At 32.8% G+C, this 213,185-nt stretch overlaps 8 protein-coding genes and 1 long non-coding RNA gene across 9 annotated transcripts; 5 read left to right on the top strand and 4 right to left on the bottom strand.

The window, feature by feature from the left end:
- Window positions 1-339: 339 nt before the first annotated feature.
- On the bottom strand, window positions 340-1,535 carry LOC126733747 (general transcription factor IIF subunit 2). Its single transcript, XM_050437137.1, has 4 exons — window positions 1,291-1,535; window positions 1,086-1,237; window positions 823-1,034; window positions 340-765 (listed from the first exon to the last, which is right to left on the bottom strand). Exons 1-4 carry the CDS (start codon window positions 1,434-1,436, stop codon window positions 469-471), a joined length of 807 nt encoding a protein of 268 aa, XP_050293094.1. The 5' UTR covers window positions 1,437-1,535; the 3' UTR covers window positions 340-468.
- Window positions 1,536-2,098: 563 nt separating this feature from the next.
- LOC126733746 (ceramide transfer protein) lies at window positions 2,099-27,961 on the top strand. The gene is made up of 9 exons (XM_050437136.1): window positions 2,099-2,543; window positions 2,601-2,717; window positions 2,772-3,009; window positions 7,389-7,624; window positions 23,531-23,704; window positions 24,668-24,899; window positions 24,969-25,171; window positions 27,510-27,642; window positions 27,711-27,961. The coding sequence occupies exons 1-9, from the start codon at window positions 2,337-2,339 to the stop codon at window positions 27,836-27,838; spliced, it is 1,668 nt and encodes a 555-aa protein (XP_050293093.1). The 5' UTR covers window positions 2,099-2,336; the 3' UTR covers window positions 27,839-27,961.
- Window positions 27,962-33,187: 5,226 nt separating this feature from the next.
- LOC126733959 (vacuolar protein-sorting-associated protein 25) lies at window positions 33,188-35,293 on the bottom strand. The gene is made up of 2 exons (XM_050437457.1): window positions 34,952-35,293; window positions 33,188-33,508 (listed from the first exon to the last, which is right to left on the bottom strand). Exons 1-2 carry the CDS (start codon window positions 35,225-35,227, stop codon window positions 33,254-33,256), a joined length of 531 nt encoding a protein of 176 aa, XP_050293414.1. The 5' UTR covers window positions 35,228-35,293; the 3' UTR covers window positions 33,188-33,253.
- Window positions 35,294-35,552: 259 nt separating this feature from the next.
- LOC126734536 (CDC42 small effector protein homolog) lies at window positions 35,553-39,601 on the top strand. Its single transcript, XM_050438215.1, has 4 exons — window positions 35,553-35,708; window positions 36,295-36,380; window positions 38,518-38,653; window positions 39,023-39,601. The coding sequence occupies exons 2-4, from the start codon at window positions 36,295-36,297 to the stop codon at window positions 39,041-39,043; spliced, it is 243 nt and encodes an 80-aa protein (XP_050294172.1). The 5' UTR covers window positions 35,553-35,708; the 3' UTR covers window positions 39,044-39,601.
- Window positions 39,602-39,986: 385 nt separating this feature from the next.
- Window positions 39,987-132,313, bottom strand: LOC126733921 (eyes absent homolog 2). The gene is made up of 13 exons (XM_050437388.1): window positions 131,995-132,313; window positions 125,321-125,367; window positions 76,433-76,620; window positions 72,842-73,052; window positions 63,591-63,733; window positions 63,385-63,524; window positions 63,163-63,328; window positions 62,615-62,710; window positions 53,760-53,917; window positions 53,610-53,699; window positions 53,317-53,546; window positions 43,697-43,941; window positions 39,987-43,339 (listed from the first exon to the last, which is right to left on the bottom strand). The coding sequence occupies exons 1-13, from the start codon at window positions 132,073-132,075 to the stop codon at window positions 43,158-43,160; spliced, it is 1,977 nt and encodes a 658-aa protein (XP_050293345.1). The 5' UTR covers window positions 132,076-132,313; the 3' UTR covers window positions 39,987-43,157.
- Window positions 132,314-162,904: 30,591 nt separating this feature from the next.
- On the top strand, window positions 162,905-165,231 carry LOC126734591 (uncharacterized). The gene is made up of 2 exons (XR_007660095.1): window positions 162,905-163,005; window positions 165,037-165,231. It is a non-coding gene; the product is annotated as an uncharacterized LOC126734591 (long non-coding RNA).
- Window positions 165,232-176,623: 11,392 nt separating this feature from the next.
- LOC126734148 (chromatin complexes subunit BAP18) lies at window positions 176,624-177,477 on the top strand. Its single transcript, XM_050437679.1, has 4 exons — window positions 176,624-176,713; window positions 176,774-176,865; window positions 176,962-177,060; window positions 177,136-177,477. Exons 1-4 carry the CDS (start codon window positions 176,696-176,698, stop codon window positions 177,401-177,403), a joined length of 477 nt encoding a protein of 158 aa, XP_050293636.1. The 5' UTR covers window positions 176,624-176,695; the 3' UTR covers window positions 177,404-177,477.
- Window positions 177,478-178,135: 658 nt separating this feature from the next.
- LOC126734146 (protein FAM110B) lies at window positions 178,136-192,665 on the bottom strand. Its single transcript, XM_050437677.1, has 7 exons — window positions 192,096-192,665; window positions 191,617-191,813; window positions 191,179-191,388; window positions 190,663-190,878; window positions 185,878-186,122; window positions 185,715-185,795; window positions 178,136-185,656 (listed from the first exon to the last, which is right to left on the bottom strand). The coding sequence occupies exons 1-7, from the start codon at window positions 192,343-192,345 to the stop codon at window positions 185,572-185,574; spliced, it is 1,284 nt and encodes a 427-aa protein (XP_050293634.1). The 5' UTR covers window positions 192,346-192,665; the 3' UTR covers window positions 178,136-185,571.
- A 642-nt stretch (window positions 192,666-193,307) lies between these two features.
- Window positions 193,308-195,310, top strand: LOC126734150 (probable NADH dehydrogenase [ubiquinone] iron-sulfur protein 6, mitochondrial). Its single transcript, XM_050437680.1, has 3 exons — window positions 193,308-193,522; window positions 194,922-195,098; window positions 195,154-195,310. The coding sequence occupies exons 1-3, from the start codon at window positions 193,388-193,390 to the stop codon at window positions 195,217-195,219; spliced, it is 378 nt and encodes a 125-aa protein (XP_050293637.1). The 5' UTR covers window positions 193,308-193,387; the 3' UTR covers window positions 195,220-195,310.
- Window positions 195,311-213,185: the final 17,875 nt, after the last annotated feature.

Here is a 213,185-nt window from a genome sequence, read left to right as displayed (position 1 = left end):
AATACGTTCATAACAATTTGTACAATTATTGCTCGTTTAAATTCATTAGACACCTATTTCAGCATTTTTCAATAAATATACAGGGTGTTGTGAAAAATGGAATTATGTGTGACTCTGTTGAGGCATTTTAGGTGCACAAGATTATAACTGTGTGCATACCTTAGCATATTGTGAAAATATAATAATGGAATGTTTTAACAATAACACGACAGTTTTTAGCAATTCTTCATTGTTATTAGGACAATTCAAAAATTAATTTCACCATAATACAGCTGAAGAAAAACCATACACATAGTGAAAATGAACATGTACTTTTATCTAGTGTAAAAAAAAATCCTCTTGTAAAGTAAAACACTTTATTATTCAATGGGTTAAACAAGTCCTTTCTCTTACTAAATCTATTAAAAAAAAAAACTAATTGTTAATTAAATCCATCATCAATCCTTTCAACACATGTTTCATCCAACCTCAATCATCATCGGAGTCCCCCTCTTTTTTGTCAGCAGTCTCCCCATCTGGTTTTTGATAATGTCTGTACTCAGGCTTCAGTTCCCACATGTTCTTGTGCGGGTTTTTCAAGTTATAGTTACAAACTTCCTTTAAAATTTCTTTTAAGTATGTTATCGGTTGCTTGGTGATTTTGACGAGGTCCTTGATGTTGTAATACTGATGCTTTTCAAAGGCAGAAAATAGCATTTCCAAGACGGCGTCTTTGTCGTCCCTCGCCTTTTTCCCTTCGGCCTTTTTACGCTCCAGATATTCGATCTACAACATGATATAAAAATAAATTAAATGAAATATTTAAAAAAAAGACATTTTTACATTATTTTTGTGATCTGAAACTGGTTTGTAGCTCTGCACGACCCTCTCTAATTGTTTCACTTTTCTCACGGGCATAGAAGCTTTTCTGATGGACTCTAGTTTGAGTTTCATATAGCAATTATCTGCATATGGCCTGCATTCTAGTTTTTGCACTATTTTACCCTCCATGTACAGCTTCTCAGTTTCAGGTACTACTGAGTCAGTTTTTTCAGCTAAAACAAGTTATTTTTGCACCAATTTTTGTCGTTTATAGCTAAACTTACGTATAACGTGTGAAAAGACCCCTAAAGTCTGCTGTGTAACGGTAGAAACGTCCAGTCTGTGGTCCTTCGGTATGCTTTCTTCGCCTGCCTCATTTAAGTTTAAGATAGCATTGGATAAAGTTAAAGATACCTGAGGTTTTTGTCCCTGTTGCCTATAAAATTTACCAAATTACGTTTTTCTTGAAATATTAAATTGAAACTTTACTTTGTTATTTTTAATTTGCCCACCTCCATGTCATTTGGGGCTTTTTCCCATCGGTTGGCCACATATTTTGGCACTTTTACCAACCAGACGCCGCGATTCGCATTACTCAGGTCCAGATCACGGTCTATGTGAGTGTCTTTGGACATTTTCACTTTAAGAAATAAGGAAATGAAATTACAAGAGTTAAAAAATAAACATTTATAATTGTAAAAATTATTTGAGGTTAGGTTTGTTTTGACAGTATTAATTACGTTGTCTTGACAGTTGACATTTGATTAAAGACGTTGGACCATTGAGGGGATAGGAGAAGTAGTTTTAATTTGTTTTGGGGTTTTGGTTATTATTATAATTATGATCCTTATTCTATTTTTTTTATAAGGAAAGCAGAAAAACAGGAATAATTTTCCCAATTTCCAATGAAATTTTCATGAAAGTTGTATTTATAGAAAGGGTTCTTAATTTAGAACAATAAGTGTATCTGTAATTTTGAAAAACTGAAAAGTTTTAGAGTAAAAAATTAAATATTAAGAAAATGTGTAAAATTAATAAGACTTAAGTAGAAAAACAGGAATAATTCCTCCAATTTCCAACCGATTTTTATGAATGATGGATTTATCAAAAGGGTTTTAAGTGCAGAACAATAAGTGTATCCTTTTTTATAAGACCAAATTCAAATAAATAGGAAACTTGAGAAAGCCTGTGATTTTAAATTTATTTCTCTACTCTAAAGCCTTTCATAGTCCAATATTTTGTAAGAAACGTCAAACGTGTTGACAGCTGTCAACGTTTTGTTTTGACTTAAGGCGCATGTCCGTTACAACGATAACAAACAATTTTTTTTTTAATTTTTTTTTTATTACAAAATGATTCAACAAAACACCCTTTTTTACGACTTACAATAAAACTGAGTAATTTAAGTTTTAAAGTGCATACGTAAATCACTTGACCCGTAACTAAAAAAAAATCCTAGGTAAAATAAAACAAACAAAAAATCCCCGGGTGGACATATAAAACTTATTGACCATAAGAAAAAAACCGATAATAATATGGCGGACGAGCACAGTAGCGACGAATCGGATTTGGAAAATCAGGCGGAATTCGGGGCGGTTTTGAGCAAATGGACGAATTACATCCACGGGTGGCAGGACCGTTTTATCGTGCTGAAAAATGGCACTTTGTCTTATTATAAAAGTGAACACGAACGGGGTTACGGTTGCAGGGGAGCCCTGTCACTTGCCAAAGCCGTTATCAAGGTGAGGGATCTTTAAATTCGTTAATAAAAATATAGGTCAGAGGGGTGATATTTTTAGCCTCACGAGTTCGACGAGTGCAGGTTCGATGTGGCGGTGAACGATTGCGTTTGGTACCTTAGGGCCGATAATGTTGACATCAAACAAAGATGGATAGAGGCCCTGGAGTCTTGTAAGGTATGTTGAAACTTTTCAATCACACCCTCTCTATTTATTAAGTGTTATTTTAAGGTGGAATCTGGTTATGGTACTGGATCGGAAACAAGCCTAAAAAGGCATGACTCTTCCGCCAGTTTACAATCGCACAATTATAGCACAGCTTCGGGCAGCAGTTTTAAAAGGGGGTCGAGAACGTTGCGGGAAAAACTGGCCGAAATTGAAACTTATAAGGACATTTTAACACAACAAATTGACACTTTACAGAAATATTTTGACTCTTGTGTACAGACAGAATCTCCTAATAATAAAGGTAAGGTCAGAATTACATTTTACATTTTTGTCTTTATTAGGCATTTCTGAGAATTTTTATTTTTTATGAGCAATATAATCTTAGTTGTTATGGTATGATAATTTTGGGAGAATGTTTCCAATTAGGAGGAGCCCTTTATTACCTTCTGGGATTTACTACTTATTATAATTTTTGAATTAATTTGATTAAACTGATCACTACTCGATTTTTTTTAAATATAAATTCTGAAACATGCATATGAAGATAACCCTGTCATTGTTGTTTTGACCGAACATTGGCTCAAACAGGGTGAACCTTTTTTTATAGAAAGTTATGCTCTCGCATCCATCTATTCCCGTATACTCAGTATAATCATGGTGGAACTTTGATATTAATAGAGAATAAGTTTTTAGAAAGATATAATTTTGTTGATAGTTGAGATAGTAGAATTTTGTTGTTTGTTGATAGTTAATAGTAGCTCAAAGTTGGTTAACTTTGAGTATCTCCTGGAAGAAAAAACTTTTGAATCTTGAATTGTTTATTCTAAAGAATTAAACTTGTACATTTTAGGCCTTCCTCGAGTAATTTTAGTAGTTTTATTGATAAATTATATAACATTTTAAGCCAAATATCGGTAAATGCATCACTAATATTGACAGGTGACAATAATGTAAATTTTTTAGACTGCAATAACTCTAACAATCATTTGTCAATACATAGAGTGCTGAAATCTTTTAATTTAAGTTTGCATGTTGATCAACCTACTCGCATCACTGCTAATTCAGCATCACTTTTAGATTATGTTGTTGCATGTAGAATTGTAAATGCCGGGTTGTCTGATCATGAGGCCATATTATGTTCCTTTCTTCTAAGTGAAAAAAAGTGTACCTCAAGAAAAAAAAAGTGTGGAAGGTTGTTCACTAGAAAAAATTTCTGTAAGTTTAAAGAATGTTGTAATTCAATAGACTGGAATGGTATCATACTTAACAACGGTGATCCTTTTGAGAGTTTCCATTCAACTTTAATGGATGTTTTTGGGTCAACTTTCCCCATGGTGACAATTAGGGAAAAAAGGAGAAGACCCTTGTATAGCAGGGGTCTATTAGTTTCTGGTAAAAATCTTCGGTGTTTGCACTTCATAAGAAAGTTTGGCCTGGACAACTCCAAATTCATATCCTACTTTAATAGATATCGCAAAATTTACCGCAATACAGTGAAATTGGCAAAAAACTTATACTACTCAAGTAAAATAAACCAATCAAGAAATAAGTCTAGAGAGTCTTGGAAAATTGTTAATGACTTACGAGGCGAACGTGGGAACCCTTCTGTTTCTAATAGCACGGTGTCGGCCGAAACACTCAATCATATTTTCCAGGGCGTTGCTTTGGGTCTATCAATATTATTGCCTCAGTGTGTTAGAGATCCGCGCTCATACTTACACAACATTAAGGTGCCTGAAACATTTTTCTTTAAACCAACAGATTCTAGTGAAATAATGGAAGCTCTATCCTCAATGAAAAATAAGAACTCCTCTGGATGGGATGGGCTGTCACTAAAGGTCCTAACATCAGCGCTACCGCTACCAACTTTTGATTCTTTGGCTGAGGTGTTAAATGTGTGTCACTTTTAAGTGGGTCCTTTCCACATTTACTCAAGGATGCCTTGATTATACCATTATTTAAGGGTGGAAACTATGATGACCCATCAAATTTCAGACCCATAGCCCTGCTTCCCACGCTTGGCAAACCTTGTAGAAAGATTGGTAAAAACTAGGATGATGGAATGTTCTTAACCATTAGCAATTTGAATTCCGGACGAAACTGGGTACATCTGATGCTATTTTCAATTTTTTGGAGAGTCTGTACATGGGGTTGAACGCTGGGAAGAGTGCGGCGGCGGTGTTCTGTGACTTATCTAAGGCGTTTGACTGTGTAAGTCACAGAATACTGCTGCAGAAGCTAGAAACCTATGGATTCAGAGGAGTTGCTCTCGACTGGTTTCGTTCTTACCTATCTGGAAGAACACAAAGGGTATTCTTTGCACTGAAAAAAGGATACTTTGCTATTAATGCGCACGGCATTATCTCAAAGCCGGCGCGGACTTGATATATGCCAAATGAATGGCCGATTTGCGGCAAGGATGCACTTTCCTTGATATAATTCAGAAACTTCTTTTACTCTAAATACATATGAACTTGATATAAAATATAAATCATTTTTTTTTAAGATCATCTGGTTTGTTGACGAAAATAAATGGTTTTTGTATAATTCTCTAAATACTTGTCTTAAAACCTAAATATTTTATGCGATTGAAGTCGTTTCTTCTTATAAGAACTTAAATATATTATTGAAAAAAAATAATTAGAATCTTGCAGTAAGTCCCCGATACTTTTAGCAAAAGTATGAGAGCATTTCTTACAAACTCCAAGAGACTTGTTCCAAAGTTCAAGAATCTTATCTCAAAAGCCCCATTCTTTTCGCCCAGTAACTGTGAGTTTGATATAAGGCTTCTAATATTTTGAGTCAAAAGCACTAGAATCTTGTTTTAATACTATGGCATTTTGGCAATAGTTGCCAAAATAAGAAATAGGTATACAGGGTGTCTGGAAAGTATCGAGACACGTCTATATCTTTTTTTAGGTTAATTTGTTTTTAAGTTATGGTCATTTTCGTAGTAGCTTTTGGCATTGCATCTATTGGTGTCATGCGTTTGACCTTATCAATGACATTTAAGATTATTTCAAGGTCATATTCGATTTTTTAACTGTACATATTTTTTATTATTTTTTTAATTTAGCATAAAATTACAAGAATTTTAATGTTTCACATGCCATACTTTTATTTAAGTGTTTTTAAGATACAGGGAATTGAAAATTGCACTTTTAATGACTTTAAGAGGCTCCAGAGCCAATTCTATTAAAGATAGAGAAAAACGAATTTCGCTTTCCTATCTTAACTTTCCAATATCTATCTTTTAATATACATGTCAAATATGACACCCGTCAAAAATATCTGTCAAAGATTTTGACAGGTGTCATGCATCTCAAAAGATGGGTGTTAAAAAGTTAAGATAGCAAAGTGAACTTCGTTTTTTCTCTATCATTAATACTATTGGCTTTAGAGCCTCTTCAAGTCATTAAAAGTGCAATTGCCTGTATCTTAAAAACAGTTCAATAAAACTATGGCATATGGTACATCCAAATTCTTGTAATTTTATGCTAAATTCAAAAAAATAATAAAAAATATGGCGTTCCACTTAAAAAATCGAATATGGCCTTGAAATAACCTTAAATGTCATCAATAAGGTAAAACGCATGACACCATTAGATGCAACGCCAAAAGCTACTACGAAAATTACCTTAACCAAAAAAAAATTAACCTAAAAAAAGTTATAGACGCGTTTCGATATTGGAACTGTCACTTTGCAAAATGAAACAATAAGTCCTTCTGAAACATGCAAATTTTTGGGCCTGACGATCGATAAGCAATTAAAGTTTGAAAATCATATCTCCTCTTTAATAGGGAAGTTATCATCTAACTGTTATGCTATTAGAGTAATAACACATTCTCTGGGACTTGATGTGGCCAAAATTGCTTACCATGCTTTTATTGAGTCTCATTTGAGATACGGTATTGTGTTTTGGGGTGTGTGCTCTCAGTATTTGTTCAGCTCTCTATTTATTTTGCAAAAAAGAGCCATACGCTACATATGTGCAGCTCCCTTTGGTAGCCCCTGTAGGCCATTATTTTTAAAACACTCTGTCCTGATATTGCCTGAGATTGTTTGTCTTATCCACAAAAAATATCGCCATCAGCTTGGCCGCCCCTCCTTGGGTTACAATCTCCGAACAACCTTCTCTTTACCTCTGCCTATCCCAAAAAGTGAGCAGATGAAGTCCTCTTTTGTGTACGGGGGCAGAAGGCTTTTTAACCACTTACCCCTTTATATAAGGCTAATAAATTGTGAAAAACGTTTTAGGAAAAATATAAAGAAACTTTTGCTTGCTAAAGCATTTTATTCTCTAGACGAGTTTTTAAATACAATTTTTTGATAGTGAAGAGTTTTGCGCAGCGTAATGTGAATTCTTACTACCCTTTCTTTGGGTGTGTTCTATATTCTATGTATGTAAGAATTGTTAAAATTTTTATATTTTTGTAAAAGATTATGTTGTCAACTATCTTTAAGGTTTTATATAATGCTTTGTAAACAACAGATGATGTTACATAACAATAAAGCTATTTTTGACTTTTGACTTTGAAAAATCAAGTAAGTAAGATCAAAAGTACATACAGGTACACAAGCTATCTACATATAAGTATATTCCAAAAAAATTTTTTTTTACTTACACACGTTGTAAATTGACAAATACTTTTTTTGTAAACATTTTTTTGAATTTATAGATAATAAGTTGCCGATAGTGGATTTTAAAGGGGAAGCGATCACATTTAAAACCACAACGGCCGCGGTTATAGATACTTTGGCACATTGTGCCGATTTGGTCTCTCAAAGGGAGGAATCTTGGAGGAAGAGGTTGGAAAGGGAAAAGGAGAGGAGGAGGCACACGGAAATTTTGACTCAGAAATATTTCGAACAGTTACAAAAGTCCAGGAATATGCATCCGGGGCCCGATATGGAGGTGAGTGTTTGTGAGTTTCTGAACAAAGTGAGGATTGTCAAATGTTTTGTCATTTTTGGTCTTTAACTCAAAATTTGCTCAACAAAAAAATTCTACAAAAAGGGGATTTTAATTTTTGAAAAATCATACAGTCATAATGGTGTCGAAGAGTAGCAAAGTGAGGTGGATGTTGGCGTTGAAATCGAAATTTTTTGAGGTGAGCTGTAAATTTGATTAAGTCGTTTGATAATCTGTGACTTTTTTGGAAAATACTGTTCAATGTTCCAAATCAGTTTAAAATTACACAACAAGATACATAAAAACATTTTAAAGGCCAATAGCATTGAACGAACAAATGCAACTCATTAATAAAACAATTGAATAGCCACTTATGTAAGCTGCCTTAACCGGTGAAGGGTACCTACTAACATACTAATTTGTTCTTCATTTATTTCTTATTAAATAATACAAAATTATTAGAGCACAAAAGTGTTGGGTTATAATCATTATTTATTATATAAACCCCATTAAAAACAGGTGACAGAATATTGGTATTTCAAGAATGTTCTATAAAAAGGCCCCAAAAAAGACATTATTAGGAGTTTTTAAATAGAAAGAATGATTGTCTTTCTTAGCATGTGCGATTTCGACTGTTTTAACAGAAAACTCGTATCTTCCGAACAGATAGAAAAAAATTGACTTAGATGTCATGAGCTCAAGTTTTGTAAAAAAAAATTTTAATTTATCAAAATTTTACTATGTCAAACTGTTTGGCCGCTAGGAGGCGTTTCTTGAATTTGGTCGATTTCGGTAATTAGCCATAACTTTTTTGCTATTAAAGATAATTGACTTCTGAAAACACTTTCTCAAAGTACTTTTTAATGATAAATATTTTTATGTTATATATTTCTATATAGGGTGTTTCACAGTGTTGTAGAATGCTCGAAAATTTATTTTTCGAGAACGTTCCTCAAGCATGAACGAGAATTTTCAGTACATACGAGCATAAATGAAAAAAATGCAAAGGAAACATATTAGGAAAATATCTGAAATTTAAAATGTTTGTGTTTATTTATGTTCTATTTGTTAAGTTAAACTTTTAAACAACCTATTTAGGAACTCTCCTCCGAACTATCCTCTCCCTTTTCGCGCTCGCTTGATTTTAAATCATTCAGAATTTCCGTTAAATCAAATTCAGACTCGTCAGACTCAGAAGAATCATCTTCAATGGTATTAATTCCACCACAAGATTTGGTAGTGAGTTTTATTTTTTTTTTATTTCGGTTCCATTAAATTGGTAGAGATGTTTGGCTGGCCGGTATTTGAGCTTATACTTTGACTCTTTAACGCTATGGGAACGTTCACATTTTTGGGGAACGTTCGGAGTCATGTTCATTCGTGCTCTTGAGAATAAACGTCACGAAAAAAGTCGTGAACGGTCGCGAACGTTCTTCGAGAATAAACGGGAACGTTCCATTGCTCACAACACTAGTGTTTCATAAAGTTGATATTCAAAAAAAAAATTTTTTTCTTATGGAACACATTATTTTTTTATAAATTCTTAAAGCCCTTGAAATCCTCTTTTCGAAAATATATAACGCCATATATCTCATTTTAGCTGTTTCCGATATTACATTGTCATTTTTCCATTTTCCAAGTCTTTTAATTTTTATAGAAGTAGGCTATGGAAAAATTTACTTCACTTAGATTATAAATTTAATATTTTTCGACATATTATAAAAAAATAAAGCAATTAACAATAATTTCTAGCCATATTTACAGAGTTTAATAATAATTATAAACTAATATTACTAGAACCATTTTTTTCACTTTCTCGAATACATAATAAACACCTTTTTCTAACTGATTTACAAGCGTTTATAAGCTCAAGAGGTCTAATAGCACGAAAAGTTTGCCTAGTCGCTACTTGCAACTCTTCCCGTGTTTCGATAGTTCTTCCTTTAAAAACCAAATCCTTCAATCTCCCCCATAAAAAAAAATATATAACGGCGTTAGGTCGCAAGACCAAGCAGGCCACAATATAGGTCCCCTAAGTACCAATCCAATGATCCCGAAATTCCTGATTTAACACGTTCACTGCCAATGACTCAACATATGAGTCACGGCGGTACCCCTCCTATGGCCAGTGGCTCAACTGTTGAGTCATGTGCATGGCTTTAGTATATGAGTTTAGTATTGTTTCGGCTTCCGCAGGGGATACGTCTCGTTTCACCGGTCGCAAGTGTACTTATAAACACGTGTTTTTTCGAAATCGGTTTTTGTTGGTGATAAGTAGTTTTCCTGACATGGATGAAGAAAATCCAGGTCCTTCTCGGCCTAAACGGAGGCATACAGATTTCAAAATGATGAGACCCCTGACATTATCTGAACAAGAAGAACTTTTGTATTTATCAGAAAGTGAGGAGGACCCGTTCGTCGACAGTGGCAGTGAATACGAGCCTACTGATCATGAGAGTTCAAGCGACGAAGACGAATTGCCCGATGTTGCCGCTTTAGAGGATGCAAGCCTTACCGACATTGAGAATAATGAGACGATTAGTGTTCAAAACAGTAACAGTGATATTCCGACCTGGACTGATGTGCCTAATCAAAATGACTTTTTATTTTCGGATGTGCCTGGACTTAGAGTAAATTTAACCTCGGACAACCCCATCGATTTTTTTCAATTGTTTATCACAGACGATTTTCTGGAACATATTGCTACCGAAACTAACAACTATGCCGAACAACTCTTTTTAAGTAAAGAAACAAAAGAGAAATCAAGAATCACTGAATGGAAGCTGTTGACAGTGCCAACACTGAAAACTTTTTTGGGTCTGTGGCTTCACATGGGCAATATTCAGCTAAACCGTTTGCAGGACTACTGGAAGACCGATGAATTGTATAATCTGTCTTGTTTCAGAAATAACATGAGTCGAAATCGATTTCTAGTCATTCTAAGATGTTTACATTTTTCTAAAAATCCCGAAAGAGGTGACCCAGATTATGGTGACCGTTTGTGCAGGATAAGATGGCTTCAAAATTTCTTCAATGACAGAATTGACAAGATCTATTACCCAAACAAGGAGCTATCACTAGATGAGTCCATGGTGCTATGGAGAGGAAGACTGGTTTTTCGCCAGTATATTAAAAATAAAAAGCACAAGTTTGGGGTGAAACTGTATATTTTGTCAGAACCTGATGGGCTTGTGTTAAAAGCTAGGATATATACTGGAGAAGAAAAAGATATGAAGGGAGAATTAGGGCATGCAGCAAACGTTGTTTTAAGTTTGACAAAGAATTATCTTGATAAGGGCCATTCCTTATACATGGATAATTACTATAACTCGATTGCACTATGTAAAGAGCTAATTTTAAAAAAAACCTATGCTACTGGAACCTTAAGGCTGAACAGGAAAGGAAATCCTCCCGAAGTGAGTTCTAAAAAACTTAAAAAAGGTGAATCTATTACAAAGTACTCTAAAGGCATTGCAGTGGGTAAATGGCGTGACAAAAGGGAGGTTTTATTTATATCTACAGAGTTTAGTGGGGAACTGATCAAGCAACCAAATAGACGAAACGAGGAAAAAGAAAAGCCAAATGCTATCACTAATTATAATAAAAACATGTCAGGAATCGACAGGCAAGATCAGATGCTTGCTTATTATGCCAGCGAAAGAAAAACCATCAGATGGTATAAGAAGCTTGCTATTCATCTGATATCAATGATGCTGCTTAATAGTTATCACCTTTATAACAAATATTCTACTCAGCAAAAGTTAAGCTACTATGATTATAGGCATAATATTATAAAGAATTTGTTGTCTGAAGCCAAAGAAAAACCACCTGAGCCTCCTAAAGTCAAACAAAACCAGCCTAGTCATTTGCCTGAAAAATGTGAAATGGATAATAAAGGTCGTCAAATGAGAAAGAGATGCAGGGTTTGTTATACACAGAAAATGCGCAAGAACACGCCATTTTTCTGCCCGGTTTGTCCAGATAAGCCAGGTCTTTGCCTCGGAAATTGCTTTCGAATCTACCACGATGAAAAATAGGTCTTTTTTTCATTTGTTCTTTAAAAAATGTTAATTTTGTTATTATTTTTTGTGATTTACTCCTAAGAAAAATTAATTATTTATGTTTTTTTTCGCTACGTTATGTGTTTGCAAAGTTTTAGTGATAAGAATTACACGTGCAATACATAATATAAAATATACCTGTTAAAAGTTCTTTGTATTTTATTTTGATTCTGACTTTAAAATTTGACTCAAATGTTGAGTCACCGGCATATTCTAGGAGAAATATACCTCAGGGGCCGGTGACTCAGCTATTGAGTCAAAGTAGATTTAGGCCCAAAAAGCAAAAAAAAACACAATATTAATCATACAAAGTATTAAAAATCCTATTTTCGAACGGCTTCTGAACAAGGGCACAAAATACTTATAGGCAGTCAACGTGTTAAAAAATCAGTCGTAATTCGTGCGTTGTGCGAAGGACAACCGTCTTGCTGATAATACGTGTTTCGATCTCTCGCTAATGGTAAATTTTCCAAAAATGGTGCAACATATATAAAAAAAAAATGTGTTGCGGTTTTTATGGATCTAGCAAACGCCTTTGACACTGTACCCCATTCTAAGTTACTTCATGTTTTTGAAAGATATGGAATTAGGGGTGTAGTGTTGGAGCTCTTTAGCAACTATCTACAAGAAAGAAAGCAAATGGTAAAAATTAGAGATTCCCTGAGTGCCCCAAGGCATAGTGCTGGGACTAAACAAGTATAAATTGTTCCTAAATATCTTAAAAACTGTTTATGTCGCCTTTTCTCTATAACAGATGCAAATCGGCTAAATTTTAAGGAAATAGTTATTGATGAACAACAAAACTTTATTATAAAAGAAGTAGAAAACACTAAACATCTAGGTATAATAATAGACAAAAAATTAAAATGGACACCACACATTCAAAACTTAACATCTAAACTCAAAAGCTTAATTCATAAATTTTTCCTTATTGGATAAAAAAACTTTAATAATGTTGTACCAATCATTTGTGGAATCTCTGATATGCTATGGTATAGTGACCTGGGGTGGACTCTACAATAATGCTCTTGAATCCTTAAAAACTGTTCAAAATTATATTATCAAAATAATCTATAAAAAAGACAGATTGTACCCCACCTCGCTCTTGTATGATACCAAAATACTTAATATTAGATCCTTATATCTATACTCTAGTTGTGTATTCTGGTATAAACCTAAAGATAAAAACTACATAAGTCACCAACATGAAACCAGACAACTAACTGAAAGACATCTTAATGTACCATTTCACAGATTCGAGGGAAGCAGAACTTTGTAAAAGATTTATCTATGAAAATTATGATGCCTTACTTGACCTTCTATAAATAACTATTAACGTTTTCCTCTTCTTCTGAAATTTTTAATATTTGTGTCTTATAGCTGTATTACCTGTATTTTAAATGCACTACCCTCAGGTTATGTATAATTAGTGGTATGGGGCCCCTAGTAAATATAATTATGTTTTATAGTAATATAATTAATTTTAAGTTATACACATACAGGTGCTTGCACCTAGGTGTACTTTATTGTATTGGTACTATAGATTATTTTGTTTACATCTATCCTGTATTAAGCATGTATTTCTTATGTTGAATAAATTTTCAAATATGTTTGTAAAATATTTACATAATCTTGGCAGTCAAAATTTCATTAAAAAAATGAGGACCCAAATATTGAAGCCCAGCCGTCCCTGCCTGTTCGCGCGTACTACAACATGTGGGTTTTCTGTAGTCCAGTAATAAGAATTATACCTACTATATATTCTTGAAGTGTCTATTCGGCTTTCATCTGTCCAAATAATGTTATTATGGAAGTTCTCGTCCAATCTGCACTTATTGACATACCAATCACAAAATGCAATTCTTCTCTGAAAGTCGCCATCATGAAGATGATGAAATTTCCTAACCCTGTAGGGTTTAAATTTGTGCTTTTTAAGCGTTTTTAAAACTCTGGTTTTCTCAACACCTATTTCCTCAGCTGCTACTGCTCGATGAGATTTGTTAGGATGATCTAAAATAGGTCATTATATTAATAAGTTCCTGAATTTCAGCTTCAACATCAACAGCATAAGTTTTGGGCCTTGGCTTCACAAGATTTCATTTTAACACTGGAAATATTCTTTTATCTGGTTGACGGCGTTCAGGAAAGGTATTTAAATATAATTCACTGGCTGCCTCGGAATTTTCATTAGACAGAAAATAGCACTTTAACATGTCAACTTTTTCGTAATTTTCATACATTTTTGTTTAAATTCTCTAAATATTTGAGCACTATATAGCTCTAAATACAGCAAATTCAAATATGTTACTGACAGGAGAAATAAACAATTTTCTATCTGACTGTCACATATGACATGTGCAGTTTTTTACCAAAGCCTATTTCTATAAAAATTAAAAGACTTGGAAAATGGAAAAATGACAATGTAATATCGGAAACAGCTAAAATGAGATATATGGTGTCATTGATGTGAGATGGCGCTGATAGAGTAGCGTACCCGCAAAGCACTGGCCGTGAATTTTTTACTAAATTTGTCAGTTTGTAGTAATAAATATAAGGGTTCTACATGTTCTGTGAATGACTAATGTTGAGCAGCAGTGAGTGCTATTACAGTTTGCTCCAATAGTGCCATAATAACATAGAAAAAGCAATTTAAACTAAAAGTAATAAACGTCCTAAACTGACATCTGTCAGGATGGTGTTCAAGAAGGCGGAACTGGATCAACTAAGGTGTTTAATTACAGAAATATTAAACGAGAAGCTTAGCGACGATTTTCGAAAGACTATCTCTCGAACGGTCGTTGAAACTGTTCGAGATATGTTTAACGACAAATTTAAAGAAATTAAGGAAAATATTTCTACCCTTAATGACGAAGTCTCCAAAATAAAAAAAGAAAACAATCGCCTGCGCAAGGCACTCGATGACCAGGAACAGTTTTCTCGCAATAAAAACATCCGAATATTTGGACTTCAGTACACAGAAGGCGAAAATATTAACACGCAAGTTTCTAATTTCTTTACCAAAAAAATGAATATAAACATTGCTCCGTCCGACATAAAAAATTCCTACCGAGTTTTTGCCAAAAATCGATCGCGAGAGGATCAGCCGCCGGCAGTACTAGTCTCATTCCGCGATATTAACAAACGGCTGCAAATCTTAAAACAGCGAAAATGTTTAAAAAACTCGGGAGTTGTAGTGAAAGAAGATTTAACTAAGGCAAGACTGACACTTCTAAGTGCGGCAGTTTCTAAGTTTGGGGACAAAAGTGCATGGTGTCATTTTGGAGTTGTGTATGTGAAGGCTGGTGGTGAAGTACATAGGGCTGATGACGAAGGAGACCTAATAACAATAAGGGAACAATGCAAGTAGGTGACTTTTATGTTTTATTCATATATTATATCTTTTTTTTATTTTTATGTTTTTTTTTTCTATTGGGTTCATTCGCAGAAGTAGTTAATACCTGAGTTTTGTAAATTTTTATTGATAATGGTAGCATTACGTATTATGCTTAGCTGATAGCAGTTAAGTAAGTTGATATAAATTAACCATAAACAGGGTTTTATTAAGTAAATAAGTTTTATTATTCTACCTTCGTTTGTTATTTCAAAAAAATTCACCTATTGATTTATCTGTCATTTATTGCTCTATTACTAAACCCTTAGGATTTTTTTCTCATTTTGTAATGTTAGCAAATAACAAAATTTTTCTTCTTTTTTTTTCTGTTACTACAAACTTATTTTTGTATTTAACTAAATAAACATAAATTTAATGTTTTATATAAAAGCCTTAATTAAAATAACTACAATTGTGAAAAATATAAATTTGGCTAGAAATTATTTGGATATTGTTTAGTTTAATGTGATTGGTCAGTGTTTGGTTTTGATGCACTTAAGTAGGATTATCGTTTACTACACTACAGTGGTTTTAGATTATTTTTTTCTCCTAGGAGGCTTTCCTTTGTTTTAATATTATATATCCCATCCGATCCTTTTCTTACCACTCCCTTATAACTTATATTATAATTTGTTGAATTTATGTTGTGTGCTCATGTTAATGTCAGATCACTTCTTAATAACTTTGATATTCTTAAGAATCATGTGGCGGGCCAGGACTACGGTGTTATTGGCATAACGGAGAGCTGGTTGTTTCAGGGCATTGACGATCAGGCTACTTTCATTGAAAACTACAACTTTGAAAGGCAAGATCGATATACTAGAGGTGGTGGGGTTGGTCTATATATCCACAACACATTAAATTACTCAATTATATATCGCGAGTGTGCTGATGCAATCGAGCATTTATGGGTTAAAGTAAAGATTGAGAATGAAATAATTATAGTTGGAGTTATTTATAGGCCGCCAAGGGGAAATTATAGTGAATTTTTGTCAATGTTTGAGGACACTTTAATAAATCTTAACACATTATGTGATAAAATTTTATGTTTTGGGGACTTTAACGTAGACATGCTTAAGTTGGAGTCGAGTAGGGTTGATGACTTAAATGGGATTCTTGATACTTTTGATTTAAAACAGTATATTTCTGAACCAACGAGAGTCTCTAATGGTTCGTTAACTCTCCTCGATCTAATATGCTATAATTCGGATAATTTAGTTGACTCTGGTATTATAAATATACATATATCGGATCATTTTTTAACATACTGTAATCTACAACTAAATAAATTAAATAAGGAAAACAATATGTTTTCTTACAGACCTTTGACACGAATTAACTTTGATAATTTTCAGATTGATCTAGAAGGTGCACCCTGGCATCAAATTTATGATACTGAAGATATTGATGAAAAGGTGTTTATACTTACTAATCATATGCTTAATATACTAGATATTCACGCACCTCTTACTGTTAAAACTTGTAAAAATAGACCTTACTGTCCATGGATTACTGATAATATAAAAATAATGAAGCAACACAGAAATCGGGCTTTAATGCGCTTTCGAAAAACAAAAAATTTGGAACATTGGAACTATTATAAGCAGATAAGAAATTTTACCACCACCGCCGTACGTAATGAAAAAAAGGCTTATTTAAATAACAAATTTCAAAACTGCACTACTCGAGACAAATGGAAGGAGCTTTATAAACTGAATATAATAAATTACAAATCTAGACAAATTCCCGAACATCTAAAAAAAGTCGATGAACTTAACGACTGGTTCAGTCATTTAACTTCTAATATTACTCCTCCGACAAAAGAAACCTTCAATTTCTATAAATCTAATCAGAAGTTTCCACCATTATTTTCTTTTACACCAGTGGATGAAAATTTAGTATCAAATTTAATTATTAAACTTAAATCTAAGGCGTTTGGGCCTGATAATTTAAACACAACATTAATAATTCTTTTTTGTCCATTTATAATACCATTTATTACCCATATTATAAATAGTTGTTTGTTAAACTCGTACTTTCCAAAATCTTGGAAATCTGCTTTTATTTTGCCACTTCCTAAAAAAAATAATCCCTTAAATTATGGCGAACTTAGATCAATTTCAATTTTACCAGCCCTTTCAAAAATCTTGGAAAAAGTAATGGAAAAACAAATTACCGCCTATGTTACTGATAAGAATATTATATTACAAAAACAGTCGGGATTTCGAAAGGGATTTAGCTGTGTTACCGCTCTTACTGACGTCACTGATGAGGTTGTCGCCAGTTTGGACAGGGGTGATGCAATGATTTTAATACAGCTTGATTACTCTAAAGCATTTGATATGCTAAATCATGAACTTTTGATTAATATTTTACATTACTTCGGTTTTAATACTGCAGCTACTAAATTAATTTTATCTTTTTTAAGTGATAGAATACAACGAGTTTTAATTGGAGAAGATAAGTCTAGGGTGGCAATAGTAAGGTCTGGCGTCCCACAGGGTAGCATTCTGGGTCCTTTGTTGTATAGCATTTTTACGTCGGCTTTTATGGATAAATTGCAATTCTGTAAATACCATCTCTACGCCGACGACACACAATTATATTTGTCATTTAATGCTAGTAATATTGAAAGAGCTAATTTTTGTTTGAATGCTGACCTTGCTCTAGTAAATAGAGTCTCGACAGATCATTCTCTTAAATTGAATCCAGCCAAGAGCGTGGCAATGTTATTTTGTGGTGATAATAGCAGAAGGGCGGTTTTGGATCATATCCAGCTAATTCTTAATGGAGAACTTATCCCTTTTCATGTCTCAACTAAAACTCTAGGCCTAATCATAGATGTCAAGCTAAAGTTCACAGATCACATTACAAGTTGTCTTAAGAAAGGATTTTCAATGCTAAAAAAACTTTACAAGCATAGATCTTATTTGTCAAAAGAAACAAAAAAAATTTTATGCGACTCATTAATTCTATCCCATTTTAATTATGCAGATACAGTATATGGACCATTTTTAGACTGCGCTAACTCTGCAAGAATTCAAAAATTACAGAACTCGTGCATAAGGTTTATTTGTGGAATTAGACGTAGGGAAAGGGTATCACATAAATTAGTCGATCTTAAATGGCTTAATATGTTAAATCGCCGAGAGTTGCACTCCATATGTTTTTTTTATAAAATAATAAAATTTAAAGCACCACCATATCTCTATAATAAGCTCAGATACCGCACTGACGTTCACAATATAAATATTCGCAGACATGACCTTTTGTCTATACCTTTACATAAGAAAGAAATCTTTAAAAAGTCATTTTCTTACAATATTGTGTCCAAAATTAATAAATACAAAATTTGGGATTTTTCTAAATCTACATCGGCTTTTAAAAAATCAATAAAAATGGTTCTTTCATCTAAACAAAATAATATTTAATGCATTAAAATAATTTATGTTATTTCTTTTTAATACTGACATCTCTGGTAAATCAGTCGCCCTGGTTTTGCTCTTTTGTGTCGGGATTCCGTGTTTGGATCTGGCGCGCGTTTGGAAATATAAATTTTTATATGTATATTTTTCTCTACTATAAGAGTCTACAACAGAAATATAGTTAATATACCTGTACCCCTCGTTCCTCCTTTCCTGCCTCCTATTAGTAAATAATAAGTAAGCTAGGATAATTTAGATTTCTTTTCTTTTCGGTTAGTTATGGATGTAGGGTATGCATGCTACTCGTACAGTTTATAATGCGGTTCGCGATATTTTTTTTTAAATTATAAGTGTAATATTCAAGGTCTTAACAGCTCCTTCTTCTGAGGGTAGCTGAAACATGACCTTTATTTCCTCTTTACATTTACATGTTGAATTAATATACACTGATGGATTTCTTTTTCTTTGTATTTATATTGTAAACTTATTTATATCTATGAGTGAGCATATGTAATATCTTATGAGGAAATATAAACTGTCTATTATTATTATTATTATTATATATTTTTGAAAAGAGGATTTCAAGGGCTTTAAGAATTTATAAAAAAATAATATGTGTTCCATAAGAAAATAAACATTTTTGGAATATCAACATTATGAAACACCCTGTATAAAAATATATATCATTAAAAAGTACTTTGAGAAAGTGTTTTCAAAAGTCAATTATCTTTAATAGCAAAAAAGTTATGGCTAATTACCGAAATCGACCAAATTCAAGAGACGCCCCTAGCGGCCAAACAGTTTCACATAGTAAAATTTTGATAACTTTAAATTTTTTTTACTAAATTTGAGCTCATGACATCCAAGTCAATTTTTTTCTATTTGTTCGAAAAATACGAGTTTTCTGTTATAACAGTGGAAATCGCACCACCCTGTACATATAGAAGAAGCTGTGAATCCTCTCAGTAGTTTCTCTTCATAGAACTAAATCAAGATACCTAGTTATGAAAATGTCATAAGGGTTTAATAAGTGATTGCGACTTTTTAGTTATAGTATTACCGTTATGTTTTATAATAAACTTAATTAAAATAAAAAGAACCCATAGAGAATTTAACACATTCTATCTAGATTTACAACCAATGGCTAAAAAAAGCTTATTGATACTACAAAATAGTTTGTTAGTTATACGTAAAAGTTAAAAAAAAATATATTATTACAGGAAATCTTTGAAATGGCCCTGAAAAAGTTTTGGAATTTAATTTCCATTGGTTTTTGGGTTATGGAAATTTCGTAAATATTTTGAAAAAAAAATTAATATCTCCAAAATTTTGTTTTTTCTTAAAAGTGTGTAAATTTTTTAAAAAACGCTAAAACACGTATCTAGTCAAATTATTCCAGGAATTTGTGTAAAAATTTTCAGAATTTTGTTGCCACTGGTTTTTGGTTTATGGGCATTTTATGAATAGAAAAATAAAAACTGACCTCATTCCTTTTTTTTTATCTGAAAGTCTGTACATTTTTTGAAAAATGCTAAAATATAAGGGGCCTACTTAAAAATTGACTTTTCCAAAAATAATTTTTTTTCTCCAAATTCTGTATATTTATTTATTTATTTATTGTTTATTGTTCAACAGTACAAAACCATTTACAGAACAAAGCTAGCGCACCAAGTAACAGATCGCACAAAGCAGAGATGCTGTTAAAATTTGTGGTCATAACAAAAATTGGTGACTTCTTACCAATGTTAGTTCTCGAATGAGGACAATAAAATGTTTTGTTAAGCCGTGAGTTACATCTTGGTACTCTAACATTGATAAAAGATCAATGTTAGAGGGCGAATCAATAAGATATACAAAGTTATTAGAAACAAGCATCCTTCTAAAATTAAGAGAATCGATATTAAACTGAGACAGTAAAAGAGCATTATCAAATCCTCTTTGAGGATAGACACCAGTTTCCTTCAAATGCAAAAATTTGAGGAATTTTCTTTGAACATTCTCTAGAGCCATAACATGAATCTGATATATTGGATACCACACTAAGCAGCAAAATTCAAGTCTTGATCGAACTAGTGAGTAAAACAGTGTTTAGTGAATTGTTTACAGTTTCTCATTATGAAACCTAAAACTCTATTTGCGGATGAAAGGACTGACTGAGTGTGGGGAATAAATGTTAGTTGGGTATCAAATGTAACCCCCAAATCATGTATATTTTCACAATGCTCTAATTCTTCAGAACTGATACTGTATACGTAATTTAATGGTTTACGTTTCCGAGTGAATGTCACCACTTTACATTAGATATATTTACTTTAAGTTTATTCTTTATACACCAGGTGTGTAAAATATTAAGTTGATGTTGGAGAAATACACAGTCGTCAATACTATTGATTCTGCTATATATTTTTATATCGTCGGCAAACAGTAAATTTTCACAAGTTAAGGCGCGGGAAAGGTCATTGATGAAAAGTAAGAACAGTAAAGGCTCCAAATTCGTGTGATGGACTAAATCCAAAAGAGCATAGTTTTTTAAGTACAGTAAAATGATCAATGCAGTCAAAAGCCTTTGAGAAGTCTGTGTAAACTACATCAATCTGGCCGACGTCATCAATAGCATTACTTAAAAATTGAGTAAATTGAAGCAGATTAGACATTGTATAACGTTGGGGCATAAATCCATGTTGCTGAGTGGCGATGAGTCTATGAACTGCTGGAAACCTACGGTTTCCTTTCCAAAACTACTGAGAACTGCAATTCAACTCACATTCTTTAGTTTTTAAATTTGTTAATTCAATTTTAAGTTCATCATTAAGTTTGTGTAGATTACTATTAGTATTACATTGTCATTTTTCCATTTTCCAAGTCTTTTAATTTTTATAGAAGTAGGGTTTGGTAAAAAACAGCACATGTCATATGTGACAGCCAGATAGAAAATTGTTTATTTCTCCTGTCAAAAACATATTTGAATTTGCTATATTTAGAGCTATATAGTGCTCAAATATTTAGAGAATTTAATCAAAAATGTATGAAAATTACGAAAAGGTTGACAAGTTAAAGTGCTATTTTCTGTCTAATGAAAATTCCGAGACAGCCAGTGAATTATATTTAAATACATTTCCATCTACGTTCTACCATCGGTCGTCAATCACCATATATTTGGAATTTATTGGGTGGATATTTATCAAAGTTTAAATGAAATAAAAACCATACAATTTATATAGGTTAAGTGAACGTATTACATTAAAATAATAATATGTGCTTTCCGTAGTACATATCACCTGTAAGGAATTTATTTACAAATTCGGTTGATCGTTGGTCGGATCGGATTTTTTTATAGTTTAGTCGCGTCTTATCCGTGGTATGGTACTGTCGCGTCGGTCACCTCGCGATTTAAATTAGAAGTGTTTTGGTTTAAATTTAAGGTGCATTTATATAACAATAATGAAATTTCGACATTTTAAGAGGGTATGTACCATTAGGTTTTTTTTTTGCGTAATTTTGGTACATAATATAATACTATTATTGATGATGACAGAAGTTGATATGTGTATACTTGTGTAAATTGGACTTTAGTGCGAGCATACATTTTACTTCTTTGACAGAAAATTTTGAAATTATTTTATTATTTAAATAGCAATTTATTGTGTAATGTAAACGGCACTCTAGATTAAACTTTAGGAATTTAAATAATTTTCAGGTTGTGTGTTATTGTCAAAGTGGGGTCAAAAGGGGGCATTTTTTATCAACATAAATAAAAATTTTAATATCTCGAAACAGAAAAAGAAACAATTGAATATCAGATTCATTATTAAATTATTAATACATCTCCTGTATACTAAATCTATTCACTGTGACTCATTCCATTCTGCTCGGAATATCGTAACGGTTCTTTAAATTTTTTTTTTTTTAATTGTCGTTCGCCGTTGTGTTTATAGTTTATACGGACTAAACTCGATGGAATGTTCGCTGGTTTATCTGTGTTTTTAGTGCTCCAAATATTTGCCGCTTTTGTTGCATATTTATTTCCCTCAAAAGTTAAACAAATTTGTATAAGATAAATCTGACGCGATCGGTGTTTATATGTGCGGCCTTCGTACGTGCGAAACTTTTAGTTTAGCGCGACTCTCTTTACTTAATTGACTTTTGTGTACCTTTATGTAGTAAAAATGTTTCGGAGATCGAAGGTACATCGACGAAAACACCGAAAACATGTGAGTTTATGTGGAGGTATTCTTCTAAGTATCGGGTTTTTTTTGTTTTATCAAGATATTTCCGCTAATTTTTAAGACCCTCCTAATAAGCTATTTTGCACCTAAAACAACATTATTCTGCTTTTTATTTATCCAATTCAGTAGTTTTCGGAATTTTGGACTTTTAAATAAGTAATCAAACAAATTGGATTTTATTAATATTTTTTAATTTTTTGCTACGTACAACAAAGGGACATAAAATACACATTATTTAATGATAAAAAGTTTCATATTATCGCACTGTGACCCCAAATCGCCGCCTGATTCTTTATCACAAGTTCATTAATGATGTATTGAAATAGTACATTTATAAGACATTTTACAAGATATAGTACATTTTATAAGATATTAAATAGAATTTATTATTGCCTAATACTTTGAGAAATGTACGATTTAATAATATCAATAATAGATGTCAGAATCTTGCTATATTCCGTTTGCCTTTTCATGCTTCCAATTAAGGTTTCTTTTCTTTAATCTCCAGAATGATGAGAGCATTTAATGAACATAACTTTGATCCCTTCATAAATAACTTTTTCACTCATTTTAAATTAAAACTTCAGCAACTGAAATTGTCTATACGATTACGTTTCAGTATTTTTTTATTTTTTTTGCTATAGTTCTGTTCATGTCCATATTATTGATTATTTATTTGACTCTTTCATACTTATTATCATTTCTGTACTTAATAAAATACTCCACTTTAATGAAGATTGAAATATTATATTTAAACATTTTTTTTGTTTATTAATTTATTAAATGTCGAAACAAATGAATTACAGGAGGGGCCGCACAGCGTCTTGGCAGATGATGAATTCTACGACGCCGTGGAGTCCGGCCTGGACAAAATGGAGGAGGAGCAGGAATTACGGGAAAAATTGAAAAGTGGCCAAATGATTCCCGTTACGCCGTCACCGACTTCCTCTTCCGCGGTACAGCACCGACTATGGCCAGAGGTAAGTCGTACAATTTTTTTTTTATTGAAGTCGAATCAATTATTAATTTTTACTTTTGTCTGCTAACAGACCTAAAATATTAAAAAATTAAATGAATAATACGCCTGTGTAAAACAGTTAGCTTAAACTATGTCAATAATAAAAAAAATTACATTCAGAACAGATGTTAATACACTTAATTTTCCGATTCAATGGGATCATATACCTAGACATCAATCCGCAAATTCGAGATCTTTTACATATGACCTGGCTAAAGTCTTTAATAGTCTTACCTCTGCCCTACAAGTCTGTTCTATTTTAGCTTTCGCTAACCATATTAAAAACTATGTCTCTTCCTTGCCCCAATCTCCTTGATTTAATAGATAATTCTACCAATAATCATATGTTATTTTATAATAAATTATAGACAATTTTTTTTTGCTTTATTGAAACAATGTATGTCTACTTCTTTTTAAGAATAAGTGTGTAAATCAGCTGAACAAATTTTATATGAATATATTTACACTTAATAATAATAATAATACGTTTATTTGCCAAAACTTTACAATTTTTCACAAATAAGTATATTATTACAAGTTTATTTCTACAATTTAGATTTTTCGGCAGGTTAATCTCCCATATTTTAAGGGGCTCGATATTTACAACATTGTTTTTATATTTTAATGAGTTTTTTATTAAAAACAACAACTCCCATATGGTTAAATTACCCTCGTTGTAAATAGTGTTATATAATAGTTGTTAATAGTGTTATACCCGTTTTTATAAAAGAATCGAATATTGTCCATTTGATGAGTTTCAGTCAAATCTATTTGAATAAAGATTATTATTATATTATTTAAAAAAAAAATGGTGAAAATGACTTTAATTATCCTTAAAAGTTAAATATGCCATTAACCTTTTGTGCATATTATGCCAGTATGTTTTTTATAGAAATAACTGAACTAATCCTGTTTTATTGTTAAGATCGAGCGAGTGGTAAAACAGCAGGTGACGATGGCGAAAATGGGCATCGGCGAGTGCGGCACCGGTTGGCAATTGTTCGCCGAAGACGGCGAAATGAAAATGTACCGTAGGGAGGAGGAGGTAAACGGGATGGTGGTGGATCCCCTGAAAGCCGTCCACGTGGTCAAAGGAATCACCGGACACGAAGTCTGCCACTATTTCTTCAGTCCCAAATATCGTTACGACTGGGAGAGTATGTGCTAAAATTCTCTTTTATTTTATTTTTTTCACTTATTAAAACTAAGGAAGAATTTATTTTTAGCGACTCTGGAGCACATGAACGTGGTGGAAACGATATCGGACGACACCTTAATATTTTTACAGATGCACAAGCGCATTTGGCCGTTTAATCAGCGCGACGTGCTGTTTTGGTCGCACATGCGGAAACTCCCCAACGATCAGGACAGGGACGGACCCGACATGTGGACGGTCGTCAATAATTCGACTGAACTTCCGGAGTATCCGGTGAGTTTCTGAATTTCGTGCTTGAGCAATCTAAGACCCAATGATTTTCCGACAACAGTTTATTGAATAAAAGTAAAAAGGTATCTACATATATAGATTTTGTTCTATATAGAACCTTTTAAAACAAAAAAGGCTTTTTTTTCAAATTCAAAATTCTTTATTTGCACTATATTTTAGGAATAAAATAACATTGAGATACACCCTTACAGATACACATACCTTGCCTGCCCAATTATAAATTATATATATATATTTATAGCAATTTTTCGACGCGACAATGTTGCAAATTGCAACGCAACGTTGCATTGTTACGTTGTCTTAACCGTAGAAATAACCCCGTTTATACAAATTTAAAAGGGATTTTTTTGGTAGTCTCAACGCTACGCAGCGACTATCCATTAACTTTTTAAACGTTTTTGTAACGGGTAAAATAGCCATTTTGAAGGTTTACTGTGAAAAGATGCCAAAAAAAAAGGATTTAAAAAAAAAGAAGTAATTTTTTTTATTGGGTACATAGAAAACATAAGTAAATACAAACCTTTTCACTGCCATCTTCCGCCACTTCCATTAATAATAATAATAATAATAATAATAATAATAATGTTTATTTTCAAATGCAATATAACAAAAGAAATACAAGTAAATTTAATAAACATCGGCAATAAATACATAATGCCCCCAGCCCTCAGGAGCTAGTACGCTGTGCGAGGACTTGCTCGTATTTTTTTTCGCCTTAATATAAACCTAAATTGCAACAACAACAAAACTAAACTAAGTTACAAAACAAACAATCTAAACTATGAATCTATTGCAATTGCAAACGACGATCATAAAATAAAATTTGCTAGAACAAAAAAAGCTTAATCAATCTCGTCAGTATTGTCAGAGTCAGAACTGAAATCAGAGATATTGTCTTCGTCATCGTCGTCTTCGTCAGTTGTAATCACAAGTGGCAGAATGTCATAGGCATCACACACTGCTGTATTGCCTCCCAAGCCTTTTCAATTACCTTTTCTGTATGAAAAACATATTTTTGCCAATGATCTACAGAAATTTCGTTTATTACCCTTTCCCATGTAGTCAGAACTTCTGAAGATGACCCCTTAAAATTGGAAATATATTGATCATATTTTCGTTTACATTCCTACCATACCATTTCAATTGCATTAAACTGGCTAAACGTTGCAATTAAATTTTGTGTCCTAAAGGTTTAACATATTCATCAAGGAAGTACTTTTTTTCACTAGGGCAGTTTCTGCGTGCAATACTCCATATTTTGTCTTTCATGGCTTTTTCTGGAAAGCCAATATTCTTTTTCTTCAACCATTCGGTCAGTCTCTGCTTTGTCCAAGATTTTCTCGGGATTTCTTCTAATAAACCAGAATGGTAACTTGCATTGTTCATGAGTATAAATGACTTTGGGGGAAGATTTGGAACCAGCTGAGTTTTAAACCAGTTTTTGAAGTTTTTCCTGTTCATATTGTCATGATAATCTCCCGTCTTTAATCCACTCTTGAATATTAAATTTGCACCCTTGATGAAGCCATCTTTGGTTCCGGCGTGGACCACGATATAACGATAAAAGATAATTCAATTCTCTTCTTTTAGAAATCATTCTTCCAGAACATAAATTTAATATAATTAATAAGTAATGTTCCAGGCACATACGAGTGGTGTATGGAGTTAAATTCCCTCATATTTTCTTAGAGAGAAATTATATGAAACTATGAAACAGATGAATTTATGAAGTTAGAGGGCCTTTATAAGGGCAAAAGTTTTTATTCAAAAAAAAATCTAAAGAGATAACCAGATAATTTTTACCTTCACTGTTTTTCCTTGAATCCGTGTGCTTGGTGTCATCTTGCCAGCTACTACGAAATGATCCCTTGCTAAAAATCCACATCTCGCCAATGAAAACTGGAGTATAACCTTCCGAACCTACATTTCTATTTTTGATATACTCCCTTAAAAAATTGATTCTTTTATGAACAATATCTGGCAAGTCCATCAAATATTTTCTGTTATTTGATTTTTTCCACTTGAATCCTATACTATTGATCCATCCTCTTAAGGAGTCAATGGAAAACTCAAAATATTCAATTTCTTCCCTGAACTTTTCTCTTATTGTTGCCAATATTACATATTCTTTTCTGGCGTACATAGAATAAATTGAGTAAAAGAATTTTGAATAAGACGATTATTATTATTATTATTATAAGATAAGCTTCATAAACATACCAAGAAAAGTCTAAAAACCGTTGGGTCGTAAATTGCTCAATCACCATGATTTTTTTGCGAAAAAACAACAACTTTTTTACCTTAAATAACCATATTTCAGGAAAACGTAGGTAAAATAGTTAGGATATTTTTAAATGTTTGCTTGTTATGTCAAACGCGGGTCCATCCGCCGAAAGATGGCGCGCCAATCACTAGAGATAACGTGTCTTGTAAAATCACATATTGTTCAGTCGGTAAGTTATTTACGCGTTTAAGTTAGTTAGAAAATGTTAGTGTAATTAATTAATGTTTTTTTTTTTAGTGAATCCTGGAGGTTGGGCTCCCGCCTCAGTTTTAAGGGCCTTATACAAGCGAGAATATCCGAAATTCTTAAAACGGTTTACGGGGTACGTCATCAATCAGACCAAAGACAAGCCGCTTATGTTTTAAGTTTCCCTCCTCTTTCTCTCTCTGTTTCTCTATTGTCGTCCCCTGCTGTTTTATCTCTTTAATATTATTATTTATAGATATACAATTTACTATTAAAAAAAAGTGTTATTTTACGTTATAAAACTGTTTTTTATTACATATTTTACCCAATGGCGAGTTAAGTTATTAAAGTTTAAAAAAAAATTTTTTAATTAAAAAGAAAAAAGTTATTTGATGGTCACAGGTGTCGAAGCTGAGCGATATTAGCCTCATCAAACCATTTTTTACTAGTTGGTGCAATCCCAAGAGTTGCTCCTATTTAATTTTTTTTATTTCTTGTTTCTTTTCTTTAAAAAAGTACATTCTTTTTTTTAATTGGAAAAACAAAAATTGCAAGAATTAAATAAAAAAACTGATTAGTGGTCACGGGATTTGAACTATGTGCTTTGAGGTGCCAAGAGATCATTTTTTCATTCCATTCATTTATACTTATTTCTTTCTATATGTATCACTTACTGATTACTGATTTATTTGGTACTACATATACAATAGAATAAGACAAGTCAGGAGAAAGAAACTGATAATCCTAATTAACTTATTTAAAAAAGTAAAACTATTATCAAAAAAAACCTAATTACACACATCTAAAACTTAAAAACTATAATAACCACAAAAGTACCAACAAACAATACAGAGTACAGACACTGACTAGGCAGGAGTGACTTTTCGTTGATATCATAGACAACAGAACTTATAATAAGACGTTTTAGTCTATTTTTAAATATATTGAAGTTATCTATTTGTTTTAACGAAGCAGGGAGTTGATTAAATAAGCTAATTCCATCATAAAAGGGAGTCTTTTTAAAATAAACAAAGTTAAATTTTGGCAAATAAAGAGCATCCTTACATCTAACATTATATTTATTAAAATCACTTACGTTTTATATTTGCATATCCTGATCAGCAAGTCCCTACTGCTAAAACAATTTATAATATCTGGCATAAGTTTGAGCAGTCGGGATGTGTAAATCGGTGTGCAAAATGTTCTAGTGGCGATCAGGAACCTCGTCAAACGCCTGACGCTAGGATTGAAAAGGAGGCCAAGGTGTGTGCTTTTGTGGAAGTAAGTGAACCTTGTTCTAGCTCCCAAATTTCTGAAGAACTTGATATTCCAAGTCGTAAAGTGCGTGATATTTTGAAAAGAAATAAGTACAAAGCCTATAAAATTAAAAACACTCAAGAAATTTTTCCAGAAGATCAAATAAAACGCTTGGAGTCATCTCTTTCTCTTCTAGGTCGACATAATTCTTCAGTCGTGAGATATTGGTCTCTGGAAAATCTACATTTGAGTGTACCATTACGAACTCAACCCGCAAAAGCTAAATGTTTGGGATGGTATTTTAGCCAATCACATTGTAGGGCCTTATTTTTATTGATGGTACCATAAACTCTGAGAGATATTTACTTTTATTGCAACAAAATATTATACCCGCTGTACGAAACTTGGATGTTAATTTTGAGGAAATTTGGTTTCAACAAGACAGATGTCCCGATCACAACGCTAGACAAGTGCAGGACTATTTAACAAACACTTTTCCTGAACGGCTTATTTCCACAAGAGGTTCCATACCATGGCCATCTGGCCAAGGCATGGAAGGCATCTGGAGATCGCGGACTCCAGATGCCTTGCGGCTACTTCTTATGGGGCTATTTGACGGAAATTCATTAGCAACACCGACATGAAAGAGCTGTTAATTTGGACGAATTGCGACTTAGAATTATTAATATTTCTAGGTCCATTACACCTGAAATGTTAGCTAATGTACGTAGAGAATTTTACGACAGGTTGGGATACTGTGAAGCCCAACAAGGAGGTGTATTTGAACACTCCTTCAAAATATTAAATAATCCATTTAATTAGAATTATTATTTTGTTTAAGAGTTATTTCTCATTTTATTTTAGAATATTGTATTTAGTTTTTACCAAAGGTTTTTAAGATTTGGGCATATTAAAGTTGTTTTTTTGACTTGCGATTATGAATACGTTAAAAACAACATAAATTTTTATCTTTCGTGTGCGCGTAAAATTCCAATACAGTAGAACCCCGATTATCCATGCGCGCGTTATCCGTGCGCGGATTATCCGTGACTGACGGCTCGAGATTGAAAGCGCCGGCGCCGCCTGAATGCTGAAACCGTGCAAACGCTCGTCTCGGGGAATCCCCAAGTTTCTTTCGGGGAATCCTTCGTTTATGTGGTTCAAGTGGTTCTTGCAGAAAAGATCAGTGGGGGTTCCGATATCTGGACCTATGTGTACTAGGCAAGCTGAAAAGTTTCACAAGCAGTTGAAAATTAAAGGCAACTTCTCGGCATCTTCTGGTTGGCTTTACAGATTTAAAAAACGTCATGGAATACGAGAATTAGCTGTTCAAGGGGAGAAATTAAGTGCTAATGATGTAGCTATGGTAGAATTTTGCTATGATTTGGAAAATCTCATAATAGAGCATGACCTAAAACCTGAGCAGGTGTACAACGGAGATGAAACTGGACTCTATTGGAAAGCAATGCCGAGAAGCCTCAGAAACTAGTGCACCAGGTTAGCGTTACATACATATTTTTTTACGTATAAAATATTTCTCAAAGTTGTATTTTTTTTAGGTTTCAAAGTAAGCAAAGGCCGTTTAACAGTTTTATGCTGTGCTAATGCCTCAGGAACCCATAAGCTTAGGTTAGCCGTCATTGGAAAATCCAAAAATCCTAGAGCTTTTAAAAATATAAAAAGATTGCCTGTGGATTATTATAATCAAAAGGCAGCTTGGATGGATCGAGTAATTTTTAAAAAGTGGTTTTTCGAAAAATTTATACCTCAAGTTAAAGCTTATCTCAAAGAAAATAATCTTCCACCAAAGGCTGTACTGTTACTGAAAAATGCGCCATCGCATCCTGATGTAGAGCAACTAAAGTCAACAGATGGGAACATATTTGTAGCATATTTTCCTCCGAATGTAACATCTATTGCCCAGCCAATGGACCACGGTGTTATAGAGACCATGAAGAGACTTTACAGAAAAGACCTCATGCTGCAACTGTTGGGAGAAGATGACATTGTGGGATTTTGGAATTTTTTTATATATGTACATGTGTATGTATATACATATAATATGTAATATAATTTGTATAACCTACATAATATTTTTTATAATGTATGTATACGTTTATAAATAGCAAATACATTATGTCTAAATAGGTAATAAAACATTTTTTTTTTGTTGCATTATGTTTTATCACGTTGTTTCTTTTCGTCTGGCACATGTATTTGTTTAAATAAATTATGTATTAAAAAAATAAAAATGAGTCTTTGGATTATCCGGCGAAGGCTCGGTCCCGGCTGGCCCGGATAATCGAGGTTCTACTGTACTTGATTCGAGGCTAACCTACCCATCTCCAAGTGCTTGCTAAATATCACTGCGAGCAAGCCGAAGCCGAAATTAAATTCACATTGCGAGCGGTACGGAGAATCGACGTCGCTATCGGCAAAGTTTACCGAATAAAATATATTTATGTATTTTATTCAGTAAACTTTGCTATCGGTGGGAGGTTACCGATGCAGTCGTTCCCTGTATATCGCCTATATCGAGTAATAGTAATTACATGTAAAGCCTATAACAGGAGAAAAAAAAATAAACAAAAAAACATATTAAAATAATTTCACAACAATAACACTAAACCTAAAAGAAAAAAAAAAGATAAGAAGAAAAAAGTAAAACATGAGTCCTAAACTATGTCCCGATGCTCAAGCAACCTCCTAATTTTCTTAACCCTGATATTAAATATATCTACATCTTCGAAGCCATTTAAAACATCCTTACAAATCCTTAACTTATTATTGATTGGAGATGTAGTATTAAAATTATTTATATAAAAAAGCTCTTTATTAGTTATTCTTAATCTAGTCTTTGGTATCTTAAAAGAAATGTATTCAATTAGATCACAGCTCAAGTACCTATTTAACATTATTTACAATGAAATATATAAAAATGACTGCCTGATTCTGCCTTCTGGTACAGAACATCTGGAAGTCAAACGTTTTTAACATTGCCCTGTATGACACCATATATGGGAATTCTTTGTTCTTTCTGACATACAGAAATCTTTTCTGTACCTTCTCAATCATGTCTGAATGTGATGATGCTTCAGGTGACCAGATAGAGGCATACTCCATATGTGGCCTAACAAGGGCATTATAAAGTCTAATGATAGTACTGACTTTAAAATTTCTACTGTTTCTTGTTACAAAACCTAAAGAACGGTAAGCCTTATTAACTATTTCACTATATTGACAATTATTATTTCATATTGGTCTGAAAAGTTACTCCCAAATCTCTAATAAAGTTTTTTTTAAGAATTTTGGTACTATCAATATAGTAGTCTTCAAGAAAATAGTTATCTTTACGAGTGAAAGTGACCACAGCACATTTTTGACCATTAAGGGACATCTTATTAATCTTGAACCAATCAACCACAGAACATAGGTCATTTTCTAATTTTACAGCATCTTCCTTGACAGCAATAGTTTTAAATCATCAGACTTACAGATGAGGAGACACAATCAGGCAGGTCATTAATAAAAAGAACAAAAAGCAAGGGACCAAGCTTGCTACCCTGGGGAACACCTGAGGTAGACATATATGGATCTGATAGACAATTACCAATCTTAACCACGTTATTTCTCCCAGGTAAATAAGATTTCATGAAATTACAAGCTTTTTTAGAATAACCAAAGGCAACCAGTTTATTTAAAAGCACACAGTGATCTACCTTGTCAAATGCCTTCTCACAATCGATGTATAGCACATCTAACTGCTCCTTAGACTCAATTGCCTTAAAAATTTGTTCTGAGAGGATACACAGATTTGTCACTGTGGATTTATCATTAACAAAACCATGCTGACACTTTTTAATTTTATGTTTAACATTTTCATATAAATTATCATAGAGAATATTTTCAAAAATTTAAGTTGAATAGGCCTATAATTTGATATATCATTTTTCTTGTCTTTTTTATGAATTGGTGAGATCATTGATAACTTTAAAATATCTGGAAAGGATTCCTGTTCAATTGACATGTTGAAAAGATACACTAGGGGTTTTGTTAAAAGCTCAGCACAACCTTTATAGATAAAAAAAGGAATTTCATCTGGGCCGGTAGATTTTCTAGGTTTAAGTTTCTTAATAGCATTTATTACATCACTTTCATAAATTTTTTTGAAAAGAAAAGTTGCCCAATTCTTTATTATTTATGTGATGATCGGAACAGCCAGCTGACAACACCATTTAAAAAGGCATAAAGGGTAAAATAAAACACCCAAAAAAAATCAAATATACTCTATAATTAAACTTAAAAAGCATATAAACATAATATTAATAGACATTCGCTTAAAAAAACTTAACTCCTGGATCCCCATCCGACCAAATCAGTTCACACTTTCTTGTTTCTTCTAGTACTTGCAGTACCTTGATAAGTACCTCTTGTTGCATCTCAAAAAACTCTTCGTTGCGTACCTCATCACCCTGTGATAGTTCATACAAAGTCAATACTGAATTCTGTAGACCAGATGATTGTATGTAGTCGTAGATTATTGAGCCCCACTCGTCCAGGGTGTGCCAGTAAATTTGCCAACGGTGTTTCGACTAAAATTTAATTATTTATCAGCAGTTTTAAAATCTGTAGTAAAGAGAAACATAAATGCAGTGAATTTGTTGGGTTACACATGTAAAAAAAATATGTTTGTTACAACAGAGGCTAACCTTAGAATAAATACAGATCTTCAGGCGCTTTGTGAAGTGTCCGATGGTCACATGCTGAGGTTGAACCCCTTGAAATCGGTGGCTTTATTATTTTGTAATGATAAACTACGTGAAAATATCTTGAGTCAGTTGGATCTAAGTATTGGAAATGCTAATATTTCTTTTAAAAATTCCACTAAAAAACCTGGGTTTAATTTGTGACACTAAACTTAAATTTACCGAACACATAACAGCTTGTATTAAAAAATCCTACTGCGCCCTTAAATCTCTTTTTCCTCATAGGCATTACTTAGAAAAGAAAACCAAAATTGAACTATGTGACACACTTGTACTATCACACTTTAACTTCGCGGATAGTGCTTATGGTCCTTTTCTGGATACAACACAGGCTCGGAGAGTGCAAAAGGTTCAAAAGTCATGCATACGTTTTATATGTGGCATAAGACGTGGACAACACGTATCACATAAGCTTAAAGAACTTAGCTGGTTGTCAATGTTCAATAGGAGTGTACTGCACTCGGCTTGTCTGTTTTATAACATCATTAAATTTCAGTGTCCTATCTATCTCAGTAGGAAAATTGTTTACAGAACTGATGTTCATAATATAAATATGCGTAGAAAGCACATCCTTACGATCCTCAAGCACAATTAGCAACTTTTTAAAAGAGGATTCTCTTATAACATAGCGTCAACCGTAAATAAATTTCAAGTTACTCATTTTAACACATCTTTATCCTGTTTCAAAAGAAGGATCAGACAGCGGCTTCTCAGTGAATGAGTTTTTATGGGCGTTTATATGCATTTCAGAGAAAATAAGATATTATATACATAGAATTTTCTTTTATTAGGCTTAGGTTAGGTAACTAAATGTAAGTACGGCTTAGAATTTTTCTACGGCTTTAACAGCCTCTCCTTTTGGAGAGAAGCTGACTATCAAGGCCATTTGTTTCATTTATATATTTGTTTTGTATTTGCAAAATTGTTATAATTAATAGGAACAGTAAAATGATTTATTATTATTATTATGTATAAAATGTATTAGATTTTAGTGATATTTAGGGTACATGATATTGTAGGTTCTTATCATATTTATTTAATACTGGATCAAGTCCAGCACAAAATTATGCAAATAATTAAATACAAAAATTAAAGATTCATTGATATTTAAATTAAGTTTATAAATGAAATGCTATATACCTCATTGCTTGGTAATAATGTTCGAGAAGAGCCTAATTTTTCTCTTTGTTACACATCTAGGTCTCTTTGAAAATAGTGAATGAATATTTCAAATTAAAAATCTATGCTTGGTAGTTAGATGGTGATTACCTTATCAATAAAACTTGCATGTCCAGTTTTTTGCAGCTCAAGTAAAAGAGACAATATCACATCTTGCTCCAATTTCCTATTTATACTGGAATTATTAAACAACACTAAATTGCCCGCCTCTCTTACATCTATGGAGTATAATTTACACTTCTTACAATAATCCAATATGAGGGTTTTCCATGCCTGCACTTGTTTGGCTCGGGTTTCCGCGTGCGGCTGCAAAGTGAAAAAGGGCGGAAAATTGTATTGCCAAGGCCAGTCCAGTTGTTCGCCCATTTTATTTATTTTTTTTTTTTTTGAGAAAATTGCAATAAATTATAAATAAATATAACCTTCAAAAGTCACAGTGACAGCTCATAAGTACATAACTCGTGACGTCATTGTGAGCGTTGCGGGTTGCCTAGCATTGAAACCGCAAACCATTATAAATTAATATTATTCACGATTTTAATTAACCTTCAATTTAATAATATTTCTCTTATTATTAAATCAATAATAGGGCAATTATTATTACTAAATATTATTGGTTCTACTCTTTTAATCATAATTGACCAAAAAAAAAGTTGACAACTTGATAAGACAGATGACAGTTGACATTGACAGTTCACAGCATTGAGGTTGGGTTGTGTTGTGGTTTTTGTCCTGTGTGGCTATTTTTATTTAAACATTTTTTTACTTTTCTTTTGTGTATTTAATTCCCGATGCGAAAAGTTTGAATTCCAGCGTCCGTGCCCCTCGAAGACTTCGTACGAGCAAGGTAATTAACATTCCAGCGCGTTAATCTTATCGCTAGTGCAAACTTTTCGTGCCGATCTTAATGGACTGATAGGTACAATTCCTTATCAGGGCATTGTCAACAAAAAAGGCATAATTACCTATTTTATGGCCGTTAATAATTCAAGATTGTGGTGCGGAATACTTAATTAGGGTTTAGCCTTTGGCCGGGGAAGGAAAACGACAAGTATTTCCTGTTTTATTTCCTATTGTGGAGTGACACACAGTCACCGTCTACTGTGTGCCACTTAAAAACCCGTCTAGTTTTTACGTAAAAAACCATAAAAAAGTAAAAGTGCTTGTCAAATAATTAGAAAAAAAATAAAAGAACAAGTGCTCCTGTATGTGCAAAACAAGTCACAAAGTGTATTTTTAGATTGGAGAAAGAACTTGTGCTCTTTGGTTGTCTATTTATTTTATTCCAGTTTAAAATAGAAGAACTCTATTTTTGTAATACAAGGCGTTTAAGTTTTTGGATAGCAAAAGGTGAAGGTGTTTTTGAAGTTAATTCTATCGTTTGCAATCAGGGTATCACTTTTATTTGCTAAAATGAAAAACTTTATTTACAGATGTCAGCAACAGTAAACGACTTGTGGGTGTCCTGGTTCAGTTGCTGTGTGGCCCGGCCGCAGAAGAGGAGGCACAGGATTGACAGGTAAAGTTCAAATTCAAATAGTTTATTGTCCAACAGGAAAATTCCCAATTACAAGACAATCGAAATAATTAAAATTAAAACAGTACAAGTTATAAGCACCTTAAATAAGTAGTACAAAAAAAATAATATAAGATCCAATATAGAGTGATAACAAAATTTAAAATTTAGAACAATAGCATAATTGTAAGAATATAAGACATACTAACCAAATGATACAATCACAGAAAAATAATCAAGCATCATTCAAATTAAGAGAGGAACACGTCCTTTTTTTAAAAACATATTCAGTGCTGCTAAAGATGTCGACATCAATAGCATTCATCTGATTATACCATGTACAAGCACGGCACAGTGGAGCTTTGCTGGACAGATTAGTTAAGTTAAGAGAGGGATAAAATATATGGTGCCTCCTTGTATTGGCAGGAGGAACAAATAGAGGTAGCCTCTCTAAGAGCTCAGAACAATCAATTTTATTATTGCAAAGTTTATATAAAAATATCTGACTAGAGAGAATAGTATTTTGCTTTAGTGACAAATAGTTGAATCTATTCAGCATGTACTCCTGTTCCACACCTCTTACTGGATATACTCCATCCAATTTAACAGAAAGTAACTTTAAGAATCTGCGCTGTACATACTTCAGCCTGTTAACATGAACATCATAGATGGGGAATCACAACATAGAGCCATACATTAATTTAGACTTTACTAATGAATTGTACAATACAGTCAAGCTGGATATATTCTTAAATTGAGAAGTGGACCTTACTATAAACCCGAGGCATTTTAAGGCTGAACCAGTGACCTGTGCTACATGCTGGTTGAATGTGAGCCTCTTATCTACTTCAATGCCCAAATCCTTCACTGAATAACAGTCTAGCAACTGAGAACCACTCAATATATATGGGTATAAAATCTCTTCATGAAGAATGGAAATTGTCATTTTTTTACATTTGTCACAGTTTAGGGGTAGTTTATTTCTTTCACACCATTCAAAGACCCTATTCATGTCTTCTTGCAGCTTCAGGCAGTCCAGCATAGTACGAATGATACGAAACAACTTCAGATCATCAGCGAATAAAAGACAGAAACTCTCCATACAATCAACTAAATCATTAATAAATAGATCGAACAGCATTGGGGCGAGGTTACTGCCTTGGGGCGCACCACTCGAAGCCACGTAATACTCAGACCCAAAACCATTAAATTCAACATACTGAAGCTTGCCAGTCAGATATGAGATGAAGAACTCCACCAGACAAGGATGAAATCCAGCCGTACCAGCAAACCGTGATCCAGCCGATCAAAAGCCTTCGAGAAGTCTGTGTACAGCACATCCAACTGGCTTTTCTGATTTATAGCTAGATATGCTGTTTCCAAGAAACAAGCCATATTAGTGACAGTAGATCTTTTTTGAAAGAAACCATGCTGCTTTTCTGTAATTATGTGCTTAATTTGAGGAGACAATTTATCGTGCACACATATCTCAAAGGCCTTCGAAAAATTAGAATTGACACCGGTCTGTAGTTCTCTATTTTGCCATGGTCGCCACTTTTAAACACTGGACATATTTTAGCCTTTTTCCACTTTTCCGGAAATGTATTGGTCTTGAGTGATAAGTTGAAGATTTGTAAGAGTGGTACAGCCGGGGCCGATGCACAGTCACGCAAAAGAAATGAAGGTATTTGGTCAAGACCCGCAGTTTCTTTGTTTCTTAATTTCTGTAAAGCTTTTCTTACATCTGCCTGAACAAAAGATTGGACCAAAATGTTGTCTGAACGTGTATATGTATCAGATTCTTTGGGCTGAGCAATAAAGGACTCAACATAAACACTCCTGAAAAAATCAGAAAAAGCATTTACAATACTTTTAGGACCCACAACAGTAGTATCTTTATAGCTCATAGAACCTGGAATGCGAGAGTTGTTTCGTTTAAGGTGAATGAACCTCCAGAATTGCTTTGGATCACTCCGAATAGCTGGGTTCAAATCATTGATTTATTCATGTCAAATTTACTAAAGTAATGTACATACATACTTCACAATAATGAAAAACACATTAGCTTTGTTTCCCCAATATCTTTTTCATTGAATGCAGTCTAATGTCAACTTTTGTTATTTATTTCTTGTATTTTTAGATCGATGATAGGAAATCCCACAAATTTCGTCCATACAGGCCACATTGGTAGTCGAGATGTGGAGCTACCCAATGATCAACAGATTGCCCTCCAAAACCGAATGAGGAGTAAAGGCGGTTATGATACAGCCTATAAGGTAAGAATAATTTTAAGTACTTTTGTATTTTTACTGACCCATTGAAAGGTAAACAAACATTATAAATATATTAGAAATCAATAATATTTTAGCATTTATTGCTAATAGTATAATTGGATCATTTTGGTTACTCACATGCGATCATATACTTCACAGAACTCTTTATAGAGGACCAAAGGCAATATATTTGATCATAAATCTTATGTAGTAGAGAAGTAGATCATTAAAAAATCTGTGCAGGCTTTGAAACAATTGCATTAACATAACTCATTTGTTCTAATAATAGATAAAGATGATTAATTGATGACCTTCGATTATTTTGGATATGATGTGAATTTTAAGTAGGTTTTTTTTTTTTTTTGTTTATAGGAAGCTCAATGGTGCCAATAAGACCTCTACAGTGGTCCTCCATCTTTAATTTAAATTAGGTGCTAAAGCTACAATGTAATTGAATTTTTTTTATCTCTACTTATTTATATAAAACAAAGAAGACTTCCGTTGTTCTGTGTATACTATCTTACGTTTCGCTTGTATATATTATTTACTGTTTAAGGCATTTTTCCTATTATTTCATAGTTTTTTTTTGTAAATATTTCTTTTAGTTTAAGTTCATTTTATAAGTACAAGATTTCCGTCTTTTTCGGCAGCCATTTTGTTTTGACTTGACAGCTAGTGAAGTTGTTTTTTTTTTGTTAAGATGCTTTCATTTGTTTATGACAGTATTAAGTAAGATAATCCATTCAATTTTATCAAGAAATTAGACTGACTTGTAGTTAACTCTCGGGTTATTTGGATGCCTTATTATAATATAGAATATTTTGGCACAATAGAAAATTTTGACTGGCACAACTCAACCTCAGGTAAATCGGTGTCATTAATGGCAATAATTGAAGCAATGTATGATAGTTATTATTGTACTTATTGGAAAATATATACGTACTAAAGTTATTTTTTGATTTTTATTTTTGTCCACGTTTTGGTCACTGGGAAGTATTAAAATAAGAAATAAAGCACATATTCGGAATGTTCAGAGTCTTTTCTATAATATTTCCAAAACATTTAGAGCTATTTTTAGCATTTTATCCGTGAAGTTATAAACCAAGTCTGGAGGCGGTTACGACAAATTGTAACCGTAAGTGATCGAAAATGGCGACTATATTTGTTAAAATCGACCATTTTTAAACGATATTTTAGGGCGTTTTATCCTTTGGTGTCTACATGTTTATATAGTAGAAAGTTTCAAAAAAACATTAAAATCAATTCCCACATGATTCCAAACAATTCTGATATTTAAAATTCGATTATTACAATTGGGGCGCGAAAATAAAAGATATTTCTTTATTATGTACAATATATATTTATCGTTTAATATACATCTTATAATACTTAATAAAAAACAATCTGTTTCAACTATTATAATACAATAAAAAAATCCTTATAAATTAACCGTTTTGGTACGTTGCCGCTTAGAAAGAGAAACGTTGTTTTATTGCCATACAAAAGAAGCTACTTAAAAAATATTGTTTTGTGTACGTGTGCAGGAAATTCTCGTTAAACATGTGTGTGTCCTCCCTAATAAAGCTTAAAATTTATTTGGCACAAAAGACTTCTTTTTTTTTAAAGAAATTATTTGGAAAATTTCGTTGTTTACGCATTGGATGTATATAAAGAAGTAAATAATTGCAATTTAATACAGGCTGGGTCAGTTTATACAGTCAAGTCAATTTCTCACACCCTATTTATTTTGAGGTTTTTTTATCAAATACACAGAGTAAGTGAAATTAACGCTCATTCAGTGGTGAAATCAGAAAAACAACTAAATGTTTTTTTTTTTAATTTTTTAATGAAGACAGTTAAGGAATTCTGGCGTAACATCATTTTTAGTACAATTTAAAAAATTTATTGTTTACGAATTTGTACTGAAATCGCCTTGTGTCCGACTCTTTTTCTCAATCAAATTTTTATTTTTATATTAAAACAGTTTAGTACAAATTTCAATTGTACAAAGACAGTTTTTTCATATAATTCAAAAATTAGTCTGCAGCAAATAGTGAAAAAGTTTTTGTAAAAAATTGCACTAAAATGAAGTTGAAGTACCTGGTCGAATAGCACGTAATTAAACCTATTGCGATAATTTGGATATTTAAATGTATACTATTCAATACATTTTTAGTGATGCGTTGCCTTTAGTACAATTTTGACAGCAAATTCTTGGCTACCAGAGGTGAAAATATTTAAGTAGATCTTTGAATGACGACGCTTCGAAGCACCCAATGGCAGTAACAAAACGAGGCCAAACTTTGATAAGGGATATGCAGGATCGCTGTAACATACCATTGGTAAATAACATCAAAGAAGAAAAGAAAACTGATGTGCGAAAGCTGCTTTGTGCAAGACAAGACTGGGAATTTAAAGTCCCGCTTTCTTCGCTCTTGTTTTTTGATCATGCCTTAAACACCACGACGGCACTATAAGCTGAAATTCCAGATCCTGCAGATGATGTAGGTGAAGAAAATCCCATGTGCGACTGCCTCGAAGAAGACCCTAACCAGGAACAAATTTGATTTTTTTTTCAAGTGGACTTTGTATGTTATTAACATTAGTATTATTTTGTAAGTTTGCATTTTTCGAAGAAATTAAACAGAAACAAAAAAAACATATTCCTGGTACTTAGTTGACGTTTTATCCTTAAAGTCGAATAATTTCACTACCAACATCAATTTTTTGAAAAAAGAATAAATTGGAACAAACAGCATCATGTCCAATTTTGAACGAAACAAAACGAATTTCTACGAATAACATTGTTACGAATCAACACGCATGAAATCCAAACATTGTTTTCGATTTTTCCAGATTTTCTAATAAATATTGATTTAACTGAGATAACTTAATGGATTTTTATGTTAATTTCTATCCAAACAACTCCATGTTGTAAAAATATATAGCAGGGTTTAAAAGAAAATAGTTTTTCGTCAATACCCAAAAAAGTATTTTTATTGTACTTCAGTGATTCCTGCGGGGGCCAAAATAAGAATAAAAATGTATTAACATTTTGGATGTACTTTGTTTAAAATTATGACATACAATCTGTGGACCATAAATTCTTAGAGCCGGGGCACACTTATATGGAGTGCGATAAAGACTTTGCATTAATTGAGATGAATACTACTGAATGGAATGAAGCCATTAAAGAGAGTTGCAAGAGATTCTCTGTAACACAAATGACATCGGCTGACTTTTTCTGCTTTTCAGAGCTTGAAGGTATAACTACCATTGTTCGCAATGACAAAGAAAAAAGGAAGATTGCCTGGAGACAAATTAGATGGATAAGACTTGAAAAAGATCAACCATTTACAATGAAATTTAAAGACACTTTTAAGTGCAATAATTGAATTTTATAAAGCCGATTGGACCCGAAGAAGCAAAGGAAGACCATCGGCACAAAAACTTTGCCCCTTGTATAATGAGGCACCAAAAATAAAATTTCTTAAATGGCAAAATCTTCGAGAGCTGTTGCAGTTTGTACCTCCGGTATACCACCATTTTTACAAGAATTTGGCACATGAAGATTCAAAAAGTCAAAAACGGAACAGGCAATAAACGGCACCTGAAAAGAAAACCAAAGCAGGTGCTGGCAGTACAGAAGAGCGACGTGACAGCGACGAAGATATAATAGATGAAAGTGACAGGATTATTTTAGAATTTAATGAAGATTAGATAAGACAAACTGTATTCATTATACCTTTTTTCAGAATGTTTAAATAAAGTATCTTTTATGTCACTTATACTTCTTTTACCCCAAATCATCATGTATGGCAAAATGGTACAAGTGAGAAAAACTAAGTTTTTTAGAAAAATACAATATTTTTAAAACCCGGATTTCCAGAAAACATTAGAATTTTTTAAATAGATATACGTAACCATTCTTGGATTTACTTTTACTAGGATTTTACTATTAGCCATTAACGTTGACCTTAGATTACTCAAAATCTTGTCAATGTTACTTATACCACTTTTCCACTGACCACCTCAATTAATTCCACACAAATTATTTCCAACAAAATCCCCTTTTTTATTCATGGGAATTGGCAAGTTTTCCATTCATCAAAAAAGGCTCATTTTACACACTTGATACATAAATAACGATTTTAAAATGACCCTAAGGTGGGACGTTGATTTTTTTTGTGATTTCCTTCCATCACATACATTAATTAGCAGATAAAATTACAAAAGTTGAAATTAATTTCAGACACTCTGTATATTGATAAACCGTTAGAAATCAAAATCATCTGTAAGGAAATCTCGATATAGTACTACGAACATTCTGAGAAAATGTTGACTTGCAATTAAGGTGTTCATTCTTTCCGCAGATTATCGATAATTTAATCTTTAAGCTGGTCTCTTAGTTTTTATAGGGTGTTGTTAAAATTTGACCAATAAAAGTCGCTTCAACAATAAGGTCTAATATCTAAGAAAGAAAAAAGGAAAAAATACCACAGATAAATCATAAAAAGTCCATATCTAACGCGTTGTATAACGCGGCGATCTCGCTATGGCCGATGATCCGCCAAAATGGGAAATTTAACGTTTTCGCAGCCGCTTCCTCGTCTTGACCGTCGCCGATCACCACGTACGTGCACTTCCGACCGAATCGGGTCACTATACGCTCGAAACAACTCTCTTTGCCTGAAAAATTAGGAAAAATATAAAACAAAGAGGGAATTTTTTAAATTAAAATATAATTGAATACCCCCATACATATAAACTCGATATTTTTAACTGTCAAGTCGTGGTTCTAGTTATCGAAGTTTAACTGTATGTATTTTCATTTGAAATTGACGACTCGTAAGATTGTTTTCATTGGACATTATTAAATAAAAACTGATGTAAAGTCAAAACTATTAGAGATGTTGATTTTTTTATAAAACATTATTCAAAGCCATCAGCTATGGTTGTGTATAATTTTTAATTTTAAGGTTACTAAACTTTTGTCATAATTCATGCTTTAAATAAACTTTGATTACAAAAAATCCCTAAACTTACCGATTTTTGTGGCCGAATAAATATTATCGATAGGAAACACGTTGCCCAGTCCAAATAGTAAAACCTTGGCCAGGGCCGGAATCAGTTGCGTCGTGGTCACCAACACATTAACGCAATTACTCCGGGAATTAATTAACGTAAGACATTTATTAGCTAAAGTTAACCAATTATCTGTCACCGCTTCGATCTCTTGTCTTAACTGGAGCCACTGCTCCCGTTTGTTTGAGCCTAATAAACCACCCACACTAAAACAAACAAACAAAAAAAAATAGTGAAGAAATAGTCCATACTTGCAGTGGAGTAGTAGGTTAAGGGAAAATGAAAATCATACAGTCTAAAATAAAGTCCAGTAAAATAAGTAGAGGGACACTGCAGCATTTTCATTTTACCTTAAAAAAAAACATTAATTATAATAAACAATAGTAGATCCTTAGTACATTGAATTCCTAGAATAAACCATAGACGAGGTGTTTGAGTTCACCATCTATTAAACAATGATGTCAAGTGTCAAATCGATTTTCCACTTTTTCATACATAGCGGAGTAAAAAAGACAATAAAAGTAGCTCCCTTCTTAAAAAAAATAAAGTCGGCTTAGAACCAGATAAAACCTTTACCAAATCATTAATTAGGTTATTGTACATACGAAATGGGCATTTACGACTTTTTTTAGTGGTACCGAGTTTTATAAAATGGAGAATATTGCAAAAAGGCAGGAATTAAAAAAAAAGTGCTTTTTAACCTTAACCTTTTAATATCTCTGGAACTTTTTAACATATTCAAAAGATCTTTTTTTTTGTTTTAATGAGAATACATAAGCGCTGAAAACTGCGATAAAATAAATCCAAAAAACGTTTCTTTTTATTAATATAACATTTAAAAATCATTAAAATTATATTTTCTGTAATGAATTTTTGAGCAAGCGAGAAACTTTTTTATTTGAAAACATTTTTCCATACAATCTGCGAATAAAAGGTAGACAAAACTGTTACGAAGTTTTTAAAAGTAACTGCAATCGGATATATTAGCTAGATTGCGAGAAATCCACCTGCAAAGTTGTGCCAGATTAGCGAGTCAAACAACAGTCGCCGACGTTCGCGGGAGACGCGTGACTAATCATATCAGAGACAATCAAATTTTTTTTTCTCTGGTTGTCTCTTTAAAACTTTTTTCTCTTTAAAACTTCTTTATTTCTTTTTTGTCTCAAATCTTTAATCATAATATAACCACTAAAAAGCTGTGTCGTAACGCTCTTGATTTTTGTGCGTTAAAACACGTTTTTATTGCGTTGGTGTGTGTTTATGTTTTATGAGAGTTTTGTTGATCTGTTTGTTTCTGTTTCATATGAACAATAGCAACAATGAAGTGCCTTTTATGTGAACAATTATTGAACAATGATGATTGTATTGTAAAAAAACCAATACAAAAAGGTCTACGTATGATAATAAACTTTGCTCAGAAAAGAAATGACCCTATTAGCCGTAATATTTTGGAGAAAAAGGAGCAAATGTTAAACGGCACTTTGACAGTTGTGTACCATGTATCTTGCAGAAAATAATTTACAAGTAAACAATTATGTAAACAATTTGACCAAACCGACGACACACAGCCACTCGCAGGGGTAGTACGTTTGATATACGAAGAATGTGTTTAAAATGTGGCAAATCAGGCACTAAAAATAAAGAAAAATTAACATCCGTACAAACAGGTTAGTATAAAATTTTAATTATACCTACGAAAAGTTTTTTATATTAAAAAGTTGAGAAAAATATACATAAAAGTAATTTTTTAAATTAACTCTTAGTTGGTGCAAAAGGTTAAAATTGGATAAATTTATAAATATTTTCCGCCGTATGCAACATCTTTTAACTAATAGCAGTGACAAGTTTGGTTTTTATTACATTGATTAAATGAATTTAAATTAACTTTTAACTGAAAGTGGTGGGCGATGTAATACGACCACTAAAGTTTTCTGTAACTCTGTGGTATATCAATTAATTATCACATGGGATGTGACAAGTTTGACCATTTTCAAATTCAAATTCAAATTCAAAAGACTTTTATTACCACTTAAACATTGTACATAGAAAATTACATTTTTTTATTACAAGAATTTACACAATGCTAAGAGTAATACGGACTGAACTGCGATTATAAAAACAACCGATAACACATACACGGGCTAGCGCGCATGTGCTGCTCAGACCGTTAAAACATACTAACCTAATTACAACTAAAAGAAGAATAAAGACTTTCCCAATTATAATTATTAAGAAAATAAGTCATTAAACCCTAAAAACATATAAAAGATAAAAACAAAAAAAAAATATAGTGTAATAATTTACTATATCAATTACATTAATATAGGTACCATCTGTGCAATAGACAGAGAGAAGGAAGGGCGGCAAAAAACACGAGCCGAGGCTGGAAAACCAGGGCAACACGACGCAAAAATGAATAGATATTCCAAAATGAACCATTTAAAATTTTATTTTTATGCCTGCAAGATCAACAAGACCAGTGTTGATTTAAAAAGTAAAAATTCAAAAATAATATGGTTGCAATTAAATAAAAATAATTAAATTATATTTTTAATAAGAATTTGATGGCGTGAATTTGTTAAAATGCCTATGTTAATTGAGAATCAAGAAGAATTTCTTTAACATATGCAATAAATTTCTTTGGTGAACTATTTTTAATGTATTCCGGTAACCTGTTCCACATATGAATGCCTACATACTGGAATGATTTTTTGAAACCTGATGTTCGATGAAATGGAATTCTAATTAAATTTGGATTTCTTACATTGTGTATATAATCATGGTGAAAAAATAAGTCTCTTAAATATGGCGGCTGACCTGATTTAATTATTTTGTAAATTAAATTATACATCTGACACTTCCTTCTATTTCTCATATTTAATATAAAATGTGAATTTAGATAAGGAGTAATGTGGTCTCTATACGATATATTAAAGGAAAAACGCATACAACTATTTTGCAGTTTTTGCACCGTCCTTGACAGAGATACGGTTAGTGAGTCGCCATACACAATGTCCGCATAATCCACCAAAGACAGTACAAGCGAATTGCAAAGCAAATATTTGGTGTTTGATGGTAACTGATTTTTGTATTGATATAAGTTTTTTAAACGACCGTAAGCAATTTTAATTTTGTTCTTAATGTGGGAGGCAAAGCTGAGATTTGAATCGAATATAACCCCTAGATTACGTTTTTCCGCAACGGTTGGTATAACTGTTCCATTAATATTAATTTTTAGAGTTAGCTAGTGCAGTTTTTAAAATACTTCATACATTTATTAAAATCCTCCTTTTAGATGAGTTTTAGTAAATTACACGTGTAACTTTTTATTCTAGGAACAGGAAAAGGTACGCACGAAAAAAATATTAATGCAGCACAAAAACGGGAAGATATTTCTATGATTTTCAAATATCATAAACGATGCTATAGTCACTATATATCAAAAAAGAATATTCAGGCATTTAGAAACAAACAATTAAAATTAGAAAATAAAACTCTGTTATCACCAAAAAAATAATCCCCAACGAAACAAGATAATTCCGCGGAAACGTCAGATTCAACGAGTGAATCTGAATTAAATTATTTAGATCATGAGCCATATTTTCAAGAAAATGAAGTTCATATCTTACACAGAGCGGCTAGAATATTAAAGAATCAAATGCGCGAATTTCAATCCAAGCGGAAAGAATTTCCCATTCCTGAGGACATAAATGAGTATATGGACACATTACAATTTATTTCTTATTTTATGTGCATATATCAACTAAAAATTTGGTATAACAGTCACATACCATATATGAATTTTGAAGACCCAAGAAAATATGGTTGGACAAATGAGAGAAAGTCTAATATATGGACTCCAATATTTGCGACACAGGATCCCGTCCCAAAGGAACTACGGAAAATTTTAGTTCTTCGATGTTTCGATGGAAACTGCAACACTAGAAAGTGTATATGTGTATCCCAGGGCTTGGAGTGTTATAACGAATGTAACTGTATCTTAAGTTATTATTATTCACCAACTTCATTTATAAATTATTCGTAGATAGTTAATAAATGGCGGCAGTTGGAAGTACGTTCGGTCGGCAACGGTATAGAGTGCGGCAATTTCCGCCTACGCGTTACTTTAAAAATTCATATTTCAAAAACTATTTCGGATAGAAACCTGTGGCTTTTTTTAAAAACTTTCTTATGCTTTTTTCTACATTTCATTCGTAGCATGTATGACAAAATTCATCATAATAAAAAAGTTTATAGCTTGCTGAAAAATTCAATACCAACAATATAAATTTTACAATTTTCATGTTTTTTATTAACAAGAATATAAGTTTTCTGCAATTATTTTACTGCAGTTGTTAGCGCTTATATATGCCCTTTAAGCAAAAAAAAAGAAAATTTAGCTATATGAATTAGTTTCGGAGATATTGGCAGTTTAATGTATAATGGTAACATTTTTGAATTAAACCATTTTTTTTTTAAATTCTGATTTTAAAAAACTCGGTACCATTAAAAAAAGTCGTAATTACCCATTTCGTATGTGCAATAACGAAACTAATGATTTGGTAAAGGTTTCATCTGGTTCTAAGCCGGAAAAAAAATTGAAATATTTTAACCCGTTATTTACTCCGTTAACAGTATCTGCTTTTTTTTTAATATACTGAATATTTTTTTAATTTATCGTATTTTGTAACAGCTTATGTCGTTTGCCAGCAACCTATTGATAGTCCGCGCTCGCTGTTATTTAATCAATATAATGCCCGTATTTCCTAGAATTCCCAAGTAATTTTAATAATTTTTCGTCTAGATATTAACAATCAATAACTAAATCGATTTATGGTGATTACAAACCTCTACAAACAACGTTTTTTTTTGTAAAAATGAATTAAAAAGTGGAAGGATTTGATATGGGTGCAAACCTCTACATACGATTTATTGAATTATTAAATAAGAAAAAATATAAACGGCTATAACTCCCAAAGGAAAAATTGTATCCATATCAACAAAATATCCTGTCTCTTTCCCCGCTGTGTGACGCTCAATCCAAAACAGCCAATGTTTATTCTAGTGTATTCGATGTTCTAAAAGAAGATCCGATTAAAGTCTAGTTCAGAGATCTATTAGAATCTTTGATGTGTCGCAGATGCCGCACTAACTAGTCCGTGCGCCTATGTCATATTTATGGTTGCATGATATATATGTTTAAATGGCAAAATTTTATATTGTCTATCTATGAAATCATTTTAAATATACGTAAAACCCCATGTTTTATACTATTTTTTATTTTTCTTTCGAAAATGTCAATTTTTAGAAAGAAAATAATATCAAAAAATTGACCGCGGACTAAAATCCAAGCATCTTACAAAATATTTTAAACACTTCCAGCACTCACAGACTTGTCACCTCTTTTTAGCCAGTCTATTAAACAAAGATAAAACACCTGCGTTCTGACAATTTCTACTTTAGGCTGTGCAAGTGATTGTGTATCTCTCTCTATCCCACTGAATTTAAGAATTACGGGGCCGTACCCAAATAAATTTTTGGACCATTTTTGTATTATTTTCGTCGTGTTTTTAAAGAGATCTTTACGGATCGGTCTATCGCCTTTAAAATAGTTGTTGGATGGGTCTATCAGCTTTAATAGTTGGGAGGGGGGCCACCTGAGGTTATTATTTGATGTGTTTTGCGGGTTATGCTTTTTACACGTTTATAAAGAATTTAGAATTTGGCCTCTATTCCTGTAAATTTTTTGCAGTTTTTACTGTGAGGAACAGTGTTTTTTTATTTGTGTTTGTGGATTTGTTTTGGTATTATACCTAAAGACCTTAAAATGTTTCGACCCTGGAAAAATAGGCAGGAAAATTTGGCAAATGAAGAGGAAAGTGTTTGTGCGGGCTTATGGAGACCGTGGGTGTACAAGAAAGACAATAACATTTGTGAAAAAAAAACAATAAGAGTGATCTGGGCAGTGATTTAGACTTACATAGTTCTGAGAGTTCATTTTCTAGTATTGAGGAAGCAAAAAGAAGCAAGGGAAGTAGAAGCTACAGAAGAAATCAAGCAGTTTTAAAAGAACAAATTTATCTAAATATCTATAACAATCTAAGGAATGATACTCAGTTCACAAATGTTTGTAGTGCTTTGCAAGAAATAGCGTTTTTAACAGGGGTTCCCTATAGTACAATATGCCTGTAAAAAAAGGATTAAAGACAGAATAAAAAGGAAAGATGCGGGACAATCAAAGGGACTTGACATGGATATTGCCAAATTGCTAAGGAAAGGTGTGTATTCTAAATACAAAAACAATGAGGTTCTGACCATAGAGACACCTTATCGGCAAGGGACAAACATTTCTCAGTCTCAACCTTGCGGAGATACCTGATAAAACTTGGATTTAAGCTTAAGATAGTTAACAAAAGAGCTGCTGTAATGGAATTGTCAGGTGGTGTATAGAATATTTGAGGAAAATTAAAATAATTTGGGAGGAAGAAAGATCCATATATTATTTAGCCGAAACATGATATGATACATTTATGATTGATGTATGATTTCCATTCTCTGGGAAAAAAGTCCCTTTTTTGCCATAGTAGGAAAACCATATTTTTATTAATAAAACAAATCTAAAATTTTGTTTTTTACAGCTTACTACCCCTGTTGTCCTTCAGCAACACAATGAAGACTGCTTCTTCCTCCATTCTCTGGAAAAAAGTCCCTTTTTTGCCATAGTAAGAAAATCCTATTTTTATTAATTAAACAAGTTTAAAGTTTTGTTTTTTTCAGCTCACTGCCCCTGTTTGTCCTTCAGCGACACAATAAAGTATATATAATGTAATGCTTTAGAATCCATATGCTGATGTGCGAGATGAAGTTGGAATCGATGGCGGCAACAGAGAAACTGTTTCCTTCCTTAATGGAAGAAACTGCTAAAGAACAATGGTAAAAAAACAGAATTTACAAAATTTGTATTAACTTTTTGGGCCAGATTCAAAAGAGTGGTTAAATTTATAAAAGTATTTAGTATCCTCACTAGTTTTAGGATCCAGTATACTTAAAATGTAGTGTTTTGTATAAGATTTTTAGTTTTTAGTATAAGCATTTATTTTTGTTAATTTTTATCTAATCTCTCCTAATATGCATAATAACTAAATACGAGGCAAACAAATTAATAAATACGTTCAGGATGTAAAGTGTGTTTTTTTTTTATAAGTAAAACTTGTGTCTTTTAAAGGCATAAAGTATAGATAGCCAGATGATTTTTAATGTAAAAGTTTATTTAAAAAAATATACTTCCAATTTTCTGATTACATAATTACTTTTTATCAAAAGAAGTTGGTACTAAATATAGAGATGGGGGTTTTCATGAGTATATTATTATAATAATATATCATAATATGTATTAATTAAAAAAAACTATAATAGAGGACATTGAATATGGCAGCCACAATCCCCATTAATAATCACCACCATGTAAAAATAAATCTCAATTCCCAAAAAAAGGAAATATATAAAATTTGAAGACAAACCAAAACATTTTACACTTTTGTGTCAAAAAGTAACTATTTATTGCCTTAATCCACAGAATAAATGGGCCTAAGTAATTTGTCACCTACTCTCTCATTAAACTGAAAAATTCTTTATTGTCAATATAAACATAGAAGTTGTAGACAAAGCCAATAGACTACATTAAAGGAATAAAAACGAGAAACTAATTTAAAATAAAATAAAATTATATAGTAAAACTTAAATGCTAATCATTAAAAATTCATCATAGTTTAGGTGCTACATAGTTTAGTACGCTTTACTAGCAAGAAATATTTTCTTCCTTGTACGTAGGCTTTTTTCAGTCTTAAGTGGTCTTATTTCTAGTGGAAGTTTATTAAACAGCTTTCTACCTCCATATATGATAGAGCTACGGACAAGACCAAGTACTGATCCTTGCGGAACACCCACATTTATATTAAGTTCCTTAGACATACCACCATTAAATTTGACAGCCTGGACACGATTTGATAAGTAGGAACGAAACCACTCAAGGGCAGTTCCCCTGAAACCATAGAGCTCCAGTTTCATCAGCAGCACTCTGTGACTCATGCAGTCAAATGCCTTGGACAAGTCACAGAATACCGCTGCTGCAACTTCACCAACATTCAGTCGGTTGTACAGGTGTTCTAGAAAGCTAAAGATAGCATCATTTGTGCTCACAGACTCACGAAAGCCAAACTGCTGAAGACTCAATAGGCCAAATCTATTTGAAAATGAAACCATCCTCACCTTAACGAGCCGTTCCACTATCTTGGTTAAAGTAGGCAATAACGCTATAGGTCTAAAGTTAAAAGGACAGTCGCGATCGCCACCCTTGTAAAGAGGAACAATCATTGCTCTTTTTAAGCACTTTGGGAAAACTTCAGACATAAATGAAAAGTTAATTGACTCGGCCAAGACTTGCAAAGCAACAAGAGGTAAAACAGAAAATATTTTAAGAGAAAGCCCATCCCAACCTGATGAACTCTTATTCTTAATATTAACCATTAACTGTTTAAGCTCTTCTACACTTGTGGCGGCAAAAAAGAAAGATTCGGCTACTACCACATTGCTGAGATAGCTCCTGGGATCTATTTTTTGTAAGAGATTGGCTGCAAGGTTACTAGCAATATCACAGTAGAAGGAATTGAGGACATTGGAATCTAAGGTACTTGGAATAACCAAGACATTATTTTTACCCCTAAGCTCATTTAAAATCTTCCGAGACTCTTTTGCTCTGTTGGAGGAATTATTTATCCTCCTTTGAAAGTAGGTCCACTTAGCCATTCTGATTGAGTTTCTGTAAATCTTGCGGTATCTGTTATAATAATTTAAAAATGTTGCATTGTTCATAGTGTATTTCCTAATGTAAAAAAGGAAGCGCATATTTTTCCCAGATACTCGTAAACCCTTAGTATATCAAGGTTTTCTATTTCGTTTCTTAATATTGACAACAGGAAAAGCAGTGTTAAAATTGTTTAATACTATTTGATGAAAGCTATGCAGTGGGTTAACAGTAGTCAATACACTATTCCAACTTGACATATTGCAAAGCAAAGAGACTTGACTTGTTACAAGGCGCTAAAAACTAAACTTATGAAATTACAATTTTTGGTTAAACTCATTTAACGTACTTAAATCTTATATTTAAATTAAATATTATCTTGCTATCAACTATCCTGAATTTCTAACTTAATAAAACTAAACCCAAAAATCCCGAATAATAAAGTTTTAAATACAAATAAATTTTAAGGCCGGGCCTGTGCAACTTTTCACGCTTGAGTGGCTGTGACTAAGGTCATGCGTTTAACAAAATAGTACGTGGGCACATGCAGTCACATTTTACGAATCAAATGTATAAATTCTTAAAAAAATGCTTAAAACATTTATTTATTTAATGAAATGATTAAATATCGCTTAGAATAATACTTTATGACTCTTTCCACATAAAATTTTGCGGTTTAAAGATGCATGTCATGTGACAATACAAGCAACACCGGCACACGGACTATTTGCGGTACATCAAAGATTCTAATAGATCTCTGAACTGAACTATAACTCACCTGTTTCTGTAATTGTTATAAGTCTCTTTGATCTTCCTATACCGGAAAGCGAGTTTTCTCATCCAGTCTACGCCGCCCCTGACGCCGCCCGCCAAACACAAATTGGCGGCGCCGCCTCCCGCCGCCGCCGCCGAGGCGGCATGAAAACCGTCCGTACTAAAATTATAACTGGACAAATCTTGTCCGTTATCGTCCGAGGACACGTCGTCTATATGAACCTGATCACATTCCTGTTTTAAAAAAAAACGATGCAATTTTTTTTGTGGACTTAATAACTCGTACACTGTTTTTACCTCGATATCGTTGAAAAAAAAGTGAGTGTCCGCCAAATTGAAGACCATCTCTTCCATTTTAAAACCTAACTGCACGACATTTTGAGCATCCTAAAACCCATTATTGTATTAAAGCATTTATTGTACCAAATTGTTATACCTCTAACTTACTTTATGATATTTGGTAGCATAACTGCCGGTTAGTAAAGTGTGAAAAATAATAATCGTCTCGTCCAGGTCCCATATGAACACCCTGTCTGTCGTGGATTCCGGAGTGGTTGGGGAAACGTTATTTGTTCGCCTTCCTCTACCCCTGGCCCTAGGTTCTCCTAGTAAACATCATGTAACGTTTAATTTCTTTGGTTGTTTATACATTAAACACTCGTATATACGAACAACTCGGTTTTGTGAATAAAATATTTTTTGTATTAGGTACCCTATAGTGTGAACAGAAGTCGATAATGTGAACAATTAAACAATACGTTTTTAAACGATTTTTGAGCCAATATACCAATAATATTTTGACTGTCTCGATGGTTTTTGACTTGTCGTAGCATGTTTGCATGGTTCATGACGTTTATATGACTTTTATTCTTCAGTTTTCAGTTGACTTTAAACGCCTGAGTAAGAAATTACTCAGTTTATGAGTCCTTGATTTTAATTTTTTTATTAGTGATGGTTTTGTTAATTTTCTCTTAGTTTTTTCGATTTTATTTAAAACTATGATGTACTAATAAATAAGTAAATTATGACAAGTTTTTTTTTGGGGTCGGTGGAGAACTTCTTTATGAACACTGGTTACGCGGCGCCGCTCCCAGTAGTGTGGGACTCAGTGTCGAGTCTGTTTCGTCCTGTACCCACTAAAACTCCACCGCTGGGTGGTGCCTTGTGGCTCCCTACACTGCGGTCTGCTAAAAAGCAGTCCTATTGTGTCCCATATGGTTAGTCCCACAGGTTCAATTCTGTAGCTTCAAGGAAGTCCAGGATTGTGCCCAGTGGTAGATTTCTTATACCCTCTGGTGAGGGTTTCTCTTTCCCCAGGAATGTTGCCCTGGTTTGATTAAATGCTTCACAGAAGCACAGTATCTGAAGAGTTGTTTCGTCCTCCTCATTGCATCCCCTACATAGCGAGGTAACTGATTTCCGTAGCGTATGCAGGTATTTCCTGCTGGGCGCATGGCCTGTAAATAGCCCCGCGACTCTTCGCAGTTGTTGTCTGGAGAGGCCCAGTATGTTCTCACCCTTCTTGAAGGGTGGGCTGCCTATAAGTTGTTTGGATTGTTCCATCTTTGGTAGCTGTTCCCAGTAGGATTTGTTCTGGTTTGTTAGTCAGTTGCCGATTTCCCTCTTCCAGGTCTTATCGTTGACACAACATGTTGGTTCAGGGCCTACCAACAGGGCTGTTGCTTGCTCCCTGAGTTGCAAGTTGAATAGCCCTTCTTGCAGCCCATATTCTCTGCTAGGATTATCTCTGGCCTATTTTGCGCTTCGGCGAGGTTCCTGAGATCCTCCCAGCAGCTTTGCACAGTCCTTGACTTAGTCTTGAACTGTTGTAGTGCAAGTGTTGCAGCCTGGTCTCCTGTGAAAATTGCGAAGGTTTTGCCTCTTGGCAGCCCTTCTCTCATCAGTTGGACACAGGTTTGTATTCCTATTATGCTTGCCTGTAAATTTGTTGTTTCCAGGCCCAGGTTTAGCATGAGTTGCCTGCCCTGTTGTTCGTCCTCCACCATGCCCACAGCTACCCCGATCTTGGATCGTTTGGTTGCCGTGTGCCATACTGAGTAACCTCTTTGCCTGAGCCCGTCCGCTTCTGCGTCCAGTGGTCCCCTTTTCTCTTTGACAAGTGATACGTACATTATTATATGGGTCAGATGAATGAATTTAAAAAAGGACGTTTTTTTAGTTCAAATTGTTTTATAAATTGTAGTCCATTCACAAATCAAAAAGATTTGTAGCAATTAGGATTAATACTTAATGGCGATTTAGGTTGATGAAGTAGTTTTATTTGGCTTCTTTTTCACCGGTCTTTTTGATCTTGCCACATAGCTCCTTCGTCTCGTATATTTTGGTTTTTTGCTGGATTTTTCATTTTTATTGGTTAAACTTTTTGCCGTGATGGTAGTTAACGTATTTTCGAGATATTCAACACTTTTTGCCTGTCCCAGTAATCGTAACGCATAATCATCGAAATTACCATCACTTAGATTTTTCGTTTTCATGATGTTGGGGTCGGTTTCTGCAGAATATTCAGTTGTCATTTCTTCAAAACTTTTTTATTCGTTAAACCTTTTTTTACTTTTTCTTTGTTCACATCATAGGAAATTGATGTTAAAAAGCTTTGACTAGTAACTGGCATGATGTTTTCAACTGTACTTTTCTTAAAAGTATGATTAACTCTAGGTTTTCTGGTATTAAATATTTGTCTGGCTCTTATTTTTTCAGCTACTGAATTTTTAGAAAATTGAGTAGGAACAGTTGTTGAAGGTTCTGTTGTAACAGCAGTAGTAGTACTAGTAGCTTCATAATAATCAGAATACACCACTTTGGATAGGGTTGCAGCGGTTCTAGTATTTATTAGAACTACAGTAGTTCTAGGCAATTGTGCATGTGTACTCCTTGTCGGTCCGAATATATCATCTTTATTATAAACTTTTAAAGTTTTTCTATACAAGGGATAGTTATAATTGTTTCCAACCCCGTCTTCAACTAAAAAGTTGCTTGGCTTAGTACTACTGACCTTCAATGACTGAGTTGTCTGGAGCCTTTTTGGAAAATATGCTGGTGGCACCAAAAAGTTCAAACTGTGAACTAATAGGCGTTGTCTTAATTGTCACTTTACCGTCGGCACTTATATTAGTTATAATTCGTCTTGGAGTAGTCTCAGCTTTTGTCGGTTGAGTTGTGAGGTGATAACCGGTACAGCAGTATCTTTACTCATAGCTGCCTTAGTGTCTAAACTATCGTCTGAAGCCACATAGACTGTTTGTGTTGTCTTAGGCGAAGATTGCAAACTTATTGTGAACCCATAGGTGATTTCAGAAGTAGGAATTTCTGATGCTTGACTGTTAAAATCAGAAGTTAAGGTGGAAGGTTCATAGGTGCTTTTGTGCACTTCAGAAGTGGGTGTTTCGGATGTTTGAGTGTTGACTGAAGCAATGAATGTGGACAGGATATAGGTATTTTTGTTTACTTCAGAAGTGGGTTATTCTGCGGTTGGACTGTTAATTGAAGAAGTAACTGTGTAGTATTTCTGAGGCTACTTCCGATGTAGGTATTTCTGAGGCTTGACTACTAAATGAAGAAGTGAATGTGGGTGATATAGAAGTTAGTTTTTTATTTGTTAGTAGGTATTTCTGATGTTTGTGTGTTAAATTGAGGTGTTATTGTGAAAGGGACTTTTGTTTCTATAGGAGTAGGAGTAGGAAATACCATGATAGCGTCTGTTTGCGTAGATGGATAACTGTTAAGATTGTCTTCTGAACTCTCTTCGAGTACTGTTATCGGCCGAGTAAAATATTTAGGAGGTGGTTTTGGCGTATGTATTTTATTTGGCGTGGTAACAACGTTTCTTTGCACGATTCTCAAAATGGACAAAACTGTCAAAAACAAGGCCCTTACTCTACAACAAAAAGCAAATATTATTCAAGAACCTCGAAAAGGTGTGTCAGTTACTATACTGGCTAGAAAATACGGAGTAGATTCTTGAAAGGGTAACCAATAGGGTGGGTCGAAAAAAAAAATTTTTTTTGTTTATTTCCTAAGAGCAAAATTATGTTGTATTATCATTTCAAGAGCAACCATTTAAAATATTATTGAAATATTTAAACTCTAAGAGCCCGCGCAAGGCCGCCGCATTATCGTCAAATTTGTAAAATAAGGTAATACCTTGCAAGACACTGCAAGTCTTCCTATATTCTAATTTAAGACGTTTGCTTTACAGTTAATTTATTTTATTCTTTTACAGACCTTTCATGACCTTGAATCTATTTTTAATACGCAATGCATGCTGTTTAGTCACTCCAGCCAATCGCGCCGCGGTCACTATAATGCTACATTTAGTGTGAATTAATCTCTGAACGCGTACGGTCGTGGTTATCTGTTTTGTTTATCAGAGCTTTACTTCGCGCTAATTTCTTACCAAATAGTATGGAAAGTAAAAGAATAAAGTACAAGTGTCCCATATTTGGAACTATTGGTGAACTAAAAGAAAATGTGTTACCAACTTTCCAAGATGTAATGAAGTTTTACGAATGGACGAGAATACAACTTAAAATTCAACAAGGAAGTAACAAAGAACCGTCTTTTTCTCAAATCGCAGACATAGTGGCTCAAAAAATTGAAGATATTTGGCAAAAATCATCTATTCCTATGGTCTCACACACACGAACTATTCAGATTTTAAAAACGTACCGCGGAAAGTGCAAAAATCACATTAAATCTCTAAAAAGGTTGACAGAAGAAAAGAAAGCCTTGTTTTGCGCCAAAGTGAAGTTTTGTTTGATATTTGTTCCTGTAAATGTAAGGATCTTCTTCATCTCTGTAAATGCTCGCGTGAGTCGAAGGTACCCAAAGAAGAACACGCATTTTTGCTTGACCAGAGGTGCAAAAGAAAAATGCTTATCGGTGGAGTAGATCTTGTGCGCACTTTAGAACTGAAAAAAAAATTGGAGAGAAAACGTAAGAGTTTAAAGCCTTTTAATAAACTCATTCCTAGTTGTGATCAACCACAAAAAGAAGTGTCTTCCTCTGCTTTTACGGATTTTGAGGAACGTTATGTATCGCCCGTAAAACACAACGTAGAAGATTTGCCATTCACTTCACAAACCTCCAAAAAGGAATCTGTGAAACGTAAACGTTTTCCGACGCTATCGAAAACCGCTGACCGTTATGGTGTTTCTGATAGAGCGGCGGCTGCAATTGCTTCGGCGGTATTACATGACATATCTTCTGATGTAGAGGTAATAGATAAATCTAAATCAAGAAGGGAAAGACAAAAATTACGGGATACGCAACCAATTTGCAGCTTCCCGCGTTGTACTTTGATGGGCGCAAGGACAAAACTTTAAAAGTCATGGCAAAAGCAGGCAAAAAATACAGAAAGGTGGAAGTTGAAGAACACATTTCTGTCCTGAAAGATCCCGGTTCTTTGTATGTAGGTTATACTACACCATTACATGGTACTGCCAGAAGTATTGAAAGGTCTATTAGTGCACTTCTACAATCAAAACGTATTTGTTCTGACGAATTGGTGGCTATTGGTTGCGATGGGACAGCAACTAATACTGGAAAGAACGCAGGTGTAATCAGACTGTTTGAGAAGAAGCTTCAGCGACCACTACAATGGATAATTTGCATGCTACACTTAAATGAGTTGCCTCTGAGGCATTTGTTCAACAAGCTAGATGGTAAAACAACTGGTCCACATTCGTATAATGGTCCTATTGGAAAACAGTTGGAAAAATGTGAAATAAAACCCGTTATTGAGTACGAAATAATACCAAGTCAGCTACCAGTAATTAAAACAGAAGATTTAAGCATGGACCAAAAGTATTTGTACGCGATAACCACAGCCGTAATCACTGGAAACTGTGCCCCACCGACTTAGCCCATAAATCGCCAGGGAAAATTTCCCATGCTCGCTGGTTGACTACAGTCAATAGAATATTGAGACTTTATGTTGCTACAATACATCCGACTGAAAATTTATGTCACCTAGCGCAATTTATCGTCAAAGTATATGCCCCTGTATGGTTTCAGATAAAAACACATCCTTCTTGTAAAGATGGGTCCCACAATTTATGGAAATTGATACAAAATTCTCGATATCTATCAAAAGAGCTAAGAGACATAATAGATCCAGTCATTCAACGAAATGCATATTTTTTCCATCCAGAGAATTTACTCTTAGCCATGTTAACAGATGAGCAAAAGAATATTAGGGAATTAGCTGCCAGAAGAATATTAAAGGGTCGAGATTCATTGGCACTAAGAAGGCAACTACGTATATTTGAAGTACCGGCAGTAAATTTTAATGCTTCGTCTTATATTGATGTAATAGACTGGCAAGAAAATAACAACTGTGATCCTCCAATCCTCCGAAGCTTCTCAAATGATGACTTAAAAAAAATTGTTGCATCAAATGGTGACGAAGATTTAATTTTCATTAGACTACCATGTCACACACAAGCGGTAGAGCGGACGGTCAAATTACTGACAGAAGCATCAATGTCTCTGTGTGACAAGAAGTCAAGGGAAGGCCTGATTCATGCTAAACTCTCATCTAGGAAAACAATGCCCAAATTTGAAAGTAAGCAAGATTTTCATGCATAATGGCATGTTATTAACAAGACTTTAGTTGTAATTTTGTGTGTTTTTTTATATTTAGCATTAACGATATGTTTCTACCATTAAATTCCTAATGTTTATAAAACTTAATATAATTAAAATTCTGGATTCACTATCGTCATGCCCTGAAACTATTTTGTCTTTTTTATCAAAATTTCAAAATTCATGCGCGGGCTAAAGATAAAAGTTAAATTAACTTTTTTTTTTCTTTTGTAACTTGTTTTTGTGCAATCCAACATAATACAGCTATTAGAAATTAATAAAACGATTTTTATTTTTTCCCTATATAAAGTGACCCACCCTAGTAACCAACTCATTAGGACCAAACAAAAAGTGTACGTTAAAATCTCGTGAGTACCCAGAAATAGAAAAACAGTTGTACAAATGGTTCCTTACTCAAAGAGAAAAAATCTTTCAATAAGCAGCGATATATTAAAACAAAAAGCAATCAGAGTTTTTGGTAATGTATATCCTGCGACAATGAAGTTTAGTGCCAGTGATGGATGGTTGCAACGTTTTAAAGTCTGTCATGGAATACGATTTCTAAAAATATCCGGTGAGGTTGGGCCGTTTAAAGAACAATTAAAAAAAGTTATTGATGAGCTTGGAATAACGAAAAATCAACTTTTTAATGCCGATGAAACGGGGTTGAATTGGAAAGTTCCCCCAGATAAAACATATGTTTCGATTGCTGAAAAAACCAGGAATGAAAATTGCAAAACAACGGGTGACCTTCTTAGGATGTGCAAATGCTACAGCTTGTTTCAAATTAAAACCGCTGGTGCTTGGAAAATCAAAAAAATCCCCGCTGTTTTAAGCACTTTAGAAATCCGGTCATTTCCAAAAACCCATGGATGACTGCAGAGATATTTAGGGATTGGTTTTTTTACCACTTTGTTCCAGAAGTAAGTGATTTTAATCATAACCATTAAATCCATTTTCCATTTTTGAATGATTTTAGGTGAAGCAGTACCTAAAAGAACATCTTCCACTGAAAGCTATTCTACTCTTAGATAACGCTCCTTCCCATCCTCCAGCAGACACATTAAAAACATATTTGCTATGTTTATGCCTCCTAATGTGACCCCGCTAATCTAGCGGATGGATCAAAATGCTCTGAGACTCACAATACTATATTACAGGAAGAGTGTAAGTACTAACTTCAATTGGGGCAACTGATGAACATGTAATCGATTCATTAAAAAAATTTACACTAAAAGACGCCATGTTGCATTTGCATAGTGCTTGGCAAAAAATTACACTGAGAACCTTATCTAAATGTTGGTATATATGACTGACTGTCAAAAAATACAGAATATACAGTTGAAGATTCCATACCATTAAGCGAACTTAAAAAAATTTGGAAAGACGAAGAGGCTGATCAAGTTGTTTCAAAGACTCTAAGGGAGGTTCACGAGGTATTTTTTTTACAATAGGCTACTGTATTCTTTGCTATAAATACAATTTTGTTATAGGCTGAATATACGACAAACGATATCACTGAATGGAATAAGGATAATGCTGGCATTAACCTTAATGATAATGTTGTTTCGGAAGAAGAAGACGACTGTCAGGTCATTGAAGATCTAAAGCCTAAAATAAGATATTCTGAAGCCATTGAAGCATTAAAGCTATGCATGCAATGGGCACAAGAAAACTTTGTTAATATTGACGACATTTTATGCCTTAAAAAACTTTACGAAAAAGCTGTAATTATAAATAAATTTTGTAGGTATTATAAATAATACATATTAAGTAAATAATCAAAGGCTTGAAACTTATAATTCAGTCTCTTTACAAAAAAAAAACATAATAATCATCCTCATCCTATAATGTGAACAATCGGTAGTATGAACTAGGGTTGCTTTTTTTGTGTTCATGTTACCGAGCTTATACTGTATAATGTAATAATTTAATATTGTATGAATTGTATGGATAATGACATCTAGTGTAAAGTGGATTAATGACATTGTAAAGAAAATAAGAACTCCTAGATGGTGTTAGCGTTCTTCGCTTTGAATTTTAAGGAATTTATTGGAATCAGATTGTTTCTCTCACTAACGTGATATTTTTATCTGTCTCTCTTTGTTATTGGTCATGTAGGCCATGCTCAATGGGTTGTTTTTGCCTTTGTTTTTCCTGTAATTTGAATACATTGCCTTTTGGTATTAGATTAATTTTCTGTAGTTCCTGTAGTGTGCTTAAGACAACTGAACATTATTATCTGACACCACTGTTCACACTACATTTGCTAAAAGACCCATTAACTTCAAATACTGAAGGATCACATTTATCTCGATGACAATTTTTTGGTGCGAAAACCTCTCATATCCAAATTCTCATATTTTCCATATGTGTACCTCTATGGTATAACCAATTTCACATCATCAAACTCCACCTTGCACTTAAAACAATTGCTATTCTGAGGTCTGGAGGTTGCATATTGAATACAGTCACTCAGTCATACAGTCTCATCAAATATTTATTGTTACTCACACAATAAATAGTAACCATGGCGGTTTATAAATGAACACTGAATTTTGTCTTGTTTATAACTTAAAATGGCCATTTGGAATAGGTTAACAACACTAATAATTCACCATTATAGCAAATAACTACAGCAATGTGCTAAACATATTAAAAATGTATGAAAACTTTAAGGTTATGCAAAGGTTACTTACCTAAACTGTTTGCCGAGTCCCTTGACCTTCTTGCCCCATCAGCTTTTAAAGGTGAAGTTGATCCGTCTGTTAGCGTGATACCATTCGAAGGACTCTCTACAAATAAAACCCCCTTGGTTTATAAGAGAAACAGGTAAAAAAGGTACAAATAATATAGAAAACTCATGCACCAAAATACCCACAGATATTTACGTTTCTACCTTCGAAATCCGAGTCGGAATCGCTGCTTGTGTCACTGTAGGGGCATAGCACCGTTTTCATTTCACTCAGAACAGTTATTATTAATATATATTATAAGCATTTATTTGGGTAAAATTTTTTTAAAACTACATCATATGTTTTGGTTCGATGACATTTGAGGTTATGATTTTGTTGTTATGACGTAAGTGACAGGAGACATTAGCGGCTAAATTTACAAAACAATCCCCCTGTTGCCAGTTGAGGTTCTAATAATTGACATTAAGTTAATTTAATAATGCTCTATTGGCAACACTGTTGATAAAGATTTAAAAAAAATATGGCGGTTTTCAGAAGTTTTTTCTATTTACCTGAAAGGGCTCCAGTAGCCAATTGATATGTGGAGGCGCTAATACTCCCGCTCGAACTAGGAGAACTGACGTACGGACTGTAGGATTGGGAGGCGTAGTAGCTGCTGGCGTATTGTGAGGTCTGTGAATCCCCGTACGTTGAACCATACGGAGTATACTCTACGCCCTAAATTAATGCCAAAAATATTCTCTCTATTCCTACTCTTTGTTATTAAATCTCACCTGTGAAAACCCTTGGGCAAAACCGGTTGCACCGCCCCCAGTTCCGCCGCTATAACTCGTATAAGGGGCGTATTGGGTTCCTTGAGCGGTAGCCGCCCCGAATGCGCTCGCTGGTGAACCGTAAGGGGCTGCAATATAACCTTAAAGGGTGAATTAAAGGTTTTTTTTTAGTGTCTATTTTTTTGTTAAATTTTATTTTGTGTTACCGGAAGCTTTACAGGAGGCATTGAGTCCCCTGCCGGCTCCTAGGGTCGAATAGGGGTAGGTAGGGGTGCTGTAAAAGGGACTCGTCGTCGGTGACGTCATGTAGGGAGATGTTACCGCGGGAGAGCCATATGCTTGGTGCATACTGAAATGTGGAGAAACAGTGTTATTAATTTTGTCGTTAGAGGTTGACAATCTGACAAATGTTTACTAGATAATTATTTTGGCATTTAAAACGCTCTCATCCCCTAAGAATCCAATAAAAAAACGAGCGGTATCTTAATTTAAAGTCCCTCCAGATGTTAACGAAACGTAAATAAAAACGGTATTTCTGTTTACGTTTCCGTAAATACGAGATAATTAACCGGGAAATGTTTAAAAAGTCATTTCGTGAAATGTTTCGGATTTTTAATTAGGGGAGATATAAAAGCGTCGCTCGTTTAATTTAAGAATTAAAATTACGAGCCGGTTTAATTGAGATCGCGGAGGCTTTTTTTGTTTTTCGACACCTGATGACGTGGGAATTTTAAAAATAAATATAGCGTCTTTTTCCCGCTAATATATAAAAGTAACAAACAATTGTCAGGTGAAAATGTCAATAACTTTGGAAATATTTAGTAGCACACCAAGGGTCAACATACCATCGTTCAAATGCAGAAATATTGTCAATATTATACCTATAATTAATAATTTTACTTATGACATAAGTCAGCAAAAGTAAGATTTACAGGACTAGGTTTTGTTGATGAAAGAAGCAAATTCATTTAACATTTAGGTTTTTTATTTTGAAATAAAAAAATTCTAAGTATATAGAATGCCTTAACCCATTTGACCCTGAAACTATATTTTTCCGAATTTTTATATTTTTTTCTTAAAAACGATCAATAGAAGGTCCCATAACTCGAGAAAAAATCATGATTTTTTTTTCAATTTCCAGTTTTGGAAAAAACGGCGGTCCTTTTAAAAGGAAGTTAGGATAAAGGGCTTCTATTAGAAAAATAAGTAAAGACTTAAAAATATGTTTATAAATCTTACAAAATGCTTAGCAAAATACTTAAAACTTAAAAACTAATTTGTATGATAGTCTATAAAACAGTTTTTCGGGTGAAGACCAACTTCACATTTTTTGCACACAAAATTTGCTTTTTTGTGGCACACAGCACATTTCCGCTGACTCTCGTGAACTAAATGATCTAGTCTATCGTAACGTGAGAATTGGAATGCAGTTTTTGGCTATTTCGAAGGTCCCCTCTTAGTTGTTTTCCTGCACGTTTCAAGCAGCTGTGTCCCTTCTAAACTAAAGTTGGTCAAGGGTACCACCATTATTCCTATGGAGATGACACGAGTTTTGTGAGGCCATGTCTACACAGTGGGAAAATACCACTTTTTACCTCGTACTGAAACTCTATATTGGCTTATGTTATGGTCACTACGGTCTACATCTCTCATATTTTCGTTGTATGCCTTGATCAATTGAGGCTGATCTATATAAACATGCCTTTTTTTCAGCCTGTGAAAATCGTTTGACCTTATTTACTGGCAAAACTAAACATGCATTGGTGGCTAAAGTAACAACGCTGTTGTCATTCCATTTGCATAATGTGATTTCATTATCGGCAACACCCCATTCAAATGTACCTCGTGTCTTTTTCTTCAGAACTGCCGCATTGCTAAATGGAGATTGTGGGATTCGGTTTTCACGTATAGTACCAGTTGCCTTGATGTACTCGCTCTTTTAGAAATGACAAAGATGTGAAAAATTGTCAGAAAATATGTGAAAGGGCTGGTAAGGCATTTTCTGTAAAACATCTGCATATTGGAGAACAACTGACGCTCCCAAACCCAGGTGTTTATATTCGTTCGGAATTGTTGTCGATGCACCTTGGTAGGGATCAAAATAAACAATGTATCCAAGGCGTAGGGTCCAATCCAATCCAAGCATATGCTAGACTCCACAAGGCAATATCCAAAGGGCCACAACAAACCCTAGGCTCTTGTCTAAAACCCGATGGAGAATATACGACAACCGAGGAAGAAACGCTTGGCTTAATGCTGAACACGCACTTTCCACTGGGAACACTGGAACACACAAGGAAACACTGGGAACTAGCAAAAAAGGTAGTAACCTACGAGAAGGTTAAATGGGCGATAAATTCCGTCAAACAATTTAAATCTCCCGGAATGGATGGCATAATGCCAGTCATGTTACAGCGAGGTAGCGAACTGCTCCTGCCTGCACTATAGCTTTGTTTTGGTTCCTGTTAGAATCGTCCTAGAATTGTTTTGCACATGCGCAGATTGTTTTATGCGTTTTGGTTAAATTAGAATTGAATCCGAATTGAAAGTTTGGTGTTTTGGTTTTTTTTTGGACCGGTTCGGAATTGTCCTAGAATCGTCCAAAAATCCCTGCTCGAGAGTAGGGATCAATTCAGAATCAGGCAGTTCGCACATGCGCAAAAAATATATCCTTACAATTTTACTCGACTTCACCAAATTTGAGAAGAAGAAGAGGAAGAAGAAGAAGTAAATAAGTTATTTTTTATGTTTTGTTAATGTTTTTCTTGTAGATAGATTTCACTTAACCTAAGAATTATCTACTGATTTTTTTTTAATCTATTGACATTTTTATTCCAGTCCTAATGTTTAAAAAAATATAAAGGTCCAAAACCAAAGCAATAAGCAATATTCAAAATTTCCAAACAAGTTGTGTTTAGTAAATAAACAATCAGAATCAGCTGTTTACTGTCAGCGCGTCAAGCGTTCGGGTTCCATACCATGCAGAATTGAAAACGGGAGCGATTCCGGATTTTACTTTACGGCGCAACGAGTTCTGCGCAGTTCTAGAATCATCCCAAAATCGGAACCAAAACAAAGCTTATGTAAAATAATGCGGGCAAGTCTAGCCATGGCGCATATACCAGAGAGTTGGAGGGAAGCAAAGGTAGTATTTCTACCAAAGACGGGACGCGACTCCTATGCGAAACCTAAATCCCTCCGACCAATCTGCCTTACATTATTCCTCCTAAAAACAGAGGAAAAGCTCATAGAAAGGCATATTAGGGACAATGTATTACGGGTCAACCCTCTACATCGACACCAGTATGCCTACCAAACAGGTAAATCTGGGGGTCGAACAATCTCTGAACAACAAAGAGATCGCCCTAGGAGCTTTCTTAGACATTGAGGGAGCATTCGACTATACATTATATGACTCAATCAACCGTGCGATAGCAGCACGAGGAATACATCCCAAGATTGGCGGCTGGATAACCCAAATGCTAAATCATAGGAAAGTAGCAGCAAATCTCAACAGCACAACGGTTAAGGCCAAAGTGAGCAGGGGAACACCGCAAGGGAGCGTACTGTCACCGCTGCTGTGGAACCTTGTATTGGAGGCGGCTTATCCTCGCTATAGGATATGCTGACGATATAGTCATCCTTACACGAGGGGGTAGTCAGGCTCATGTATTCGAAAAAATGCAAAGAGCCCTGACTACTGTCGAGCACTGGTGCGAGGAAGAACAACTAAGGGTAAATCCCACAAAAACTACTCTGGTTTCCTTTACCAAAAGAAGGAAACTAGAGCCCATTATAAACATAAAATTTTATGGAGAAAATCTGCGACTTGAAGACGAGATCAAATATCTAGGTATAACTCTGGATAAAAAATTCAGCTTCAAGAAGCATGTAATCCAGGCTACAAATAAAGCCACTCTTATAAGAGAATGTTCGGTAGATCATGGGGACTGTCACCAAAAATGGTACATTGCATGTACACGACAATGGTTAGACCCATCATTACATACGCAGCACCTATATGGTGGCATGCGGCAGAAAAGAGGACTGTAATACAGATACTCAACAAAACACAACGAATAGCATGTCTGGGCATAACAGGAGCGATGTCAACAACGCCGACTGCTGCCCTAGAGAACCTGATAGGACTAAGCCCGCTACACTTAGTGGTACGGGCTGAAGTTATGTCGGGGGCGAAAAGACTGCTGTCAAATGGCGCAACAATCCTATCGAAAGATCGGCAGAATGCCTTATTTGACAAGATACAGGACCTTGGGCGCCTGCCCCTAAGAACAGACAGAACCAAGGTCACATACCTAGAACAACCTTTTGTCATCAAAGAGAAAAGGGGACCACTGGACGCAGAAGCGGACAGGCTCAGGCAAAGAGGTTACTCAGTATGGCACACGGCAACCAAACGATCCAAGATCGGGGTAGCTGTGGGCAAGGTGGAGGACGAACAACAGGGCAGACAACTCGTGCTAAACCTGGACCTGGAAACAACAAATTTACAGGCAAACATAATAGGAATACAAACCTGTGTCCAACTGATGAGAGAAGGGCTGCCAAGAGGCAAAACCTTCACAATTTTCACAGGAGACCAGGCTGCAACACTTGCACTACAACAGTTCGAGACTGAGTCAAGGACTGTGCAAAGCTGCTGGGAGGATCTCAGGAACCTCGCCGAAGCGCAAAATAGGCCAGAGATAATCCTAGCAGAAAATATGGGCTGCACGAAGGGCTATCCAACTTGCAACTCAGGGAGCCAGCAACAGCCTGGTAGGCGCTGAACCAACATGTTGTGTCAACGATAAGACCTGGAAGAGGAAAATCGGCAACTGGCTAACAAACCAGAACAAATCCTACTGGGAACAGCTGCCAAAGATGGAACAATCCAAACAACTTATAGGCAGCCCACCCTTTAAGAAGGGTGAGAACATACTGGGCCTCTTCAGACAACAACTGCGAAGGGTCGCGGGGCTATTTACAGGCCATGCGCCCAGCAGAAAACACCTGCATACGCTAGGGAAATCAGTTACCTGGCTATGTAGGGGATGCAATGAGGAGGACGAAACAACTCTTCACATACTGTACTCTTCTGTGAAGCATTTAATCAAACCAGGGCAACATTCTTGGGGAAAGAGAAACCCTCACCAGAGGGTATAAGAAATCTACCACTGGGCACAATCCTGGACTTCCTTGAAGCTACAGAATTGAACCTGTGGGCACTAAACATATGGAACACAATAGGACTGCTTCTTAACAGACCGTAGTGTAGGGAGCCACAAGGCACCACCCAGCGGTGGAGTTTTAGTGGGTACAGGATGAAACAGACTTGACACTGAGTCCCACACTACTGGGAGCGGCGCCGCGTAACTAGTGTTCATAAAGAATTTCTCCACCGACCCCAAAAAAAAAAAAAAAAGGCGTAGAGTACCTACCCAAAATTTATACCCCCACTTTATAGGCTTGCCTTGAATAAATTGCTTACCGCTTATTTCTCCCAAAATACGGTATCATGGCCTCATCAAGGCTGTGATTCTCTTCAACTGGGGCATAATCAAAAAATTTATTATTTAGGCTCTTGAAAAGAGGACGCAGTTTAAAGTACTTGTCTTTTTTATCAAGGGAAGTATTATCACTGCAATGAAGATTACTCATTATGAATTGAAATCTATATCTGAAAATTGCTGCTAATATAAGTTTATACTGGGTATTGTTGCAATTTTGCCAATACATATGTTGCCTTGGAAGAGTTGTATATCCACTGACAAGTAACACCCCTATGAAGCAGTACATCTCGTCTACAGTAACGTTACCGGGGCGGTTGTTTTGCTGTGCATAAATATTGGTAAAATTGACAATTTCTCTTAACAAGTTCTCATCAAAGAACAGCTTGAAAATATTTCCAGTGGAAGGATTGCTTTGTGCAGTTTGAACTGATTGTCATTGCATAAACGTAGACTCTAAATCTTTATTGAGAGTATAGTCAAACGTCTTTATGTGTTTAGGTCGCCTTTCAAGAAAAGTGGACAGTGGTAGATCGTCATCACTGTCCCAGTCGTCTTCACCTTCTACGTTAAATTCAATTTCTGCCGGGGCCCTTAGTTGCACTCCGGGTAAATTATTTGGTACTACATCGTCTTCAGCCCCAGAATCTTCATCGGTATCGCAGTTTTCGTTGGCATTTTCGGGTGGAAAAATTGTAATGCCTGTCGTAGAGTCATTCTCCAATTCCTCTAAGATTTCTGCCATGGTTAGTGGCTTTTTCCAATACCTGTAGTAGTATATAATCCTACCGTCCTTTTAAAAGGACTCGTTTAATTGAACGCTCCTGGATTGATCAAGAAGTGTGAAACTTAACCACAAATATATAAAAAGGTCAGTATCTTATGTTATTTGTTAAAAACAATCAAAACAAGAACGAAAAAATAAACGAGTTTTAACATATCTTACCTTGAATCACTCATTGCAAAATCACTAGAAACACAGCGTGTTTTATTCGTCACTATATCGATCCAAAAATTAACAAAATCCTAACGATCGCGATTGACCTTGTTTAAGATGTTAACTAAATATAATGTGACACTGACGACATCTTCATCAACCGCTGAATCAGAAAAATATAGGTTTCTTTTTGAAATTCTTTTAAAAAGACGGTAGGCGTAAATGGGTTAAGTAGAATTATGGCGGCAACATTAATTTTTTTAAGTAAAACACCCTGTATATATATTATGACGTTTTCCTATAGTTTAATAATTCCCTAGTTTTACAATAAGTGACAAAAAAATTAAAATATTAAAAAAAAATTAGGAATAGGAATTTTTTGGTTGCGTTGTACTTGTTAATAATATTTATCGTTAATATTATCTGTCATATTTTTTCTGTTTAATAATTATTTTAGAATTTTATTTTTTTTATAGTAAACCACCTCGAATGAATGAAAAAATGAGCAAGTCGTAAAATAATACCTTTGGTACAGCACTAAAGGTGACTTGGACTTTGATACCTTCTTTTGGGAACCACATGGTTAAAATACCACAAGCCGCCACTCTGATGAAGGTGGTTGTCGAGATCAGTGGGATCTCTCATAAGTTTGGAAAAACATTTTTCTCATTTGAAACGTACCATGAAAATTAAAATTAAGTCCAGATATTTCCTGACTTACAGTACCCTCCTCACCTATCATAGTCCTACACTCGAATGACCTATTAGATCATAATTAAAGAAAGTCCCAAAGTGTTGGAACTGCTTCCTTGGATTTAAAATATTTCTGCACGCAATAAATATGGCTATACAGTCTACTCGCGGTAACGTGAACTTAACGATTTTCTGAACAACTCATTAATGTGAACACCAATATTTTTCTATGTTAATTCTATACTGTGAACAAACCCATATTTCGATAATGTGAATTTTAAGAAATCTTTAGTAATCCTGTGTAGACTTGTCTAGGCTTGTTAGTGGATATTAGGTTTACGCATTTGAAACGTTGTTTGGTCATTTAGTTGATGTTTATTAGATAAGAGAGAGTGTCGTCGCATCTTGCGCAGTGGCCTTTTAAAATGGTTAAAATTAATAAGAAGTGTTTAACTCTTTATGAGAAATCAAAAATTTTGGAAGAGCACCAAAATGGTATGAGTGTTACTGCACTAGCAAAGAAATATCAAATAGCATAATCAACTATTTGTGCAACTAAAAATAAAGAAGAAAAAATTCTAAAAGTTGTTGGAGAGAGTTTAAGACCTAATAAAATAAAAAATGCACTTACTTACTTTGGTTTACCAAACAGCGTGAACAAAATTTGCCAGTTACAGGTGATATGATTAAAGATAAGGCTCTAGATTTACATAGAAAATTAAAACTGAACGATAAATTTAATGTAAGCGATGGATGACTTCAAAAATTTAAATGGCGATATGGTATAAGGCTGCTTAAAATTACAGGTGAGAAGTACAGCCTCACCTTGTAAATCCCTTTACTGAAGGCCTAAGAAAAAAGATGAAGCAGCTTAATCTTAGTGAAGATCAAATTTATAATGCAGATGTGACGGCTTTATATTGGAAGTTATTTCCAGATAAAATCTATGTTGCAATTTTTGAAAAAACGGCGCCTGATCTAAAAATAGCTAAACAAAGAATAACTCTTTTGGAGTGCACAAATGCTACACGATCACACAAACTCCTTTAGTACTAGAAAAAGCAAAAGCACCCAGATGTTTTAAAGGATATGATAATCCAGTCATCTATAAAAGCACTAAAAATGCCTGAATGACCCAGGAAATATTTAAAAATTGATTTTTTAAGTATTTTGTTCCAGAGGTAAGTGAAAGTTTTGTTTGCTTTTTAATTTTTTTAAGACTAAATTGGGTTTTTAGGTTAAATCATTTTTTCAAAGCAAAAACTGTCATTTAAAAGCCGTTCTCCTGTTGGGGGCCAAGAACAAGGGCCAAGACAACGCCCCTTCGCATCCACCGTCAGAAGAATTAAAAACTTCTGATGGACACATTTTTGTTGTCTACATGCCCCCAAATGTTACACCATTAATTCAACCATTAGACCAAAATGTTTTGCGAATAACCAAACTATTTTACAGAAAAGGCCTATTAAGTTCAATTGTATCAAAGGGTCAAGGAGTAGCTGAGGCCCTAAAAGTTATAACTTTAAGAGATGCTATTATGCAATTGCATATGGCCTGGCAAAAAATAGAGTCTTCTGTAATTTCAAAATGTTGGAATAATATTTTGGAAAAAAATTTGGAGGAGGATGACCTACCTTTAGCTCGACTAAAAGAGATGTGGGAAAATGATGTTTATGTTAGAGCAGCTGCAGTTAATGAAACCATTAGTACATTGCTTCAAACAATTGAACAAGTATTATTTAGTGCTAGTTACTCCTTTTAACTTTCGATTTTTGGAAATTAAAAGAAGAAAGTCTGTAATAGTTTTAGAATTTCATTGAGATATGAGTATTTTTAGATTGATTATAATCCCAAAGACATTGAGGAATGGAATACACACGCAGTGGAGGAAAATCTCGATAGCAATAATTCAGAAGATAGTGACTGCGAGATATTAACTTTTGAAGAGAGAAAAGTTACGCATTTGGAGGCTCTTGCAGCCTTGGAAATTGTCACACAATGGGCCAATCAAAACTATGTCGACATAAAGGACATTATTACACTAAAAGGTTTAGAAGAAAAGGCTGTAGCCTTAAATCTTAAATTTGTAGTTCCCTTTTATTTTAATTTTAGCTATTTTTAATGTAATCTCCATAATGTGAACATTTCAGTAATGCGAACTAAGTCGGCATTTTTTGAGTTCACATTAACGCGAGCCTACTGTATATAAAAGCTACTCTATGATGTAAGGAACGTATTCTCCGGCATTCATACGACGATACAGTTTTTGAGAAAGAATTTCTATGTTGTTATATGGCACATAATTATTCAAACTAACCTATTATAATACTGATGTGCCTGGGCGGCATAAGCGGCCTGATGGGCGGCCGGGTAATCTTTATCGTAGGTGGCGGTGCCGATGTCGGCGGGCGACGCCCCGTAAAACGGCGCCGACGCCGCCACCGCCTCCTGGTGGGCGGCGGAGAGGGCGGCCGCCGCGACGTCCACGGCATCTCCCAGTCCGGGTGATTTTATTTCCGACTTTACGCCTGTAACGAGAACACAAAATAATATATGTATATCGGTAAAGTCCAGTCAGAAATTTAATATAGAATCTTTGATGTGTCGCGGATGCCGCACTAAATAGTCCGTGCGTCTATGTCGTATTTATTGTCGCATGATATAATTTTACTATGAAATCATGTTAAATATACGTAAAACCCCATGTTTTACATTATTTTTTATTTTTCTTTCGAAAATGTCCATTTTTAGAAGGAAAATAATATCAAAAAATTGACCGCGGACTAAGATCCAAGCACTCACAGACTCTTCACCTCTTTTTAGCCAGTCTATTAAACAAAGATAAAACACCTGCGTTCTGGCGATTTCTACTCTACATACATTTCTTCTCATCTCTTATGACTTGAAGATGCATGTTCTTTCACCCACACGTATAACATCCTCATCTGCAACTACTATTGATTATTTGTGTACAAATTTAAATGATGTGTCATGTAGAGTACTCTCATCTGGTATTTCTGACCATGAAGCCATTCTCGCTAGGATTCCATGCAACACTGTATTTCCTTCATCTCATTATATAGGAAGAATTTTCAGCAGAGCAAATTTTAATGCTTTTTCTTCTACTGCAGCTTTGGTTAATTGGAATGCAGTTGAAATGGCTCCTGACCCCTTTACTTTGTTATTTCATGTGCTATGTGACAAGATCAATCAGTGTTTTCCTAAAAAGAGGCTTAAAATGAAAAATAGAAAACCATGGGTCACAGCAGGCCTCAGAACTTCAGCTAAAAACCTCCGTTTTTTGGCTAAGCTGTGCAAGTTTACAACTAATGCAAACATTATTCTTTATCATCAGAAATATCGTAGTCTATATAGAAAGACGATAAAAGCAGCTAAGGTTAAATATTATAGTGACCGCTTGAATATATCCTCAAATGGGCAGAGAGAATGTTGGTCAATTATAAATGACTTCAGGCATTCTCACAAGAAAGTTTCAGAACCAGAAGTAAGACCAAATAGTTTAAATGATTATTACTGTAATATTCCTCATTTATTGCTCAAGGATGTGAATACTAATATTGATCCTTTGCATTATATTCAACAAGTGTCAGTTCAAAATTCTTTTTTCTTTTATCCTGTTAGCCTTACTGATGTTAGAGATGCAATTAAAAGCTTAAAAAACCATAAATCAGCTGGAGCTGATGGAATATCATCAAAATTACTACTCCTTTTGCCTGACTCAGCATTGAATGCCTTAGCTTCTGCCATAAACAATTCCTTTCATAATGGCATCTTTCCAGCATGTTTGAAGGAGGCAGTGGTTATCCCTCTTTATAAGGGTGGAGATGTGAGTGAGCCTTGTAATTTTCGTCCAATTTCTATATTATCTACCCTCTCCAAGATAGTTGAAAAACTTGCAAAAATCAGAATTTTATCTTTTTTGCAACATAATTGCATTTTATCTGCAAATCAGTTTGGATTTCAAACGGGAAAAGGGACTCATGACGCTGTTTTCGGCTTTTTGGAGAGTGTCTATGTGTCCTTAAATTCTGGAGAGTCCGCGGCGGCAGTGTTTTGCGATTTATCCAAGGCATTTGATTGTGTAGATCATGGAATACTGCTGTCTAAGCTCAATAATTGTGGTTTTAGAGGTGTGGCATTGCAATGGCTGGAATCCTATCTGTCTAATCGTACCCAAAGAGTTACAGTATCTGGATGTTTATCCGATTCCAGATCCCTTAAAACTGGAGTACCTCAGGGTTCAGTGTTAGGACCACTATTATTTTTGCTCTATGTAAATGATTTGGGTTCATTAAAACTGCAGGGCAAAGTGGTTCAGTTTGCTGATGATACCACCATTTTATGGAATCATAGAGATTCTGATAATGTTAGAGCCCAGGTTTTTAAGGATCTTAAGATTTTATCGGAGTGGTGTGCTGCAAACAGGCTTGTATTTAATGTGGGCAAAACCTTTATTATGGGATTTAAGTGTGACGTTCAGGGCCTTATGTTTAGTGAAAACTCCCCCTTGCAAAACAAAGAAAGCTGTAAGTTCCTTGGTATTACCATTGATGGTCGCCTTCGCTTCGAAGATCATATCCTAAATTTTGCATCAAAATTATCCTCTGGATGCTTTGCAGTAAGAATGGCGGGGCATGAGCTGGGAGGGGTAGTTGCACGTTCAGTGTACTTTTCTCTTATTGAGTCCCACCTTCGTTATGGCATGCCTTTTTGGGGTTTAAGCAACAAGGGATTATTAAACATAATTTTTGTGATTCAAAAAAAGGCAGTTAGATACCCATGTTCCGCTGGGTTAAGAGATTCTTGTAAACCTCTCTTTATATCTCAAAAAATCCTAACTCTTTTTTCTCTTTTTATCTTAGAAACAGCTACTCTTATTCATAAATGTCCTAAACCTCCCTCTAACACTGGTCATATGACTCGCCAGGTTAACGATTTTCCCTTACCAATCCCTACATCCTCCCTCACGAAGAACTCACTTATATACCTCAGCAAAAAAATTTACAACCATGTTCCTCTATGTATCAGACAAATTTTAGAAGTTAAGAGATTCAAAAAGGAATTAAAATCACTTTTATTATCCAGGGCATATTATAGTAGCACTTTACTGAGAATAGAAGTATTTTTCTTCAGTTTAGAGAATTTGACCCCGGCACCAAATGCAGCGGAAGTAAGCATTCGAACGTTGTGATTGGATTGGCTAGTTCGGTGACAAAGCGGGAGAAAATAACGCGATATTATTTAATTTGAGAGATATTGATCAACGATGAGAGAGAACACAGGGTTCGCATTCTCCACTATTTTTTAGCCGAACATCGGCGTACTAGTATTTTTAAACGGTTTTATTAAATTGGCCCATAATTCGTACCACCTATTCTCTCATTACTTATTATAAACAACCCACTGATGACGCTAAAAACAAACTTATTAAATTAAAGATTATCTTGCTATTATATTATCAACAACTATCTGGAATTTCTAACTGAATAAAACTAAACCCAAAAATCCCGAATAATAAAATTTTAAATACAAATAAATTTTAAGGCCGGACCTGTGTGCAACTTTTCACGCTTGAGCAAACGCAACAAAAATAGTACGTGGGCGTATGTAATAAAATTTTACGAATCAAATGTAGAAATTCTTTAAAAAACATTTATTTACTTAATGGAATGATTAAATATCGCTTAGAATATTACTTTATGACTCTTTCCACATAAAATTTTGCGATTTAAACATGCGTGCCATGTAATACAATACAAGCAACACCGGCACACGGACTATTCGCGGCACATCAAAGATTCTAATAGATCTCTAAACTGGACTAAGTATTATAGAAATATAACATTGGTTTAAATTGAAAGGGTTTTAATGGTAGTCTATTAGGTACCTTGGGTATCAAGTAGTGGCCACCCCGCTGCCGCCGCCGCGGCGAAATTGGCTAAACAGGCGGGGGCGGTGCCGCCCAGGGCGTCCGAGGGCGTCGACGCCCCGTTCAAATGGGCGACGGAGGGCGGTGATCCGCAGGAACTCGACGTGTGGCCGCTCTGCGGTGACATCGGACCATTTTCTGTCAATCTGAATAAAAATATACTTTTAGGAAATTACCTAATAAATAAATCAAATCAAAATCGACTAAGTTACAACTTTGCCTAATTATGACGGCTAAAAGAACGCGGTTTAGTAAAAGTTATGCATATATTCGGATTGTCCAGAGTCTCTTGAATGTTTCCATGCCAATTTCTGGAAGTTTTGAGCGATTAAACCAGTTTGACGTCATAATAAGAAAGACACCATTAAAATTGGGATGACTATAAACGTCAAAGTGGAACATTTTTAATCGATGTTTTAGGGCATAAAAAATCGTTTTACTTAATGATATTTATATGTTAAGATAATGGAATACCTTAAAAAGTGATTAAAATCAATTTCGGCCCGATTATAATAGGTTTTAGTATTTAATTTTCGATTATAGAAATGGATTATTTTGGTGATAATTATTCCCATATTCGTTATACTTGTTTGAAAAAAACCTAGTGTACGGATTGATTTTTAGAGATTTTTCACCATTGGTAATCATTACGAACTATAACCGTCCATAATCCTTTTGACCGTAGGTGGTGCCAGTAAAATGTTATGAAAAGTATAGTAAGAACAAAATGGAAAAATAGGTATTTTCGAATGAATTCCTGTATAAATTTTTTTTTCCAAAAATATTTTTTTTTTCAAAATCTTGTACAAATTTTAAAAAACGCTGAAATAGGTGTCCAACCAAATTGTTCATAGAATATGTGTACAAATTCTCAAAATTGTATTTAGTCTATTTTTTGAGTTATGGGCATTTTCTCAAAATTAATGAAAAAAAAATATTTTTTTCCAAAAATAATTTTTTTTTCAAAATCTTGTACAAATTTTGAAAAACGCTGAAATAGGTGTCCAATCAAATTGTTTATAGAATATGTGTACAAATTTTGAAAATTGTATCTGGTCAATTTTTTGAGTTATGGGCATTTTCTCAAATAAAATTTAAAAAAAAATGTTTTTTTTCCAAAAATATTTTTTTTTCAAAATCTTGTACAAATTTTGAAAAACGCTGAAATAGGTGTCCAATCAAATTGTTCATAGAATATGTGTACAAATTTTGAAAATTGTATCTGGTTAATTTTTTGAGTTATGAGTATTTTCTCAAATTCAATAAAAAAAAATGTTTTTTTTTTCCAAAAATAATTTTTTTTTCAAAATCTTGTACAAATTTTGAAAAACGCTGAAATAGGTGTCCAATCAAATTGTTCATAGAATATGTGTACAAATTTTCAAAATTGTATCTGGTCAATTTTTTGAGTTATGGGCATTTTCTCAAATAAAATTTAAAAAAAAATGTTTTTTTTTTTCCAAAAATATTTTTTTTTCAAAATCTTGTACAAATTTTGAAAAACGCTGAAATAGGTGTCCAATCAAATTGTTCATAGAATATGTGTACAAATTTTCAAAATTGTATCTGGTCAATTTTTTGAGTTATGGGCATTTTCTCAAAAAAATTTAAAAAAAAATGTTTTTTTTTCCAAAAATATTTTTTTTTCAAAATCTTGTACAAATTTTGAAAAACGCTGAAATAGGTGTCCAATCAAATTGTTCATAGAATATGTGTACAAATTTTGAAAATTGTATCTGGTTAATTTTTTGAGTTATGAGTATTTTCTCAAATTCAATAAAAAAAAATGTTTTTTTTTCCAAAAATAATTTTTTTTTCAAAATCTTGTACAAATTTTGAAAAACGCTGAAATAGGTGTCCAACCAAATTGTTCATAGAATATGTGTACAAATTCTCAAAATTGTATTTAGTCTATTTTTTGAGTTATGGGCATTTTCTCAAAATTAATGAAAAAAAAATGTTTTTTTTTCCAAAAATAATTTTTTTTTCAAAATCTTGTACAAATTTTGAAAAACGCTGAAATAGGTGTCCAATCAAATTGTTCATAGAATATGTGTACAAATTTTCAAAATTGTATCTGGTCAATTTTTTGAGTTATGGGCATTTTCTCAAATAAAATTTTAAAAAAAATGTTTTTTTTTTCCAAAAATATTTTTTTTTCAAAATCTTGTACAAATTTTGAAAAACGCTGAAATAGGTGTCCAATCAAATTGTTCATAGAATATGTGTACAAATTTTCAAAATTGTATCTGGTCAATTTTTTGAGTTATGGGCATTTTCTCAAATAAAATTTTAAAAAAAATGTTTTTTTTTTCCAAAAATATTTTTTTTTCAAAATCTTGTACAAATTTTGAAAAACGCTGAAATAGGTGTCCAATCAAATTGTTCATAGAATATGTGTACAAATTTTCAAAATTGTATCTGGTCAATTTTTTGAGTTATGGGCATTTTCTCAAAAAAATTTAAAAAAAAATGTTTTTTTTCCAAAAATATTTTTTTTTCAAAATCTTGTACAAATTTTGAAAAACGCTGAAATAGGTGTCCAATCAAATTGTTCATAGAATATGTGTACAAATTTTGAAAATTGTATCTGGTTAATTTTTTGAGTTATGAGTATTTTCTCAAATTCAATAAAAAAAAATGTTTTTTTTTCCAAAAATAATTTTTTTTTCAAAATCTTGTACAAATTTTGAAAAACGCTGAAATAGGTGTCCAACCAAATTGTTCATAGAATATGTGTACAAATTCTCAAAATTGTATTTAGTCTATTTTTTGAGTTATGGGCATTTTCTCAAAATTAATGAAAAAAAAATGTTTTTTTTCCAAAAATAATTTTTTTTTCAAAATCTTGTACAAATTTTGAAAAACGCTGAAATAGGTGTCCAATCAAATTGTTCATAGAATATGTGTACAAATTTTCAAAATTGTATCTGGTCAATTTTTTGAGTTATGGGCATTTTCTCAAATAAAATTTTAAAAAAAATGTTTTTTTTTTCCAAAAATATTTTTTTTTCAAAATCTTGTACAAATTTTGAAAAACGCTGAAATAGGTGTCCAATCAAATTGTTCATAGAATATGTGTACAAATTTTCAAAATTGTATCTGGTCAATTTTTTGAGTTATGGGCATTTTCTCAAAAAAATTAAAAAAAAAATGTTTTTTTTCCAAAAATTTTTTTTTTTCAAAATCTTGTACAAATTTTGAAAAACGCTGAAATAGGTGTCCAACCAAATTGTTCATAGAATATGTGTACAAATTTTCAAAATTGTATTTGGTAAATTTTTTGAGTTATGGGCATTTTCTTAAATTTAATGAAATAAAAATGTTTTTTTTCCAAAAATAATTTTTTTTTTAAAATCTTGTACAAATTTTGAAAAACGCTGAAATAGGTGTCCAACCAAATTGTTCATAGAATATGTGTACAAATTTTCAAAATTGTATCTGGTTAATTTTTTGAGTTATGAGTATTTTCTCAAATTCAATCAAAAAAAATTTTTTTTTTCCAAAAATAATTTTTTTTTCAAAATCTTGTACAAATTTTGAAAAACGCTGAAATAGGTGTCCAACCAAATTGTTCATAGAATATGTGTACAAATTTTCAAAATTGTATTTAGTCAATTTTTCGAGTTATGGGCATTTTCTCAAATTTAATGAAAAAAAATGTTTTTTTCCAAAAATATTTTTTTTTTCAAAATCTTGCAGAAATGTTGAAAAACGCTGAAATAGGTGTCCAACCAAATTGTTCATAAAATATGTGTACAAATTTTCAAAATTGTATCTGGTTAATTTTTTGAGTTATGAGTATTTTCTCAAATTCAATAAAAAAAAAATTTTTTTTTCCAAAAATTATTTTTTTTTCATAATCTTGTACAAATTTTGAAAAACGCTGAAATAGGTGTCTAACCAAATTGTTCATAGAATATGTGTAAAAATTTTCAAAATTGTATTTAGTCTATTTTTTGAGTTATAGGCATTTTCTCAAAATTAATGAAAAAAAAATGTTTTTTTTCCAAAAATAATTTTTTTTTCAAAATCTTGTACAAATTTTGAAAAACTCTGAAATAGGTGTCCAACCAAATTGTTCATAGAATATGTGTACAAATTTTTAAAATTGTATCTGGTCAATTTTTTGTGTGATACGTCGTTTTATTCGGAGAAAATGCAGTTTTATTTAATCCAAATATATTTTATTTAATTTAGCACCATAAATGTACAAAAATGTATAGAGATTAAACCGAAAAAACTTGACCTATTAAATTTCATCAATTTTAAAGAACCATTGCGACCTGTATTTAACCCCGTGTACAAATATCGAACGAAAATAAAATTTGACTTTGAATAAGGTGCAGCCCCTATATTTCTACATTATAAAAAGGTAAATGTCGTTTCTCTATTTTAAATATAACCAAAAAGTATTTTTGTGCGACAGGTCTCGATTTTCAGCTTCGCTCTAACAACAATTTTCGAATTTATAGCTTTAAAACGCAAATATCTAGAAACTAGACTGACTTACGAAAAAACATCAAGAAACTTTTTTAAAGCAAATTCAATGCCACAATTAACAATAACCAAATGGGAAAACTATAATGACGGTTTAAAAAGGAAAAAAACCAAACCGATATTATCTGAACAAAAATCAAATTTACGACCTGTGAATGATGATTTCGTCAATTTACGCGCGATACGCCCCTGATAATGTTTCAACGTGCGCTTTAATTAAGTAAAAATCCCCCGAGGCATTAAATCTGTCAGGCGAGCAGTCTCATAAACGTCGTTACTGCCATATGGTCCAATAGGACTCCACGGTTATGTGAGAAAATTATAAAATATGATTGTATTAGTTTAAGGACGATTTGCGTTTGTTTCTTTGACAACAAAAAAAAAATTGAAGAATTTCGGGGTCCACGACGCAGCGTGGGGGCCGTAAAAATTAATTTCCGATTTGTATCTTTGGCGTTTTTTGTCTAAAGTGAAGTGGCCATCAGACACGATTTTTATTGCCCCTCGTAATCGCTTTTATGTTGGATCGTTAATTTTGACTTGTCGCCTTTTTTTATGAGGCTCTCTCCGTTCCTTTTGTTTTAATTTAATTATTTTCGTTTCGACTTTTGTTTATTTGATCTTGAGTGAATACTTTTACTGTAGATTACGTCATCCGTTTAGTTTTTTTTTTACATTTTGGTTATAAACCTTTTCAATAAATGCAAGGGAATATTGTGAATTTTTTCCTGAGGATATTAACTTAAACCGTTGATTGAAGAGGCGAGGCGATTCCCTTTTCAATCAACGCCTAAACTTATTTAATACAAACGATAGGGAAAAAGCAATCGTAAATAGATATATATCATCACTACATTTTTTTGGGTTACAACAATTTATTGGCATTCAAACTAAGGTGACAAATGAGAACAAAACTAGCATTGACCATTTTTTTGCAAAATTTAAGAGTGACCTATCGGCTAAATAATTTTTCCTGAATAAACACATGACAGTTCACTTTCCGATCATGCTACAAATTGACTCGCAAGTGAGGCAAATTCAGAACACACAAAAAAAATACGTATATCAAATAATAGATTATAAGAAATTTCTTAATTTAATCAAAAACGAATTTTGGGTGGACACCATGGAAACAGATGTAGACTTAGCAACTCACAAATTCATAGCAAAGTTTATAGACATTCTAAACTCGTGTAAAATTGAAAGAACTAACAAACATAAGGTAAGAAAGATAAAAGAATACGGAGCTAATAATTGCTATTCGTAAGACGGACAAACTACAAAAGAAATTGGCTAAAAACTTTAGTGCACAACTAAAAAATGAGTATAAACAGTTTAGAAATTACGTGAACGATCTAATAAAAAAAACTAAATTTGAATATTATAAGAACCAAATTTCGCAAAATATTTAAAAATCTATCATTGACGGGAAGATTGAAGCAAGCATATAGTGAACGCCAATGTCAAGAAATTTACATCAAATAAAGATATGGCCAATTATTGCAATCAATCAATGAATCAATGCTTTATTGTCAAGAAATTGTTACAATTTGTAGACAAAGCTGTAAAACAAAAAAGACACAAAAATACAAACAAAACACAATTAAAGAAAAGAAAAACAAAACAAAACAAAATAAAAAAAAATAAATAAATAAATAGAATAGAATATCTACAATATATACAGATTAATACAATTTAAAAATTGTAAGTAGTGAAAAATATTATTATAAAATATACAATTTAATGTAAAAATTTTTTTAAAAAGTAGAAATTTATAAAAAATCCTAAAATAGCTACACAAAGCAGTATACCTAAACATGTACAGATAGTAAAAATACATAATTTGCTAGTGCGAAATTTCAAATCAATGATTACAAAAAAAAATCGTTAACTGTATAAAAAGCTCTCTCCAGTAAGAATGCTTTTAATGCTTTACGAAATGCAAAAAAAGATGTGATGGATTTAATTTCCAATGGCAGATGATTGTGCATTTTTTTTGCATTATATAATATGGAACTTTTGACCAACTCCGAATGTGGGGTAGGCAGGTATAGATCATGTTCCCTGCTTCTAAGTGGATAACTATGGGAAGGCCTATCAGATGCTGAACCGTGTTTGCGTATTAGACAAACCGACTCAAATATGAATAAAGATGGAAGAATTAATATTTGAATTTTTTTGAAGAAATGCTGGCAATGACTTCTGTATTTAAGTCTCAGTGTATAACGTAAAGCTCTCTTTTGTAGTCTAAAAATAAGTTCAAATTGAGTTGCACTACATGTACCCCAGAATGGAAGGGCGTATCGAAGGTGCGATTCAACAAGGGCAAAATAAACTGTTCTAGAAGTAGACAGGCTAAGCTCCTTAGAAATTGATCTTAACGCAAAACAAGCGGAACTTAATTTTCTTGTGTGTCCCATTTTAACGAGTTGTCAACAATTAACCCTAAAAACTTTACAGAATCAACTTCGTCAATTGTTGCATAACCAAGTACAAAAGATCGCAAGGTATTTTTATAGGACAACATTTTAGTTTTGGAAATGTTGAGACAAAGGATATTAGAGTCGCACCATGATTTGATATTAGTTAAATCACTTGATACGGTTCTATGAAGTGTAGAAATATCCGGATTACTTCAGGTAAAACCAGTATCATCAGCAAATAGACAGACTTTACCGTTAATATTTAAATTAGCAATATCATTGATGAAAATAAGAAACAAAATAGGGCCAAGTACGGAACCTTGAGGCACTCCACTTTGTATTGGCTTGCAAGAAGACATAGTCGAATCAATTCTTACAGCTTGACTTCTGTTACTGAGATGCGACTTAAACCATTCAAAAGGCGCTCCTCTGAACCCGTAATATTGCAACTTTTTTAATAAGATTTCATGATTAACACAATCAAAGGCTTTAGAAAAATCACAAAAAATTGTTGCTTTAGGGTGTTGGTTGGAAGCTAGAGTATACATTATTAAAAAGGGAAAACATAGCATCAATTGTGAAGTAAGTATTTTATATTTTAGCAAAAATGATTGAAGTCTTTTTTTTTTAACAATCTTTCAATAATTTTTGAAAGTGGGGGAAGAAGAGCGATAGGGCGATAGTTGAAGACTGATTTATTTCCTCCTTTATGTAGTGGAATTATTATCGCCAACTTAAGGCAGTTAGGAAAAACATCTTTTTGAGAAGACTGATTAATTAGAGTAATAAGATGACGAATGTACATTCGGGCAGATTTGAAAACATTTTGAGAGTAAGTCCATCAATTCCAGAAGAACCTTTGTTTTTGATTTCCCTAATTGAATTGCAAAGCTCTGGTAACACTACGGGCGTACAGAAGAAGCTGTGGAAATTCTCATTTGCAATGGGAAGATATGAAAGTGGATCATGGGAAGGAGTTATGGTACTCATTAAATTATTTGCCACATTTACAAAATAATCGTTAAGGTTCTCAGATGAAGTGGAGATAGTATTTGACAAATAAGGCTTATTTCTCAAAGCATTAACAATCGACCATGTTTCCTTAGCCACATTTTTAGATTTAGCCAGTCTCCTATTATAGTAAATATTCTTGGCGGATTTTAAAGTTCTCTGATAAATCTTTTTGTAAAGTCTTACGTACTCATGAAAAAAAGCGCTGTCTGAAAATTTCTTAAGATGAGATAATAAGCGCATGTTCTTAGCAGATGTACGCAAGTCTTGGATACACCAGGGGTTATGTTGCTTCTTTTTAAGAGGTCTCAAAGGAAAGGATTGGTGAGAAAACTAGATAGCGTTTTTACAAATCTAGAGAATTCTGAATCAACGTCGTCAGAGAGAATATTCCAGTCAGTTGATTGACAAAGGTGCCTAAAATGTAAAAAAAAATTATTCGAGAAAATACGGCCTAATTTGCGTGGAACATTTTTACTTTTAGATTTAGTTATGGAAAACCTTGTTAACACTGCTTCATGGTCTGAGAAACCTGAGCTTAAGACAGTACAATCGACGAAATCTAGCTCAAAGGAAGATACGACATAATCTATTGTACTAGAGCTGGTTTTAGTTATTCTGGTAGGTGATTTAATGTGCATGATTAAGCCAAAAGAGTCGAAAATGGACTGGAGAGATTCTTGAGCAGTACACACACTGGAAAAATCAATGTTTAGGTCGCCACATAAAATGAGTTTGCTTTTTAACGGCAGAGACTCAAGCAAGCTTAGTAATTTTTGGAAAAAAACATTTACGTCAGCATCAGGTGTTCTGTAAATACAAACAACGTAAAGATCAAAATTATTATTGTAGACAATGGAAAATTCAAATATTTTTTCAGAAACTAAATTATCGAACTTGGTTACCATTGAAAAGTCATTGCTAGTAGATAATATCACAGTACCTCCATGAGTTAGATTTGTTCTATCAAATCTGGCAAGTAGTGTAATTATCCCCCATCACAGGCTCATCAACATGCAACCAATGTTCAGTTATGGCAACGGTTTCTGGAAAATGAAGCTCTTCTAGTAAAAGAAATAAATCATTAGTTTTATGTCTTAAGGACTGAATATTTAGAGAGAAAATACTAAGTATGCCATTGTCCAGTATTTCAGAGGGTGCTTGATCCTCTGTTCGCGTCAAGTCATTTAAAAATTTTTATTCCTAGCGGGAGATCCACCAGAATAACAATTGCTATGACTCTCTCTGATTTTTTGAAGGCGTATCAGCTTTTCTGATGAGAAGAAGGACCTGAAGGCTGACAGATGTACTTCAACTTCAGTTGGACCAATACCATAGTCATTATGGTACCGAAAGTAGAGCCTCCGCAAAGAGTCCACGTCATCAGGAAGTCCTTCTGATGCAAGTGTCAATCAGATGCTGGTGTTGGTATGTTGGTATTGCAGGGTCGTCGAGAGAAAAACAGGGCCCGGGTCTAAAGATTTTACCCTTGTACAAACATCCCAAACAACACATCGTATTTTATTATCATTAAATATGTCTATTAAACTATAGAATATACGTATACCATATATTATTCTGTTTATAAAAGGGAAAACATTTAGGCAAATAAAAAAATTGAAACGGGATTTACATATCTAGTTTTTAAATTCCAATATTACACCTCAAATATTTGATTAAATTCTTCTAACAAATTACTGTTATTAATCCATATTATCCAATTTAATAGCGCTGTTTTTATATTAAATATTTATTAATATACATATATAAAATTATATCAAATTTAAATAAACAAAATGTTTTATTACATAAATATTACCGACGAAACCAGCTGTTATTCGTGGGTATTATTTTAAAAAACAATGATTTATTGAAAACAATTTCTTACTGGTAAGTTGTGGAGGGTGGGTGGGGGGGAGTAAGGGTAGGGTTAGTGAAAAACGGATTTTTTGCGTAAAATAATTACCTTAGAGGAAAAATATGTAATTTACTACAAAAGAAATTCCAAAAAAATACCATTCGAAAAGTTTGATTTGATAAAAACTATACGAAGCCTTCCATGCTGTGTATAAGTGATTAAAAATAAAGAGTAATATAAATTATAGTTAATTTTCTGTAACTTCGGAGAGTAAATTATTATTTAAATAAATAAAATTATTTCTTTTAAGGCAATTATATTATGTAATAAAAACGTTTTACATCCGCACTACCCTTACACCCCCCACCCACCCCAACAGCTTACCAGTAAAAAATTCTTCTGCAAAATCGCTGTTTTTTTAAATTTTATGCATGGATCAAAGAAAATGTTGTTTTATATTATTAATTATATTTGTTTCATACTTTAAATTTTAATGTAATTTTGACTGAACGTTTTTAATTTAAATAAGTAAGATAACCTTCTTAGAATAAGTTTATAGAAACATTTTGACACCCTATATATTAAAAATTAAAAAAAAGTAGTGAAAAACGGGTTTGTTGCAAAAAATAATTGCCTAAGAAAAAATACTTGTTAAGAAAATTATAAAAAAATCTACAGTTTTTGAATCTGTACTTTTTTTAAACGTGAAAAAACACTATGTCATTTCTCGAAAGCTATGAAAATTGCAATAGTTGTGCCATTTTTATCACAAATAAGTGAAAATTCAGTTGTTATAAGATAATAATGACTTAAAAAATTTCTTTTAAAGTTTTTTTTAGTTCTAGACAATTTATACCATGCTTAAACTTGTATAACAGAGTAATTTTATATTATTAATATGTAATATACCATCTTAATAAACGCGAATAAAACATAAATATAATAATAAATTCCTTAACGCGCATATCACGCGGACATTTTATCCGATATTTATAGTTGAATTAAACCAATATTAAACGTTTAACCATCGTATGTTGCTTGAGTATGTCATTTGAAAAAAAGAAAAAATCACCACCTCCCGTTACATTCCATATTAAAAGTGTAATAAACTCTCTTGTTTCATATTTATATTTAAATTAAATGTGATTAACCTTAAACGTTTGCAATAAAAATTAAATGAATATGATTCCTTGCAGTAATCAAATGAATACAAGAAGCCAATTTTAGCATGTAAATCACGCATTATTAGCGGATTTATTTGATATAAAATTAACTTTTATGGCTCGTCAACTTTTAATGATTTTTATGTCAATTTCGCTGTTCAATTTCACAGTCCTTACGAATTATAAAATTTTAGATTTATACACCTATAGTTTGAAGAAAGGTCAGCAGAGACCTCTGCAGAACTACCACCAAATTGCCTAACGACAAATGACCAAAGCATTAGTATATGAAACAAAAACATTTGAACGTCTTGTATATTATATGGGTGTGTGAACCCAGGCCACTCTCACAGATCGTTAATTTTTACAGAGGCCATTAAAGCGAATAAATAGATCGTGAACTTTCAAGAGAGGCGTTGGCAATTCAATATAAAAATTAAATATTTTCATAAAAATAATCAGAACCGACGAACTGTCACGTGGCATCGCGAAACAAACCGTAAAAATGACAATCGAGTTTACGACTCAAATAATTAACAAGCAGAAAGAGGTAAAACAATCATAAAACGTCTTATAGAGAATTACGTTCGATAAATTAGTCTCCTTCTACGAGAGCGTGAATATTGGATACTTAAAATATTTTAAGGAGAAGAAGAAGAAGAAGTTTCTTTATATTTGACACCGGGTCATTAGTTAACATAACGTATGGAGGTGGCGCGTTATAAATTATTCCGCCGGAAGATCAGAAATTTCGATAAAAAGCGACTCGTGGTGGAAAAAATCGCCTCTTTTTTTCACTCGTTTGTTTTCTTGACCAGTTGATGAGGAAGTAATACGGACAAATTATATTTGTTTTTTAGTTTAAAATTCTAATACAGCTCGTTGGTTTTTCTTATACAGGATGTCCCATTAGTGCGATAACAGACGATAGATCCTTATACAGTGATACAAAAAAAAAAAATTTTACAAAGTTACTTTACTAAAGTTACTTACTTTAGTCTAAGGTGCATAACACAAAAATATTTTTGGATATACAAGGTGATTCATAAATGTGATATGATACACAACTTTTTTAATTTAAATGGAACACCCTATATTTTATTGCATTTTTGGATTGCTTTAAAAATTCTGCATACCTTTTATCCAGCATCGTCTATACCAAAACTTACCCGTTTGTGAGATATTTAATATTTTATCAAAAAATCGACATTTGCACGTCTCCACAAAAACAAAAATAATTCACTCATTTGGGATCCTACAAGCCAAATCTTTTATAGGTTGTTGGTGCATACTTACACTTACTTTATGGTCCTATGAGAATTTGATCATATTCTACAGGGTGTTCGCAATACTCTATCCAAAACCAAAAAATGTAAACAACCATATCTTATTTTTTTCAAATGGAATGACCCATATTTTTTTATCTTAAAATGTTCACAATGTGATAAGCTTTCTTTTTTGTTAAGCATGTCCTATACATATCTGTAATAGTTATCGAGTTTTTTACACTTTTTCCTAATTTCGCCCTTAAAATCCACAATAGTCGCGTTTTAATTTAAAAGAAGTTTGCTTTGTTGGCCATGGAAATAACAAATGCACAAAAATCAAGCAATTACTTAGTGTTGTCTGTTTATCACTAAAGCGAAACATTTTTGCATTAAAAATGAATTTTTCGAAAGAGGATATGGTGAAAATGATTTACTGTTTTAACTGTTTGGATGCAATTGAGGTAACTTTACTGTTTATTGCCAAACACAGTAAGATAATTCAAAAATCCACTGTTAACAGAATCACATGTTTTTATGTAGGTACCTACAGATTATGCAAGAATTATCTGATAAAGATTTTGCTAAACGTTTAAAGACGTTTGAAAAAAACAATTTATTAAACCTTAAACTTTAAAAATAGTAAACGGAACGGATTGAAAAGCATTTTTAAGTTTGGCATTTTATTAAATTACAACAAATTTAATGATACCAAAATGTACAGAAAAGAAATTTTGTTTAAAAATAATAAAATACTAAAACTAATCAAAAAATCAACAAAAAAATATTCCTTAAATAAAAAAAAATTAAAATTGTGAACAATAACAACAACAAATGACTAAACCAAAAAGGTATGTACACTAAACTATAAATAATGTTCTACATGTCCAGCCTGGTGTTGATCACACAAACGAATTCGTTTAACAAAAGAACTGCTTACTTTCTGTAACATTTCTCTAGTTACTTCTTGAAAAACATTTCAAATTCTTTGCTTCATGTCGTTTTTGGTGGTAACAAGCCTTTGGTAAACCTGATTTTTCACAAACCCCCACAAGAAAAAATCGAGTTTTGTGAGGTCAGGTGATCTGGCCGGCCAAGCAACTGGTCCATTTATTTCGAAATTGATCATTTAGATGGACCATCACAACACGGTTAAAATGAGGAGGCACTCCATCTAATTGGAGCCACATTCGTCTTACTTTTTGTAACGGTAAATCATCCAGCTCTTCTTCGAATTCATTTTGCAAAAAATGTTGAAAGTTCTGACCGTTCACTGCCCCATCAAAGAAATATGGTCCAAGAAGCTTTGTCCCAATGATACCAGCCCATACATTAAGTGACCATCTATGTTGATGATCCAGTGGTATCACATGCCTTGGATTTACATCGTGGTAATAATGGAAGTTGTGTCGGTTTACAAATTCATTTTTAAGGAATGTCGCTTAATCAGTAAACAACACAAAGTCAAAAAAGTCCTGTTGCAGTTGGATTTGATGCACAGCCCAGCGGCAAAAGTTTGGGCGATTAGCAAAATCTTGATCGCTTAATTCTTGTACAAGCTGTACGTATGATGAAATTTATGTTTCCAGGTGATTCTATTAACAGTGGATTTTTTAATGTCTAACTGCCTTTCAATTTGCCTACAAAAGACATGCGGATTTTCTACTAGGGCTTGCATAACAAGCATTTCATTTTGTGGATTTGCCCCTGTTTTTTGTCTTTGTGACATTTAATAATTTAAATTTCCAGTTCTTTCAAATCTCTCCTTTAGTCTTTCAAATGCCAATCGATTTGGATGTTGTTCCGCATCCGGATATCTCTGTGCATAAGCTCTGCTTGCCAGTAAACAATTTTTCTCACTTGCACCCAAATAGTAAATCATTTTCACCATATCCTTCTTTCAAAAATTCATTTTTAATGCAAAAATGTTTCGCTTTAGTGATAAACTAACAACACTAAGTAATTGCTTGATTTTTGTGCATTTGTTATTTCCATGGCTAACAAAGCAAACTTCTTTTAAATTAAAACGCGACTATTGTGGATTTTAAGGGCGAAATTAGGAAAAAGTGTAAAAAACTCGATAACTATTACAGATAGGTATAGGACATGCTTAACAAAAAAGAAAGCTTATCACATTGTGAACATTTTAAGATAAAAAAATATGGGTCATTCCATTTGAAAAAAATAAGTTATGGTTGTTTACATTTTTTGGTTTTGGATAGAGTATTGCGAACACCCTGTAGAATGTTATCAAATTCTCATAGGACCATAAAGTAAGTGTAAGTATGCACTAACAACCTACAAAAGATTTGGTTTGTAGGATCCCAAATGAGTGAATTATTTTTGTTTTTGTGGAGACGTGCAAATGTCGATTTTTTGATAAAATATTAAATATCTCACAAACGGATAAGTTTTGGTATAGACGATGCTTGATAAAAGGTATGCAGAATTTTTAAAGCAATCCAAAAATGCAATAAAATATAGGGTGTTCCATTTAAATTAAAAAAGTTGTGTATCATATCACATTTATGAATCACCTTGTATATCCAAAAATATTTTTATGTTATGCACCTTAGACAGTAAAGTAACTTTGTATAAAAAAATTTTTTTTGGATCACTGTATAAGGAGCATCGCACTAATGGGACACCCTGTATATTCAAAAAAAAAATTGCATATCTTGAAACTCTTTTTAAAATTTCATTAAATAAAATCCAAATTTTTGCATTTTGTTGGTCATATAAATCGCCGCTTATAGTACAGAATTAATTGTTTCAGATTGCTCATAGAGGGCGCTGTCGTTACTAACGACACTATTGATGATTAGGACCAACGACATATAAAAAAATTTGTTTTGGAAGACATAATTTCGAAAAATTTTTTTAACAAAATAAAATTTGGTTTTTTTGAGAATCTTAATTAAAAATGCAAAAACAAAGTTAAAAAACAACAAAAAACATTTAAGCAGTAATAATAAATCAGGTACCACTAAAGTAAAAATACTTGACACAAAAAGCGTATTATTTATTTCCAAACGTAATGGATCAAACGCATCAATTCATCAATAGGATGATCTTCTAATTTGGATCTAATTATCGAACAAATTAATCCTGCGCTGGGATTCTAAAATCACGATTCGACACGATTACTCGATATGACTGATTCTAAATAAAATTTTCAGTCGTGAGTGTCTTGCCGATTGCCTAGCTTTTAACGATTTGTCGACGACACGCTTGGGTATATCGTATACACCAGATGATAATATAGCTTCTTCCTTTTTTAATACGTGCATAATGTGACAGCATCCTTTTTTAAACGTATTTGTTTCATTTATTGTTTACCAATAGTCATACCAGGTTTTCATTAGTATATCAAGAAGCTTTCTTAAACACAACAACTAATAGTTCGACCCTATTTTTCACAACGTTCTGTTAGTAATAGAGGCAGAGGAAGTAGAGTTACTATTGAATGGGCAGTTTTAGTATGTTAAGATTTTATGCCACAGATTGTTACCAAAGAAGCATTCGACAAGATTTTAAATTTGGAATTAGCGAAACTACTGCAAGTCGTTGGATCCATAAAATTACTGAAATTAAAAAATTACAAAAAAGAAAAAAATTGTTATCCGGAAACTAACGACGGGAAAAGGTTTGGGGGTGTATCAGGAACGAGAAAAAAAATTCATGCAGGAGCAGGTTAAGGGAAGTAAAGTTTTGGGGGGGTGAAAAATTGTACCTTTTCGATTTGCGGCGAAAGTTGACGTCTAAGAAAAAAATGTATAATGGAAAAGTTGTAGATAATAAAAAAATCTACAACTTTGAAAAACTCTATTCTCTTTATGCTCCACAAAAGCTAAAATAAATGCTACTTATACGGAGTTTATTCATTCAATGTCTCTTCAAAAAGTCCTTGACCAATTCCAAGATTCTTTCGATAACCTACACACATAAAAAATCAATTTTTCCCCGGACTAAAGATGGTATCTATTCAATGGATACCGGCAATAAATCTCTGGTGCGAAGAATCTTTACGATTTTATGGCCTTTTTAGTGTGTCACTAAGCGCTTTTTAACGAATCAATCACTTTTGAGAACAATGAAGGATTTATAGAGTTATATAAATAAGTAATATTTTTATTATTTTTTTTTTGTATATCACTTATTTAAACATCGTTGTTTTACTGATTTCCTGAGATAACAAAATTTTGTTTTTCTTCCAGGCAATTAAAGAAAAAAAATATGTCATTATGCTCCTTGCATATTTGTCATTCAAACATAATTTATTTTACATTATACAGGGTGTTTCAGAACTATGGGATCACATTTCTAAGGGTTGTTTAGTGCAACAGTAGAATCCGTTTGAGTATAGGAACCCATGTCACGGAATGTGTCACTACGCCACTACGGCCCTAAGACGCGTTTAAATTTAGAAAAAATATTAATTACCTAAATAGGATCTGATGTATTTATTTTTACCTTTTGTATATGATACCATCACAACAATTATTTAAAATGTCTTCCTCTAACCTCAATACACCGATTTAAACGCCGCACATGATTTCCGCAGACTACACTAAAAATTTGATCCTCGTTTTGATTGATTTCAAATGCTGCTGTTATTCATCCAATTAAGTCTAGCTCTGATTCTACTGGAGTTTCGTAGACCAAAGACTTTACATGTCCCCACAAGAAAAAATCGAGCGACGTTAAATCGGGTGACCTAGGAGGCCAAGAAACTGCTCCACCTCTGGCAATCCAAGAGTGCCCAAACCGCTGAGCCAAATAACCGCGTACAGCAAAGTAAGCCGGCGCTCCATCATGCTGAAACCACATTTGCTGTCTAACGTTTAGTGGAACATTTTCAAGGAGCTCTTGGAGAATTTCCTCCAAGAAACGCAGATAAATAGGTCCTGTTAACCGTTCCGGTAGAAGGTATGGCTCAATTAAATAATCATCAACAATGCCTGCCCATACGTTAACAGACCATGAATTCTGATGTTTTCTTGGAAAAAAGGATTTTCTTCGTCTCAAATATGGCTATTCCTACTATTAAAAATACCGTCTCTTGTGAAAGAGTTAATATATCGTAAAAAATTTGGTTGTGCAATGATGTGATCCAGAAGCCATCGACAAAATTGAACTCTGGGATGATAATCGGCTGCAGTCATACCTTGAACTTTCTGGAAGTGGTAAAGATGGAGTTGTTGCTCGTGTAGTACCCGCCAGACAAAAGCGTTACTCGTATTCATATTCTTAGCGACGTCACGTGTGCTATTTGATGGTTCATCGGCAACTCGCTGAAGCACCTTTTCTTCAAATTCAACCGTTCTTACGGTTCGAGCAACACCAGTATCATGCATCTTGGTCTTAAACATGCCTGTCTCAGCAAGCCGCCGATGAACCGCAATAAACTTTTTGTATCCAGGATGCTGTCGTTCGGGATGTTCTTGATACAACCGTGATGCTGTTCGTGCATTGCAGTTTGTTGCTCTGTATGCTAAATGCATGTCCGCCAATTTTTGATTGGTAAAGTTTTCCATTAGCAATAAATGTTTAAAAATTGTAAGCTATAAAACTTTTAAACATGACATTGATAAGGGTTGATTTTAAACAAATGTTGTTATGGTATCATGTACAAAAGGTAAAAATAAATGCAGCGGATCCTATTTAGGTATTTAATGTTTTTTATAAATTTTAACGCATCTTAGGGCCGTAGTGACATATTTCCGGACATGGGTTTCTATACTCAAATGAATTCTTCTGTTGCACTCCAGAAGTTTAATCCCATAGTTCTGAAACCTTCCCTATACATTTCTAATCGATTTAAATTAATAACCATTAATTAATTCAGTCCAACTTTTTACATTTTCTTGGTCACATATAGTAAAGCAATCAATAGTTCCCGACTCGTTGAATAGATGGCGCTGCGGTTACTATGGTTGCTATTGAAAATAAAAGACCAATGACAAGTAAAAAAATTGACTCGATTTTATTGAAGTAATAAAAATGTTTGACCGTTAAATAATTAAAATACGTCAAGGAGCGAGTGAGAGAGAGAAATAAAAGATAAGAAAAATAACAGAAACACGCTGTTTACAAATTGACGAGTGGCGTTATAAAATTATCTTAACGATGTGGTCCCATTCAGGCCCGTCTACTTAATGTTTAACGCGAATAATTATGACGCCCATTCAAACTTAACGGTTGTTGTTTCAATGCAGCCAGACACTTTTTGTCATTATTTTTAGAATTACCGACGGTTTCGACTGTTATAAGATATGTATATCTACAGGGTGGCCTAAATTAAATGTGTATAAAGTCCTTTTTTGTTATTATTAACATTTTAATCAAGATCGGCTTTTCTTTGTGTGTTACAAAAAAAAAATTCATAATCTGATCGAAATATCTAGAAGGAGAAAAAATCGATTTAAAAAAAAAAAGGGTCGGCACGTTGTCTGGCGGTGGTTAACGTCTCGTCGAGCAATTACAGTTCGATCGATCGATTTTCATTTGTTTTGTCACATGACTAACGCGACGGACCTCCCGGAAACCACCAACTACAATAGCGACGACTCTTATTTGTTATTTCTCTTGCACTATTTATACTAACTTTAATTTAGGTTTTACAGAAAAAAGAGACGATAAAATTGATTTTCCTGGCCCAGGCCCACCGAAAGGGTGAGGGAGGGGGGGGGGAATGGGTAGAATTCTCCTGGACCAAGCAATTATTTTCTGCAAAAAAGTTAGTTTTCAATTAACCCTACCCTTAATCCCCCACCCACCCCACACAACTTACCAGTAAGAAGTTGTTTTCAAAAATCAGTATTTAAATACTCATTTAACATTCATATAATAAATATTTAATACAAAAACAATGTATTACATTGAATTTTATAGACGAAAAACGGTGATTTTTCAAAAGAATTTCTTACCGGGCAAATGTTTGGGGTGGGTGGGGGGGTAAGGATTGTGTCGATTAAAAACAGCGTATTTGCATAAAATATATTTATTCAATATCTAATTAAATAACATTGTTTATTGAAATTTATTATAATTTTATATATAAATATTTAGTATAAAAACAACGTCAGAGGATTGGATAATATGGACAGATAACAGTGATTTTCAGAAGAATTTAATCAAATATTTGAGGTGTAGTAATATAAAATTTAAAAACTAAATATGTAAATCCCCTGTTAATTTTTTGTAAATGCCGAAATTTTCTCCCTTTTGTAAACAGAATAGTATATGATATACGTATATTCTATAGTTTAATAAACATATATAATGATACTAATATAAATGATGGGTTGCTTGAGATGTTCTTAGAATTGATGAATATTTAGACCGGACCCTGTTTTTCTTTAACAAGTGCTCCAACTTGCATTTACGGTGTTCGGGTATCATGCTTTAGAAAACCATCAGATTTCAGTTCTGCTTCCATCTAGGTATGCACAAATTTACGATATAAATTCAGCACTTGACGTAAACCCTTATGCATAATATGTCAACATTTTCAATAGTTTTATCCTAAGTAGACCCCAAATACCAAATTTCAATTATATCGGGCAAATAATAATAGAGTTTAAAAAAAAATGGTGCCACATAATAATTCCATTAAATACCGATAAGATTTTTTTTCATCATTAGGGCCCACTGTGTTGTAATTTTTGTCTAGCAAAATGTCTTGTATCGGTCCACTATGTCGCATGAAAATGCGGTAAATTGTAAAACGTCAAAACTTTGCTCAATTATTACGGCTAAAAGAACGCGAATTGGTGAAAGATCCATATATTCGGATTGTCCAGAGTCTCTTGAATGTTTCCATACCAATTCCTGGAAGTTTTCAGTAATTTTAAGCATTTTATCAATGAAATTATGAAGCACGTCCGAGCCGATTAAACCAATGTGACGTCATGATGACAAAGACGCCATTAAAATTGGTGACCATAAACGTCAAAATCGACAATTTTCAGACGACGTGTTAGGGTATAAAAAAAGCGTTTTACCTTATGATTTGTACATGAAAAAATAGTATAAAGCCTCAGAAATTGATTAAAATCAATTTCGGCCCGATTATAATTGGTTTTAGTATTTAAATTTAAATTATAACAATGGTCCATTTTGACGATAATCTATGTGTGTATTCGTTGCCTTGGAAACGCGGCCATGGCTTGCTTGGGGAAAAGCTACTGTGTGAAGCGGTCTAACTTACTCGATTTTGATGCATCTATGACCTACAGGGTGCGCACAATTAATTTTCATAGTGAAAAAATGTTCAAAAACTATTTTCCTTATGAGAACGGTTAATATTCTACGCATTACAAATTTTGAACTGTTTTTAAGCTTTTTGGCTCTAGGTGGCGCCACTAAAAAGTTATTACAAAAAAACGAAAAATAGGTATATTCAAATGAACATTACTCACCCTGTATAGATGATAGCGATAAAGTTGATATTATGTCGTTTTATTCGGAAAGAAAGTAGCTTTATTTAATCCATATGATTTTTTTTTTATTTATACGTCATACAAATTTTACATATATAAAACTAAAGAAATTAATTTTTTTTATTTTTTTGGATTTTTCTACTAGAAAAAAAAATTTTTTTTCAATAAAACTCTAATAAGATTTGTAGTTCTCAATGAAACACACATATTTTCTGTAGGACATTATTACCGCAAAGATACCATTAAACCGTCAGAGGGGCTAGAATATCGACTTTTTAAATTTTCGACATTAAAAAAAAAAACACTAACTTGCCGGGTGTTCACCAAAAACTATACAATTCAAGTTCACGTGAACCCGAATTAACCCGTTAAATTTCATAAAATTTAAAGAACCGATGAAACCTGTATTGAATCCCTTGTATAAAAATCAAACAAAAAAATGAAGTTTGACTTCTAAAGCATCCCTGTCCTAATAAAAAAAATAAATAAAAATTTGTAAATAACCAAGTTGTAGCCCTATGTTTCTAGATTACAAAAAGGTAAACATCATTTCTCTACCCTAAATAGAACCATGGTGATGGGCACTTTTGTCCGACAGGTCCCCCCAGGAAATTCCGGCAGAGAGAGTGCTTCTATTAGCATTTTCTTAGGGGCACCATATTGGATTTTCTCATTTTTAAAAAGTTATTTTAATTGTTTTTAAATTGAGGTATCGCATTTGCATGTCCGATTACTCTTTCTAGTATTTCCCATAAGAACTCCATGAGCGCAAGAGAGAAAGATATATCAATGGGATTTCCAAATAAATTGATTTTACATAAACAGAAGCTACGAGGGCGGGTCAATAAGTCCGTGACTTTTTGGATGAAAGACAGGTTTTTATATAAAAAGTTATTTTATTTTACAACATAGTCTCCTTTGAGTTCTATACACTTAGTCCAACGTTTCTCCAATTTTTTTATCCCTTCGGAAAAATATGATTTGTCGAGGTCGTCAAAATAGGCATTTGTTTGAGAGATGATTTCGTCGTTGGAGCCATTTCTTTAAGTTTGGGAATAGGAAATAGTCACTGGGGGTTAAATCTGGAGAATAGGACGGATGAGGAAGTAATTCGTACCCTAATTCATGGACCCTTGCATTGTCCTGGTGGAAAAGAACTTTTTTTTTGGCCAAATGTGGTCTTTTCTTTTTCAGTTCCTCATTGAATCTATCCAATAAGTTGGTATAATATTCTCCATAGATCGTTTTCCCCTTTTAAAGATAGTCAATATGGATTATACCTCGTGCATTCCAAAAAAAGGTCGCCATGACTTTATTGGCTGACACACCCACCTTTGCCTTTTTGGGCGCCGATTCACCCCGAGAAATTTACTGTTTTGACTGCTGTTTGGTCTCCGGCGTGTTGTGGTGGACGCAAAAATTCGTCCATATTGCGGTTGAATAACGCCAAACACTCCTGGAAAATTGTCACACGGTTGCGTTTGTGGTCGATTGTGAGCAAACGTGGCACCCATCTTGCGGAAAGCTTTCTCATACCCAAATGATCATTTAAAATTAAAACTACTGAACCATTTGAGATGCCTATGGCTTCCACAATCTCTCTCACTTTCAATCTCCGATCGGCTAAAACCATATCGTGAAATTTTCCGATTGTTTTGGATGTAGAGACCTCGACTGGCCGTCCAGAACTTTCGACATCTTTCGTGCTTGTACGGCCACATCGAAATTCAGTAAACCACTTCTTTACAATGGAAATGGATGGTGCAGAGTCCCCATAATATTTATCAAGCTTAGCCTTGGTTTGAGTGATGGTTTTTTTCCGTAAAAAATAATGCTTAATGAGCACACGAAATTCACTTTTTTCCATTTTCTTCTCAAAACGAGTGGTAGTCTGGGTCTGCTATCAACAGCTGTCAAACACATACTAAATGACGCAGCTTGTTCAAATTTTGACAGGCGTCAACTGACAGTTCTCTGTTGACAGGAGCAGAGTTGCCGTTTCCATTAAAGGGAGGGAAATTCAAAAAGTCACGGACTTATTGATCCGCCCTCGTATAAAAATAGTTGATATAGGTTTTTTTAAAACCAATTCAATGAAAATGTATCCTTTCCTAACCTAATATTTTGATTTTTTTAAATTTATATAGTAGGCCATGACAAAATGACATTAGCCGGTTAAACTCAGTTTTTTTTTGAAAAACACTTCATATATTAAAGCAATTATCTGGTTACAAAATTGATTTTTTTTACATTTTTTTTTTTCTTAATACATATTTATAATATTGCCTATTTCATAAACTTAATAAACACACAAGTCCAATATATGAATAAACTTCTAAGCAATGCTTATATTAGCATTGGTACCGAAGTTACATTTAAAAGAAATATGTTATTGTAACAATGTGGCCATAGAATTACATATTAGTAACTTTGTTAATAGTGTAAGGATTGCTTAACCATTCTAATAAATTTATAATAAGAAACTTCTTGTTTTATTTCATAAGACAGATCATTATAGGTTTGTGTCGCTGCGTTGATTGGGTTTCTAAGGGCAATGTTTGTTCTAGCACTACTTAGTCGAATATTGTTGTTTCTTAGATTATGTGTATGTATTTCACTAGAATAAACAATAGTGTAATTTGATTTTTGTAGCTTATTAATTATTTTAAATATTAATTTTGCTTGTTCTATTTTAAGTATGTGACTAATTGAGTGGATTTTCAATATTTCAAATATGTCCCCCGCATGCATAAAATAATCAAGATTAAATAAAATCTTGAGTACTTTACTCTGCAAAATTTCAACTCTTTGAAAATTGTACTTACAACAGGTTCCCCACACTGGAATTAGGTACCGCAAGTTTGAAAGAAAGTAAGCATTATATATTTTATATTTAGCTGCGTTACTTAAGAAGTGCTTACATTTATAAAATGCTCCTGTAAAGGGAATTATCTTACTTTTTAAGTAGTCAATATGAACGTTCCAATTAAGATTCTCATCCAGTGTAAGTCCCAAATATTTTATATTATTTACATTTTCTAAAGTCGCACCATTTAGACATATTCTAACTTGATTTATTGTCTTATTTTTCTGTTTAAATAGGATATATTTGGTTTTGTCCAAATTTATTTTAAGATTATTTTGTAGTAACCATTGACTATATTTAGTTAGATCATCATTTACCCTATTAACCAATCTATCACAATCATTATCCGAATACAATAATACAGTATCGTCAGCAAATGTATAATATTGGGCGTCTAACCCTGCTACCCGTAAACTCAGAACATACAGTGAGTACAGTAATGGTCCCAACACTGACCCCTGAGGGACACCACAGTTAAATGTTAAGATATTACTTTCTTTATTATTTACATGTACATATTGTCTTCTATTAAGTAAGTATGACCCAATCAAGGACAGTGCAGATCCCCGAAAACCCATTTCTTCCAGCTTGTTTAATAATATGTCATGATTAACTACGTCAAATGCCTTTCTTAAATCGACAAAAACTGCTATGACAATTTTGCCTTGATCTAAATTAGCTGACACATAGTTAAGGAGATCTATAGTAGCACTTAAAGTGCTGCTGTTTTTAAGAAACCCATATTGGTATAAATCGTATGAGATATATTTTTCTATAAATGACATCATCCGCCTCTTAATCACTGTTTCGATAATTTTTGAAAAGACACTTGTTAGAGATATAGGCCTGTAGTTATTTAATTGGGTTTTAGGACCAGATTTATGAATTGGACATACTTTAGATATTTTGAGGTCAGGAGGAAATTCGCCTATGCTGAATGCATTATTTATAAGTATGACTAGTATATTTAATATGTACTCTTTTATATTAGTTAGATCAAGTATTGTAATTTTATCATGGCCCGGAGCCGCATTTCATTTTAGGCTTAATATTATGTTGTTTATTTCATTACTGTCTGTCGGCTCAAAAAATATACTATTATCACATTTAATCTCCTTAAAATCTTGTTTTAATATATTTTTTGTATCAGTCCGCATGTCCTCGACTATGGTCGCACCTACCTCCGTAAAATATTTGTTCAAACTGTCTGCAATTTTTTTATCATCATTTTCTAATAGACCATTAATTTCGATTTGGTTTATATTGCTTTTAGTAGAATTATTATTTAAAAACAGATTTATTGTATCCCACTGTTTTCTTGTATTTTGTGCTGCTTGGGCCTATTTGTTTTTAAAGTACGCATTTTTTAATGCTTTTATTTTATTATTTAGTGAATTTTTTAACCTTGTAAAATTTAATTTGAAGTTATTATATTCTGGAGCTTTTTTATATTTCTTATACGCCAATTCTTTTTCTTTAATTAAAATTAATAAGTCTGGTGTTATCCAATCATTGTTTTGTCGACATTTAATTTTTTTATTAATTGTTGATTTTATTTTACAATTGCTAATTACGTTAATTAAATTTTGAAATGAATCTATATTTTCTTCTATTAGCTTATCTTGGAGTTTTTGTTTAAATTTTTGTATATTTAGTACGGGACGTTGAACAAATATTCCAGGCTTGAATTTCCTTATATTTGCGCTTATTTCTAAACAAATTTTTCTATGATCAGATAAAGAAGTATCTTCTACACTAATATCACATTCATTTTTTTTGTTAGTAGTACAAATCACATGATCTATTATTGTTCTACTTTGTGAGACTCGAGTGGCGCTGGCAGGACTAATCTCATTGACAAAACAAAAATTATTTAATGCAACCATATTTTTATAGTCTTTAGTAATTATAGAGTCTTGATCTAAAAGATTAATATTAAAGTCACCTAAAATAATATGATTAGACCTATATTTACTTATCACAGATTCCAGCTTATCTAGGAACTCATTTGGTGAATACCATGGAGGTCTATAGATTGCACTCAGTTTAAGTTTATCTAGTTCTATACACACCCAGTTATAGGGTTCTGTTTGATCACTGCAGTCTATTTTGTTAAAATGCACTGTATTCTTAATGTAAATGCTCGCGCCCCCGCGCCTAGAGTCCCTGCAGGAATGGATATTATAAAAATGTGTTTCATTTGGATACAACCATGTTTCTACAAGAACAATGATATCGCTTGATATGCTTTTTATGCTGGCTTGGAATTCATCAAACTTATTTCGGAGACTTTGGATATTATAATAAATTATGTTAAGTTTATTTTGAGGTATAATTAGTTTTTTAAGTCGTTGGAGTCCTGCAATAGTTCAACCTTAGTATTATCATCTTTACGCAGCATAATTTTCCCATCATTAATCCATAAGTACTTGTAGTAGTTTTCTTGTTTAAATCGTTTAGCACTTTTAAAAAGATCCAGATTAAATTTGGTCAAATCATGGTTTATGTAAATTGTTTCGCGTTTATCAGTATATCGTTCTAAATCATGTGTTGTTAATGTTTTTGTTTTCTTAGCTGTCATCCACTTTTTCTTATATTCTCCTGTTCTAAAACTAACTCTTATTGGTGATGATTTGTTGTCTTTTGAAAAACCCAACCTATAAATTTTATTTATACTGTTGGGAACTTGTGGGACATTTAATGCAGATGCTAATTTGTCAACAATTTCCTCTAGCTTCTCATTTTCCTTATATGGTATTCCTTGAATGATAACATTATTATTTAACTCTTGCTGTTCTTTATTATTTAATTGTTTTTTGATACTTTGAGTTTATTTGGAAATCCCATTGAATATCTTTCTCTCTTGCACTCATGGAATTCTTATGGGAAGTATTAGAAGGAGTAATCGGACGTGTAAGTGCGATACCTCATTTTAAAGGCAATTAAAAATGAGAAATATGGCGCTCATAAGAAAAAATAAAGTTGATGATGATCGAAAAAAAAAACGAAACGTCGGATTAATTTTTTTTATTGCGCAATATTGTAGGACATAAAAAGTGGCAATGAAAAACTGTTTTTAGTTTAGTTTTCCGATGTCTCATTAAATAAAGTCGGTAGATGGTAAAAACGATTTTGACAAATTTCGGTTTTTTTGGATAACTCCGGGATTTTAAAATTTTTTAAACGTCATTTTATTAAGCTCCAAATTGCGCAACTTTGCCTCCATTTAACCGATCCTGTAACTCCTACAGTTTCTAAGATCCCAATGGTCACCTTCGAATTTGGGACACCCTGTACATACGTATAACAATATAATATTCTCACAAGTATAATAAATTCTGCTCATATAAGAATCGTGAATGAAAGGCCATTACAGTGAAACAACTTAAAGAGAAGGAGAGAATTAAAAATAAACAATAAATAAAATGGGGACCACACAAAAGGTGGTACGTGTCAAATGGGCAGTTTCTGAATCCATAACAAATCGTAACCCTTTTCCTGCCTGATGCATGCATGCAACTAACTTAAGTCTCTCTTCTCTCATTCAATTTTTGCTCGCACACTGACTGGGTCAAATTACCATTATTAATGAAAATGTACGAAAATCAAATTTTCTCTGATGAATAAAAACAAATGAAAAAGCTGTATGCATAGTAAAAACCAAAACCAGCTGTTTGCAAGCTGTCGGAAATCGTAAAAGACGAGAGGAAGAAGAAGTGTTGCCGGTCTTTTACGCCGTACCGGACAAATATAGTTTCAACTGTTTTTATGAACACTCTGATGCGCGCCTTAAAGATCATTTATCACGTTATTTCTGTACTTAACTTATTAATAAATAAACGTTTTTCTTTTTCTGATGATAACAGAGAAGAAAAAAACCGTTTTAGATGCACAAGTGTTTGATGATCGCATCGGGGTCCTAATGGCCCGTCACTAGCAGACAAAAAGTCTCTAATCCTCCCACTTTCGGCTTACGAGGGAACATTAAAATATTGAAATGACACAAAAGGAGCCGGGGACAAGGCAGTTGTGAACCACATGTTTGAACTGCCCTTTTTTTTGCTTCATATTCTTATAAAGGTTAATGTTTCACATTGTTGCCACAAGATACCGAGCAGCATTTACCAAAGTTATATACAATAAGATGTTTGTGGTCAAGCGTATTACAGCCTTGCAATAAAAAAATCAATAAAAACCATCGACTTTAACCCTTAAATGGGGAGCATGTGTCTGATAGACATGACGCGATCGTTTACGCATGCTTATTCTATGCTTTAAAAAATCCTTTAATATTTATTTCTATTTTTATACAGGGTGTTCTTTAAAGACATGCTAATATTTAAGGAGGTGGTTCCTGGACCCACGTTAAGAAAAAAAGTTCCTATGAACATATATCCTAAACGTCTTAGCTTTGGAGATACAGGGTGTTTAAAAAAAATAACTTAGACAATATTGTAGAAATTTTTATGAAATTTGGTACACGTATTCCATGCATCAAGACGCATTTGTTGATGTGCAAAAAGAAATATTTTCTCTGCCAGTGGCGTCCCCACAGGTCTTCTATGGAACATTTTTAGTGAAAAAAATACTACGCCACTGCTTTCTCTTAAAATAAAAATTATTTTTAAAATCACTTATTTCATTCAAACGTCATTTATTCATGGATAACTAGATGAAGAAAAATTTGACATTTAAAATCACAGAGATCAAATTTGCTTAAAAGCGATTGAGGATTTTAAAATAATTTTTATTTTAAGAAAAAGCAGTGGCGTAATATTTTTTCACTAAAAATATCCAATAGAAGACTTGTAGGAGCGCCACTGGCAAATAAAATTTTTTTTTGCACATTAAAAAATGCGCTTTGATGCATAGTCCAACTTGTCCAAAGCAGCAAAATGACCAGAGACTTCATGGCTGAACTAAAAGTCGTATATCCTCAAAACCTTTTTGAGGTAAATTAAAAAAAAAAAAAATATAGGAAGAAAATATTTGTCAACAAACTTTATTAAAAAAAATTACAAAATTTTTTTTACAAGAACGCTCGGACTAATATGCCGCTAGAAGAGGAGAGCCGCGACTCGCAATGAGTACGAGTGAGAAAAAACAAGTTTGTATTGTTGTTACGTATTACGTTTTATAGTCCAGGTGCCTATTGTAAAATTTTGACATTTTTTTAGGTTTTCTTGCTGGTATTTGATATAATGTAAATAAATATAATATTAGTAAATATATTTTTAATTTCATTAAAAAAAAAGCAAAAAGCTAGAAGAATAGAGGTGTCGCTTTCAATAATTACGAGTGAGAAACAAGCATGTTTTTGTTGGTCCATGTTCCTATTAATGTCAAATATCTTAAGAACCCTTTGAGATGAAACGAGTGAAATAAAGAGAAAAATATTGAGAAAACATTTCTCAATAAACTTTGTTTAAGGTCCAAACCCATTGGAGCTCAATTCTTTGCGATATTTGATTTCTTTGATCCTGCTTAACAAAAAGCCGTATATCTTAAGAACCTGTTGAGATAAATGAATGAAACAAAGAGTACAATATTAAGAAAATATGTCTGAACCAATTTCATTAAAGGTCCAAAACTATTGGTCCTCAATATTTTGAGATATTTGATTTCTTTAATCCTGTTTGCCAAGGCAGCAGATTGACCACAGACTTCATGGCTGAACTAAAAGTCAAATATCCTCATAACCCTTTGAGGTAAATTAATCAAACAAATATGTCTCAATAAATTTTTTCTTTTACAACAACGCTCGGACTAATATGCCGCTAGAAGACGTGAGCCGCGGCTCGCAATGAGTGCGAGTGAGAAAAAAAAAGTTTGTATGGTTGCTACGTATTACATTTATTAGTCCAGGTGCCTATTGTAAAATTTTGAAATTTTTTAAAGTTTTCTTGCTGGTATATATATATATCTGGGCCATATTATTAATAAACAGCAGAAACAGAATTGGGCCCAGAACTGAACCTTGAGGTACCCCACATTCTATTGGTCTGCTAGAAGACATGGTCGTATCAACCTTTACAAGCTGACTTCTGCAGCTAAGATAGGACTTAAACCATTCGAGAGGCGTTCCTCTGAACCCATAGTGCTGTAATTTGTTGATCAAGATAGTATGGTTTACGCAATCAAAAGCCTTGGAGAAATCACAGAAAATAGTTGCTGTTGAATGATGATGGTGTAAACACTGTTAAAAAGGGATAACATAGCATCATTAGTGCATTTATTACTTAAAAAGCCAAATTAATGGGGAGTTAGTATTTTATATTTAAACATCAAGAATGATAATAGCCTTTTTTAACCAATCTTTCTATGATCTTCGATAACGTTGGAAGGAGAGCGATTGGATGATAATTTGAAGCTTGCTCTTTATCTCCACCTTTATGCAAGGTAAAAATAATTATTGCAGTCTTAACCCATTTGAACCGCTGGTCCTTTTAAAAGGATGAAAAACATTGTTTACGTTTTTGACAGGTAGGCGCGTTTCAGCTTCTATTACACAGGTGTCAGTTATAGTAGTACTCAAAACAGAAAACCTGTTTATCCATTATTGCACTTTTTGAGTTAAATGAACTCTTACAAGAAATTGAGAACATCGACAACGTTGCGGATATCCCCGATGAAATTATCCTTTTTCCACCTGAAAACGCCAATGACTATAACACGGACGAAGATTCCGGGGACGAAAATGACGTTGTTTTGAATAATTTACCAGGATCGCAGTTGCGCGGAACTTTAGAAATTCTTATGGGTGAAAATGAAGAAGATGGTGGAGGAAATGGCGATGTGATAGCAGAAGCAGATATAGGAGCTGAGGAAGGTCAAATAGCAAATGTGGTAGAAGGTGAGTGGGATGACGAGGATGACCTGCCTTTATCTAGACTTTTTCAGAGAAAAATGAAAAAAATTAAAAATGTTCACTATTTGAAGGAAACTTTGCCAGCCTGGACACACAGAACAACAACCGTTCTCCTGCAAGTCTTTTTAAATCTGTTTTTGATCAAAATCTTATTGAAGAAATTGTTCAGTGTACAAATTTATATGCCGCACAAAAAAATCGTCAAGCGGATGTAACAGTTGACGACATATATTGCTTTATTTCTTCTTCGATTTCGAGAGATCGTTTTCAGTATTTGATGAGCAATTTTCATTGCGTTGACAACAATAATTTAGACAAAGATGACCGATTTGGGAAAATAAGACCACTTTTTCATAAAATAAATAAAAAAAATTTAGAATTTGCTGCAATAGAAGAAAATCATTCCGTGGATGAAGCTATGGTGCCTTATTTTGGGCGCCATGGCTGCAAACAGTTCATCAAGGGAAAACCCATACGATGGGGTTATAAATTCTGGGTAGGAACTGCTCGTTTGGGATACATAATGTATTTTGAACCTTATCAAGGGTCCACTACCATTTTATCTGAAAAATATAAAGACTTAGGACTCGGCGCATCTGTGGTCTTACAGTATGCAGACATCTTAGAATCGACAGGATTTAGCAATTTTCACATCTTTTTTGACAACTTCTTTACATTATTGTCACTAATAAAAGAACTAACATTTAGAAAATTAAGAGCTACTGGAACCATCCGAGATAACAGGCTGCCAAAGTGCCCATTGACTGATGTGAAAGCTTTCAAAAAAAATCCAGGGGTGATTACCAGTATGCATTGGTGGACAACGAATTAGTTATTTGTCGATGGAACGATAATAATGTTATAACCATTGCTTCTTACGCTTCTTGCATACTGCCAACAAATAAAGTAAAGAGGCTCTCACAAAAAGAAAAACAATACGTCTACATTGATCAACCTAAGCCAATAAAAGGTTACAACGAAAATATGGTGAAAATATTGGGCAATACCGCATATCAATAAGAGGGAAAAAATGGTATTTTCCATTGGTTAGTCAGTGTATTGATATGGCCACTCAGAATGCATGGTATTTGCACAGATTTGATGGGGGCAAACTCGATCAATTAGCATTCAGAAGAGCCGTAGCCGTTGAACTATGAGAAACACACAAGGTCTTGAATAGACGTGGGGCCTCAAGAAGATCAGGGAGTTACAAAGAACATTTCGATATGATCGAATTGATCATATAGTGGTCTACCAAACCAACCAAAGAAAGTGTGGAGTTTGCCGCAAGAAGGCTTATTTTCAATGTGAAAAATGCGATATTGGACTGCACCCCAAGGACTGTTTCCGTCAATTTTACACTATGTAATTTCTAAAATTATTTTATTTGTAATAATATTGTTTAAGTCAATACATTTTTTTTTCAACGTTGTTCTACTCTTTTAGACATGTATATACCTACGGTCCTTTTAAAAGGACCCCCTTTATTTAAAAAACTGTTATTTTGCCCCAGCTATTTGCACCATTGTAAACTCACATAATGGGTTTTAATGTGATTTTTTAGAAAAAAATAATTAAGGGTTATATGGGTTAAGGCAGTTAGGAAAGACCCCATTTTGAAATGATTTGCTAACTAGGTTTCTCAGATGGTTTAAGGTGTTATCAGGCAGATTTGAGAACATTTTTAGAGTAAGACCATCTGTACCAGATAATAATTTGAGTAAGTTTTCATTAGAGAAATATGAAAGTGGATCATGAGAAGATGTTATAGTAGTCATTAGGTTTTTAGGCACGTTTACAAAGTAATCGTTAAGATTCTCAGGTGAAAAGGGGATAGTGCTAGTTGAAGAAGGCTTATTTCTTAAATCGTTAACAATAGACCATGTTTCTTTAGCAACGTGATCAGAGTTAGCCAGCCTGTTATTATAATAAATATCTTTTGCGGTTTATATTGCTTTTCGATATAACTTCCTGTATAGCCTTACATAATTATGAAAAAATATGCTGTCAGAAATTTTTTTTAGGTATGATAAAGAGCGCATGTTTCTTGCAGACACACGTAAGCCTTTAGTGGGCCAGGGTTTATGATGCTTAATTTTGATGGATCTATAAGGAAAGGATTTATTTGCAATACTTGACAAGGTCTTTACAAATCTAGAAAACTCACCATCGATATCATCGGAGATAAGACCCCAGTCAGCTGTTTGGCATAGATTCTTGAACTTTTTTTTAACCAAAAATACGGCCTAATTTACGAAAATTATTTTTGCTTAAAGTGTCAATAGTATATCTAGCCAAAACAGCTTCATGGTCAGAAAAACCTGAATTGAGAACAGTACAATCAACGTAGTTCAGAGTAAAAGATGACACGATATAGTCAATGGTGCGGGAACTATTTTTAATTATTCTGGAAAAGGGAAATAGCTGTTACTAGGCGTGATGGACTAAATCACCCGCCTTAACAAATTGATGATTTTGTGCACTAACTGTAACATATCCAAATCTTTAATAACAGGACAGGACACAGACCTGGAAATTCTCAATACAATGGAGGAAATTTTTGAAGGGCACAAACGAACAGAAGAACATACTAGCCTCTAATTCATCAATTAAATCTTTGGATGTAAGTACTTTCTTTATTAATATTTAGTGTCTTTCTACCAAATTGAATGAGCTAAATTTATTTTTAATAAAAATCATTTTAACATTGTTTGCTTGGCTGAGCATTGGTTAAGTTTTGAACAATTAGAAAAGGTTAATATAATAAGTTACTTAATGATTAGTTCCTTTTGTAGAACAGAGCATAGACATGATAAACTGAATTTTTGAATTTCTGTATTTGCATAAATCTTGATAGATTTTGCAAAGAGTTCACTGCTGAGTTCTGTGGCATTGAAATCATAAAACACACTATTGTTGTTATAGTATACAGATCATGTAATGGGGAACTGAATGATTTTCTTATACAGGGTGTCCATTTATAAACTGACACATTTTAACTGCTAATAGGCCGAGAACGAAAAATGACAACAATGTGCGGTTTTCACAGAACTAATGAGGTGAATGCATTAAAAAACCCATTGAATCGAAAATAGACTGAAGAGATTCTTGAGCAACACACACACTGGAGTAGTCAGTATTAAGGTCGCCACACAAAATTAATTTACTTTTTAGAGGCATGGATTCTAGCAAGCTTAGAAGTTTTATAGACAGAAAGTCTGTACATCAGCGTCAGGTGTTCTATAAACACAAACAATGTAGAGGTCATATAACTTATGGTGAACGATGGAAAATTCAAAAACTTTTTCAGATAATAAGTTATCAAACTTAGTCACTGGTGAAAAATCGGTGATTGTAGACATTATCATTGTACCTCCATGGGATAAATTACAGAAGAGGAAAAAATAGAGGGCTAATTTCATGGGTCCAATGACTAGAGTCAGAATGTCATGTATAAATAGGTTATACACCTTAAGGGAAAATTTTTCGCACTTATTTCTCACACTATAAAAATCAAGTTATGATGCGTAAATCAACTGTTTGGCACATATTTACTCAATAATAAAAATAGTACTTTTACACTGCCCCGCATGCAACAATAAACGACTTCAAAGTGGCCATTTTACGAAGTGTTTATGTTGTTCTTCCTTTTTGTAACGGGAGATGACATCAATAATTATTTTATTACCTATACGTTAATTATTTATTTTATAACTATATTGTTGGAATTTAAATCAGAACCAGCCACGTAAAATGTCACTTCTTATACCTTTTTCGGGTCAGACCGAACCAGAGAGTTGAGTCGTTCCAGGAAATTTACGAGATGGGATTTCTCGGAACTTCAGTGGTCGCATTTTTCACTCGTCACCATGTGTGACGAATTTTCAGACGGTATTTTAATATTCTCTTTTGCTTCGCTTTTAATTAAATTTTAGTGTTAAAATTTGTTGTAATAATCATAATGCGGGAACATAAACCAATCACGCGTCCATCAAAATAAAATCGCGCACAAAGCGTTGCATTCATTCATTCGTTCGTTCATTGGTGCCATCATTCAAACTGTCCGAACCGACACCCGGGCACATAAAATTCAACCGCGTTTCGCTTATTTATTTTCTTTTACAGTCGATTATCGGTCGAGGCACCACAATAATTATTCACTTTCGATAGTATATACGTAGACGTTTGTTTATTTTTGCGCCTCGATGTAGGCATTTGTTTTGTCAGCGAATTTATTCCGTTCGAAGGACCAAACACATCTTGACACGCCACTGCCTATAATGAATGACGGGTCGTGAGTGAGAAAGGAAAAACTCACAATTGAATCCCGTTTGTGCGGTTGATGTCTCTCTTTTAGCCGCTAATGTGCCACCGCGGGCACTTGTTAGTCATTTTTAAAATACTGACTAAAAATAGACCAAGAGTTAGTTGTTTCCTTCTTATACACGCCATACACATCTTGTCTACACTGTTTTGACGTTGGAGATATAATGTTTGTTCAGTTCAATCACGCTTCGAATAATATTCAAAATTTAAAATAAAAAAAAGTGCATCAGGTTTGTCCACTCATCGGACCAGTGACATTTTGTAACGTATATTAATCTACTAAGCCGTGACTATGCATATTGACTATCAAGGGCCCATAATAAATGCAAAAAATGATTTGATCGTTTGTTGTTTTTGAAACATATTGTAGACCAAATTAAGGTTTACTAGATAGTGTTATTGTGTATAAAGAGGTTCATATTTTTACTATTTTTAAATAAATGTCCACTTAGGTGAGGACAGGGCCGCCGATTATTTAATTAATTTTCGTTTTTAAATAATTTATAGCAATGAGTGCGAGTGAGAAAAAAAGTTTGTATGGTTGCTACGTATTACGTTTTATAGTCCAGGTGCCTATTGGAAAATTTTGAAATTTTTTTAGGTTTTCTTGCTGGTATTTGATATAATGTAAATAAATATAATATATATAATATTAGTAAATAAATTTTTTATTTCATTAAAAAAAAGCAAAAAGCTAGAAGAATAGAGGTGCCGCTCTCAATAATTACGACTGAGAAACAGGCATGTTTTTGTTGGTCCAGGTTCCTATTAATGTCAAATATCTTAAGAACCCTTTGAGATGAAACGAGTGAAATAAAGAGAAAAATATTGAGAAAACATTTCTCAATAAACTTTGTTTAAGGTCCAAACCCATTGGAGCTCAATTCTTTGCGATATTTGATTTCTTTGATCCTGCTTAACAAAACGCCGTATATGTTAAGAACCTGTTGAGATAAAAGAATAAAACAAAAAGCAAAATAGTGAGAAAATATTTCTCAATAATTTTTGTTAGAAATTTAAAATGATTAAAATTCAATTTTCTGATATATTTGAGTCCAAAGTTCAACTTCAGGTCAAGAAAAGCACGGTGATCAGTGATGATCTTCACTGAACAAAAAGTCAAATATCTTAAGAACTTGTTCAAATAAATGAATGAAACAAAGAGTACAATATTAGGAAAATATGTCTGAACCAATTTCATTAAAGGTCCAAAACTATTGGTCCTCAATAGTTTGAGATATTTGATTTCTTTAATCCTGTTTGCCAAGGCAGCAGAGTGATCACAGACTTCATGGCTGAACTAAAAGTCAAAAATCCTCATAACCCTTTGAGGTAAAATAAATAACAATAAAAAAAATGGTAAAATACGAAGAAAATATTGGTCAACAAACTTTATTAAGAAAAATGACAAAAATTAAATAAAAATTATTTTTTTACAACAACGCTCGGACTAATATGCCGCTAGAAGAGGAGACCCGCGACTCGCAATGAGTACGAGTGGGAAAAAAAAGTTTGTATGGTTGCTACGTATTACGTTTTATAGTCCAGGTGCCTATTGTAAAATTTTGTAATTATTTTCTAATTGACTAATGTTTTGAAAACTTCATTAAAAGAACGCCAAAGTCTTAATTAAAAATCAAATAATTTTTTTTTTGTCAAAAAGGCCCAGACTAATATGTTTCTAGAAGAAGTGAGCGGCCGCTTTCAATGAGTAAACTCAGTTTATTTAGAAATCCCATTGATATATCTTTCTCTCTTGCACTCATGGAGTTCTTATGGGAAGTATTAGAAGGAGTAATCGGACGTGTAAGTGCGATAGCTCATTTTAAAGGCAATTAAAAATGAGAAAATCCAATATGGCGCCCATAAGAAAAAATAAAATTGATGATGATCGAAAAAAAAAAACGAAACGTCGGATTAATTTTTTTTTTGCGTCACGTTGTAAATGTGGCAATGAAAAACTGTTTTTAGTTTTCCGATGTCTCTTTAAATAAAATCGGTATAAGGTAAAAACGATTTTGACAATTTTTGATTTTTTTCGGATAACTCCAATGGAGAGTATTTGTATATAATATTAAAATTACATTTTATTAAGCTCCAAATTGCGCAACTTTGTCTCCTTTTAACCGACCCTGTAACTCTTGGGGTTTCCGAGATTCCAATGGTCACCCTCGAATTTGGAACACCCTTTACATATTTCAATGAAAAATGACATTTTGCACACAATCATATTGCAAGCTGGGACATATCCACGTATTTAAATTTTAATCCTGGCATGATTAATATACATATTATAGTTTAGCTCTAAAACTCTAATAGAAGCACTCTCTCTTCCGGAATTTCCTAGGGGGACCTGTCGGACAAAAGTGCCCATCACTATGGTTCTATTTAGGGTAGAGAAATGATGTTTACCTTTTTATAATCTAGAAACATAGGGCTACAATTTGGTTGTTTACTAATTTTTATTAATATTTTTTATTAGGACAAGGATGCTTTACAAGTCAAACTTAATTTTTTTGTTTGATTTTTATGCAAGGGATTCAATACAGGTTTCATCGGTTCTTTGAATTTTATGAAATTTAACGGGTCGATTCGGGTTTACGTGAACTTGAATTGTACAGTTTTTGGTTACTGTCAGCACCCGGCAATTGTTTTTTTTCAATGTCCAAAATTTAAAAAGTTGATATTCTCTAGTCAGAGGTTTTGACGGTTTAACGGTATCTGTGCGGAAATAATGTCCTAATGAAAATATGTGTGTTTCATTGAGAACTACAAATCTTATTAAGGTTTTATTGAAAAAAAAATATTTTTTTTAATAGAAAAATCAAAAAAATTAATTTCTTTAGTTTTATCTATGTAAAATTTGTATGAAGTATAATTTAAAAAAAAAATCATATGGATTAAATAAAGCTACTTTCTTTCCGAATAAAACGACACATCAACCTTATCGCTATCATTTATACAGGGTGAGTAACGTTCATATGAATATACCTATTTTTCGTTTTTCTGTAATAACTTTTTAGTGGTGCCACCAAAAGCCAAAAAGCAGTAGAATATTTTCCTATATTAACTCGTATTAACCGTTCTCATAAGTAAAACAGTTTTTGAGTTATGAATTTTTGAATATTTTTTCACTTTGAAAATTAATTGTGCGCACCCTGTAGGTCATAGATGCACCAAAATCGATTGAGCAAAGGCATCATTAATTTTATTACAACATACTAAAAGTAAATTTTTTCATCATTCTTACAAGTACCCTAAAAGTAATTCTTTTGCAAAAAAGTACCAATCACGAAAGACTGCTTTACACAGTAGCTTGCCATGGCCGCGTTTCCAAGGCAACGCACACACACATGGATTTTCGTCAAAATGGACCATTATTATAATTTAAATTTAAATACTAAAACCAATTATAATCGGGCCGAAATTGATTTTAATCACTTTCTGAGGCTTTATACTATTTTTCCATGTACAAATCATAAGGTAAAACGCTTTTTTTATACCCTAACACGTCGTCTGAAAATGGTCGATTTTGACGTTTATGGTCACCAATTTTAATGGCGTCTTTGTCATCATGACGTCACATTGGTTTAATCGGCTCGGACGTGCTTCCTAATTTCATTGATAAAATGCTTAAAATAGCTCAAAACTTTCAGGAAATGGTATGGAAATACTCAAGAGACTCTGGACATTCCGAATATATGGATATCTTTCACCAAATCGCGTTCTTTTAGATGTAATGATTGAGCAAAGTTTTACAATTTACCGCATTTTCATGCGACACAGTGGACCGATACAAGGCATTTTGCTAGACAAAAATTACAACACAGTGGGTCCTAATGATGAAAAAAAATCTTATCGGTATTTAATGGAATTATTATATGGTACTATTTTTTTTAAACTTTATTATTATTTGCCCGAAATTTGGCATTTGGGGTCTATTTAGGATAAAACTATTGAAAACTCAAACTCAAAAATGCTTTATTGTCAATATAAACATAGAAGTTGTAGACAAAGCCAATAGACTGTACATTAAAGGATTAAAAACGAGAAACTAATTTAAAAATTATATAAAACTTTGAAAAATACTGAAATGCTAACCATTAAAAAATTCACTTAAACTATAGTACGCTTTACTAGCAAGAAATATTTTCGTCCTTGTACGTAGGCTTTCTTCAGTCTTAAGTTGTCTTATTTCTAGTGGAAGTTTATTAAACAGCTTTCTACCTCCATATATATGATAGAGCTACGGACAAGTTCAAACATGAGTCACGAGGCTTGGCCCCACATAGATATCTAATGACCCTTTTCTGGAGTACAAACACTGAACTAAAAAGTGAATTTGAACATGAACCCCAAAAGCAAATTCTATATCGAAGGTGCGACTCGATAATCGCGAAGTATGCAGATCTGGCGATGGAGAAATTAAGACTGGTGGCAATAACCCTTAGGGCGTAGCAGCCTGATGAGACTTTTCTATACATACATTCACAATATGGTCTTCAAATTTAAGGAACTTGTCTATGGAAAGACCCAAAAACTTACTGAACGGTGGCATGGTGATCTCTTCATTATTCAAACATATATCATTTGTATTACATTTAAAATTAAGGATATTTGTTTTAGAAACATTAAATGTCAAAAAATTTGCATCACACCAGTCTTTTATTTTTAACAAATCTGCACGTATATTGGCCTCCATTTGAGAAACATCAGAGTCGTGCCAGAGGATGGAGGTATCATCGGCAAACAATGTAAATTTGCCAGTTACCTGCAGTTGTGGCAGATCGTTCACATAAATGAGAAAAAGTAAAGGACCAAGTACTGATCCTTGCGGAACACCCACATTTATATTAAGTTCCTTAGAGAGACCACCATTAAATTTGACAGCCTGGACACGATTTGATAAGTAGGAACGAAACCACTCAAGGGCAGTTCCTCTGAAACCAAAGAGCTCCAGTTTCATCAGCAGCACTCTGTGACTCACGCAGTCAAATGCCTTGGACAAGTCACAGAATACCGCTGCTGCAACTTCACCAACATTCAGTCGGTTGTACAGGTGCTCTAGAAAGCTAAAGATAGCATCATTTGTGCTCACAGACTCACAAAAGCCAAAATGTTATGCATAAGGGTTTACGTCAAGTGCTGAAGTCATATAATTTATTTTTGCATGGAAGCGCAAAGCTCATATCTGATGGTTTTCTAAAGCATGATACCCGAACACCGTAAATGCAATTTGGAGCACCTGTTAAACAATCTCTAATTAATTTTTGGCTACAACTTTTTTGTACTGCTATCCACAGATCTATATAAAATATTCTATCGAAATATGAAAGTATATAGGTATCTCTTCTTCACTTTTAAAATACATATAAATCATTCAACAACTGGTACTTCACTAAATACACCGATTTTAACAATTTCTCTTGCTCTTTACGTACTATAGGCACACCCCAAAACCCAAGAAAAATCCTTACTATATACCAAATATAATATAAAACACATGTTATCCCACTTTGACCTGACAACATCCTCTTCAAAAATGACACACACAAAGACGGAGAAAAAAGGACCCGTCCGTCTCTTTTATTCGTCGTAATATCAGAGAGAGATTTCACACCCGGTTTCCAAAGTTGGCAAATGTTTAGGGGGTGTGCAGTTCTTTTGTTTCCGTGAAAGAAGGGCTTCCTGCACCGACTGAAAAGGCCTCTTTAAGCCGATTAATAGGTGATGATAATAATAGACCCGAAGGATCTCGATGATGATGATAATAATATATTGTCGTTATTATAGTCACGTGATCGGTAATCTTCGGTGTCGCGAATCGGTATTATCCGACGATAAGGGGATTGAACTGATTAGTACGAAGGGAAAAAAAAAGGGTCGAGGGGGTCAGAGAACTGACAGTGTTTTGTTTTTTTTTTTATATAGAGTTGCCAAGTAATTATATAACTGCGGCTTAAAAGGTTCCAGGTATTTCAGTTTTAAGCAAAAATGGTTTAAAAAAAGTAGTATATACATTTTACATATAATGATTTCTTGAAAGTAATTTTCGTGGTTTTAGGCAGTCAAGTGCCTGGAAATAAATAGATTTTTAATAAAACTCAACTCTATAGACATTGACACTCCATATAACATTTGTCGAGCATACTCATTGGAATATTCAGCTGTTTGTTTCACCAAAATATTCTCAGTGGTTTTTGAGATATTTGAGTTGATTGAAGTGAGTACATTATAGACACTTTTCTATAAAATATTCAATATATCTGAAACTTGCTCAAGATCATTTTTGACATAAAGAATATAACCAGGAATATTCTATTTTTTGTTTTATGAGAATAATCGCATTAGCTCTTGAGATATTGGAAATAGAAGTATAGGTGTGTATGTACAGATTTTAACAGTCCAGTATCTCAAAAACTGCTAGACATATGCTCATGAAACAAAAATGAGAATATTCCTGGGAATATTCTTGAAAAATGTTCGTTTGGGTCTAAAATGATATGAGCAAAAGTTTTCGAGATATAAAATATTTTTATTAAAACCGTCCAAGTATAGGTGTGTACCGACTTTAAAGTCCAATATCTTAAAAACTACTGGGAATATTCTCATCAAACAAAAAGGAAAAGATTCCTAGAAATATTCTTGAAAAATGTTGTTCTAAGTCTAAAATGATGAGTAAAACTTTCAAGGTTATTTAATATTTTATGTAAAAGAATCCAAGTTTGGTGTGTACTGACTTTAAAGTCTAAAATCTCTAAGACTACCGAGAATATTCTCATGGAACAAAAAGGAGAACATTTCTGGGAATATTCTTGACGAATGTTGCTTTAAGTCCAAAATGATATGAGCAAAAATTTCTGAAATATTAATTATTTTGTATAAAAGTGTGCAAGTATAAGAGTGTGCTGACTTTAAAATTCAATATCTCAAAAACTACTAGGAATATTCTCATGAAACAAAAAGGAGAAGATTCTCGGGAATATTCTTGAAAAATGTTGCTTTAGGTCTAAAATGATATGAGCAAAAGTTTTTGAGATATTAACAATTTTTATTAAAAAGGTCCAAGTATGAGTGTGTACTGGCTTTAAAGTTGAATATCTCAAAAAGTACTGGGAATATTCTCATGAAACAAAAAGGAGAAGATTCTCGGGAATATTCTTGAAAAATGTTGCTTTAAGTCCAAAATGATAGGAGCAAAAATTTCTAAAATATTAATTATTTTGTGTAAAAGTGTACAAGTATAAGAGTGTGCTGATTTTAAAATTCAATATTTCAAAAACTACTGGGAATATTCTTATGAATCAAAAAGGAGAATATTCCTGGTAATGTTCTTGAGATATATTGCTTTGGATCCAAAATGATTTTAGTAAAAATGTCAGAGATATTAAATATGTTGGGTAAAAGTGTCCAAGTAGAAGTATTTACCCACTTCAAAATCCAATATCTCAATAACTACTGGGAATATTCTCATGAAACAAAAAGCACAATAGTCCTGGGAATATTCTTGATGAACATTACTTCAAATCTAAAATGATATGAGTTAAACTTTCAGGGTTATTGAATATTTTATGTAAAAGAATCCAACTTTAGTGTGTACAGACTTTAAAGTCTAAAATCTCTAAGACTGCCGAGAATATTCTCATGGAACAAAAATGAGAATATTCCTGGGAATCTTCTTGACAAATGTTGCTTTAAGTCCAAAATGATATGAGCAAAAATTTCTAAAATAGTTGAATATCTCAAAAACTACTGGGAATATTCTCATGAGACAAAAAGAAGAAGATTCTTGGGAATATTCTTGACAAATGTTCCTTTAGGTCTAAAATGATATGAGCAAAAGTTTTCGAGATATTAAATATTTTTATTAAAAAGGTCCAAGTATGAGTGTGTACTGGCTTTAAGGTTAAATATCTCAAAAAGTACTGGGAATATTCTCATGAAACAAAAAGGAGAATATTTCTGGAAATATTCTTAACAAATGTTGCTTTAAGTTTAAAATGATATTGGCAAAAATTTCTAAAATATTAATTATTTTGTGTAAAAGTGTCCAGGTATATATGTGTATTGACTTTCAAATTGAATATCTCAAAAGCTACTGGGAATATTCTCATAAAACAAAAAGGAGAAGATTTCTGGAAATACTCTTAATAAATTTTGCTTTAGGTCTTAAATGATATGAGCAAAAGTTTTCGAGATATTGAATATTTTTATTAAAAAGGTCTAAGTATGAGTGTGTACTGGCTTTAAAGTTGAATATCCCAAAAAGTACTGGGAATATTCTCACGAAACAAAAAGGAGAATATTCCTGGGAATATTCTTGACAAATGTTGCTTTAGGTTTAAAATGATATGAGCAAAAATTTCTGAAATAATAATTATTTCATGTTAAAGTGTGCAAGTATAGGAGTGTGCTGACTTTAAAATTCAATATTTCAAAAACTACTGGGAATATTCTCATGAGACAAAAAGGAGAAGATTCTTGGGAATATTCTTGACAAATGTTCTTTTAGGTTTAAAATGATATGAGTAAAAGTTTTCGAGATATAAAATATTTTTATTAAAAAAGTCCAAGTATGAGTATGTACTGACTTTAAAGTTCAATATTTCAAAAACTACCGGGAATATTCTCATGAAATAAAAAGGAGAAGATTCCTGGGAATATTCTTAATAAATATTGCTTTAAGTCCAAATTGATATGAGCAAAAATTTCTAAAATATTAATTATTTTGTGAAAAAGTGTCCAAGTATAAGTGTGTCCTGACTTTAAAATTCAATATTTTCAAAACTACTGGGAATATTCTCATGAGACAAAAAGGAGAAGATTCTTGGGAATATTCTTGACAAATGTTCCTTTAGGTTTAAAATTATATGAGCAAAAGTTTTCGAGATATAAAATATTTTTATTAAAAAGGTCAAAAGAAGACAAAAAGTAGGTGTGTACTGGCTTCAAAGTCCTATATTTCAAAAACTACTGGGAATATTGTCATCAAACAAAAAGGAGAAGATTCTTAGAAATATTCTTGAAAAATGTTGCTCTAGGTCTAAAATGATATGAGCAAAAGTTTCCAAGATATTAAATATTTTTAGTCAAAATGTTCAAGTATAGGTGTGTACTGACTTTAAAACCCAATATCTCAAAAACTACTGGGAATATTCTCATGAAATAAAAAGGAGAAGATTCTTGGGAATATTCTTTATGAACATTACTTCAAGTCTAAAATGATATGAGTAAAACTTTCAGGGTTATTGAATATTTTATGTAAAAGAATCCAAGTTTAGTGTGTACAGACTTTAAAGTCTAAAATCTCTAAGACTACCGGGAATATTCTCACGGAACAAAAAGGAGAATATTCCTGGGAATCTTCTTTACAAATGTTGCTTTAGGTTTAAAATGATATGAGCAAAAATTTCTGAAGTATTAATTATTTCGTGTAAAAGTGTGCAAGTATAAGAGTGTCCTGACTTTAAAATTCAATATTTTCAAAACTACTGGGAATATTCTTATGAGACAAAAAGGAGAAGATTCCCGGGAATATTTTTGACAAATGTTCTTTTAGGTCTAAAATGATATGAGCAAAAGTTTTCAAGATATTAAATATTTTTATTAAAAAGGTCCAAGCATGAGTGTGTACTGGCTTTAAAGTTGAATATCTCAAAAAGTACTGGGAATATTCTCATAAAACAAAAAGGAGAAGATTCCTGGAAATGTTCTTAATAAATTTTGTTTTGGGTCTAAAATGATATGAGTAAAAGTTTTCGAGATATGAAATATTTTTAGTAAAACGGTCCAAGTATAGGTGTGTACCGACTTTAAAGTCCAATATCTTAAAAACTACTGGAAATATCCTCATCGAATAAAAATGAGAATATTCCTTGGAATATTCTTCATAAATTTTGCCTTTAGTTTCAAACGATATGAGCAAAAATTTCTAAACTATTAATTATTTCGTGTAAAAGTGTCCAAGTATAAGAGTGTGCTGACTTTAAAATTCAATATTTCAAAAACTATTGGGAATATTCTCATGAATCAAAAAGGAGAATATTCCTGGGAATGTTCTTAAGATATATTGCTTTGGTTCTAAAATGATCTTAGCAAAAGTTTCAGAGATATTAAATATTTTGGGTAAAAGTGTCTAAGTATATATGTGTACTGACTTTAAAATTCAATATTTCAAAAACTATTGCGAATATTCTTATGAAACCAAAAGGAAAATATTCCTGGGAATATTTCTTACGAATGTTGCTTTAGGTTTAAAATGATATGAGCAAAAGTTTTCGAGATATTAAATATTTTTATTAAAATGGTCCAAGTATGAGTGTGTACTGACTTTAAAGTTAAATATCTCAAAAAGTACTGGGAATATTCTCATGAATCAAAAAGGAGAATATTCCTGGAAATGTTCTTAAGATATATTTCTTTGGATTCAAAATGATTTTAGTAAAAGTGTCAGAGATATTAAATATTTTGGGTAAAAGTGTCCTAGTAGAATTATTTACCCACTTCAAAGTCCAATATCTCAAAAACTACTGGGAATATTCTCATCAAACAAAAAGGAGAAGATTCCTGGCAATATTCTTGATGAACATTACTTCAAGTCTAAAATAATATGAGTAAAACTTTCAAGGTTATTCAATATTTTATGTAAAAGAATCTAAGTGTGGTGTGTACTGACTTTAAAGTCTAAAATCTCTAAGACTACCGGGAATATTCTTATGAGACAAAAAGGAGAAGATTCTTGGGAATATTCTTGACAAATGTTCCTTTAGGTCTAAAATGATATGAGCAAAAGTTTTTGAGATATTAACAATTTTTTTTAAAAAGGTCCAAGTATGAGTGTGTATTGGCTTTAAAGTTGAATATCTCAAAAAGTACTGGGAATATTCTCATGAAACAAAAAGGAGAATATTCCTGGGAATCTTCTTGACAAATGTTGTTTTAGGTTTAAAATGATATGAGCAAAAATTTCTGAAATATTAATTATTTCGTGTAAAAGTGTGTAAGTATAAGAGTGTGCTGACTTTAAAACTCAATATTTCAAAAACTACTGGGAATATTCTCATGAGACAAAAAGGAGAAGATTCTTGGGAATATTTTTGACAAATGTTTCATAGGTCTAAAATGATATGAGCAAAAGTTTTTGAGATATTAAATATTTTTATTAAAAAGGTCCAAGTATGAGTGTGTACTGGCTTTAAAGTTGAATATCTCAAAAAGTATTGGGAATATTCGGATGAAATAAAAAGGAGAATATTCCTGGGAATCTTCTTGACAAATGTTGCTTTAGGTTTAAAATGATATGAGCAAAAATTTCTGAAATATTAATTATTTCGTGTAAAAGTGTGCAAGTATATGAGTGTGCTGACTTTAAAATTCAATATTTCAAAAACTACTGGGAATATTCTTATGAATTAAAAAGGAAAATATTCCTGGAAATGTTCTAGAGATATATTACTTTGGATCCAAAATGATTTTAGTAAAAGTGTCAGAGATATTAAATATTTTGGGTAAAAGTGTCCAAGTAGAAGTATTTACCCACTTCAAAGTCCAATATTTCAAAAACTACTGGGAATATTCTCATGAGGCAAAAAGGAGAAGATTCTTGGGAATATTCTTGACAAATGTTCTTTTAGGTTTAAAATGATATGAGTAAAAGTTTTCGAGATATAAAATATTTTTATTAAAAAAGTCCAAGTATGAGTGTGTACTGACTTTAAAGTTCAATATTTCAAAAACTACCGGGAATATTCTCATGAAATAAAAAGGAGAAGATTCCTGGGAATATTCTTAATAAATATTGCTTTAAGTCCAAATTGATATGAGCAAAAATTTCTAAAATATTAATTATTTTGTGAAAAAGTGTCCAAGTATAAGTGTGTCCTGACTTTAAAATTCAATATTTTCAAAACTACTGGGAATATTCTTGACAAATGTTCCTTTAGGTCTAAAATTATATGAGCAAAAGTTTTCGAGATATAAAATATTTTTATTAAAAAGGTCAAAAGAAGACAAAAAGTAGGTGTGTACTGGTTTCAAAGTCCTATATCTCAAAAACTACTGGGAATATTGTCATTAAACAAAAAGGAGAAGATTCCTAGAAATATTCTTGAAAAATGTTGCTCTAGGTCTAAAATGATATGAGCAAAAGTTTCCAAGATATTAAATATTTTTAGTCAAAATGTTCAAGTATAAGTGTGTACTGACTTTAAAACCCAATATCTCAAAAACTACTGGGAATATTCTCATGAAATAAAAAGGAGAAGATTCTTGGGAATATTCTTGATGAACATTACTTCAAGTCTAAAATGATATGAGTAAAACTTTCAGAGTTATTGAATATTTTATGTAAAAGAATCCAACTTTAGTGTGAACTGACTTTAAAATTTAATATTTCAAAAACTAGTGGGAATATGCTTATGAATTAAAAAGAAGAATATTCCTGGAAATGTTCTAGAGATATATTGCTTTGGATCCAAAATGATTTTAGCAAAAGTGTCAGAGATATTAAATATTTTGGGTAAAAGTGTCCTAGTAAAAGTATTTACCCACTTCAAAGTCCAATATCTCAAAAACTACTGGGAATATTCTCATGAAACAAAAAGGAGAAGATTCCTGGGAATATTTCTTACGAATGTTGCTTTAGGTCTAAAATGATATGAGCAAAAGTTTTCGAGATATAAAATATTTTTATTAAAAAGGTCAAAAGAAGACAAAAAGTATAGGTGTGTACTGTCTTTAGAGTCCTATATTTCAAAAACTACTGGGAATATTCTCATGAAATAAAAAGGAGACTATTTCTGGGAATATTCTTGACGAATGTTGCTTTAGGTCCAAATTGATATGAGCAAAAATTGCTAAAATATTAATTATTTTGTGTAAAAGTGTGCTGACTTTCAATAATTCAAAATATAATGAAAATTCAATATTTCAAAAACTACTTGGAATATTCTTATGAATCAAAAAGGAGAATATTCCTGGAAATGTTCTTGAGATATATTGCTTTGGATCCAAAATGATCTTAGCAAAAGTGTCAGAGATATTAAATATTTTGGGTAAAAGTGTCCAAGTAGAAGTATTTACCCATTTCAAAGTCCAATATCTCAAAAACTACTATGAATATTTCCATAAAACAAAAAGAAGATTATTCTTAGAAATATTCTTGACCGCGTTACTTTAGGTCCAAATGATCTGAATAAAACTTTCAGAGATATTAAATGTTTTATGAAAAAATATCCAAGTACTTATAAAATATTTGAAGGTAATAATGTCAAATGAAAATTTAAGAATATGTGTAGGGTGGAGGGGAGAAGTAAAGTACAAAAACTGATCCGAACTCATCAAAAATTAAAAAAAAAAAACAAAAAACAAAAGAATGTCTTGGGTGTTCTCCCGCATAACGCACAAATTCCTCCGCGCAGTTCTTTGTTCCTCAGCAGCATACATACATACCATCATCGTCAGCATCCCATAAAACAAAACCGTGATGTCGTTGCTGTTGTTTTCTCTTTTTATCTCACACCTGACTCCTTGGGTGTTCCTTGTACTCGATCGTATCAAGTGCCATTTGTTAACTCCGGGGTTTTACAAAACGACACACGGATTTTTCGGTCTTTTTTATTTTTTTATATAGTATACTTAAGCCGGAAATAAGGGCATATTTATTAGAGATTTTTATTTATAGGGGTTAACTTATTATTGTTTAACTGTTTGAAACACATTTCATTGGGTGTTCGTCCAGGTATAATCATGGTGGTGACCCTTTCAAGTGGTTCTTCCCTATAAGGGTTGTTTGATTTATTTTTCAGATTTTCGTTTGTTTTCTAAAGGTGTGTTTACATGTAAAAAGTCAAATATAGAAAACAAAAAAATGGGACATCAGTGTTTGTTTGCAATTTCTAGGAAGCCACCCAAGAAGAAAGAACACATTAATTAAATTGCACATGTATGTATGTAGTAGGTAAGTAAGTACATAGAAGGGAATAATATAAAGCCTGATATGAATCTTTTGTCGTTTGGTGTGTTCTATACCAGTTTGCAGAAATGCTGAATAACCTCATAACTTAAGTAGCCGAGGCTCATTTGAATTATTATGAGGCGAGGAATTTTATAAAATTGTACTTACCGGTCTCTATCTGACGAATCTAGCGTGTCGGTCCTTGCCCGTTTGGCCTAAAACAAAGAGACAAAACGTTAAGTCATTTGTTTTTTCAACAATTAAAAAATTGAGAATCATTTTTTGGTGGTCAATCTACCTGAGTGCTCAATATGGTCAAAATATTATCATATTATCATATTGTTCACTTATTTATTATACTACAAAAAAAGACAAACGATATTGACCGCGGTTAAATGGTCCTGACAATAAGACTAAACTAAGGTGGCTTAAAATTGACCAAAAGAATGAATGGTTACACTCGTATACTTAAACATATTGTACTAAAGTAGATGCAAGAAAACAAAAGCTAAACAGATCTACTTAACTGTACCTAATTACTCTTATAATTGTTTCAGTTATTCCTGGCCCTCTTGACTGATAAATGTATCTACGGTAATAGATTAAAGAAAACGTAAATGCCTGACGGTTGAAACTAATAAATTAAGCGTCGAAAAGCAAAATATGGTCCTAAACCGCCCATTCTTCATAATTTTAATGTCGTCCACATGTGAATTTTTTTTTAATGAATTAGTTGTGGCTGCAAGGTTGGCGTTTTGTCGAGGCCTTTTTTGGATTGATTTATGTCCTCTTATGGTTTCGTTCTTTTGTTATTTTTTTTGTTGAAATTTAAATTTAAATTTTAAAACAATCGAAAAATTGAGCCCGTAAGAGAAAAATTGTGAAATTGACCTTCAAATGTTTTATTTAACATTTTTAGAATATTTCGTCCCCCAAAGCACGAAGTGACGTAAATCTCATTTTTGGAAAATTTCAGTTAGGTAGGCCAACCAATAATAATTTTATATTGGGCTCCTTCACCTCACGAAGTGTCGTATCTGAATTCTTAACCGTTATCACGATACTAGAACCATTAAATATAACGTATCTGCCACATTTTATTTACCAGAAATCACGAACAGTCGTACTATGTAATTTTTATTTCAGATACGTCAGTTCGTATTTTGCTGTAGTTTGAATCCTTGTGATTTGTTATGGTGTATCTGCAACATTGGGAATTTACGCAGCAACCTAACCTCAAAAACAATTCATTATTTATTTACAGATTGTATTTTGTATAGTGAGCGGTGTATCAATATCTGTGTCTACCAACTATAATATTTTGTTGTAGTGTTGTAAGAAATTAAATTTAAATACGTAGTTTAATAGAAATTAGCATTTGATAGATCGTACGGTTTGGTTCATTTTTCGTATTTCATGAAACGTGAAAAAGTGTAAGTTGCATGGTGCATTGGTGCAAAAAAGTATTAATTTTTAAACAATTATAATTCAATTTCAATTTTCAAATTTCAATTACAAATATGCTTTATTGTTTGAACAAAATATTGTTATAAACAAAGCTTCACCCAATCCTAAAGAGACAGAGTTACAAGGTTAAAATTATATTTAAAAATATAAGTTACAATGACGAATCAAAGATAAACAGTTAAAATTTACACTTTTTTTTTTTTTCTTTTTGAATTAATAAAATCAACTATATCTAACTTTTCTTAACTAAGTACAGTTCAACATTTAGGGATAAAAAAAGAAAAACATTTAAAACAAACAGGTTAGGAAAAGAGCTAGGTCTCCCTTAATTAATTAAAATCTGATTGTCGTCGAACTATTCAGCCACAGAGTAATAAGCTCGACCACTCAGAAATCTCCTCAAGAGAAACTTAAATTTGATGAGAGATTTTGCCCCTCTAGTGTCCTCTGGTAGGTGGTTAAAGATTTTTATATTTTCATAAAAAATTGATCTCTTTACCAAGGCAGATGTTGGAATGGGAAGTCGCAAATTATTCCGCTGGCGGGTGACATACCGTGGATTCTGTAGGACAAACCTGTATTGATGGGAGAAAATAAGGCATGCCACCTCCTGTATGTATAGGCAGTAGATTGTAAGAATGCCCTCCCTGATAAAATATGGTCGGCATGATTCCCTAGGGCACGTTTCTGTAGAACAAACAACATCTGTAGAAGATAGTTGCTTGCACTACCCGAAAAGCAGACACCATACCTAAGATGAGACTCAATCAAGGAAAAGTACACGGCTCTCCCAATCCCCATGCCAAGCTCCCGACAGACCACCCTAACAGCAAAACAACCCGCAGAAACCCTATTGCCGTATATGATCCTCAAACTTAAGTTCCTTGTCAATCACCAGACCCAAAAACTTATTGTTAGAATAAGGCGGGACAGGGCAGTTAGCAATAAGAATATTATCAAGACTACGGTTACTTGTAAAACAAATTAGTTTGGTCTTCTTTGGATTTAATGATAGTAAATTTGCCGTGAACCGCTCATATATAAGTTGAAGATCAGCCAACATGGCTATTCTCAAAGAGTCGGTATCATACCCATGCCAGAGAACGGCGGTGTCGTCAGCAAAGAGCGTGAATTTTCCCTGGATATTAAGTCGGACGAGGTCATTAATCAATCAATCAATCAATCAATCGGATATATTACATATAAGCTTTTACAAAGTATGTGTAATAAAATCCAATAATTATAATCTATCTCAGTACATTTTAAGGTGCACCTAGGTAACCAAATACCTGTATGTGCAAAAAAATCAAAAACAATTTTATAAAAATAAATATTTAAACAAAATATGTCCCATCCACTAATTATTGCAAAGTTTCCATTTAACACCCAATAAATAATTAAACATTAGAAAACAAAAATCCTTCACGATCATGTATGAATGCCTAAAGCTATGAAATATGAAAATTAATTAACAGTAAGTAGTTTTTTAAATACATGTAAATGATCATAAATGTAATCCCCAGATATTTTACAAAATTTTTTGACAGCTTTTGTATGTCTAATATATGGTGGTAATAAGTTGTACAGTTTGGGTGCGTGGTAAAAAATTGATTTTAATTTCATAGTAGTGGCAACAGTTGGAATTGATAAGTGTCTATTTACATTTAATCTAGTCTGATACTGATGATTAACAAAGTTCTTAAATTTATTTGACTTGTGAATATATATACAGAGCGACCAACAGTATAATGTGCGTACATCAAAAATATTTCTGGAATAAAGTAATGCAGTAGAAAATCTTTTGTTTTTTTTGAAAATAACTTTTAAAATGTAGTTTTGGGTTACATTTAAAGAAGTCAATGTGTTTTGGTATATCCCACCCCAAAGAATTAGACCATATCTTAGTAGTGATTCCACAATTGCTTTATAAATCGAAATCAAAAGTTGTTTATTTAATATTTCCCTGAGCACATAAAACTTGTATATTAGTTTTCGAATATTTTTTGATAGTCTAAGGATGTGGTGGTCCCACTTTAAGTGTTTGTCAATATAAATTCCAAGATATTTTGTAGAGTGAACTTCATGAAGTTTATCCATAAGACTATCTATGTAAATACTATTAAATGATGGACGGTTTGCAGCTGTGAGGGAAAATGCTATATAAATAGTTTTAGTGATATTTAATGATAATTTAAATGAGTCTAGCCAGTGTTTTATTTTCTTTATACCGTTTATAGCATGTTCCTTCACCAAATCCCATGTTTCCCCATAGAAAGTTACTGCTGTGTCGTCAGCATAAGAGATAGTACTACCGTTTTGTATTGACATATTGGTTAAGGAATTTCCATATGCTACAAATAAAATTGGACCCAGAACAGTCCCCTGAGGGATGCCCATTTTAATTTGAAGGGGTTCACTTATAGTATTTTCAACTTTGACGGATTGCTCTCGATCCATCAAATAATCATCAAAAACGTCTAACACGGTTCCCCTTATCCCATAGGATTCTAGGACTTGGAGCAATTTGTTATGAGGGACCGTGTCAAATGCCTTGGCTAGGTCTAGGAAGACCGTAAGACACTTTCTGCCACCGTCCAAATGGTCTGTTATTTACTCACAAAGCACACAAACTGCATCGGTTGTGCTGAGGCCACTCTGGAAACCAAATTGGTTCTTAGAAATTATATTGTTTTGATTAAAAAATTCTACCAGGCGGTCTTTAAGGCATTTCTCAAAGACTTTAGAAAAAATGTTCATTATACTTATGGGTCTATAATTATTTATATTTGATTTATCACCTGCCTTGTGAATAGGTTTTACTATGGCTTGTTTAAATTTTTTTGGGACCTTTGCAGTTTGAAAAATTAAATTTATAATGTGTGCGAGAGGGAAAGAAATATAGATATGAATATGTTTTATAATATCGGTTGTAATACCATCAATTCCGGGTGCAGAGGAATTTTTTAAAGAAGCAATTTGTTTGATAATTTCATTCTTATTAGTAGGTCTTAGAAACATTGAAGCCTGTGTGGACGGTTTTATTTGCAGGGAATCTGGAGGATTTTTAATTTTATTATACATATTGTAACCGACATAACAAAATATTTGTTGCAAAAATTTGCCATATCCAACTTATTATTAAAACTAGAATTATTGTTAGTTACGTTAAACTGAAAATCTTGGTTACTGTTTGAATCTGTTACTTCATTTATTATCTTATATATTTTTTTTAGGTCAGTACCACTAGACTCGATTTTGGCTTTGTAATAATCCTGTTTACATTTCTTGATTAACGTGCACAAGGTATTACGGTAACTATTAAAGGCAGTTTTGTTTTCTAAATTGTTATGAATTAGTAGTGTTTTTTTCATTTTGTCCCTCTTTTTGATACTATTAATTATACCAATTGTGATCCATGGTTTTATTTTTTTATACTTATTTTGACATAATTTTTGGGTTTTTGAATGATTTAATGCTTGTGTAATAGTACTGTATAAAATTTCCAATGCTAGTTCTGGATCATCATTGTTAAAAATGCAGGTTTTTTAACCAATTTTTCAATAACCTTTGAAAGTGTGGACAGAAGGGATATTGGTCTAAAGTTTGATGGTTCAGCGAGGCTGCCCGTCTTATGAATTGCGATAACCTTAGCAGATTTTAGGCAAGCGGGAAAGGTGCCCATAACCCATGATGCATTTATAGCTTCAACAAGGACACTCAGAGAGATGTCCGGCATGTTCAGGAGTATTTTGGCAGATAGGCCATCCTCCTCGGCTGAGTTTTTGTTTTTTATAGAAGTTAATACCTCGTCAAGCTCAACCAAGTCTGTAGGTATAAAGAAAAATGATCCTTGAATACTGGTGCTTGATAAATAAGTAAGTGGATCTATTGTTGGGAAACCCAAATCTTTATGGATTTTATCAGCAATTCCAATAAAAAAGTCATTTATATGACTAGCAGAACATTCAGGGACTGCCATGGAATAATTGCTGTATGATTGACGGATATCATTAACAATCTTCCAGCATTCTTTAGACTTGTTTGTGGCCTTATTTAGGTAATTTGAGTAGAAGAATCTTTTGGCGATTTTTATTAGTCGCCGATACAAAGACCTATAAGAGTTAAAATATTGATGAAAAGCCGGGCAATTCGTGAACTTTCTTAATGTGTAAAGGGATCTCAAATTTCTACATGAAGTTTTAAGTCCCCTAGTTAACCATGACTTCTTGTTCTTTTTTGGTCTAATTTTTACCATGGGAAAAGAGATGTCAAAGAGGTTTATTAATTTCCGGTGGAAACACGACAATGGATCCGTCGAATTCAACACGCTTTCCTTTCAGGTTTAAAGTGATCTGAGCAAAAGTTTCAGATATATTGATTTTTTTAGAAATCAACGTATCAAGTATAGGTATTCACTCCCTTCAAAGACCAATATTTCAAAAATTACTTAGAATATTCTCATAAAACAAAGAGCAGAATATTTCTTAGAATATTCCTTACAAATGTTACTTTAGGTTTAAAAAGATCTAAACTAAATTTGCAGAGATATGAAATGTTTTATAAAATAATGTCTAAGTGTTAATTTCAAAGTCCAGGATTAATTTTCAATTTATTAAGTTGAAAGTCCAATATCTCAAAAACTACTGGGAATATCCTGATGAAACAAAAAGCATAATATTCACTGGAATATTTTCTCTAAACGTAATATGAAAATCAAAAACTATTTGAATAAAAGTCTTAAAGATAATGGACTTTTAATGTCTATAGATAGAAACAGAATCAAAGTTTTACAAAATTTTGCCAATTTTATTGGTATATTATTTTAACCTTTTGTTTTTCTATATTTTTCTAGAGCATTTTTCGAGAACCCCTAAAAGCCGTTTTGTAAATATCTAATCACCTTAATATGCAGAAATGTTATAATTATTGAAGAAGATAATGTACTATAATTTGTTATACATTTTAATATTTTCTGGGTGTTTTCTTTGGATTTGTTATTCTATTTATTATTGTTAATTTATTTAATGCTTGTTTATACCTATTTATAGGTTCTGTTAATAAGATATTCAAATATTACCCTTGTTACCAGTGTGTAAACCACTGATTAAAGAATTTTAATTATTATTTTTGAAAGTGAAGTAATATTCTGATTAATAAATTATTTAAACAAAAAGTAACTATATACTGTATATGAAACTTAAGTTAAATATTTCTTGAAAAGTTTAGACTGTGCTCAACAACAAAATCATATACGGTATGAGTGTCACAGTCTAGCTACAATAAAATAAAACATGGAAACAAACTACTATAGATAGAATATCTTTATGGACTTCCTAAGGCACTACAAAAAGCACAGTCTAACATCGATAACTTACTTTAGGTTCGCACATCTTGTCGATCATGGTGCACCTCGACCCCGGACCGTTTAAATAATTGCAGGGCATTAATGTCACCATTTTCTTAGGATCCGAACACTATAAAAAAAATTTCCGGCACACTAGGTCCATTTTTGCGGTAACATCGCGCGATTTATACCTAAACGTAAACACAGACGCAAAAAAAAACACTTGAATATCGTGCGACAGGTAAATAATAAACCTTCTCCCTTTTTTTTAATTTATAAAAATTAATATTAAAATTATTGTGTCATTCAACACCGAAGTTTGAACTGTAACAGGAGAACTAACAGAGTTATTTGAAGACCGAGGTAAAGGAGATACTGGAATCGTGGGGGCCGTCGGAATCGGAGTGGGGGAGAGGTAGACGGGCGCGCCACCTGGTGTTAATTGAGTAAATTCGAGACGGACCAATGGCGTGCACGGTGGGTTGGGTCGTTGGGTTGGGTCAAAGCAGTTGAAGTTGACGTTGAAGAGAAAGGAGAGTGCGATTGTCGGTTCGGTGTTTCCTGTTTTAGTTGCAACGGATTGTTTGTTGTATTCGGAGGCGACGTGGGAGGATATGCTGTTTTGGGTTTTATTAAGAAAAAAAAAACTGTGCACCTTAATTTTAAATATATGCTTAGGCTAGTTTTATAGATTTTCTTAAAAACATGATTTTTTTTTCTTAGAACATTAAGGCTAGAACTAGTAAACAACGATTTTGTTTAAGTTAAATGGAGGCAAGGGGGTGTTTTGTTTACAAACATATTCATCGATTCTCTTTTGTCAAGTTTACATGCATTTTCACAAAGAAAATTTTCAGCTATATATCAACACATATAATAATGTTAATTTATCATATTGATGTTAAATTTTGGATTAAAAATAAAAAGTAGAAATAGATTTATATGTTATTCTAAGGGCAAAAATAACATCTTCAAAGCATAAAAAATTATTAACATTCTTATTCCTAAAACAGCTTCTAAAAAAGTTGAAATGGCAACACCGCAAGCAAAACCTAATGCCATGTTGCGAAATGTCATCTTGACAAACGGCTTTCTGTTTACATTCGCCATTTGTGAAATTCTGTGTTTTTTTATTAGATAAGTACCTTTACTCTAATGAACTACGTTAAAAAACGCAAAAAGTCGAGTTCATAAACAATAATATTGTTTATAATTTAAAGTATAATCTATTATTAATAAATATTTATCATGTAAATATTTTTTGACGACGCCACTGGTAAAGATTACTTGTGTCTATGGAATCAAGCGGCGTTGCCTTTTTCCCTAATATCGGGACGTTATCTACATTTATTTAACTTTGAACGTTTTCTTCCTTATAGAGTATCTTATCATATTTTATGAAAAAAAAATGCTTCATATTTTATTAAAGCGGAATAGCCTGTCAAAACAAGTAACAAATTTTTAAGGCTGCATTCACAAGTTGTGTGGATTGTTATTTCAACAATAATCTTATAGTAACATGTAAAAATAGACGAGGGAAACCTAAAACTATGAAAGTTTAAATTACACATTTTTTTATTTAAGAATAAATACAAAACAAGTACAGAAATAGGTTGCGCCGCCACAATCCAGCGGTCCCGGTGAATGGCTGAAATTCAATATTATTTCCATACCTTAAACACGAGAATTTCTTCATGTACTGATATCCGTTTGATTTTAGACTCAATCCAAGAATTTTGAATTTTTTTTTCCCAAGCTTAACCGCTCGATAAACCCACGTTTCCTTATAAATAACTAAACTTAAAGAAAAATTAATTTAACCCTTGTAGTTGACCCTTTGAACCCTTATGGCGGTTTTTGTACATTTTTTCCCATAATACAATATTTCGTTTTCAGGTATCCCATACCTATGTATACGTATAAAAATTATAATATGTGACCCCTTTTCTTTATGTTAAAGGGTTTCAAGAAATTTGTGATTTTGCCTTTAAATTAGTATAAAAAGGGTTTACTTTATAATTATTTATTTATTGTCGGAACCCTTTTATGTGGGAAAAAAAACTGTTTAAAAAGGGTTAATAATAACATGCAGGTGATCGAGATTTCGGAATTGAACGTTGCAATTTCAATACCTATTTTATATAAACATTTGTCATTATAGATTGAATCACATTTTAACAGATGACAATTATTGTTAATTAATTTTTGTTGGAACTATCAACAATCGAGGTAACAGAAACATTTATTATGAAAATTATCGTAGCAATCGCGATTGTAATAGTACACGATATTTAATAAAGAATTAAATATAGGTTCTTTGTATTATACTTTTATAATATATATATACTATTTATATACTTTTCAAATTTAATTTTTTTCCCATAGAATTTGATTGAATTATAAATATTAATATACAGGGTGTTCGGCCATTTTTTGATTTTGAAAATTAATTGTGCGCACCCTGTATGTGATAGATAAACCAAAACACGAAAATGAATTCTCAAAGTCGCCCATGGCCGCGTCTCCATGGCAACGGAAACGGCGATTTTCGCCGAAAAAAGACCCTTTTTATAATCGAAATTTAACTACTAAAACCTATTGGAATCGGTACAGAATTGATGTTAAACTATTCCTAAGGCTTTAAACTATTTTTCCATGTACAAATCATAAGGTAAAAAACTTTTTTTATACCCGAAATCATCGTCTGAAAATGGTTGATTTTGACGTCTACGCGCGATTTTAATGACGACTTTTACGGCGGTTTTGACAACATGGCGTCAACGTGAATGAATCGCCTCGGACTTGCTTCCTAATTTCATTGATAAAATGCTTAAAATAGCTCAGAACTTCCTGAAATTGGTACGGAATTATTCAAGAGACTCTGGAGAATCTAAATATAAGCATATCTTTTACCAAATCGTCTTCTTTTAGCCGTGATAATTCGGCAATGTTTTGACGTTTTAGCATTTTTCGTGTATTATTATAATAATATTCATGTGACACAGTGGTCTATACAAGGCATTTTGCTAGACAAAAATTACAATACAGTGGGTCCTAATGGGGATTTAATGGGTATTATTATTTTATGTGGTAATTTTTTTTTTTTAACTTTTTTAGTATTTGCCCGATTTGAATGAAATTAGGTATTTGGGTTTAGTTTAGGTATTAGGGTATAATTATTAATTTTTTGAAAAATTATTAATGTTTGAAATATTGAGTTTTGGAGTTACGTGACAATCAAAACTTTTTTTCTATGGGTCTGATTTAATTGAAGTATGGTATTCGAGGTTCATTTAGGAAAAAATTATTGATTTTTAGCAAATTTTTGAAGTATTGGCTTTTAAAGTCACGTGACAATTAAAACTTTATTCCTATGGGTCTGATTTCAATAAAACTCGGTATTATTATAAGTGCTGCAGTCATATTCAATATTAAAGCATACTTAAATTCGAGCGGAGCTCTTATCACATCCTGGTTCTGTGAAGCATGATACCCCAAGAACCGTAGACTAGAAGCTTGTAAGACATATAACGCGGTGAGTAGCGTTGTCGGAGCAACTGCTCAACAATCTTCAATGGATATTTTGGCTTGAATTGAATTTAAACAAATTTCTACTGATTAAAATTAAGGAAAATTTCTACTGGTTCCAACTGATCAAAGAACGAGCTCTGTTTGTACTTGTTAAAATTATCAGAATCACCTTTTTTAAAGCATGGATTTATATGGGCAATTTTTAAATTTTCTCGAAAAGTAGTTTCAGTAATATACTTAATGCAACAATCATATAAACGTGCTTATATAAACTATACATATAATTGTTATTATATTTCTCGTAAATAAAAAAAAGTTTTTTTTTTAAATATAAAATAAACTATTATAGTAATGTAAACACCATGTTTAACTTAATTGAAACATTTAGTTCTGCAGCTACCTCCTGCCATAATTTCTCAACTTTGTCGCGATCTCGATAGCCTTTGTTTTGTAATCCCATAGTGGAATACGCACTCGGACTACATTTATTAATTTTTCTGCATTCATACCACACAAAATACGCACAAATATAACTAGACAATAACTAGCAGCGCGAGGACCCAAGCGATTAAAATCAATCTTGCTTGAAAATCAAACAGACGCGCGAGATCGCGTTGCATCGCATCGCATCTTAAAGCAGCAACAAGCGCACTGTTTGAACGCTTGCTTTTGATTTTAGAGGTTTGTATTAATCGCATAGCATCGCTTATCGCTTAACCGCGTCCCGTGTGCACGTACACTAAATGACAACGTCTGTCTCAACTTTTTGACCAATCAATTCTCGTTGTTGCCAGAAGATCTGCAATTGGAATTGCGACAAAACGTGTTTTTGCAGTTTGATGGTTGCCCTGCACATTTTGCTATTGCTGTGCAAAAGCACAATAATGCGGTTTTTCAACAGCGGTGGATTGGAAGAGGAAGTCTCTTTCCTTGGTCTCCACGGTCACCAGATTTAACTTGTCTTGATATTTATTTCAACCTACGATGAGAGAAGATATGTAAAACCGGATTCGCAATGCAATAATTAGGAATAGACCCAGAGCTAGAATTGAAGCTGCAGTTTGGTCGACCCATATGAGCGGTTTCAAGAATGTTTGTACGGAGGCGTTAAAAACCTCTTTCTTTTAAATCGGTCCATTTCAGAGCCACAAATTAATATAAAAGAAAATTTTTTATTCTTTGGCCTAAGTTTTAGGTTAAGAATAAGATACACTAAACTTGAATGATTCTTTATCACATCACCCTCAATAGTTACAAATAATATAACATCTATGATCTAAGTATAATAAAATTCAATATATTTTTTTAATATAATTAATAGACTACGTCAAATAAAATTTAAAAAACAAACGACGAAAGTAAAAAAAAAAGACGATCAGAAACAGTCGTAAGTTTATATAAAAGTGACTCTATCAGAATTGAAAATCAGACAATTAATAAAAGCGAGTGTAGAGTCGCGTGTGTGGCCATATTAAACCATCTTATAAAAATTTAACTGACACCTAAACCTGGGGGTTATCGTCGTCAAACCATCTCGCCCGATACCTCCTTATAAATTATCATTTAAATAAACGAAATTACTGATGCGTACGCTTGTCATTGGAAAAAGGTTCTAGATACATAATATATTAATATGATTTTTATGGTAAATGGATCTATTTATATGTATAGCGTTTTGTTCTACTCATTAGCACTTTTAAAGAAGCCAGAGAAAAAAAAGACGAAAAACAAAGAGTGTGCGTGTGTGTAGGTCTTCTGGGGCGCCACGCCTGATTGCACCCCCCCGACTCAAATAAGGTTTCCTCGACGTGTATCATTTAACTAAAATATAGGATCCATCTCGACGGGTTCGTCCGATTGTTTTTTACAGTTGGGGTTTCTTCGTTTAAAAAACAAAAGCCACTCAAGGGACCGTCGACACTTCGTTCGGGATAAATCACCAGGGAACAGGAGGGCGATATCGTCAATCATTAGTGAGTGATAATGAAGTTGCGGGTGATTAGTGTCAAACATGAGGGAACATGATAATTTAATAACGATCTTATATACTGGGTGTCCTAGTTCAACTGGTCAAAAATGCTTTTTTGAGTTTATACAGGAAGCATAGGGAATAAATAGTTTGAGAGAGGACACCGATGGTCAAAAGTGCGTTGTTTCTAAAATATTGGGTTGATATAAAAAAAAAATTCCTCCTATATTTAAAACACTTCTCGGAAAAAAAATCTCCGAAACCGAAAGAGTTACAGGGTCGGTTAAATGGAGGCAAAGTTACTCAATTTGGAGCTTAATAAAATGACGTTTAAAAAATTGTAAAATTTTGGAGTTAACCAAAAAAAAACCGGACTTCGTCAAAATCGTTTTTACCTCCTACCGATTTTATTTAAAGAGATATAAAAAAATTAAAAACAGTTTTTCATTGCCACAGATAGAATGTAAAAACGATTTTGACAAATTTCGGTTTTTTGGATAACTCCGGGATTTTAAAATTTTTTAAACGTCATTTTATTAAGCTCCAAATTGCGCAACTTTATTTTTATTTAATCGACCCTGTAACTCTTACGGTTTCCGAAATTCCAATGGTCACCCTCGAATTTGGGACACCCTGTACCTATACTTTGTTTTTATTTCACTGAAACGATATAATAATAATAATAATAGAAATGTGGTTAAAATTGAACCTTGGGTTGATTCCTGTTCACGTGTTCAAAGTGTCGCAATTTCTATATTTTTTTTGTTTTTATTCTACGAGTCGTCGGTTTTGCGGTTTTTGCAGAAAATCGTGGGAAACGGTTCTCCGGTGCGCTCTCAGCCGAACCAAAATGGCTGAATTTTGTTTTTTTTTTTAATTCCTGGTTAAACAAATGAAATTAGAGAGAAAATTTGTAATTTATCGATTGTTCTATAATCTCGACAAATATTGAAGTGGAGCGTGGAAAATAATAGTGAATTCGTGCATCTGCTTCCCCCCTGATGTTCATTGCACATCGTATCGAATTACTCCCATTATTCGGATTCAGATTCGACGACCCTCTTTCTACTCTACCTGTGCCTACTCGCTCACTCTCGTCGTCACTACCAACATCGACGTTGTTCAGTTTGATGCCGGTTTCGATGTTCATTTTTGGCCAAGGACCAATGATGCATTAAAATCGGGACTTTTATAAGTCGGTTTTCTTCGTCGTTATCGTCAAACTATTCAAACTCAAAATTCGTTAGCATTATGAGGCTTAAAGCATAAGCAATCTTCCCGGTAAAGTGTAACTTTGAAAATTAAATGCTGGAAAAATGTTTTTAGGTCGTTAGTCCCTACTAATCATCCCGGTTGTTATCCCGTTTGGCCTATTGTGTGTGTTTTCCGCATTGAAAGGCGTCTCCCGCTGTTTTAATGACGTGCGTATTTTCGTAATGAGGGTGTACCTACCGGTGATTATATGAAGAATTCCGCTCTTTATATCTGTTATCCCTGTACATGATACAGGGTAGTTTAAATGTATGTAGCTTTTAGAATTTTCATTCAATTATTCTTGTCTATGTATATTCTATGACACGCCGAAATAGATGTCTACAATTTATTTATATGAGGACAGTTTGTGTAAGTTTTCCAAATTATAGCTTGTTTGACTATACAGGGTATCTCACGACGAATAGACGCGATCAATATCTCAGAAACTAATTTTTCAAAAATTTTAAAAATTTGGCAACATGGCACAGTCGATGGGAGCCACACAACTAAAATATTTTGACAGTTGTGACGTTTCCGGTTATACCGGAAGTAGGTGTCAACTTCGTTATTTTTAATAGAACACCCTGTGTATTTTTACATTTTTGGCTTTTACGTAAAATTCTAGATATATTTTGTGTATAATGTCCTATACCTAAGTGTAACCGTTTTTGACATATTTTTAATTTCATGGTGAAAAATTATGTTATAAGCCCTAACATAATTACCGATTACTCCCTTTTAGTAACCTTTATTTATTGGTTAATTTCGGTTTTATTTTAAAGGAAGGACCACTTTAAAAGACTATTTTAACATTTGGCTGAAAAAAAGATACAGGGGGATCAAAAACTAGCATTAAAAATTAACATGAAAAAATCATTAAAAGTCAATTTTTTTAAACGGAAACCCACTATTTTTATTATTTTTTCATAAAGATAATTAAAAATAAGATTAACTTTGTATAAGGTTATCTAGTCCAAAAATTGATAGTTTCCGAAATATTGGCAGTTTAAATTTGGCCTAATATTAAAACCCGTATACAAGGATTGTTGATTAGTTGGGCATGTCGGTTGTCATAGTAACCGCTAGAAGCGACAGTAAGATAATGGATTATAACAGAAATGTACACTTTTTAAATAAATAAGACATTAAATTACACTTTTAAGGGCCCCACAGACTACGTTCTTGTACGACATACTTCATGCAAAAACGACGTAAAACGGAAGTGTGTGGTCATTTCGGGCTGTCGTACAAGACCGATCACAAAAAATAACCTTCGTAATGCAATACATACCATACCAAGAGCCGAAATTGAAGCTGCAGTTCTATCTACCCATGAGAGGCTTCAGCAATGCATAGAGCGTGATGGTCAGCATTTCGAGCATTTACGGGGGCATTAAAATCCTTTCTTTTTAAAATCGGTCCTTTATAGGGCCACAACTTACATTGTAAAAGAAATTCGAAATAAATTATTTTGTAGTTTTTATAAATATTAAGGGATTTCCATATAAAATTTTCTTTGGCCTAAATTTTAGGTTAGGATGAAGATATTAAGATGCGGTTTTCGCAAGCATATTTAGGCGTCATTAAGCTATTTTTTTGTATAAAAAAATTTATACCATTGCATTTAAGTTTTTTGAGAAAATTAGTCATTTGTGTCAGAAAGCCGAAAAAAGCCCTCTAGCGGCGAGATGTAAAACTAAAAAAACATGAAATATAATAATTAATATTCGTAGCTTAATAATAGCTCTTTTCAACTAGGCCAAGTTTGATAAAATCGGCTAAGGCGTTTTTAGTATACAGGGTATGTTTTAAGCCAAGTTTTGAACACCCTCCACCACTTTATTTTTAGAGATACAGCAAAACTATTCGAATAAAAAAGGTTCGGATTAGTCTTTACTTTAATAATCAGCTATTTTTTTGTTAGGTTAATTCAGCAAAATTTACAGAAACATCAGTTTTCTAGATTCGAGATTGCAGTTGCGCCCCCTAGTGGCCATTTTAGAAACTTGAAAATATTTTCCAGGTCATTCTCTTGGCCATTTTAGTAATAAATTTTTTTATCGCAAGCTTCTACGATGAATAGTTTCCCAGATACAGTACCTCGCATTCTTATTTGGCCACCCTGTACATGTTAAACGTTCGTGAGGGCTAATAGATGGACGCAAATAAGTGTCATTCTTTTTAATTAAAGGTATTACCAAGTTCAACAATTTAAGGTACGTTTCCTCGTCCATTCGAAGATAATTATACCAATCGCCAGGTTCGATCCTTAACTCCTCCAGTAGATTAATGTGAGATAATGCGTTTTGTTTTAGCAGCATTTGGATCGTGGTCTTCACTTTTTCGCTTGTTTTTTTTTAACGGCCAAAGCTGCTGCTAACAATTGCACTCGATTCATCATACAAGTATGTTCAAAGATATATGGGTCAATGTCGTCTTAAATGGAGGTAATAAATTGTTAATTTGTACTGTCTATGTTCCCCCTCACGCATCTTCGAATAACTATAAACATTTCATGTCAAAAATAGAGTCTGTACTAAGTAACAAAATTAATGAGAAAGTTTTATTGCTAGGTGATTTTAACTTGCCTAATTTATCCTGGTCGCGTAATAACAAACTAAATTCTGATAACGCCACTGACCCATGTAGCAAATGCTTTACTGATTTTTACTTCCTTAATGGTTTAAAACAATTTAATTATATTTTGAATTCAAGGAATAGAATTTTAGATTTAGTTGTAGGTACTAATTCTTTAATAACCGAGGTACTTAAATGTAATTACCCATTAGTGCCTGAGGACAGTCATCATATGTCGTTGGAGGTAAATATTAAGTTAAATTATGAAAAAAAAGTCGTGTGTAATTCTTATCAAAAGGTAAATTTCATTATGGCAAATTATGCAGTTATTAATGAGAAAATTCGTTGTCTTCAGTGGAAGGATTTATTTTTATTTCGTGATGTAGATAACAACATCGAATGTTTTTACGCAGAACTAAGTAATATTGTGAATTCTGAAATATCAAAAATAAAAATTAAAAAGCGCCAATATCCTTTATGGTTTTCTAAGCACGCTATTAATTTAATAAAGAATAAAGTGCAGGTGCACAGAGACTGGAAAAAATACAAGCTACAGTCTGACTACGATATTTTCTCAAATTTACGTAAAACTATAAAACTAAATATTAGTAAAGACTATAAAGTTTACATTACTAAAACAGAGGAAAATATTAAGCATGACACAAAGTACTTTTGGTCGTTTATTAATAATTAAAGGAATACAAAAAATTTGCCGTTAAAAATGACCTTTAATGATCAATATGCTACGAATAACTCTGACATTTGTGGACTTTTCACAAAGTTTTTTAGCAGTGTTTTTGAACCATCTAATACTCCATCATTAATTGATGTTGTCCAATCAAAAGAATGTTTTACTGTTGATCATGTTCAAGAAGACGATATTAGAGAAGCATTATGCTCTATGAATCCCAAAAAGGGTCCTGGGCCAGACGGATTTCCCTCAATATTTCTGAAATCTGGTCCTAATCTTTGTGAGCCTCTATATTTATTGTATAATCAATGTATTTCAACTGGTAAATACCCTAAGCTTTGGAAAGTGGCCCAAATTGTGCCTATTTTTAAATCAGGAGATAAAAGCGCTATCAATAACTATAGACCGATTTCTCTCTTGAGCCATTTTGGGAAACTGTTTGAGTCTCTTATTTTGGATCAATTATTTTTTATTGTTAGGGGATCGATTGACTTAAACCAACACGGCTTTTTTAAAAAAAGATCGGCACTGACTAACCTTGTGCCTTACGTTCAACTCATATCTGAGAATATGGAGCGAGGTTCTGAGACTTGTACAGTGTACACCGATTTCTCTAAAGCTTTCGATAAGGTCCACCACCCAACTCTTTTAATAAAGCTTGAGAATTTCGGGGTACATGGGGCTTTGTTTGAAATTTTTAAAAGTTACTTAAGTGAAAGATCTCAGTATGTTGTTGTAAATGGCCAAAAATCGAAGAATACAGCTGTGACTTCAGGTGTGCCTCAGGGGTCACACTTGGGTCCTCTGCTGTTTATCATTTTCCTATATGATATAGAGCAATGTTTTTCACATAGTAGCTATGCTTTATATGCAGATGATCTTAAAATCTCAAAAACTATTAATTCGGCTGCTGATTACTTTACTTTACAGTACGATTTATCTAATTTTATGAATTACTGTACTTTGAATAGACTTTTTGTCAATTTGGATAAATGTAATTGTATTTTGTTTTCTAAAAGGCCTGTTCCTCTGCAAGTTAAATGTGATCTTTACCTAAATAATGTTAAATAATGTTAAATATTTGGATTATATTAAGGATCTTGGGGTGACATTGGATCCTAGGCTTTTGTTTGAAAAGCATTTTGAAAATATTGTACAAAAGGCTCTTAAAAATCTTGGATTTGTTTTTCGAGCAACAAAAGGATTTAGCAACATAAATTCCTTAACAATTTTATTCAATAGTATAGTAAGATCTGTACTGGAATACGCAACAACAGTTTGGAATCCAATGTACGCCAATTATATTGACCGACTAGAGAGTGTGCAGCGCAAATTTGTTAACACTTTAAATTATAGGTTTAACAGACGACGGCATTTCTTTAGTTATGATGATAATTTAAAATTTTATAATATGCAATCGTTGGAGGTCCGAAGAAGAAATTTTGATTTAATATTTATATACAAGGCCGTAAACAACTTTATTGATTCTTCATCTGTTTTAGAAAAACTTAATTTTAACATCAATCCTTACATCCTTCGTAATAGACAAACTTTTGTAGTATCCAGGTATTTTTCCAATTACTTATCAAATTCTCCAATTATTAGATGTACCCGTATGTATAATAGTTTGGAGTTAAACCATCCTAATATTGACTTATTTTTTTGAGCTTTGATGCCTTTAAACGACACCTAAGACGGCTTCCTGATTAAACTACATAAGTAATTCTTTCTAGATTGTGATGTAATTTTAAGAATTAATTCTCTGTAGTTGTAATTATTATTATATAGAACTTTACTAATTTGTATTTGTGATATAACGTGCTTTCTTATTATTGGACAGCTGTGCCTGTCTGTTAGAAAGCCTTGACTGTAAATAAATAAATAATTAAATAAAGCCGGTTGGAACAAAACTGAAAATGACTGATGTGTGTGTGCAATTAAAACTTTTCCGACCGACATGTACGTCGTGCAAGTATGTCGTACAAGAACGTAGTCTGTGGGGCCCTTTACGAAGAACACTTAAATAGCAAGTCACTTATAAATTTAATGCATATAATCGATTGTCTTACTGCCGCTTCTAGCGGCTACTATAAGTACGTTCCAAGATAAAATACCTCGCATTCTTAGTTGGCCACCCTGTACATAATCGCTGTCGCTGCCGCTTTTATATAATCCAAACACCTACTATTATAAAAATCTGAAACGGTAGCAGCAGCTGAAGAAAGTCTGTTTTCGCACAATTTATTACCCGAATGGATGTTCGCATAAGATAAGGTCCCATTTCCAAACAAAATACAAATAGAAGAATATCCATGGAGATGACGGATAATAGGCCGACTGAAAGCGTAAAGTATGATCTTGATAGGATTTATATTGGCTGTCTAAAATGGAGTTTTTTTTTTGTCCCTATAAAGATCCGATGGCCCTTTGGCGATAATGTTTCGACATACATAGAAAAGTGACGACGAGAATTCAATCGGTGATTGGAATCTGTGATAATATTATTTTATTGTGCATCGACTGAAACATTTATTATGCGTTAGCCATCATTGCTTTTTTTGATAAGCGTGTGGACCTTATAAGTAGTAATTGTTCACATCGATTATTACTTAGTTGTCTAAAAAAAGCGATGTATAATAAAAAAAAACCAACAAAGTAATTTAATTGTCAATTGTCACCCCATCTAAAACCGTACCCGCCCTTATTATTGACCGCATTCCCATTAACTGTCGTGGGGGGTGGGTAAGTCCCTCGGGGCCGTCATTATCCCTCCTCCATACCCTAAATGATTGCCTCCTCTGTCTCCTTTACACACAAACAACAACGAGTCCCCGGGAATTCAATTTGGAAGGCGAAATTGCGAAATTTGACACTCCCGGATTGGATTGATGGACTCCCCGGGATGATGGAGAAGGAGGCATCAGGAATTAAATGGGATGAGAAGGGAGTGAGACAACTTTCAACGCTGTCTCGTATAGTTGCGATATGCTACATGTAAATACTGGTTTTTTTACTGGAAGTGAGCTTTAATGTTAATAACTTTTTGCTTATATAAGGCTCAAGTTAAAAAAATAAAAGACAATATTATATTATTGATAAGAGAAAACGTTTACTTATTAAAAGAACTAAACTTGGCGTGACCCGTCACCAAAACTATATTTTTAATACCTATTCTGGCCTTACATCTTCTCTTCAGTCGCCAGTAACCAACATAAACAAATCCCGATTATTATGGTTATTTAATATTTTCTTTCATTCTAGCTGACAAAGCACTGACAAACGAGAACGTATATTTCTTAATTTAGAATAAATGGTACATTTATAAAAAAATTAAAATTAGGAAACCTTACACTTAGACAGATCTATATTTTGAAATTTTCGAAAAAAAGTCTTCATCTTCATCTAGCAAAATTGTTATTAAAAATGAACAAAAAATTCCCGGAATTATGCACACGTAAAAAATAGCCGTCTTAAACGTGTCTGAAAACGGCACGTCAGCCATTTCTTATCTGCATCACGGTATCCAAGAGTAAAAAGTGTCGACGGTTCAACAACAATAAAATAAATAATAATAATTGGAATTGCGTCTTTTCGCTGATCTCATTTAGGAGAAAAGAGTTTTCACAGTGCGCATCGTCTTGACGGCCTCTCCTCTATCGATTTAAGGGCTCTCGACCCTCCTCCTCGTCCCCCGTCCTCCCTCATTTCTGACAAACAAAGTCAATATTTGATCAAAGGGCGAAACAGTAAAAACGTTTTTAGCTAAAGTGGGAGTTAAAATGGTTCTTTTATATCGGGGTTCTCGCTGTGAGAAATTTGTGAGTCTGTTGTTTGTGGTTTCTATCATTTATTTTTTTCACAAGTAAAATCGATTTCTAGATTTTTTTAATAGAAAAAGTATACTTGGCAGGATCATACGAATAAGTCAAATTTAATTTTTTTCTTTTCGGCCTGTATAGTTTCGCTGAAATTATTCAGCTTTAAATGAGACAGGTCACTTTTACTAGGCCGTTGAAAGACAAAAAAAAATTGAAATATGTATTTCAATTTTTTAGTTATTATACTACGATAGTTGCGTTTAGAAACATTGCAAAAATGTGAAATGAAGACATTTTTTTGGTGAAGAAAACCGTTAACTTTCAAATGTTTCCACCAACATTTCTATAATATTTGAGACCACTGCAATCTTTTTGCATTACTTAAAAATTTTTCTTCCACTTATAAGTTCTTAGCTTTAGCCTTTCAAAGTAAGAGTAAGGGTGGAGGAGCTAGTAGAGCTCGGCAAGTAGGGCTAAAAGCCCCTTTTTGTCAAGTCCAGAATCACCCTGCACGCCTACGCCTCCAATGCACGAGTATTATTATGCTCCAAAAAATTTCGTTTTCAGGCGACTCCATTTTTCACAAATTCCTAATATGTGGTATAAATTGTCCTCCCTTGTATCTCAATTCAGAGAGAGAGAGCGAACTTTCTTTTATACCAAGAAGGTGTAGTAGTGCCTGTTTAGTTATGCTTAGTTAGGGTTTCTACCAAATCTTGGATCCCCTCTGTCGACTCCTTGTTAGCAATCGCCTTATTTTAAAGCGTAAGTATCATCTCTTTAACTTGTTTACAATCTTTTGTTCTTCTTCTCCAATTCTCTTTCACTTGTTTTTTTTTCTATAGAACCAATTATTAAGTTCCTGGAAAATTTGTTTTTTGCTAAGGTCGAGACACCGTCTCGGAGCTAACAGAACCTTGTCTTGCTAATTCGTCAGCCCGTTCATTGGCTTCGACACATTGATGTCTGATGACCACCTTACTATAACTTCCTTAAGTCTGATTAGTCCAGGCGCTCCTGTCATAAAAACGTCATTTGGTTTTTTTATTGCACGGATTTTAGTTTTTTTTTTTTTGATGTTGATAATAAAAAACCCTAATCACCACTTTGCAAATTTAAAAATAATCACTGTTTTATGAGAAAATTTATTTTTTTTTGTGCAGGTGCGCGTACACAATTTTATATTATAAATTTTTTGTTAAAATAAATTTCTTTAAATTCACTTGTAAAACCCTCTAGATTTTAAATATTAATATTCCATAAAGAAATAAAAAGTTTGACATGCACTGACTTGCACCGCAAGAGATCAATTTAATACAAGCTAAAGGGAGACAGAACATGAGGAATTCCAGTGACCATCAAAAGTTTCTTAAATGCTGCCTGTCTGTCAATCCCTTTCTGGACTTCTGGATTAGTGCTGAACTGGCCCTATAGGTTTTTCGATCCCTCTGAGATTCAATTGGTATGAGGTACATTGATGTTTCTTATTATTTATATTATTATTTTTAGAGTTTTATTTATTTATTTTATTAATACAATAAATTAAATTTAAAGTCATTAATGAAATTTTTACGACACAAAAAAGCACTGAAAATACTGAAGATTCATCGTCGTAGCAGAGTTAAATTTGGTTCCAATAAATTTGAACGTATTTTGACTGAACGTACCTGAATGAATTAAAAAAAAAATTGTTTATTTTATTTCCCCCCTATCGTATACAAAAATATCTTTTTCTCGCCTTATAAAATTTTACGGCGGTAATAATTAAACGAGAGTCGACACTCGGGAAATACCTTTTTCGCTTTTTTTTTTGTTTTGTTTTTTTTTTAATATTACGCCGCCTAAACAATTTATTATTATTTTATTTTGTTTATTTGTTTGGTGGAAAAATTCGTGCCGGATCGAGTTACTTTACACCTTAATTTGTTTTTTAAATTGACACAACACAGGAGTTTTCTTTGATATTGTCTTATACCGTATATCATTGGTCGACGGATTGTTATTGTCTAATTTTTGACGTACGTCAAATATGACGTTAATGACATTTTAACTGTTGTATTTAACGACCCGACTGTCTTTTTTTTATGTTCCCTTTAGGTGGAACAAGCCAAATCTTATGATATTGTTCTAATTTAAAGTTTTTAACTCAGATTAAAGCTTTTTTTTATTATTCTTTTTTGTAATTTTTCAAGGTATAATTATAGATTCAATCTTATATTGAGCATACAGCATAATTCCTCTTAACCGGCTTCGCATTAACATACAACAGCCGAACGCAACGCAATATTCTCCAAGAAATTCACCGGCAAGGCGATTCGGCTGGGATTTCTGGAGATCCCTGTGAACTGAACTATAAACGATGTTGGATAGGATTATTTTGTCGTTTTGATCAGTTTGGTTTGTTTTTGCTGTGGGTACGTACAAAACATATCTATTTCCTTAACAATGAGTGCAAAGCGCAAAAGAATTGTGGTTTCGATGGATACACGTTTAAAAGTGTTAAAGCGGATTGATAATGGTGAATCTGTGGCGAAAATCTGTGCAGAATTTAATGTTGGAAAAAGCACTGTAAATGACTGGCGAAGAGATTGAGGAGTTTTGTTCGAAAATGGAATCTGATAAGAATCTGGGCAGCCGTTGTACGAGAAAAAAAACGATTTGCGAGGTCGTCGATGAAGCTTTGTGGATCTGGTTTCTTCAGGAACGTCAAAGAGGTACACCGATTGGCGGCCCAATTTTGAAAGAAAAAGCTCTGGCTATCCACCAGAAGATTAATAATGGAGGCACATTTGTGGCAAGTGATGGTTGGCTTAATCGATGGAAAAAGCGACACGGAATTCATTTCGCACATCTAAGTGGAGAAAAACTGACTGCTGATACTTCAGGTGCGACAGAATTCAAGACTAAGTTTGGTGAAATAGTTAAAACAGAGGAATTCTCTCCAGAACAAGTTTATAGTATGGACAAGACCGGGCTAAACATAAAAATGTTACCAGAAAAAACTTTTCTAGGCAGTCATGAACAGTGTCTGCCTCTGGCTTTAAAAAGAACAAAGAACGTATTACAGTGGTCGTTTGTTCGAATGCAGCGGGAACTCGGTGAATAAAATTCCTCTTTTCGTTATTGGCAAGTCTGCTAAACCACGGGCATTCAAAAACTTGAATTTATCATCCCTTTTGGTCTATTATAAGTCACAAAAATCAGCGTGGATGTATGCAGACCTGTTTAAAGAGTGGTTTAATTTAGAGTTTGTTCCAAGAGTTAAAAAACATTTAAAAAGTATTAACTTGCCTATCAAAGCAGTTCTAGTGTTAGATAATGCTCCAACCCATCCTCATGACTGCGACGTAGATGACATAAAATTAGTTTATTTTTCTCCCAATGTGACAAGCTTAGTGCAACCAATGGACCAAGGAGTGATCGAAAGCTTAAAAAGACGATACAGGCGTAAACTTATTTCTGAAATTCTGTAACACTCGGACAGTGAAGACAAAGGTCTTTTAGAAGTCGTCAAAAAGATCAATATCAAGGAGGTTATCTATATGTTAGCTACAGCATTTCAAGAAATGCCCTCTTCAACGTTTATTAAATCTTGGAGAAAACTTTGGCCAGATGTTATGAGAATCTGGTTGCGCTCTCGAATATTGCAGGGACTGAAGAAGAAGAAAATAAATCCACTCTTCAAGACCTTCAAAAGTTAACGGGTAACGAAGCATTGCAATCAGAAGATGTCGAAAATTGGATGATAAGTTGTGACGATAACCTTAAAAATGAATTTTTGAATGATGAAGAAATCATAGATTTAGCAACCAAAAAACCAGAGGAATATGATGAGAGTAGTGACATTGAAGAGGAAAAAACGATTTCTCATGAAGAAGCCAAAAATTTAATGGAACTTGCATTAAAATACATTGAGCAGCAACATGAGTCAACAGCATTAGACGTTTTGGTGATTAGAAAATGGAGGGATATCGGGCATTTAGAAATTCACTGAAGGTTAAAGAACAGAAGAAAATCACAGACTTTTTCAAAAAATAATTACATATTAAACTTACATGTTGATGTAGCACCTTCATGTATTTAAATATGAAATACATAACTATATAAAGAATATTTCTTTATTATTTTATATTTATTATGAACATATACATGTATAACCGGCCAAAACGGCAACCGGCCAGGTATGCAGTCCCGAGGTGACCGGTTAAGAGGAATTATACTGTATCTATGTGACAGCTGTTGTTCATTTATATTAATTTTTTTTAATATAATTTGGGACCTGCACTTGATTGGGTACACTTTATAATGAGATAGGATAATAAGACATTATAATTATTTATACTCCAAAAGTGCTTGTCATCCACCAATAACCCAACCTACAACTAACAAACATCAGTTGTCTTTTGTCAATGTCTGACATGACATCAATAGGCAATTTCAAAGCATACCTTGGTGGTATATCTGAAAACAGTTCTCAATTCTTACAACTCAATTATGATCCTTAGACCTCCATATTCCAGGGATTAAAATTTCGAGATGTCCCTTTCTAACTAACTAAAACCATCATGTAGGCATTTGGCCATAACGCAAACCTTTAAAGTTGCATTTAAAAATAATTATTTCATTTATTTTTTTGTTATAATTCATATTTTGCTTTGATTGATTTCTATTATAAAAATAAACATTATCATTGTGTATATTTTTATATTCTGTCAGGTATAAAGTGAATTTTTTTATTAGAATTTATAGTTTATTTTACTTGCATTATTTGCTATTACGTTTTCGGCTAAAAGGATTTTGAATAATTGATGAAAAACCGATTTTATTGAAAAACTTTTACACTCTGTATCTAAAAAACGAAGCAAGTTAGGACATACGTTTATATGAAAAAAAGTTCTTATTTTTGGCTGGTATACATGCCCTTAAAATTTTTGCACTCAATTTTGAATCACCCTGTATAGTAATCATCGTATATTATTTATGTTTTGTGGTAATCATTATCCAATAGCCACCTGGTGGAAAAAAATTCTTCCGCTTCAATAAGTCCCGATGTTCATTTTGCGTCGTAATGTAACACGAGCCTTTTTCGAATTTTGGGAAACGAGGCCCTTTTTTTAATTTTTTTTTCTCCGGTTCTTTTCACTAAAAATTAACAAAACACGGGGGTCCCTTTGTCCCGTCTTCACTGGATTAGAAAATGAGATCGAATGACATTTTGTTCTTTTTTTTTTGTCACGATAATTTTACATCTTATAAGATGCTTTGAGCAAGATTTAAAGTAACGTATGTATTTTTCTTAAATTGCAACTATTAAAAATAAACATAACGCAGTAAGCTAAGCATTTATTTAAAGCTAAAAGTAGGTACCTTGAGGGAGTGAAGTGCCCAAAACAAAAATGATTGTTTTAATTGTTAATCCTCATTGTCCAAAATCGAGACCGCAAAAATGTATTCGAAAATCCCTTTTAGTTGATGAGAAGGGTCGATAATCGTTTTTGTCAGTGCACATTGCTCGGTAAACAGAACTAAAATGGGTTTTAAATCTACTTTACCAGCGTCATCAACTTTTTTCGGATGATTGGGTTTGTTTGGAAATAGTGCGGCGCCATTTCGGCTTAGACGATTTGCTAAAAGGCAGTGGCGCCTAAATACGCAATTTTTACCTCCGAAACAGTCAAACCTTACATAACAATGATACTTATACTTATTATACCTATTTCTTGAAATATTTAACCATGATTACTATATACAAGGGCGTCGCCAGAGAGTTAACGCTAAACGAGTCATCCGGCTAATTGAAACTTTACTTTTGAAAACGTATATTTCGGAACTTATCACTTATTAATTTCTAATTTCATTTAATAATTAGGTAACTTCAATCTAAGATAAGGCTTTACTATACATATTTACATTTCGGCGCTCGCAAGTGAGAAGCGAATTGAAACGATTACGCTCACTTTGAGTAGATCTTAGTTATGCCTTCCATTTGATTGATAGAAAATTAACATAAAGGTTAATTTTCTATGGTTTTTTTGAATGTAAACATTGGTGAAGCAAAGTCTACTCAGGCCTGTAGTAGTGAAGAAGCCAGCTCTTTCAGGTCATCAATCATTGCATTTATATTATTTCCTATAGAGCGTGATTCCTGAGAAATATGACCTTCTTAAAAATAATATTTAGAAGCGTCAGACACAGAATAACCCCTTCAAAACGCCTTCTTTGAATATGGTCAGGTCTGTGACAAATTGTGATCTGATTTACTTTATGTACCTGGACAATAGTGAAAAGATGCCCTGGGTCCATCTATACCAATTGAATCTCAGAGGGATCCAAAAACCTAGGGCCAGCTCAGCACTAATCCAGAAGTCCAGAAATGGATTGACAGACTGGCAGCATTTAAGGAAGTTAGACTAAGGTGGCCATCGGACATCAATGTGTCGAAGCCAATGAACGGGCTGACGAACTAGCAAGACAAGGTTCTGTTAGCTCCGAGACGGTGTCTCGACCTTAGCAAAAAACAAATTTTCCAGGAACTTAATAATTGGTCCTAAAGAAAAAAAAACAAGTAGAAGAGAATTGGAGAAGGAGAACAGAAGATTGTAAACAAGTTAAAGAGATGATACATACCTACGCTTTAAAATAAGCCGACTGCTAACAAGAAGTCGACAGAGGGAATCCATGATTTGGTGGAAACCCTAACTAAACATAGGTAACTAAACAGGCACTACTACACCTTCTTGGTATAAAAGAAAGTTCGCTCTCTCACTCTGAATTGTAATACAAGGGAGGACAATTTATACCACATATTAGGAATTTGTGGTAAATGGAGTCACTTGACAACGAAATTTTTTGGAGCGTAATGATACTCGACAAGATTACTCGTGCATTGGAGGTGAGGGCGTGCAGGGTGATTCTGGACTTGACAAAAAGGGGCTTTTAGCCTAACTTGTCGAGCTCTACTAGCTCCTCCACCCTTACTATTACTTTGAAAGGCTAAAGCTAAGAACTTAAAAGTGGAAGGGAAATTATCGAGTAATGCAAAACGATTGCAGCGGACTCAAATAATATTGTAGAAATGTTGGTGAAAACATTTGAAAGTTAACGGTTTTCTTCACCAAAAAAATGTCTTCATTTTACATTTTTGCAATGTTTCTAAGCGCAACTATCGTAGTATAATAACTAAAAAATTGAAATACATATTTCAATATTATTTTTTTCTTTCAACGACCTAGTAAAAGTGACCTGTCTCATTTAAAGCTGAATAATTTCAGTGAAACTATACAGGCCGAAAAGAAAAAAATTGAATCTGGCGTATTCGTATGGTCCTGCCAAGTTTTCTGAACATGCAGGGTACAACTCACGCAAAGCAAATGTTTCATAGACCAATAACAGAGAGGGGTATCCAAAACATGTTCAGAATTTTGGAAAGCGTTGACTGGGGTTTTCTATGCTCCCTTGATACTGTAAATGAAATAGCATCATTTTGTATGCATGCATCATTCTCAGTAAAAAAGAAGAGTGTGGTGGGAAATTGTCAGGTCTCTTGGTTTAATGATCATTTAAAGCAAATGCGCGAAACCTTGCATTTCTTAAACTCCTTGTATAGCAATAATAAATGTCTAGAACAGGTCAAAATCTTTAGAAGAAGGTATAGGGAAGAAATCATATCTGTAAAAAGGGTGGCAAACTCTGAATATATACTACAGGCTGATAATAGAACGAAAGCTGCTTGGCAGATTGTAAATGGCCAAAGAAAGAAGGTGAATAGTGAGCAGCCTGTGGGTCTTACTGCATCCGAGTTCAATAAATTTTTTTCAGGTATAGCTGAGGAAACTTTCAAGAAGATTCCACTGGCCACGGTCACTGCTAAATCATTTATGCATCAGGCCTGCCTGTCGGGTGTCCCTGTGGGGAATTTTTTAGTGAAGTGACGTATATACATATATAAGTTAGAGATGCTATAAGTAATTTAAAAAATAAACATTCTAGAGACATATATGGAATGAATGTCCCTCTTCTAAAACAATTGATAGAGCATTTAATATATCCTTTAAAGAAGCTCTTAAATTTATGTATTAGGGAAGGCATCTACCCAAGTGGCTTTAAAATTCAAAAGATCATACCAAAAAAGGGAGTAGAGATGATTTAAATAATTACCGTCCAGTATCTTTGATTTCAATAATATCGAAGGTTTTTGAGCTACTTTTAAAAAATCAACTTTATATCTATTTTGAACAAAATGAAATCCTCAAAAACTTTCAGTATGGGTTTAGGAAAAAACAATCGACTGTTAAGGCTATACTGGATCTTCTGGAGTATGTGGTTGAGGGCTTTGAAATGGGGTCCCATGTTGGGGCAATTTTCTGTGACCTTTCAAAGGCCTTCGACTGCATATCCCATAGTCCAGTTTATCACTTCTTAAAACTTATCTTGTTGGACGTGTATAGAAAACCTGTTCGGGTGGATCTTTATCAGAAGAATGCAAAATAACTCATGGTGTGCCACAGGGTTCTATTTTGGGGCCACTCCTCTTTATTATTTATGTCAATGATATCGACAGGTCAATTGAGTCTAGGTTGCTGCTGTTTGCTGACGACACTACTGCTCTTTGCAGGAGTACTAGTTTGCAAGAACTGAAGCTGATGCTGGTGGGGGTGAAGTCAGATTTGAGCAAGTGGTTCAGTGCAAATAGCCTATATGTCAACAAAACGAAGGAAGTCCTATTCTCTTTGAGAAATATAGAGGGTACCAATGTTGAGAATTCGGATGGGGTGAGATTCTTGAATGTTCACTTAGATCCTATTATGATATTTGATAAGCATTTGGAGTTCATTGGAAAAACAAATATTTCTTTTAAAACGCTTAAAGGGCACTGTAATTAGGGATGTTTTGTTAATGGATTACCATGCGCTAATACAGTCCTGCAATTATAGTCTCTTGGCTTGGGATCATGCACCTAAAGCTAGGAGAATCTTTAAACTGCAGAGAAGAGCTCTGAGGGTTGTCGAGGGTCTGGGTTTCAGGGACGATATGAGAGACTCTTTCAAAAAACTTAAAATTCTTACACTTCCATCACGGTATATCTTTGAATGTCTAATATATACAAAAAATAATTTACATAGATATACCCAGAGATCAGAAATTCATACTCACATCTGCACTCGACAAGTAGATTTCCTAGAAATGCACTTTCTAAGACTCAATAAATCTCGTATCTCAACTACTTATTATGCCCCAAGCAAGTTTTTTTAATAAACTTCCTAATAATATTAAGGCTCTAAATGAAAAACTTTTTGCTGCCTCAGTAAAAAAATTACTTGCTGATAGAGCCTTCTATGGCTTTGATAAGTATCTACAAGCTTAACTGTGAAAATTGGTGAAAATGAAACAAAAATAGGTTTTAGGAAGTTGAAATTGATATTGGGGTCTCCAAAATTTTAACTGTTTGTGGATTGTGATTATTTTGTTTAGTATTTGTGACATTGTATCTTGGGTGTTATTTTTATAATAATTTAGATAATGATTTTGATTTGCAATGTAAAATTTTAATAATTAGTAAGCGAAATAATTTTTTAATATGTATTTAACTACTTGTGACGATTGTAAGAAAATTTTTTTCTTCGTAAACATGAATAAACTTTACTTTATTTTACTGAATACTCATTTTTAAGTCGAAAATCTCGAAAACGGTTGCGATTATTTTCTTTAAATAAAAAACATGACATTCAATTAGGTGTTTCCTATAATTTTTACCTAAGCTTCAAATCAGTTTGAACAGTATTTATTAAATTATGTAAACTTTTAAAGAATGAGGTCTGATGAGTAAATTTGAACGTCAAGGTGAGCCCTCAGTTCAAATTTCAAAATGTCAAAAACTACTAGAACTATTTCCTTTAAACAAAAAGCACAGTATTCAGGAAGGTACTCTTTAACATTTTTGCTTAAGGCACAAATCCAGTTAAAAAGTACTTTTGCAATTATGGAAACTTAGACCCTAAGACCTTACATCACAAAATGTTGATAAACTTGAACAAGTACGAAATTTAGATTGTGACTTAATAAAATTCTGAACAATGAAAACTGAATATTTTTGAAAATTTCTTTCAAATTCCAAATCACAGTCTAAGTAAATAAACCTATAAAAAAATATGTTTTGTCTTAAAGTTGAGTAGATACCAAAACTCACACTGTGACACTAAAATCATTACCTTTTTCCCTTAAAAAAATCGTTTATTTTCATATCACAAAAAATACCCGTAACTTAGATTGTGACATTAAGTAAGTTTTTTTACTTTACATGTTAAAAACAAATATTTTTGAAAAATACTTTCATTTTCATTATCTCACAGTCCAAACTAAAATAGTATATATAGAGAAGCACCCTTTTTTACACAGACAGTTAGACTGTGATTCCAAATTGTGTTACATATTCTTTTATTTCCAATATGTCACATTCCAAACGTGTACGTCGGTCAACAAATCTTTTCGGTTTTTTCGAATAAAATTAGTCGCACCCAAAACTTTCCAGTAAAAAATTAATATTTAAAGTTCTTTCATTTTTTACATCACAGTTTAAATATATTTAAAAGTCTATTAAGTTATTTTTATGTCACAGTCTAAGCCTGTAAGTCTATAACAAAAAAAATACACGTATGATTTTTTTTTTACTTAATATATTTTTAATAATTTTTCTTTACATAAGAGTTCTTTAATTGTCATTATCTCACTATTGAAACTTATTAATCTATAAAAGAAACACATTTTTTTTACATCAACAGTTAATAAGTTTTTTTCCCGAAAAAGAATATTTTCTCAAACGTTTATTTCAGATGTCACAGTCTAAACATGTTTGTCGGTCTAAGAAATATTTTCAATTTTTTTCTGGATGAAGTTGAACGGACCCACACTTAGACTGTGATCGTATAAATTTATTCATTATCACTTTTTTTTGTTCGTTCATTGTCGAACTTAAAGGTAAGCACTTACTTCAAAGTCAAAAATCTTAAAAAGTACAGGGACTATTTTCTTCAAATAAAAAGCATAGTATTCAGTAAAGAATTCTTTAAAATTCTTGTTTAAGATCCAAATCATTTCGAACAATATTTTCGAAATTATGGAGACTTTTATCAAGTGATGTTGCATGAGCAACTTCGAACGTCAAGGTGAGTACTCATTTTAAAGTCCAAAGTCTCGAAAACGGTTGCGACTATTTTCTTCAAATAAAAAACATGATATTCAATTAGGTGTTTCTTATAATTTTCATTTAAGCTTCAAATCAATTTGAACAGTATTTATTAAATTATGTAAACTTTTAAAGAATGAGGTCTGATGAGTAAATTTGAACGTCAAGCCCTCAGTTCAAATTTTAAAATTTCAAAAACTACTAGAACTATTTCCTTCAAACAAAAAGCACAGTATTCAGGAAGGTACTCTTTAACATTTTTGCTTAAGGTCCAAATCCAGTTAAAAATTACTTTTGCAATTATAGAAACTTAGACCCTAAGACCTTACATCACAAATTGTTCAATTGTGTTAAAAGTCTTTAATTCTAATTTTTTTATATTTCTTTAAGTTTAATGGGGTTTTCGCAAGATATTGACGATTAAAACGACCTAAATATACACACTTCAGATGCTCTTAACGCACCATCATCATCTATAGGGAGGAAAAAGATAAGGGTCGAGTCCCTTTTTGATTTTTCGAGTGGGCCACTCGTTTAACAGTGTGATGTTTGTTTAATCAGCCGCCACTTAGTCCATACACTAAGTATATAATATATACATGTATAATAGGTTATGTGAACATTTTCAAAAACTACATAAACTATTAGAAAAAGCTATTCTTTCTTCTTTGCTTTAATTAGATTTATTAAACCGGAAACTGTGAAAGTTGGTTGCCACCTCTCGGAAGTTAAAAAACTGGCTCTGTCTATATAGGTAAAATAATATTTCAAAAAAATCAGGGTGGTGGATGTGTATGGTAAAGGTCGTATTACACCTAATTTCGCATATTATATAGGGCGAGGGCCATAAATTAGAACCTTAATTGGGATTGAGAGACGAATTCCTCGCAGTCACTTTTAATAAATTTTGACATACCTACAAGATGATTATTATATCATATAACACAAACAGACACGCTCGATTCATAAACTATTCGAGTTCCGATTTATGAATAGAGGATCGACATTCGATATCGTGTTTGCGTATATTTTGATTGTAAGATAATCGCGGTCCATTGCAGAACGAAAACCAAGTAGCGGTAGCTGTAGAAGTGTTTTAATTAAAATATGTAAAACAGATCGAATTTCCTGTGAAAGCGCTCAGTTTGTATCAAAAAAAGCCCTTCACAGGCAATAAATTGTAATTTCCTCTTTTTTTTTTTTCTTTTCAATGAAATGAGGTGTATAGTAGACTCCCTCTTCAAGTCTATATAGTTCGTATCGAGTTTCGACCACCTTGTCTTCTTTGCGGTTCAAACCTTTCAAAAAATTTCGTATTATTGGATTCGAAACAATACGGTCCTTATTGTTCACTGAATAAAATATCGGTTTACAATTTCGTGTTTTTTTTTTTTTTTTTTTTTGAGGGTCTATCCGGACCACTTTTTCATCAATTGGCAATTTAATATCATTTTAAGAATTGTAGGTAATGTAAAATAGAACAAATATTTGAACAATAATCAATTTAAACACTTTGACGATTTTTAACAAACTTATCAATAAGACAAGTACATATTTGTTTTATTTGATATAATTGTATACATTTATGAAATATCAAAATTTATAAGATGTTTAATAATTATTCTTTAAAAATATTGTAAACATTAGATTAATAGTGATAGGTGGGTTAATGATGTCATCACAAGTGCGAATAAGTTGGGTTTAAAATACATTTGAGACGATTTTTTTAGAGCATCTATATCTTCTTTCGTTGCCTCTAACACGCTACTACTATTAAGAGCATTCTTGCAATGACACATTTACTTTTTAATTGCCTAAATTTATCAATAGTACCCAATGCAAATAAAATACTAAACCTCGGCAACATTGCCCCCGATCCTTTTTTTTTTTTTTGAAAAATGGGCGGGAATCCGTATCGCCCTTTTGCCCACCAATCAGACAAAAGGGCGTGAACCCTCTTCTTCTCGTGGGTGAGTGAGATAACCGGATATAAGACCGTCGCCATGACAACCGCGCAATGTGAGTGAGCGAAATGCGTTCGATGATGATGATGATGATGAGGTCTCGAGTTTTGAGTGACGATGATTGTCGGTGTCGCTTTGGGGTTAATTTATGTTACTATTTGCGGTTATTTTATCGATCACCAGGGGGTTTTTCCGATCCTGATTCTGTGTGTCTTTTGAAGTTGAGAACAGACACTTTTTATTATTTCGACCCTCTTGAACGATATAGTTGCAATGAATTATTGAAATTTTATTATAGTGTAGTAATCACAATTCCCTTACCTACCTATATACAGTATTACCAAAATTTCAAAATCTAAAAAAATTAGACCTTGTTACACGATTCTTTGTGACCCAGTATATGCAATACACGCACATACAGTGAGAGCCAAAAGTCCGGAATAAATTGATTTAAAATTCAGGGGTATGTTCAAAAAAAAAACGCTGGGACACGTCGGTTTTTATTTTAACTGCGGGTTTTCTTACTATAATTTTATGTATACAGGGTGGTCCAAAAATAGGACATTACGACCATCAAGTTCAATTTTTGAAATGGAAATACCTATTTTTTATTCTGTATTCTTAAAGAACAGAAAATTCTAGACATATTTCATGTTCAATATCCTATACCTATCTTCATTAGTTTTTGAGTTATTGACAGTTAAAGATCGGCATATTTGCACTTTTGACATGTTATAAAATCCAAACGGCTAGACATAGACAAATGCGGTTTGTACTTTTTATCGAAGCCTTTTTAAAACCATCTGTTGACACTAGCTAGTTAGTTAGGGGTACTGAGAAATTTACGGTTGAATTTCTAAACATACAATAATTCATGCAACTATGTAACACCCTTACTAAGGTAACCTTGTTTTTTGTGTTTTTTCATCCATTGTTGCAATGATGTTGTGATAGGTATCAAGCAGTCTTTTCCTTGTTTATTGTAAAATTTAATATTGCCTGAAAAGATGAATAAGTTAAGTGAAACTTAGAAAATAGAAATACTAATTATGCTAGGATGTGGTGATCGCATTAGGACCCAACACCAGGTTTGTGAAATGTTTAATACCAAGTATCCTGATAAGATAATATCTCTTTCTAAAGAAAATTTAGGGAATTAGGTCACGTAAGAGATCGACCCAGATCGGGTCGTCCCTCAATTTCCGAGGAAAAGAAGTTAAATGTTGTTTAGTCTATTGAAGAAAATCCTCATACACCGACTAGACAGGCAGCACTAGATAACGATGTTGGAAAAACATCTTTAAGAAGGATTTTGAAAAAGGCAAAATATCATCCCTATAAATTAAAATTAATCCACGAACTTAACGAAGATGATACAGATCGGCGATTAGAGTTTTGCGAAACTATAATGAATGTCTGCCATAACGACCGTCTTTTTACTCGTAGAATAATTTTTTCTGACGAGTCGACCTTCTGCCTCAATGGTACAGTGAACAAACAGAACTGCCGTTACTGGTCTTCCTCCAATCCAAATTGGGTGATTGAAGCTCATACCCAATATCCTCAATCTGTGAATGTTTGGGCCAGCATTATCAATGACAGAGTCATAGGTCCATTTTTCTTCGAAGGTACCTTAACAAGTCAACGTTATTTGGAATTTTTAAGGAACGAACTGATTCCCGCTTTATGTTTGATGTTTCCACACTTCAGCAGAGCCGTGCGCCATTTAAGTGCGGTATTTGCGGGTCGCGTATTGGCATTCTCTACTACGATAGGACACAGGCCTAAAAATTACAGCGTCAAAACGCAGTAGAAGATGCCAGATATCTTAAATGTCTTTGCCGGCGTTTGGTGGATTTGTTGCATTTGGCGGCAACGCTGTGATTTTATTTGCACGCTAGACAGGAATTAACGTGTTAGTCACATGGATGAAACTTGTATGGTGAAAATCGGAATCGTATATCGGCCATCTTGCTTGGCAAAATTGACAGGGAGCTGACAGACAGTTGTTGACATTAACTGATAGAACATCATTTGTCATTGTCATACCATTTGAGTTTGTTTTTCATTTCAATGCATGCCAGCGTGGGTTGAGTTTGCTATTTGTTTTAAGGATGTTATTTTAAATTCATGACTTTTTTTTCTAAAAAGTTCTCTTTCAATATTGGGAGTACTGTTTTAATTAATTTGCGGCAAGCAATTCCAGGTTTCTGGTAAGAAAATCTGATTTTATTTATTACTATTATGTTTTTGTATTGTCAATCTTTAGTCTTTAATAAAATCAAATTCAGTTGATTGAGTCAATGAAGAAGTTTCACTTTTCAAGTAGTTAATTTTTAACTTGATTATTATAAATACATATTACAAAATGTCTGGCCTCTCATTTTCTATTCAACAATTAAAAATTGATTGAAATTTTCCTGACCTTGATGTAAGAGTATGTATATTTTAAATATTTCTGAGAAACAGTAATAAAAGATTTTTTTAATTTCCTTCAGTCCATATTATAAGAAAAACATGGAGAGGGATATGCAATGTAAATATTATTCAGACTTTGAGCTATAGAATTTCTTCTGATCAGTTCTCCACAAATTTTAATAATGCTGATACCCCTGGCTTTACACTACAATACATATTTATTTAAACATTTATTTTGTCTTTTTTTACATAAATCATTTAGTAAATTGATTTATAAGGTTTGCACTTTCTATTTTTTTATTTTATTTCCTGCTCGTATCATACCACTTCCTGTGTTCACTGAGACAAGACATAGGTATAGCGGCTATAAGAGACCTGTATAAGAGACCTGAGCACCCGGAATGGATCAGAATTAATGTTTTTCTTACAACATGTTTTTTAAGAGTTTCTTTTTATTTTATGTAAACATCTATCCTTGAATTAAGTTTTTAGTAATATTATAGTTCCAAGATATGTTGTTAGTATTATAAGACACCAACAAATATATTCTATGTAGAATATGTAGAAGTGTTTATACTAAAAAGTTGTTTTCATTTTGAAAGAGTTTATTTTGTTTTGTCGATGCATATATTGTTTCTTTTGATAATACTCTGTTATAGAATTTTTAATTAATTTTAAAAATTAATATGTAGATTATAATTTAAATAATTTTAAAATCTGTTTAATTTTTCTTTAGGAAACAGATACAAGTACATATTAAATAAGAATAATTCATCCTCTATTGACTCTATGTGTCAATAAAATGAGAATATTATTAACCTAATGGGAATGCCTTTAGATGTATTATGAGAAAATAGCACAAAAATGTTGACCTTTTCTAATCTGTATAAAATTAGGGTAGTTCAGTGCTAACAAAATAATTTTAAACATTTTTAGATTAATTCTAATTTATATAATGTCTGTTATAATGAATTATTGAATATTATGTATATCATTTTAAGTATTTTTTTTTCCAGGAAAATTAAATAATGAATGTATTAAAGCAAAAAAAACATTGTTTTATTTCCATTTGTCCAATTGGTGATATGTCGTACACTATTGTTAGTACACTTTCGTAGATTATTGCAGTAAATTAACCTATTTAGATATGTAAAATAAAGCTGAAAAGTTTTATTTTTGTTCAGATCAATATCTGATGCTAACACCTAAACAAAAAGGCTCTTTTCTCTATGAGTAACCTTTTTGATTAGGCGTTTGCTTTAGATATTACGATTAAATGATAAGATTGTCAGATTAAATAGAATGTGATTTCCCGCCTTAATTTGGCCACGCCTTTCTACCATTTCGATTGGTCCAATTAGACACGTCAAACTGTCAAGTTAGTTACAACAGTTTCCGCTGCCAAGCGAGAGGCCACTAGCTGATTTGTCAGAAGAATTTCTTTCAGTTTGTATGCAACCACCACTTCTCTATATATTTGTGTTCTGTGGTGTTAGTATTTATTTATCGCTTATAAAGTGTAAAGTAGAGGGTATATACATTCGGCTTGCGTTCGCGAGACAGGCTACAGTAAATTTTTGGAGGCTGTGTTTCGATCTTGTCCTACTAATTTATTTTCTGTTTCTGCGCGTGTAAAAGGTAAGTTGAGCTTATTCTAAGTGGTTAAAGCTTTCTACATACTAGCTTGCTTTTATTTGCTTTTTGGCTAAAAAATCTCCATTTTGTGCATGCTTATTTCCAATTACATTGCTTAAAGTTAAAGTATTATGAGTGAAGCAGGGGGGGGGCGGCCCCCCCAGCCCATGGCAACAATGCTAAAAGAATGTGACGGTATAGATAATGGCAATGTTGATGTTTGTAGTATTTCAATAGAGGCTTCAAACATTAAAAAAAACAACCATAAAAAAGAACCAGTTTTTTATTCTAAAAATGATACTGGCCCATTTCTTGTCTATTTAGAATCCACTGAAAAAGTGGGTTTTAATGTAGGCAAATTTAATAATATTAAAATTGCTAGAGACATTTTTAACCTAAATCTGACAGACGTTAAAAAAATTAAAAATAAAGGCTTAAACAGAATCTCTGTAGAATTCATTAATTTCCTGTCTGCAAATAATTTTGTTAAAAACAAAACCCTGTTAAATAAGGGCTATAAAATCTATATTCCATTTAACTTTGTGACTTGTAAAGGGTTAGTCAGGCAAATTGACATAGAAATAGGCGAAAAAGAAATATTAGAATGTTCTAAATCTGATACCGGCATAGAAATTCTAGAGGTTAAAAGATTAAACCGAAAAATAATTAAAGACAAAGATATAACATATGAACCCACTGGCTCGGTTCTTATTACATTTAAAGGTGTTTGTCTTCTCAAATCCCTAAATATCTATAGACTGGAAAGACCCATTTCTATATACATCTCCCCTGTAACACAGTGCTTTAGATGTTTACGGTATGGTCATACTCGCACTAACTGTAAAGGCAAAGAAAGGTGCTTCACATGTGGTGAGGAAAAAAAATCTGATTTAGAGAAGCACCCCCCTTGCGAAACTAGATGTTTTTATTGTAAAGGTCCCCATAAATCTACAGACAAAAGCTGCCCCGAATATACTAGGCAAAAAAACATAAAAGAGTTAATGGCATTCGAAAATATTCCCTTTTTTGATGCAAGCGAAATTGTCAAAAAGACCTATTTGACACGTAATGATTTTGTATATCATCCTTCTGACTTCCCCAATATTAAAAACCTAAATAGTCCTGAAAAGAACAATCTAAAAGAGAATGTAATCCAACCATCACAAAGACGAATCCAACATGCAAAAACTGACCCTATTAAAAGATCATACCAACAAGTAGTCTCTGAAAATAATACAAAGAAAAGAATAATTCATAAAGGTTATGATGTAAAGGCACATAATGATAATTTAATTTCCCCTAACTCTAGACCCCAAAAAGAAACTAGCTCTCCAATTTTTTCATTAAGAAAAGAAAACAGTCTCAAAACACAAATGCCTTCTACAAGTGCAGTTCATAGTTTTAATTCTCATGAATCTTCTTGGTACCCAGATGAAGTTAAAAGCATCATCGATGCATTTTTAAACATGTCAGAAAACAATAAAAGAATAATAAAAACCTTTTTATTCAATCAAAATTTTGATATGGATATTGATCCCGGCTCTCAGTCAGATTCATTTAACTAAAATCAATTTTCCCTTCACATTAATGTCAGGAGTAAATAATTTAAAGATCATCTTTTAGATAGAAATCACGTTACAACAATAATTAGAATGCGCACAGGTCATTGCCTGACTAACGCCCATCTATATAAGATTAAAATAAAAGATAGCCCTTATTGCGACTGCGGTATGTTTGATGACCCAAACCACATATTTTTTGAATGCCCTATTAATAATATACCCGATCTAGACTTGTTTTGAATCTTTGTATTAAAAAAGAAAATATCACCATTATCCATAACTCAAATTCTGTCTGCCCCCGACGACGAATCAATAGAAATAATCATGCGATTTATAAATATCAATAAGATTAAACTTTGAAGCTCAACTATCCAATACCCCTCTTGTATCCTACAATCCCGCTTGTTTTAGTGCTTGGTGTGGTCCCTCATTCCTTTTGTTGTAATACTAACGTTTTCCTCCCGTATTATAGCCACAAACCATAAAGCCGACACAAGACAAAGCTATAGTCACAAGCTAAACAGAACGAGCAAAGTTGTAATATAAGAAGATATTTCGGAGATTCCTGCATGGTCCAGAGCCAGACAAAGAAGGAGTCTCCCCCAAATCGGGCTGGCAATTGCCTTGCAGCAAAGCCATCAACAAAACAAGACAAGACAAGACTAGAGGGTATATAGTTATTTGTGAATTATGTGATTCTCAACTTCTCGATAGGTGGCGACTCGGAAGGTCACGACTACTCGAAGTAGATTTCGATACCTAGCGAATAGGTGATTCTCAACACGTCTCGAGTCGTAGTCATGCACAATTGCTGCAAGAAATGTTATTGAGAGAGCTATTGGAGTTTTAAAAACAAGATTTAGGTGTTTATTGAGGGAGCGAGTGGCAAGATACTCACCAAACTTTGTTGGTGAGCTTATAAATACTTACTTGTGTAGCACTACACAATATGTGCTAATGCTGAGGTAAATTTTGAAAATGTTGATTCTGAGAGTGCATCCGACTCCGATAGTGAAGATAGTTTACCATTATCTCGTCTTGTAAAAAACAAAAAAATGTCCAAGCCAGCGAAAGCAAAAAATGAATTTTCGTCGACCAAAAATGTGAAAAAACTACTTGGGAGGCTGTTTGTATGCCAAAACAACAACAGTTGCCAGTGGACACGTTCTTTTTATTTTTTGACGATGAAATGATAAACTTGCTGGTCACTTACACAAATTTGTACGCCAGTAGTAATAATTGTAATGCTGATGTAACAAACGATGAAATGCGTTGTTTTATTGGAATATTGTTATACTAAGTGGCTACAATTGTCTTTCGCGTCGGGAAATGTACTGGAAAAATTCTCCTGATACTAACCAGAGCTTGGTCACTAATTCAATGTCAAGAAACCGGTATCGTCATATAATGCAAAATCTACATTGTTGCGATAATGCTAATCTTGTGCCTGATGACATTTTGAATAAAAAGTTTATGGATATGGCCCCTCCAGCCGAGCATCACAGTGTAGACGAGTCGATGGTGTCCTACTACGGAAGACATCCAACGAAACAATTCATTCGTGGTGTTTAGACTATAATTTATTTAGTCGCCGCGCCAGCCGCATGATATAAATTTAATATTTTATTACAGGCGGCATATTAAGTTTTATAAACAGAGTTATTAGATTTTAATTTCTTAAAACCGCTTATTCAATTTCCTTACTAAAGCCGACAAATAGTACAAAGATCCTCCTATAATCACAAATGCAACGTTTCAATATGTAAGCATTTTACACAGCCACATTCTCCACTCCATCCATATTTTTATATACATCCACACTTTTAACTTTAGGCCAACAGGTCATTAAAACAGTATATAACACAAGATTCGGTTAGAATCAGAATTTTACTTTGTAAAATTTTTATTTGTATATTTTATACAACAATAACAGAATTGTACGGTTAGTGCAGTGCTTTATTTCATTCTTTTAATTACACTTATTTACCGAAAAATTGGTGTTTTATTGAAGAAAAAAATCACAACCCAGAATACCGTGTGTGGAAAAGCCCATACACAATACATGGTCCTTCGAGCCGGATAGGCAGATTGGTGGATAGGCAGATTGGTGGACAGCTGATAGGTATACATACCTATATTAGGCAGAAGTCACAGGTACATCATACCAAGCAGTCGACAAGGTAAATTTTTTATATATCGCAACACACATCGCCAAGTTTCATGCAAAATTGTGAACGCAAGGAAACAAGCAGCATCCGAATCCAGTAAATTTGTCCTTTAAGTGAAAAAAGGAGATTTTTTTGATTTTGGTTTCAAGCATTTTGATCTTCTCTGGGGTACCAATTAGCAGGCATTGAGACACGCTTTCGACGACGCAGTGAATCTCCGGGTTTTTAGCCGCTCCAGAGGCAAACTAATTTAACAACATTAGGTACTTCACTTCGCTGCAGGACTATTTGACGATTCTTCGGCCCACTTTCCGAGTTTAAGTCGTTAATCATTTTTATTTTTTATTTACATTACCTTATTTAACTTTAGGATATATAGGTCAAGAGCGGGAAAAGGTTCATCGACGTCATATATCATAAAAGTTCGAGTAGCACATTATTTTTGAGTAGTACTTGTTGTTGGATAGTGTTACAATCTTTAGTTTATTTACACTTTAATTATTTTTTCTTACACAAAACACGTGGGAAACCCATTCGCTGGGGATATAAAATATGTACTGGAACCAACAGATTAGGATATATTGAGTGGTTTGAGCCATATCAAGGCTCAAATACTAAACTTTCAGATGAATATAAACCTTTAGGAATGGGCGCAAGTATTGTCCTTGAGTTCGTAGATGCTTTAAAGGCTTCTCAATAAGACATGAATTACCACATCTTTTTTGACAATTTATTTACGTCGTTGCCGCTGCTTTCTGAATTAAACTCTAGAGGCGTAAAAGGTACTGGAACAATTCGGGAAAATCGTTTACCGAAAAATTGCCCAATAGTGACAGCCAGTGAAATAAAGAAACAACCACGTGGTAATTTTGACTATGCTACAACAGAAGAGAATGAAATTGTGGTCTGCAAGTGGCATGACAATAGTATTGTCAACATCGCTGCCAATTATTCTATTGTTTTTCCAACTATACAAGTCAAAAGATTTTCTAAGAAAGATAACAAGGTGATTCTCGTCCCACAGCCGCATATTATCAAAATATATAACGAAAACATGGGCGGAGTAGACAGGGCAAACCAAAACATACGTTTATACAGAACATCCATTCGAGGCAAAAAATGGTACTTCCCCCTTTTTAGTCATTTTGTTGATATGGCTCTACAAATCTCGTGGCGTCTTCACAAATTCAATGATGAAAAAATGGATCATCTTAGTTTCAGACGGTCCATTGCGGTGGGAATACTGGAATCATTCAAAAAGAAATCGGAAATCGGAAGGACAAGTAAACTTCCAAAAAAAGCCCATGCTTTTTCCAAATATGATCGAGTGAATCATCTGGTTGCTTACCAAGAAAAACAAACTCGCTGTGCTTTGTGTCATAAAAAAAGTGTAATTTATTTATTATTTAATAACAAGATTTCCAAAAACACTGTCCCTATTTACAAGATGAAAATCACTTTGTCAACAGGTCTTTCGCTACAGCATTCATTTTTATAATTAAATTAGAGTCTTAACTTTTTTGCATCCTATTGTAGTTAGGTATGATATAACATTACGCCGATTTTTGCATTTTCTATTGCAATTCGACGTCTCAAATTTTGAGATATGCGTTCAATCGCAGTAGAGAATGTCAATACGCTTCCGGGTCGGTCGGATTGGGCGAAGGGGTCAATTGGAGTGGCCTGCTAGGTCCCCCGACTTGACTCCTTTGGACTTCTTTTTGTGGGGTTATTTAAAGCATAGAGTGTATGTAAATAAATCCAACAATTTAGAAGAATTGAGAAATAATATAAGAAATGAGATTCAACGAATACCTCAAGAAATGATACGCAACGTTCTGAGAAAATTCGAATCAAGACTCGCTTACTGTCAAGAAGTTAATGGGGCTCAATTTGAACATTTAATTCGGTCTAGTTTAGAATATTTTCTTTTTGTTCAACGTTTATACAATACTTTTGATTAAATACATTAATATTTTGAATATGCATAAAATTATAGTAAGAAAACCCGCAGTTAAAAATAAAAATCGACGTGTCCAAGCGTTTTTTTTTTTGAACATTTATGAATTCTTATCAATTTTCATTTATGAATTATTCAAAATTGAAACTTTATGAATTCAATTTCCCTAAGCCTTCTTGACTGTGATAAGATAGCCATCATGACACACTAGATTAAAATAGAATATATTTATCGTACGGTAATAATAAATCTTCTTAATAGAAAATGAAATTCATATCCTACCTATACGAATTAGCCGAACACGTGATTTTCCCCGATGTGTCACTTTGACATGTTTGATTGGCAGCAGTAAAAGAGACACGTGACGACCGCCTTCCGTTCCTTCCATCATTGTCTTTATTTTTAAAGGGACAAAATGATGTGGGTTCTTACCAACATGTGGAACAATATTTTTCTTTTATTCCCATTTTCAAAGGAATCTTTTTAAGTAAATTATTATAATATTTTAATTGACCTGACAACGATGATACCTACTACATTTTAGCAAGCGTCAAAAAAATAAATCTATAACGAGCGATGTACCTATAGGGCTCAAAATAATAAAGGGGGAAAGAGCGTATTTCTTAAGGGTGCAATAACAAAGCCCCAGGGTCAGTTCGTTACCGAATTATCTCCGCGTCGTTTTTATTTAATGAATTTAATGAGCGGGGGACTTTTATTAGGTTAACTTGATACCGCCTGCTTGTGATAACACCCCTCTGCTATATCCTCCAACCCTCCTAATTACGTGTAATCCTTTTGTTAGTGGTATCTAAATTATTGGAAAAACAAAATCATTTTGTTCCGAACAAAGGCTTGCAAAACTAGTTTTGCCGCCTTTTGTTGTCGTTTTTGGTCCGATTTATTTTCCAATTTTGCTCCTCCTATAATTATGCTAAAATTGGCAACGCCGTATTTACTAAACATAATTAACCCTTTCGATACTAACGGGTGATATGTGTCCCACCAAAAAAACTGTTTTTAATATACGCATTTATTTTTAAATTAAATGTTTAAAAAATACTAGTGGGTCATATATGTCCCAGGCAATTCTTTTTACAAACGGGTGGGTCAAAAATGTATTTATTATTTTTATATCGGCTGTTGCCCCAGTAGTATTATCCAGTTTTTGAAATTAAATATAACTCGTGGGCTTTAATTTGAGGTTAGATTGGATAGTAAATTTGAAATGTAAACAAGCGGTTAAGTGGCGCTCTTGTTTTTGTGGTTATTAAAGGTGTTTTTTTGTCTTTAAAAGTGAATTAAAACTATGACAAGGTAAGTTTTAGTTAAGGTAAAATATTGTATGTTGTATTTAAATAAAATAAGACCCAGATATTTAGATTTAGGGACGTATATGTCCCAGTCGTAAAATTAAGATTAAAGTGGAAATTTAGGCATTAGCTGTATGTTTCTTATAACGTCAATTTATAAGGCAAAAAATCATTGAACATTACAAAAAGTTAGTAAGCCTTTTGAATATGTGAATATTTTTTTGATATTTTTCGGTTGGAATTTATGCCTCTACACCTCGTAAAAATTTGAACATAATAATTTTATAAAAAGTTCCAATAGGTATTTAGAATTCAAATTAATATAATAAAAATAATACTGTATAATACGTTTATTACAGTTTACAGTACGTACGTTTAAAAAATAATAATTACAGCATTTATAGTCGTTATGTTTGGTGAAGACCTACATGATATATATTTTTAAAAACCCATCAGCTGATGCTTACTTTTTTGTGCTTGCAGTAGAAAACCGCTAAAACCTAAAGAATTACAAGAAATGGCTATGAGTATTGACCAGTATGGATTATCCGATGATTCAGATATGGAAGATCCTTTTCAAGATTCCGGCTCTGAGTACCAGCCCTCATCTGAAAGTGATATTGAAATGGATTCACCTAAAAAGAAGAAGCCAAAACGAGTCTCCCAGGATGAATTGGCAATTATTTGTAGTACCGACAATACTTCCAACATTGAAAACGAAAGCCCTGAAAGCCTTATTGAACCTGAAGTAATTGAAGAAAACCAGGAGAATTCTGAAAATGCAATTTGTGACACTACAAACATTCATTGGACCACCAGTAGCAGCTTATTCCAGCCAGCAAAAACCATACCAAAAATAAAAATCCCTAGCATTTTGTATTCCGACATAACTCATAAATCGTCTGAACGGGAGTGTTTTTTCAAACTGTTTCCTAAAAGCCTGTTTATGTTTATTTCCCAATGCGCCAACCAGAGATTCTAACTACGGGAAGGAGTCTAACTACAAATTAAAGCCTATGTGAATATAATAAATTATAAATGTGGACATAGGCTACTTCTGGTAACACAATTAGGCTATTTAAGCAATAAACATAATAGTGGACTTAAGCTTCTTCTGATCTGACAAGTTCATAATTTGCAGAAAGAAAGGGAAAAGTTTTCCTTATTTTTTAAAAAGTGTTTAATAAATTTGAGCTATAATATACAAGAAACGGACGCAAAGAATGGTCGGTGCAGTGCAAAACCTCGAATCTACAAGACAAACAGGTAAGTACAACCTATAGAATTTTTGAGTGCGCATGCAAAAAAACTAATTTTTTTTTAAAATAATAACTATACTCATTATTTCGGATTAAATAGGTAGAGCTCTTGAGAATCTTAAAGTTATTTTACACTAGTATTTTACCTAAAATTTCACAAAAAAAAGTTTTATTTTTATACTTTTTTTTTAATGGTGACAAAAAGGCACTATAAAAACTTTATAAAAAAATCGCCGAAACACGTCAACTGAGAAACGGATTGAAGTTTTAAAATGCGGTTTGGGTCCTTTTTAAAAAATGGTACAGATTTTTTTTTACAAATTTTAGGGTGTGCTGATTATGTGATCACCACTGTGTGTACTTCCGCATTTTTATAAGTTATTTGGCTTTAGGTGATGCGTTTCGGATTTTTTTATTCATTTTTATAAAAGTTCTAAACCTTTGAGCCTAAGGCACATTTATAGGCTAAGTAGCGAAAGATTTTTCAAGTAAGATTTTTGCTCCAGATATAAAGACAATTGAAGAAATAAGAAGACAGATGTTGCCTGATAATACTTCTCATCATTCTGCTATTAGGAGCCCTGCAAATTTGGCACAATCTCCTAAAGAGAAGGAAATGATAATTTTGCCCTCGGTTTTGCCTTCCACAAGTAATCTTCGACCGCTTCAACAGAACACACAGCTTGAAATGGATTTAGACTTATCTTCCTCAGAGTCTGATCCTTTTAAGAGTGATAACGAATCAATTGATCCCGACTACAAGGAAAACTCTTCCGAAGTGGAAGAAAGTGAAGAAAATGAAAAAGAAAATATCAGTGAGCAAGCAAAATCGTCACGAAAAAGAAAGCGCAATACAGAAAGCTGGAAAAGATCAATAATAAAAAAATGTCGAAACTCCGGAAAGTCATATAGAAATTGGAAAGGAAATGCTCAACCCAATCGAAGTATAAAAGTTGCTTGCCAAAATTGTCGAATGAACTGTACCGAAAAAATTACAGAGGACCAAAGAGTCGTTGTATTTGAGGAAGTTCTATGGGGGATATCAATAGACAAAGAGATTTTCTAGCAAAGTACGTTGAGCGTAAAAGCAAAGTAAGACAACGAAAAAGAGGTACCGCTGCTGATGAAGCTGCCGATAGCAGACGATCATTTACGTTCCGTTATTTTTTACTATTTGAAAACAGCAACATTCAAGTTTGCAAAACCTTTTTCATCAACACATTAAACATAAGTCCTCAGGTAGTCAAAAAGTTTTTAAGAAACTAGGAAGTGCAGGTGTAGTTCAAGATGACAAAAGAGGCCGGGCATCCAAAAATAACATCGTAGATGAGGCAGTGAAGCAAACTATTAAGCAACATATCAATTCCTTCGAGACCATTGAAAGTCACTATTGTCGTAAAAACTCTTCAAGATTGTATTTACCAGCGTCACTTAATGTGCTAAAAATGTATAGCCTTTATGTTGAGTATTGTGAAGAAAACAATATCTCTCCGTCTGCTACAGAAAGCGTGTATAGACACATATTTAATACGGAATTCAACATGTCATTTTATCGCCCAAAGAAAGACCTGTGTGATATTTGCTACAAATATCAAAATTCTACATCCGAGGAAAAGATAGAGTTGGAGGTGCAGTATCAGAATCATATAGAGAACAAAAATATTGCAAGGGATTTAAAGAATTCTGATAAAGAAAATGCAAAAGTTAGTTCTCAAATGTGTGTGGCTGTTTTCGATCTGCAACAGATATTGCCCGTTCCAAAATCAGAGGTAGGCCTTGCTTATTATAAGCTTAAGTTATCGACATTTAATTTTACTATATATGATTTGGCTACGAAGGACTGCAACTGCTTTATGTGGTATGAATGTATTGCAAAAAGAGGGTCCTCGGAAATAGGAAGCTGTCTTCTAATGTTTATAACAGATCATATTAAAAAGGGTGTCAATGAATTCTGTTTCTATTCGGATAATTGTGCAGGGCAGAATAGAAACAAAAATTTGTATGCCCTTTATAACTAACTTTCACAAAAATATAAGATAACAATAAATCATACTTACCTTGAACGTGGCCATACCCAATCAGAAGGAGATTGCGTTCATAGCGTAATCGAAAAAGCAGCCCGAAGTCTCCCTATAGCAACCCCTGATCAATGGTATACCCTAGTGAGGACTGCCAAAAGAAAGCAGCCTTATATTGTCCATGAAATATCTCAGGATTTAGTCTATGATTTAAAGGACTTACAGTCAAAAACAACTTTAAATTGTGAGAAAGACACAGATAATGAAAGGGTCAACTGGAATAATATTAAAATCATAAGAACTACTCCGATTCACCCTGATTGCATTTTAATCAAATATAACTACAAACAAGAGTCATTTAAAATATTAAATCTTCTAGAGAAGGGTAGAAAAAAAATGACTAGCATCACCAAAGAATACCAGCTAAAAATCTTGTATAGTAAGGCAATTCCGCTGACGAAAAAAAATACGATCATCTTCAGTATCTGTGCCAGAAAAGCGTTATTGCTAAACCATATCACGACTTCTTTCGTAATTTGCCACATTCCAATCAAGCAGACTCTGATTTAAATAAGGACTCTGACAGTGAATAGTGTTTAGATTTATTTTTTAATTTTTAAACGTTTATTTTTGTACCAAAGAGTAAAAAATTTTTCTTTAAGGTTAATTTAAGCCAAAATGTATGAATTTTGTTTCGTTAATAAATATTTTGTTTCAATAATAAATTAATAAACTGAAATTAAATATATAAAATCCCCTTTACATATTTCTTTATTTACAAGATATGTACCCATGGGTACAAAATACATTGCTCGGTAAGTATATCAATGTCACTTGTATAATTTTATGCTCAAAAAAATTGCAAATATATTTTTTTAACCTTTTTATTTTAAGAAAATTATTTAAACTATTCTATGTCCACTGATAGACCCAATTATAGATTAGCCTATGTTTCTTAATGGACATTGAATATGTAACCAAAATGACTCGAGTAGCCTATGTCCATTATTTTAGAAATACAGTAGAACTTTATAACTATTTATAATGTATTTTGATCAAGTTTGCTTAGTAATTTCGTTTCCCATATTTCAACAAAAATTAAATTAAAACATTTCAATGTATTCAAAAAGACGTCCTCCTGAAAAATCTCTAAAATGTGACTTAGGCTAGTTCTGTTCTTAGGTGACGATATGCTTCAACTGATCATTATGAGATCATGATAGTTTTGGGGTGTTATATTGTTATGGCATATAACAAAGTACCGTGCATGGCAAACTACTGGTCCTCTAATAAGTCACTTGGAAATGAAGCTATAAAAGAAGCCATATCACGCGATCGTTTTCTTCTTCTTACATCTAAGATGTATTATAATAATTCAAGTCGTCCAGAAAATTCAGGAAAGCTTTATTACATTGAAGAAGTAATGTCCTGTTTGAAGCATACGTTTTCAAAAGCGCGTTCGGAGAGCACATTTCAAAGCATAGATGAGTCTATGGTAAAATTCAAAGGCCGTTCAGCTCTTAAACAGTATCTTCCTCTAAAACCAATAAAAAGGGGCATCAAGGCTTGGAAAAGGTGTGATTCACAGTCTGGTTACGTATATGATATGAACATATATTGCGGGAAAGAAGTTGATACTCCAGATAGCACTCTTGGCCAAGGATTAGGTGAACGGGTTGTAAAGACCTTATGTAAGTCTATTAGAGACCCGGAGGTAATGGTATGCTTTGATAGATTTTTTGCTTCTGTTTCATTGATGTCTTCCATAAAATTTGCTGCAGTGAGTACATGTATGCCAAAACGAAAAAATCTTCCAAAATTTGAAGATTTTGTCGCTAAACAAAACATGAAGAAAGGCGATTCTTGCTCTTTATTTAGCAACGTAGGTGTTGCTGCATACTTATGGAAAGATTCAAAAGAAGTAATTGTTCTCTCAAACTGCCACAGTTCCGAGATGGAAACTGTAGAACGGCGACAGAAGGATGGAACTAAGGCTACAGTGCCGTGCCCCAAAGCAATCAAAGATTATAACTCCTATATGGGAGGAGTGGATCTCTCAGATCAACTCTCCGGCCTTTATGATATAGACCGGAAGTCACAGAAATGGTAGAGAAAGGTGTTCTAGAAACTTTTTCTTACTTCAGCCACAAATGCGTGGATACTTTTCAAAGAAGCTCACAATCGTGATGTTCCATTTATAGTTTTTTTAGTTAACTTAGCTGAATCGCTTATTAATTTGGAAAGAGAAAATGCAGGCATGGTAAGGAAACGTTGTACTGGCAGACCTTCAAGTTCGTCAAGAAATATGGTGAATGTTGGCGATCATTTACCTATTCAGGGAACCACTCGACGTAGATGCCATTCGTGCTCGTCAAAAAAAATCGAAAAACGTACAAAAACTATGTGTTCAGGTTGCAAAGTTCCGTTATGCGCGGACTGTTTTTCGATATACCATAAATAGTTTGCGCGTTTATGGTTTCTATAATTAAATTTTATGTATTATGTTTATCTGGTGGTACACATTTGTCCCGATGTTTACTTAGTTTTCATTACTAGTGGGACACCCGTGTCCCAGGTTGTATTTCTTTTATACGCTTATATAAATAGATAAAAAGCAATTTTTTGTTTTATTTCTAAGCTACCTTATCCTATAACAAGATTTTTTATTTAAAAAAATTAAAATTTAAAACTCGTATTTTGAATGCATCAGCTCGTGTGGGACATATATATCCCATTAGTAAAATCATTTTTTAAAAAACAAAGTCGTTGCGAAAGGGTTAAATACGAACTAAACCTAAGAACTAAATGTCAAATGTCACGTGATTGTTCACCTTCATCAGTGATACCAACCTAATATATATTTTTTCTTAGTGGCTTTTTTAGGATCGTAATTTGGATTTAGATATGCTATGTTTAACAGTCACGAACTTATAAAATATACCTGGACTGCCAGTCCATTGAAAAACAAATGACCAGCTTTAGGTGGCCGCCATTTTACGTGACGTCCTGTAGATGTTTTTCTTAGAACATTGAAATTACAATTTGACTTTTTAATTAATTTTCACAACAAAACCTTAGTTTGTAGAGGCTTGAGACCATCGTCAGTCGATTTAGGTATTCATTGTTAATATCTGGACAAAAAATTATTAACATCCCTTGGGAATTTTAGGAGATACGGGCATTATATTGATTAAATAACAGGGAGCGCGGACTATAAATTGGTCGCTGGCAACCGGCATATGCTGCGTTCTCGATTTTGGTTGCTGGATATCGATCGGACGCTAGCTTCACACACATGTTGGTAACGATGTATGTCATAGAATAATATTGAGGGGGTATATGATGTATGTCATTCTTGTCAATTTTGTTTTGTTGTTGATTTAATTTTACAAATCTTCCAATTCAGAGAAACAATGAGTTCTGCAAGCAAAGTACGCACTCAAATCAATCTTAAACTACCAAAATCCTTTAATAATTTTCCGTCATTCCAGGTTGGGGAAATTTTCACGGCCGCCGGTCAAGCCTTTAACCGTTTAGGTGACCTCACGATGCAGTTGCACCCCCATTCGGAATCCCCCACTGGGTAAGTTTATAATAATAGTTTAAATTTACCGATACACGATCGAAAGACTATAGAATTCTTTATTTTACGCTGTATAAGAAATAACGTTTGTCGCAGAAAGTGGACCGATGAGGAAATCGAGATGTTGCGGCAAGTGGTCAAACAATTCTCTGACGGTCTCAATCAGATTTCCGAACACATTAAACGACGTACCGTGTAAGTTTTTTTTATAACTTCAAAGGTCCACTTTCTAAACTTCACTTTTCTTTTTTTTTTTCAATTAATGGTCAGATCCCAAATTAGGACGGCCTTGAAAAAAAAAGCATTTGAGGACGCTGGTCTGCCGGTGAGACAACCACAGTCCCAACAAACCGCAGGAGGTGGGGTACAACCTCAGTCTGTAGGTGCCGTAGTGACAGCCCAACAGCCTTCATTGATAAAACAAGAGGTGACATTGAATATGTTGAATGCGGCCGAGTCAGAAGTGGATGTCGAAGGGCTGCATGAGGAGTCTGTTAAGTTGGAGTTTGACGGTAGTAATGAAGAAGTTTCTACTTAAATTTAGTGAAAGTGTATGTGTGCGTGTGTACAAATTTATAATTAGGTTAGTAATAAATTGTATATTTTTTAAAAGGGATTTATTTTACATACATGTTGGAATCAGTTTGTTGTAAGTACTGCACAAAACATCTTAACATCTAAATTAAGTACAGACTAGATAATTTTAAAAAAAATTAACAATAAGCACCAAAAATTTATTTAAAAACATTTAACATATCGGGCAGTGGATCATAAAGAGAGTATTTGGGCAAGAGCAATAAAAAATTTTTGATTGTATTTATGTACCTTAATCAAAGAAATAACCTTTGAAAACCACCCTGTATATAATCATCTAAAAATTATCAAAATAATATCTAATCATATCACACTTCACATGCATTTCTTATATAATTATTATGGTATTAGTAAAAGGTATATATTATTATTGTAATATTAAATAAAAACTTATATATACATACAAATTATAACAATTTATACAAAACTCTCCATTACTTCAACATAAAAGATTAAATTTCACTTTCAATTCAAATTATTCATTAACTAAGCAATAACGTTTTGATAATTTGGTTTGTACTAACGGTAAACATGCAATAATTTGGAAAAATTAACAACAGACATAATATCACAAATAAACAGTACAATTTAGACAATTCATTAAAAACAATTATATTCGATAATATTTTGATTCGATAAGGTTTGTATTGCCAAATCTTATATTGACTAGATATAGATTTTATTGTTAATCCAAATGAAAAAAAAAAAAAAGGTGAGTATGGGTTTTGCTATTTAATGCCGAGAAAAACTGCTAGTGCACTATTTAATGTCCACTTTTCCTTTCAATTGCAATATCTATGCTTTCAATTGAAGAAAAATAAATTATTTGACACAAAAATTGTTATTACAAAAGTGTGGTGACACATAGGACTTGTATGGTAAAATAGTAAAGTATAGTAAACACGGATTTTTGCCAGACTTCTATGAAAACGGCCCATATGTCTTTTATTGATTCTTTTTAAATGAAGACTGTTTCCCAGATTTTTTTTTAGTCTTTCTTTGTCCTTATATGTTATAGAAAGTAATGAATATAAAAAGCAGTGATTGGAGAAGACTTTCCGAAAATTACGTATAAAACAGTGGTACGATACTTTTCCGGATTAAATAACGAAATTCATCCATATTATGGATGGGATTTTGCCAGTTCACACAAAATATTATTTCAAAATTATATCCAGAGAGTTATGTCGCGAAACCGTGTTCATCTATCGTTGAAAATTTTATATTTTAGTAATAATTCAGAAGAGTCTGACGATACGTTGCAAAAAATTGGGCCTTGAGTTGAACAGTTACAAAATTCTTTTGAAAAATACTTAATATCTGGAGAGCACCAATGCATAGGTTAAATATTGGAGTCATTCAAAGCTCATCTAAAATTCAAGTTCGGAATCAAAATGTTCAATTCAAAAGTGAAAGATAGCTATAAATTCGGAAAGAAAGTAACGGGGAAGAATCAGTTCCAACAAGAGTGGACATGAATCTAATGGGTAATTGCTAGATTGTGGTAGACCCCTCTGTACCGATAATTACTAATAATTTATAGTACCTAAGTCAGTTTTACAAAAAGAGATATAAAGAATTTTAGATTCACTGAAAATTTCACAAAACATTCAAGAATTGCAAAACTTATTCCAGGCACTTAAAATATCTTTGTTTGTCCAGGAATAGAGTCTTTCACAGAAATCGAAAAACAAAAATTACTTTTAACTTAAGAACTGAAAAAAATTGTTTTTATTATCTGGAAAATTAGGACCTCAACTGCCTGGAACTGAACAAAAATTACCGTCTATTTTCAAAGAGTTTTAAAGGCATTTAAAGTTCACGTTCCTGGAATAAGTCTTTCTAAAAACAGAGATTTTATGTTAACTGAAAAAAAATTAAAGAATATTTAAAAATTCCAAAAGCCAATTCCAGGCTCATAAAATTGAGCATAAATCACTAGAAAATCATAGATAAATTAAAAATCTATAAATAAAGTTTTAGATTCACTTATAAAAAATATTATAGTATTTTTTATTCTTATGTGCAAAGAATTTTTTTTTAAATATTTTCTTACTTGTAAGTTCTGATTTTTAGCGTCTATTGCAATGACATAAACCAAAAATGATTTTAAATTATAAATAAAATGGTATCATATATACTTTGTGCAAAGATCGAGTATAAATGTTGTTAAACCTCTACGATAGGAAGTATTTTATGGTTTAATTGTTATTATTGGCTGGCAAAATCCATAAATGGTTTTTGGCAAATAAAAATGTCATATTTTGGCTGTATGCTCAATACATTGAGAATGATAAACGCGTGAACAATTTTTTTTTTCGTTATTCCCAAAGGAAGCGGTACAGCCTCAAAATTACAATTTCGTAAAAAAATGGGTTAAATTCTTTCGTTTGCATTTTTAAACTACATACTTGGAATTTTTAAGACGTAAGGCCTAATGGAGGCTTAAGAACTGTATACTTTTTTGGGCCAGATCAGAATAAAGGGTGAATAAATAGAAGCGAATAAAGACGAGTGAAAAAAATAAGAAAATTCAAAAATGTAATGAAGCCTGTACAAGATATTCTTGGAGAATACCTTAAATTAATATGGAAATTTTAAGTGTCGTTAGTAATTTTGTGTATAGTAGGTACATGATATTTTATCTTTGTTTTATTATTTTTTTGTTATTAATCGTAGGATTTTATATTAATATTCTTTTATGGAAAAAATGTGTTATACATTCAATTTTATCGATTAAAAACCATATAAATGTGGGTCGCACTGATGAACTGACTGAAACTCATTTTTTTATCACTATTTTAAATGTGATTAAATTTACCAGCATTTAAAACTAAAATGAAAAACTTTGATTTTGATGAAAAATATGGTAAAAATAATTTTCCATTTATTATGCTTTAAATTAAAAACCAGACTCTTAATATTTTTTTTTATAGTTTCTTATAGTTGTTAGCTATGCTAACAAATAAATATGAAATTCCCAAAAGAAGAAATCCAGAGGAGTTAAATCTGGAAAATGAGGTGGCGAAGCGATTGTACCACTACGTCCAACCCATGGCACCTAATTAGTCAATCAAGTAAGCAAAATGTGTCCTTACTTTTCTCTATAGTAAAAGTATTCTTCTCCCTTACTACCTAATGAAATTTTATCGATATATGAATTTTATTTTGGCCAATTTTTACCTGCTTATGCCAGGCCATTTACGTAAATGGCGGTAATAATTGGATGTTTATTTGTTAGCATAGCTTATTGGGTAGAAGAAAAAAAGGATATGTTAAGGGCCTGGCTTATAAGTTAAAGCATAATAACCAAATAAATTCACACAATTTTACCGCAATTTTCAGTAAAATCAACATTTTTCTTTTATTATTTTGAGTAATTACTTAGTAAAATTGGTTTTAAAATCTGCTAAATTTAATCACATTTAAAATAATACCACTTTAATGCATGTGGATGGCAATTTTGATAGCACCTCTATTTATATCGTTTAATAATCGGAAACAAATAAATTGAAATTGTATTTTTCATAGCTTTCCTTGCACTTCTTCCTCATTCTTTTCTCCAACTTTAACCCTCTTCTTCCCTGCTTCCGAATTTCAATAAATCTATAACATTTAACTTTTCTCCTCTCAGTACTCTACCTGACGACTAGTGGGCAAGGAGCTGTTTTTTTTTTTAATTTCAGTACGACTGAAAGGGCTATAATTAGATAAGGATGAAGTGTCAAGTGTTAATAGCCTAATTTCCTCATCATCTTTATGACAAAAAAAATTAATAAATGATGACTCGAAAATAGTGTATACACAATATCGGTTTCCTTTAACAAACCCAACCTCACCAAAAGAATATTCCGACTACGTTATATTAGTTAATTCTATTTTAACACGTTACACACTTTATTATTATTCGAATGTTCCTTAAATCTATAGAAGTGAGAAAGCGTAGAAATGACCCTTAAATAGGATCACACGACGAATGAATAATATCAATTTTGGTCTAAACGGAAATCTTTTTTTTTTTTTGGAATGTTTTAACGAAATGCAAAATTTCGCTTTATTAATTACTGACAATGAACTTTTGTAAGTGAATTGATTAAATGCAACTGGAGTACACATTTCCGTGCGAGGTCACTTCAAAAAAGTTAAAAAAAAAAATGACATCAGAAAATAAATTGAGCACTGATAACGTCACAATTCTCTTCACGTGTCAGTTCTACGCCTTTAACATGTAAATAGACATGTAGGGGAGAGTGGTACACATTGACACAATGAAACACTGCTATTAATTCGTTTAAGTTTGCCGCCACAATTTCACTAGCGCTGTTGCGAACGACCCATACAGTATTGCGTCAGCCACCATTAGTTAGTTTTCGTATGCCGACCAACAAAGATTTTACGGAGCGTTTTCTGTTTTCTTGTGGATAAATATTGAAAAGAGGATCGAACAGAGAAAGGTATGTTACCTTCAAATAAAAAGATTTAGTTTTTATTAATATGTCATTTTACTTCTTGTGATGTATAAGTTTTAACTTTTTTTTTTTTTTTTTTTTTATGGTAAACACAAGCACAAGAGGAAAGTCCTATGTCACTCTTGGAGTGGTGCTTGCGCGAAGAACTTATAAATATTGGGGCCAACATTTTTCAGGCTTCGCATTTACATTGAATTGAAATTTAAAGCATGCGATAGTACACATTGAAACACATGCAGGTAGTACACAATGATACGTGTTTCATTGTGTACCATTATGATCATTCTATACTGTCGTTTTTTTTTATTGCAGGTATACCATAGTAAGAAAGAAGAAAGAACGAACAAGAGCCAAATTTGCAAGCGAACAAATGACGGCAGCCGTCCAAGAGGTGAAAAATGGAACTTCACTTCGCGTTGCTGCAGAGATGTTTGACATAAACTTTAGCACATTAAGGCGATATGTGATGAAAGAGAAAAATGACCCTAAAGCCAAGATGAACCGAGAATTGAAAAAGTCACTTCATTCCTTGGATCTGCTCTCGATATAGATCCAAAATCGACAAGTTTCAAAAATATCCTATGACGTAAGAAACACTTACAATTTCACGAGAAGCAAAATTTGTCGTTCCATTCAAGACCGATAAAATTTGTGGCACTGACAGTACACTAAAAAAAGCACTCCGTTATGATCGTATACAGAAAAAAAAGGATTGAAGTTGATTGCCCTACCATAATTCAAGAATATAATGCTCATATGGGAGGCGTCGACTTGATGGATAGTCTTTTGGGAAGGTGTCATATAAGAATGAAGACAAACAAATGGACTAGTCGATTTTTTTATCATATGCTGGATTTGCCCATGGTCAATGATTATTTGTTGCACAAACGAATAAATGGTAGTTCAAAAGGCTCAAACGTAAAGCTACCTGCATTTCGAAGAGATGTTGCAGCTATGCTCTGCTCGTTTGACAAAATTAATTGTGACAAGAAATCAGTTGGCAGACCACGATTGGACGGCGGAGATGCAGTTCCTAAAAGAATGGGCAAAAAATCATACCTGCCTTTGGAAGATGTGAGATTTGACGGTTATGGCCATTTTCCTGAGTGGCTGGATAGATCTGGAAAACGTCAATGTAAGCTTCCAGGCTGCAAATCAGAAACGCAATGTACTTGCTTGAAGTGTAAAATCAATTTATGTTGCAGTGCATCTAAAAACTGTTTTTCTGTTTTCCATAAACGATAGAATAGTAATATTAATATTAAACGATAAAATAGTAATATTATAAGTGTCATAAAATAGCATAGATATAATAAAATATTTAACCAAATGTATTGCCTTATTTTATTTCAACATGGGTAATTTTTTTTGGAATTAGTTGCCCAAGTCCGCCTTAAGGCGGGCAGGTAAAAACTATACCTACAGGTACTCACAAATTATCTGAAGCAAAAATGTAAGTATATTTGGTGTAAGTAACCTTCTAGATTTTTTTTTCTCTATCTTTTTTTTGCTCTCTATCGAGGCCTAATCTTTTACAAAACCTAAGGTTGAACGATTTTTTTCACATTTAGAGCAAATATATAAAATGTTAAGAGTTGTAGTAAAGTTTTTGAACTGGCAACAGTGTAATTAGGTAAAAACGCAGCTTTAGTTTGTTTTGTTGACATATGTCATTTTTTTGCCAAAATGATATACTTCATACTTGTCAGAACGTTTTCCCTCTTTTAGTTGATTAAATGTTTATGTTAAGTTTCTACCAAAAAGTCGTGTTTTTCATTTAAAAAACCCTAATTCCTACTTAAAAACGTAAAACCAACATAAAAACGCCCATCAGTTGTTCAAGATATCCGAATATATAAATTAGATGAAACGGCTACAACAACCGTCCAGCGGCCTCATAAAATAGTAGCACAAAAAGGGGTTAAGCAGTTAAACCAGTGCACAAGTGCCGACAGAGGATTACTAGCTACTACTTGTGCAATAATTCGAGTAGATGGAACATTTCTATCGCCATCACGTAAAAAATTTAATAACCTCATGTTAAATGGAGCACCGCCAGGAACGTTGGGACTAACCAATCCAAGTGGGCTGGATGACCGCAGACCTTTTCACCCAAGTAATAGATCATTTTATTAAGTATACTTCTACTAGGAAAGAAAATCCATGTCTATTAATATATGACCATCACGAAACACACATGTCTTTGGAGATAGCAGAAAAAGCAAAATCGAATGGCATAATCATTTTAACCCTACCTCCACACACAAGCAACAAGATGCAGCCTTTAGATAAGTTAGTATTTTTTTTTCGAAAATTTTTACAACATTGCAATTGATTTGTGGCTTCTTAACCATCCTGGAGTACCTATGACATTATACCAAATTGCAGAATGTGTCGGTATAGCTCACTCAAAATCTATGACTCCTAAAAATATTATAAACGGTTTCAAATCTACCCGTTTAACAAAAATATTTTTATGGAAGCTGATTTTCTTTCATCCTCGGTTACTGACAGACAAAAAGATGATTTAGAAAACGACGATACACAAAAAGGAATGGTGGTAATACAAGCTACCATTATTAATGATATATCGTCAACAAGCATTGCAGCTGCACCTCCAGCGCTGATTTATCTAGTGCAACGAAAATTAGGGAATGTGGACTAGATGAGGAAAACTCGACATCAGAGAGTTCCTTTACTACGCCATTTGAGTTTTGAGAATTCCCAAAGGCTGCGCCCAGGAAAAATTCAAATCGAACACGGAAATCGAAGAAAAGTGTTATTTTAACCAGCACGCCGGAAATGAAAAAGCTTTCTTACAAAACAGAAAAAAATAAAATCCCAAATATTAAGCCAGTGACAAAAGTAAAGCGAAATATAATATTGAAAGTTTTAGACAAGAAAGAGTATAAAAAGGACGTACAAAGTAAAAAGAAAAAGACAAGTGAGAGTGAATCAGAAACGGAATCTCAAAGTTCAGAGTTACAGTTAGCGGACTCTTCGGATGATGAATTAACCTTAGCTGATCTCCAATATCATATGATGGAGGAACAGAAAGATGACACGATTACTGCAATTTTAGATGACTCATTTGTATTAGTGAAATTTGAAAATAACATCCACTATGTCGCTAAAATTTTGGAAGTCATAAATTCTAATAAATTTAAAATTTCATATTTAAGAAGAAGTGGTAAGGTTTCCAATTCATTTTACTTCCGGATGTTCCTGATATTCATACGGGACTGAAATCGGATTTCGTTATGTTATTACCGAAACTTATAAATACAAAGAACAAAAATTTGGATTAGAGTTTAACAATATGATTGTACGCTGATATAAACGTAAAAACATAAAGATTTTTTGTATTAATATATTTATTTATTCAAATGTGTTTCATTGTAAACTACTTTATGTTTCAAACAGTACAACTAGCGGTACCCATTGATACAAATGCAGAAATAAATATTTTTAAACATTTCTATGTAATTAATTGTGTTTTTTTATTCAGTAACTGTTAAATTTTATAGGAATATATATACGCATAACGACATCTTAAATGCAAATTTTTGAAACGTTAAAATCGCACACTAGAGTGGATTTACTAAAAATTGTGTCATTGTGTACCACTCTCCCCTACGTCATACTACCGAAACGGGACTCGAAATCCGCGTTCATTCAATATACTCTGTTTCACTCTAATAATCTCGCTTTTAGTTGACAAGTTTGAGCTACAATATTCATTGTGTGAGCAATAAGAACTTTTTATAATTTTTTATTTTTTTTTACGTTAATTGCGATTTTCGACAGTTGCACAGCCACTTTATGATGCGAGCGTTCCGTTCTACGATGGAGGGCGGTTCGCTATTTCTGGAATTTAACAATTACGGTAGTAGTAGTTTTCCCCTAGTGGTTGTTTGAATTATGAGTAGATTTTACGACGAATTCTTACCTGTACGAAGGATTTTGTTGTTGCGAGGGACAGCAGTCGACTCCCGAGTTGTTGTCGAACGGTTTCGACGAGTCCACCGTCGAACAATCGGAGAAATAAACGGGACTGGAACCGGAGGAGCGACTCCCGTGTCCGCTCAGCATTTCCTCGTAACTGTCCGTCGTCAGGCCCAAATGGTCGAAGAACTGCTCCAGGTGGCTGGTAGGCGGTTCCGGGGGACGCCAGTAACGATCGCTTATATCCGACTAACAATTTTTTAGATTACATTAATTAATAAAAATAATTAAAATTGATGATTTTTGATTTTTAGATATAAGTACAGGCATTTGGCATCTGAAATTTTTTTTTTTTTTTAATAACTTTATTTATGACCCAAAAACAGTTTACAAACTGGCACCAGGGCCTAAAACTTAAGAAAAAAATGCAACAAAATTAGGAACATAATTCTAAATAAATTTAGTACAATATTACTTGATTAATATAGAGATTATGGCTTACAGCCTTACATATTTAATATTTGGTTTGGTTAGTTATATTATAACAATTTTTTTATTTTTTTTTTAACTTAATTATATTCAATAATAATAGTTAACAGTCATTGTTTTTAACATACACCTAGATGTTGTAACATCTGTTTGTGTATGCTGAGAAATCACAAAATTTTAGTAATAATATAAAATATAACTAACAATAAACTACAACTAAACAAAAATTCTCCAATAAAATTTCCCTTCCCAAAACTATTTAAAAAAATTAAATTTATCTATATTTGAATAAATAAATTTTCTACAGACCTTACTAAAGTTTTTAATATTATTTATATTTTTTAAGCTGTTTGGTAAGATGTTATAAAATTTCGGGGACAAGTATCCTAAAAATCGTTGCCCTATAGTTTTTTTTATGTTTGGTATTTTTAGGTGTCTGTTTATATTATTTCGGGTTGTGTAGGAATGACTAACATAATTCTTGATTTTTTCTGATTTATGTGTATAAACGCATGTTGACAATATGTAAATTGAGCGTATATTAAAAATTTATTCAGAATATAATTGTTGTGTAGGAAATCTTTTTTGTTTTTTGTATATAACTTTTAAAATAAAGTTTTGTACTACATTAAGTTGTTTTAAACAATTCTTGTATAGACCTCCCCAGACAATCACCCCATACCTTAACAAGGACTCAACCAAGGATTTATAAATTAAAATTAGTAGTTTTTCATTTAAGATATTTCTCAAAATATGAAATCGATAAATAAGTTTACGGATGTTTTGTGTTAATTTTAGAATGTGTTGGTCCCATTTTAAATGTTTATCCACAATGATACCCAGATATTTAGTAAATGAAACTTCCTTGATATCAATTAATTCAAGTTTAATTTGTTGAAATCTGGGGCGATAAGCAGCTGTTATAGAAAATGCAATATAGTTTGTTTTTTGACTATTGAGACTTAATTTAAAAGAATCCAGCCAGTTCTTGACTGTTGCTAGACCAAGTTCTGCAGTTTTTTTTGTGTCTCCCCAAGAAATTCCGTGAAACACCGCAACCGTGTCATCTGCATATGATATCAGTGACCCGTCATGAATTTTAAGATTGGTAAGAGCGTTAATATAAGTTGTAAAGAGTATAGGTCCAATAACTGTTCCTTGTGGAATTCCAATTTTTATATAAGATGGTTCACTAATCTCATTATTTATTTTTAAAGACTGTTTTCTGTCCCCCAAGTAACTTTCAAAGACCCTTGACACTGGACCTCTAATACCATAAGATCTTAAAGTATCTAGCAAAAGCTCATGCGGTACAGTGTCAAAGGCCCTCGCTAGGTCCAGAAACACTGCCAAACACTTTCTATCACCATCAAAAGCCTGATTCACTCGCTTTGTTAATTCGCAGACAGCATCGGATGCGCTGAGCCCCCCAATGAAACCAAACTGATTTTGTGTTAATACGTTATTTTTTTGTAAATAGTCAATAAGTCTATCTTTCAAACATTTCTCGAAGAGCTTGGAAAAATTATTGATCACACTTATAGGACGATAGTTACCTATTTCACATTTATCACCTGATTTATATATTGGAGTGATTATTGATACTTTAAATTGAGTAGGTACTGTTCCTGTTTTAAATATTAGGTTGATAATGTGAACCAATGGTTCAATAAGGTAAATATGAAATTTTTTTATAAATTTTGAGCTAATAGTATCTATCCCAGGCGCGGAATTGTTTTTTAACGAAAAAATATGTTTAATTATTTCATTCCTATTAGTTGGTTTTAGAAACATTGAAGATACACTGTTATGATTAATTTTGAATTGTTTTTTTAGTTTTTTTATTTGGTTTTGCATATTTACTCCTACGTTTATAAAATACTGATTACAAAAGTTTGCCATGTCTTTGTTATTTGAAAATTCTTTGTTATTATTTTTTATTTTTATTATGTCATTTCCTTTAGTAGTAATTTGATTTGTAACCTCATTTATAACCTTATACATTTTGCTCATATTATTCTTAGATTCCTCAATTTTTGTTTTGTAATAGTCATTTTTACATTTATTTTACCCAATGAGTTTCTGTATGTTTTATATTGTTGTTCTTTTTCCAAACTATAATTTTTATTTAATTTTCTTTTCATTTTGTCCCTATTTTTTATTGAACATATAATAGCAGCAGTTATCCAAGGTTTTATTTTTTTAATTATTTTTTGTTTTAATATTTTTGTCTCTTCACAGCTTTGTATAATATGTTCGACAACATTATAAAAAATTTTGGTTGCAATTTCGACATCATTAATATTTAAGATAGTGTTTTCCCAATTTTGTTTTATAAGTAAATCTTTTGCCTTCTCATTGTTTAATATTTTTATAGTTTTAATTTTTATATTATTGGAAACATTACCTGCCCGAACCTCGTCTCTAGCAAAATTAAGCAACACAGGATAGTGATCGGTAACGTCAGTTTCCAAAATAAAAGAAAGATGTTTATTTTTGTTTTCCAAAAATTTTTTTTTAAGGAAAATGTGGTCAATATAGGTCCTTGATGTTAATGTGACCCGTGTAGGACCAGTTATAAGGGAGTAGAATCCGTAAGACATCAAGAGAGCTAGGTAGTTATTTGTATCAGCTGAATTTTCAGATAGAGTATTTATGTTCATATCTCCCAGAAGTATTTCTGTTTGCTGATTACATTCACGTAATAAATAATTTTCCAGGTCATCGAGAAAAGACGATACTACCGTCGAGGGAGGTCTATATATACACGTTATGCCATATTGTATATCAGTTATAGCTAAAGTTATCCTAATCAAAGTAATTCCCGACCTAATTAGTTTTATATTTTCTACTTTGTTTATGTTTAAAATATTTTTTATATAAACAACCACCCCATCATTCTGGTTACAGTCTCCCCCATTATAATACATTTTAAAGCCCTCTATATTAAATTCATTACCAACCAATTGCCATGTTTCACCCAAAACAATAATGTCGCAGGATATTAAATTATATGTTTGTAGAAAAACTATCATTTGATCAAAGTTTTTTTTTTAACTTCTTATGTTAAAATGAATGATATTTAAGAGTTTGGAACCTATGTTAATTTTTTTGCTTACATAATCACAGTCCGTACTTTGTTGATCCGCATTATCTAAAACGTCCAGTTCTTGTAGCACTTCTACCTCTTGCCTATTATTTGCCATAACTTCCATCATAGTCAATTTTGTTTTTCAAAAGCGTGATTTGATGTTCAAAAGACGGACAAGTTTTGTCGTTTGCGGCATGATTTATATTGTGCTCCAAATTAAACTTTTCGTTTGCATGAATACAATTGATGCATTTTTTTTGGTTTTTTGGGCACTCCTTAACTGCGTGTTTCTCCGAACAATACTCACAAAAGACCTCATTCGGACATTCCGTCAATCAACCCCTTGTTTTGGTATAAATGGTATAAATGAGTCTGATATAAATTGCATTGATTTCATGCATTTCCTGCTGCATAGTTTTTATGAAAGGGTCAAGATACTCTTTAAATAAGGCCCTCACCAGATTTACAACCTTAGTTTTATCCATTCCAGTCTTTTCTTCACTTCTAACCCCACTTTTAGTACACACTTTACAATTTTCAATTTTATTTAAACTATTAATTAATTTTGCTTGATGCCCACAACTGGGGTGGTAACTGGACCCACAAACCTCACAATCCACCGATGTAGTGACTTTTTTCTTGCAATGTTTGCAATATTTATCTTTTTCTTCAGCTCTCACACCTGCTTGAGAAGCCATAACCTCATTCTCATTGAAGCCTGAACTTATGAAAATGCCTGTACTTATAAGCATGGTGATCTCAGTACCTAATAAAGTTACAGCTTAAGTTAAATTAGAAAAAAGTTGCATACTTTGATGCGTATTTAAATGCCGTTAAGAAAATTCAAAAATTTTCATGGCCTGTCGAGGTATTGGGGAAAAACCGAGATTTGCCAAAATTGATTTTATTTTTTTTCTGACCTTATTTTAAAAGACTAAAAAACTAAAAACACTTTTTCATTGGCACTTTTTAAGAGCTACGTAATGGCGTTTTTAGATTCTATATCAAACAGAGATTTTTTATTACAAATGATTAAATAAGTATTTTTTAGGAACTATAGTTACATTCGTTTTGTTAAATATTAAGAATTATTAATAATAATTGTATATTGATTTCATCTCAGAGATCATATCATTTTATAATGCATGGAAAACTAGGGAAAACATAAAACTAATAATAATAATTTATCAAACCCAAGTCATGACTTACTTTGGAACGTAAAATGGGTCGATCTCTCTTATATCTGAGACACTTTTGCCGTTTAAAACCGGTAGTGGGAGGCAACTGATGGCGCGACTGTAGCGGTAGAGGCTGCAACGCCACGCCCCCTCTACAATCCGGCTCCTGACAGCAATAGTACGAACTGCCGCCGCTGTGTTGCGTACTGGAGCCACTGTCACGCCTCGTACTGTCTTGAGAACAAAACTACAATTGCCAAGACAGAGAAAATTTTCTTTAGATACTTTTTGAGACAAATTCAATAATTTTAATGGTTACAGAGAACTTCAAACAAATTCTTTTGCATCAAAGGGACTAACACTAAAAGAAGGCTAAAAAAAAATTAATAAAACAAGATACTAAATAAAATATAGACAAATTACATGGGAATTAGTTAAAACAAAGCTGAAATAAAAGGAATTAGGTAGCATAGTCAGATTGTCTTGAACTCTGACAAAAAGAACAAACAAGAAGTCAATCACTAAACAAAATAGATTATTAATTTACCTGTCTAGGTGGAGGTGCAGGTTCGCTTCTCTGAGTATAATGTCCACTACTCCCCCCGCTATCCCTATTCGATAAGCTCTTGTTGCTACTCTTATTGGAACTGGGTTCTGCCCCACCACTTCCCCCGCTGCCACCACGACAATGCAAATCTGGGAGACTCTTGTGGCAGCGAGGAGAAGAGTATTCTGCCGGAGGACTGAGAGGTGCCATCTATAAATTTCATTTTTTTTTACTTTCCAAATAAATTATAAATCTTGGTGGGAAACAATTATTCTGTTTTAAAACTCTATACCATACATTTGACTCACAAGTGATAGATTTTATAAAATTTCAATTGTATTATTAATTTCAACATGTAAACTGCCGATTTATTTAAAATGAAATGTGATTTAAATTTTAAGAGCAAAAACTTATGAAATGTCCAAATACTAAACTTACCTGGTCTACTCTCAGTTCCTCAGCGCTGTCACAAACCAGCAATTGACGCAACCGATTTTGTAGTAAATCGGTCGAAGTTGGCGGAGCGGTTGTGGCAGTGAAATGTTGAATGGGCAGTGGGGCGGGAGCTCCAATCGGAGGAGGACGCCGCCTATGCGTCAAAGGTGGTAAAGAACGAGAGGGCGATACTGCCATGTCTTCAGAAAAATATGAATATTTGTGTCATACCAACAACATCAAAATTAAATATCATTTTATCAGAAGTATCAGTTTAATTAATCAGAAAATTTAATCTATCTTCTAAATCTTAGTCAAATTATTTACTTTACTACTAAAAAAATTATTAAATATGGAGTGCCCCAAAGCACAATACTATGGCCTCTCTTATTTTTAATTAACATTAATAATGACAATAGTGCGTAAAACGAGATTATTATTAAATAACTACTCGATATTTTAGAAAAATAGAATGAACTTACATTGTGGCATATTATGAATTTGTTTATAAACACAACTGGTGCTGGTAACTTGCACACTCTTGCTTCGATTGTAAGTTCCATAGCCTCCTACATTGGAATGTGGTCTTAAGGGCAGTTGTTGGGTGTTATCACGCACTACTTCTGATTTTACATAAAAAGGCTTGCTTTCGGCCAACAGTTCCACTGCAGATTTCCTCTTGGCCCTCATAGATTGGGATTTAGTTAGGCTCGGGTACATCATGGTGGCCATTTTTGTATCAGTCCCTATGCGGACTATTTAATTTATATTAAAGAAACATTTATTTATTTATTAATTTGACCTCCCAGGTCCCCTATATCATTTAATAATAAAAACAAGAATTGCTGTAAAGACTTTCACAACAAGGTCGCTTAGTTTTTACATTTCTTCACTTAAAAATATTATTTTGCCTTGGGGTAAAACGCTGAGCCACTTCTAAGGTTTATAAATTATCATTAAAAGTATTTTTAGCCACTGAATTGCTTCAGATGGAACAAATAAATATGTTCAAATATAATCACTAATCTTCACCGATGTAGCCATTTTTTGACGTTTTCACAGCTGATTGCGTGTCAAGACTTACGCGTGCGTCAATACTGTCAATGTCAAAATTGTCAACACACCCACGGCGCTGTTGCCATAATGTTTCAGAAAAAAGTTTCAAAATCAAAACTGTATCAACGATAAATCCCATGACCCAAGAAGTCTTATATATGAATGAATAATATAGAGAAATTGGAGTTTGAAAATTTTTATAATAAATATAATTTATCAGACTAAAGCTCAACGTAAGTCGTAAGAAACAAAAACGTCTAAAAAGTGTTTCCTATATATAAGAAGAGAAAACACGGAAGACATCTATATCTATTTACCAAAATGATAGTAGGTGTTTTCACATTATAATAGTAAACGGATGCCATTATTTGTACACAAGCTAATACCAAGCGCTGAAAAATTCATCCCTTATGCAGAGGCTCAAAGCCTTCATATTTTCTAACATTTTGAGAATCTATTCGTATATAAAAAAATATACAGAGAGCTCGTAAATGTTGAGCACATCCCCCATGTAGGCCCCTTATGTGCTCGATGTCCAAACCTATCTTTTTGTAAATAATTACCAATGTGACAACAGCGCCGTCATTATATGTCAAAGATATGACATATGTCATTTTATGACTTTATAGGTTAGGTTATTTTTGGGGGTTATTTTTTGTGTCAAAAAATCAATAATTACATCATATTATCATAATAGAAGCCCAAAAAATTGGAAAGGATGTCCCTATTTTGTATTTCCCGATTATGCTGTAACGCGATTAAACCAGCGCAAACCCGGAGCTTTGTCCTAAGCGCCTCCAAGGCAGCCGAGAGCGATTGGGTGCCTCAGGAGAAGGAAACTCATACGGGACAGGTATTCTTTTTGTGCCTTTACGTACTAGCAAAAAATCATTTTTATCATAGGAATACAAAAAAATATTGGAAGTATACTAAAAAACAAAATTGGCAACATTTTTTCGTGTAGCTCATATGCTATCATTGATTATCGAGTATCTCATTGAGAGTTCTGGGGCCTATACTTTTTCTTCTTTATATAAATGATTTTTATCATTCTTGATGTTCAGGGAAAATTTACTCTATTTGCATACTTCTCTGACATGATGCCAACACAGACTGTTATCTGTATCTTCAGGCTGTAAATCTTTGATTTGAGTCAATTCCCTGTCACTAAATCCTCAAAAAACAAAATGAATGTAGGTTAAGTTTGTTCTTGACTATGTGTCTATTACTAAATCTCTAGTAGTTCTTAATCACAGCACCGAACATAAACTAGAATCTTGTTCTTTATACTGTGATCAGAGTCATGAATAGAAGACATATTTGAGGATTATATACTGGGTAGTTGCAAAAAACTAAGCTATAAACAGCTATTTGATCTATTTGTCAATGACCTTAAAAATTGCATAAAACAATGTGAATTTTTCATTTTTGCTAATGATCTTAAATTATTTTTTGATAATTTTGAATGATATAGATCTGGATTTAGATAGTTTGTCTAATTGGGGTAAGTCTAACCTGTTAGATCTTAACATTGATAAGTGTTTCAAAATTTCCTTTAATAAAGAGAACAAGGAGATTTTATCATTTTATTCAATAGATCGTCACTTTCTACAAAATAAAGAACAAGCCAAGGATTCGGAAATACTCTTTGATACTCAATTAAATGAATAGGTATGTCAATCAATTAGCAGTTAAGCCACAGTGGATGATAGGATTTCATTTGAGGATTTGCAAGGATCTTTCACTGGAAGTGGGTAAATCAGAGTATGTCGGGAGATCACAACTGAATATGGTTCATTATAACATAACTATTCTCTTATTTTAAATGAATTGAATTTAATTATTCTAGATAAAAAAGGGATTTTATATGACACTTTATCAATTAAATGTTCCAATTTCTTCCAGCACTCTAATTCATTAATCAATCTCTTACGAAGATGATACATAAGGGGTGCTACATCTATTAAGCCTTCTTAAACTTATTAAACTCTTGTCTGGCAAAACTTATTAATTTTTCAAGCAGTAGACTCTTTTGAATACTGGAATCTACATTTTTGAGTTTTATTATAGATGGTATCCATACTGTATAAACTTTTTTGAAAAATGCATGTTTCATTTTTGTATTCTATTTTTTAGTTTGATGTCTCTATAATTTTATATTAAATAATTAGTTTAAGTACTTTAGATTTGTTTCTATAATAAAGCATATGATTAGGAAACATTTGACTTTTTTTGGAATTTATTTTAAATAGAAATGGAATCCAAACGACTACCGACTCTCACGGTTCGTTGATCGACCAAAACATGTGAATCCAAACTTTTCCATGAAGTTAATTTCCGAAGTGGAGCCGAAACAGGAAAAGGACAGGGTTGTATATTGTGATGGAGGAAGTGGTCCCACTGGACATCCCAGAGTTTATATTAACTTGGTATGTGGTCCTTTAAATGCCTTTATAAGATTTCTAATTGGGGTTTGTGTTTTAGGATAAACCAGGAAATCACACTTGTGGCTATTGTGGATTAAGGTTTTACAAAGACGATCATCATTAATATTACTTGAATTGTAAATGCTTTGTAGTTACTATAATATATGTATACCAGGAATAATTGTTATTCATTTAAATAAAATATGTTAATAAACTTTCAGTTGATTTAATGACCTGATCTTAGCACATCTTGTGCAGCCAGTCAAAGCTATATTAATTAAAAAATGTATGTGTTGGTATTACAGGTGCATACGTCAACTTTCTTATAGTAATATATTGGAAAATTGACATTATTATCACACAGTTTGTTTCTGAAAATGTTAATGTAAATATAAATTTTTATTGAAATTCTAGAAGGAATTAATTAGGTGGATTTACTTTCGAATAATACGCGCCTATGATGGCCAACTCGAGGTTCAGTGACCGGTCGTTCGTTGGCTAGTTTTCCTTCTCATTTTATTTCAATAACGAAGGCATGCTCTCTCTCCGTCTCTTCTTCGATTCAACTTTTATTCTTGTCGGTCAAGAAGGATGGTCACCGCATCTTTAACTCGTCACTATAGACGAATTTTATTTATTTGCTTCTCAGTTGAACTTCCAAATTTATGCTTCTATATCGTAACCATCACCGTTAAAAGTATGATGGCACAGGTTCAGGATTTTCGGTTTAAAAAAAAATCAGATTTAAATTGTAAATGTGGACTATGGTATGGTGGTTATTACAACGCATTATATTTTCTAAAATAAAAAAGTAAAAAGAGCTGGACAGCTACTGTTGACAGATATTTTTTAATTAACTTCAAAATCTAAGCTATTTATGTTAAAAAGTGGTTTAATGTCCTATAAATTATATAGCTGATTTTGATAAATTGTCAAACTTAATCTTGGACAATTTGGATCAGCTGCTACTCTAACTCGGCAACACCAAATGAGGTGCAATCTATCCATATAGAGTCTTTAGAGTATCCTAAAAATCAATAAAAACAACTCTTTGGCCACTTGAAATCAAGATATTCAGTTGTCAATAAGAAACAAATTATTTTGCTTCTTCCAGGTACTCCAGTGAGAAAAATATCAATATCTTGATTTCTAGTGTAGGGATTTTAATAATTTTTTTAGTAGTTGCTTGACGAGTCCTTGGAGTATCCTGGAAATCAATAATTACAACATTAAGTCACTAGAAATCAAGATATTCAGTTGTCAATAAGAGACAAATTATTATGCTTCTTCCAGGCACTCCTGTAAGAAAAATGTCAATATCTTGATTTTTACTGTATGGATTTCATTGATTTTTTTAATAGCTGCTTAAAAATCCCTATAGGGGTATTCTATAGAAATCAATAATTATTACAACATTTTAGTCACTATGAATCAAGATATTCAGTTGCCAATAACAAATTATTTAATTCCCTCTAGGCACTCCAGTGAGAAAAATAGTCCAGCAATAGCTTTTGACGTATATTACTTTTAAGAGTAAGAATTTAAAAGTGAACCACTGATATGGTCTTGAATGAATTGAATTGTCGAAACAGTGGGCTCCCAAGGTATATAGTTATGCATATAGGTCTCCTAATGGACCCGTCATACCCCACCGGGGGTTACCAGAGTCCAACGGCCTTAGAGAAACCGATAAGGCTCTCTTAGGTAGTACTTAAAGTCATTTGGTACACTGAAAGTGTTGAAACATGTACAAATTTTCAACATTTTATTTGCACTGGATTTTGAATTATGAGCATTTTGTCAATTTTTTTTTGAAAAAATAATAATTTTTTTCAAAAATTTTTTTTCTTCACATCTTGTTTAAATTTTGAAAAATGCCAAAATAGGTGTCCAATGAAATCATCCAGAGAACTCGTGTACAAATTTTCAACATTTTATTTGTACTGGATTTTGAATTATGAGCATTTTGTCAATTTTTTTTTGAAAAAATAATAATTTTTTTCAAAAATTTTTTTTCTTAACCTCTAGTTTAAATTTTGAAAAATGCCAAAATAGGTGTCTAATGAAATCATCCAGAGAACTCGTGTACAAATTTTCAACATTTTATTTGTACTGGATTTTGAATTATGAGCATTTTGTCAATTTTTTTTTGAAAAAATAATAAATTTTTTCAAAAATTTTTTTTTCTTCACATCTTGTTTAAATTTTGAAAAATGCTGAAATAGGTGTCCAATGAAATTGTCCAGAGAATTCGTGTACAAATTTTCAACATTTTATTTGTACTGGATTTTGAATTATGAGCATTTTGTCAATTTTTTTTTGAAAAAATAATAATTTTTTTCAAAAATTTTTTTTCTTAACATCTTGTTTAAATTTTGAAAAATGCTGAAATAGGTGTCCAATGAAATCGTCCAGAGAACTCGTGTACAAATTTTCAACATTTTATTTGCACTGGATTTTGAATTATGAGCATTTTGTCAATTTTTTTTTGAAAAAATAATAATTTTTTTCAAAAATTTTTTTTCTTCACATCTTGTTTAAATTTTGAAAAATGCCAAAATAGGTGTCCAATGAAATCATCCAGAGAACTCGTGTACAAATTTTCAACATTTTATTTGTACTGGATTTTGAATTATGAGCATTTTGTCAATTTTTTTTTGAAAAAATAATAATTTTTTTCAAAAATTTTTTTTCTTAACCTCTAGTTTAAATTTTGAAAAATGCCAAAATAGGTGTCTAATGAAATCATCCAGAGAACTCGTGTACAAATTTTCAACATTTTATTTGTACTGGATTTTGAATTATGAGCATTTTGTCAATTTTTTTTTGAAAAAATAATAAATTTTTTCAAAAATTTTTTTTTCTTCACATCTTGTTTAAATTTTGAAAAATGCTGAAATAGGTGTCCAATGAAATTGTCCAGAGAATTCGTGTACAAATTTTCAACATTTTATTTGTACTGGATTTTGAATTATGAGCATTTTGTCAATTTTTTTTTGAAAAAATAATAATTTTTTTCAAAAATTTTTTTTCTTAACATCTTGTTTAAATTTTGAAAAATGCTGAAATAGGTGTCCAATGAAATCGTCCAGAGAACTCGTGTACAAATTTTCAACATTTTATTTGCACTGGATTTTGAATTATGAGCATTTTGTCAATTTTTTTTTGAAAAAATAATAATTTTTTCAAAAATTTTTTTTCTTAACATCTTGTTTAAATTTTGAAAAATGAATGCTGAAATAGGTGTCCAATGAAATCGTCCAGAGAACTCGTGTACAAATTTTCAACATTTTATTTGCACTGGATTTTGAATTATAATCATTTTGTCAATTTTTTTTTGAAAAAATAATAATTTTTTTCAAAAATTTTTTTTCTTCACATCTTGTTTAAATTTTGAAAAATGCCAAAATAGGTGTCCAATGAAATCATCCAGAGAACTCGTGTACAAATTTTCAACATTTTATTTGCACTGGATTTTGAATTATGAGCATTTTGTAATTTTTTTTTGAAAAAATAATAATTTTTTTCAAAAATTTTTTTTCTTCACATCTTGTTTAAATTTTGAAAAATGCTGAAATAGGTGTCCAATGAAATTGTCCAGAGAACTCGTGTACAAATTTTCAACATTTTATTCGGACTGAATTTTGAATTATGAGCATTTTGTCAATTTTTTTTTGAAAAAATAATAATTTTTTTCAAAAATTTTTTTTCTTCACATCTTGTTTAAATTTTGAAAAATGCCGAAATAGGTGTCCAATAAAATTGTCCAGAGAACTCGTGTACAAATTTTCAACATTTTATTCGGACTGGATTTTGAATTATGAGCATTTTGTCAATTTTTTTTTGAAAAAATAATAATTTTTTTGACGCACCATCGGCATTTCTGGTTCTCCGCAATACCGATAGTATGGAAATGGCTTCTTAAGTGCCAGTGCCCGGTTAAAAGTCACTAGCCGAATTTCGCGTCTTTTTAGACGTAGTAGATTTTTGGTGAGACAGGCAGAGGGCCCACCTATGTGCGCTTTGGCCTGTCTCATACCAGGGGACTCAGTCCATCTTCGGTGGGTCCACTTGTCCAGCAGACCCTTCATTAACGCGACCGCAACGCATTTGGCTATACCAACTAAGGGTTCCGGCCCCATCGGCACATTCGCGGATCCCAGTCTGGCAAGAGAGTCCGCTTCCTCATTGCAACCTGCACCAGTTTTTTCAGGACTTTTATGCACTCTAGTACAAGCTTGGAGCATACCTTTGCGGCCGTGATAGCCTTAATGGCAGCTTTGCTGTCCGAGCATATTGATACGACTGTATTGCGGTGTCCGCAGCTTAGGATTTTCTGTCCGCATTTTAATACAGCGAATACTTCGGCCTGGAAGACAGTGGCGTGCTCCCCCAGCGAGTAGGCCCTACTGGTATGTGGGATCCCACCACAAAGCCCTGATCCAGCTCTGTTATTCATTCTGGAGCCATCTGTGTAGCAGATGGTCCCCCTATTTAGCAATGCAGGTCTGTTGGAATGCTGCCACTCCTCTTTACCTGCAATGTGCGTCACGAATGCCTCGCAGTCCAGAGTCACTGGAGCCATGCAGTCACTGCCCATCAGAAGGAGAGGACATTCCTGTATGGCCCGTGACCAAATTTTTGCGTGACCGGTCTCGCCAGCACGTAGTTCGCCGAGGACGTATAGCCTGTACGCAGTCCTCATTGCCTCGAATTGCACATCGAGGTCCAGAGGCGGAAGACTCAGCAGAGCCTCGAGCGCTCTAGTTGGCGCCGTCCACATGGAACCCGTTATGCTGAGACATGCAAGACGTTGGACTCTGTCCAGTTGAGTACGAATTTTTGCTTTCTCCGTACATGGCCACCAAACGATAGTCCTCCCTGCGGGCAACCCCTAGCCGCCAACGTTTCGACAATCTCGTTGTTGAGCTGGGTAGATACATGACCTTTCGAGAGCATGATCCAGCTAACCAAACAGGGTTCTGAGCCGCGGCTCTCGAGTGCTTGGCAGATTAATGCGAAAGGGGTGTTGTCGAACGCCCCTTCAGTGTCTAAAAAAGATATGGTCTTATTATAAGTGTTTTGAACAATAAATTAAAATGCAAATCGCATACTCCTTATGTTACTATTTGTAATAAAATATGTATATTGGGCCGTTGATAAATAAATAAATAAAAAGTCTATTTTCTTATAAGAAGGACTGTGTCAAATGAGCTATGCAACTATATATCGCATTTTATTGCGCCTTTCGTTTATTAATGAGTACCTATAAAAACAGTTTCCAACGCCATTTAAATAATTTTTTTTTCAATATTATACTAGTTATATAGACCCACGCCATTTGCAATTAAAATGTCGTAAATCGAATAATTAAACACGATTGTATGTAAAAAAAAAATAATTTTGAATTTTGACCTGGACCTGTAAGGTCGCACCATTTTAATAATACCTACCTATTTACCATAATGGTGACGGTTATAGACTTGAAAAAAACTTGTTATATTAATAAAGTCTGCCGGTATTTTCGTTTCAATTATATAGGACTTAACATGCATTGGAAACGTTTTTTAAACGTAACAAAATTTAATTTCTTATTCGGTCTTGATAATAATTATAAAACTCGTTCGTTGCACTTTATTTGGCGGAGAAAGTATCTTATAACTGATGCCAATAAAACCTTTAAACAACCAATAATTAAACTTTTTTTTTCAAAAAGTGCGCGTATTAAATATGTTTAAGTGGGTAGCGGGAAATTGATTGATTTAAATTTATTATTTTTAATTAATGAGCCTTTCCTGGGGACCTTAAATCAAGTAAGACATTCATTCAATCTGTTTTCATTCCTAATGATTATCAATTATAAAAAATGTGTCCTATTATAGTAACACCGAAATTTTAAATAAATATTTAAAAATTTTTTTTTTATTCTTCTCTTAGCTTCTTCTATTTCAGGACTTTGTCAGAAAAAGACCTAATTCGCTTAATTTAGAGTTTATCTACCTGAATTCGTTTTTTTGTTGAAGTTGAAATATACCTAAATATGTTTGTAGATATAGAAAGTCACATTTTTACCTACGATAGCATTATACAATATTAATGATGTAGAGCATTTCTTCTTTTGCTTGCCATAGGCGGAATATTCTTTGGTAACTTCATTGGTTATAGACATTTGTACCAATTACCAATTTATAAAATTTTTGCTGTTTTGATTATTAAATTGATTGATTATTAATATTTAAGGTATTCCTAGATATATCAAAACTTGTTCTTTCAACCAAACCAGATCAGATCTAGAAACATTTGTAGATGTCCTTATGTGGCTAAAATAATACTTACTAAAATAATAATTATAGGTGCATGTTTAGGCCTGATGATGCCCAGATAGGAGCGAAATACGTGTAGCTTTTTAAAGATTTTAACAATTATATATATATATATATATATATATATATATATATATATATATATACATTAAACATATATATATATATATATATATATATATATATATATATATATATATATATGTTTAATGGGACCCTGACTTAGAGTTTTTATTTTTGTTACGTTTTTTGTGTAGTCTCTTGGAGAAAGAATGGATGTTATGTTTCTATATAAATTATCTAGCCTACAATATATTTTTGCAACATATCAATATAAAGATCTAATATATAATAATACAAAATTAATCTGAGAACTGCAGGCCGATTTATCGTTAATTATCCTGTTCAAAGGGGGCGAATACTCTTGACAAAGTGGCTTATGTATGCTGACTCTTCTTTTGAACTCAGAAGAGTACAGTGTTACAATTTACAAATTATGGAAACTCGATCGGACGAAAACTAAATCCAATCTGCTCTTTTCATAAAGTACAAAACAAACATAGTTAATTCAGTAATTGATTTAATTTATTCAGTGCGTAAAAATACTTTTGGTCTTGAATTGTTAGTAACTGATTCTAAGTACGGACATGTCCCTGTGTTTTTTTGTGAATAGTAGGGTTTCTCATCTCTATAAGATATACATTTATTAATAATTAGCATTTGCATAAATGTAGTAAAAGTAAAATAACGTAATAACGGCACATTTTCTTTGTCTGACTTAATTGTAAATCATTAAGTATTTCGGTTTCATCTATTATTTGTTGTGAAGATCCTAGATACGATACCACCCTTATTTATACCATTGGATATCCAATGGAGAGTGAAACGACACACTTTTGGATGTCCATTTGAAATCAACTATGTGGACAGTGAGAAATGTTCTAAATTTTATTAAAATTAAAAAATCATACATCTATAGTGGATAAATACAATTTATTCTTTGTTAACTTTCATACTTTGCACCTCGGAGTCATTTTCGTATGCTGGCTTCCTATTATTTCTAATTTGAAATTTAAAGACATAAAAGCGATATAACAAAATGTTTAATGTTTTTTAATAAAAAGAAAACTTTACTTTTAAGTTATTTAAACAAAAAAAAATAAACATTTGAATTGTTATTTGACAATAATTGAGCCAATTTCATGGACACCTTTTAATTTCTACAAGACTGACTGACAAACTTTAACGTTTTTCATCACATAATTATAAAAAAATAATTCTAGAAAAATTAGTCTTTTTTTTTTCAAAATCTTTACTTTCTTCAGGTATTGCATTCAAGGCTCAGGCTAATTTTAGTTTTATTATTACAACAATTCTCAAGATAATACTACTGCTGGAACAAAGTGTTTTTTTTTAGAGAAACAGATGTATTTAAAGTATTGATACCTGGGATACTCTAATCGCTTCTCATGTAATTTTTGAAAAAATAATCAAAATCCATGCAATAAAAATCAAAATATTGACATTTTCCTCACAGAGTGCTACAGTTTGTCTCTTATTGGCAACTCAATATCTTGATTTCTAGTAGATAAAATGTTGTAATTATTTATTTCTAAGATACTCCAAGGGCTTTTTAAATAACCACTGAAACTATTATTGAAATCCATACACTTAAATTCAAGATAATAATATTTCTCTCACAGGAGTGCCTGGAAGAAATTAAAGAATTTGTCTCTTATTGACAACTAAATATATTGATTTCTAGTAGCTAAAATTATGTATTTAGTGATTTTTAGAATACTTCAAAAGCACTTTAAGCAACTATTAAATCATACACTACGAATCAAGATATTAATATTTTTTTCACTGGAGTGCCTGGAAGAAAAAAAAATTGTCTCTTATTGGCAAATAAATATCTTGATTTCTAGTGACTAAAATATTGTAATTATTAATTATTAGGATACTTCAAAGGCACTTTAAGTAACTATTAAAAAAATTATTAAAATTGATATACTAGAAATCAAGATGTTGATATTTTTCTCACAGGAGTGCCTGGAAAAAAATCACTCTATCTAACACGTCTGCATAAATTAAAATCAGATTTTAGTGATTTTTGCATTTTCCCCATATTACATTAAATTAAAAAAAAATCTGCGCATTTAAGCTTAATAAACTGCCTGGAAAAATCAGTTGAATTAACTAAATATTGGAAAAAGTCTAGAAAAACAAGAAAACTCATCGCAACTCATGAACTTGCAATTAACGATTTTTTAGGCAGTTGTAAGTACTTTTTTATTTTCTTCAACCGCTTGGAAGAAATCAAAATATCGTTAAAATGCCTAAAAAGATTCTAAAAATTTATTTCTAAATTTCTATTAATTTTGAAAATGTCTGAAAGAGTAAAAAAAATTAATTTTACAAAGTTTTATATTTGTTTGTTTATTCCTGTCTGCAAGGACCTTCAAATGCCTGGAAGAACAGAACAAGTTATATTTTCAATATAGATCAGAACATATTTTTCCAGGCAGTTGAGGTCATTCATCTGTTTATTTATAACTTGATATGGTCTGAAGTAACTATAAAAATTAAATAAAAAAAAAGTTTTCAGGCAGTTCAGTTCCTATGTATTTATTTTTCTTTTAATTGGATAAATCTAAACGATCCTTCAAATCCGTTGAATTTTGAAAATATTTAAGAAATATTCATAGGCAATTAACGTATTTCATTCCTGTTAGGAAAACCTTATATCCCCTTGGGCTTCTACCTCATTTTCTTATTTTAAACTAACCCTGAACCATAATCTCTATATTGCATTAAACAACTGGATTTTTTGACTAGATGTATGAGTTCAATCATTTGATTTTAAAATTAATGTGGGGCTACTTTCCCACCCCGGGGTAACTTGCACACCACGTGTATTTTTGTTTACTTTTTTTTTAGGTTATGTTATTTTGTGTTTTTTTTGTAACAACAAGTAAATATAGTATAAAAATGGTTCGTACGTACAAAAAAACTCCGGGAGCAAGAAATTACCGGAATTACTCAGAGAACGCCTTGCGCCAAGCGGTAGATGCAGTAGATGCGGGTATGTCGAGGAAATTAGCAGCCGAAACTTTCAAAGTAGAACGGACTACGTTAGGTCGAAGACTTCTTGGTGCACACTCGAAATCAGTTGGTCGTCCAAAGGTTTTAAGTGATCAAGAGGAGGCTCTCATTTCAAAGACATTGGGTGTTGTAGCAAATTGGGGATTTCCTCTCACAAAAGTTGATATTCGTGACGTAATAAAAAAAATTCTTGGACAAACAAGGAAAAAATGTTCGAATATTCAACTGGACCTGATTTCTTACAATTATTTATAAAAAGGAACCATTTAAGCGTTAGAATGGCTTCAAACATAAAGAGATCCAGAGCATCAGTGGATCGTAATGAAGTTTTAAATTTCTTTAATAAAGCATTGTGCCCATCATTTTTACGCAGACGACATGCAGTTATATTATTCATTTTTACCAGGAGATTTTAAAATGGCTGAGTTTAAAATTAATCAGGATTTACAAGCTGTTTGTGATGTTTCTTCAAAGCATTTATTAAAATTAAATCCTTCGAAGTCATCTATAATATTCATAGGTAATCGAACTAATGTAAATAATATTTTAAATGGTATAAACATTAAATTGGGGGACGAAAGAATTCCAGTTGTTGACAAATGTAAGAGTTTGGGCCTTATAGTAGATAATAATATTCGTTTTAAACATCACGTGTCTAATATTCTTAAAAAGGCATATCTTGCTTTGAAATTAATTTATTTGCATAGACACTATTTAAGTAAAGATATTAAGAAGCTTTTATGTGATTCATTGGTCCTTTCACAATGTAATTACTGTGATGTAGTGTATGGCTGGTGTCTTGATTATGAGGATAGGGGTAGACTGCAAAAGCTCCGAAACTCTTGCATTCGACTAATATTTGACATTCGCAGGAGAAACCGCATTTCCCATAAACTTGACGAACTTGGATGGCTTAATATGCATAATCGAAGAATTGCTCATTCTTTAACATTTTTTTATAAAATTTTAATATATCGTAGTCCGCCCTATCTCTATCAAAAAATAACTTTTAGAAATGATGCACACCATTTAAATTTAAGAAGAAATACTATTCTCATTCCGAGACATAAAACACAGTTATTTAAACGATCATTTTCTTACAATTTTGCTTATCAAATAAATTCTTTAAATTTGGATCCGGACCAATTATCAATTTCTTGTAATACTTTTCGTAATAGGATGATTGTACATCTAATGAATCAGCAGGGTATATAATTTAAGTTCTTCTTTTTTAACTTTTTGAATGGTTGTTTTCTTGAGTAATTTATTACAATTTTTGGTATTGGGATCATTTTATTTATTTATTTATTTATTGTCTGCAATAATTTTTCTATTTTTTGTTATTTAACAAAAAAATTTAATCTGTTTTTTTGGGTATTTGCAATGTGTATTGTTTTGCTTGATGTTAAACTGTCAAATTTAGAATTTAGAACTCTTATATGTAGGTTTATTAGGTATATGATTAAAGAAAAAGCTGTATTTAATCAGTTATTAGTTAAGCGTTACTGTTAATGAGCGTTACCGAAATTACCATTTTTATTTTAATGAAGTGTGGGGCCACAATGTTAAAGACCAGAATCTGCCATGGCAGAATTCTGAATTAGTAGGCCTTTTATTTGCGTAAATTTATTGCTAGATTTTGTAAACTTGTATTTTTTTTTGTTTCTTCTATGCAAATAAAAAATATTTATTATTATTATTATTATTATTAATATTGACTTAGCAATTAAAGAAGTGAAAAGCTCAACTTTGTATAACTATGATGAAACCAACGTTACAGATGATCCTGGGTCCAGGAAGGTGGCAATGCCAAGGAACACGAAGAGAGTGGAAAGAGTTCAGGAGCATTCCCGGGCTACGATCAGTTTAATGGTTTGTGGAAATGCCAAGGGAGAACTTTTATAAGCATATATAAAGCTTTGAATCTTTATGACAACTGGATGCAAGGTGGACCACGAGGAACAAAATATGTGAGCAGTGCGAGCGGATGGTTCGACATGAATTTATTCGAAATGTGATTCTTCCAGCTTTTCCTGCCTCACGTCGAATCCACCAGAGAACATAACGACCAGATGATTCTCGTTGGTGACAACCTGGCAAGCCACTTTTCACCACAGGTGATAGAGGCATGTGGTACAAATAACATCTACATAGCTCTCTTCCCAGCCAATGCCACGCATTTAATGCAGCACCTTGTGGCCATATTTGCGCCTATTAAAAGAAAATGGAGAGAGTTTCTTGATCAGTGGAGAAAGGAGTCGCGGTTCCAAGGCTGTATCCCGAAAGAACAATTTCCGAACTTACTGGACAAATTGTGGAAAGGGGTAAGTCAAAATGTAGCAGAGAGTCTCAAATCAGGATTTAGAGCAACTGGTTTGCATCCTGCAAATCCCGACGAAGCGGATTCCTGGTGGACTAGAAGATGCAGATATCGAAAAAGTCTTAGACAACAGCTTGGCTGATTTGTTGAAAGAGCACCGTGGAACAGGGGTTGAGAAAAAACGCAAAAGGGAAAAAAAGTCGAACCTGGAAGTGATGCGTCTCGCACTATTACAGGCTCTAATATTTCTGAAAATTCTCTAACAGTTCCTGAGGAATTTCGAACTACAGCCGAAGAACCAGGACCCTCTTCATCTAGCGTTTTGCTATGCACTCAGCAACTCCCTACCAGAAAAAGCAAGAGAGAAAGAAAGACCAATAACTCCCAGTGTGGTATCTGCAAGATTAATTGGAAAGACTACAGAGGCGCAATTGATTGGATACAATGCACCAAGTGTCGAGCTTAGATTTGTGGACCCTGTTATAAAGACAACAGACCCTTATTTTGAATGTGAATGGTGTGAGGATTCGGAAGACAATGAATCTCCAGTCGATGACAGTGATGCCGACAAGGACTTCCTAGTTGACAATAATAATTAGCCAATGTTTTGTTTTTGTTACACTTGTGATTTTTTAAAAAAATGTGTCTTATTTTACCAAAGTTTTGCTAGATAAAGTTTGTTTATTTTTTAATAGGCCCTTGTTATAGGTTTTTTTTCATATTTAGTTCAAGTTACAATGTACGGGGGTACATTGGGAAATGTGCTGAAAACGTGTGCAAGTAGCCCCAGTTTACGGTACGTAAAATACATACATATATTAATAATGTTATTTTTTTAAAGATTTTGTTTATTTGGTTGATTTTAAAATTAAAGTTTGGAATATTTTTGGGAGAAAATTTATAGTTATTTATATATCAACTATGTATATATATATATATATATAATATTTAATATATATTCAAAAACTGATATTTATTTTGAATATTCATAAAATATTTGCCTATTTTCTGAAGTATTAAGAAAATATAGATATATATATTCTATAAAAGTACATTTAATGGCACTATAGGGTGTACCAATTTTAATTTTTTACGCTATGTATCGTTTCTACTACTTTTTACTTTTTTTACAAAAACACTTTTTAGATCGTGTTATTTGATAAATACGATATAATTTAGTTTTTTTTTTTTTGAGATTTGTTTCCTAGAAGAAACTTCTTCTAGAAAATATATTTATTTTCACAATATATCAGTTATTACAATAGAATGATATTATTTAATTATTTCAAAAATTATACTATAGCTATATCTAATACAAGTCTTAGTACTTAACACCTAGAGGTAAAAACCTCTGTATGTGCGTAGTAAAGTTTTCTAATAATTTGTTACATTTATTTGTAATATTATTCTACACCGTGAAAACCAAAAAAAAAAATTCTACTATAACAATTTGCATATACAATCAAAAGATTAGTAATGTTAACATCATAGAACTCCTAAATCTACCCAAATAGACATAAAATCACAAAAACTAGTTAAAAATCCTTACAAATTGATGGTGATTTTCAAAGATTACATTCTTTGTTAGTAATTTAAATCTTTTCATTCTAGAACATATTTTTACCTCTCTTGGTAATAAGTTATAAAGTTTTGGGCCAAAGTAGTTTATATACCTCAGATTAAGATTATTTAAACTTGTCGGAATTTTTATGTGCTCGTGATATCTTGCTCTTGTTTCATAGGAATGATCTATCAAAATCTTTAAGTTAGGTTGAGTGTGTATATAGGAACATGTTGTAAGTATATATAACGATCTAATATCTAGAATATCTTTATTAAAAAGTAAATGAGAAGGATATAAACGGTTTTTCTTAAGAATTATTTTTAAAATGTACTTCTGTATTATATTTAACTTATATAAGCTGTTATTATAAAGTCCTCCCCACACCAGTATTCCGTATTTTAAAATTGACTCTACAAATGCTTTATAAATGATTTTTATTCAAAAATTCTCTTAGCAAGTAAAATTTATGAACAAGTTTTCGGACTTTGTTGGAGACATGATCAATATGTGTTTTCCACTTTAAATTTTTGTCGATTAATAATAATACCGAGATATTTTGTAGATGAGGTCTCCTTAATGCAATCATCATTAAATAAAATCGAGGTATACTCAGGTCTATTTACACTAGTCAAAGAAAAAGTTTTTGTTAAATTCAAAGTTAGTTTAGAAGTTTCTAGCCAGTTTTTTATTTCTACCAATATGTTCATGGATTTGTCCCTTATGCTTTCCCAAGAATCTCCCGAAACAACAATTGCCGTGTCATCAGCATAAGATACTGTTAACCCATCAATCTGTCATTTTAAAAGGGAGTTTAAATATGTTATAAATAATATCGGGCCTAAGACCGTTCCTTGAGGAATGCCAATTTTTATTTTTCGTTTTTCACTCAACACATTATTTAGCCTTACCATCTGACACCGCTCTGACAGATAACTAGAGAAGAGCTGAAGGGCTCTTCCCCTTATTCCATATCTTTCAGTACATTGAGAAGATCCCTATGAGGGACGGTATCAAATGCCTTGGCAAGATCCAAAAATACCGCTAAACACCTTTTATTTGAGTTTAAATTATTTACAACCTCAGTTATTAACCTGTGCATCGCATCTTCTGTACTACATGCCTCAACAAATCCAAAATGGTTTGTGGATAATACATTGTTTAGTTTAAAAAAGTTTATTATTCTATGTTTTATGCATTTTTCACAAACTTTTGAAAAGTTACTAATGAGGCTGACAGGTCGATAATTATTTATTAAGGTTTTGGTACCTTTTTTGTGAATGGGAGTTATAATTGTAATTTTAAACTGTGAAGGTATTTCACCTGTTTCTAAAATTAAATTTAGTATATGTAAAAGTGGGTTTATAATTTCTAAATGGGTCTTTTTTATAAGATCGGCCCTTATACCGTCATGTCCAGGGGAGCTATTCGTTTTTAGTTCTGAGATGTATTTTATTAGTTCATTTTTTGTTATTGGGATTAGGTAAACGGAGTTTGTTATTGGAGGCTCCAATTGTTGAACATATTGTGGTGGTGGAATTGCTTTTTCCATGTCAACCCCTATATTAATGTAGTACTCATTACAATAATTAGATGCCTCAAGTGGACTACTGAAATTTGCATTATTTTTATTCTTTATATTTAGAAAAGTGTCTTTGTTATTATAATTTTCATAAGTGGCATCTTTGATTATTTCGTAAAGTTTTTTCATGTTATTTTTGTTAATTTCTATTTGATTTTTGTAATATTGATTTTTTTGTTTATGTATAAGTTTGTTTAAATTATTTCTGTAGTCTTTATATGTTTTTTCTAGAATGGGACAATAATTTTTTGATAATTTTTTCTTCATTTTATCCCTTGTTCTGATTGAGGTAATAATGCCATTAGTAATCCATGCTTTAATTTTTTTGTATTTTGGATTTTTTAGAATGTAAGTTTTTGTTGCATCTGCTAACAACTGTTGGTATTTTTATAAAAAAATGTTTGTAGCAATTTCAGAGTTATTTTCATTTAATACAATTGACCAAGCAAAATTCTGTAGAAGCTGTTTAAATTTAGAGATATCAATTTTACTTCTTTTTTTCTGTGTTGATGTTAAATTTTCCTTTGGTTCTTTTTGGCTTATATGAAGCATTATTGGGCTATGATCTGTGATGTCCTCTTCTATAATATAAGATTCAAAACATAATATATTGGACTTTAATTTTTGATTTATAAACAAATGATCAAGGCAACTTTTTGAAATATTTCTTGTTACTGAATTAATGTATGACTGAAAACCAAGAGCATTCATCATAGCATGATAACTTGCTACTTGGTTATTATCTTTTTCTAATAAATTTATATTAATGTCTCCCACAAAAATCTCTATGTTCGAAAATTTTATTGTTTCCAGAAAACAGTGTAAATCACTTATAAAATTAGACTTAGGAATAGGGGGTGGTTTATATGTTGCTGTTAGGCCAATAGAATAACCATTTATTTCAAAAGTTATTCGGCTTACTGTTGCCATAGAATTCGGCAATAGAGTAAAAGAAAACTCCACATTGAAATGTTCCTTGACAAGTATAACCACACCATCATTCTTGTTGTAGTTTGCTTCATTATAAAAAACATTATACCCCGGAATGTTACAATGGTCTACTGTTGCGATTTGATAGGTTTCAGTTAGTACAATGACATCTATATTTTGCAATTTATAAGTTTCTAAAAAAGTAATTAGGTTGTCAATATTCTTATATAAACTTCTAATATTAAAATGAATTAAACTTATTAAACATTTTTTATTTTTAAGACATTCTAACCTCTTTTCGTCCACCATTTCCCCTTGAATGTCACTTTCCATACTTAGTTCCTCCAAAATAGCATCTTGGTTGTTAAGTACCATTTATTTATGAATAGTCAATGTTACTTCTCAAAATTCCTATTTGATATTTCAAAGTTGGGCATTCCTGGTCGAGAGCTGAGTGATCCGTTTTGAGTTTAAGCTTGTATTTCTGGTTAGCAACCTTACAATTTATACATAGTTTTAACTGTTGGTTACATTCCCGTGTGCCATGGTTTCCAGCACATTTTCCACACACTTCGTTTGTGGTGCATTTGGTGCTTTTATGCTGAAAACCCTGGCACCTGTAGCAACGTGAAACGGTCAGGTCTTCATATACTGGCAGACGCTGCCAATCTATGAATATTTTCCCATAATGTATCATTTTGTCCAACAATCCTCCTGAGCATTCCGCATAAATTACACTATCCTTTTCTTGATTGTTGTTCTGCCTGATGTATGTTACTTTTAAATGGTCGTTTGCGTCTATCCATTTATTTTGCTTCCGAATTTTGGCTTCCACTTGGTCCAGTCCTTGTCCACCAGTGTATCCCACAATTTTTATCCTGGGTGAAATTTTTTTTGGAAGCTCAACAGTAAATTCACTAAGTGCACTAAGTCAAAAACTAAAATTAACATTGTCAGATGCTCTTGTGTTAAGCCACTTTAATTATTGTGATGCATTGTATGGTCCATGCCTAACCAAACAGGATAGGGACAGGATACAGCGAGTTCAGAGGTCGTGTTTGCGGTTTGCATTTGGCATAAGGAAGTTTGAGCCAGTAATTCACAAACTCAAAACTTGCAATTGGTTGGATATGGAAAATCGCCGTACATTTCACTCCACTGTCTTATTCCACAGAATAATATTTAATAAAAGTCCACCATATTTATACAACAAAATAAAGTTTAAAACAGATGTTCACAACTTAAACCTAAGGTATAGGGGCTTAATATCTCCTCCTTTCCATAAGACTGCCTTGTTTGCAAGATCTTTCTCTTATAATGTTTACCTAATATACAATCATATTCCTCTCGAAATGAAAATACTCACGCCAACAAAATTCAAATATCTATATAAAAATAACTTGCTAACACACCACTAAGTCTTGTTGTTTTTTATTTATCTTTTTTTTTCATACGGTATAGTGTACTTGTGTTTTGGGTAGGTACAAACGTCTACTATAAGTATAAGAACTAGGAACTATTAGAATGTTTTAGGTAAAAACAGTGTTGTAATTTACTTGTGTTGAAATTATAAAACTACATACTACTTATGATTTGCTATTGTGCTAACATTGAATCTATATATTAATTTAATATTCTTTGTTGTTAGTTACAGTTACAAAATTTTCACGGAGTTTATTCAATATCAGTTTTACTGCCTTAAACTCCATTTTGCAGTAATACATTTATCATGTATGAAGAATGTATACCAATAATGCATTGTAAACTTGTACTATTACTGGCAAATAAATTTATTTATTATTATTATTATTATTATTAAATTGTTCCTTGAGCTTTTCTTCCATCTCGTTTTTCAAACGTTCAATGTCTTTCTCTGTGTCGCATTTTACCACAATATTTCCGTGTTTGGCCTCTTTAATGTTTCTTATACCAACCCTTAACTTTGAAGGGTCTATTAAAGTTTGAATGTCTTTCCGGCTTTGTTCCGAACTTTGGTTTTTTTTTGGGCTTCATAAGTTAGTTAATTTTAATTCTTCAGTTAATTTTATTTCTATTTAGTTTTGATACTTCTACAGTCTACAATCAAAACCATAGTAAAATACCTTTTTTGGAATTCCCCCCCGTAACAAAAAACATTATAGTTCTGCGTTGACCCCGTATAAAAAGATTAGGCTACAACAAAGCGCTGTTGCCAAATATTATTTTTTAATTTCTTCCTTTATTAAAAAAAAAAACTCTATAAATACTTTGATATAATTATGGTGACATT

Source organism: Anthonomus grandis, chromosome 3, assembly GCF_022605725.1.
Source record: "Anthonomus grandis grandis chromosome 3, icAntGran1.3, whole genome shotgun sequence".
NCBI lineage: Eukaryota > Metazoa > Arthropoda > Insecta > Coleoptera > Curculionidae > Anthonomus > Anthonomus grandis.
The sequence above is the reverse complement of the archived record's forward strand: the minus strand, read 5'-3'. Positions and strand labels throughout refer to the sequence as shown.

Bases quoted from the DNA above. Each gene is read 5' to 3' on its own strand.
- LOC126733747 (XM_050437137.1), bottom strand. From the start codon at position 1,436: ATGTCCAAAGACACTCACATAGACCGTGATCTGGACCTGAGTAATGCG. The intron at 1,035-1,085 runs GTAAGTTTAGCT...AACTTGTTTTAG, and splicing joins GGTCTTTTCACACGTTATAC to CTGAAAAAACTGACTCAGTA. The intron at 766-822 runs GTAAAAATGTCT...ATCATGTTGTAG, and splicing joins TTTCAGATCACAAAAATAAT to ATCGAATATCTGGAGCGTAA.
- LOC126733746 (XM_050437136.1), top strand. From the start codon at position 2,337: ATGGCGGACGAGCACAGTAGCGACGAATCGGATTTGGAAAATCAGGCG. The intron at 23,705-24,667 runs GTAAGTCGTACA...TTTATTGTTAAG, and splicing joins AGCACCGACTATGGCCAGAG to ATCGAGCGAGTGGTAAAACA. The intron at 24,900-24,968 runs GTATGTGCTAAA...ATTTATTTTTAG, and splicing joins ATATCGTTACGACTGGGAGA to CGACTCTGGAGCACATGAAC.
- LOC126733959 (XM_050437457.1), bottom strand. From the start codon at position 35,227: ATGGGCGAACAACTGGACTGGCCTTGGCAATACAATTTTCCGCCCTTT. The intron at 33,509-34,951 runs GTAATCACCATC...ATTAAATTTTAG, and splicing joins ATGCAAGTTTTATTGATAAG to TCGAAACACCGTTGGCAAAT.
- LOC126734536 (XM_050438215.1), top strand. From the start codon at position 36,295: ATGTCAGCAACAGTAAACGACTTGTGGGTGTCCTGGTTCAGTTGCTGT. The intron at 36,381-38,517 runs GTAAAGTTCAAA...TTGTATTTTTAG, and splicing joins AGGAGGCACAGGATTGACAG to ATCGATGATAGGAAATCCCA. The intron at 38,654-39,022 runs GTAAGAATAATT...TTTTGTTTATAG, and splicing joins GTTATGATACAGCCTATAAG to GAAGCTCAATGGTGCCAATA.
- LOC126733921 (XM_050437388.1), bottom strand. From the start codon at position 132,075: ATGGTGACATTAATGCCCTGCAATTATTTAAACGGTCCGGGGTCGAGG. The intron at 73,053-76,432 runs GTACCTAATAGA...TTCTCGTTACAG, and splicing joins GCCACTACTTGATACCCAAG to GCGTAAAGTCGGAAATAAAA. The intron at 62,711-63,162 runs GTAAATAGAAAA...TTTTATTTGTAG, and splicing joins GGCTACTGGAGCCCTTTCAG to AGAGTCCTTCGAATGGTATC.
- LOC126734148 (XM_050437679.1), top strand. The intron at 176,866-176,961 runs GTAAGTTTATAA...CGTTTGTCGCAG, and splicing joins CATTCGGAATCCCCCACTGG to AAAGTGGACCGATGAGGAAA. The intron at 177,061-177,135 runs GTAAGTTTTTTT...ATTAATGGTCAG, and splicing joins CACATTAAACGACGTACCGT to ATCCCAAATTAGGACGGCCT.
- LOC126734146 (XM_050437677.1), bottom strand. From the start codon at position 192,345: ATGGCCACCATGATGTACCCGAGCCTAACTAAATCCCAATCTATGAGG. The intron at 191,814-192,095 runs GTAAGTTCATTC...ATTTTTCTGAAG, and splicing joins AATTCATAATATGCCACAAT to ACATGGCAGTATCGCCCTCT. The intron at 191,389-191,616 runs GTAAGTTTAGTA...TGAAATTTATAG, and splicing joins AGGAACTGAGAGTAGACCAG to ATGGCACCTCTCAGTCCTCC.
- LOC126734150 (XM_050437680.1), top strand. From the start codon at position 193,388: ATGTCCCTATTTTGTATTTCCCGATTATGCTGTAACGCGATTAAACCA. The intron at 193,523-194,921 runs GTATTCTTTTTG...TATTTTAAATAG, and splicing joins AGGAAACTCATACGGGACAG to AAATGGAATCCAAACGACTA. The intron at 195,099-195,153 runs GTATGTGGTCCT...TTTGTGTTTTAG, and splicing joins CCAGAGTTTATATTAACTTG to GATAAACCAGGAAATCACAC.